The sequence below is a fragment of the Elgaria multicarinata genome, chromosome 21 (assembly GCF_023053635.1).
Source record: "Elgaria multicarinata webbii isolate HBS135686 ecotype San Diego chromosome 21, rElgMul1.1.pri, whole genome shotgun sequence".
NCBI lineage: Eukaryota > Metazoa > Chordata > Lepidosauria > Squamata > Anguidae > Elgaria > Elgaria multicarinata.
Window position 1 is genome coordinate 1,524,063 of NC_086191.1, and position 286,508 is coordinate 1,810,570.

Sequence of the window (286,508 nt, forward strand, 5' to 3'; positions counted from 1 at the left end):
AAGAAACAAAGATCTGCAAGCAGTGGATATTTTAGAGTTACTCACAGGGCAATCCTCTACAGTTCTACTCAGAAGTAAGTTCAATGGGAGTTTCTCTTAGGAAAGTAGATATAGCAGTGTGGCCTTACTGGCCACGTGGAATGTGCTACTACCTGAGTCAGTTCTGCAGGGCGGGGTGCATCCATAGAGCAGAGGGCCTCAGAGAGGTGGATGAATGCAACTGGGTGGAATACACCTGGAATACACACACGGACATACACAATACACACAAGCAGCCTGGATGGATGGACCGGATCCAAGGTGGTCTTTTTGTTTTTGCCGGGGGAGGCCTGCTGCTGGTGCTGCGGAAGGCTGCTCTTCCTTTCCGGATGACTGTTGTATTTCCCTGTATGCGGGCGGGGACTAGATGCTGCACAAGCATCCCTTACCAAACAGGGCTAGTGCTTTAGGACAACATTGGTTTAAACAAAACACATCTGGGGATACGTTTCTTGGAGCGGAACCCAGGCCCCTACAACCCACTCCTGGAGGTGACAGCAGGGGTTCAGCCAGTCACCTCTTTAGGGGCCAAGTGGGAATTTGGGGGGGGGGGAGTGTTCTCTGAATTGTTGGCTGGGGGTCACTTTTTTTCTTCACCTACTCCATGTTGTAGTCATCTTGGGGGCTTTAGGGCAATTGGGCTGGATTGACCCCTCTGTTAATGTGGTACAGCCGGAGGGCTTAGGAGAGCAGCTAGAATCATCGGCACGGTGAAGATGGTGCTTATGCAGCTGAGCACAAGCACAGATCAGTCAGCTGACGGGCCTGGAGTTGGGAGCCAAGGTGGAGTTACCTATGCCAGGTAGACAGCAAGAGAGGGGGCCTCCTCACCTGAGGTTCAGGGACATCCACTGAGGTTCAGCTTTGCTCAAGGAAGGACACCAAATGGCCATAGGAAACCCTTGGAGAATCTTAGTGTTCAGAGGAGCGCAATCAGGATGATCAGGGGTCTGGAAACAAAGCCCTATGAAGAGAGACTGAAAGAACTGGGCATGTTTAGCCTGGAGGAGAGAAGATGGAGGGGAGACATGAGAGCACTCTTCAAATACTTAACAGGTTGTCACACAGAGGAGGGCCAGGATCTCTTCTCGATCCTCCCAGAGTGCAGGACACAGAATAACGGGCTCAAGTTAAAGGAAGCCGGATTCCAGCTGAAAGTCAGGAAAAACCTCCTGTTAGAGCAGTATGACAATGGAACCAGTGACCTAGGGAGGTTGTGGGCTCTCCCACACTAGAGGCCTTCAAGAGGCAGCTGGACAAGCATCTGTCAGGGATGCTTTAGGGTGGATTCCTGCATTGAGCAGGGGGTTGGACTCGATGGCCTTGTAGGCCCCTTCCAACTCTGCTATTCTATGATTCTATGATAGTGATCATCTACAAATCAAAATATCTAAAGGGGATAGAATCGTGGTTTTGGGGAACAACTCCTATGACCCCCCCCAGCTCAGCAGGCAGCCCCACAGAAAAGAGTGGGAGCTCCCAAATTGCTCATGGGGGTTAGAGGCAGGACCCCTGGCATCCTAAGAGTCTCTCCTTCAGACTGGCCCCCTCCTTACGCATGGCTATATTATATGGGGCTTGTCTATACGGCTTGTTTACCCCAACCTAAATGTGCAAATTCTCATTTTGGGACACATGACGCAGCCGTCCATTCGCTGTAGCACTGGGTTTTTAACTCAATAATGCGCATATTCACATTCGCAATTTACCGCGACTTTTGGAACATGTCAGAGTTTGCACCACATTATGGTTATGTGTCGTTGGAGGAGTTAAATTGCATTTTGACATGTGGGTGGAGCTTTTAGGGCAGGACAACGTGATTGGCCGCTTTCCCATCTATCAGCTGCCTCGTTCCTTCGCACCGTTTTTAGTTTGAATTCTCTGATTCTGCGGAGGTGTTCAAGCACTTCGCTTGTGCCACAGCTGAATTCTTAGCCCCAAATCACATCCTTATGTGCTCCCCCGACTAAGGCACAACTTAGTGTACTGTGTGGCTTGGATGGTAGATGAACTTTAGAAGGAGCCCTGAATGCAAAGAGATTGGAAAACACAGCTCCGCAGAGAGAGCTTCTTAAAACAAAGAGGGGGGAATGGGCAGCCAGAGGAAGGAGACGTGTTCAGTCCCCATCTGGCATCCTCCTCTGCTGCATCGTTCCTTCCGCACCCCTGCTCCCAGTTTGTCTGTGATGTGAATCTGCAGAGCTTCGCATATAAAACGTATAGCTTCGCTCGTCTCTCCTCCATAGCGTCGTAGCGTTGCATATGTGATAATGCGCACATGTGTATTTATAACTGCACTACAAAAACATTTCAGGACATAAATAGCTCTTGCTGCTGCAGTGTGATGTTCTTTACCTACATTCGAATCAACAAAAAATTGGGTTTTTAGTTAGGGTTAGGGTTAGGGTTAGGGTTAAATTGGGTTTTAAAAAATTGGGTTTTAAAAAATTGGGTTTTATTTAATACTTGAGAGCACGCCTCTCCTTATATATGCCTGCCCGAGACCTTAGATCTGTTGGAGGAGCCCTTCTCTGCATCCCATCAATGCAACAAATACGTTAGGATGGGACAAGGGAGAGGGCCTTCTCTGTGGTGGCATCCCGGCTGTGGAATGCCCTCCCCTTGGAGGCCCGACTGGCACCAACATTGATTTCATTTTGACGCCAAGTAAAAACACAGCTTTGTAACAAAGCCTTTGATGGTTAAACTCACTGGCACATTGGTTTAACTGTTTTAATCTGTATCTATTGCTTTTAAATTATATATTGTTTTAACTTGGATCATGGTTTAATTTGTTTTTAACTGTGTATATTTATTGTTTTATACTGTATGTTTTTATCTGAGATCTTAGTGATATAGGGCGGGATATAAATATTTTAAATAAATAAATAAATAAAGAGGAGCACTCCTGTTGTTGTATAGATGGGGGCTAGGTGTCCTTCGGAATGGCCATAGGAAAGCATAAGGCTGTGAGAAGCAGCCCCACAGAGAAGAACGGGTCCCCCCCCCCAACTGCTCATGGAGGTTCAAATCAGCACTACAAGCATCCTATGAGTGTCTGCTTGATGCATGCTCCTTCAGGCTGGCCCCCTCCCTGCGCATGGCCAGATAATCAAGCGCCCTTTGGAATGACCAGAGAAAAGCCAGTGGAATTTACTGCACTGATGCAAGCAGTCCCGCAGAAAAGACACGGATCGGACTGGGACAAGCGGCATTAAACTAACAACTGCAGTGAATAACTTTAGAAGACGGCACTTTCTGAAAGGGGGAAGGTTAGCACTGAGTTTTGTGTTGCGGAGAATGTGGCTGGGGATGCAGCCTGCCAATTCACACCTCCATGTTCAAGAGGTGCAAATAAAAACCCACATTCAAAGGGGACAATATTGAACCGTTGGACTGATGTCCGGAGGTTTCAGGCAGCTTCATCTTAATGATGGGAAACACACCTTGAGGCCTCTTACCACATCCTGCCCACCTCAGGCTTCTTTGCACGTCTAATTTCCTCCTCCTCTGCATCCCGTAAGCCCACCGTTACAGGCCGGGGCCTCCCGTTCTCATCTGGTGCAAAGTCACTGAACAGGCCAGTCTAAATTCCCAGCTGTTAGGAAAATCAGGCAACAGGTGGGAATTTTGGGAGCCCCGTGCCGTTACCTGTGCACCAGGTGAGGATGGGGGGAGACCTGTGCTTGCTGCCCCTATATCTCCACTTCTGTTTCGGCCCCCTTTCTGCTCTGCACCCAAGAGTTTTCTCTCCCTCAGCTGTCACTCCCACATTCTTGTGACTTCATTCTTGTGGCTTTCTTCATCTGTTAGCCCCTTCCTCAGGCTCTCTCTCTCTGCTGTTTTATCTACTTTCTGCTTCACTGAAAACAACACACAAGGCTTTCACTCTCCCAGCAATTCACACAGATTGGAAAGGTGGCAGAGGGTAAAGGATGGAACTGCCCCCCGCCCCCGAGCTCGGAGAAAGTGGTGCCCAGCTGCATCCCCGGTGCTCCTGGGCCCAGGGAGAGGAGGAGCGATCATCCCACCATTGCAGTGTTTGGGCCTGTTCCCAGGAGCCATCAGAGTTTGGGAGCTGCCGTCACGGACGGGGCACCACTGAGCCCATATTGCACCTTCCTCACATTGTCCGGATCTCTGCCTATGTGTGAGAGGAAGATGCTGACACTTGCGGTGTGTGTGTGTGTGTGTGTGTGTGTGTGTGAACACCCTTTTGTGTGTTTTGGGGTGCTGTAGTTTCATCTTTTACTATCTGTGATGTTTTCCAGATGGGGCTTTTATTGCACCATTGCCCTGCCACAAGCACAGAATCTTCAGGGGTGGGCGGTGGGGGGTCCAGACGACGTCTTCCATTTGTTTTCCTTCTGCTTCTTCGGTATTTTTGTTTTGTTTTTTGTTAGCAATGAAAATCCACTAAGGGGGGAAAGACAGAATATCTGCAGACCCAGAGAAGCGTAATACAGGTGGTGACGATGACCTCAAGGCTCCACCCGGACTGAGCTTGGTGGCGGTGGGGTGATCTTGCGGGCGGCGTGTGTGTGATCCCTCTAACTGGGGGGATGAGCAAAGGGGCTGTAGACGGCAGGAGGGCTGAGGTCTGGGCATGCAAAGGGTTTTGCAGAAGTCAAGCACCTGAGCTCTCCGTCTAAAAAACATTTACTGCTTACAGAGCTTGTTTCTTTAAACGAAGGAGTAGGAACACACACACACACACACACACACTCACGCCATTGAAGAGCAAACCACTCTGCACATACTCAGAGGCACCTTGCAGCTGCAGCACCGGTTCCAGGGGTGACATGACACCCTGCCACGGCCATCTGCTCCTTCCCGACACCCCCTCCCCCTCCTGCCTTTGTGGCTTCCGCCCCCCCCCCCACCGCCCCCATGTTTCTCACCTCAGCATCTCCTCCTGCGCCCGCAGAGCCCCACTGGGACTTCTGCTCTCAGCCCCAGCACACCGGCTGACGGCGTCTCCCGCCATGGGTCCAGCTTCCCTGCCTGCTTGCCTGATGGTGCTGTGGTGGGGGTGGGTCTTTGCCCCCCCTGGCCAAGCCATCTTGCCCCCAGACCTGAGCATGGTAAGAATCAGGGCCTGGAGGGAGGGGAGCAGAGACCGAGAAGCAGGATGGAGGGCCTGGGGAGAGGCCCAGGAAACTTACTTGGCCGCAGGGCTGCTGCACTTTTAGTGGCTGCCTTCCAGCCAGACATTCAACAGGTGGAACTTATCCTATCACTCCATAGCCAGAAAGGGATCCCCCGTACTGAATTTCTGCGGATCGTGGTAAAAACTGCAAAGGCCAGAAGGCCCCAGGACAGGAGAGAGTCATAGACAGGAAGGCAGGGTGCCTGAGACGTGGGCCGGGGCGTGTGTCCGTGCCCTTGGCGGCATTAAGACCAGAAAAGGGCACTGGAAGTGTGCGGGGGGGGGGGGGGAGTTCCGTGCCTGGGATGCTCTTTGGGGATTAGCCTCCCCCCTCCCTGTCTTTCTGTGTCTTGCCTCAGACCCAGCTGAGCCAGATGTTCCAGGAGTTTATGATACAGTTCAACAAGACCTACCAGAGCCAAGAAGGTGAGGGATCCGTTGTTCTCCGCAGGTTTGGGGTCTTTGGGTGGATGCGGCCCAGCTCTTCTTTGGGGGCTGAGATGATGCCCCCATAGACGGTTGGGTGATGTGCAGATTTAGTTACATGAATTAGGCAGGTGGATCATAAGTTCTTTGATGCCAGTCCTCGTCCTCTTCCATAGAATTGCAGTCTCCCATTTCGTTTGCCCGACAGCCCTGCAAGGTAGGCGAAGCGCAAGGAGACTGACTTGACCGAGGCCTTTCGATGACCTGCATGAATGAGCAAGGGTCTGGGCACGGGGCTCTCGCTTTTGTGATGGGGATTGTTCTGAATAGCCTCCTATATCTTTAGTAGCAGCCTGACAGGGAGAACTTCAACAGGCGCAGCAGAGATGGGGGAAACTCTGCCCGGCCTGCATCTGCTAAAGGCACAGGGGATCTTCAGTAAAACGTGGGCATTTCAGGGCTCCGACGTGCCAAAGTTCCTCCACCAGACCCCCCGTTTAGCACCTTTTGCTGGCTTGTCCCCTCAGCCGGCATGCGAGGTCAGTCACTCCTGTTCCCATTTCCCGGAGAGGGGGCCTGAGGCTCGCCTGCGCTTGTCTACGGAGGAGCTGAGCGTTGCCTCCAGACCCCTTCTCTCCGCTGACCTCCCTCCCCAGGGATCCCGGGGCTTTGAGGCTCCCATGCTCTGGTGGTTCAGGGCAGAGCGTGGATCTCGGGGCCACGTTTACAGGAGCCTACCTAGCAGAGGGGGGATCTGGGCTCAGAATCCCTTTGCGGAGGTCAAGCGAGCAAGGTGAGCCCCACTCCGCTCATCCACCGCTCTCCCCCACCTTGGTTTCCTACCCTAGAGAGGCACCATCGCTTCAGCGTCTTCGCGCAGAACCTGGAAATGAGCCGCGCACTGCAGGCCTCGGAGCTGGGGACGGCTACCTACGGGGTCACCAAGTTCAGCGACCTGACAGGTAGAGGACGGGCTGGGGAGGTGGGGGAGCAGCTCTAGAGCGGGAACCTGGAGACAGAGGCTGCCGGGGTGGGGTGGGGGGTGGGATGGGCTTTCTCCCACCCTTCTCGCTCTGCAGCCTCCCACCCTCCCACAATGCAGCCCCCCCACCCTGATATCTTCCAGACCTGTTGGACTGCAACTCCCATCATTCCCAGCCAGCAGGACCCTTAGTCCAAGGCACCTGGAGGGCGTGCAAAGGGAAGTGAGCCCCCAAAGTTCTCTCCCAGGCCCGGCACGGGAGGGCTGCACCGGGAACTCTGGTCTAGCGTGAGTCCCACACTGGACCTACTTTCGCAAGTAGGACCCGGCTTGCTGTGGCTGAGCACCTCGCACCCCTTTTCCTCTCCCAGAAGGCGAGTTCGCCCTGATGTTGGGGGCCTCCCCCCGCTCCTCACCGCCCCCCAGGCAGAAGCAGGGACGAATACCCCGGAGGGGCCCACGCCCACACTCCTGCGACTGGAGGAAACATGGCGCCATTACAGCAGTGAAGCACCAAGTAAGGAGCATAAGGGCACTGCGCGAGAGAAGCAGGTCTCTACGGCAGGGGTGGGCCGCTGCTCTTCTGTCCAGGGCCACGCTCCACCAGTGGATGGGGCAGGCCCTTCTCCCTCCCCCCTCCCCTGCACACAGCTCCCTGACTGCCCAGCCTGCTGCCTTGGCATGGGCAGACTGCGCTGGCCAGAGGTCTCTCCTGATCCCATCACTTGCCGGGGGCCGCATGCAGAGGCTGAGGGCCGCATGTCGTCTGGCCCTCCAAGATGCACGCGAGAGCCAGGGCGATGCAATTGGAGGGAGGGGGCATCTCTCTTTCCCCGACAAGGAGAAGCTCCAGTGGGTTTCCATTTGGAGGAACCTCAGGACAACTTCAGAGGCCTTCCGTCTGGTCCTTCTCCACTTGATAGGATAGAAGGGAAGGAAGAGGAGAGATAAAAGCACGCTACTGCTGCAGCAGAATCAGTGTTCTCCCCCCCCCACCCCACAAGCTGTCTTTCTTGAACCTTCGGCACCCGGTCCAAAGTTCCCCCAAAGAAAAGCACTGGCAAGCCTATGCATGCGTAGGCAAGCAGCCGTGGCAAGGAGTCATGTCGCCACACCCACCATGCTCCAACTCAATGAAGTTGAGGGTCTCCGGGCTGTCCTGCTGCCCTTTCCTGGGCTGGAGAAGCGGGCTGCAGGAACCGGTTGTGCCACGCAGCCTGCATGCTGCCTGGGGGTGGCGTGACGTGGCGTCTCCTTCTTGGAGCCACGCTAAGGTTGTTATGTGAATGGTAACTGGGCTTATTGAACAATCTTTTATTTTAAGAATGTTTTTAAAGTTTTGCTATGTTGGTGTTTGTTTGTTATTCTTGGGTTTTGAAATGTTGGCACTTGCCTTTGGTGGGTTCCAAAAAGGTGTTATAAAAATGATGACCACGACGATGACGACAACGACGATGATTGTGTAGAAAAGGAACAGGAAAAGAGAGAAAAATATACACCACTGGCCATGGAAGTTAAAGAACAGGAAAAGTTCACAATTATCCCATTAGTCACATCAGTCACTGGCATCACATCAAAAAACTAGACAGAAAAACTTCCGAAACTGGGCCTCCCAAAACACATCCACACCAACATCCAGAAAGCAAGACATACTTAAAACATGCTCAATTGCCAGGAAATTCCTGAATCAGTAAAAGACAGCATGACCTGGCAAAGCCCGTCTTGTCCTTGTAGAAAAAACACCACACGTGAGAAAAGTGATATAACAACAACAACAATAATAATAATAAAATAAGTACATGCTTCTGTTAGAAGGAACAGGGTCAGAAGAAACTATTGTCTGTGGTCTGCATCTCCTGATATTCAGATAAACCAGTCAGCATATCTGGGGATGATGGGAGTTGTAGCCAACACATCCGGAGGGTGCCAGGTTGGGGGAGGCAGGTATAAACTCACCCTGAATGGGGCCAGATAGTTCTAACGATCGATCCTTCGGGCTTCTGAGGACGGAGTTGGGATGTGCAGGGAGTGGGGTGGGGGGTGAGGGGAGAGCAGAACCCTCTCAGCCAGAGTGGCGCATGTGGAAGGGCAGCCATAGGGTCTTGTGGGGATGCTCTCCCCAATCTCTTTCCCTCTTCCTTCCCAGGGCTCCTGGTGCAGGTCCTGCTGGGCTTTTGCCGCTGTGTCCAACATTGAGGCCTTGTGGAACATCCACCGCCACGCGCCACGGAACCTGTCAGTCCAGGGTGCGTTGTTGGGCTTCCGGCGGGCAGGGGGTGGGCAGGCAGCACTGGGTCTGAGCCATGGCCGAAGAGGGTCCCACAGCAGAGCCCAGTTTCCAAATGCTCAGCCTTCCCCTTGGACGCAACAGCAATAGAACATCAAGGATGATACCATGGGTTGCCCAAAGAGACGTACGGAAAGCCTCTCTGAAGTGGACCGAACCCAGAATTGAAAGCCAAGATGTCTGCAAACGTTTGTTGTTTCGCCATCTGCCCGTTTCAATTTAAGGAGGTTCCTTAGATGATTCGGAAGAAGGAGTCGGCCATTACCTTGGATGCCAGGTGGTGGGCTTCGCCCTCATGACCCTGGCAGAAGTGGAGCCTGGAGAAGAGGGGCGAGGGCTGAACCTGGGTCGTGTTAAATCTCAGGTTTCCTCCCCTGGAGGGCAAGACTGACTTTTTATCTGGTGTCTCCCATTGCAGAGGTGGTGGACTGTGTGCGTGGTGGCGATGGCTGTAAGGGGGGCTATACGTGGGATGCGTTCCTGGCTGTCATGAAGCAAGGTAGGCACCCAACACTCTGCCCCCCCCCACCCCGCCCCCCCTGGCCGTTCCGCACCAGGAAGAGTGTGGAATGGAAGAGCGCTTTCCTCTGCTGAAAGAGCGGGGCATTCTAGGAAGAGGCGCCCGCACATCGCCCCACCCTGCCCACCCCTGGCCCAGCCCAGGCATGCAGTCAGCTGCCATTTCCACCCACCCTTTCAGTACGCGGATGCCCAAGGCATTTGGTTGACTGGGGCAGGACAGCACATTGTTTTATCTGCCACCTCCACACACACACACACACACACACACACACACACACACACACACACACACACGCCCCGCAATTTAGAACGTTACATTTTTAAAAATTTCAAAGGCCAGTCTCAGAAAAATCTCTGGGTTTGGCCAATAGGGTAAAATGGCATTATTCCCAAATTTGTTTCAGTTGAGAAGAAGTATATAAACATTGCTAATAAATGAATAATACTAAACTATTTATTTATTACATCTGGCACCTCCTTTTGAGTGAATGCAATCGGACTGCAAGTGAGGGGACGTAGCGGGCGTCTGCCAGCCTGATCCCCTTCCCACAATGGGAGAAAAGTAGAAATGGTAGGGAGGAATGGTCTACCCTTGGGTTGGGGAACTGGAGGCCAGGTGGGGGTGGGTGGGGGGAAGGTTCTTTCTTTTTAGGGGCGCAAGCTCTGGTGAATGAGGGTGAGGAGGCAGGGGTACCACACGCACACCCAGCATTGCTAACAGTCCCTGTGTGCTTCTTCCCAGGAGGCCTGATGAAAGACAAAGTAGGCCCTGGAGATGATGTTGATGATGACGGGAACACCTTCTATCCTGCATATGATGACGGAGAACATGCCTGTAGAAGCAAGAAGGGAGCAGCAGCTGCCCAAATCCTTGACTTTGAAATCCTGCCCAGGGATGAGGAAGGTGAGCATGTGGAAGGGTAGTGTGAGGAAAGCACCTCAGTTCAGGCTTTAGGGCTAAGGAGGGAGGGAGGGAGGGAGGGAGGGAGCTCCACCCCAGGGCTGAAGGTGGATGTGATCCAGTGGTCCATCCCTGGCTGATTTGCAGTTGGCCGGCAACGATGTCTGACTCCTAGCCCTTTAATCATAGCAACAAGTGAAAAAGGTCCCTCCATCCTAGAAGAATGCATCGGGACACCCCCCCCCTCCCCAGGAGTGGGGTTGTGGGAGGGAAACCTGTTTGCTCAGTTCTGGACCTGGAAACAAAATGCCTGGGCTGAGCACATGCTCAGAGGCGCTCTGTTCTTTGGCTCCTAAGCCACAATCCTTCGTTTGGATCTGTCCATCTGATGGATCTTGGGGGTTCTAGCAAAACGCCCCGAAGTAACTCTTGTAGGCCTGAAGTCTGCCCACTCTTTGTGTAGGAGGTGTGGGGGATGCACGCCCTGTCCACACCCCCAGTGTCCCTGCCCCTGGGCAGAAGTCTGAAGGGGGCTGTGACGCACAGAAGCTCCCCCCCCCCCGCAACCAGGAATCGGTGTGTGTACGTGTGGGGGGGCTTCTGCACTGGGCAGGGCCTGCATGAGTGGGGACAGTAGGGCGGGGCCAGCATCTCCCCACCCCCCCAACTGAGCTGATGTAGGCGTGGATGAGAAATTTCTTCCAGTTCTTCTTTGATCAGGATTTTACTCAGTACGCATCTTCCTGACTGAACATGGACTCAGGCGCAAGGCATCCATTTCAAAAATGGGCACAACTGAGGCACACGTTGACACATACATGGAAAATGCATGGGAATAGGTACAGATTTTCATGCAAACCCAAACACAACCTAAAGTTCACAACGTAATGCGCTAGATGGACCCCTGGCTGGGGTCCTGCTCTGAGTCCATGCAGAATTCGTAGGAAGTTGCCTTAGGCATAGAGCCTCATGTGGCGCAGAGCGGTAAAGCAGCAGTTTCTGCAGCTGAAACTCTCCCCGCGGCCTGAGTTCGATCCCAGCGGAAGCTGGTTTCAGGCAGCCGGCTTGGGTCGACTCAGCCTTCCATCCTCCCGAGGTCGGTAAAATTAGTACCCAGCTAGCTGGCGGAAAGGTAATAACGGCCGGGGAAGGCAATGGCAAACCACCCCGCTATAAGGCCTGCCAAGAAAACATCAGCGAAAGCTGGCGTCCCTCCAAGAGTCAGTAAAGACTCAGTGCTGGCACGAGAGGTTCCTTTCCTTTCCTGTCTTGGGGCTCAAAGGTGGAGGGCCTGGCTGGGTGCTCTTTCTGTCGGAGGTGCCCCCCCCCCCCGGCCTCTCAGGGATTGTCGTCTGATTCCAAAGCGGAGGCTGGGAGAGCCACTGGTCAAGCGCATCCTGGCCTGCCAAAGCATCTGGCCTCTGTCCCCCTGGCCTGCCCCGTTAAAGCCATTTGGGGCTACCAGAGAAGACACTGGCGAGCCCCTGGCAGACGGAGCAGGCGGAGCCGGTGTAGACGGGCAGCTCTTGGAAGGGAGCTTCACCTCTTCCTCCGTGGAAGCCGGCAGTTGGGGGCGGAGAGCGGCTGGAGCTCTACGGTCGATGCCGAAGGCTGAGGCTTCATTTGCAGAAGGAGAGGAACTGGTGCTCACCTGTGCTCTGCAGAGGCATGGGGATGGGGCTCTGGAGGCCAAGTAGCGAGGGGATTGCCCTCTGCATATGTACAGAGGCATTGTCCTCTCTGGCTGTATTCCAGCATGAGTGCCTGAAAGGGTGAAGCTGGAATGGCAGAGAAACAGGTGGGGTGGCTGAGCGTGCTGACTTACCTGATCCAGACTGAAATGAGCAGCAAAACTATCTGGCAGGCTCACCTTTTGCGCACTAGCGCTTTTGCACTCAGTTTCCTTTAAAAAACAAAAAATGGTGGCCATGATGTCACACGCTGCGTGTAAACGACGGCGACAATCTCACAATCATAAAATCATGAGATTGTCGCCCTTTCACCCCCCTTGTCTAGCTGAGGCCCTGGAGAGGGTTGCAGGTTTGTGTAAATCCCATTGATTTCAACTGCATTAACATTCAGCTCATACTAAAATCCAATGCATGCTTACCTTTGAGTAAACCCCATTGAACAGAGACAGACTTACTAAAATGGGGTGTATTCAAAGGTAAGCATGCATGGGATTTTAGTATGAATTGGATGTAAATGCAGTTGAAATCAACGGAATTTACTCTTGAGTAAGGGAACCAGCAGCTCACTATTTTATAAACTTGGAAATGCACAGTTTAGCATGATCAAAGGATCGATCCTTCGCACTTGCTGACTACCAGGAAAAGGGTTTAAGTGGGAGATTTTAAAATCCTAAAAAATCAAGGGATGGACCGATCTCATTCAAACTTGGCAAGCTGAAAACTCTACTTAAGAGCTATCACTGTGCCAATTATGATCTCTATCTTTAAAAATGAGGGAGCTATAGGCAAGGAGGGTGCATTTTCCACATTTCTTTTTTAAGGTGAAAATGTACCCCTGTTCATGCCTACTCAGGAGTAAGAACATAGAGTTAAATGGGACTTCGATGGCCTTGTAGGGTTGGACTCGATGGCCTTGTAGGCCCCTTCCAACTCTACTATTCTGTGCTTCTCTCCCTCCCCCTTCATTGTTGAGTGGAGAATTGCACCACCCTCCTCTTTTGCTAGCGAGACGGCTTTTAGACACACACAGCCCCAACAAAGAACGGGATGGTCGATAGAACGCCACCACAGAAATACACAGGAGGGAGGAGAGCATTTATTTTGCAACGAGGGAAAATAATGCAGACCTTCTGCGCTCCAAAAAGAAATGAAACATGGAGGATAAGAGCCAAAGTGAGTGCAGGACCTGGACAACGTCATGTGGGTATCGGGCTGCAAAACTGCATACCAGGGATGGGGAGTTTGCGATAAATTGCTGGTGTGATGGAGCCCCAAGATACACAGGACTCTTAGTCCAGTGGAAGCATTTAGGAGAAAAAATAGAGAAGAGATGGCAGTCCCAGGGCAGGATGCCTGTTTTCAAAAGGATGAACCAACCAGACTATTTCATGGGGCTAATGCTAGCCCATCGTATTTTAGAAAATGGCTTTGGAGTCTGTGTGGAACGCTAACCCTGTTGTGTCTCCCCTGCGACTCTCCAGAAATAGCCAACGTTGTTGCTTCTCACGGTCCTGTAACTGCCATCATTTATTGGAACCCCCTTCAGGTAAGTGTCTGATGTATTTATTTATTACATTTATATCCCTCCATCCCACCCACCCCCAAGGAACCCAAAGTGGCATACATAATCCTCCACAATTCAAGAAGGATGCAGACAAGCTGGAGCGTGTTCAGAAGAGGGCAACCAGGATGATCAGAGGTCTGGAAACAAAGCCCTATGAAGAGAGACTGAAAGAACTGGGCATGTTTAGTCTGGAGAAGAGAAGATGGAGGGGAGACATGAGAGCACTCTTCAAAGACTTAAAAGGTTGTCACACAGAGGAGGGCCAGGATCTCTTCTCGATCCTCCCAGAGTGCAGGACACGGAATAACGGGCTCAAGTTAAAGGAAGCCAGATTCCGGCTGGACATCAGGAAAAACTTCCTGACTGTTAGAGCAGTGCGACAATGGAATCAGCTACCTAGGGAGGTTGTGGGCTCTCCCACCCTAGAGGCATTCAAGAGGCAGCTGGACAACCATCTGTCAGGGATGCTTTAGGGTGGATTCCTGCATTGAGCAGGGGGTTGGACTCGATGGCCTTGTAGGCCCCTTCCAACTCTGCTATTCTATGATTCTATGATTCCTCTCCCATTTTATCCTCACAACAACCACCCTGTGAGGTAGGCTGGGCTGAGAGTCTGTGATTGGCCCAATGTCACCCAGTGGGTTTCCATGGCTGAGTGGGGACTAGAACTCAGATCTCCCGCCTCCCAGTCCAGCACTCTAGCCACTACACCACACTGGCTCTGTCCCCCTCCCTCCCCACGTCTTCCCATCGTATGAGGTTGCCCATTCCTCAGAAACTCCTCCCTGTCTATGTTATTTCTAAATATTTCTGTCCATCATTTATGTTATTTCTAAAAATAATTCATTCTCTCTGTCCCCCTGCTAGCATTACCAGAATGGCATTGTAAAGATCAAGGAATGTGACGGGACGGCCTGGCCAGACCATGCCGTGCTCATCGTGGGCTACGGAGGTGAGTGAGCAGCGGATGGGTGGGGAAGGGAAGCTGGCAGCAGCAGCAGCAGCAGCAACCCAGTGAGGGAGGGGCAGTCTGAGAGATGCTGACTGGCCCAGTGGGCTTCATGGCTGAATGGGAATTTGAACCCAAGGCTCCCCAGTCTTAGCCTGACACTAGGGACTACACCACACTGGTTCCCTTCAGGTGGGGGGGGGGGACAGTTTGCACCGGACAATCCTGCTTGGAGCCTGACCTGTCTGCTTGTAGGCAGGCAGTGGCCGAGGGCAAGCAGGACTGCTCTTGCCCCTGTTGTGATGCCATCACACTCCCCCCTCCCCCTTCTGTGCAGAGGAAAACCCACACAGGCCTGGAGCCAAAAACTACTGGATCATCCAGAACTCTTGGGGAACGAACTGGGGGGAAAAGGTGAGCTGTTCCTCATCAGGGGCAGGGGCAGAGGGAAAGGAAGGGAAGGGGTTGGGAGGGACAGCTGGAAAGAAAAAAGGGCTTTTCTACACGAGGTATTTACCGCCCGGGCAACATTCCCATCTCACCTTTGTTTTCGTACCGTTAGATGATGATGCGACCCTCCAGTTTTGCCAGTGTGTCTAACCACACTTTCAAAGAATACTTTGCGAGCAGGGGAAATGTGGCATTTCATTGTGAAAGCAAAAGAAAGCAATTTCCTCTTTTGCATTTGCGCTATTCTGTTGTACCACAGTGCCACCTAGAGGTTATGGAGCAGAAGAGCAGGGAAGGAAATGCTCTGTGTAGTGCTCAGATCTCAGATCTTGGTGATGCAGCCAATGAACAGCCTCGTGCAGAAAAGCTCAAAGGGTCTGTGGGAGGGCTGGGTTGGAGCTGGGCGGGGGGAGGTCAGAAGAGGAGGGGCATGGGCATCTGTCACAGAGGGTGCCACTTCCTTAGAGGTGTCTGCCTCTCTGGGGAGGGGCGCAGTAGTGCATGTCCATGCTGGGGTGACTTGGCCGGCAGCTCAATCGTATCCCCAGGCACGTTTTGACCTCCTCTCTTCTCACCCAGGGATATTTTCGGCTGCACCGGGGGAGCAACGCCTGCTCCATTGCGAAGTTCCCAGTGACTGCAAGGGTCACCTAACCTGGGCAAGGCCAGGAGCGAGGGTGGCTGGCCTTGCAGGCAGCCCTCCGCCATGGCCCTGTGGCTTCCCCTCCTACGCATCGTCTAATGCAGCCTCCCCCAAACTGTGGCCCTCCAGATGTGATGGACTCCAAGTCCCACCTTCCCCAGCCACCAAGGCTTCTCTAACGCCGCAAGAAAGCTATCGCCCTCCAGCTGTGCTTCACAATTATGACTGCTACTGGATTTTCGAGTTCTTTTTGCTTTAAAGTCAGGGGGTCACGAAGTTAGTTCTTAACCTTGTTGCATTAAAGGCTAGCAACACGATGTAAAATGTTCTTGTTGTTGTTTTGTGGGAAAGTCAGAATTTAAGTTCAGATTTCAGTAGGGAAGTCCCATTTGTGCAGGATTTTCCGTCAGCAACCACTTCTAAGGATAGAAAAAGACCAGCGAGGGAGACCTGCATCAAAGCGAGCGATGAGAACAGAATTATAGCTGCTTTTGTTCTTCTGCAGTTGCGCTCAGGGTGGCTTACAAAAGAATATATACAAATATTCTTGGAAGACATTTTATGATTCTTTTTTAAATATGTTTTTACTCTAGCAAAAACTAGATTGACAACTGTTACCCAGAGGACCTTCTCTTCTTAAAAGGTTGTCACACAGAGGAGGGCCAGGATCTCTTCTCGATCCTCCCAGAGTGCAGGACACGGAATAACGGGCTGAAGTTAAAGGAAGCCAGATTCCAGCTGAACATCACGAAAAACTTCCTGACTGTTAGAGCAGTACGACAATGGAACCAGTTACCTAGGGAGGTTGTGGGCTCTCCCACACTAGCGGCCTTCAAGAGGCAGCTGGACAGCCGTCTGTCAGGGATGCTTTAAGGTGGATTCCTTCATTGAGCAGGGGGTTGGACTCGATGGCCTTGTAGGCCCCTTCCAACTCTGCTATTCTATGATTCTATGAAAAAGACCTCGGTAAATCCTGATTTTTTTGGAGACAGAACTTGCCCTATCTAGCAACGCAATCAAAACGGCCCACTGAATGGGCAATGTGCACATTGTTTACTTCCTCTTTTGAAAGAGGAAGTAATGAGGGACAAAAGTGCGGGTGGAGAAGCGAAGGTAAGGAAACGTGGTTTCCCCCAGTGTTACGACTCTCTTCATCTCACTGGATGTTAAGGCGGAGGGGAAAAGTTGGGGTGATGTTGTAGCTGCAAAGTCTGCACGTAGTCACTGTCTTAAGATGACGTGTAGGAAGAGATGGGGGGCTTAGGGTGCGATCCTATGCATGTTTAGACAGAAAAAAGTCCTACAACTGCCATTGCTGGCTGGAGAATGCTGGGAGATGTAAGACTTTTTTTCTTCCTAAACATGCATAGGATTGCACCTTTAATTGGATTAGGCTTTACTAAGTGTCATGCAGGTTTCAGCTTGTACCTATTTATTTATTAAAATTATGTCCCATTTCCCCACTAAAATTAATGCTCAAGTTGGCTAACAATAAAACTCCAGGGCTGGTGGGATGAAGAAACGCACAACAATGGCTGATTCCCCATTTTTTAAAAAATGTAAAACTCAGTGGTCACCAGCATCTATCTCCAGCCTTAGCAGAAGATGATTGAACTGGTGTCCCACTCAGGGCTCCATCACACCAGCATTATAGCCCGTTGTCAATGTGGGTTGTGTGCAAAGGACTAAGATGATGTCGTCATCGTCGTCCCCCCTCTTAGCACTGTTTTTTGGTGCGGGGAAAGTCTGGTTCTTCCGGTAAATCAAAAGGACAACATGCTACCCTCAACGTGTATTTTCATCCATTGTTTTCAATCCAATGTTCTGTGGGCGTGTTTTCAAGGGGCAGAGAGGAGCGTGCCTTTTCTCCAGCGGACATTTTCACCTTAAAAGAAAAGTGGAAAATGCACCCTTCTTGCCAGCAGTGCCCTCATTTTTAAACATAAAGAGATAAAATTTGGCAAGTGATACCTCTTAAGGAGGGCTTTAGCCATGCCAAGTTTGAATCAGATTGGGTCATCCCTTGATTTTTAATGATTTTTTAAATGCTCCCCCCTTAAACCCTTTTCCTGGGCAGGATCTACACTACTGCTTATAACGGTTTATAATGGTTATGACAACTGTTCAGGCCCAGGACACATTACACATACTGTTTTCATAACGTTTTTAAAGTGTTATATCCCGCTTGGTGTAGATCGGGCCCTGGTAGTCCACAAGTGCAAAGGATCAAAGGATCAATCTTCCATGGCTTTGATTATGTGAAGCTGGGCATCTTCAAGTTCATAAACTACAAATCTGCTGGTTCTCTTACTCAAAAGTAAATCCCATTGATTTCAACTGCATTTACATCACACTCTTACTAAAGCATGCTTACCTTTGAGGCTTGAAAATTATTTTCTCTCTCTCTCTCCAGCCTGTGACATGTCAGCAAGGTGTTTTCAACCACTTCAGTTTAAGGTGTTTTCAACCACTTTGGGCGTCCGTCAGTGGGGCCAAAATATCCCTCCCCTTGGTAAAATGGGATTTGCTGTAGCTAATGGGGGCTCAGGGAGATTTGCCGAAGGAGCAAGAGGGGAAATTGCCACCCTAGATGTACTTTTAAAATCTATGTGCGTCATTAGAGTTGGGGGTGACCCCCCCCTCTGCAGACACGCACATAGAATCATAGAATAGCAGAGTTGGAAGGGGCTTACAAGGCCATCTAGTCCAACCCCCTGCTCAATGCAGGAATCCACCCTAAAGCATCCCTGACAGAGGGTTGTCCAGCTGCCTCTTGAATGCCTCTAGTGTGGGAGAGCCCACAACCTCCCTAGGTAACTGATTCCACCGTCACACTGCTCTAACAGTCAGGAAGTTTTTCCTGATGTCCAGCCGGAATCTGGCTTCCTTTAACTTGAGCCCGTTATTCCGTGTCCTGCACTCTGGGAGGATCGAGAAGAGATCCTGGCCCTCCTCTGTGTGACAACCCCTTAAGTATTTGAAGAGTGCTATCATGTCTCCCCTCAATCTTCTCTTCTCCAGGCTAAACATGCCCAGTTCTTTCAGTCTCTCTTCATAGGGCTTTGTTTCCAGACCCCTGATCATCCTGGTTGCCCTCCTCTGAACATGCTCCAGCTTGTCTGCATCCTTCTTGAATTGTGGAGCCCAGAACTGGACGCAATACTTTAGATGAAGCCTAACCAAGGCCGAATAGAGAGGAACCAGTACCTCACGTGATTTGGAAGCTATACTTCTATTAATGCAGCCCAAAATAGCATTTGCCTTTCTTGCAGCCATATCGCACTGTTGGCTCATATTCAGCTTGCAATCTACAACAATTCCAAGATCTTTCTCTTTTGTAGTATTGCTGAGCCAAGTATCCCCCATCTTGTAACTGTGGATTTGGTTTCTATTTCCCAAATGTAGAACTTGGCATTTATCCCTATTAAATTTCATTCTGTTGTTTTCAGCCCAGCACTCCAGCCTATCAAGATCACTTTGAAGTTTGTTTCTGTCTTCCAGGGTATTAGCTATCCCACCCAATTTTGTGTCATCTGCAAATTTGATCAGCGTTCCCTGCACCTCCTCGTCCAAATCATTAATAAAAATGTTGAAGAGCACTGGGCCCAGGACTGAGCCCTGATACATGCTGATAAATGTCTTATCCCTCAGAAGTGGAAGAGGTAGAAAGGGTGATTTTCTCTTGATCCCTCCTGTCTCCCCTCTCCCACATGCAGCCATGAACCTAACTAAAGCTTAGGCCACTACTTGGTTGATTTTTCTTTAAAACCTTTTGAAGACGACGTTGCTTCCTTTTCTCAACTTTATACTGATAAATGACTCAATTAATTAGCCGGTGAAACTGAGCGTTAATGGGATTCCCCCGTCTCTTGAGAGAGATGTTGATCCTACTCCAGTTAAGAACATCGTGCATACGAAGACACACACACACACACACACACACACACACACACAAACACACAGAGTGTGTACAGAAGATGCTCACGGCTGCTGTTTGCTGTTTGCTGGCAATACGCAACAGGTCTTTGCAACTTCGGTCCTTTTCACCCACCGTATTTTGAAGTGTCAGCCTACGATATTGTAAGAATCCACCTAAAGGGGTGAAGCGTGGTGAGACAAACACCTTTTTGCAAATATATGCACTGCGCAGGTATGGTCAATTCAGGCCTGGCACTGGTTCTGACCGTCTAGGAAACACACAGGTGGATGAAACCCCATGCGTTCGCTACAGTGTGACCCGTGAGGACGCTTAAGTCTTTACAGCGCGATCGTGTGCGACCTGGATTTCTGGCCCTTGAACACCTCCGACTCCAGTAACGTTTCTTTTAAACCAAGACGGAGTGACGCAAGTTTGAAAACAAGGAATACTGCCAGTAGTTTTGCCTGCCTGTGACGACTGCAGTGAAACAAAGCCGGCCTAGAACCCAGATAAAGCGTGTCCCCAAGCATCCAGGCCTCCGGAGAGGACGCGGGATCGCGGCAGTTTTGAAGGCGGATGCGATGGCCGCTTCGTGCACTAGAGGTCAGCAGCAACACATGTCGAACGAGGAAGGAGCCGAGACGCGAGTTTCAAGGGATCAGCTCCCAAACCCACGGCTTCCCGCAGATTCTGAGGGAGAAGAAAAGAGGGAGGCCTCCGTCTGACAGAGTGGCATCCTTCCTTTTTCCAAGCGAACCGTAGGAAAGCGCAGCGCTGGGCGAGAGGGAAGCGCACGCCCGGGAAACCTACGGCTGCCGTTCAGTCCATGCGCAGCAGCGACCGTGAGCATCCTGCCACCTCCGTCCCCGAAAGCACCTTCTTCCCCCACAAGGCCCCGTGTTTGGCGGACGGAAGGCAAAGCTCCTGCCACGAACGACGAGCAATGCTGACCTGCCTCAACTGGGCGGCTGTGAGAGCAAACATTTCTGAACCTTTGCGGGTTCAGAAAGGGACAAAGGAAGGGGGAGGAAGAGCTGCTGTAGGAGCCTCCGGTTCGCCCGAGCCACTAAAACCGCTCCGCAGGGTGGCTGTGGCCACGCGGAGTCCTTCGCTGGCCGGGTGCGGAACCGGCGGACTGGGGATGATGGGGCTGGAAAGGAGGTGGCGGAAATGACCCAGTGTGGGGGAGAAGCCGCTGCGCCCTAGATGTTTAAAACAGTGGCTGGGAATGATGGCAATCGCAGTACAGCACATCTGGAGGGGGCCGGGTCAGGGGAGGTTATCCGCGCCACGATGCTTGCAAACATGGGACTGACGGCTGTGGAAACTGTGAAAGCCAGAGGGGGCACGGAACGAGGTTTCCTGGGCCAGCTGGGCTGCCGGGGGCACTTTGGGCCTTGCATAGTTGTTCTCCGCCCCCGAGAAGCCACCATCAAGAGCAAGCGTGTCAGCACCGTCAACAAGAGGAGACGTTGGGCCAAGGAAGCAGGAGTGGGTGTTTCTTGGCCCAGAATTTGGACGGCTCAGGCACCCGTCGTTAAGGAAAGCGCGCGCACCAGGCACAGGGACCTGCGGTCAACGGGCCTTTGGGCTCTTAAAGCGAGAGGAAGACGTCCTTAGAGAGGCGGGAGCACTTGCGGCGGGACTCTGGGGGGCATCCAAACAACTCCTGTGCCCCCGGCACCCCATAGCACAATCATGTACTGGAAGGTCACCAAAGCACACAGGCCTCCCCCGCAAACGCTGCCCTTCCTGCTGTTGTTCTGGCATTCCAAGCTGGGCTTCCCCTTCGCAACATCTTGCAGCCAGGCACTCCTAGAAACAGGGAGGACAGGGGAGACTTTCAGGACAGCCCTGTGGGAGGAGACCAAGGCATCCCTAAGGCGAGGCCGGCGGCCTGTTTCCAACTCTGGCCTGCAGGAAGCCCACAGGTGTGGCAGGAAGCCCGCAGCTGGCTCCTCTTGCTTGTCTTCAGCCGCTGCTATTCAGAGGTTGACTGTCTCTGTGCATGGAGGTTCTATGTAGCTATCAGGAGTAATAGCAGCTGACAGATAGACAGACTCCTTCTCCACGAATGTGTCTACCTTTTTCCTTCTAAAAAGTCATGGAAGCTAGTGACCATCTTGTGGCAGACAGTACCACAAGCAAATTATAAGTCAGGGAGACCTCCATTTGCCGGTCCTGAACCCACTGCAAGTCCAGAATTTATATGAGAGAAAGATCGAGATATTTGCCCGATAAGGTGTTGCTCTCAAAGTCCAGCTCAGAAACGTTGAGGGGTAGGGAATCAAGTCCTGGGGTGCTTCACAGAAGGAACCCCGCAAGCCAAGAAGCTGGCTCTACCAGCACCCTGCCTGACAGCGCCAACCACGTCCCTTGGCAAAGCCCCGCTGGACCAGAGCAAGCTGGGCCCACCTTGCCCAGGGTCCTGCTTCCACACAGAGCATGAAGGCAATAGCTTCACTCCCAATGTTTTCCTTTTCATTCCTGCCTCTGAATACAGAAGCTCCGTGTAGCTTTCATCGCAAACGGGTTTCTTTCACCTTAGAAGTTGTGCAATTACCATAGCAAGGAAGACAACGCTCTGACACCTCTCACCTGGATTACTCCAATGCATTATAACGTGAAAATGATCTTGAAACCTCAGCTGGTCCAAAATTGGGCAGAGAAGATGTTAACAGGAACGGGCCAATGTGATCATGTTATCAGGTATAAGTCTTCAGCAAGGCCAGAGGTTATAGGTAGATTTAATTAGAACTAGTTTGGAATGTCTGTGCCTGCTTGTCTCCAGCATTTCCACAGGATGAGCTCACTAACTCCCTCTCTCGGCTTTGAAGCTGTCAGACTTCTATGGGGAACTGATTGTGTTTTAGACATGTGGGGGCCCTTGTTGAAGGAGTCACTCAGATTGTAGCGTCACCTTGGTGGGTTGGGCAGTGCCGCCCTGTTTGGACACAGGCATGAGTTACAGGAGAAGCCCCTGCCTGTCAAGTGGTTTTGAACAGGCCTTTATAAATCCCTTTATAAGCTGGAGCAAAAGCTAAGAACATCTTTCAACACTATTTATTTATTTATTTATATTTCTTACCCGCCTCTCCCTCTGGGAACAACAATAGATACAAATACAATAAAATACATAAAACTGATTAAAAACATGTAAAACTGGTACAATATTAAAATAACAGTCAAACATCTTAAAATTCATCTGGGTAGGTCTGCCAGAAGAGATTAGTCTTCTTGAATTAAAAAATACTATTGACGAATCTCTTCCGGCAGGCCATTCCACAATCTGGGAGCGGCAGAAGAGGCGGTCCTCTGGGTAAAGGTTGTCATCCTAGTTTTGGCTGACTGGAGTAAATTCTTCCCAGAGGACCTGAGTGTGTTTGGGTCCTAACAATGGACCCAAACCATGTAGTGCTTTAAAAGTAATAACCAACACTTTATACTTTGCCCGGAAACTAATTGGCAGCCAGTGAAGTGATTTTAGTGTTGGTGAAATATGGTCGCATGACCTGAAATTCTTCCCTCTTTGGATCCATCACCATTTGGGACTTTGAAGGCACTCTGCACATGGATTCTCTTCTATTTGGACTTTGGATTTCTAAGGACTCCGCCATGAAAAATACTGAAAGGCTTTTCATAGACTTGCACTCACATTTGCTGTGGATTGTGTGTTTGTGGTCAGGTCAACGTACAGCAGGCGGGGATTGACCGTTGGACTTTTCCTCTGCCAGGCTCAGATGGTGGGGAGTTTCCCTGGAGCTGCAGGGGAGTTCTTGTGCCTGAGATTTTTACCCACCCCTTGATCTTGTTCAGGCTTTGGCCATGCTCCGCTGAACTGCCAACTTGTGGCCCAAGTATAGACTAGCTCCCTTGGGATGGCTTGTTAAGCCTTTCAAGAATTCCCCATTGTGGTTGCCTGAAGGATCATGTCAGGAATCTTTCCCCTCCCTGGGTCGGGTTTGGAACCCTTTTTGGAATTGTTGAAATGGCAACTGGGAAACCAGGTTGCTCCGGGAGTGAGTAGCATTTCGACTGTATCTTGAAGCCTAAAGCTTTCTGACCCATCAATCTGCTTTAAGTATTTTTGAAGTGTGTGACCATTAAGCTTTTCACTATGAGATTTCCCTGAATAAAAGAAGTCTCATTGATTGGGTGTCCCGTGTCAGTTCGTCAGCATGTGTGCATGCCGGAGGGGAGCCATGACACATCGTATGCTAGTCCATGTCCAGGCCTGATTCAAAGTGCTGGTATTAACATCATCTGAAGGAACACCTCCTTCCCTATGTACTTGCCTGGACCCTAAGATCAGCCTCAGTGGTCCTCCTCTGGCAGCCCCTGCCAAAGAATTTAAGTGGTAGCTTACCAAGAGGAGGGCCTGTTTTCGCTGTGGCACCCCAGATGTGGAACCAGCTCCCTGGAGAGGTTCACTTGGCATCTACGTTGTAATTTTTCCAGTGCCAGGTGAAAAACTTTATTTTTCCAGGCCTTCTGTTGTTTTAAATCTGTTACTGTATTTTAAATCTCTGTATTGCTGCTAGGTTTTATTCTGGTTTTACTTTTATACTGTAGTTTTAAACTTTTAAATTTTATATTGCATTTTATGTTTGTATTTTAACTGTTGTGAACTGCCCAGAGAGCTTCAGCTATTGTAATAAATGTAATTACTTATTAATGATCTTGCGAATTGATCATGTATCTGAAATACATTTGGGCTCTCTGTTATTTTTGTTGAAACAGATTCACACAGTGCCCCCACCCACACTCACCCCGTTTGACTTTGGGATTCATGGCTGTCAGGCACCAAGGGCTCTTCCGGACAGAGGGATCCACCCACTAACAATCAAAAGGCTCCCTACTTTGCCATTTCTTCCTTAAGGGATTGTTTCTGGTAAGGAAAAAGATGGAAGAAGTGTCCGGACACCCCAGAAGACAGAGTGACTTGTACAATAAAAGTCTTGTCTGGAAACACCCTATCCTAATCCCCTCTTAAAAAGAATATATATTATTGTGTGTTTAATGCATATGTCGACTTTCTGCCATAGTTGGTGTTCAACTTGACTTAACAAAATCTCATAAAATCAGTAGTATAGTAAGTTCTACATGGACAAATAAAAGCATCACTTACAAAGTGCAACTGATCAATTTGCCTACCAAAAGCCTAGGTAAAGAGGGCCGATTTGCATGGCACTTCAAGGGCATTAACGCAGAGATACCACCACTACCACCACCACCGAAAAGGCCCTGACACAGCTGCCAGTGCCTGCCAGCCACCTAACCTGCAAAGGGGAAAGCACCTGGAGGACAGCTTCCGAGGATGAGCTCAGCTGCTGTTGAAGAGAAAGAGGGGAGCTGAAAAGAGAGGAGGCAGAAGGAGTGAGTGGAAGGAGAAAGGGGAAGGAAAGAGAAACCGGCAGCATTGTGAGGAGGAGGAGGAGGAGGTAGCCTGCAGTGCAGTGAAGAGTGCACCTCCACACAGAGAGACAAGCAACCAGGGAACCCAAGAGCTGGGATAAACAAGCGTTGTTGGACCAGTAAACCTAACACTGCACTTTACAGAGAACTGCGAGTGAAAAATAGTTGATTCATAGTTGTGTGAATTGTTTTCTTCATGTTATTATTCTCTAAACCTTCTTAAGCAAAGGAAATATGTATTTGGATTGGTCTCTGCAATCTGCCTCTTCTCATCCTAGCCACTTGCCTGAAACATTAGACTTCTCCGAAACTGAATGCGGCCCTCGGGCCAAAGGCGGCTCCAGGCCCCGGCCGCAGGTACTCACTTGTCCGCTGTGTTTTCCCGAGTGCTTCTGCACTTGCCTCGACCCCAGGCGCAGTAAGGATCCCGCGCTAACACGCAGTCGACGCAGGTTGCGTACGCGCTGCAGTTGGCCAGCGGGACTCGCAAGACTTCCTGGGAGTAGCCCACATATAACACCCCCTAGAAAAGCACAAAGAGGCATCCGTCAGCCCCACCCAAAACACGCACAACAAAGTCCTTCCACGCATGGTCTTGAGGGATTTTCAGCCACAGTGTCTGGCGACGAGCCGTAGGAATTAAATTAAAGTTCAGTCACTTAAAAATGACTGGAGTGCCCTATCTTGCCTAGGGCTCTAGCAAGATGGTGGCTCTAGCATCTGTATCTGAAGCTTCTATGGATCTCAGGTTACATCTTGGTCAGCAAAATTTTTTGTTTTGGGTCTATTGGACTCCACAACGCCTTTTCAATAAGAGTTTGTCTAACTTGCATAACTATTGGAGACATAATGCATCTAATGCTTCTTTTTAACTCATATGCTTTGGCAATGCCCTGCAGTTTCCCCTTTGGGGAGGAGGTTATAATAAGGATGAACTTTGTACTAAAACAAGCTATAATATGGAATAATGTGCGTCTCCTCCTAAATTTCCTACCGGCTTCTTGGAAGTTAGTTAACGCATGGTCAGCACAGATGGATTTCAGAGCCCTTATGACAGCCAAAAGACTTATATTATCACATTGGAAGGACAAATTCACACCTTCCACAATGCAATGGACCAAGGACCTAACAACATGATCAACTTTTGAACGAGGACTATATAGATGCAACTTGCAAGTGGATAAACACATGGATATTTGGTCTGCTTTTCTTGAAACCTTTGTACAACTCTCTCCTTTTTTTTTTTTGAATGGTACATATGATAGAAAATCATGATAATTTTATATATACAAAGTATGGTTCCCCACCCACCCCGGTTTTCATGATGTATTTTTTTGTTCTGTTTGTTGATATTCACAATAAAAATAAATTAATTAAAGAGTGTTTTATTTACCTACACATTTAAGGCTATAAATTGACCCTGATCAGACAACATGCTAAGCCAAGGTGGTTAAGCATTTTGAGCTAAATATAATGGCTTAGTGTGTCGTGTGAACCACGTTCGGCAGTTTACTACAGTTTTGAATACTGAGCTTTATAGTACCGTATTTGTTTGCTGTATGTGAGCTGCTTGAACTGAACGTCGGCCTGTAAGGGTTTCTAAATAAACAAACAAGTAATTCAGATAGTGATCTGGGCATTTTCACTTTTGTGACCATTACCCACCCTGGAGGGCCTTACTCGGCTTCGTCCTTTTTCTTCTGCTGCCCCTTACGCCTGGAACGCTCTTCCAGAACACTTGAGAACTACAAACTCAATCACAGCTTTTAAAACTCAGCTAAAAACTTTTCTTTTCCCTATAGCTTTTAAATATTGAGTTTGTTCTGACCCTATACTGTCAGCTTCACCCTACCCGGTGCCTGTTTACACTTCCCTGTGCCTGTTTGCATTCTCTTTCCCTCCTTATTGTTTACTACAACTTTATTAGATTGTAAGCCTATGCGGCAGGGTCCTGCTATTTACTGTGTAATCTGTACAGCACCATGTACATTGATGGTGCTATATAAATAAATAATAATAATAAAAAATGGAATTATTAATATTAATAAGAATCCTCCCATTAAAATACAGCCACTGCAGATTATTTATTATTATTATTATTATTATTATTATTATTATTATTATTATTATTATTATTTACATTTGCATACCGCCCCATAGGTGAGGCTCTCTGGGCAGTTTACATAGGATAAAAACACTTAAAAACAATATACAAATATTTTAAACCACAAAAACATACAAAAACAAACCCAGGCTAATTACATATTGCGAAACGCCTGGGAGAAAAGTCTTGACCTGGCGCCGAAAAGATAACAATGTCAAAGATAATATAGAATCATAGAATAGCAGAGTTGGAAGGGGCCTACAAGGCCATCGAGTCCAACCCCCTGCTCAATGCAGGAATCCACCCTAAAGCATCCCTGACAGAGGGTTGTCCAGCTGCCTCTTGAATGATTCTAGTGTGGGAGACAAGGGCATATCCGACAAGGGCAGGGCTAACGCTGCCATAGAGGCAGCTCAGGCGGCAGCCTAGAGCACCAAGCAAAAGAGGGCGCCGAACGGTGCACCCAGAAGCTGCTCTCCTAGAGCAGCTTCCGGGCGCGCTGTTACAAAGCCTCCGCCCTGGCCGCCCCCCAACCCCAGCGTCCTGCCTTTGAAGCCAGCGCCTGGCCAGAAGCCGCTCCTGGCTTCAAAGCCAGGACGCTGGGTTGGGGGGCGGCGGCTTCAGAACAGCGCGCCCGGAAGCCACTTCCGGGTGCGCCGCTTCGAAGCCTCCGCCCCTCCCCCCAACCCCAGCATCCTGGCTTCGAAGCCAAGAGCGGGCACGGGGGGTGTAGGGTTTAACATCGGTACGCGCGCCCGGGCGTGCCGTTCTGAAGCCGCTGCCCCGCCCAACCCCAGCATCCTGGCTTCGAAGCCAGAAGCGGATGCGGGGGGGGGGGGGGGGTCGCGGGCGGCGGCTTTGGTACAGCGCTTGCCTAGGGTGCAAAATAGTCTGGCGCCGGCCCTGGACAAGGGGGACCCACCGTTTCAGGCGAGAGCAACAGGTTCTGGACTGCTTCCGGCTTTCCAAAGAGCTGTATCTCCTCAATGATATGAACTCCGCTGCCGACAACCACCGCTTTGTGAAGGAAACCGTTGTCTGTGGGACAAAGATGAGATGAGAGATGAGCACCTCAAATCAGATGCGCGATGCCATGCTGATCAGACCAAGGGTCCACCTAGTCCAGCACTCTGTTCACACACTGGTCAACCAGCTGTTGGCCAGGGATGAGCAAGCAGGACATGGTGCAACAGCACCCTCCCGCCCATGTTCCCCTGCAACCCGTGCACGCAGGCTTACTGCTTTGGATACTGGAGATAGCACAGGAGTTTGGGGGGCTGCCTGCAGGGAGGTCAGCACTAGGGAGGAGGAGGGTTCAGCTCTTTGTTCCGTGGGCCCCACCTACACGGGGATGTACTCCGGCGCTACTGCGCCTCCCACACAGTTGGGGCACATGACGCTCCCCCCTCTCCGCAGCAACCGTGGGTTTTCATGCCGTAAACCCCGCATTTTTGCAAAGTCCTTTTGCGACGGATTCTTTCCCGTGGCGCCAGCTTCAGGGCAGCCTGGGAGCCTGTGTGACCTCAACTGACCAGACCGGCCTCGAAGCCGGGGCTGGGCGGGCGCAGCGCTGATAGGAGGAAGGGAACGTTGCGCCCCATCCGGAGGAATGGACTTGCGCCGCCGGATGGCGCTATATCTCCCCCCAAACGAGCGTCAAAGCCAGCGCGCTGCGGTGGGATGGCTGTTCTTCGCTGGAAATCTCCGCTTCTGCCCTGAATGCAGCCTGCTAAACATGTCTGCTCAGAAGTCATTCCCACTGACTTTCACTGCACTTTCTCAGCACGAGGCAGAGAGACGGGGGGCGGAGCCTCTGGCTTTAAATCTGCACTTATCCGGAGGATTTCTCTGCATTTTTTTTTTTAAAGGAAGCCACCAGACTCCAGTCACATACGCCCAGACTTGTGCAGTCTGCCACACCAAAGCGGTTCTTCCCCCCCCCCCTTTTCTTTTCTTGTCTATTTACCCCACTTCAAGTTGCTGCAGGTGCCACCGGAGCAGCAAATCCAATTGGATGAAAATGCGGTTTTAAACTGAATCGCATTGGAAAGCGTCTCTGTGTAGATCCCCAGCCAGCCAGCCACCCGCTGCCTTCTAACTCCTAGGGAGGATCGGGAATGAACATGAATGGAGGGAGACAGCCAGGGTCTTTACAGACTTGCTCCAGCTTGTCCTGTTCATATTCATAGAATCATAGAATCATAGAATAGCAGAGTTGGAAGGGGCCTACAAGGCCATTCTCAGCATATACCGGCCTCCAAGATGTATTTAATTCAGCAACAGCCCTACATTTATTTATTAATGGGCTCAAGTTAAAGGAAGTAAATTCCAGCTGGAAATCAGGAAAAACTTCCTGACTGTTAGAGCAGTATGACAATGGAGTCAGTTACCTAGGGAGGTTGTGGGCTCTCCCACACTAGAGGCCTTCAAGAGGCAGCTGGACAAGCATCTGTCAGGGATGCTTTAGGGTGGATTCCTGCATTGAGCAGGGGGTTGGACTTGAAGGCCTTGTAGGCCCCTTCCAACTCTGCGATTCTATGATTGTATGATTTATTTACTGCATTTGTATACCACCCCATAGCCGAAGCTCTCTGGCTGGTTCAAATAAACATTGCAACCCTTTCTTGCTGTGCTGAAGGAATAAGGTCACAAGCAACTCATTCAAAACGGTCTTTGCAACTGACAAAAACTATACCTGTCCCCAGAAACAGCACATTGTAGAGAGTCCCCGAAGTATCCGGAGTTTGGTGTACTACAATCCGGGTGTAATTCACTCCGTGCTGCACCAGCAGAGGTTTGTTATCGATCGGCTCAATCATCTCATCCATCAGGAAGTGTTCTTTGATGAAGCTGAGGGCTCTGTCTGCTGATGAACCAACTGAACACTGCAGGGAGAAACCCAAACGTTAAAACCACTAAGAGTCAGACCACTCAGCCCCCACCCCCTAGCTCTGTGTGGCCCACTGGCTGGCAGGGGCTCTCCAGCTTTTCAGGCAAAGTTTTTCCAAGCCATAACTGGGGTGAGTCTATACGCTCTATTAACCCCGGAGTGGCTGTGCAGTGGCGCTGCGTTCTTTAAATGACGCAGCCACCAACTCACAGGATGTCTTTTGTTGTATTTGCATGGGAAAGCAGGGAATGCGGCAGGGGGCAGGGTGGGGGGCTTTTCTGGCTGAATAGCCTGCATTACCTCCTGCCCCCGTCTAGCTGCATTGATTTAGCCTCGCAGCAGCGATGCTGTGGGCTTTTGAGCTGATGCCCTTCCAATGTATCATCGTATAGACACCCCTAGGGAAGATACTGCCTAGCTGGGGCGTTGTTAGCGGATGGCCCACCTGGGCACAGGCCCCAGGTTTCCTGAGCTGTGCTCCAGATCTTCTGAGTTGCCCCAATTGCCGTCATCGACCTTAATACAAGCTCGCTTATTCCCTCTAAACTCAGTAGCTTTGCAGTTACTAAGGAGACCTCAGGGCCTGCTCCATTAGCAGATCTGTGGGGAGTGTAGTGTGCATGCACCAGGCTTTTAAACTAGAGGGGAGCTTGCTTGCAATGACATTTTGAAGAGGGTAGGAAGCGCTCCATGTGAAATTCTGACATTTAACACAGCACCTGATTTCATGGCTCCAAACTGGAACCTTCGGCTCCTGCAGCAGCTTCAGCACAGCAAAGGATTCAATCAGCCTCCACAAACACCTTTCCCCCACCCCACATTTTAATTTCTCCTAAGTAGCTCCAGGCCTCAGATTATTCCAAAAGGAGAGTTAGGACTATGCAACGTCATGACTGAGGAAGCGCTGGAACTTTTAGATAGGTTTTACAGTTCTGAAAAAGCAAGAAAAAGCCACCTCACCTTGTAGAGTTGATTTAAGTATGTGCCATCCTTACGAACCTTTCACAGCCTCCTAAATTCTTCTGAAGTGCTTCCTCTCTGAAAAGGGTGCACTGACCCCTTTATTCGACTTGATAAGCAGATGCGAAAGAGTGCTATGGGCCTGTGCCCCGGGTCTTTTCAGAACCCTAGCAATGCCCCTGCTGCCTGAGAGTGACCCTGAGACCCTTCTGCACACACAGCAGGAGCTCTACAATGGAGCTCCGTCCTGTCTCTGGAATCTCCTATACATTAAGAAGCCCAAAAGGGTCTGCACTTTATGTTAAGTATACACTAAAGCAACCTTCCCCAACCTGGTGCCCTCCAGATATAACCAACACATATCCATCTATTATTATTACATTTATATCCCACCCTTTTTCCTCTTGCAAGGAACTTATGGTATCTTACATGGTCCGCCTCCTCTCCATTTTATCCTCAAAGAACCCCCCGAGGTAGGTTAAGCTCATAACAACTGGCCCAAACCAGTCCAAAATAAGCCCCATCTGCATATGAAATGGCCGTCTGTCCAGTACATGACGCTCCTGCATTGGCACTGGGGATAAATTGTCTCTGCCCCATCATTTAACCTTTTGAGATCCAGAGGGGAGGAAGGATGAAACCAGACAAGACGGAGGTACTGTTAGTGGGTGGTTCATCTGTCCGGCGAGGTGATGTTTGCCCTGTCCTGGACAGGGTTGCACTCTCCCTAAAGGATCGGGTCCGTAGTTTGGGGGTGCTCTTGGATCCAGAACTGTCACTTGAGGCACAGGTGAATTCAGTGGCAAAGAGCACCTTTTATCAGCTTAGGCTGATATACCAACTACGCCCTTATCTGGACAGTGATAGCCTAGCTACAGTGATCCATGCTCTGATAACCTCTCGTTTGGATTACTGCATACTTTATACATGGGGTTGCCTTTGAAAACGGTCCGGAAGCTTCAACTGTTGCAAAACGGGGCAGCACGGTTACTAACAGGGACTGGCCAACGAGACCACATCACGCCAGTCCTTTTCCAGCTTCATTGGCTGCCAGTCCAGGTCCGGCCCTATTCAATGTGCTGGTATTAACATTTAAAGCCCTAAATGGCTCGGGGCCAGGCTATCTGAAGGAACGCCTCCTCCCGTATGTACCTGCCCGGACCCTAAGGTCATCCTCAGGGGTCCTTCTCTGCGAGCCCCTGCCAAAGGAAGTGAGGCAGGTGACTACCAGGAGGAGGGCCTTCTCTGCTGTGGCACCCCGGCTGTGGAATGAACTCCCTAAGGAGGTTCGCTTGGCACCTACATTATATGCTTTTAGATGCCAGGTGAAGACCTTTTTATTCTCCCAGCATTTTAATTCTATAAATAAATTTTAATTTGGTGTTTTAAATTTGTAATTTTGCATTGCTTCTGTTTTTATCTGGCTGAGCTTTTATATTATATTGTATTTTATATTATGATTTTATACTGTTGTTTTATACCTTGAATGTTTTTAATTTTTGTGAACCGCCCAGAGAGCTCCGGCTATTGGGCGGTATAGAAATGTAATAAATAAATAAATAAATAAATGAAACACTAAGGTGTTACAATGCTAGACACTCTTGCTAGCACAATGTTAATAAGACAACCTTTCCCAATCTTCCATGTGTGAGAGAAGAAAGGGATGTTTGGGCACAGAAAGACCATTGGCCATGATTAACAAACTAGCTAAATTAACAAACTAGGTAAAAGTGGGCTAGATGGAACAACTATTAGGTGGATCCACAGCTGGCTACAGAATCGGACTCAAAGAGTACTTATCAATGGAACCTTCTCAAACTGGGGAGAGGCAACGAGTGGGGTGCCGCAGGGCTCAGTCCTGGGCCCAGTGCTCTTCAACATTTTTATTAATGATTTGGACGAGGAGGTACAGGGAACGCTGATCAAATTTGCAGATGACACAAAATTGGGTGGGATAGCTAATACCCTGGAAGACAGAACAAACTTCAAAGTGATCTTGATAGGCTGGAGTGCTGGGCTGAAAACAACAGAATGAAATTTAATAGGGATAAATGCCAAGTTCTACATTTAGGGAATAGAAATGAAATGCACAGTTACAAGATGGGGGACACTTGGCTCAGCAATACTACAAACGAGAAAGATCTTGGAATTGTTGTAGATCACAAGCTGAATATGAGCCAACAGTGCGATACGGCTGCAAGAAAGGTAAATGCTATTTTGGGCTACATTAATAGAAGTATAGCTTCCAAATCACGTGAGGTACTGGTTCCTCTCTATTCAGCCCTGGTTAGGCCTCATCTAGAGTATTGCGTCCAGTTCTGGGCTCCACAATTCAAGAAGGATGCAGACAAGCTGGAGCGTGTTCAGAAGAGGGCAACCAGGATGATCAGGGGTCTAGAAACAAAGCCCTATGAAGAGAGACTGAAAGAACTGGGCATGTTTAGCCTGGAGAAGAGAAGATGGAGGGGAGACATGATAGCACTCTTCAAATACTTAAAAGGTTGTCAATCAGAGGAGGGCCAGGATCTCTTCTCGATCCTCCCAGAGTGCAGGACATGGAATAACGGACTCAAGTTAAAGGAAGCCAGATTCCAGCTGGACATCAGGAAAAACTTCATGACTGTTAGAGCAGTGCGACGGTGGAATCAGTTACCTAGGGAGATTGTGGGCTCTCCCACACTAGAGGCATTCAAGAGGCAGCTGGACAAGCATCTGTCAGGGATGCTTTAGGGTGGATTCCTGCATTGAGCAGGGGGTTGGACTCGATGGCCTTGTAGGCCCCTTCCAACTCTGCTATTCTATGATTCTATGATTCTATGTCCATGCCTTTCTGTTGTTGCTGTCACTCAGCAACTGGGGCTCAGAAATACTGCCAATCGGCTACAAATCATCCGGTGAACTGCCAGATCCATCTGCCTTCTGGCCACCCTAGTCTAGGACAATGAACAGTGTTGTCCTCCCTCTGCCTCCCCACCTGCAGCCAGCAAAGTAGTATGAGAAGACGTCCCGCAAGCACTTCCCTTCCAGTTACTTTCTCTGGTTCATTCTGTCCTGACTTCAGTTCATCCTAAACTGCTGTTTACCTGGATCATTTCTACAATTAATTCCAGGACTGGAGCACCTACAGCCTGCCAGATCCCTCTCGTTTCTCCAGTTGACTGGCATTCTACCCCCACCCCTATCCCCCCTGCCGTCTGTCTGCTTAACCAATGCAGACGTGTCATGGAACCACAGACTTGGAAGGGGCGTCTAAGGCCATCGAGTCCAACCCCCTGCTCAGTGCAGGAATCCACCTCAAAGCATCCCTGACAGGTGGCAGACTGCAAATGGGCAACCTTCACGTGGTCAAAGGTGTGCCTGTGCCAAGGTGTCTTGCTGATGTGCACTTGTGCACTTCCTGAACACTGGCAAGACCATTCAACCTTGCTATGATAGCGGTACATCCATTCAAGGCCGCTTTTGGGCAGCGTTTTATCCATGCACACATGGGCACCACTACTGCAGAGGGAGGTGAAGACAACAAATTGACCGAAGGAAGTGAAAGTGGAGGCAGAGTGCACTTTGATGCTGTGCAAACTGCAGAAATAATAATTAATAAAACCAGAATGATTTCTCCTAATATGTCGGTTCTACTTCAGACACAAGACTCCAGAATGAGGCTGAAGAAAATATCCAACTAGGATATTTTGCAGCGCCATCGTTACACGGTGTTGATGTACAGCAAATATCGAGTGACTGAAAACCTCCAAAAGCATAGTTTTCTTTTGTTTTCTGAGCAACTCTGAGCAACGTTGTAGCTTCGAAAGCCTGTATCCGTGTATCTGCGCAACTACAGCTCACTGAATTTATGCATCGTACATAACCAGTGTCCTTACTTTCGTTCCAGAAAGAGACTTTAATGTCGCCATGGTGGCCATTACTAAACACTCCCCTGGAGCCCGGCCTCTGAGCTGCATTCTTGTGCCTACCTTGCACTGGGATCCGCCCCCTAACTACGCTCACTCTCTTAATCCGAACTGAAGCCACCACTGACACACGCACAAACAAACGTGATGACCTCACAGAGCAAAGTAAAAACTTGCGGTTAAAATGAGACATCGAAAATGCGCAGCTTCACAGGGAATAATACGATGTGGCTGGGAATTGGCGCCTGTGTCGTATAAACAATGGTGTGCCACTGCGCACCCATGCCGGAGTCTATACAGCGTACAGACAAGGCCCCGGCCTGGTTCACATTTCCTGGACTAACGTGTGAATCAGAACACAGCTCTCCCTCCGACTTGGCACGTCTCCAGATTTTGCATTGCTGTTCTCAGCTCAAGTGTTGCAAACAGAAATGGAAAAGTTGGAGAAATGGTGTCTTCTACGGAAAATTGCATATGGAAATAAATGTGAATTTCCATATGGTTCCTTGTTAAAAAACATTCACAGACTGATGTGGAAATTGGGCAGAACAGACTTGCGGCTGAAGGCACTCAAAAGCCAGAAATGCACCGATTCATTCACCTCTGCTCCAAGCTCTGGGGGGAGTTTGGAGGGGGGGGATTTTGGAAGCCTGACCCCAAGCCTGACCCCCGCGGCACAGCCCACCCCATTCCAAGCCTTGCCGCTCAGCCATCGGCGTCAGGAGCGAGACTCACGCTGCCGGGGCGGGGCTCCGGGACCGGCCCATTGTATGTCGTCCAGCGGAAACAGTCTTTGTTGAAGTCTTTGTATTTCCCATCGAAGGCTTTTTTGACTGCATCTAGGCTGAAGCTACACACTGCAGAGCTTCGGTGGAGGTCGGCCTGCCTGCAAAGAGAGGGACCACATGAGCCGGCTGCCCCACCAGCACCCTTTACCTCGACGCGGCTCGCCACGGGGCCAGAGGGGGCTCTGAGGGCGAAGGCCTTTCTCCAACACCAAGGGCCCCCCAGCTCCCTTGGGAGGGTTTTGCCCCCCCAAAGGTGACCTAAACATAATTTAAAACACAAATATAAATACGTTACCACTGGGAAGCAAAGACGCCATAGAAGACGGCACCCCCGCCCGGCTGCGGGACGGCGAAAGCGTGCTGGATGACGGCGTGCGGAAAGAGCCCCGGCTGGATGCAGGAGAGCTGGGCTTTCAGGAAGGTGGTCCACTTGCGCTGCAGCACCTTGTCCCCCCCGACGTCGTTCTGAAGGAGAGGAAGAACCAGCGGCTCATTCGCAAAGTGGGGCGACTGAACTTCTCCTCCGTGGCTTCCCGTCAGGCAGGGGGCCAGGACCTTTCCGGACCCGAGGCCCCCACACTAGAGGCCTTCAAGAGGCAGCTGGACAACAATCTGTCAGGGTGGACAGGGTGCTTTAGGGTGGATTCCTGCCTTGAGCAGGGGGTTGGACTCGATGGCCTTGTAGGCCCCTTCCAACTCTGCTATTCTATGATTCTATGACCTGGCTTTGCACGGAGAGATTAGCCCCCCATGGATACAGCGAAGACCACAGCCAAACGTGCGGAGAAGCTGCCAGATTCGGAGCCGTTGTGGCCACCCGGTCGGAGCGAAGCCAGGCCCACTGCCCCTTCTGGGCACAGCCCCTGCCACGGCGCAGGCCTACGGGCCCTTCAGGGAGAGGTCCCCCCACTTCCTCCCCCTGAGGTGGGGCAGGGGCAGGCCTCCAGCTGCGCCCCTCGGAGCTCTGCCCCTCAGCCTCCCCTGGCTCCAAACTGTGTGGGCTGCAGAGCTGTGCGCTGCCCGGGGAAGCCGGCTCCTGGTGGCTGGAGCGCTTCCTTTTTTTATATATATATAGTTTTTATTTGTTTTCTACACTATATAAACATACATAAAACATTACAATAGTAATAATAATAACAAAAGAAAAACATTAAACAACTGCTACATACATATTGAATAAATGTTGAGTACATATATGTTGAATAACTATTACCTATACATTATCATACTACAACATCATCATTCTTAACATAAAAGTGCACCCCCCACCTCGGGATCATTCCTGAGTCCAAAATCTAATCGTTTCCTCTGCTGGCGGTTTCCCACTTCCCTTAGTAAACACAAATATTAGGAACTGTTTCCAGATTCCTTCAAACTCATTTATTTTAGTTACGCCTTTTCTCCACTTAATATTACATGTCAATTTATCATTAATGGCTATATCCCATACTTCTTTGTACCATTCTTCAATAGAATATTCCCCTTGAATCTTCCAGTTCCTAGCTACAATCAATCGCGCTGCAACCAGCAAACTCGATATCAGCTCTATAGTTCCTTTTCCACACTTCATATCTTCAAATAGTGACAGCAATGCAATCTTTGGCGTTTGTTCTATTTTCATTCCCACTATTTCTTCAATTTCTGAAAACACCATCTTCCATAATCTTTGTACATATTTGCATTGCCACCACATATGTAAATACGTTCCTTTTTCCCCACAACCTCTCCAACAATTTGCTGAATGCTGATCATTTATCTTATTCAATCTAATCGGGGTTAGGTACCACCTCCACAAAATTTTAAAATAGTTCTCCTTTATTCTCACTGATAAACTTCTCAACACTCTTTGTTTCCATAGTCCCTCCCAGCTCTGTCGCCCTATTTGTACCTTCAAATCTGACTCCCATACCATTTTCTCTGGGCTGGAGCTCTTCCTGCAGGCTTCAACCACCGACACATTTTCATTAAATTAACTGAAATTAATTCATGCGTTTCAGAAACAAAATACCCCCGAGGCGCACACCGCTAGGCTCCCCCGTAGTACGCTTGCCAAGTTTCAGGTGCCTAGCGACGGACAGACACACACCCTCTTTTTATTACTATTGTTATTATTATTGATTGATCCCGTTCATGTCGTTGTTTGGTTTCTCTTGTACTCTTTCCGGGAGATCGTACATTTTTTGTGCTGATTTTGGCAGGCCTGTAAGCTGCCCGGGAAGATTTCGCCTTGAAAGGTGAACTATGATGACACTGGCTGTCCTTGGGAAGCCCAACGCAGGGTGAGGACACACACACGCGCTCGGTGGGGGCCCCGCCCCAGGTCCAGCCCGGCACCTGGCGGAGGCCAGGCTGGAGGAAGCTGCTCCGGCAGGACCCTGCCGGACAGTTAGTGGCCCTTTCTCCCCACGGGAAGCCCCCAGTGTCCGAGTGGTCCCGCTGTTTTCGTTCAATAACGAATGCAACCAAATCCTGGGCCCTGCTCCTTGCCAGGAAGCCCCCCTTCCTCCCAGGCACGTGCAGACTGAACGCAGGCGGCAGCCCACTCCGTGCCTGCTGTGGTGCTGGCCGTTCCTCCACACCTTCCAGGGCAGCGGAAACCGGTCCGGGCCCCCAGCTCCAGGGCCCCCTCGCGTTTGGAGGCATCTCACCTTGCAGACGCGAGCCACCCTGGAGACGGTCAGTTTCTCAAAGAAGTCAAACTCCTTCGCCGTTTCCTCAAAGAAGAAGTAGACTTTGTCATCATCCGAGGGCTTTGGGGCGATGAAAGAGGCCACAAACACTGCATCGCCTGGGGGAGGGGGAGGAGGAGGAGAGACGCAAAGAGGGGCCAGGCGTGAGATCTCCTCTGCCCCTCAGTTCGTGACCCCGTCGTCGTCGTGGATCCCCAAGGGAAGGCTGGTTGCCTAGGAGATCCATCTTCTCCGGGTACCAGCCCATTAGCACGTCCGTTGCCTAGGCGACCGGGCCCTGATGGATGGCGGGAGTTCTAGCTGGGGGTGGCGAAGGCACCCCCCTTCCCACAAAAATGCCCCAGCCCTGCCCTTACCGTGCATCCAGGAAAGGGCGCTGTCGGTCTTCAAGGCAACCCTGCTTCCCAGGGTCCGAGAGATGATGGGCTCGCTCCCTTGGAAGTTGTTCATGGTGGCCGTGTAAAGTTCCCCGTCTGCAGAAGGGGGGCAGGACCCAGATTAGCCCTTCTGCTCCAACCCTCCTCGCCCTGAGTTCCGGACTCCGGGCACGACGGCCCCGTGTGGTGGTGGGGATGCCTTGCGCCCGTGTGCCTGGCGTGGCTTTGCCTGCCTTCCCGTTCTCTCAACCTTCAAGCCTTGGAGGGGGAAGGGACGCATCTCGCCTTGAGCGCACGGCCATGCCAAGGGATGCGCATGCACAAGAAGGCCCCGCGGAGTGCGCAGCCTGTCGCGTTCGGAGCCCATAGCCCTGCTGGCTGGCAAGGATGAGAGTGACGTCCGGAAAGCGCCACGTTTCGGGAAAGCGGGTTAAAAGTGTTGATAACACACTGCAGGACAGACACGTATTCCTCTAAAATAGTTACAAGGCACCTTTTAGGTACCATAATAAAGGTAAACCATATTGTGTAATTTTATCTGTATGCCACCCTGAGATCCTAGTGATATAGGGCGGGATACAAATGTTTTAAATAAACAAATAAAAATTGATGAAAAACCAAAACCAAACAGTAATCAAATCAAATGCAACAATTAAAACCAGGTAACACCATATACACAGTGGCACCCAATATAGTCCTGACTCAGTTATAGAGGTCCAGAACATCAGAAGAGCCCTGAGGCTGGATCAGACCGAGGGTCCAGCTAGTCCAGCACTCTGTCCACACAGGGGCCAGGCAGCTATTGACCAGGGAGCCACAAAGCAGGACGTGGTGCAACAGCACCCTCCCACCCATGTTCCCCAGCAACTGGGGCACACAGGCTTACTGCCTCGGATACTGGAGATAGGTAAACAAGGCAAACAAATACATTTGAGGGGGCCCTTGAAGGCCTTTATAAGGATGAGGCCTGGCAAAACAGAGTTCCACAAGCAGGAAGCCACTACTTAGAAGGCCCTGAGCCTCGTGCCCACCAGCCTCATTGCTCTGATCTCAGAGTGCAAGCGTCTTGATACGGGTGATAACGCTTTTCTCGTAGATCTTTAAATAAGAACGCACACCTGTTAAACTGGGAAAACAGGCCATGCGGCTGGCATTGTCTTCAGCAATGTATCTTGGGTGACTGTGTGTTGGGGTGTGTGTGTGTGTCAGATGGTGATCCTTCATATGAGAACAGGGGTGCTACGCAAGTGTACCCTTTTTTCAGCTGTGGTTTGCTGGAGGCTACGCCATTCACGGGTGCCTTAAATATCTGACATGCAAGGAGCCTCCATCCACCCTCCACGTGGCCTTTCTAGATTTGACTCACCAACGATGGTCACTGTGTTCCGGTACTCAGGGTTGTAGGGACAGGAACCCTTCCCTGTCATGAAGACCGGTTCTCCTTTTGCATCACTGACCAGGGTGAACGTCTTTACATCCTAAGACGACAAGGAAAGAAACGGTATGAGTTGCTTCATACACCATGCTCATCAACTGACGTCCTCCAAGTGCTTCCTCCTCAGAGGGAATCTTGGAGGACACCAACAAAGAAGAGGGCCTTCTCAGTCATGGCCCCCAATTATGGAATGCTCTCCCCATTGACCTCTTTTCAGCACCAGATTAAAAATTTCCTCTAGGCTGTTGACAGCATATGATAAGTCAAGGGGTGTGTCAATGGGCATGTCCTGAGAGCTCCTGATTGTCTGAAGGGCTTGAAGGGGTGTGGCCTGATTGCTCTCAGCAGCTGAGTGGGTGGGAAGTCTCATTCTGTTTCCTGACTCCTAGCTGAGCAGAGCTGAGAAGAGGAGCTGCCCAAGCTGAACTAAAAGCTACAAAAGGAAGCCAGTCCCCTAGAGAGAGAGAGCAATCAGAGTGAGTGAACAGGGGGAGCAAACAGGAGTTTCTCAGGGGGAGTTTGTCAGGGGGAGTTCAGCAGGGGAGGTCCCTAACAAATTTTTCTTCTCTTAAGACACACTCATATAGTAGGGAACTTTGTTGTTCAGCTTCAGTCAGAACAGGACAAAGCACAAGCAATTCCAATATGATCGGAAAGGAAGAGATAAAACCAAAATAGAAAATATGGACGGAAAGGAGTGGTTTTGCTCCTGTGGGGTTGTGCCACATAATCCCCAGGCCGAGGAGCAAGCGCAGGGTTTATGGCGGTGGTCTGCCCCATCCCCCATCCCTCTCCAAGGCAAGAAAAGATGTAAAGCAAGGCAGGGCGAGGAGGAGGCAGCAGCTCAGGGGAAGGAAATAATTTATTTTCCTGAAAGGGAAACTCTTCTCCCCACAGCAAGGCAGCGTGGGGCAGCCCCCTGCCCTGTGCCCGGGCGGACAGCGGCCCATTAAGGGCTGCCCTCTGCTGGGAATGCCCCCGGAGCGGTTCCAGAGCAAGGACAGACCGGCGGAAGAGCCGGGCTGCCCTCGCTCTGGCTGGATAAGTCAGGATAAGTTCCTGACTTTTCCGCCATGCATCTAACTGACGCTGCGCAAATCCAGGCAAAGAAGACGCCAAGGCAGCCCGTCCCTGGGGTCTCCCTCCAACTCAGAAGGTGCCCCGGATGCCCTGGGGAGGCCGTGACAAGGGGAATAGACAAGGGGGGCACAAGAGGAATCCATGGGGACATTCCACGCAAAAAGGGGGTGAAGTTTGCACAAATCTGGTTTTGGGGGAACGGGGCACCAACTCGGAGCCGTGAAGGGAGGCCCCAGCCCTACAGCAGGGTCATGCTGCCAGGCATGCCGAATCCCTGGAGGCCCTGACCGTGCCAGCAGGCCATCTCTCCTGCTGCCCCGCAAGAGGGCCCGACATTCTGCTCCCTCTCTTAATCCAAAGCCTTCCGGGTCTCCAAGTGGAGGCCTCTCCCCCTCCCCCCTGCCTCCTCCAGACACTCACAATGTAAGCACAAGTGGGGTTGAAGGCGTTGGTTCCACAGGCGTAGATGTGCGTCTCGTTCAGCGCTACCAGGATGCGGATGAAGTTGTAACAATCTGTCTTCAGAGAAGAAAGTCGGGGGGGGGGGAGAGGAGAAACAGGGTTCAATTTCCACTGAAGTTTGTCATCCAGGGAAAGCTTCCACTGATAGGTTGTTAAATAGCAAAACTGGATGACGGCCTGAAGGATGCCGACAGGTTAGCCAACCCTAGGGTCCGCCACAGACTAAAACAGGCGGAGTGAAAGGAAAGCGAGAGAAAGTCAGCCCGGCTGGCATCCCATCAGAAGCTACCTCAGAACTAGTCTCTCTGAAGTTAACGCATCTTGGGAAAGGGCTTTCCATTCTCTTTGAAAGGACAATTGTCTTGCTTAGTTTGCATAGTTTTGCCTAGGGGAAAGTTCCAAGAGATTAGACTCCCTTCAGGCAGGAAGAGACGTTTATTGCTTGAGTAAGGCTTTGTGGATGACTTAGCAGGCCTCGTTATTGTCTCCCAAGAAGGCAGGAGGTTTTTGGGAAATACGACGCTATGAAATACAAATCATATTCCCAAGGAAGGAGATACGGGTCCGTCCCCCACCCACGCCATTGTTACCTTGACGTTACTTCTCTTCATGATGCACTCTTCCCTTTTCTTGGGAATGGGCCTCCAGGTTATCTGTTACAGGAAAGGAGGAACACAGGTGCTTCAGAGAAGGCAAAGGGCCCAAAGCGGGAAGCGGATGCCAGAGGGGAACTGCTCAGGTTAGAGCCAAGTCATTTGGGGGGAAATTCAGGGAAAAGCAAGACGGCGGAAGCCAAGGTGGACCCCATTTTCCAGCCCCTGGCCCTGATGAAGCACAGGCTTGGATAGGAGTTGGTGCAAACCACAGTTCAGCACCACAGGGATCACCCCTGTGCTTGCACACTCCTCCTCCCTTGCCCGTTCCCCTTCCCATTTCAACTGGTTACTTCTTGGCTTGATCAAGCCATAGTTTGCCATTGCACACCCCACTTGGGAAACTATGGCTTGTATTTGCTCTCCAACCCAGGATTGCAAACCACAGTTCAATGTCAGAACTGTTGGAGAGCCAGCACAAGCCGTAATTTCCCAGGCCCTTCCTTCGCGGCACTGTGCTGCCGTCACTTTGCCTCTAAACCCTGCAGTTTTGCCGCTGTTGGGTGGCAGCGGGTAATCCTGACGGCAGGAGGCAGTGCAGGCTTTCCAGCGGCCATTCAGGTTGCTGGACTCGCCCTCTGCCCTGCTTCTGGAGACCAATCGGGGTCGCCACCCATCCAGGAACGCCTCCGTCTCGACGCCGGAGCGAAGTCACACAGCGGAAGGGCCGTGGTGACCTTACTCTGAAGAAAAAATCAAGGTAAATCCCTGACTTTCCTAATGCACAGCTTCGTATATTTGCCCCGCGGTGGCTGAGAAGTCGGCAGCTGCCTCATATAACCGACACAGTGCCACTGTGCAGCCACCATGGGGCAAATACCGCATATAGACAACCACCCCCACCCCCAGTTAGGGTGTTAATAGGGCAAACTAGTTTGCCTTTTAAGGATGCCTTTTGGTGTGTGCACAGGCATCTTTGAGCTCTCCGTCTTTCACTCTGTGTGGGGAGAAGGGACGTGCATCTTGTCCCTAGTGCAAATACCCCTGGACACAAAAGGCCATTCCATCCCACTCTCCCTGCCGGCTACCCGGATAAAAAATGTTGCTAGAGTTGCAGAGATCCCACAAGGAGCACAACCAGGCCCCTCGTGAGCTTAAACACACCACGAAACATGCCTTAGTTTAAAAACAAAATGAAAAAAGACCCTGTTATGACCAGCCTGCTGCCACCCCCATCCCACCCACTGCGTGGGAAGCCGGAGCAGGGGAAGGCTCTTGCAAGTGAGAAGGCCACCAAGGGCAGGCAGAGAAGCAGAGTCTGGACAGTGCGGTGGCATCCTCGATCTCCACCGATGAAATGTTGGAGGGGAGGAAGCTGCAAGATAAATCAACGCTGCACATTTATTCACATTTTATAGCTGCGGTGGTTCCTTCCTCCTGTCATGCATCCTAGAGCACCCTGGGAATTGTAGTTTGGTGAAGGTGCTAATCATCATCCACTTGAGGCCCCTGATGGCACCTTTAAATTGGCAGTGGATAGATGACCCAATGCTGTTCCCAGACGTGTGCCTGACGTAGACTGTGGTGGTGCTACCCCAGGCTCCAGGAACCTGGGGAAGTGTGTTGGCGGTCCAAGCTAGTGAAAGCTCTTCTCTGCCTAATGAGAGCTGCATTCCTCTCCTCTGCAGCAGGCTGTCCTGCAGGAGAGTAAGCTTTTTGAAAAAGAGCAATGCTAAGATCACATAACAGTTTCCTTTGAAAAGCAAAACAAAATATGTTCAATTTCACCCTGGAAATGCTCATAGCTGCCATTCAAACCCACCCAGCATCACTGGATAGTTGGTTATGGGTGACATGGGGTGGAGGTCAGGTGGGAATGGACGGGCAGCTGGTGCCCTGGTATTTGCCAACACACATGCGTTTAAATGTGCCCCTCTGCACCCACCCCATCACTCTAAGATATCAGGCTCCATCACACGTTTTTCCCTCCCTGCTTTGCCTCCGTGTTTTTTACCTCTGATGCATAAGCGCGTCAAGCTTATGGTCCCTTTCACCTGGATACGCTGCTCTTTCGAATGTTTGCTCTTCCACTCCACCTTCTCTTTCTCCCTCCAGTTCATTGGTTGCTCCTTGCCCCATTAACAAGACAGGTCCTGTCAGATGAGTACTTCAACCAGGCCACCTTTCTGCTCGGCAAAAATGGAATGACCCTTTAGTCTGGTTCTTTGGGGGCATCAAGGGAGTATAATCCTGTCTCTGCAGAGATTGAGGCATTGTATGGTTTTTAAAAAAATGCTTTCGAGCCTGGGATGCAAGGATTGGGTTTTATGTTGAAGCTTGGAGCCGGCTGCTGGGAGAAATTGCTTTTCCCTGCCAGGACCTGATGCAATCCATTCCAGCCAACAGCAAGGCTCCCCTCACAGCACACACACACACACACACACACCAAAGGAAAACATGAGAGTACAGCACTATACGGAGGCTTAAGGGCGCATTCAAAGCGCTCAGGGAAAATAATCCAGACTTCAGGCGATCTAGGAAAAGACAGAAAAGGCTGGGGAAAAGGCGGGGTGTCAGCAGGGCAGGCACGGTGTCATGTGCGTACCGTGCTGCAATTCTGCATGCCAGGCATGGCGAGAGGGCACTGAATCGCTGGTGTGATGGAGTTCATCATGCCTTTCTAGACATTGGGCTGGGGGTGAGGAAATAGTCCTGAAGGATGAATAAATTGCAGCGCTCTTGTAGAAACACAAACACCATTTTTAAAAGGCAGTCCAGCATCCCCCAAAAATAGAAGAGGAAAAGAACGGTCCTCTAAAAGAGGATGGGTGGCCACCCTAAGCTGACTGCCAGGCAGGCCTCTCTTCTCCTCGCCCTTCCCCTGCACCTCTGACACCCCAGCCGTTCCAAATCCCCGTCTCCCACTCACCTCACCCTTCAGCTTGATGGACTGAGCGCTGCTGATATCGAAGGAGAGGATGGCCTCTTTGGCGCCCACATAGAGAGTCGCCCCGTCTCTGCTCAGGAGCAAAGTGTCGTAGCTCAGAAGCCCTGGTTTGCTGAACGGTGTGAGGATCCGGCTGGAGTTCCCTGAGGAAGGAACGGTTGTTAGGAACACTGACATACAGCAAGGGTTGCCAACTGACCAGGGAAACACAATCTGGCCTGCTCTTCTGCCTTTAACTGGAGGACCACAGATTTTAGCTAGTCTTGGTAAGAACATAAGAAGAGCCCTGATGCTGGATCAGACCAAGAGTTCATCTAGTCCAGCACTCTGTTCACACAGTGGCCAACCAGCCATCGGCCAGGGATAAACAAGCAGGGCACGGTGCAGCAGCACCCTCCCACCCATATTCCCCAGCAACTGGTGTACACAAGCTTATTGCCTTGAATACTGGAGATAGCACACAACCATCAGGGCTAGTAGCCATCTACTAGCCACCTTTGCCTCCAGGAATTTATCCAACCCCCTTTTGAAGCCATCCAGATTGGTGGCCATCACTACATCTTGTGGTAGTGAGTTCCATAATTTAACAATGCGCTGTGAGAAGAAGTCCTTCCTTTTATTTGTCCTGGATCTCCCATCAATCAGCTTCATGGGATGTCCCCTGGTTCTAGTATTTTGAGAGAGGGAGAAAAATAATCCCTATCCACATTCTCCATACCATACATAATTTTGTAAACCTCTATCTCCCCTAAGCCTCCTTTTTTCCAAGCTAAACAATCCCAGTTGATGCAACCTTCCTTCATAGGGGAGATGCTCCAGCCCCTTAATCATTTTAGTTGCCCTTTTCTGCATGTTTTCCAGCTCCATAATATCCTTTTTTAGGTATGGTGGCCAGAACTGTACACAGTATTCTAAGTGTGGTCGCACCACAGATTTGTATAAAGGCAGTGTATGATACTGGCCATTTTATTTTCAGTTCCTTTTCTTATAATGCCTAACGTGGAGTTTGCCTTCTTTACAGCGGCCGCCCACTGGGCGGACATTTTCATCGAGCTGTCCACCACAACCCCAAGATCTCTTTCTTGTTCGGTCACCACCAGCTCAGCTTATTAGGTTATACTTGAAGTTGGGTTTTTTTGCCCCAACGGGCATCACCTTACACTTGCTTCCATTGAACCGCATCTGCCATTTGGACGCCCGCTCTCCCAGCTTGGAGAGATCCCTTTGGAGCTCTTCACAATCCCTTTGCGTTTTAACAAACTTAAACAATTTGGTGTTGTCAGCAAACTTGGTCACTTCACTGCTCACTCCTAATTCCAGATCATTTATAAACAGGTTGAAAAGAATTGGTCTCAATTCCGATCCCTGCTCTGCTTTCCCACTTCCTGATCTTCAGAGGTAAAGTCAGAGTCTTTTTTTGGTATCTGCTGCCCAGTCTAAGGGTCTTTTTGCAGGGGAGGAGAGAGTGTGTGTGTGTGTGTGTGTGTGTGTGTGTGTGTGTGTGTGTGTGTTGTAGCATCCCTGTCCCTAGTACAGAGAGTGGGCTTCACCACAGCAGCCTAAAATCCTGCGTCCATCCCAGGGCTTCTGCTTCCGGATTCTTTGCGGGATAAAGATTGGCTCCTTTACACAAACACACACATGCTTTGAAATGAGGACACCTTTCTTGGTAAATTCTATATGTTTTCTTTTTGTTTCATTACACAGTCGCTAGATGTAAAGGACCCGCAAACATCCATGAGGGACCAATCACAAGCGTGCCATAAATCACCTGTGCAGAAATGCTCCGTGTGTCCAGCAAAAGACATGGCCTGGGGCCATTTTGAAAGAGGCACCCGCATACCTGGCTATTGAAGCTAGTGAGCTATGGTTAGAGCAGTGCTTTAAAAAGACTGGTCTTTTTATTTTAAAATCATTTTCAAAATGTGTTAAAAACCGCTGGGAGAGGAAAGGGAAATTGTCGTTGTGCCTGGCACACCAGTTGGCCAAGTGCTCCCGTGCAAATGCAGCATCTTCCACCAATGCAAAGGCAGCGTTGGTGTTGCTGGGGGCCCACAGAGGCTCACAGCCCCATAAGGCTCCCCAAAGGAGAACAGGGCTCCTGGTGAAATTCCCTCTTCATCACAACAGTTGAAGCTGCAGGAGCCCTGCCCTCTTTTGTATCTGGTCACTCTAGTAGAGCTCCTGCACCTTTAACTGTTGGGATGAAGAGGGAATTTCACCAGGCGCTGTATGCATACAAATGACACCTGCTGAAATTCCCTTTTCTATTCAGCTGTTAAAGATACAGGAGCCCTGACCTTCTTCTCATATGGTCACCCTAAACAACCCTAAATTGCTGGGTGGGAGAGCTGTCACCCCGCTGGCTGTGTGCAACAGCAATGAGCAGTTTCATTCCTGTCTCCACAACCATGTGGCCTAGAAACCTATTTATGGTTTTGTTTTTTTCTGAGAATGCATGCCGGGATTCTCAGGATACGGAGAAGCTACTCTCATAGAATCATAGAATCACAGAATCATAGAATAGCAGAGTTGGAAGGGGCCTACAAGGCCATAGAGTCCAACCCCCTGCTCAATGCAGGAATCCACCCTAAAGCATCCCTGACAGATAGTTGTCCCGCTGCCTCTTGAAGGCCTCTAATGTGGGAGAGCCCACAACCTTCCTAGGTACCGTAACTGATTCCATTGTCGTACTGTTCTAACAGTCAGGAAGTTTTTCCTGATGTCCAGCCGGAATCTGGTTTCCTTTAACTTGAGCCCGTTATTCCGTGTCCTGCACTCTGGGAGGATCGAGAAGAGATCCTGGCCCTCCTCTGTGTGACAACCTTTTAAGTCTTTGAAGAGTGCTCTCATGTCTCCCCTCCATCTTCTCTTCTCCAGACTAAACATGCCCAGTTCTTTCAGTCTCTCTTCATAGGGCTTTGTTTCCAGACCCCTGATCATCCTGGTTGCTCTCCTCTGAACACGCTCCAGCTTGTCTGCGTCCTTCTTGAATTGTGGAGCCCAGAACTTGACGCAATACTCTAGATGAGGCCTAACCAAGGCCGAATAGAGAGGAACCAGTACCTCACGTGATTTGGAAGCTATACTTCTATTAATGCAGCCCAAAATAGCATTTGCCTTTCTTGCAGCCCTATCGCACTGTTGGCTCATATTCAGCTTGCAGTCTACAACAATTCCAAGATCTTTCTCGTTTCTAGTATTGCTGAGCCAAGTATCCCCATCTTGTAACTGTGCATTTGGTTTCTGTTTCCTAGATGTAGAACTTGGCATTTATCCCTATTCAATTTCATTCTGTTGTTTTCAGCCCAGCACTCCAGCCTATCAAGATCACTTTGAAGTTTGTTTCTGTCTTCCAGGGTATTCGCTATCCCACCCAATTTTGTGTCATCTGTAAATTTGATAAGTGTTCCCTGCACCTCCTCGTCCAAACCATTAATAAAAATGTTGAAGAGCACTGGGCCCAGGACTGAGCCCTGCGGTACCCCACTCGTTGCCTCTTCCCAGTTTGAGTACCTATTTCTATGCATTTGCCAACAGCAACGCAGCCAAAGTATACCTGCAGCCCAGGTCCACTCGCCTGACCCAAATCTCACTTGTTGCAAGTTTATCTCCCCTGTTCCCTGCTGCGGCGTCTGACATTTTTTGGGCTACTCACCCCTCCGGAAGGTCACCCTTGGTACTTTATCTGCGGCCAGTAAGACGGACGACATCAGGAGGCACCCAAAGAGCTGGGAAGGCCAGGCAGCAGGCTTCATGCTCACTTATTGGCAGACGGTCGCTGGGAATGTCCAGAAAGACGGAGGGGCACTTGGATGGTAAGTTGGCAGCTGTCAAGAAACGGAGGAGGAAAAATTAGGGGAAGTCGCTCTTGAGATCATATCTTTGGCAATCGTAAATGACAGCCGCCTGTCTGAAATGGAAGTGGGTTGGTAGATCAGAGTACGGGATTTTACAGAGACGACACCAGATTTCCATATTGACAATCGCTGGAGAGTTTCTGCGTAGGTTCTGCTGATCAAACAGCAAGGGAGAGGAGGGCGCAGGGCCGACATTTTCATGCCACGTGGGAGGGAGGTGGTACAAGACACCTTTGAAGCTCTGCCACAGCTGGGCTCTGGGCCATCATGCTTCTTTCTCTGAGACCCCAAGAGGGAACTCTGCAGCCATGGAATGAGGACAAAAGCCGCCTATATGGACTGGTGTTAGGCTGAGAAGTTGTCCACCATACGCTTTCAGATTGAGCATCCCTACTCTAGTCAAACTGTTGTGTTGCTCTTTGTGCATTTCCTGCCTGTCTTTTATGTTGTTGGCTCATAGATCCATTCCTTTGTCTGAATTGATCTCCCAACTCTGCTCTGCTCCCTTTGTTGGGTGATGTCATTCAGGAGGCCCCTCATGGTAGGATGGTGTCTGCAGGAAGTGATGCCTTCGGATGGCCAAAGCTTGACGCGGAAGCAGCAAACAGAGGCAGCAGTGGCAAAGCACCCAACAGAACAATGCTGAAACAGCACACAGCTGCACAGCAATATGGATGACAGCCAAAACAATGGGGTAAAAGAACTGATATATTGTAAGAGTTTGAAAGAAATTATAACAGGATTGGGACATGCAGCATCATATCACTATAACCTCGCATATATACATAACAGTGAAGTTACAACAAACAGGTTCATAAATTGGCAATAAATTGCTGAACGAGATAGGACTTTAACAGGATTCCAGATTTTACACCTGTTTCATTGCAACTTCTTCAGAACCTCGCTCTAGTTACACCGCTAATAAACCTGTGCTGTGGGAGAAAAGGCGAGGCAGTGCTTAAATTGTTCCTCTGCCCCAAAGTGTCTTTGATTGTCCTCCAAAACAGATTGACTCAGATCACAGGCAGGTTTTTGGAAAGCTTCAGAGGTGGCGAGTATTTAAAACAGCTTAAATATTAAGGTAATACAGAAACCACACATGCAAGGAATAACAGATTACATATGCTTTTTTTAAAAGAAGAAAGAAAATGCTACATAGTCCAACACTATAAGCACACAATACAAATCATTTAACATTGGTCATTAGGCAGTTTTAAAGGATAGTTAATTAATGGGAGGATCGATCCCCAATCAAGTCTATTTATTTTAATTATTATTTTTTCCAGAGAAACTATTGTAAGCATAAGCTGTTAAAGGCTGTTGGAACCTGTGCTGATGCTGTTTAGTTTGTGTGAAGAATAAAACACGACCATTCTGTAGCAAAACTGTCTTTTTTCTTTTGTGCACTTAATATGCTCAAACGCGGAGTTTCTCTGAGAGCGCTGCTTCCCACACTGTCTCGTTCCACTTCCTTATATTTAATCCTTTTGCCTTCTTCCAGCATTTAGCTATCAGCATACATGCTGCTATTAAGAGATACTCAGTTTGCTTTTTGTGTAATATAGTTTGGTTTTGGCCATCAGATTTATTAAGTGATGCCAATTCCGGTGTTTTTATTACGATGGATATTTCTTCAAAAATCTCCATCCAAAATCTTTGAATATGTTCACAGTCCCACCACATGTGAACATTTATTTATTTATTACATTTATATACCTCCCCATAGCCGAAGTTCTCTGGGCTGTTTACAAAAGTTTAAAACAATGAACATTAAAAACAGATATACAAAAATTTAAAAGCATAAAAACAATATTTATTTAAAAACAATATCTATTTAAAACAACTATTCTGGGGTCAATTAAAAATTCAGCATATAGAATCCTAGAATAGCAGAGTTGGAAGGGGCCTACAAGGCCATCAAGTCCAACCCCCTGCTCAGTGCAGGAATCCACCCTAAAGCATCCCTGACAGATGGCTCTTGAAGGCCTCTAGTGTGGGAGAGCCCACCACCTCCCTAGCTAACTGGTTCCATTTTCGTACTGCTCTAACAGTCAGGAAGTTTTTCCTGTTGTTAACTGCCTGAGAGAAGAGAAAAGTCTTAACCCTGGCACCGAAAAGATAACAATGTTGGCACCAAGCGAGCCTCATCGGGGAGATCATTCCATAATTGGGAGGCCACCACTGAGAAGGCCCTCTCCCTTGTTGCCATCCTCTGAGCTTCCCTCAAAGTAGGCACTCGGGGGGGATCCCCGGACCCCACATCCTCTCTAGCACAATGGTGAGTAAGACTTGTCTATTTTAGCTATTCCTGGATGGTGTTAAGTACCATTTTTGCAATATTTTAAGCGATATTTCTGTACATTTAGCTGATGTGGCTTTAAAAGGAAATTTCCCCCACATTTTTGTCCAGTATTCTTGATCTTTTTCAATAGCCCAGTCAGATTCCCAGCAAGTTTGTAGCCCTTGTTGTGATCCTAAATCTAGTTTAAGTAGTAATCTATATAGAGTAGTCATTTACCCTTTCTGCTGTGTTAATTACCATTCTTTCCAAATCTGTCAAATTTCTGGTGCCTTGCTATATGATATACCAACTTTCTAATAAATTTGGATAGTTGATACCGCACTAACCATGTAATGTTTGTATTCCTCAATTATGTCCTCCAGTCAGTGCTAGATATGGGTAGTAAGTCTGTATAATAATGCATTAATCTATCCAGTTGATTGTCTTTTAAAGACTTTTTGTATATTATTCTCTCTTTTAGGTGAAAATCTGGGTGTCCACAAATTGGTATCAATGGAGATATCCCAGGCATCAATGATTCCTTTTTGTATTTCCAGACTTTTAATATGGAAATAATGCTTGTGTCGTTGTTGTTGTATGCCTTTTTAATTTCTTTTTTAATGAAAGGTAGTGACGTGAGATCTCTATCTTGAAATAAAGACTTTTCTATACAAATCCAATGTTTGTCTTGTGAATCCGAATTATAGACATTAAGTGTCTAAGCTCATAGAATCATAGAATAGCAGAGTTGGAAGGGGCCTACAAGGCTATCGAGTCCAACCCCCTGCTCAATGCAGGAATCCACCCTAAAGCATCCCTGACAGATGCTTGTCCAGCTGCCTCTTGAAGGCCTCTCGTGTGGGAGAGCCCACCACCTCCCTAGGTAACTGGTTCCATTGTCGCACTGCTCTAACAGTCAGGAAGTTTTTCCTGATGTCCAGCTGGAATCTGGCTTCCTTTAACTTGAGCCCGTTATTCCGTGTCCTGCACTCTGGGAGGATTGAGAAGAGATCCTGGCCCTCCTCTGTGTGACAACCTTTTAAGTATTTGAAGAGTGCTCTCATGTCTCCCCTCAATCTTCTCTTCTCCAGGCTAAACCTGCCCAGTTCTTTCAGTCTCTCTTCATACGGCTTTGTTTCCAGACCCCTGATCATCCTGGTTGCCCTCCTCTGAACACGCCCCAATAAGCTTTATAATATAGTTTTAATTGGGGTGTTCCCCATCCTCCTTTCTCTATCCTCCTCTATCTTCATTTATTTTGGTGTCCTGGGTCTTTCACTTTTAAAGATGAATGTGTCAATTGTTTATTGGCATATTTTTTTAAAAAAATGGTGTAATATCAGTGGGTAAAACATAGAACAAGTATGTAAATTTTGGCAACACCGTTATCTTTAAAAACCAATATTCTGCTCAGTAGCGACAGTTTCATTTTTCCATCTTTTAATATCTATTATTTATTTCCAGATTCTTCCATAATTTAATTGTAAGGATTTGTGTTTTTTAAAATTTGGACTCCTGGAATCATCCTTGTTTCCGTGTATCTGGTAGTTGTGTTCCCTGTAATATTGAAAGTTGTGGAATCAATAATTCGTCATATGCTTTATAGAATTCAGCTGTAAGGCCATCAGGGCCTGGTGCTTCATGCTTTTTTATAGCATTTTTATTTCTTCTAATGATATAGGCTGTTCTAAAAATATCAACTGCTCCCTTGTTAAGCCATTAATCTTATTTTCTTGATGATACTCTTTTATAAATTCTCTGTCTGTATTTGTTCCTTTATATAACTTTTCATAATAGTTAGTTAGTATTTTCCTCATTTCATTTGCACTATAAGTTTTTGTTCCTTCCTCAGTGGTTAAAGCTACAATTCTATTGCTACTTTTCCTTTTCCTTTTACTCTATTTGCTAACATTCTTGTTCTTTTCCCATCAAATTCATAGAATTTTTAACGTAGAGTGAATCTACCATTGTTTTATCGAGGTCTAGGTGGTTTAGTTCCATTCTTTGCCTTTCCATTTTTGTCTAATAGCTTGTGAACCAGTCCGTTTATATTGTGTGCTTAGGACTTCTACAGTTTTTTCTAATTCTGATTTCTGTTTTTTAGTATTATTCCAAATAACGGTCATTTCTTTAATGCACTGCCCTCTTATTAATTTAGTTACCTTTAAATGACCAGCAATAATTCCAAAGCATTCCATGGAATCCACCTTGCACAGTGCCCACCCCACCCATGGAGAAGATCCACAGTGATCCTGTGCAACACCCGGATGGCGAACCCCATAGCAGCAGCATGAGACCAACAACCTGCCCAGCATCTCTGGTTTGGCACCTGCCACATTCATTAAAACTGCACTCAAATTAAATTAATTACAGGCGAGTAATTATATGCAGATCAGCCATGGCCCTGCAGCTCATTATGTTTCGCTGGTGCGGCTGGGAGCAACATTGCCTTAAACAGCTCGGAGCCTTTTTCCGTGGAATGGCTCCAAACTGACCCTGCGCCTCTGCAGCCCAACGGATCAGCCCCTGCATCACGCTGGCTCTCGGGAGAAGCCAATTAAGTTGTGACATAATCTGGGCCTGAACTGGATTGGAACTGCAGTGGGAACCTAAAGGGTTAAAGTTCTCACTAACGCCCCCCACCCCCCCGGGCAAGGCCCCACCCTGGGTCAGGCTCCAGGCACCTGCTATTGACTCTTTTAATTAGGGTGACCCTATGGAAAGGAGGACAGGGCTCCTGTATCTTTAACAGTTGTATTGAAAAGGGAATTTCAGCAGGTGTCACTTGTATATATGGAGAACCTGGTGACATTTCCTCTTCATCACACCTGTTAAAGCTGCAGGTGCCCTGCCCTCTTTTAAATCTGGTCACTCTAGCTCCTGTACCTTTAACTGTCACCAGTTTCTCCATATATACAAATGACACCTGCTGAAATTCCCTTTCCTATGCAACTGTTAAAGATACAGGAGCCCTGTCCTCCTTTTCATAGGGTCACCCTATTTTAATCCCACCCCACCCTTCCCCTTTCTATGATTTGGAGTCACAATTGGTTTGGTACCAACATCAGGCATTTATAGGCAAGAACAACTATCCAGATATCAGACGCACAAGAATTTTGTTTACAAGTTTGTTCTCTTTTACGCTTGATGTTTACTTTGACCTGTGTAAACACAGCGCCTATGTTTCTGTATAACGATTTTTTTAAAAAGGGAAAACCACGCGCATGCAAATGACCTGAGCTGCAAGAAGGGCCAATTAACACCCCTCGCTCTCCCCCCTGACATGCTGAACCAGCTGTCCCTCCCTCCTTGGGGTGTTGCGGAAATCAACCTCACAAGCCGCTGGGCAGGGCCGGCACTACCATTAGCCCAACTGGGCAGCCGCCTAGGGCACAGACCTCAGAGGGGCGCAGTACTGACCTTTAAGGGTCACAGTTTTATACAAATTAGCTATTTTAAGAAAAAAGCATAATAAAAGGAAGATATTCAGAAACTCTTTTTGAACAGCTGAATTGAAGTTGGCAACTTTTTTGGGGGGGGGATGCAAGCAGTTTGCCTTGCCTAGGGCACAAAATAGCCTGGCACCGGCCCTGCCGCCAGGTGACGAGTGACTGACAGACGGGCTGATCAGTGCCAGCCAGAAGTGAGTCACCCCCCTTTTCCTGGCATGGCCGGAGCCCCCCTGCAAGCCTCAGCCTGTCTGTCGAGTGCATTCAGTGAGGCAGCTGCGGAAGGGAACAGAAACAAAAATTCCCCACATCCCAATTCCTCTGCTGACTGGGGGAGTGGGGGGCCTTGAGATTACCCAGCCTTCTTTCCAAAGTGGCACTGATACACAGAACACTGCACACACGTAGGTGGCCAAAGCCACACACACACACAGAGCGAAGCAGGGAATCAGCCACCCAGCCTCTGCTTAAACACCTCAAATGAAGGAGAGAGACTGACACTTTCCAAGTCCCACCTAATGCTTAGTCATCTCTCTCCCCTGTTCGGCATAACTACATTTTTGGAGTCCACCCGGAGAAGAGCCTTCAGTGTGGTGGCCCCCTTTCTTTGCAACTCCAGCCCCCTGGAGGCCAGGCAGGTGTTTTTCTGGTTTTTCTTGCAGCGCAAGGAAGACCAGAAGGGGTGGAAAGCGTGCCAAAGACAGACGATGTCATGTGAGCTACCTCTGAGGAATCCGTGAGTGCCCAGTAACGAGTGTGCAATAAAATGCTCATCGGATGGAGCTTTACGTCGTGAGAAGGACCCACGAAAATCTGTGAGTGCCCAGTAACAAGCGTGCAATAAAACGCTCATCTGATGACGCCCATAATCACAACTAACACAGACTAGAATTCACACTGCAGACTTCACTGTGCATGGAAGAGACAAGGAGCTGATGCCCTGATCTTAACCACGTTTGCTGCCACGGAACTCCCAGAAACGGCAACAGAACTTGCTTCCAAAGCATCTTCCTTGCGTACAAATCAATGATAGCTTTGGAAAGGAAATGGGAGCAACAGCCCCAATCCCAACTACTCTGGTGCTGCTCCCAGGTCTGGCATTTCGTAGTTTGATAACTTCATAAGGTAATAGGAAGGGCAGCCTCTTGGGGTGGGGGGGGAGGGGAGGGCGCAACCCGAGTGGTGACATGGACTAGGGCTCATCTATATGCTCTACATACCCCATCGTGGCTGCGCAGTGGTGCCCCGTTGTTTATATGACGCCGGTTGAACGCCTAAGCCTATGCGGCAGGGTCTTGCTATTTACTGTGTTATCTGTACAGCACCATGTACATTGATGGTGCTATATAAATAATAATAATAATAATAATAATAATAATAATAATAATAATAATAATAAGTGGCAGGAGGAGCGGAGGGAGAGAAGCTGAACACCGTATGTGGGCTTGCTTAAGAACAACACGCGGTCCTAATGAGCCAGCTGTGCTGATTAACAGCCGGCTCACTGCAGGCAAACTGACAATTCCCTCAGCTAACTGGCTTCACTTCATGCAGAGACTCAGATTCCTGGACCCTTGGCACTCTCATAGACAACCCCTGACTGACTGCAATGCTTGGCTCCATGACCCATTGGCAATTGCCAACTGGACTGCTCTGTCTATGCTTCTGTCTTCCGCTGCACTCCTGGAATTCCCTGAGATGAACTTGGTTTGTACTGATTGCCTTCAGAATTTACCCGCCATAGAACAGGGCAAATAATGCAGAAATGAACTGTAGCAATGCACTTCATCCATCTTCCATGATTTTGCAAAGATAATAGATGCATCTAGGATGCAGTTCATCGGGCCCTGGAGATTTGAACTCATTCAAAGAAATTAGGTGTTCCTTGACCATTTGTTTATCAGTCTCAAACTGCAATCCTGCCCCCTCAACTTCTGCTTCACTTTTTCCAGGGGGGTCATGGACCCGCTTTTGGGAGAAGACTGAGCCAAAGTAGGAATTGAGCAATTCAGCCTTTTCTTTGTCGTCTATTTGCCATCCTCGTTAAGCAGTTGAACCACCATTTCTTTCCTCTGCCTTTTACTATTCACGTATCTGAAGAAAGCCTTTTTATTGCTTTTAGCATCCCTCGCTAATCTCAGCTCATTCACAGCTTTAGCCTTCCTGACACCATTTCGGCACTTCTGCGCCACCTGTCTGTACTCTTCTTTTGTAGCCTGGCCTTCCTTCCACTTCCTATGTGTATCCCTTTTTTGTTTTCAGGTCGTCTCTAAGCTTTTTGTGGAGCCACATTGGTTTCCTCTGTTGTCTTCTATCTTTTTTCCTTGTTGGAATTGTTTGTAATTGTGCCTTTAAAATTTCCCTTTTTAAAAACTCCCACCCATCTTGGATTCCTTTTCTCATTAGGGCCACTTGTCATGGGACCTTACTTATCACAGTTCTGAGTTTATTAAATTTTGTGAACCGCCCAGAGAGCTTCGGCTATTGGGCGGTATAAAAATGTAATAAATAAAATGAATAAAATAAATAAATTAAAACCAGCTTTCCTGAAATCCAGAGTACGTATATGGCTACACTCAGCTTTTGCCTCCTTTAAAATCAAGAATTCAAGTATGACGTGGTCACTTCCCCCCAGAGTTCCCGTAACTGCCACTTTATCCACTAAGGGGGTATCTTGATGGCAGTGTCTTGACAACACCAGCCCCCAACCCCCCGCGTTTGTGCTCCTTCGTCTTGTCCCCACATGAAGGAGCTGGAGTGGGGTTTACAGGGCAGGAGGAGTGAACAGGTACTGATGTGCCGTGTCTTGCTCCATTTTAAAAAACGTTTTTAATTGCACAGATTAGCTGGTCTAGCAAAGCATGGGGGTGGCTCCCCCCATCCTGCTAAGCCTGCACCTCTATTATTATTACTATTATTATTATTATTATTATTATTATTATTATTATTATTATTATTTTAAAAACTTTTAAACCTTTTAAAACCTACAACTGTTTAATTTTTATTTTTTTTACATTTTCCATTCAATGCCAAGCTCCATGGAGGTGGCCCAGTGGCCATTCAGCTAGCTGGCCTGCCCCCTGTCCCTGTCCAGCCGATGTGACTAATCAGGGGTGGGCATCGGCTGGGGCACGCCCCCAACACAGCTCCAGATCATGGCAGCAGATGGCAGATGCCATCGTCGCCCCCTCACCGCAAGCCGAAAAGGTCGGGCATGTAGGCAACTTTTTAAAACCAGAGCTTTGGGGGAATGCTCTTGGATCGCTTCCACCATGGCGGCTGCGTCAAAGGGCAGCTTCTGGAACTAGAAGGGGACTTCTGGTGGAGGTGGAAGCATTTCTAGCCCAGGTCTTGAACCTGCTGCCTTCAGAGCTAAATTGGGGGGGGGGGGGTCCTCTGGGGCAAAGCCCCTGCCTCCTCTGCCCACCCTTGAAATGCCTCTTCTCGGTGACTCCCCCACCCCCTTGGGCCCTTTGCCTCTCCCCTCCTTGGCCCCTCCCTGACCCAGGCCCTCCCTGTGCCTCCACCTACCCTCCGTTCTGGCTCCAGCCCCTTTGCCCTCCTCTGCCCCCTGCCCCAGCAATCCTGGCTCTGTCACTAAGGCCCGCCCCTTAGGTGCTCAGCTTGACTGTGACATCAGCAGTGGCGCTCAGCCAATGGCAGAGGGGAGAAAGTGGGGGACAAACCAAGACCAAAGTTTAAAGGAGTAACCAAGCACCCATTCCAGGGGGACAGCCTCCCCCCCTCCAGAAGAGCAGATCTGGAATGAGCGAAGGGTCTAAAAATGAGCGTGGCCTCCCCCTGCCCACCCGCCCACCTCTAAAGGCTGTACAAAAATCAGGCCAAGCGGATGTCACAAGGATTTGAACCAAAACAAATCCTTCCTTTTGACAGGGTAACCTGAAAATGCCCCAGTTAAATCCCCTCAATTTAATGCGAATAAATTGCTCAAACACATTCCTGACACTTTCCCTCTAGCCCCCACCAACATCAAGATACAGAGATCTCCAAGGCTGTCCTGAAACACAGACTTGGAGACGCGCATTGTTTAATCTATTTAACATTGAAAGCCCTCTGACCAGGGATTTCTCAAGGATCAGAGCATACTCTAGAATCATTATCTCTCCTTGAGGTGCTTATCAAGGAACAGAATGCAACGGTTGTACCGGTCATAGGCTGCCAATATATGGCATTGTTTATGAAAGAATGGGTTTCCGTTTATGGAACTTGCATGGGACTTGTGATCAGTCAAAGGAGGGAAGAGGGAAAAGTATGCTGATGTGGCTGATGGGTAGAGAGTCTCTGCCATCAGTTCGTACGAGGTAAGAGCTGTCTCCTGTGTACACAGTATAATAAAGGGGTCTCTGTCTCTGGACCGATTATGAAGTCGTTCCTCCGCCAGATTGAAATGGATCAAGATAAATAACCATGATGTCTTGCCATGGGAATAGACGTAGCCAAGAAGGTGCCAGGTTTCCAGTCCCTCAGGCAGTCACACATTCTGGCAAACGGACACAGGACACCCAAATCCGTGAGGCATCTTTATTACAGGAAATCTCATGGGGAAAGCTTAATGGTCACCTGTTTCAGAAATCATATAGCTGATGTGGTCATTAGCTATAGGCTCTAAGAAACTCCAGAATAGTCAAAGGCTAATCAATAGTACTACCATAACTGAGATGCCCATCCACAAGGGTTCCCCATCAACATGGGCTCCCCATTGCTATATCCACAGTTCCGAACACAAGGAAAGGATCTCGGGAATCCTGGTGAAATCCAACCCAGCCAATTCATACATGGGGTTCCAAACCTGGGGAAAGGAATGGGAATGATTCCTGGAATGATCCTTTAGACAATCAAAGGCATGCATTCTTGAAAGGCCTAAACAAAACCACAGCCACCGAGAATTAGTCCAGCTTGGAATCTTTTGTTGGTAACTCCACGCTACACGGTCGAGGCCTATCAAGACCAAGGGAAGGGAAAGCTCACAGAAGCAAGGAGTTCCGTGTCACGACTTTCGCACTGGCAGCTCCACGCTGCATGAGTCCAGGCTGAGGAAAGGCCCAAAGTCTTAGATCAAACCCATTCTGCCGGTACACTGAGCTCACGACAAACAAAGACACCCAATCCACAGCAAATGAGAGTTCAAGTCTATGAAAGTCTCACATTACTTTTCATGGCAAGTCCTTAACAATCCAACGTTCCAATTAGAAAGAGAGTCCATGTGCAGAGTGCCTCCATTGGCTCAGACAGGGATGGATCCTATCAGAGAGGGCTTCGGGCAATGCGGACGAGAAAGGCTCCTCGCCTTCTTCGCATCAGCTTAAAAGGGAAGGCGTGCGTGCAAGATGCCTCCTCCAGACCCCTAGACAGACAAGGGCGTTTGGCCTTTCAGAAAGGCCCCTGCCCACACAGGGCATCACTGCTCAGCCCTCCAGCTTCAACTTTGGTGATCTTTCTGCAACCTTTACCCCTCTGGATGCTCTCTGTCAGGTTCTCACAGAGAGCATCCAGCCTCCCTCCTTGTCGAGGCTGACTCTGCAGGTGGACGCGGGGAGTAGAGTGATCCCCCCTGCTCTGCTTTGATAAGCTCACACAGATTCTGACTTTGCCCAGGCTGGAATCAGCCCCGACCCTTCCAGGTGACTTCTAATTAAATCTTAGCTATAACCTACAAGGCCTGCCGCAGTGCTGAAATTGGGCCCTGATGTGTGGAGATGTCTCATCCTCACCCCCCTCCTTTGCTCTCTAGCCAGGCAGGTAGAGTAAGGAAGGGGTCTGTGTGTGAAAAGAAGAACCACCTGTCAGATTGCAATGTGAGTTTTTTGTTTCACTTGGAGATGGGCTGAGTGTTTTTGGATTCTGAAAAGCCAACATCTTGTTGGGGGCTTGGCTGTGTCCCTGAAGATCTAATGGGGGCACAGCCGACTTTGTGTGTTTAAGGATTCTCCTCCACCCCTGCTCATCTGGTATGCTTGTAAAGAAATGAAATATTACAAAACACCAATAAGCCTCCAGGGACCTCCTCCCAAAGGGAACCAAAGCTAGGTACATGCCGGACCTGTGAAACCTCTCACAACGTGGCGAACTGGGGTGCATGTAGCAATATTTTCAATGGGTGTGGGATACGTAGAGATCACACTTGGTCCTTCATCTCCAGCACCTCTGAATACAGCTAAATGCGCTCAGCTTTCCAGCCCATAAACTGTGACTGTTATCAGGCGGGCTACGACGGGGCCGGTTTGCTCTCTTCCATGCTGTTCTAACTACAACTACTACTACTTGCTGCTCAGAAATAGATGCTTCTCGTGGTTTAAATGACTTTATTGTAAATGGTTTTCTTGCTCCTCTCTGTGGCTCCCCGTCCTTCCTTCCTTCTTTCCTTCCACATCTGCACATCATCCGTTTGCAAAAGAACCTGGGCAAGAGAGCCATTTTGAGAGACCTTTCACAATGAATTCAGAGGTTTGTTTCCATGCATCCCACATCTGTGTCTGGTGAAAGAGAGAAGCACCAGAAGCTACTCAGTGATGGTTTAGTTCTAGGGAATAACAAAAAGGCAGGTGTGGACCAGTAGGTCAATGCTTCCTTTGCTGCCTTGCTGAAGGCCAGCATTTGGGGTTTTACAGATAGAGAGATGGACGAAATTCGGAAGAGTTTGAGGGACAACACCTTCCAGGGGAAAACCACCACTGAATCAAGTTTTTAGAAGTTTTTACTACAAGTTTGACAACGTCTGAACTACAATAAGGTAAAATTTCTGAGGAACTAATAGCTAAAGAGGCAAGAGAAGGTCCTCGGGTGACTATTTCTGGGCAGCACACCGGACAGGAAGTTTGAGACACTTTCACTTCCTGTCCCACCTGAATTCCAGAGAAGGACAAAATCCAATCTTTATCCATAGCAGACACAGGGCTTCAATCCAAATTCAGCCCCTCATCAGGGCCACAACTCCTTAGGCTCAGTGTTTCCATTCTGTTATTCCAAGCCTCAAATTCCATTCCTCTAGGTGCAAACCAAAGTACCCAGCCTCCAGCCTTTTCATTCTTAAAAGAAATGTTCACTGATGGAGAATGAACTCAAAAGGGCACTTTAAAATCACGTGAAATGCCATTTTTAATTAATCTTCATTTTAAATAATTAAACACGTTTACTTAAATAAAGAAACGTCATGAAACCTTGCATTATAATAGTAAATAATTGCAGTTTAAGGAAACTTAAATTTCAAATTTAACTAAAAAAGTCCAGAGCTTCAAAAGGTTTTGTTTGTTTGTTTTTACAAAACCCTGCTCGGCAAAAATCTGACGTTGTTGCCTCCCTCTGGTTGAAATAAAATGGACCACTGCAAGCCACAATTCAAGAAGGACGCAGACAAGCTGGAGCGTGTTCAGAGGAGGGCAACCAGGATGATCAGGGGTCTGGAAACAAAGCCCTATGAAGAGAGACTGAAAGAACTGGGCATGTTTAGCCTGAAGAAGAGAAGATTGAGGGGAGACATGAGAGCACTCTTCAAATACTTAAAAGGCTGTCACACAGAGGAGGGCCAGGATCTCTTCTTGATCCTCCCAGAGTGCAGGACATGGAATAACGGGCTCAAGTTAAAGGAAGTCAGATTCCGGCTGGACATCAGAAAAAACTTCCTGACTGTTAGAGCAGTACGACAATGGAATCAGTTACCTGGGAGGTTGTGGGCTCTCCCACACTAGAGGCCTTCAAGAGGCAGCTGGACAACCATCTGTCAGGGATGCTTTAGGGTGGATTTCTGTATTGAGCAGGGGGTTGGACTCGATGGCCTTATTATAGGCCCCTTCCAACTCTGCTATTCTATGATTCTATGATTCTATGAGATCGTACCAATCCCATTCAGAGCTATGTTTAGCTGTCTGTGTTGTCCTACGTGTGCATGAGTCAACCACAATAAGATTATGCAGGGACATAATTCTTTCAGTTTGCATTGAGTGTGGTGAGAGAGATGGTGAAGATGCAAAGACATTGAACATCCTAAATCGCTGCCATGTGGGAGATGGGGCACTTCAGAAACTACTTGCCACTGTTCACATTTGCAAATACACAACATCTTTCCCTTGGGAAGACTCTGGCAAGCAGGATGTTCAGGGGTCTGGAAACAAAGCCCTATGAAGAGAGACTGAAAGAACTGGGCATGTTTAGCCTAGAGAAGAGAAGATGGAGGGGAGACACGATAGCACTCTTCAAGGACTTAAAAGGTTGTCACACAGAGGAGGGCCAGGATCTCTTCTCGATCCTCCCAGAGTGCAGGACACGGAATAACGGGCTCAAGTTAAAGGAAGCCAGATTCCAGCTGGACATCAGGAAAAACTTCCTGACTGTTAGAGCAGTACGGCAATAGCATCAATTACCTAGGGAGGTTGTGGGCTCTCCCACACTAGAGGCCTTCAAGAGGCAGCTGTCGGGGATGCTTTAGGGTGGATTCCTGCATTGAGCAGGGGGTTGGACTGGATGGCCTTGTAGGCCCCTTCCAACTCTGCTATTCTATGATTCTATGAATCCCAATCCTGTCTTCACAAATAGTGTTGATAGCAGAAGTATTGCAGCCTGTTCATTAAAAAGGTGTTCTGCTAAACAAACAAAAAACTGCTTTTACACTTTCCACATGTATTGCATATGCATTTTGACAGTGTTTTGTAACAAAATTGTTAGTTGTAATTCTTTTGCTTTCACTGTAACTACCACTATTAAATTTGGATTTGGATTCCCGTTCCCTAGGGAAAGTTCTTTCCTTCGTTAACTGTAGCTTATTGGGCGTCTCTACACAAGGTTGAAATCCCACAGCCTTACCGGGGCTTCTGCTTCCAGATTCCTTGTGGGACTAAGGCCTTAGGTAGACCTAAGGATTATCCCAGGCAAATGGAGGGGTTGTCCCTGCTTGCTCCTGGGATCCCCTATGTGGCATTTGGATGTTCAGGAACGATCTCGGGATATAGGCCTGGTCTAGCCATGACCTATGATGTGTGTGGTTTGGAAGCTGCAGCTAATGTAGAACACAGCAGCTAGGCTGCTCACGGGGACAGCTAGCTCTGCTCATATAAAACCTGTGTTACGAGAACTGCACCGGCTGCCTGTTATTTACCGAGCCACGGACAAGGTTATGCTGTTATCCTACAAAGCCCTAAACCACTTGGGACCAGCATACCTAACAGACCGCTTTCCCTTATATGCATTTGGATGACAATTACGATCCTCAGAGGATGTCCCGCTGGCCATTCCAAAGTGAACGGAATACCGCCATGAAGAACCTCAGCAGCAGAGCCTTCTCTGTAGCGGCACCCACCCTCTGGAAAACCCTCCCTTGTGCAGTTCAAGAGGCGGAAAACTTAGCATCTTTTAAATGCCTCCTGAAAACATACCTTTTCACACAGGCTTTCCCTGGATCTTAACTTAGCAGGTTTTAGATTGCCTTTTTATCTTTTGATGTTTTAAATTTACCTAGACTTGTTATATTTTATGGTTTTAATTGTGCACTGTTGATGGGCACTATAAAACTGTAATAAATAAATAATTAAAATAAGATTGGATCCTTTACACATGTTTATTTTTCTGGGCAAGTTCTATATGTTTCATTATACCGCCAGGAGATGGCGCTGTGGTATAGTTGCGATGTGACGGGATTCAAGGAATTCACCAGCCATTGGAGTGCTTCAATCCGTGATAAAATTTCTTAGCGCATTTTCCTCATTGCAAATAAACCTGCTGTAATGGCCAAAGCGCCACGGGAGGCACCCGGGAGATTAACAATATTGTGTAACGTTGTTAACCCACAAAGGAACTACCCACAAAAGAACGTGAATGACCAGTCACCAGTGCACAATAAAAGCCTCCTGCAGAGAAGCCCTCTCTTCCCAAGTTTTCTTTGGTGGCTTGTGAACTGCAGGTTAGCAGTACGATTTAATTTCAACAAAGCAAAGCTTTCCCTCAGATCCATCTGCAGGCAAAGAGTCCCAGCAGGGCAGCCTTATGGGAAACCGAGTTCCACACTCACAATTCTATTATAACCTAGAAACAACAGTTATAATTAAAAACACTCACACGTTTTTCAAAGAACGCCCTTCCCTCCATATGGATTTGAGAGATCCCAAGCTAATAATAATTAGGTAAGTAGGACTCACCCCTCAAAATAACTAGGTAGGCCAGGCCTGCCCTGAATTCCAACCCTGTGGGGTTTCCAAAGCTCAGGAATCTGTTTGCGCCTCCTCCTCCCAGTCCCACACGCTTCCCTTGCCTCCGCTTCAGTCGGCACGCAAGACCTGGAAAGCCTTGAATCTCCTTGAAGGAGCAGGTCTAAGCCATTGTGAGTTACACGGGCTTTGCTTAAAACAGAGAATAGAACAGGAAGAGCATCTAAGGCCTCATCTCCACCTAGCAGGATATTGCACTATGAAAGTGGTAAGAAAGCGGTATATAAAAGGCAGGAGCCACACGACTGCTTTACAGCGGTATTGAAGTGCAATGACAACTGTTGGGGCCCACTGAAGGCTTCATCCCACATACCTGCTTCCCTCAAATTATCCCCTACAGCGTTTAGCTGTCATTGTTGTTGTACCCCGGGCGGCAGCACTTTGCATACCAGGAAAAGGGTTTAAGGGGGGAAATGTAAAAAATCATAAAAATCATAGAATCATAGAATAGCAGAGTTGGAAGGGGCCTACAAGGCCATCGAGTCCAACCCCCTGCTCAATGCAGGAATCCACCCTAAAGCATCCCTGACAGATGGTTGTCCAGCTGCCTCTTGAAGGCCTCTAGGGTGGGAGAGCCCACAACCTCCCTAGGGAACTGATTCCATTGTCGTACTGCTCTAACAGTGAGGAAGTTTTTCCTGATGTCCAGCTGGAATCTGGCTTCCTTTAACTTGAGCCCGTTATTCCGTGTCCTGCACTCTGGGAGGATCGAGAAGAGATCCTGGCCCTCCTCTGTGTGACAACCTGATCCGATTCCTTCTCGCATCTTTATTAATCTTATTCCTGCTATCCTCCCTTCCTTGCTTCATATTATTAATCTTTCTCTGTCCTCTGGTTCATTTCCTTCTGCTTTTAAACATGCTACAGTCTCTCCTATTCTCAAGAAACCTACTCTTGATAGGCTATCTCTGTCTAACTACCGACCTGTCTATTTGTTGCCGTTTGTTTCAAAGATCCTGGAGCGTGCGGTCTACTCTCGCTGTCTTGACTTTCTTTCTAGTAACTCTGCTTTGGATCCTTTTCAATCTGGATTCCGTCCTCTGCATTCCACCGAAACAGCCCTTACTAAGATCACCAATGATGTCCTTACTGCCAAGTCTAAAGGCCATTATTCCGTTCTTATTCTCCTTGATCTAACTGCAGCCTTTGACACGGTTGATCATGATCTTCTCTTAGATTCCCTTCATGACCTTGGATTTTGTGGCTCTGTGTATAACTGGTTTGCCTCCTATCTAGCGGGTCGCTCTTTCAGCGTGTTGGCTAATGGCAACTCGTCTTCCTCCTTTCCCCTTTCAGTAGGGGTTCCGCAAGGCTCGGTGCTTGGCCCGTTGTTGTTTTCCTTATACATGTTGCCCTTGGGCAAGCTCATTCAATCTCATGGCCTCCAATATCATCTGTACGCCGATGATACACAACTATATCTGTCATCTCCGGAACTTTCTCCTGATGTTCACAATCGTATCTCGGCATGTCTTTCAGATATCTCAGCTTGGCTGCTTCATCATCGTTTGAAACTTAATATGGCAAAGACTGAATTGCTTGTTTTTCCTCCTAAACCTTCTCCTCATCTCTCATTCTCTCTTACTGTCAATGATGTTACGCTTACTCCGGTCAAGGAAGCTCGTAGCCTTGGCTTTCTATTTGACTCCTCGCTCTCCTTTATTCCTCATATTGAGGCAGTAGCTAAATCCTGTCGTTTTTTCCTGTATAATATTGCCAGGATTTGATCATTTTTGTCTGTCTCTTCTGCCAAGACTCTCGTTCACGCACTGGTTATCTCTCGGTTGGACTACTGCAACCTTCTTCTCTCTGGCCTTCCTTCTTCTAACATCAGTCCGTTGGTTTCTGTTCACCACTCTGCCGCAAAGATCATCTTCTTGGCTCGCCGCTCTGACCATGTTACTCCGTTTCTGAAATCTCTTCATTGGCTTCCAATTCACTTCAGAATCCAATATAAACTTCTCCTGTTAACCTTCAAAGCTTTTCACGGTCTAGCTCCTTCCTATCTCTCCTCTCTCATCTCACACTATTGCCCCGCTCGTGCTCTTCGCTCCTCTGATGCCATGTTTCTCGCCTGCCCAAGGGCCTCTACTTCCCTTGCTCGGCTTCATCCATTTTCTTCTGCTGCCCCTTACGCCTGGAACGCTCTTCCAGAACATTTGAGAACTACAAGTTCAGTCGCAGCTTTTAAAGCTCAACTAAAAACTTTTCTTTTTCCTAAAGCTTTTAAAACTTGATGTTGTGCGGACTTTATACTGTTAGTTTTATCCTACCCTGTGCCTGCTTACCCTACCCTGTGCCTGTTTGCATTCTCTTCCCCTCCTTATTGTTTTACTATGATTTTATTAGATTGTAAGCCTATGCGGCAGGGTCTTGCTATTTACTGTTTTACTCTGTACAGCACCATGTACATTGATGGTGCTATATAAATAAATTAATAATAATAATAATAATAATAAGTATTTGAAGAGTGCTATCGTGTCTCCCCTCAATCTTCTCTTCTCCAGGCTAAACAGCCCAGTTCTTTTAGTCTCTCTTCATAGGGCTTTGTTTCCAGACTCCTGGTCATCCTGGTTGCCCTCCTCTGAACACACTCCAGCTTGTCTGTGTCCTTCTTGAATTGTGGAGCACAGAACTGGACGCAATACTCTAGATGAGGCCTAACCAGGGCCGAATAGAGAGGAACCAGTACCTCCCGTGATTTGGAAGCTATACTTCCATTAATGCAGCCCAAAATAGCATTTGCCTTTCTTGCAGCCATATCGCACTGTTGGCTCATATTCAGCTTGTAATCTACAACAATTCCAAGATCCTTCTCATTTGTAGTATTGCTACAAACAAGAAGGATCTTGGAATTGTTGTAGATTGCAAGCTGTAGATTGCAAAAAATCAACGGATGACCCAATCCGATTCAAATTTGGTATGCTTAAAGCTCTCCTTAATATCTATTACCGTGCTGATTTTGATGTTTTTATCTTTAAAACTTACGTAGAAGTAAGCATTTGTTTAATTTTTCTTTAAACATATCAAATCCTGTTCCTGCACGCCCCTAGTGGCTGCTCAGAAAACAACAAATATTCGCTCCAAAACTAGTAGCAAAATAGGTCGAGTCTTTTCCCTTTGAAGCACAATTAAAGCAGGCTGCATGGGAGTACTTCACAGTCAAAGCAGATCATAAGGTGGAGAACTTCGGAGTCCTTTGCACGCAATTCGCAGTGATTGCACAGTATAACCCTGGTGTGATAAAGCTCTGACACATGCCATATACCGCTTTCATAGTGCAATGTCCTACTTGGTGTAAATTAGGCAAAACCTGTATGATGTTTTCTCCAAGTGTAAACTACAGACCAGCAAAATGAAAAGGCTACTTCGGGGGGAGGTGAGTTCAATGGTGGGGGGGGGGTTCTTCATGAGGGCTGGGGAGGGGATTTCCTCTGCACTTTATATGTTTAAAAATGCCCTGCTTCAAAGGTAGAAATGGGGGCACTCTTGTGTATGCGTAACACCCCTTTGTCGCCCCGTTAGGCTGCTCTCCACGCGATAAATTGTATTTACTTGCCCTGCCCCAGGTTCTGCAGCAGGGTGCCAACTGACTACAATCATCATTTTCTAGACTGTTCAGTCTTTCAGCAAATCGATCTGGTTATTCTATGGTTCCCAATTGGGGGCCCACGTAACCCACCCAAGGGGTCCATGGCACCATTCACATATTCACCATTCATTTCTGGAGTCCACTGACGACGAATTCCTACCAAAAGTAAAATATAACATCACTGAGCACCTTATTCTCATGGATAAGGAATCCTTTTGAATGTGGTGATGTACAACTAACAACCCTATCTGCGGAAGATCAAGATGCACTTGTTGATGTGACTTGTGATAGTTCATTGAAATCATTTTTCAAAGAATATAGACTGGACCAATTCTGGGTGAAGGTTTTTCCTGATTATAAGAAGTTAGGTGGAAAAGCTTTGAAACATCTAGTTCCCTTTTGTTCCACATATCTTTGTGAACAAGCATTTTCAACATTTTGTTATATGAAGAACAAACATAGAATTTTTTCTCTCCAAAAAATTGCTTCGCACAGGTAACTACCATAGAGATAACAATTTTTTTCAAAAGTAGGGGGTCCATGGCTTGGCCTTTGAAAAACAAGGGGTCTGCAGGACTTAGCTAATTGGGAACCACTGCTATAAGTACAAGTTGCAACTCAAGACACCTTCAGCAACATCTGCCACCCTGGTTAGAGGGGTAAACTGAAGGGAAGCAGCACCCTGGCATTGTGCATGTGTAGTGTGCACGCACATACATCAATGTGTGCTGCAGGTGAGAATTAGGGCCACAAGTTCAATTACCTGAACTTCCCTTGGGAGGATTTTGGGCCCCTGAAACTGAGGTGCAAGTTCAGTGGCTGTGCCCTGAAACGCTCTGAATAAGGTCATGGGGGAGGGCGTGCTTGCTGTGGTGCCTTCTTCATTTTGTGAAGTGTGCTTCTGCTGCAAAAAGCATGCTTCTGCTGCAACCTGCAGTGGCAGAGTTCTTACCAGTGGCTGGCTGGTAGTTGGTGGCCACTGGAATGATGTGATATAGAATCATAGAATAGCAGAGCTGGAAGGGGCCTACAAGGCCATCTAGTCCAACCCCCTGCTCAATGCAGGAATCCACCCTAAAGCATCCCTGACAGATGCTTGTCCAGCTGCCTCTTGAAGGCCTCTAGTGTGGGAGAGCCCACAACCTCCCTAGGTCACTGGTTCCATTGTCGTACTGCTCTAACCGTCAGGAAGGTCTTCCTGACGTCCAGCAGGAATCTGGCTTCCTTTATCTTGAGCCCGTTATTCCGTGTCCTGCACTCTGGGAGGTTCAAGAAGAGATCCTGGCCCTCCTCCGTGTGACAACCTTTTAAGTCTTTGAAGAGTGCTCTCATGTCTCCCCTCCATCTTCTGTTCTCCAGGCTAAACAGGCCCAGTTCTTTCAGTCTCTCTTCATAGGGCTTTGTTTCCAGACCCCTGATCATCCTGGTTGCCCTCCTCTGATCTAGCACTATTCCTGGGGCACTCTGGGAAGGAAAAAGGGCTGCCACTAAGAAGACCCTGCTCCTGCCACAGCTGTCGCCACTTCAGTTAAGAACCAAAATACATATTTAAATAGTTAAAGTTTAGAAAAACAAAAACAACACTGCTCACTGTCACAGTAACCTCCCCTCCTCTGAAGTATTTGAAAAATTTCACCCCATCCTCCTCCCAAATCAATGACACACACACCCGGTAAATTTGCATATTCCTACATGTTTAGCTTCTAGGAGCTCTTCTACGTGAGTGATTTATTGCATACTCGTGATTGGCCACTCACGTAAGTTCATGGGTCATTTACATGACGCCATCAACCTCCAGGAAGTCTCCCACACTTTCTCCTGGTAATCTTGCTTTTAAAAAATGGAGATAATGCAATGTTTAAGAGCATCATCAGTTGTGGGGGAATCGTGTTTCGTTATCATCACTCCCCCCCACTTCTGTCCCATAATACTTGCTCTTTCTTTACATGGAGAAGAAAGAGGAAATAAACAATGACCACATGGCCCATTTAGTGGGTGTTTTAATCCCACTAAATGCACACAGCAGGAAATGATGGGACTTTTGCTACAATCAAACAAAGTCAGATTTTCTGGGTCTTTTTCAAGAGGCAGACGTCATCGTCAAAGGGACCCATGAAAAACCATGAGTGGGCAGTAACAAGAGCATGCGATAAAATCCTCATCTGATGACGCTCTAAGTGATCTTGGGAGTTCCCCAGCGTGTAAAGCTGATGTAGCGCTATAATTCTGCCACTAGATGGCACGGAAAGACTTCAGAAGAAACAACCCCAGTAAAGTTGTAGAGTTTTTCCTTTAAAGTAGAAACACCCTAGGTGTCCGGGGGGGGGGGGGGGGGAGGAGAAAGAAACGGAAGTAATAGAGCACACTAACAACTTTTTTTTTAAGAGCTCCAACATTTATTCAAAAGCAAGCATTTGAAGAACATAAAGAGTATCCAACCAGGTGGTCCATTTGTCCCAGTATCCTGTTTCCAGTGGTGGTCGGGCAGGCGCCTCCAGGAAGCTCACATCCCTCCAGAATTATTTGCCCACTCCCATCCCAGCAACCAGCACTGCGTTCAAAGAACAAAGAATTTCCAACTAGCTCTCCTTGCTAAAAAACTGTTAGTAGATTCATGAAGTCAACACTGCTGATTTTTTTTGCTTTTGGAGTGAGCCCCGTTGAACAGGTAAGACAAAGCAAGGAAGAAAATCAGGAAAAATGTGTGTGTGTGGGGGGAGATCTTTAACTTTTTCTCACTCTCCGTTTTTGCGGTGTCTGTTGCTTACTCAAATATTTTTGAGATGCTTCTGGCCTCTGCGTGGGAGGCACACGTGCCATCAGTGTGACAGCGAGCAGCTGTGGGCGCCTCTTCCCCTTTTTCTACACCTACGTGCACCATCACCACCCTTCTTCCCCCCCACACACACACCCAATAGGGACCACAATACCTGACGGAACACCTCTCCCAACATGAACCTACCCGTGCACTGCGCTCTACATCTAAGGTCCTCCTCTGAGTGCCTACTCTGAGGGAAGCTCAGAGGATGGCAACAAGGGAGAGGGCCTTTTCAGTGGTGGCCCCCCAATTGTGGAATCACTGGAATCTTGGGCCAGCCATGTTGTCCATAATTCCCGCGTTTCTGTGCATGAACGGGAAAATGCAATTCAAAGGGGGTGTAAAACATTACCACACCAACTTTCAAGAGATGATGGGGAAGTGCAAAGAAACACTTCAACCTGGAAACTGTAACCTAACTTGGTAAATTTATTGTAAAATGTAGATCCAAAGAACTGTTGCTTCTACCACATTGACCATTTCCCCTGCCACATTTCTCCTACCACAAGCTAGGGATGTTTCTTCTCTGCAGGTGTTACCCACAGAATAAAATTAGACAATGATTAAGGGCTGCAGTTCACACCTGACGAAACAGGCCGTTTGACAACCTTTCCTCCACCATAAGACTTTGGGAGACTTTTTGTGCATGACAGGCAAATACAGCATTTTAGCGTTTTTTTAAAAAATGCTTTAATTGCTGTTTAAGATTAAGCTGTTTTCTGAGCCAGGTTTATTGATTCAAACAAGAAATAGTGGTTTGTAAGACTGTATTTACTATATAAAGATTTTGATCAAAATGGCGTGTGTGCGTGCGTATGTATGTATGTGTGTGTGTGTGTGTGTGTGTATATATATATATATATATATATCTTAGGGTGACCATATTTTGGAAACCAAAAAAGAGGACCACATGGCCGACGCTCAAGGAGGCGTGCCCACTGCAACATGCCCAGCCCCCAAGGTGGCGTGGCCTTGGTCACATGTCTGGTTCTACAGCTCACAATTAAGACAAACCTGTTCTACATAATATCTTAATGTTAAAATCACTGAAATAAAGAACAAGTGAGACATTCAGTGTATCTGAAATTAACATTTGATGGACTGGTTTTGGATTACAACTCCCTTTAGCCCCAGCCAACATGGCCAATGACCAGAAAAGATGGGAGTTGACTTCAAAACATGGGGAGGGCACCAGGCTGCCTATTCCTGGTCAAAAATATTACAGACTAAGGCATCATCTCCACATGTGACCACGTCTCAGATTTCACACCCCCACACACAAAATTCTTCTTGCAAGTAAAACCAATACGCTGTAAGACTATCTCTATGTAAGGTCCCTGCTGTGCTAGCTTTCTGCTGGCAGTGAGTAAACAACCTGAGAAGCCCCCACCATGAAATACTTTATGTTGATTTCTAAACCTTCCTGTTTAAACCAAATGGAAAAGAAAATAAAGAATCCAATTCCTTTTACACTGAAAAACCAATATTGTGTAAACATGACTCTTTTGTCACCTTTGTTTAAGCCAATCAACAAAGACCCTCTGGCTGTCTTGCTCACCTGGACCTGTGAAAGCCAGAGATATGTCCCCATCAACTCCCATCTTTTCCTTATTTCAGCAAAGGAAGATGAGCCCATTGTCCCCCTTCTTCCCCAAAAAATCCATTTTCCCTAGAGCAATCTTAAAAGAAAGACTTGTTTTATTCTGATTATTAAATCCTGTAAGAAAAGGGACAAAAACAGCAACCCAGATCCATGAATTACTCAGGTGCAGGAGGGACAGCAGAGGTCTTTTCTGCTCACAAGAGCCCCCCTTTTCCTTCCCTCTTTCTCCCCCTTCTTTCCTAGAGAAGATGTTCAGCAGAGCTCCCCATCACTTCACAAGTCAGCAGATAAGGAGAGGGAATTTGCCCTGTCTTCTATTTCCCCTTCTAAGTGACCCATACCCCAATTATTCTCTTTTCCTCCCTTTTTCTTGATATTCCACCAAAAGGAAAGAAAGGATTTTAAAAACCACATGTTCACAGTGTGACTGAGGTGCATTATGCACCCAACCAAGCAAATCTGCAAAAAGTTCAACCCAACAACTCCTTCCCCCCCACCCCCACTGCAACATTGAAAGCGAAGGAGGGACCATTTCTCTCACATGCGTGCTTACATGGGTGTAAGCCCATTGAATTCAGTGAGTCATACTTTTGAGCAGACCTATATACAATGGATATATATCATTTAAAAGCACGTGGAAGCCTTGACACGCACAAGCAAATAAACAACGGCAATGTGTTAAAAGTAATAAGAGTCATCTTAAGTTGCAGCACCATACATCGAAAAGGATTTATATTAAGCATAGAATCCACCATACCAAGCACAACGCGCACACACCAAGCCCAAATACATATTTTTACACGTGGCAGCAGAGACTTAAATGCATGCCCCTAAGCCCTATTTATTCAGACACACAACCCCACGAAACTACTTTAAAATGAATTAATTGGGGGATTTTTCTTAAAACAAAAGCATTTGTACTGAGGGAAATGATTCCCTACTCTCCCAGAAATGCACAAATGAGATCAGCAATCACCATCAGCAAGGAACAGAAAAAATAGGAGTAAGAGCATACCAGGATGACGATGACGACGACGATATTCTTGAAACTGCCTGAACGACTCCCGCCACACACGACGAGCCTCGAGGACTCAGCACATGCTGCTGCCGCCCCTGCCCAGCACCCCATGGGGCTGGCGCAGGCTGAACCCTGCGCCACCCAAAGCACCCCTGTGACCAGGAACACCCTCGTGGCCTCCCCGAGAAACCTTGACCCTGCTCGGCCCTGTCGCTGCCTGGGTGCTGCACGCGCTCAGGCAGAAATCCTCACCAGAAGAAAGGCGACAGTGCAGAGGACTGAAGGTTGTCTCCCCATCTTCCTCCTCCTCCTCCTCCTCCTCGCTGCCGCAGCTCCTTTGTGCACCTACGCGGGCCCTCCTGCAACTGGGCCGATGGCGTGGAAAGGAGACCGGGGAAGCAGGCCCTGCTAGGGCTGACCAGCCACCCGGCTGGAAGGAAGGAAGGAAGGAAGGAAGGGAAGCCGGGGGCCGCCAGCAGTGAAAGCCCATTGGAAGCCCTGGCTGCCTTGCCTCCGCCACCTTCCCCAACACGTGCTCTGACGTTCGGCTGCAGACGCCTGTCCTCACCGGCCGTTCCTCTGCTAGGAAAGCCACGCGCAACCCTCTAAGGCCCAGATTGGAGCAGTGAGCGGATGGGGGCTTAAGGGGCTGAGGCTGCAACGGGGAAACATTGATGCCAGGGCGGCCATTTCCCTGGTAGATTGACCCCCCATATCCTGTTGCTCTGGAGTGGCTTCCCTTTGGAGGAGGTCTCCAGAATTTTCCTGATGGTCTGGACAGGCTAGACCCCGGGATATAGGCATGCTGTAGACGTGCCCTCAATATGCCCTTTTCTAGCTTCCAGTCCAGTTTGGGCAGCTGCTCTTCTCTACCTCTGCTCAGTTTGGAGTCAGGAATCAGAATGAAATTCCCTACCCACGCAGCTGCTGACAGCAATGAGGCCACAACCCTTCAGGCCCTGCAGCAATTGCGGAGAGCAATGAGGCCACACCCCTCGAGCAATGAGGCCACACCCCTTCAGACCCAGCAATGAGGCCGCCAGGGCGGCAGATTGCTCTGGGAAAATGGATTTTTGGGGGAAGAAAGAGGACAATGGGCTCGTCTTTCTTTGCTGAAGTAAGGAAAAGATGGGAGTTGATGGGGACATATCTCTGGCTTTCACAGGTCCAGGTGAGCAAAACAGCCAGAGGGCCTTTGCTGATTGGCTTAAACAAAGGTGACAAAAGAGTCATGTAGGCATACCTGCTTACACAATATTGGGTTTTCAATGTAAAAGGAATTCTTTATTTTCCTTTCCATTTGGCTTAAACAGGAAGGTTTAGAAATCAACATAAAGTATTTCATGGTGGGGGCTTCTCTGGTTGTTTACTCACTGCCAGCAGAAAGCTAGCACAGCAGGGACTGAAGGTTTAACATAATCCTCTCTACGATGTGTTGGTTTTTACTTGCAGGAAGGATTTTGTGGGAGGGGGGAATCCAAGACGTGGGCACACGTGGAGATGATGCCTTAATCTGTAATATTTGGGATAGGCAACCTAGTGCCCTCCACGTGTTTTGAAGTACAACTCCCATAATTTCTGGCCATTGGCCATGTTGGCTGGGGCTAAAGGAAATTGTAATCCAAAACCAGTCCATCAAATGTTAATTTCAGATACACTGAATGTCTCACTTGTTCTTTATTTCAGTGGTTTTAACATTAAGATATTATGTAGAACAGGTTTGTGTTAATTGTGAGCTGTGGAACCAGACATGTGACCAAGGCCACGCCCCCTTGGGGGCTGGGCATGTTGCAGTGGGCACGCCTCCTTGAGCGTCAGCCATGTGGTCCTCCTTTTTGGTTTCCAAAATATGGCCACCCTATCAAAAGACATCTCTGAGGACCTCAGAAAAGCAGTGATTGCTGTTCATCAGTCTAGAAAGAGTTACAAAACGTTTTCTAAAGATTCGAGGCTCCACCAATCCACTGTCAGGAAGATAGTCTGCAAGCCTATCCAGGAGCAGCAGTCCTACCAAAATCTCTCCAAGAACAAACCCCGGCACATCATTCATGAAGTAAAAGCATAACATCCAAGGATCTGCAGGCCACTCTCGCCTTGGCTAACGTGAGTGTTTCTGACTCAGCAATCAGAATTTTTTATTTATTTATGTATTGCATTTCTATACCTCCCAGTAGCCAAAGTTTTCTGGGCGGTTCACAAAAAGACTGGACAAGAACGGTGTTCATGGGAGGATAACCGAGAGGAAACCACGGCTCTCTAAAAAGAGCATTGGGAGAATGCTGTGGAGAATTTTTCTTCTCAATGGCTACCCTAAAGCTTACCCATTCTGATGGGTAAAACGTCCTGACTGTTAGAGCAGTACGACAATGGAATCAGTTACCTAGGGAGGTTGTGGGCTCTCCCACACTAGAGGAATTCAAGAGGCAGCTGGACAACTATCTGTCAGGGATGCTTTAGGGTGGATTCCTGCATTGAGCAGGGGGTTGGACTCGATGGCCTTGTAGGCCTCTTCTAACTCTGCTATTCTATGATTTGTTCACAGATGTGTTCACAGCTTGGACTGTGTGCCGGGCTAGTGTCAAATAAACTAGATGCTAAACCAGTCATTCATGTACCAAGAAAGGTTCTACTGCACTCAAAGGGAGAATTGAACTCAAAAGAACTCCAAGTGTATGAAACAGCAGTGCTAGTGAAAGTAGATGAGCCATCATAGAATCATAGAATAGCAGAGTTGGAAGGGGCCTACAAGGCCATTGAGTCCAACCCCCTGCTCAATGCAGGAATCCACCCTAAAGCATTCCTGACAGATGGCTGTCCAGCTGCCTCTAGTGTGAAAGAGCCCACAACCTCCCTATCTTTCCACTCTCTTCATTTAGGTGCTTGCTTAAGCACAGAATACTTTAATCACTGCATGAGATCAGTTGTGATGTTCCAAGTCTTCGTCAGAGTCTAACCACTAGTACAGCTCACCCACTAGTGCAACCAGCAGCAGCCTCAGGCTACCACAGATCTCTTAATTAGAGATGGCAGCTATTAAACCTTTCACTCAACTCCATGGTAGCCCACAGTCACACAACGGTGGAGCTAGAACATGTTGTGTGGGGAGTGTCCCCTAAAAACTCAACCGTTGTGTGGAGTTTTCCCACAGAGTTGACTAGCATGTTGCCTGAACTGGTGAAGGAGTAAAACCAGATCCAGACAAGATTGCAGCGATAAAGAAGAGTTGCTGGATCTGGTGGAGCAGGAGTGGTGGATGGGACAGGATCATTTATTTATTAATTTATTGCATTTACTGCCCCACAGCCAAAGCTCTCTGGGTGGTTTACAAAAGTAAATTGATTTCATCACTCTGTGTGAAATCGTCATCGGCAAGTCTTCGTGTCTGAGGGGTGTTGTGAAGTGGTTTGATATAGGAAACGTTCCTTGTGATTTTTATGGGTAACCCCCTGCGCGGTAACCATTGTGCCATTTATTATTGTGTTTTGATATGGTGCAGGACAGAAAGGCATTGAAAGTTTGTTTCCAGGCTGGAGAGTCTTAACAAGCACAATGTCTCCCACTTTGAATGGTACTGCTCTGGTTTGCCGACGCTGGTCAGGGCACTGTTTCATTGCAAGTTTTGCCTTATCATCATGTTGGCGTAGATGTGCGTCCTTGAGTGCGACATCTATTTGAGGTAACTTTCATAGAATCATAGAATAGCAGAGTTGGAAGGGGCCTACAAGGCCATCGAGTCCAACCCCCTGCTCAATGCAGGAATCCACCCTAAAGCATCCCTGACAGAGGGTTGTCCAGCTGCCTCTTGAAGGCCTCTAGTGTGGGAGAGCCCACAACTTCACCAGGCAACTGATTCCATTGTCGTACTGCTCTAACAGTCAGGAAGTTTTTCCTGATGTCCAGCTGGAATCTGGCTTCCTTTAACTTGAGCCCGTTATTCCGTGTCCTGCACTCTGGGAGGATCGAGAAGAGATCCTGGCCCTCATCTGTGTGATGACCTTTTAAGTCTTTGAAGAGTGCTCTCAGGTCTCCCCTCCATCTTCTCTTCTCCAGGCTTTGCCTGCACCTGTCTGCCACGCATAAATGAGGCTGGTGCCACACCAGTGAAACAACGGGGAGTGGTTCGGTAGCTTCGGAGAAATCGAAATAATTCTTGTTTCAGGTTGGCTCCCTCTGCTGTAGCAATCTGTAAGGCTTTCTTCGGGGTCCTCATAAATCTCTCAACCTCCCCATTTGCAATTTTCCGATGTTTCAACCCAAGATAGTCTGAAAATGACCAACTGCCGGCTTTGAAAAGGTGGTCCATAAAATGATAAAATCTGGTCTAATTTTGGGATGACGGCATTTGCTGAAGTGGTAGTGAGTGTTTCTACTTCTGGGTAATGGCTATAATCATCAATAACAACCAAATAACCAAATATCATCCAATAACAACCAAATATCATCAATAACAACCAATAACAACAGCTTTTAAAGCTCAACTAAAAACTTTTCTTTTTCCTAAAGCTTTTAAAACTTGATGTTGTGCAGACTTCTACTGTTACTTTCTACTGTTAGTTTTTCCCTACCCTGTGCCTGCTTACCCTACCCTGTACCTGTTTGCATTCTCTTCCCCTCCTTATTGTTTTACTATGATTTTATTAGATTGTAAGCCGATGCGGCAGGGTCTTGCTATTTACTGTTTTACTCTGTACAGCACCATGTACATTGATGGTGCTATATAAATATTATTATTATTATTATTATTATTATTATTATTATTATTATTTATTTATATAGCACCATCAATGTACATGGTGCTGTACAGAGTAAAACAGTAAATAGCAAGACCCTGCCGCATAGGCTTACAATCTAAATAATAATAATAATAATAATAATAATAATAATAATAATAATAATAATAATTGATGTCCTCCAGCAGGGAGATCACAGAACAACACTGACTTCCATCCATGGCGATGGAGGAAGAGCAGTAACGCAGGGGTGCAGAGTGGTTCTGTGCCACTTGGCTCCATGTGCAGGATTTTACACACTGTTCAGTAAGGTTATCAATCCCAGGGAGCCAGACTTTTTCTCTGAGTGGCGCTTTGGTTTTAACTACTCCCTGGTGACCTTCATGAGCCAAATCAATGCACGGTTCCATAGATAATGTGGAATAACCAAATGAGTACCTCGAAGGAGGAGGCAATTCTCTGTGATGGTAAGTTCACCCTTTACATGAGCAAATGATTGGAGGACTGCTTGTGCTTCACAAGTTAGATGTGCTAGAGTTCTTCCGCTAGCTCCTTCATTACTCTAGGGTGCAGTTTATCGAGTTCTGGAGATCTGAACTCATTCAAAGAAATTAGGTGTTCCTTGACCATTTATTTATCAATCTCAAACTGCAATCCTGCCCCGTCAACTTCTGCTTCACTTTTTCCAGGGGGGTCATAGACCCGCTTTTGGGAGAAGTCTGAGCCAAAGTAGGAATTGAGCACTTCAGCCTTTTCTTTGTCATCTGTTATTAATTTGCCATCCTCATTGAACCACCATTTCTTTCCTCTGTCTTTTACTACTCACGTATCTGAAGAAAGCCTTTTTATTGTTTTTAGCATCCCTCGCTAATCGCAGCTCATTCACAGCTTTAGCCTTCCTGACACCATTTCGGCACTTCTGTGCCACCTGTCTGTACTCTTCTTTTGTAGCCTGGCCTTCCTTCCACTTCCTATATGTATCCCTTTTTGTTTTCAGGTCATCTCTAAGCTTTTTGTGGAGCAACATTGGTTTCCTCTGTTGTCTTCTATCTTTTCTCCTTGTTGGAATTGTTTGTAATTGTGCCTAAAATTTCCTTTTATAAAAACTCCCACCCATCCTGCACTCCTTTTCTCATTAGGCTCACTTGCCATGGGACCTTACTTATCATATTTATTTATTTATTTATTTATTTATTACATTTTTATACCGCCCAATAGCCGAAGCTCTCTGGGCGGTTCACAAAAATTAAAACCATCATAAAACAACCAACAAGTTAAAAATACAAATACAAAATACAATATAAAAAGCACAACCAGGATAAAACCACGAAGCACAATTGATATAAGGTTAAAATACAGAGTTAAAACAGTATAATTTAAATTTGAGTTAAAATTAAGTGTTAAAATACTGAGTGAATAAAAAAGTCTTCAGCTGGCGACGAAAGGAGTACAGTGTAGGAGCCAGGCGGACCTCTCTGGGGAGCTCATTCCACAGCCGGGGTGCCACAGCGGAGAAAGCCCTCCTCCTAGTAGCCACCTGCCTCACTTCCTTTGGCAGGGGCTCACGGAGAAGGGCCCCTGTAGATGATCTTAAGGTCCGGGTAGGTACATATGGGAGGAGGCGTTCCTTCAAATAACCTGGCCCCAAACCGTTTAGGGCTTTAAATGTCAATACAAGCACTTTGAATCGGGCCCGGACCTGGACTGGCAGCCAATGAAGCTGGAAAAGGACTGGCGTAATGTGATCTCGCCGGCCAGTCCCTGTTAGTAAACAGGCTGCCCTGTTTTGTACCAGCTGAAGCTTCCGGACCGTTTTCAAAGGCAGCCCCACGTATAACGCATTGCAGTAATCCAAACGAGAGGTTATCAGAGCATGGATAACTGTAGCTAGGCTATCACTGTCCAGATAAGGGCGCAGTTGGTATATCAGCCTAAGCTGATAAAAGGTGCTCTTTGCCACTGAGTTCACCTGTGCCTCAAGTAATAGTTCTGGATCGAAGAGCACCCCCAAACTACGGACCCGATCCTTTAGGGAGAGTGCAACCCCGTCCAGGACAGGGCAAACATCACCTCGCCGGACAAATGAACCACCCGCTAACAGTACCTCCGTCTTGTCTGGATTGAGTCTCAGTTTGTTAGCCCATCATAGTTCTGAGTTTATTAAAATTAGCTTTCCTAAAATCCAGAGTATGTTTATGACTACACTCAGCTTTTGCCTCCTTTAAAATCAAGAACTCAAATATGACGTGGTCACTAACAAACTAGCTAAAAGTGGGCTAGATGGAACAACTATTAGGTGGATCCACAGTTGGCTACAGAATCGGACTCAAAGAGTACTTATCAATGGAACCTTCTCAAACTGGGGAGAGGCAACGAGTGGGGTGCCGCAGGGCTCAGTCCTGGGCCCAGTGCTCTTCAACATTTTTATTAATGATTTGGACGAGGAGGTGCAGGGAACGCTGATCAAATTTGCAGATGACACAAAATTGGGTGGGATAGCTAATACCCTGGAAGACAGAAACAAACTTCAAAGTGATCTTGATAGGCTGGAGTGCTGGGCTGAAAACAACAGGATGAAATTTAATAGGGATAAATGCCAAGTTCTACATTTAGGGAATAGAAACCAAAGGCACAGTTACAAGATGGGAGACACTTGGCTCAGCAATACTACAAACGAGAAAGATCTTGGAATTGTTGTAGATCACAAGCTGAATATGAACCAACAGTGCGATATGGCTGCAAGAAAGGCAAATGCTATTTTGGGCTGCATTAATAGAAGTATAGCTTCTAAATCACGTGAGGTACTGGTTCCTCTCTATTCGGCCCTGGATTGGCCTCATCTAGAGTATTGCGTCCAGTTCTGGGCTCCACAGGGATGCTTTAGGGTGGATTCCTGCATTGAGCAGGGGGTTGGACTCGATGGCCTTGTAGGCCCCTTCCAACTCTGCTATTCTATGATTCTATGATTCCCCCAGAGTTCCCGTAACTGCCACTTTCTACTACCGTAAGTCATCCCCATTGATCAATATCAAGTCAAGGATTGCTGATCCTTTAGTTCCTTCCTCCACTTTCTGTAGAAGAAAATTATCACACACTCCTCCTACTCCCCCTCCCCCCTTCCTGCTCCTCCTCTGAACTAAGAAGCTGCCTAATATTCTACCCATTCAGCCATTAGAGATGACATTGACTGGTGGTGCCTCTCCAGGGTTTCAGGCAGGAGGTTTCCAACCCGGTGTCCTCCAGAAGTGTTGGACTACAACTCCCAGCATGCTTCAGTCTACTGCAACTTAAAATTTGCCTACGCATAAAGCTTGCCAGTTTCAAAAAGTGTGTCTTTCTTTAAGGCTTTTGTGGCTTATATTGAAGGAAGCAGATCCTCAACAAGGATGTGTAATCAAGCAGCAATGATAAATAGGAATATATTCCATGTGTTTTTCATCGTTTTCCTGAAAATGGGTAAGTTCGGATTACATTTCTTTTTCATGTACAGTTTTGAGCTGAGCTCCCGCATGGTAATGGAGGCTTCAAGCAGAAACTTGCCCCCCAGGAGACGCCTTGCACCTGCATTTGCCTTCCTTCGCAGCGGTTGCATGGGGAGGAAGGCAAGTGCGATTTTTCCTGGGGGTTGCCCGGTCCTCCGCATATGCAGACTCCTTTTTAAAAAATAAAAAGGAACAGGGGGGGAAGAAACAGGGCTGTTCATCTCCACAGCTGAATCTGCGCAGCTCCGCATGGGGGTTGCCTGGTCCTCCCAAATAGATTGGCGGTGCCCAGTCCTCCCAAATTTATATTTGTCTCTGTGGTTCTCCACAGATTTAGAGCATAAAATAAAAAGGGGGGGGAGAAATGGCACTGTTCCTCTCCTCTCTCTCTCTCTCCCCCCCCCCCCCGGTTTTTATGGGTTAGTTAATGTTAGTTAATGTTTTTTGGCCTTTTTACAGCCGTGGAGCCGCCTCTGCTGCCAAAAAAGTCAGGGTAAATGCCCAACTTTTTGGGAGCGGATTTTCCAAGGTTTGCCCCTGGATGGCTTCGCATTTGTGGCTGCGTCATCTGTCCAAAGATGCGAAAATGCACATTTTCATTGCAGTAAACAGCTTTATGGACAACACCTTGGTTATGTAATCGCCAATCTTCAATTTCTTTAACACTTCCAAAATCCTTCTTCATCCCAGGTGGGGCGGTAGGAAGGGTGTGTGTCTGAGAATGTAGAAATCTACGTGGTCTCCTGAAGACACACTCTTGATGGTCCCACATGGGTCAGTAACCCACTTGGGATGGAGGGAGCAGCGCTCCCATCCTACGGACTGCCCTCTCAAAAGAGATCAGGCATCACCTTTCTTTTCAGGAAAGCATTTCCTGAGGGATGATTAAATTCCAGCTGCTGTTTTATTTCTCTATTTGCTTTTACTGCAACTTTTTGTATTTTACGTCTTAATTTATTGTCCACCACTCTGATATCTTTTGATGTGGAGGGGGTCCTAAATCCTGTAATACATGCACACACATGTCTTAAGATGTAGTGAAGGAAGAAACACAGGTTTACATGGATTAGGCTTATTTATTTATTACATATTTATACTGCCCAAGGCTCTCTGGGCAGTTTACAATTAAAAACATAGTATAGATTTCAGGTTACCACTACAACTGTTAGGGAAAACTGACACGTAGCAGCTGATTCCCTCATTCCTGGAAATATAAAGCAACCTTAGGTGAAACACTTGGTTTTCTTAGTAGGCAGAGAACCAAAATAAAGAGAAACAGCACTTTTTATATTAGCAGAACTGGAGATTAACTTTGAATCGTGCATTAGGAAAAGCCTGATTGATCAGGGAAAAGAGCATGGCAAAAGTGCACATACACAGCACATACACTTTAAGCTCTCCTGTGTGAAAGGGGATGTAAAATGGGGAACCGTGTGTGTCTGCAGAATATGGGGGGGGGGGAATAGTGAACGTTCAAAATGTCAAAGTGACAATGGCTGTTGTTTCCTGTTTCTGATAAACGCTTCGGTATACTTCGAGAGCTAGCCATGTTTATTTTATTCGTTTATTTAGAAAATAAAAAAAATAGAAAAAAAACCTAAGACACACCCGCGATTCTAAGATGCACCCCATTTTTAGTGATGTTTATATGGGGAAAAAAGTGTGTCTTAGAATCGAAGAAATAGGGTATCTGGGGAAATGTATATTTAAGCTTAAGCTTAATACACCAAAATGTGCAGAAATATGTAATTGTTTTATTAAGGGTGGACATGTGATACCTAAAATCACTCCATTATTAGAAATCATGCTGATGTGTGTGTGTGTGTTTTTTAAAAAAACGTAATTTATTTTTACCACCTTGAATCATGAATTGTAGACAAATTCAAGGTGCTATATGTTGATTTCAAGCTTGAGACATTGAGGGTTTTCAGTTAATTCTTCTACCTTTATTTCAAAAAATGTTGAACATTATACAAAAGCAAGCCAAAAAGGGGCATCATAAAAATGGAGAGGGGAAAGTGAAGGGATTCCAGGAGACTTTTTGCATGTGACAGAGCAAATCTTCCTGAGCATTTTGGAGAAAGAAATCTTTTATTGCAAGTTGTAGGGAATTAAGCTCTTTTCTGAGAGCTTCAGCACACCTACCCATTTCCCTCGAATGATCCCCTAGTGTATGAAAGCTGTCGTCGTCGTTAGCTGCATCACACCCACATTATGCATCCACCTCTACCCTGCTCCAGTGCGTGCCCCGCGAGGGCTGGACCGGGTTCTGCGATGCTCGCTTGGGGGCTGCCAAGGCGATCGGGTGGCCCTGCTCCTCGTCTTCCTGCTCCGGCACGTGCCCTGGGAGGGAGGGATGGGCCTGCTTCAGGCTCTGCGGCGTTCGCTTGGGGGTTGCCGAGGGAGGCGGGTGGGCGACTCTGCTCCTCCTCATCCTTCCATGCCTCCAGTAGCTGCTGGGCGAACAACAAAAGAATCGCATGTTCCGCGGTCCAAAATACATCGCTTTTGGGGTGGGGGAAAAGCGCAATCAAAGCAGGACACATCGGAGTAGTTCCCCGTAACAGCAGATTATAAAGTAGAAAACATTGGAGTCCTTTGTATGCAATTCGCAGTGATTGCACAGTATAACGCTGGTGTGATAGAGCTCTGAGTCAGGTGGATTACATCCAGAAAGAGTGGTTTGCAAGGCTGTACTCACAATACAGAGGTTTATCAAAATAAGAAATATAGCAACACAACCTGGTTCACATGCACATTAAAGCATGATGGATTGCCATCATGTAGGGTGGCATACCATGACATCCGAAGCTGTCAAGCGTGGTGAAATATCCTGCCAACCGTTTCCTCGCGATTTCTAAAACCTCTTGAAATGACTAGTCAATTTACTCCTCCACTTTTATTTATTACGTTATTTATTTGTGATATTTATATACCACTAAATATGATAAAATCTCTAAGCAGTTCACATAAAAATATTAAAAACACATTAGAAATAATTCCAATTACTAAAAGAGCAATAAAGGGAGCAGTAAGATGGAGCGGCATTAGTTAATTTAACTACAAGCTGGAAAAGTCTGGGTGAATACGTGCATTTTCAGGAGGCATTTGAAAGATGCCACATTTTCTGCCTCCTAAACTGCACGGGGGAGGGTTTTCCAAAGGGTGGGTGCTGCAACCAAGAAGGCCCCGCCATCGAGGTATTACGTGGAGACATTCTGTTAATGTCTCCACATAATTATGTGGTGGGCTCTCCCACCCTAGAGGCCTTCAAGAGGCAGCTGGACAGCCATCTGTCAGGGATGCTTGAAGGTGGATTCCTGCACTTAGCAGGGGGTTGGACTTGATGGCCTTAGAGGACCCTTCTAGCTCTACTGTTCTATGATTCTTAAACATTGGTTGAGTATATATAAGGAAAGGTGGTCTGCTAAGTTGTTTAGGGCCTTGTATATCAACAACATAACCTTGAACATGGCTCAGTAGATAATAAGCTGCTAGTGCAGTTATTTTAACCCAGGCCTCTGGCTATTTGGAGGTGCTTTGATGCCAGGAAGCGCCTTGCACTCGCATTTGCTTTCCTTCCCAGTATCTGCATGGGAAGGAAAGCAAGTGCGATTTTTCCTTCCTGGCACCTCTGAAAAGATTAAAAAAAAAAAAACGGAGGAAAGGAACGGGGCTGCCCCCTCTTTTTTAATTTAAAGAGCACAATATGTGGAGCACCGCATATTCAGAATGGAGGTTACCCAGTCCTCTGCTTGAAAAGTTATATATAAAGATTAGGGTGGAGGGACGAAAGGAATGGGGGCCATTTCTTCCTTGGGGAGGAGAGAAAAGGAACGAAGCCGTCCCCCCTTTTTTTCTAATTTAAAGACCACAATATGCGGAGCTCCACATATTCAGAATGGAGGTTGCCCAGTCCTCCAAAAATTTGTTTCTGCGGAGCCCCACATATTTGAATCATAAAATTAAAAAGCGGGGAGGAACAGCACTGTTCCTGTCCTCTCCCCACCCCCATTTTCTTTTCTTTTTTTTACTGTTTTAGAGCCACGGAGCCGCCTCCGCTGCCAAAAAAGACGGGGTAAATGCCCAACTTTTTGGAGTGGATTTCCCAGGGTTTGTCCCTGGATGGCTTCGCATTTGCAGCTGCATCATTTGTCTGAAAATGGAAAGATGTGCATTTACGGCGGTGTGAACGGCCATATGGACAAGCCCCAGGTCTTATGTGAACATCGCCAGGTGTCCCAGTGATCCCCAAACTGCTGCATTCTGCACTAACTGCAGTTCTGAACCACACACAAGGGCAGCTCCACATAGAGTGCTTTGCAGTAGTCTAATCGTGAGGTTACCAGTGCTTGGGTCACTGTGGCTAGATTATCCCCTATCCAGGAATGAGTGTAGTTGGTACCGGCCAAAGTTGGTAATGGGTGCTGCAGGTCACCTGACAAAGATGGATCCAGGCGCACCCCCAAACTACAGACTTGCTCCTTCAGAGGGAGTGCATTTAGAACAGGCCGATTCCCAGACCTGGGAATCGCCAACCCACAGGGGTCTTATCAGGATTCAGCTTCAGTTTATTAGTCCTCATCCAAGCCATAACTGCATAGGGATGGTAGGCAGGGCCGGTCCTACCATAGAGGCCACTCAGGCACCCGCTTTAGAGCGCCAAGCTAAGAGGGGCGCCGGGCACAGCGCAGTACTCACGCGTGTTGGCTGTGAGCCGGCCCGGCCCAAGGATTCAGCTGAGCCTGGGCGGGCGAGATGGCGCCCCGCGCCCGCCCAGCCGAAGCGAAGCCAGGGACGCTCAGGTGGGCTTCTGGAATGTGCCCGGAAGTGAGAGAGAGAGAGAATGTATGGGTGAATGGGGTCTTTGAGTGAAAGAAAGTGCTCTTCAACATTTTTATGAATGATTTGGATGAGGAGGTGCAGGGAACGCTGATCAAATTTGCAGATGACACCAAATTGGGTGGAAGACAGAAACAAACTTCAAAGTGATCTTGATAGGCTGGAGTGCTGGGCTGAAAACAACAGAATGAAATTTAATAGGGATAAACCGCCCAGAGAGCTCCGGCTATCGGGCGGCATAGAAATGTAATAAATAAATAAATAAATAAATAATAAATGCCAAGATCTACATTTAGGAAATAGAAACCAAATGCACAGTTACAAGATGGGGGATACTTGGCTCAGCAATACTACAAACGAGAAGGATCTTGGAATTGTTGTAGATCGCAAGCGGAATATGAGCCAACAGTGCGATATGGCTGCAAGAAAGGCAAATGCTATTTTGGGCTGCATTAATAGAAGTATAGCTTCCAAATCACGTGAGGTACTGGTTCCTCTCTATTCGGCCCTGGTTAGGCCTCATCCAGTTCTGGGCTCCACAATTCAAGAAGGACGCAGACAAGCTGGAGCGTGTTCAGAGGAGGGCAACCAGGATGATCAAGGGTCTGGAAACAAAGCCCTATGAGAAGAGACTGAAAGAACAGGGCATGTTTAGCCTGGAGAAGAGAAGATTGAGGGGAGACATGATAGCACTCTTCAAATGCTTAAAAGGTTGTCACACAGAGGAGGGCCAGGACCTCTTCTCGATCCTCCCAGAGTGTAGGACACGGAATAACGGGCTCAAGTTAAAGGAAGCTAGATTCCTGCTGGACATCAGGAAAAACTTCGTGACTGTTAGAGCAGTACGACAATGGAACCAGTGACCTAGGGAGGTTGTGGACTCTCCCACACTAGAGGCCTTCAAGAGGCAGCTGGACAACCCTCTGTCAGGGATGCTTTAGGGTGGATTCCTGCATTGAGCAGGGGGTTGGACTCCATGGCCTTGTAGGCCCCTTCCAACTCTGCTATTCTATGATTCTATGAATGCATACATACGTGTTCATGCGTGTGTTTGGAGTGAGTGATGCTGAGTGTGTGTGTGCGCACGTGTGTGTGAGTTGGGGGGGATGATTTGGAGGTGATATTCCTATTAAATAATGCATTTTAGACCCATAGACGTTCCTTTCCAATTTGTTTGCTATAATTGGCATGACATATTTCTTGCACTTTAAAATAAATTTAGCAGTTTCAAGTTTTGTGCTTCTTATTTTTTCCAGGAAACATCTGTTCTTAAAAATCAACGTTGGCGTTGTGTGTGTGTGTGTGTGTGTGTGTGTGTGTGTGTGTGAAAGGAGCTCACCTTGCCTAGGGTGCAAAATAGTCTGGCACCGGCCCTGATGGTAGGGATGCTGAAGAGATCCATTTGGGTTTGGAGTTCGATGGGTTTTTCTAGGCTCGACCCCCTGGACTTTGTTTCAGTTCCCACTGCAGCCAAAGAAAGGGGGCCACCACACTGAAGGCTCTTCTTTAGATGGACTCCAACCAGGCCATAGGTCTATGTGGAACCACCAGTAGCATGCCCTCTGATGACCTCTGTGACTGGGCTGGTTGGTAAGGGCGAAGGTGCTCTCGCAGGTAACCGGGTCCCAAGTTGTTTAGGGCTTTGTACACTTAAAGCTGGCCCAGTAGCAAATAGGCAGCTAGTGCAGTTCCCTCAGAAAAGAAAGTACATGCTGAAAAGAGGCAGATCCTTTCAGTATCTGAGCTGCTGCGTTCTGCACGCGCTCCAGCTTCCAGATCAGCATTAAGGGCAGCCCCATATAGAGCACATTGCAGTAATCCAGTCTTGGGGTTACTAGTGCCCAGCTGAAGCTGGTGAAAGGCGCTCTGACGGAGTCACCGTGGTTACTTGGGCCTCTAGCATCGGATCTAGGAGTACCTCCAGGCTACATGCCTGATCTTTCAAAGGGAGTGCAACCCCATCCAGAACAGGCAATGAGCCTCTCTCCCGGACATGGGAACCATTCATCCACAGGGCTTCCACCTTGAGAGAATTCAGTTGCAGTTTATTGGCCCATTACGGAGCCCATGCCTTGCACAGCCTCTCCTGATTCAGATGCCAAAGGGAGACAGAGGTGTTCCACCACAATCTTCCCTAAGAAAGGGGTATTTGCAACTGGGCGGTAGCGGTCTAATACCGTTGAGCCCAGATTGAGCTTCTTCAAGGGCGGTGGCACCACTGCCTCCTTAAGGACACCATGGATGGAAGTCAGTGTTGATTTCTGTGATCTCCTTGCTGGAGGGCATCTTTGGGTTGTGGGTGACGATTATAGCCATAGAAGTAGAAACAGTCACTACCACTTCCAAATGCCGTCATCCCAAAATTAGACCAGATTTCCTCATTTTATGGCATACCTGGAGGGAATCTACACGTCGCTGTGAGGGCGCTTACATGCGCCCCCAGTGCGCCCCCACAACGACTGTGTAGACTGAGAAAGAAGAGGCGGAAGAAGAGGAGGAGGAGGCTGGAGAACCGGCCGCGTCCTTGCCGCCGCCGCCTCCCCGCCGGCCTCATGCTGCCAGGGTAAGAGCCACCCGGATCGGAGAACTGGGCTTCCGCTTCCGCCGAGCTCTCCGACCTGGGTGGCTCTTAGGCCAGCAGCAGGAGGCCGGCGGGGAGGCGGCGGCAAGGACGCGGCCGGTTCCCCAGCCGCCGCCTCCTCCGCCTCTTCCTCCGTCTCTTCTTTCTTGGTCTACACAGTCGTTGTGGGGGCGCACTGGGGGCGCATGTAAGCGCCCTCACAACGACGTGTAGATTCCCTCCTCTTGTCAAAAGTGACAATGGACTGCAATGAACTACTGACCAGCATCAACAAGCCAGAGTAGTACCATTCGAAGTTGGGGACATGGTGCTTGTTCAAAACCTCCAACCTCAAAACAAACTTTCAATGCCTTTCTGTCCTGCACCATATCAAATCACAATGATAAATGGCACAATGGTTACTGCACAGAAGGGTACCCATAAAAAATCACAAGAAACGTTTCTCATGTCAAACCACTTCATGGCACCCTCTCAAAGACCTGATGGCGATGATACAGAGTGATAATGTCAGATACAGAGGGATAATATCAGCCCATCCTCATCACCAGTGATGTGGCCAAGGGCCTGGGACCTTTGGATATGGTTCTGCACAAAACTTAGGATATGAGGAGCTTATTCTAGGGTCCCTTCCTTGCCTCCCCTGAAGACTGGCTCTTGTCTTGTGTCTCTAGTATTAATCATAGTGGATTCTCTAGATTTAATCTATGTCTGGAAACAAAGCCCTATGAAGAGAGACTGAAAGAACTGGGCATGTTTAGCCTGGAGAAGAGAAGATTGAGGGGAGACATTAGCACTCTTCAAATACTTAAAAGGTTGTCACACAGAGGAGGGCCAGGATCTCTTCTCAATCCTCCCAGAGTGCAGGACACGGAATAACGGGCTTAAGTTAAAGAAAGCCAGATTCCAGCTGGACATCAGGAAAAACTTCCTCACTGTTAGAGTAGTACGACAATGGAACCAATGACCTAGGGAGGTTGTGGGCTCTCCCACACTAGAGGCTTTCAAGAGGCAGCTGGACAACCATCTGTCAGGGAGGCTTTAGGGTGGATTCCTGCATTGAGCAGGGGGTTGGACTAGATGGCCTTGTAGGCCCCTTCCAACTCTGCTATTCTATGATTCTATGATTCATTCAGAAATCCTGGCCTGGCTCAAGGAATGGGCCCATCACAAACACTACACTGAAGTCATCCCATGAAGCTGAACTGAGGACAAATAAAAGGAAATATGTTTTCACACTGCATTAACTATGGAATTGGACACATTCTTGGAGGAGGAGGCTTTCAATGGCTACTAGTCCTGATGCCTATATGCTGCCTCCAGTAGCAGAGACAGTAAGCCCATGGGGAACATGGAGCACAAGGTGCTTGTGGGTCCCTGATCAACAGCTGCTTGGCCACTGTGTGAGCAGAATGCTGGAATAGATGGGCCCTTGGTCTGATCCAGCATCAGGGCTCTTCTGATGTACTTCTGTTTTAAACCACTGTTTGTTAGAGCATAGTTTTAGTTGCTTATTCCTCTCCATTTGAACATTTTTGTGATGCAAACTTTTTAAATACAGTATTTGAATTGAATTGAATTTATTATTTATCTGTGAGTGGCATCATGTAAACTAGGGCTGTGCACCGCCTCAGGCTGATGCCCAGAATCCAAGTCGAGGTGGGTTGATCACAAGGTTGTAGCAGGTCAGCCCCAAATACTAGGGCTGTGCATGGACCCCCCGATCTGCTTCGGATCCCGATCCGCAACTTTCGGATCGGGTCCGCTTTGCTTCGCAGCTCCGGATCCAAATCGGAGCTCTGCAGCAGCACTGACGCCAGGTAAGGCCTCCCTCCCTCCTCCCCCCTTACCTGCGTCCATCCGTGGTCCGGCGGCTGCTTCAACTGAGCCCGAGGACTCAAACAGGAAGGCCAGGCTACAGCTGGTCTTCTGGTTTGAGTCCTCAGGCTCAGTTGAAGCCGCTGCCGGACCGCTGCCGGATGCAGGTAAGGCCCCCTTACCTGGCTCTGCCGCCCTCACCCTCATGCACACCACTTACCTGGTCCGTCGCAGCCCGTCGCCAGCTTCACTAGAACTGTAGGCCCCTTCCGGGTTGAGCCGCGGGCTCTAGTGAAGCTGGCGACAGGCCACGATGGACCAGGTAAGACCCCCTCCCCCCTTACCTGGCTCTGCCGCCGTCGCCGCACGGGCGGCGGCAGTGCCAAGTAAGGCTCCCTTACCTTTTTAGCGGAGCTCCGGATCGAGGCGAAGGATCCGCCTTCATCTTGATCCGTGACGCTCTGCTGCCCCCCCGATCCTCTTTGCCTCCTCCTTAAGGGGAGGTGAAGCACCCCGATCCGCTTCTCCGATCCTAAGAGAAGCGGAGCACAGCCCTACCAAATACAAGGCGGTACCCAAGGCAAATTGGATCGGTACTGAAGCCCTCGATGTGCCATGGGCTGATTCAGGGCGGTGGTGGGCTGCTCTGCCCGCCCACGTGGGAAAGCTGGTGTGAGGCCAGCCGTGAGTCCACATGAGTCCATTGGACTCACTGGACTCACCTCCTGCTCCCTCCCAGGTCACTTCCCGCCAGTGCTATTTTTAATAGATCTATGGCTGTTAACTATGGTGGTTATAAAGCGCCATTTCCCCTAGTTTGTGATCATAGATTTATTAAAAAAGAGCCCCAATGATCTTACCTTTAAATCGGGGCTCAGCTCTCAGGGAGGAGGACGCATGGCAAGGTGAGTCCCAGTGGCTGCTGCTCCAGGTTTGGGGATGGGGGAAGGAGGGAGTCCAATGGACTCCCGGTCGGTCTTGCGCCAGGCTTTCCTGGGTGCTGGCTACCTGGCAGGCACCCAGGAACTTGCAAGGTCTGACCTGCTTCAGAGGGAGGTGAATCTTGCTTCAGCTTTGATCCCAAAGCGAAGCGGCCAAGCCCGAAGCACCAGAGTTGAAACGGCCTCCAAGGCGAGTCGGGGGAGGGGCTGTGCACAGCCCTAATATAAACATATAGTCTTCTATACTAATGAAAGACGTGTGTCTGTCCATCCTTCCTTCTGTTGCTGCCATAGCACCAGAATCATGAAACCGAGACACGTGGAACTTGGCACGCATAGCGAGGGGACCACAGGGGTTATTTGGCTTTTCAAACACATTAATTTAAGTGTATGGGAATGCAAAGGGGAGGTTGAGGAAGTGTGCCCCTAGTGGCCAAAGGTGTTACTGCAAGCCTCAACCTCAGTTTGAAGCCAGAGGAGATTAGTAGGATGGGGGACAGAGTTATATGGATGCTCTCTCGCCCCTGCTATGGGGCAGCCCGCCCCCCATCTGGGGAATGGAGCAGACAGACCCCCTCCCTCAGGAGGCTACGCAGTATCAAACAGAGGACTATTTCAACCCATGTGATGCCGGATCTCTTTGCTAGGAAAGAAAGGAAAGAGACACGTTTCATTCTGAAATTGCATGCTGACGAACCTTTCCTAGTATGCATGCTTAAGATTGCAGCCTTGAAGGTAAAGGAGAGTCCAAGGGGGCTGTCTGTACGGGGGGGAAACCCCGGAGTGGCTGCGAGTCTGCGCTGCGTCAGTTGTATGTTGCAGCCTCTCAGCCACCGTGGGGCTTTCCTGCGAAGCTGCGCATTGAAAAGGTTGGGGACTTACCCGGACTTTTTCATTGGGAGCGAGGTCAGTACAGCTCTTTTGCTGCCTGACCTCGGTCCTGGGGTCAATGTAGGGGGAGAGGCAGTCCTGGTGGAAGGTGACTGGTGATTGGTTGCCTTCCACCAGGAAGAGGGTAGGGATGGCTCTGGTACCCAGATGACCACCAGAAACCCTGTGTTTCCTCCTTGGTGTCGGGATTACCCAACGCCACCCTGGATGAATAAAAACCATGGGGTTTTGGTGGCAACTTGGCGCCATGGGACAGGGCCCAAGAAGCCTGTTGCCACAAAGTTTTCTGGGGCAGAACAGGGCAGCTCTGGCTGAGCACCTCGAAGCCATCCTAGCCTCAGGATGCTGTGGGGCTGCCAGAGATCCAGGGCCTTCCTAGACGAGGCCTTAGCGCGCATTCTGACCCGGCTTCCCTGCTGTGCGTCCAGATGGAGCGCCTTTTCCCCAGCTCCAGCCTCAGGCCGGAGCTGGGGAACGTCTAGGGACTTCCGCAGCTTTTCGTGGCTCCTCGCTTACGCGGACCGCTGTGCCCATCGGCGGGGGGGCGAAGGATGGCGGGGGGGTGGCAGGGGGGTGGCACGGGGTGGCAGGGGGGTGGCCACCCCCCTGCCATCCTTCGCCCCCCGTAAAAAAAAAACACACAAAAAAACTTATCTCTCTGGAGTCCTCGGGCCGCACCCGGCCCCTTTAAAATAATTTAAAAAATGGCGGACGCCGCAGGAACACGACGTCCCTGCGCATCGTGCGTGTGGTAGCCTGGAGGAGGCGCGCTAACTTCAGCGCGCCTCGGCCCCGCCTCCCTGCCGGCGTAAGTAGGGTGACCATATTTTGGAAAACAAAAAGGAGGACAACATGGTCGCCCCCAAGGGGGCGTGTCCAGCACCAAGGGGGCGTGCCCACCCGAACATAGCCTTGGTCACATGTCTGATTTTACAGCACACATTTAAGACAAATCTCTTCTTCATAACATCTTAATGTTAAAATCAATGAAATAAAGAACAAGTGAGAGATTCAATGTATCAGAAATTAACTTCACTCACTCCTACTTTTGTAGGTTTTGCTGTACTTTGAAGCTTTTGCTATACTCTTTGTGTTATTTTATTTATTTATTTATTTTATTACATTTATATACCGCCCCACAGCCGAAGCTCTCTGGGTGGTTTACAACAATTAAAAATAGTAAACATTAAAAGTATACAAACATTTTAAAAACATAAAAACAGTATAAAAACAACAGTATAAAAAGTGTTACATTCTCCCCTTCCCTCAAATATTTTTTCTGACTGTATCTTCACTCATTGCAAGCTGCTGTTGTTAACAGGGTTTGCTACTGGCCCCAGATCTGTTTCAAATTTGGTATGGCTAAAGCTCTACCTAAAAGCTATCATGGTGCCAACTTTCAGCTCTTTGTCTTTAAAAATGACAGTTTAAAAAATAATAATTTTAAAACCTCATTTTTAAAAAAAATCCTAAAAAATCAATGGATGAACGGATCTCTTTCAAATTTGGTGTGGCTAAAGCGCTACCTAAATCCTATCATGGTACTAAGTTTCATTGCTTTATCTTTAAAAATGACGATTTAAAAAATAATAATTTTAAAACCTCAATTTTTAAAAAATTCCTAAAAAATCAATGGATGAACGGATCTGTTTCAAATTTGGTGTGGCTAAAGCTCTACCTAAGTCCTTTCATGGTGCAAAGTTTCATCTCTTTATCTTTAAAAATGACGATTTAAAAAATAATAATTTTAAAACCTTAATTTTTAAAAAAATCCTAAAAATCAGTGGATGAACAGATCTGTTTCAAATTTGGTATGACTAAAGCCCTTCCTAAGAGCTACCATTGTGCCAAGTTTCATGTCTTTATCTTAAAAAATGACGGCGTTATAAGCATTTTTGTTAATTCCCGTTAGATTTCCCCTCCCCCTCCCGGATTTGCCGGTTTACACCAAAAACCCGGACAAATCCGGGTAAATCCGGGTCATATGGTCACCCTACGTAAGCCGGCAGGTCTAGCAAGGCCCCCAGTCCCTCCTTCCATCTAGTGAAGGGGTGTCGAGGGCTGCATTTCCTGGCACAATCGTTCGGAGGCCACATGCTGGCAGTGGGTGGGGCCACCCCTTAGCTCCTCCTCTTTTTGCCAGCCTTCTCCCTCCCCAGCCCTGCCTCGTGGGGAAGGGACAGATAACGCCAGCCAGGGGTCTGAATGATTAATTGCTTTTGAGATGAGGCTGAGGGACACGTGGCTCCCAAGGCTCTGGTTGCCTACTGAATGTGTCACTGCGGGCTGACTTTGCAGGTGGCCTGGAGCCTTTGGGTGCAGCCAGGGATGCCCCCTCCCCCACAGCTCTTGAGGGCACATCTAGATGTCCTCTGGATTCTACAGGAAAGCAAGGCTAGCCACACCCCTTTTGCCCTGAGGGAGCAAGGAGGGCTTCCAGTGTGGTCGGTATTAGTAAAGCACTGATAGAATGCCCAGCGCACAGGCGCACGGGGGGGGGGGGCGGGGGCAGGAGCAAGAGAAGGGCCAACTCAAGGGACAGGGAAGAATTGAACCCCTTTTCCCCCTGAGCATATAGCAGGATTTGACATTCCAAAATGGGCTACTTTGAGAGAGTGTTGTGACTGTCTCCTGACACTTTCTTCTGCCTTCTTCTTGACCACACAGAAACCTCTGGAGAAGAAACGGCGGAGGAAGCCCGGGGAGTCCTGGGAGGCTCTGTCACTTTCCAGCTGAAGCCTGCAGAACAATTTAGAGGCATTTTCTGGCTTACAAATAGTAGAAGCGACAGTTTTGATACTTTTGCTGTTCTGTCACCCAGAAAGCCATGCGAACTCCAGCTGCTCCTCCCAACATTTCTTGGGCGACTGAATGTCTCTGAGGACTGCAAGAGGTTACAAGTCAGTCACCTAGTTCAAGACGACTCAGGCACATACAGGGCACAAATACAGAGAAGTCCAGAAGAAGAACCATTAAGGGTGACCTTTGGCCTGCAGGTTTATAGTAAGTATGATTCCACCTTTTCATTGTGTTTGGGATGGGGGGATTTCTCCTTTGCCCCAGGGCATCATGGAGCAGTTTTAAATGCCATAGCTTTGCATTCCTCTCCTACCCCTCCAGTTTCATTTTGGAAAACTCAGGAGATGCACAAATAAGAGTTTTTCTAGAGACTCAGTTTGGGCAAGATAGAACCATTTCTGACTGTGGTGCCACAACTTTGGAATTTTTTGCCCTACAATGATCTATTTCAAAGAGGCTTAGTAGAAGACAGTGGTGCATTTTTAAAAGGACAGTATTTGATCAAGAACATCTTACACCAGTTCTGATTAGGGCTGACCTGGCTTAGTTATAATCTACAGATAGACTAGCTACAGTGATCCATGCTCTGATAATCTCTCGTTTGGATTACTGCAATGCGTTATACGTGGGGCTGCCCTTGAAAACGGTCCGGAAACTTCAGCTGGTACAAAACAGGGCAGCACGGTTACTAACAGGGACTGGCCGGCAAGACCACGTTACGCCAGTCCTTTTACAACTTCATTGGCTGCCAGTCCAGGTCCGGGCCCGATTCAAAGTGCTGGTATTAACATTTAAAGCCCTAAATGGCTTGGGGCCAGGTTATCTGAAGGAACGCCTGCTCCCATATGGACCTGCCTGGACCCTAAGGTCATCCTCTGGGGTCCTTCTCCACGAGCCCCTGCCAAAGGAAGTGAGGCAGGTGGCTACCAGGAGGAGGGCCTTCTCTGCTGTGGCACCCCGGCTGTGGAATGAGCTCCCTAAGGAGGTTCGCTTGGCACCTACGTTATATGCTTTTAGATGCCAGGTGAAGACCTTTTTATTCTCCCAACATTTTAACAGTCTATAAATAAATTTTAACTTGGTGCTTTAAATTTGTAATTTTGCATTGCTGCTGTTTTTATCCTGGTTGTGCTTTTATATTGTATTTTATATTATGGTTTTATACTGTTTGTTTTATACTTTGAATGTTTTTAATTTTTGTGAACCGCCCAGAGAGCTCCGGCTATTGGGCGGTATAGAAATGTAATAAATAAATAAATAAATAAATAAATAAGTCACAAATCATATTGCAGTTTTTCACCAAGCAGGATATTCCACTATGAAAGCAGTATATAAAAGGCAGGAGCCACACTATAGCGGTATTGAAGTGCACTGACAACTGTTGGGGCCCACTGACACACGCCGTGTACTGCTTTCATACTGCTTTCATAGGGTTAGACCCTGCTTGGCGTGGATGTGTCCTGGGCCCCAATAGTTGTCAGTGCACTTCAGCACCGCTATAAAGCAGTAGTGTGGCTCCTGCCTGAGCTGGGACAAAGGGAGCTATTTGGAACATGGAGGTGGGGAGAAGAGGCAGGGCAAACACTTTCCTTAAGCTGCTTCTTTTCCTTCATCCTCTAATTATTTGTAATCCATTTCATTTGCCTTTCTGCTAATTAGCACTGTTTTGTACATTGTATAACCCACCCAGAGCTTTTGACTGAGGCGGACCTGACCGTCCGCTGTGACAGAGGTGGGAATGGAACTCTGCTGCAGCTGAACTGCTCCACAGGGCCCTTGGAAGACGGCGTGGAATTCAGCTGGAACTCAATCAGCGAGGGTGACCTCAGCTCCTCCGGGAGATCCCTTTCCATCTGGTACAACTCAGAGGACCCCGATCGGAACATCACCTGCACAGCACAGAACCCTGTTGGCAGCGCATCCAAGACAGTGTCCTTGAAGCAATGTTGGAATGGTAGGGGTAAGCTTTTTCTCTCCTTGAAAGAGACCTAGGAAGGCGGCTCTCCCCTCTCTCTAGGCTTTTAGGCTAGTCCCACAATACCTGTTTGTGGACGGAGTTCAAAGGGGGCAAACCTGGAGAAATGGAAGAGCTGGAGAAAGTAGAAACAGCAGTGGAGGCTTGTGAAACAAATGTCACAGTTGAGAAGGAGTTCAGTTGGCATAATGTGTAAGCTGCTCCAGGTAAAATAAATTGTGCAATACACTTTTGGCAACTGGTATGAAGTGTGGAAATTGAGCACAACTGTATGTCGTTGCTGATCATATTTGCACAAATTATTCTGGGTGTTCAAAGGGAGAGAAAAATATTGACCATTGACCATCTTACTCAGTCCTATGTCTGGCTCTTTAGATTTCACAAGGCGTTTTCCCACACGTGTAGCAGTAAGGACTAGAAACTTGCTTTTTTTAAAGGAAAAAAGTAATGCTGAGACTGTCCAGATGCTGAATTCTTAATCTACTCACAAATTCAGCCCTTGCACGATATAGGCACAAAAGACACCCAGCTGTGATAATAAATCCTGCCTGGCAAGATGTGGTTTCCCAACAGATTTTTAAAAAAAGCGGCACGGAACATTTTCCAGTGTTGCAACTTTGCCTGATCTCTGCGTCTTTCTGATCTGCTCACTTGCTCTCTGCCCATCAGCTCAAGCTGAGCAGCCAGTGAAGACACCTGAGACGCAGCCCACCCCGGACAACGGTGAGCTCCCCCCTCCCCCCATCCTTTATCGCTTGCACCCCTTTATTTAAACCTTTGGACATTTCCAGGCTACAGAGGTGTCATTTGCAGAACAGGGAACCCGATACACGACGCAGAGCAAATCATTTTGACGCAATGCCAAGAAAAGGGGAAGGAGGGAGAAAGCAAGTTTTTTTTTATTTTTAACAAATATTTCTTGGCTGCCTTTCAGGGCAGAAGACCTCTCTAGGTGGCTTACAGCAATGAAAAATATAAAAACAGTTAAAATATTAAAAGCAGTAAAAACATAAACACAATAAAATAGCAATGAAAGCCCACAATAAAACCACCAGTAACAACAATGGCAATAGCAGTAATAATAACCGTCATATCGAGAGAAGGCTGCAGTAAAATAATAAGTTTTCAAAGGCCTTCTTGAAAACCTGCAGTGGCTGACCTGTTATGGCAGCTTGTTCCAAAGGCATGGGGCCACCGCAGAGGAGGCCGAGTCACGTGTGGTCAAACTGCTCTTATGGCCAATGTGACTGGTAGGAAAATTTCTTCCTCTTCCCAGCTCAGTCAGATGTGGCAAAGTTCCTCCATCAAGTCACATCTCGAAGGAAATTTTGCATCAGATCAGCATTATCTTTGATACCCCAGAGGAAGGAAGGAACAGCAGAATCACATGTTGTGGGTGGGAGTGGATCAGTCACATGAAAAGCACTCTTCACAACAAGCCTGACTGAATTTGCCAGCAAGCTTCAGAACGTCAGAAGAGCACCGATGCTGGATCAGACCAAGGGTCCATCTAGTCCAGCACTCTGCTCACCCAGGCCACAGCTCGACCTAAGGTTTATCCTGGGATCATCCAGGGTTCGCCCCTGCCTGAGCACTGGATCCCCTGTGTGTCACCTAGATGAACAGGTTTGACCCCTGGACAATCCAGGGATAAACCTTAGGTCTAGCTATGGCCACAGTGGCCAAGCAGTTTCTTCGTTCCCACCGGTACTCACCATCTGTGTTCACTATTAGAAGGAGTGATGCTTCTCAGATGCTTAGTGTTACCTGTGAACCCAGGCAATAGCTGCTTCATACCTGTCTCTGACCTATTGCTGTCCATCACTGCAGCCCTCTCTGTGTCAGTCCCCTGTATGTGTTTGAGGTCATCAGCTATAAAAAAATAAGCTCCTTGTGGATTCAATGTATGAGATATAGTTAAGATAGAAGGAAGAAATGGCTACGGGGCGGTATACAAATGCAATAAATAAATAAATATAAATAAATAAATGGATCTGATTATTGTGTTAAATGTAATTTTTAGAATCTTTGTAAAGAACAGAGAGAAACGATGTATTTGTCTGTGGATTCAATGTATGAGATATAGTTAAGATAGAAGAAAGAAATGAATTTGATTATCGTGTTAAATGTAATTAAGGAACGAGAGAAGATAGTTCGCATTTCTGATATGCAGAAAGCCGAAAGTACACCTTAACCTTGCATGTTTTTTATTGTATTTCAGTGTGTATTTTACGTTTGTATTTTTGTTTGTGTTTTATGTAATGTTTTCGTGGTTTGTATGTATGTCTATGATGTTTGAAATAATAAAACTTTAAAACTCCAAAAAAAAACAAAAAGGCGGGGGAGGCTCCCTCTGCCCCATGTGCACACAAGAGGCCAGGCTGGGTCAGTGGGTCTCCCATTCAGCCCCCTTGGCTCTGGTCCCATTCATGATGATAGCTGTGGCTGGGCAGAGGAATGCCTGTGTTAGCTTCACCCCACAGGACTGCAGGAATCAGAAGATCAGACTGATGCAGGGAATGTTGGGCGTGTGATCCAAAATCCTTTGCTAGACTGACCAGCCACTGGTGGACCTTCTCAGAGCTGGCCGTTTTGAAAGCGGCCTTCCTTTCAGATCTGCCAGCTACTTAAAATGTGAGGGTGAGGAAAATGCTGATCTATGCAAGTCTCTATCTTTAAAAATCCTTCTGTGCACACTTCCTGTCACAGGGCAGAATGTGTGAGGAGATGTACAACAGCCAAAGTGAAACTAAAAGGCTGCAAACGGGTTAGGGGGCCACAGGCATATATATAGTTCAAGTTACAGGAAGCTGGATTCCGGCTGGACATCAGGAAAAACTTCCTGACTGTTAGAGCAGTACGACAATGGATCCAGTTACCTAGGGAGGTGGTGGGCTCTCCCACCCTAGAGGCCTTCAAGAGGCAGCTGGACAGCCATCTGTCAGGGATGCTTTAAGGTGGATTCCTGCATTGAGCAGGGGGTTGGACTCGATGGCCTTAGAGGCCCCTTCCAACTCTACTATTTAAATTTAAGTTAAATTAGGTGTTAAAATACTGAGAAAATAAAAATGTCTTCAGCTGGCAACGAAAGGAGAACAATGTAGGCGCCAAGTTGTTTTTCCAAAACCATCCAGTGATATTCCAGGGTGTGTGTGTGAGAGGCATGCTATTCAAAGGGGGGAAAGACTATTTTTAAAAAAGAAATTTGCAAATGTGAACAGTGGCAAGTAGTTTCTGAAGTGCCCCATCTCCCACATGGCAGTGATTTAGGATGTTCAATGTCTTTGCATCTTCACCATCTCTCTCACCACACTCAATGCAAACTGAAAGAATTATGTCCCTGCATAATCTTATTGTGGTTGACTCATGCACACGTAGGACAACACAGACAGCTAAACATAGCTCTGAATGGGATTGGTACGATCTCATAGAATCATAGAATCATAGAATAGCAGAGTTGGAAGGGGCCTATAATAAGGCCATCGAGTCCAACCCCCTGCTCAATGCAGAAATCCACCCTAAAGCATCCCTGACAGATGGTTGTCCAGCTGCCTCTTGAAGGCCTCCAGTGTGAGAGAGCCCACCACCTCCCTAGGTCATGGATTCCATTGTCATACTGCTCTAACAGTGAGAAAGTTTTTCCTGATGTCCAGCCGGAATCTGGCTTCCTTTAACTTGAGCCCGTTATTCCGTGTCCTGCACTCTGGGAGGATCGAGAAGAGATCCTGGCCCTCCTCTGTGGATTAAAACCTTTCAAGTATTTGAAGAGTGCTATCATGCTTTAGGGTGGATTCCTGCATTGAGCAGGGGGTTGGACTCGATGGCCTTGTGGGTCCCTTCCAACTCTGCTATTCTATGATTCTATGATCATATCTCCCCTCCATCTTCTCTTCTCCAGACTAAACATGCCCAGTTGTTTCAGTCTCTCTTCATAGGGCTCCAGCAACATTTCTTCACAATTCTGTTACTAACACTGCCATGACTAACACGGGCTCTTGCTCTTTTTCAGGAATGAATTCCGGACATTTGTCAGAGGCAACGATCGCGGGAATTGCAATTTCTGCAACAGCTGCAATAATAACTGGAATCGTTGCAATTGCTCTCTGTCTGCGGCAGAAGAAAAAAGGAGGTACAAAGGGAGGGCTTCATTCAGCTGTGTGCGCCGTTAACCAAATGCCCACGGAAACTACACCAAAGATGAGCCAAGGAAGTGATCTTTCCTTTCCTCCTCATTGTCAAAAAAATAAGAGCACCATGTACATTGATGGTGCTATATAAATAAATAATAATAATAATAATAATAATAATAATAATAATAAGAGATTAGCCAGAGCAGCAGAGAGAAGGTTACTTCCATATTAAAGACAGATTGTTATTGTTATTGTTATTATTATTATTATTCCCCTTCCTCTGTTGTCAAAGCATAGATTGTACGTTCCTTCAGGTTGGGCTCTGTGTTTTTGCTTATTTTTATTTTATTTTATTTTATTTACTATTGCATTTATATCCCACCTTATGCTCTTTAAGTGTGCTACATGCATCAATGACACAACAACAACAACAAAATTTTATAAAGCCCTAAAACTCTAAAGCATGAGCTGCCTTTTTAATAGGCGGCATCCTTACCTAACAATCCCCATCACATATAGAGATGGCGGGACTTATCAGCCTGGACTCACCTCTCCTCTTCCATTCGTTTGTCTGATCCTAATTCAAGTCCCTCTCAGCCCCTTTGTGTATTGGGTGAAGAAATATTTTCTATCTAGTTTGCATGAGGATCAGAAGGTGCTCTGCTAGCCCTGCAATTGATTGATTGATTGATTGATTGCATTTTTATACCGCCCAATAGCCGAAGCTCTCCCAACACTCCTGGGCCTTTAGGAGCTGTGTGTTTTGCAAATACAAGAGACTGATCGTGTTGTGAAGAGCTTTATTTGCTCATTTCTGCAGAACAAGCTGCTGCCTAAAGACATAAGTGCAAGCTGCCTAGGTCTTTAGCCTGGTCAGTTGGCAACCCTACTAGGGATTGATGTGCCAACAGCCCTGAGCGTTATCTTCTTTATTCACACAGATACAGAAACAGGAAGCTAAGCTGTTTAAAAACCCCAGACCAGAGGCACTAAGAGTGTAGGGTGACCATATGACCGGATTTGACCAGATTTTTTGGGTTTTGAGGGGCAAATCCGGGAGGGGGAGGGGAAATCCGGATTTTCCAATCTTCCCCAGACAGCTCTAATGGGAATTAACAAAAATGCTTATAACTCCATCATTTTTAAAGATAAAGACATGAAACTTGGCATGATGGTAGCTCTTAGGTAGGGCTTTAGTCATACCAAATTTGAAACAGATCCGTTCATTGATTTTTTAGGAATTTTTTAAAAATGGAGGTTTTAAAATTTTTATTTTTAAAATCATGATTTTTAAAGATAAAGAGATGAAACTTTGCACCATGACAGGTTTTAGATAGAGTTTTAGCCACACCAAATTTGAAACAGATCCGTTCATCCATTGATTTTTTAGGATTTTTTTTTAAATTGAGGTTTTAAAATTATTATTTTTTAAATTGTCATTTTTAAAGATAAGGAGATGAAACTTGGCACCATGATAGGTTTTAGGTAGAGCTTTAGCCATACCAAATTTGAAACAGATCCGTTCATCCATTGATTTTTTTTTAGGATTTTAAAAAATATTTTAGGTTTTAAAATTATTATTTTTAGAACCGTCATTTTTAAAGATAAAGAACTGAAAGTTGGCAGCATGATAGCTTTTAGGAAGAGCTTTAGCTATCCCAAATTTGAAACAGATCCGTTCATCCATTGATTTTTAGGATTTTTTTAAAATTTGAGGATTTAAAATTATTATTTTTAAAATGTTATTTTTAAAGATAAAGAGATGAAACTTGGCACCATGATTGCTCTTAACAAGGAATTTAGCTTTGCCAAGTTTGAAACAGATCTGTTCATCCATTGAGTTTTAGGATTTTTTAAAAAGTTCAAAGTTTTAAAATTATTGTTTTTTAAAACTGCTGGAGCCATATCCTTCAAACTCAGGTTGTCAAACCTCCTCTTTGGGGTGTTGCACATTGAGCAGTTTCAGCCCTTGGCATTAAGGGGATCTCCAGTCTTTAGGTAAGAAGTCCTGGGCAAGCAGGGCACCTTTCCTGTTGCAGATTTGGTGTGCAGTCGGGTACCTGATGCTCAGCAGAGGCAAGGCATCCACAAATCAAAATGTGGGAAAGGAGAGGTCAGTCAAAGCAGCCCACAGGGCAAAACAGAATGGGCCAGAGGCCTTTTCCTCAAATTTCCACATCATGGGCGATGAAGGGTCATCTTTAGAGAAAAACTCTCACAACCAACAGTAAGGTGCCAGTTGAGAGAGAGGCTCTCTTCTTTGCGGATGCCCTGTTGCTGCGAATGTTGGAACCTGGCATATCATTGCTTTGCTTCACTACCACTTCCCTTCCACTTCGCTTTGTACACTTGTGAGCTAGGCTCTAACTCTTAGAGACAGAGTTAGACTGAAGACACAACTCAGAGATGGCTGTAGCTGAGCCCTGAGAGGCTGCTGTACCACACAGAGCCTTTTTAAGAGTGTCTCAGAGTCTAGTTTTGGTGCAGGCAGAGGCGGCTGGCGGAGGTTTTTAAAAAAACAAGCGTCACCGGATGCAACCAAGCTATAAGTTGTTGCCCTACCCCCAGCCACAGGGTACAAGTGCACAGCCTGGCTGGACCGTTGGGAGACTTTGGCAAAGAGAGAGGAGGGTGGGGGATTATTTGAGGCTGGAAATGTTGGCAGGCTGGCATAAGGCAGAGAGAGGCTGAAGGCAACCCAGATGCACCTGTAGCTTGGCCCTGAGGCTGGCTTGCCACGCAGAGTGTTTTAAGAGTGCATCAAAGTTGTGCAGGAGGAAAGGAGGTGGAGGCGGCTGGTGGCAGAGGTTTTTAAAGTATTGGGCAAAAGGCGGGATATAATAATAATAATAATAATAATAATAATGATGATGATGATGATGATGTAAGAGTCACCAGACATGACCAAGCAATAACCTGCAATAAGCAATATCTCAAGCCACAAGTGTGCTGCCTAGCTGGACCATTGGGAGACTTTGGGGGAGAGAGAGAGAGAGAGAGATTGTTTGAGGCTGGAGGCTTTGGTTTGTCTGCAGTGACTTAGAGTTAGAGACAACAGAGGCTGCACAGACAACCCAGAGACACCTATTGTAACTTAGCCCCATGGTGCTGGTATGAAACGCAGGGCATTAGGAAGAGGGTCTCAGAGTTGCATGTTTGTCCAGGAAATAGACAGGAGTTCGAAGTCTGGATGTGCGAAGTGGTGCCAACGCACAAGCCTTGAGAAGCTAATGTATATAAGTGAGAAGTGTGAATGGGCAAAGTAGTGTTCACTGCCACAACACCCACCCTAATGTTAGAGTAGAGAAACTTGTGACAATTATACACAAGCTTTTTTTAAAAAAATGAAATTAAAAAAAGCCAGCCAGCCAGCCAGCCAGTGACAAACCCTGTTAACAACAACAGCAGCTTGCAATGAGTGAAGATACAGTCAGAAAAGATATTTGAGGGAAGGGGAGAATGTAACACACAGAGCATAGCAAAACCTTCAAAGTACAGCAAAACCTACAAAAGTAGGAGTGAGTGAAGTTAATTTCAGATACATTGAATCTCTCACTTGTTCTTTATTTCAGTGATTTTAACATTAAGATGTTATGTAGAACACATTTGTCTTAAAATGTGACATGTGACCAAGGCTATGTTCGGGTGGGCACGCCCCCTTGGTGCTGGACATGCCCCCTTGGGGGGCAACCATGTTGTCCTCCTTTTTGGTTTCCAAAATATGGTCACCCTAAGTTAAGATATCTTTGTTCTGCTCACTTCCTGTGTTACAGTTTCCCCCCTTCTTTCCACAGGGGCCCACGTGAGCAACCAGGGTTCTGCAGGCAATTCAGGTAAACAGCCCCCTGCTCTTACTGTTTGTACCTGCCTCCACCCCTGGGTACAGCGAGCAGCCGCTGAAGAGGGCAGCAGGAAGGGTCATCTCAGAAGAGGATATTGAGTAGAGCTAGAAAAGAACAGCCTCAAAGCTAAGAGGGCCTGCAAGGGAGGGCCCCAGCAGCTGTTTCCTTTAGTTTAGGGTGGGGAAAGGCCAGCAGCCAGGTGTGGCGGAGCAGGGGATACCCGGCAACATGGTAGACTCTGCCAGGCAGAGGTTTATAAAATGATGTGCGGCATAGAGGAAGTGGACCGGGAGAGATTTCTCTCTCTCTCGCTCTCTCAATACAGTTTCTACCCAGCGGAGTCACACAGTGAAATTCACTGGCAAAAGATTCAGGACAAACAGAGCACATGTGCTACAGGGTGCATAATTAAGGCATGCAGTTCACTTCCCCTGACTCACTGGGGTGATGGCCACCGCCTTCGGTGGGTTGAAAGGGGATTGGGCAAATTCCTCTGTCACTGGCTATCGCTGCTGGTCACAACGATGGCTGTAAGCACCCTCCATGGTCAGAGACAGTTTGCTGTCTCTGAAATACCAGTTTCTGGGGGGATAAACAGCAGGGGTGGGAGGGGTCTGGTGCTTTCACACCCTGCTTCTGGAGGCACCTGATTAGCCAGATTGTTGGGCTTTTCTACACGAGGTTGTTAATCCGCTGCATTTACTTTCACTTTTATGTGCTACACGTGGAATATTTCCTGCTTTTCCACAACAGGTCCCCTAGGTGGCACTGTGGTGTAGCAGAATAGCACAAACGCACACAGGGAATCATGCTTTCTTTCGCTTTCATAATTAAATGCTGCATTTTCCCTGCTCTAAAGAAAACTGGTGGAAAGTGCTGTTTACAAACAGAAGCGAAAGTGGAGGGTCACAACGTCATCTAAAGAGCCTGTGAACAACCATGAGTAGGGAATGATGCTCGCACAACAAACTCCTCCTGTAGAAAAGCTCTTAGTCTGATCCAGCTGTGGTCTTCTGAGGTTGTTATTACCGTATTTCTTCGATTGTAAGACACCATCGATTGTAAGACACACACTAATTTCAGTACCACCAACAGAAAAAAAGCTTTGATTCTAAGAATAATAATCGCACCCGCGATTCTAAGACACACCCCGTTTTTAGAGATGTTTATATGGGGGGGGGGGAAGTGTGTCTTAGAATTGAAGAAATACGTTATGTGTGGCTTTACTAATTGCGGAGAAGAGTATTGCAGCTTTTCTTCTCCATGTATAAGAAGCTGCACCTGTCCAGATTTCCTCTCCAGCACAACAACTACAGGCCCCCCTTTGCATTGTGGGTGCTTCCGGACGAGGCTTCTCTGGCTCTTCATTTACTGAAGTTTACACGGGGGATCCAGACATTGTTTCTTCTACTGCTTCCTACCCTTCCCCCCCTAAATGCAGAAAATCTGTTAAAGAGAAAAGTTGTGCCACATCTTCTGATTGCTAGTGCCCGAAGCTCCCCGCCTGGGGACAGGATAGCCGGGCAGTTGATTTACACCAATTCTGTTTCAAAGTTGCAATCACATTTCTGCTTCAAAGTTTAGTAGACATGATTGGTTAAGTAGGGCTTTAACCACAGGTTGAAATTTGTCTCCTGATTACTTGGCAGGTGCATGATGCTACAGATCCCTGAGTGGCATAGGGGGGCTTCTGCGCCCCCCTCCTCTTCCCCCCTTGCTGTCTTTCCCCAGAGCTGGCTGCAGGGTTGTGTGGGCTCTGGGGCACAGGACGATGTCCACGCACACCATTGTTATGACTCCGTGCTCATTGCCTCCCTCTCCCGCTGTGCTGCTCCCGCGCTTTGTCCCCCTTTCTTCCCCCCCCCCTTTGTCATAGCTCTGCCGAAAGGAGCGCTGTGCAGGGCTCTGGTACCCCCACCCCTGCTCTGGCTTGCAGCTGCAAGTGTGTTGTAGGTTTTTAGTACTCTCTAAGCCCGAAGTTTTCATTCCTGGTGCTTGTTGCTTTTATTAATTTTTGCTCAAGCAGTCTGTTTTATTGTTGAAAGCTGGCTTGGGAGGGCTCTCACCCTGAAAGGTGGCTTAGAAATATTTTAAATAAATGAATAAATAACATTGTCAGTACAAGTGTCAGACTAGGACTGGAGAGAACCGGGTTCAACACACTGCTCAACTCTCTGGGCAACCTTGAGTTAGTCCACTGTTTCTCAGCTTAATGTACTTCACGGGGTAAGGATAAAATGGAGGGTGGGAGAAGACCTAGGAACCATTAAGACAGAAAGTAGTCCTCCTCCTCCTCCTCCTCCTCCTCCTCCTCCTCCTCCTCCTCCTCTTCTTCTTCTTCTTCGTCTTCTTCTTCGTCTTCGTCTTCTTCTTCTTCTTCCGTTGTACTTTCAAATAGAGGTTTCAGCCTCTCTGTCAGCCACCCATCTGCATTGTCCAGTCCTCTACAATGGCCCACTGAGAAGGAGGCGATGTTATGGATGAAGGATGTGGCGGTACGTATGACTTCCGTTCCCAGTGGGCCATTGCATTGGTCAGAAGAATGCAAGCGGACTGCATATTCCAACGCGCCTTCAACCAGGAGCAAAGGTTCCTTTGTGGCTGGGTGTGGGGGAGAAGGCAGAACAAATCGCAAAACCCTCGGCCACCTTGTCTTATAATAGTAAGCCCCCTGCCCCCACCAAAACTATAGATTTCTGTCTCCCCCACTTCCGCCCCCAAACGTGCCCAGTTTCCAAATGCCCTTTCCCCCCACCCCCCAAATTGCTTGAAGTGTGCTGGGCTCATTTCCTCTCAATAAATGTGTTGATCATTGTGAGCAGTGGCACAGTCGACCTACAGAGGTTGTGGGTTCTCCATTTCTGAAGGTTTTTAAGAAAAGGCTGGACAGCCACCTCTCAGGGATGGCTGAATTGGTTTTTCTGCACATTGCAGGGGGTTGGACTAGCTGATCCTTCTGGTCCCTTCCAACTCCACCATTCTATGGCTCCTTCACTAGACACACCCAGGAAAGAAAGTGGGGGGAATATCACAGCCCTTGACCTGCTGAACTGATTTCCCTTCTCAATGGATTTTTAATTGTTAATTTTGATAATGACTGTGTTAAATTTTATATATATTTTTGTATTGCCTATTTCCTTAACTTCTTTGCTACGTCATGGGTTCTTCAACCTCCACATGTGATCCTCTCTGTTAATTGCAGTTTCTTACATCTATAGTTTATTTCCACATTGTGAATATTTGCTTATGTTTTTTAAAATATATTTTTGCTATTAAAAAAATATTTTTGTAATAAAAAGAAAAAAAGAAAGAAAAAAATATAGGGGCAAAAGAGGATCATGGTTTTCCAGTGACAGGAATCCAAACATTGCAACAGCTGGAACAGATGTTCTCCTTCGTCTCCTTCAAAACTGACTCCCCCTCCATAAAGCTTTTGGCACAAGTAGTTAGTAGGGGTGGGGTGAAATTTGCTTGGTTCACATGATTTTACCTAATTTCACACGTTCGAACCAACACGCAAGGCAAAACATGGTGATCTTTCTAAATTCCCACTTCTCCCAGTTCTACAATGGAGTTTCCCAATCAAACATACATAACTTGGGAGAAAGTCCACACTAAAATGTATATTAGCAAATGTAACATTTGCAAAATGCAGATCAGGGAAGTCGCTTGCAAACAATGTGTACGTTAGCCAAAATTGTGTTCAAAAAATGCCTGTATTACGAGAAATGAACACAAAAATATGTACAACTTTTCATGTGAACTTAAAAAAAAATGTTTTGGACTAACTGAACTTAACATTGGTAAAAATCTTGACGTTCAGAACAAACTAGATTTAATACTGAAACATTGAGAAACTGAGAGAAACAAGAACTGACCAATTGATCCCTACTTGAAATGAAGCTTATAACGTGTAACTGAATTAGAGGCAGGCCCTTCCCTTAGCTAACCGAAACTCCATGTCCCTCCCTTTCCTCCTCCTGTGTCAAGTTTTGTATTTCACCTCTGATCCTTTGTAAAACACAAGCACAGTGTTGGCTCTACATAAACAGCTCTTTCCAGTATCATTACTATCATGCTGTCCTTACTGCCAGTGAATTAGGTGTTAACAAATCTGGCTGTGCCTTGGCCTGAAACCAAACAGCAAGCATAGAAGTTTGGGGTGTGTGTGTGTGTTTGCTTTTGTTTTTGACATCTGACACAACTTCCTTCGTGTTGCACTGAGGCTCAGTGGGGCTCACAGGGCTTCTTTAGATGAAAGGGAAATTGCATTTGCTTACCGGTGCTTTGCTTCCTGTGTCTCTTGCACAATTGTAATAAGCTGAATTATATGGGAGGAGAGGGGCCACCATGTGGTCTGTAACTGAAAACTTCTCCTCCTCACAGTATTGAATGGAACAGCGTCCTCTAGTGGGTGTTTTGTAGCACAATTTACATGGCAGGAAATCCTGAGATATTTCGGAAGAATTGGGATATCCAAGTGTTTTTTTTTTTTAATGGAATAATCGGGGGAAGGAGCGAGAGATGTGTAGGAGGTTCATGTCATTGTCAAACTTTCGTCAGTGGCCAGTGAGGAGCGTGCTATAAATGAGTCGTTTAGAGAAGCCTGCAGTCTTGTTACTTCACTCCTAACATGTTCTATTCCTGCCTTTTGCGGGAACATGCTGAAGGACAATTCCCATCATCATTTGCCATGTTGACTGGGGACGATGGGAGTGAATGAATTGAGTGAACACATTGCATATTATTTATTTATTACATTTCTGTACCGCCCAATAGCCAAAGTTGTCTGGGTGGTTCACAACAACAGCAATGCAAGTTTTTTTTTTTTTCAAAAGGAAGATATAACTTCCTTTTTAATTAGATAAAAAAGTACATTTTAAAATAGGGCCAGCATAATTTGGAGTTTCAACACATCTGGAGAGCTTTACTTCTGGAAACTGAAAGAGGACATTAGAAACGGACATAATTTTAGACTTTGCATCTGATCTTGGCTCAAACCATGAGGCTTCTATGTATCTCAGTTGGACAAGTAAACATCGCCACACCTTGCAGAGGGTTCGTGGGGGGAATGAAACCGCGTGGACCAGCTGTGCGAGTGCCCGCATCTCCTTAAAATAAAACCTGAAACAGTTTGGCTTCTTCTTTGCACCTTTTTATAGAGCTTTAAAAATAAAATAAAATTGCTCTTCCTTTGTGCATTGTGCAATTTGGTAATGTGGCTACAAGCCAGATAAGGCACCCCTTACTCTGCCATTGCAAAATCTAGCAAAGATAAAACCAACAAGGGAAGGGGCCAAGGATGCAATCCATGAAATGGTGAAAATGTGAATACTTACAATTTCTGCTATTGGGTGGTATAGAAATGTAATTAAATAATTTTTGTGCACAAATGACAATTACACTGTGAAGTACAGTCAGACGCAAAGGCCTGACTCTCAGTTCTGGTGTACAATAGGGTGACCATATGACCGAATTTGCCCGGATTTGCCCGGGTTTTTGATGGCAAATCCGGGAGGGGGAGGGGAAATCCAGATTTTCTTTCAAAGAGCAGCTCTAATGGGAATTAACAAAAATGCTTATAATTCCATCATTTTTTAAGATAAAGGCATGAAACTTGGCACAATGGTAGCTCTTAGGAAGGGCTTTAGTCATACCAAATTTGAAACAGATTCGTTTGTCCATTGATTTTTTAGGATTTTTTTAAAAATTGAGGTTTTAAAATTATTATTTTTTAAATCGTCACTTTTAAAGATAAAGAGATGAAACTTTGCACCTTGAAAGGATTTAGGTAGAACTTTAGCCACACCAAATTTGAAACAGATCTGTTCATCCATTGATTTTTTAGGAATTTTTTTTTAAATTATTATTTTTAAAACTGTCATTTTTAAAGATAAAGAGCTGAAAGTTGGCACCATGTTAGCTTTTAGGTAGAGCTTTAGCCGTACCAAATTTGAAACACATCTGGGGGCAGTAGCAAACCCTGTTAACAACAACAACAGCTTGCAATGAGTGAAGATACAGTCAGAAAAGATATTTGAGGGAAGGGGAGAATGTAACACACAGAGTACAGCAAAAGCTTCAGAGTACAGCAAAACCTACAAAAGTAGGAGTGAGTGAAGTTAATTTCAGATACATTGAATCTCTCACTTGTTCTTTATTTCAGTGATTTTAACATTAAGATGTTATGTTGAACAGATTTGTCTTAAATGTGTGCTGTAAAATCAGACATGTAACCAAGGCTATGTTCAGGTGGGCATGCCCCCTTGGTACTGGACACGCCCCCTTGGGGGTGACCATGTTGTCCTCCTTTTCGGTTTCCAAAATATGGTCACCCTATTGTACAAAGAACAACCAAGCTACTGTTTTGCTAAGTAAATGAACTATGTATTGTGGGGAAAATAGAAAGAGTCAATTTCTGCTGGACTGAATTTGTGTGGGCTCTCCCACACTAGAGGCCTTCAAGAGGCAGCTGGACAGCCATCTGTCAGGGATGCTTTAGGGTGGATTCCTGCATTGAGCAGGGGGTTGGACTCGATGGCCTCGTAGGCCCCTTCCAACTCTGCTATTCTATGATTCTATGATACAGGAAACTGCAACTAAATTTAAGAGGCTGGAAATATTTAATGCGGACAATAAGCAACTGAACACATTTCTGGGTTCCTGGACAAGGTATTTATTCTCTCTAAACTCAAAAATGTACTGAATTTAAAATGGATGGGAATTACTGAGGGGGACCTGGAAATTGTAGTTTCCCAGGATTCCTTGGTTTAGTTCAGGTGGACAATTTGTTGGCCTCCAAATATTTTGGACTACCATCCCTTCATCCTGCATGCTCACTAGGGCTGATGGGACCTGCAGTCCAACAACATCTGAAGTGCCACATGTTGCTCACCCCAATTTGGCTCCAATTTGGCGACAATTAATGATTTCAGGCTGGTTTACATCTGAATGGTAAAACATTTATTTGTTGTATTTTGTGTATGCAGAATTTTGGCTGCCACCCTCTTCCTCATTTTGGATGTTGATGTTTTGTTTTTCGTGTGAAATAATAATAAAAAATGATTAAACTGCAAAGCTTACTTGTTGGCTCTTTCTGCTTTTATTTGCACAAGGGTTTGCAAAGACCCGTCAGCTTGTTAGTGCTACTTTTCTACTTGTGCTTCCTGTGTTTAACACCATTTTAAAATCAAGCCATTCAATTTGCTTTTTCTAATGAGTAATTATCACAATAACCACTAACATCGTCTTGTGGCAACATAAAGGTTATTTGGGCATAAACCTTCATGGACACTTCATTATATGCAAATAACCCAGAATTCATGGTGTGGTTGCGGGTTGGGGAATCGTCCAGGAACACAGAGGAAACAAATCAAAGGTCCGTCTCTCTTTGAACAGAAGTCCTTCACTTGGAGGACTGAATCATGTATGTGGCCAGATTATACAGGAGGGTGTAACTTCTGCCTGGAGTAGACAATGATCACAGTCTGTGGAATTTAGGCTGTATGCCTGGGGCAGGGATGGGGGGGGGGGCTTTTGCTAATGTTACTCTGAAAAAAGGCATGAAGACTAATGGTATTATAGAAGTGAGCAGAGTAAAGGAGTCTCTGAATGGGATTGAGGCCCATTCAGTGAACCCCCATGATTTTTCTTTGCAGAGCCCAAAGACTGCACGACTGTTTATGCCCTAGTTGGAAATGCTTCTGAGGTAAGTTCTGAAGAATCTAAAGACATCACAGGATTAACCACACCAAAAAATTGCATTACTCAGATGTACCTTCATCTATTGTGGTAAATTGTTGCGAACTGCCTAGAAAATATCCACTATTGGGTGGTATAGAAATGTAAGAAATGATAATTCAATGTTGAAGTGCAGACATTCATTGTATCAGGCCCCGTACCCATGCCCCAAGGGAGTCTAAAAATGTAGACAGCTCTGTTGATCCGTGAGTGTGTGGGAATTATGCAGGTCTTTTGCAGGTCTGTTGTAAAGCTAACGGGGCTTAATTACACATCCAAGACCAATCCTCCCTAAAGTACATTACATGATGGAACAGAGCTAGTTCATAACAATATGATCAGGGGTCTGGAAACAAAGCCCTATGAAGAGAGACTGAAAGAACTGGGCATGTTTAGCCTGGAGAAGAGAAGATTGAGGGGAGACATGATAGCACTCTTCAAATACTTGAAAGGTTGTCACACAGAGGAGGGCCAGGATCTCTTCTTGATCCTCCCAGAGCGCAGGACACGGAATAACGGGCTCAAGTTAAAGGAAGCCAGATTCCAGCTAGACATCAGGAAAAACTTCCTGTTAGAGAAGTACGACACTGGAACCTATGACCTATGGAAGTAGTGGGCTCTCCCACACTGGAGGCCTCCAAGAGGCAGCTGGACAACCACCTGTCAGGTATGCTTGAAGGTGGATTCCTGCATTGAGCAGGGGGTTGGACTCGATGGCCTTAGTGGCCCCTTCCAACTCTACTGTTCTATGATTCTATGCTGTTGCTGGGAAAATAGATCCCTTCAATCAGACTTCCACTACTGTGAGGATTTCAGCTAAGCTCAGAAGGAACAGGGATGCTGGGGAGAGGTGGCAGATGACCTCAGCCTCCTTGGTAATGAAGAAGTCCCGGGCCAATGTCCCTGCAAGCGCTGCTGCCATTGCTGCTAACTTTCTAATGATGATCACAGGAAACAGCTTTCTACTCCTGCATCAGACCATTGGGTCCCTCGAACTCAGTGTTGTCCGGGGTCTCGGAGGGGATGCTAGTGCCCACCTCCTCATCCTCTTGCCCAGCACTGCGTATTTTTACACCCTCTCAGCCACATCACCCATCTATCGCAGACTCAGCAGAGGTGGTAATGAAACCTGAAACGGAATTCAAAGTTTAGACAGGATTTCGGAATCAAATAAGCCCCTAGCTCAACAGAATAAAATGTGATTGTATTAAAACATCCGTGGCATTTCGGGCTCTGGTGCATCTCCAGAGGGCAGCCAAGGAGAGAAGAGGGCGAGAGCGCAGAGGCACACCCACGCACCCACCCACGCACCCACCCACACAGTTCTGCTGCTGACATCCAGATTGTAATGATGAAAGGCACCCGGAGTGCGCTTCATCGATACCAGAGGTGGTAGTGGAAACTGGGAGGAGCCATTTTCTCAAGGCTTGTTTTGCTTTACTAAGAGAGAAAGAAAATGTGTGAAGTTTCTATTTTGCCATCATCACCATCATTATGGTTTTATACTGTTGTTTTATACTTTGAATGTTTTTAAATTTTGTGAACTGCCCAGAGAGCTCTGGCTATTGAGCGGTATAGAAATGTAACAAATCAATCAATCGATAAATCACACCTTTATAAAAAGCACACCACCCCCTTAAAAGCCAGATCTGTGCAAACTTTTTCCTAATCTTTATTTTTCATCCCCCATAAATAAGTTTTGAAAACATCAGGTATACCTTAGAAGGAAACTGCTCCAGGGTTCCAAGTCATGACGCAATCATGCCGTATTTCAGTCACCAAAATTCGGCAAGTAAATATCCGACTACGAAAACCCACCGACGGGCAAGATGGGTGCCAACCCTGGAATTGTCTTGGCGTCGGCTGAAACCACCTTTGGTTCACCCTGGCATTTTAACCGGCTGATATCTGTTGGTTTAATTGTACTGGTGGACTTATCTAACTTATTCTGAATAAAACCAGTGTTTTATTCCTTCATTTTTTAAAAAAACAAAGGAATTTTATTAATTTTTATTTAAATAAATAAAGGAATATCCAGATGTCCTTTTATTTTATGTTACCTTGCCGTGACTACATTTCTGGTGAGACGTGGTTTGCTTGCTGATTCATTGATCATGGAGACAAGGGAAGATATAGCTACCTTTGGGGACAACTCTATCCGCTTCTCTATCCATTTGGAGGACTGGAAATTTTCCTGTGGCTTGAAAAAAAAATTATTATTATTATTATTATTATTATTATTATTTATTTATTTATTTATTTATATAGCACCATCAATGTACATGGTGCTGTACAGAGTAAAACAGTAAATAGCAAGACCCTGCCGCATAGGCTTCTGTTCATACAGATATTTTAGGGGTGAATTACTCCAAGGCGCTGAAGTGGTGGTAAAGCCCTTGTAACGATGGGCACCGGCCCACTCCGCATTTCTGTTGCTTCCTGCCAACATGCAATGGCTGAAAGGATCACAAAAGTCAGTAAATGTTGTGGCTTTCTCTTTTCTTGTATTCTCAGCCTACAAGTACACAGAAAACCAAACAGCGAAGGGAACCCACAAAGCTAAACAAGGATTTGTCCCATACCGTCTACACTGCTGTGCATCTTCCGAAACCGGTAGGGAAAGAACTACATTCTGTTCAGTCTACATTAGAAAAATGAAGCTTGAGACGTGGAATAATTGAGCTGGAAAACTGTGGGATTGTGACTCAATCCTTTTATCCCACCATCACCTGGCTTTATTTACAGAACATTATGGGTGGGTAGATGATGCCATCTTCTACTTGTCACCCCCTTGTGTTTTCCCACAACTTCTATCTTTTTTCCCTTAAGGAAGAAAAGAAGGAATAACAGCATGATGCTTTCTGTTAGCGCTAGGAGCCCACCGTCTGTAAACACACACACACACACACACACACACACACCAGAATTCCTGCCTAATTTCTGCTATGATGTCAGATCAGATGAGTTCAGAATTTAAAGACGCAGGAAAGGACAGGAAGTACAGGTGCCCCCCACCCCGCTTCCTGTCCCACATGAAAGCCCCCTGAAAAAAATGTCATCGCAAAATCCCCCAAGAAACTTGGGTGCTTTCTGCAAACTTCATATAATTGTTTCTGAGATGATTAAACTGTGTCTAGAAATCAAACTCTGGATTCCGCTGATTAAAGTAAATGCACAGGAATCTTCCCCAAAGTCTTCCAAATAGAATTCCTCCCGCCTTGATCTAAACAAACAAGCAAACAAAACCACAGTATGTTAAAAGAAAAAAGGGGGGAAGGAGGGGGGGGTGAGGAGGTCAGCTGCCACAGATTGGACCAGGTCTACTTTCTTATAATGTCAGAGCATTTTAGTCATAAAAAGTCCCTTTTTGCACAGACTCGCTAGATGTGTCATTTATGCTCACCTGGCACCAACGCTGCTATCTTTCCGGCACCAGGTTCAGATTTTCCTCTTTGCCCAGGCATATGGCGGAACATCTTAATCACCCACATGTATAGGTTTTTTTTAACGGTTTTTAATGCTTTATGTGTGTATGTTCTGTGTTTTAGAATTTTAAATTTTGTATACTCATTTTTATCTTAATTTTAGAATTTCTGTAACCGCCCAGAGAGCCCTGGCTATGGGAGCGGTATATAAGTGCAGTAAATAAATAAATAAATAAATACTGCGGAGGGAAAGCACTTCAGGGTTGTTTGGGACACACGACCTCGTGGACACCCTGCAGCCTCCTCCAATAAAACGTGCATTTTCTGACAGCCATCTTAGCACTTATTTTTCCTTAAATGTGGCTCCTGCACACTTCAGCTGCAGCGTGCCCCATTTGCCCAAATTAAACCCTGCATGTTGGGCATTCCTGGGTGTGTGTTTGTGCCCTGCTGTGCCTGGCCGGGAGAGAGGGCTTGAGAGAAAAATAGCCCGCTAGGTCTACTCAGGTGTAAGGAGCAGAGGCGAGAAAGTGAGCCAGAAGGTTGGCAAAGGGGCACCCTAAGGAGCTGCCGTTCTGCCGTCGCCTTTTCCCCACTGAGAAAAGGGTGGGAAAGAGCCCAGTGGGGACCAAGCCTCTCTCACACCTGGCGGGACTCCGCCCAACCCAGCCCCAATTAGGGTGGATTGAAGTGCAGCGGGACCTGTGAAAGCTCTTGGTTTGGGAGGGGTGCAGTCCGCTTTTTTCAACTTCGTGCGCCGCTGACGGACCAAATCTGATTTCAGGAAAAAAAACTGAGAAAAGCGAAAGCCATTCTCAATGTGTCCCTGTGAAGATCCCCCTACCGCCCCAGTCTCTCTTTTATATGGGAACTGACAGCTGAGCTTGTGGAAGGCCTCGTCCTTCCCAGACTGACCGCTTTTCTGGCTTCTCTTTCCCAGAATTCTTTGGAAACAGATGATGAGAAGATGCAGAAGGAAGGACAGGGAGGAGCCATGAAGGACAGCGACAAAACCGTTTACTCAGAGATCAAGTTGCAAGAGGCACGTGGCCTTTAAAGCATCTATTCCTTTGCGCTTGGTAGTGGTGGGTGCAGCGCGCAAGGGAGTGCGTCCACCGGCCCATTTAAAGGCCCCCTTGATACCATTCGAGGCTTACGTGGTAGTGGACAGGGAAGGCGTGAGTAGAAGCCCCAGGTGCCACATTCCGCTTCCTGCAGGAATCCAGATTTTGTCTGTGTGCGTACACCACAGCAGCGCAGAATGTGGTCTTGGCTGCTACATCCAGCCTCCTACGGTCCCAGAGATGTGCTTGCCAAGTGATCAGGCTCAGATGCCTCTCAGGAGAGGAAGACAACCCTAGTCCTATGCAGGCATTTGCCTGCTGATGTGTCGGGCCCATGCATGTAGGGGTGTGCAGGTATGCACATAAACCCTGTCCTCAGCATCCCTGAATGCCCAGCTTCCGGTTCGTGCGTTGAGCCCAGTATTCAGTCAGACCTTCACGTGCAGAGTACAAAGGTCTGAAGAAGGCTCTGTAAATGTGTTCAGCTGAACGTGTTTACACTGTTCCCATAGTCGTAAAGCCCAGTAAGGGAGGGTTTTTAATCACAGGAACTCTGTAAGCAGGTTCATAGAATCATAGAATAGCAGAGTTGGAAGGGGCCTACAAGGCCATCGAGTCCAACCCCCTGCTCAATGCAGGAATCCACCCTAAAGCATCCCTGACAGATGGTTGTCCAGCTGCCTCTTGAAGGCCTCTAGTGTGGGAGAGGCCACAACCTCACCAGGCAACTGATTCCATTGTCGTACTGCTCTAACAGTCAGGAAGTTTTTCCTGATGTCCAGCTGGAATCTGGCTTCCTTTAACTTGAGCCCGTTATTCCATGTCCTGCACTCTGGGAGAATCGAGAAGAGATCCTGGCCCTCCTCCGTGTGACAACCTGTTAAGTATTTGAAGAGTGCTATCATGTCTCCCCTCAATCTTTTCTTCTCCAGGCGAAACCTTTCAGTCTCTCTTCATAGGGCTTTGTTTCCAGACCCCTGATCATCCTGGTTGCCCTCCTCTGAACACTGCTGAATGCATTTGCAGAACTCTCTTCAGACCTGGTTCTAGGCTTGTGGGAACGGTGGGGGCAGGGCTTACATCTGCACCCACAGTCCTACATGCGAGGAAGTGAATGTCTGCATAGGGCTACTGCTGAGCAAGTTTCCCCATGTCAGATGCAAGGCTTTTGTGCAATTCAGGGCACCTTGCCCGTCTCGTGACCAAAAAAAAACCCTCAGAATAAGTTGTGTAAAGTGGTAAAAATTACATTATGCAGCGCAAGAGAAGTCATGCAAACATCCTCAAGTTGCCAAACTATATACCGATTGCATAATTCTCTCTTTCCCCCCGACCCAGGATGTATGATTAAACAACCACGGTGGGTGGTTTGGGGGCACGCAGGGGCCAGCGGCCAGATGAGCTCTTGACCGCTTGGCTCCTTCCACTTTGATAAACAACTAGTTTCTGGGTTGTTCTCTGTGATGTGCAAACTGGAAAAACTGGGTTGTTGATGGAGAAACATCGCAGAGTTTTTACCCAAGAACAAACCACGGGTCAACAACCCAGAGTTCTAGGTTTGCATGTTACAGGGGACAACCCAGAGATAGGGTGTGCCTGGGTTGCTTAGCAAAGCAGAAGTGGCTGAGCAGTTGGGAGCTGACATGCACTCGTGCGCCCGTGCCCTTCCAGACAACCCACAGTTAGCAGACTGCGGGTTGATGAACATCCAAACTGCTCCTGCATGCAGCCCCAGTTATCTTCGAGGATAGCCTTAGAAAGACAATACATCGCAGAAGGCATTCTTGTAGCTTTTACTGAGCTGGAAGTATTAACTCCTGGGCTTTCCCAGCAGTTAATACCAGGAGCCTTCATGAACTGCAAGGTTTATTATGTGTATGTGTGATGAGCACATACTGGGAATACTGGGTACAGTTCTGGTTGTCTCAAAAAAGAGTTCTCCAAGCTGGGGAAGGTGCAGAAAAGGGGAGCCCTCAAAATGATCAGGGGGCTGAAGCACTTCCCCACGAAGAAAGGCGAAAGCATCTGGGGCTTGTTAGAAGACGAGTCAGGAGGGGGCATGATCGAAGTCCATAAGCTCATGCAGAGCGTGGCAAAATGGACAGAAAGACATTTTCCATTCCCTCCTGAAACAACAGAACTCAGGATTATGCAGTAATGGAGCGACGGTATTTTCAAAGCAGACAAAAGAAGGTTCTTCTTCACACGCCACACAACTGATTTATGGAATTCACTGCCACAAATTCACTGCCGAATGTCGTCAAGGCCGCCGGCCACGGACCAAACACACGTGGGTTGTTGCTGCTTTGATTTTGAGAGAGCAGCTGTGGAGCCCAACCTGATTTCCATGGCCCCAACCTGACAACACTGCAGTCTCTCTTCCAATGCAAATAGTCGCTCCCGTGTCGGTGCGGGACTTGGAGATGGACCATGGCATGGGTAAAGGGTTTAAAGCCCCCGTCCTCCGGGCCACAGACCTGATCCAGGTCAGCACCCGCCCAGCGCCTGCGGTTTACTTCAAAACAAGAATAGAAAAAAGGCCCACAGTTGCCCCTTCTGTGAATAACCTGTTTTGGCTCAAAGTCTTAAGATGCCTTTATAAGGGGAATGGGATCATTGTGGTGTGGAGGAGGTGAGGGTCTGCCTGTGGCTGCATAGGACCCATAGCCAGAGGGTCCCTAATATCTATTTATTTATTTATTACATTTTTACACCGCCCAATAGCCGAAGCTCTCTGGGCCGTTCACAAAAATTAAAACCATAATAAAACAACCAACAGGTTAAAAGCACAAATACAAAATACAGTATAAAAAGCACAACCAGGATAAAACTACGCAGCAGAAATTGATATAAGATTAAAATACAGAGTTAGAACAGTAAAATTTAAATTTATGTTAAAATTAAATGTTAAAATACTGAGAGAATAAAAAGGTCTTCAGTTGGGGATGAAAAGAGTACAGTGTAGGCGCCAGGCGGACCTCTCTGGGGAGCTCATTCCACAACCGGGGTGCCACAGCGGAGAAAGCCCTCCTCCTAGTAGCCACCTGCCTCACTTCCTTTGGCAGGGCCTCATGGAGAAGGGCCCCTGTGGATGATCTTAAGGTCTGGGTAGGTACATACGGGAGGAAGCATTCCTTCAAATAACCTGGCCCCAAACCGTTTAGGGCTTTGAATGTCAATACCAGCACTTTGAATCGGGCCCGGACCTGGACTGGCAGTCAATGAAGTTGTAAAAGGACTGGCGTGATGTGATCTCGCCAGCCAGTCCCTGTTAGTAAATGGGCTGCCCTGTTTTGTACCAGCTGAAGCTTCCGGACCATTTTCAAAGGCAGCCCCACGTATAACGCATTGCAGTAATCCAAACGAGAGGTTATCAGAGCATGGATTACTGTAGCTAGGCTATCTCTGTCCAGATAAGGGCGCAGTTGGTATATCAACCTAAGCTGATAATAGCCACTGAATACCACTGAATGCCAGATGCTGAGGGGCTGGGGGGTATTTTTCAGAATGACCTAGCTGGCAATTGTGCAAAAGAGGCTGCTGTAGCAGTCAGAGCATTTCTCTCTTCCAGAAGTGAGTCTTCTCTTACGTCGTTGAAGTTGGTCCTATGCAAACTGGCCCTCGTTCCTGTTTCTGGACAGACACACAGACGGACCTTCTTAACAACCTGCTTTCTTTTGCAGAACGAAGATGAGCACATCAAGACAGTCTATGAAACGGTGAACTGCCCAAAACTTCCCAAAGCTCAAGAATACAATGACATTATTTAGCGGCGCCCTGGACCACGAAAGGATGGACGACAATGCCTGAGGAGCACGAAAACCCAATGTTCGCTCCTTCTGCCAAAACAGAGCAGGAGAGGCGCTTGCAGCTATTGAGACCTGCAGTTCTCCCTCCCAAAGACATGCAACAAGCGTTCAGGTACTCTTCCACTCCAGGTGGTCCCAATCTGGGCGGGGAGGACGCCAGATGTTAGTAGCCATGAAATGCTGCTTTTCCACGAGATGCTTCCACACAGCTGGGCGCTGCATCTGAATGGCGCAACCACATAGCTGGGGCTGATCCTGTGAGCACGTGGCCATGAAATGGGCACCTTCCCGGGAGACGACCAGCCCGCGTGCTTGCAACGTTCAGACGCAGCCCTCACCCGTGTGCTGCGCTGGATTGCCTCACAGAGAAACAGGCTGCGTCTGGTCACAGCCACGTCTGGAGAGTGGAGGCAAAATCTGCCCTTGAGATAGCCCTGGGGGCTGTTGTCCTTCATCCTCGCGTGCTCAGTCCGCACAAACATTTTCCAGATTTCCCCCCCCCCCCTTGCGATGAGAACAACCCTAGCGGATCACTTGAGCTTTATCACACCAGTGTTATACTGTGCAATCACTGTGAATTACGTGCAAAGGACTCCGAAGTTTTCCAGCTTATAATCTGCTTTGATTGTGAAGTACTCCCATGCACCCTGCTTTAATTGTGCTTCAAAGGCAAAAGCCTCGCCGTATTTTGCTACTAGTTTTCGAGCGTATCATTTGTTGTTTTCCGAGTGGCCACTGGGGTGCAGGAGCAGGATTTGAAGAAAAATTAAACAAATGCTTACGTCTGCGTAAGCTTTAAAGATAAAGACATCAAAATTGGCACAGTAATAGTTATTAAGGAGAGCTTTAAGCATACCAAATTTGAATCGGATTGGATCATCCGTTGATTTTTTATGATTTTTTTTACCTTTCTCCCCTTAAACCCATTTCCTGGTATGCAAAGGATCTAGCCACCTAGTAGCAACAACAATAACGGTGACAGCTTTGCGCTCTAGGTGGTAATTCGAGGGAAACAGGTACATGGGATGAAGTTCCCTATCGATGGAGCACATTCATTCAAGACCCACATCACCAAACCCTTGGAAAAGATCTAAAGGTGGGATGAACGAGGCGGAGATTTAAGCAAACAACACAATTCCACGGGTGTTCCCCTCCCCACAGTTGCAAATAGCGGTGCAGGTCCAGGAGGGAGGGCTAACCCACTGGAGCAAATCTCAGCTCGTGGAGGAGGGTGGGGAGCGATTTTCATCAGCACTGTAGCAAGGGAGAAAAGGTAAAACTCCCCGCTCAGCCCCATAACCAGCAGCCCCAAGCCAAATCCTTCAGGTGCTATTTGAAGTCAGAACCATATTCATAGAATATGAGCATCACGTGCGCAGTTTGGAGACAGACAGAACTCATCAGGTCAAAACTAGGAACATGAGAAATTTGCCCCGTGAGTCTCATTGACGCCGCTGCCTTCCTGCAGACCGTCGTCATGCGCTGTTTTGATGTGATGCTATACTACTTCCATCACATGCTCCGAGCACTGAACCACAAAGGCAGCTGAACCATAACAGCAGCGGCACCGTAAGAGCAAGTGTGCGGCATTCACAAGGCAGAACTGAACCATTGCCTATGCACTCTGCTCTCTGCACTTGGTGTCAGCGCACACTTGCACATCACGTCACGCTTGCACGTCCAGCCTCTGCTTTTCCCTCCAAGGATCCTCTTGGATCCGAAATCTTACTACTTGTTCAGCAGGATCTGTATTCACAACAGGCAATTAACGCGTTTTGCACTGGAAATAGAAATGCTCAGAGCAGGTGCTCTTATCTTGGAACCGCTTGGAAGAATTCACCCAGTCATACTTAGCTTCCTCTGCCATTTCTCCGGAACTAAAATAGCGAGTCTGTTACATGGATTTTATACTGTGTTGTGTGTTTTTTTGCCACCCTTCCCCAACCCGGTGCTATCCAGATATGTTAATTTTACTAAAATACTGTAAAAATAATAATAATCCAGATTCATCACAAACGGTCGAACAAGACTTTAGCCAGGTAGGTACCGCAAAAGCAATGAAATGCTGCCAAGTAACCAAATGAGTGTTTGTGATGGCTTTCATTTGTCTCTATACCTTTTGAAGACCTTACAGTAAAAAACAAATTTTTGTATACTTTTAATGTTTACTATTTTTAATTGTTGTAAACCGCCCAGAGAGCTTCGGCTGGGGGGCGGTATATAAATGTAATAAAATAAATAAATAAATACTCCTCCAGCCCTATAATTAGAGTAAAGAGGGCACCTGGGACAGCAGGTGCTGGAGGGTGGGGCCAGGCGGCCTGCCCTGCATCCCCTAAGCTATTGTGCTGCCCGCCGGGGCCATGAAGGAACTTTGCCCGGGGCCACTCCTGATTCAGCTGTCAGCCCAGTCTCTACACGTGCTTGCGAGCAGTGGCTGTTTGGAATACCTTTTCCATGGGCTTCCTTTGAATATTTGGACTCATACCGTATATTGTGGGGAGTGACATCTGATTTCGTTTAATTTTTGGAACTTTTAAGTCAGCCCCGGGAGAAAATTACCCACGGTACTAATCAGCTTGGCAAACTGGCCATTGAGGAAGACCAAGGGTCGAAACGCATCTGGCCAAATGGATCAAGTTTACTGAGCGCTTTCTGCCCAGCATTCTGATTGTCTTGTTGTATTATTGTACTTGTGAAATGCTCTGTGTATGTTGTTTTTAACATTATATTTTATTATATAAAATTGCATTTTTTTTACCTGTTTCCTTAACTTTCTTGTTTTCATTTATACTGTGTTAGGTTAAGGTTATCACCTCTTTGCTGCAGGTGTTAGAGCAGAAAGACAATGGAACCATGACCCAGGGAGGTGGTGGGCTCTCCCACACAAGAGGCAGCTGGACAGCCACCTGTCAGGGATGCTTTAGGGTGGATCCCTGCATTGAGCAGGGGGTTGGACTCGATGGCCTTGTAGGCCCCTTCCAACTTATTCTGCGATTCTATGATGCGACACCCTGGCTTAAGGTGGAGAGCTGGCATCATGTTACAGCATGGGTAAGGCCGGACTCCGCCTTGCATGCAGCTCTGTGCAACGGTCTGCATGGAAGCGCAGGCGCTCATCGTGACGGTCCTCAGAGCCACCCCCTCCCTCAAGAAGCACCCCAAAACGCAGGCAGCTGTGTGGATCCAGACCAGTGCTTGGAGTTTTCATCAGCACTAGGAGCAGGTCTGTTGGGTCTGTCTTATTTATTCCATTCCTACACCACCAGCTCATAGCTGAAGCTCTCTGGGCATTTCACAACAACTAAGCGGAGAGGGAGCAGGGACCTTTAGAGTTCTGACTGAAACCTGGAGTGGATTCACCAGCCCACTGACATCGGAGCCTTCAGCCTCCACTGCACCAAAAGATCTCAGGGAGTCGGACTGTGAAGGACCTTAAAAGGAGCTTAAATGGTGGGGAGCTGCTGCTTCTCGAGAACCTCTTCCTCTCTTGTTAAGAGGAAGCTGAGGCAGGAAAGGCGGAACTGTTGCTTACCACAACTGTTCATTGGCTTGAGGCTCGACAGTAGACAGAAAACCATGAGGTGGCTTTGGATTGTGGTGATTTCTCCTCTGCTAGGTGAGTCCCAACGTCAGAAATGTCGCGTTAGGTGGGAAGTGTCATTTCCAAAGAGCACAGAGGGAAGAGAGCCACCTTCCTCTCACCTTTGATGTGGCTCTAGGCACATCGCTGCAAACCAAACAGGTAGGAGCAGGCGTAGGAGAAGGATGTGTGGCTTGCAGAATGACGTTTTGCCTGCCGAGGGTGGAAATTTGGGGTCAGGCGTAGCGACAAGGGTCACAACCACTTCGTGGTTCAATTCCCCATATCAGGGTGGAAGTGGTAGCTAGTTTTTACAGTAGAGAGGGCTGAGCACTGTGGGACTTTAGGTTTCTCGAGGGAGTAGCATCAAAAAAATTAGGTCTAGAAATTTCAAACATGGGGCTTGGCCTGCTTTTGCATCCTGGAAGTGGCATGAGTATCCATAGGCAGGGGGGGAATCCTATTTGAGGAGAGTTCAAAGAATAAGGAACCAGCGAGCAACTCAGAAAGGAGATATTAATTAATGACAAATACATTTCAGTAGAATTTCCCACCCCCACCTCTCAAATTTCCCAGCTTGCTAATTTAGAATCTTTTTTTAAATGTACATTTTCAAAAGAAAATAACAAGGCGTGGAAACTACTGAAACTTGAAAGCTGATACTTAACATTACTGCCTTCAGTTCTTCAGGCGATTTTCTCACCTTTCCTTTAAAATTATTTTCTTTTCTTTTATGTGCCCAGTTTGGGTTCAATCATAAATCGCTTTGGTCAGAACTTCATCTGGAAAGAAGGTTGCTTAGGTCAAAAAGTCACAAAGCAAAATGCATCAATGGGTAAAGATTTAAACGTGTCTTTTTATGAGGGTGGCAGCTCTCCAGATGTTGTTGGGCTCCAGTGCCAAACATCTGGAGGGTAGCAGGCTGTCCCACCCTCCCTCCTGCCAAAGAGAGAGAGGTCCTACAGCCTCCCTAGAGAGTTTCCTGCTTCTGATGCATTGAAAGATATATATTTTTTATTGTTGGTCTTAATAATATCAGAAACGTGCTCCTCAAAATCCTTCCTTCCATGTCCTTTGTGCTCCTTTTTGTGTTCCTTTTTGTTCTCCTCATTTGGGCAAGACATCCGTTTTCTGAAGGAAGCCTCCTTTTCCCCCATCGCTTCCTTGACTCTGCTCGTTAATCATGCTGGTGACCTCTTGAACTTGATGCTACCTTCTCTGATCTGTGGTATACAAAAGCAATGCAATAAAGTTATACGTGGCTAGGAGGTACAGCTGGAAATAAAGGCGGTGATGGAAGGGCCAACTTTTCGCATTGCAGTGAGTATGCTAGTCCTCCAGTTTAAACACACACACACAAATAAAAACTAGGAGGGACAGGGAACCTGGCGGGTGGCAAGGTCCACAGGCACCAAGATGGAGACGTGAGCAGCGTCTGGTGCCCTCCAGATGGGTTGGATAGCAACACCCAGCATTCCGGCTCATTGTCCATGCTGGCTGGGAATGATGGGAGTTACAGTCCAAAACATCTGGAGGGCACCAGGTTGGGTGCAACTGGAGTAGAGACACCCCTATGTGTAATGGGGGAGGGGCGCTGCTCAAGCAAATAGGTAAGCCATGGTGATGTAAGGCCCTGATTGGTGATTAATTTCCTCCGGCTCTCCCCTCCCCCAAATCCTGCTGCTGCTGCTGGGCCATTGCCACAAGATATAGTGGCAGCTACTCCCTTAGAGGGCTATAATAGGGGATTTAATATATTCATAGCCGAGGGTTGGTCTATCCTATTAGCTCTGATAGAATCATAGAATCATAGAATCGTAGAATAGCAGAGTTGGAAGGAGCCTACAAGGCCATCGAGTCCAACCCCCTGCTCATTGCAGGAATCCACCCTAAAGCATCCCTGACAGATGGTTGTCCAGCTGCCTCTTGAAGGCCTCCAGTGTGGGAGAGCCCACAACCTCCCTAGGTAACTGATTCCATTGTCGTACTGCTCTAACAGTCAGGAAGTTTTTCCTGATGTCCAGCTGGCATCTAGTTTCCTTTAACTTGAGCCCGTTATTCCGTGTCCTGCACTCTGGGAGGATCGAGAAGAGATCCTGGCCCTCCTCTGTGTGACAACCTTTTAAGTATTTGAAGAGTTCTATCGTGTCTCCCCTCAATCTTCTCTTCTCCAGGCTAAACATGCCCAGTTCTTTCAGTCTCTCTTCATAGGGCTTTGTTTCCAGACCCGATCATCCTGCTTGCCCTCCTCTGAACACGCTCCAGCTTGTCTGCGTCCTTCTTGAATTGTGGAGCCCAGAACTGGACACAATACTCTAGATGAGGCCTAACCAGGGCCAAATAGAGAGGAACCAGTACCTCATGTGATTTGGAAGCTCTACTTCTATTAATGCAGCCCAAAATAGCATTTGCCTTTCTTGCAGCCATATCGCACTGTTGGCTCATATTCAGCTTGTGATCTACAACAATTCCAAGATCCTTCTCCTTTGTAGTATTGCTGAGCCAAGTAGCCCCCATTTTGTAACTGTGCATTTGGTTTCTATTTCCTAAATGTAGAACTTGCCATTTATTCCTATTAAATGTCAATTAAAATTTATAAATAAAAATTTATCCCTATTAAATGTCAATTAAATAGCTCAATCGAGCCTCCATGTTTGGAGGCAGTCCACCTGTGTGTACCAACCGCAGAGGATAGCAACAGGGAAGGGCTGTTTATTTTATCTATTCAGGACCTTTATAGCCCTTCCTTTCTTCCATCATGGAACTCAAGGTGGCTCCATGGGATTCCCAGGGGCCTCCCCTCCAAGCACTGCCCAGACCTGGACCAGCTTGGCTTCAGCAGTGGGGGCCTTCATGTGCCTTCAGGCTACGCCCTGTTGCCTTCCTGCCCGGCTTGCGGGCTTTACGAGGGCATCTGACTACCCCCTGTCAGAAGCAGGACACTGGGCTAGCTGGGCCTTTTGTCTGATCCAGCCGGCTCACCCCTTCCCTCGATTTCCCTCCGGGGTTGGCAGTTGCCGGAGGGCAGCCGAGGGTGGCATCTGGAGGGGCCGATCCAGCCCAGGCTGTCAGATGTTGATGGCAAGATAAACAGTTCATGTTTCTAGTTCATGTCAAAGCCAGGGAAAGGCCGAACGATGAGTCTTTCATAATATCCGTTCTCCTTTATCAGCTTGCTCCATACACCCAGCCACAATGAAACAGCAAAACACCTCTCCGCCTTTGGGGCCTGTTCTTCCCTTCTCTTTTCGGTAACTGGAAGAATCTTCCAGATCCCTGCCCAGGCAGCCCCAGAGCTGTACAGAGCAGTTCCGTGAAAGAGCCCCACAAAAGTAGGGGTTGAACACGAGGGCAGGGCTCTTGCACCTTTAACAGTTGTCTAGAAAAGGGAATTTCAGCAGGTGTCATTGGTATGCCTGCAGCACCTGGTGAAATACACTCTTCTTCATCACAACTGTTGAAGCTGCAGGAGCCCTGCCTCTTTTGTATCTGGTCATGCTTAAAGGTCAATTCCTGCATCAAGCGGGGGGTTGGACTCGATGGGCTTATGGGCCCCTTCCAACTCTACAATTCTATGCTCTAGGCAGGTCTTTAACTGTTGTGATGAAGAAGAGGGGATTCCACCAGGTGCTGCATGCATACCAATGGCACCTGCTGAAATTCCCTTTTCTAGACAACGGTTAAAGATACAGGAGCCCGGTCCTCCTTTCCACACAAAAGCAAACCAGAGTCCCCAAGCCTCTGTACGAACACGGGTTCCAAGAGAGGAACTGGCTGCAACGTTGCTTGTCAGGCTTCCACCTTCCGCCATCATCCAGAGGAGACAATACTGGACTAGATGGAGAAGAGATCCCTTCGAAGCAGCCCCCCGCAAGGTCTCTCGCCGGCGCCAACCTGAAGCTAGAGCGAAGATGGGCTGCGGAGCCTCACGAGGGAGGCCTCGTGGGGCTCTCACAGGAAGTCGCACGTCGGCCGTGCACAGTGAGGGGAGGAGGAGGTGGGCGGCTGCGCTTTCACGGCAGCCAGTGCCGCCCTGGGAGAGCAGCCGGCAGGGCTCTCCGGAGCACCTGCTGACGCTGTGGCGAGAGGACCTCCTGGAGGGGGTAGGGAACGGTGCGGCTTCATGCGCTGCGCCTGCCCCTCCGCCGCCTCATCAGGCAGAGTCATAGATGGCGCATGGGATTCACGTGCTCCTCCAGATTCAGAGAGGTTGGCAGATAATGCCCACAAACCTTCAAGTATATCCTCAATCAAACCCCATGCTGGAGTATTACGTCCAGTTCTGGACTCCACAATTCAAGAAGGACGCAGACAAGCTGGAGCGTGTTCAGAGCAGGGCAACCAGGATGATCAGGGGTCTGGAAACAAAGCCCCATGAGGAGAGACTGAAAGAACTGGGCATGTTTAGCCTGGAGAAGAGAAGATTGAGGGGAGACATGATAGCACTCTTCAAATACTTTAAAGGTTGTCACACATAGGAGGGCCAGGATCTCTTCTCGATCCTCCCAGAGTGCAGGACACGGATTCATAGGCTCAAGTAACAGGAAGCCAGATTCCAGCTGGACATCAGGAAAAACTTCCTGACTGTTAGAGCAGTACGACAATGGAATCAGTGACCTAGGGAGGTTGTGGCCTCTCCCACCCTAGAGGCCTTCAAGAGGCAGCTGGACAACCATCTGTCAGGGATGCTTTAGGGTGGATTCCTGCATCGAGCAGGGGGTTGGACTCGATGGCCTTGTAGGCCCTTTCCAATTCTGCTATTCTATGATTCTATGAAACACATACATAAAAAACCCAATGACTCCAAGATCAAGGAGGTTAATGGAAACCCTCAATGGAAAAGCTGATGCTGTTCTATCCATTAGCACTGACAATGTCCTGCTTTTTGGCCTGTCTGCATTTTTCCAGAGAGTTTTCAAGGTGATGCTAACACGGGTTCTGTTCCAAAATGGAAAGGCCTTTAAAATCCACCCGCTCTCTGCGCAGTCATTTCAGTTTTATCTCTGCCTCGCACATGGGGAAGAGGCGAGGCTTGCGGAGAACAAGGGCAGTGCCCAAAGCCCCCTCGCGATCCCAGGGGTGCTGCTCAGAGAGGCCGCATGAAAGGGAAGTTAATGAACCGACGGGCAAAGCTGCCGGCGCTTGCAATGCAAATCCCCCCTCGCATCGTTTTAATTGCAGTGAGAAGATTGGCACGCAAATTCTCTCCAGCATGCAGAATTTTCAGAAAGGGCTAATTCCCAGGAACACTAGGACTTGATGATAACACAGCCACCTGTTCAATATTCGGGCTGCTGAGAAATCGCCCACTCTGAGACCCATCCGGCCCTGTCTGCCAAGTCTACAACGCCCACTGTCTTTCTGAAATGGTCCTTCCGTCAACTCGAATGGCTGCCTGCACAAGGATGGGCCTGAAAAAGAAGGGGAGGCAACCATTAAGGCAGACCCATATTGAGTCTGTACCAGCCAGGGGTAGCTCAGCTACTGTGCCATCCTTCTAAGGGGTGAAGAGAACAGCAACACGCAGCAAGTGCAAACACACCGTGAATGTGTAGTGAAATGCTTGCCTGCCTGGCATCCAGCTCACAGGCGATACACAGCCTACAAATGCTACAACGGAATAGTCCGTCACAAGGATGAAAATAGAGATGGGGACCACTGCAACCCTCCTTTCTCTTGCTCACCTTCCTCTTCAAAGTAAGCAGGTCCAGCAGCCATAGTCTCAAGTCCTGCCACTGCATAAGGAAGCGAAGCTGTTGCTGTAGTTTGCACCAGAACTACTGATAGTCTGTGACAAAGCCGTATATTCTGGTGTAGCTCAACAGTGCCCCCTAGACCCTCTGTAAGTTAGTATCCAAATAGGCAATGGCCCTGTTCAGAAGACACCTTAAACCATGGCTTTAACCATAGAATCAAAGAATCATAGAATAGCAGTTGGAAGGGGCCTACAAGGCCATCGAGTCCAACCCCCTGCTCAATGCAGGAATCCACCCTAAAGCATCCCTGACAGATGGTTGTCCAGCTGCCTCTTGAATGCTCCTTGCCTTATTCACCGTGGTTAAAGCCATGGTTTAACGTGTCTTCTGAACAGGGCCAAAATCTCTTATCTCTCTTTCCCAATGCACACTGAAAAACTTAAGCTCCTTTCATAAGGGAACATAAGAAGAGCCTTGATGCTGGATCAGACCAAGAGTCCGTCTAGTCCAGCACTCTGTTCACACAGGGGCCAACAAAGCAGGACATGGTGCAACAGCACTCTCCCACCCATGTTCCCCAGCAACTGGGGCACACAGGCTTACTGCCTCGAATACTGAAGATAACACAGTATTCAAGACTAACTGGTTCAAACCAGTTGAGTCTTTTGAGATGTAAGAGTCATTAGGAATGTGGGCCCAGTAATTTTCTGATTTGCTGGCTAGACCACTATCGTCAGAAATGAGAGCTATCATATTGCTGGACAAAACAATGAGCAGTCTCCACCTAGGGGGCAGCTTTTACTGAATTCGGATTCCCATGAAAGTAAGAGTTTGCTCACTCCTTGGGAGTCTCAATGAGCCCAAGGTGTTCTCTCACAGACCATCCTGTCTGCAATTTTTGTGAACCACCCAGAAAACTTCGGCTATTTGGTTGTATAGAAATGCAATAAATAAATAAAGAACTCTGCATAAGGTCTGGAACCCAAAACTCTACTAGGGTAGGAAACATGTAAATAGCTAAGTTAGATGGACTTTACTGATTTCATTTGGAATTCTGTGTGATTCTTGTCTTTCCTTGTTTTTTCCTCCATTTCCCGTTTTATTTATTTATCTATTGGATAGATAGATGGAAATTGGGTTATAAATCAATCAAAGAAATGGTGCTCAAGGCTGCTTGCGCATCAAATAAACTCGTTTTTATTTTCGGATATCGGGCTGTGATGTTTTCAAAAGGGAATTGTCACTAAACTCTTCTCTGTATGAAGGACTGCATGGTTACACTTACTGCCACTTACTGTTAGGATTTTTTACAAGATTTTGTTAAGTTCTGTGTTTCTGGGCTTGAGCCAGAAAATCCAAAGTGCCTTTGTTGGGCTGGGCTGTAGGGAGGAGCCCTCCGATCACCTGGACAGACTCAGGTTTTTGGGGGGCTCTTCCTGACCAGAGGCAGCTTATCAGAAATCCTTTTGGCGGGAGCCTTTGTGAAGAAAGGCTCCACCCACAGGAAAGGTTATTCCTCCGGATCGAGACTAGTGCTTTAAAGCGCTTTATAACAGTTTTATAGTGCTTTAAAGCAGTTAAAGCGCTTTATAACTGTTATAAAGCACTTTAAAGCAGTAGTGTAGATCCTGCCTCAGTCTATAATATGGGGCAAAATGACCCCAGTGCACAGGGATGCAGAACGTCTTTCAATCTGAAGGCCAAAGGTAAACACGGTGGGGCCAAAATACCAAAAAACACCAGCTCTTACTGCCAGTACCGAAGGCTGTGTCTCTATGATGCCACTTTTCCTCCCCATTTCCCCACCACCAAAACCCGCAGCATCGCTGCTGCGAAGTAGCGACAATAGAGTTGCATGTCAGGAAGCCATTTTCAGTGGAGCCTCCGTTTTTCCCTTGGGAAGTGGGGCGGGGTGGATGATCTTCAAACCTTTGCCCTGTATTGAACAGAGAGCAGAACCATGGTGCAATTTCAAGGGTGTGCTGGGTTCCAGGGATGCTTTAGAGCAATTGAAAAAGTCACGGTAAGATGACACCGTGAAAAGGCCCGACTGGCTGCAAGTTGACGACTGCGTCATTTAATCAATGCAGTGCTACTGCACAGCCATGATGGGGGCATACAGGGTGCATAGACAAGCCCCTAAGCCTTAGGAGATGCATCCAACCTTTTAGAATGGGGTGAAATGGGCAAAAGCTGGGAAAACACCATATGGTCAGTGGTCAGGGAAAAGGGGGGTTCAACCAGGTGAAAGGGTGTGTCCAGATGAGAGCCACGCCCTCAGTTCTGCACCTCGGCCACAGCAATGCAGAATTAAGAAGAGGATTCATGAGCTCAGCAGAATAAACCGCTCGTTGTAAACCAGCCAGAGAGCTTTGGCTATGGGACAGTATAGACATGACATGAAATGAGTAAATAAATAATACACACTGTGTGGATCAAAAGTCTCCTCTATTGGGATCTTTCAAAATGTGGTCACACGTAATCACATCATGGGAATGCAATGTGCTTCAGCGTGACATTTCCCCCCCACCTCTGGGTGTCACAAGATCATGGGTCACAGTGGCATGTTTCACAGCTCATCGTCAGCTGTTTCCCCAAGGATTCTAGTCCCCCACCCCCAGGCCCAGCCTTTCACCCCCTCTCCTCCCCCCTTTCTTTTTTGCAGCCCTTCAAGCAGAGGAACAGCAGGATCCTTCTGAAGTTGGCCAAACCAAACTTCTCCAACGAGTGAAAGACGAGCCTGTTAACAAGACGTTGCAGGAAAGTGAAACTGACAGGATGTGGGTCAACGACAGTAAAGCCCACCCCTCAAATGGCAGCTGGGGGATCAGCACTACCCCTCTTCACACCACCGTCAAGAGCAGCACAGAATCTAATACGAGTGAGTTTCAGATGGGGCGGGGGGGGGGAGAAATCAAACATGGGCCGTGTGAATCACACGGGGGATATGACACCTTTCGGAGTTGCCGTTCAAGCTAAGAAATTCCACCATTGTGAATCACAGAATTATAAGAAAAGAAGAAGATGCATAAGGAAAGTGGCAAAAGAGAGTCATATATTCTTTTCTTTCTTAGTGGCAAATACACATTTTAAATTAAATTAACTGAGTCATCGATTAAAGGTCTGATGATAATAAATAAATAAATATTGCATTGGTGGACAACATCCCTAAAACGTGTTTAGCGAAGTTAGAACACTCAGCATGCTGGTGTTTAAAATCTACCACCTAAATTTGGTGTGTGTGTCTGGAGAGGCCAAATAATACTATTTAGAATTTGTAAAGCAATTTATCTACAATATCTTCTTGTTGTTAACATTTCTATACCGCGCCCCATAGCTGAAGTTCTCTGGATCATTTACAAAAGATTAAAACATTAAAAATGATATACAAAATTTTAAACCATGAAAAGCTACAACAGACAGTATACGCAAAGACAACATACATCTAAAAACAGCCAAAGTAATCAGCCAAACCTAAAAGCAGATTTGGGATCAATTAAAATGCATCACATGCTTCTAAATGCCTGGGAGAAAAGTCTTGACCTGGCTCCGAAAAGATAACAATGTTGGCGCAAGGCAGGCCATGTCGGGGAGATCATCCCATGATGGTGGGGGGGGGCACCACCGAGAAGGCCCTCTCCCCTGTTGCCATCTTCTGAGCCTCCCTCAGAGTAAGCACCCAGAAGCGGTACTGAGATGTAATAGCAAGGAAAAAAGGAATATTATACCCTGATATAATATCCCTTTTCCCCCCTTGTATGGTGTTTTTTTTATTATTATTGTAAGCCTGCAGGCAGGGACTCTCTTATTTACTATCGGTTGTAAGCCACCTGGGGAGCCTTTTCTGTCTGAGAAGCAGAATAAAAATACTATAAAATTAATAAATATTGCAGACGGGAGGCCGAGGGTAGCGGCTTGCTGGGGAATCAATGGTGGAAGTGAGCTGAAAAGGAGGGGTGCCCCTGCCCCATAGCTCCGTCTCTCTCTTCAGGTTTAGCAATAGATATTAGCCATGACAGCGAAGTAGAACCTCCATGTTCAGAAAGAGCATACTTTGAATACCAGGTGCTGCTGCTGCTGCCTCTAAACCCTCTTTGTGGGCTTTCTGGAGGCATTGGGCTGCAGGAACTAGGACAGAGATTGGTCTTGTCCAACACAGCTCTTCTTTAGTGTCCTTAAGTCAAAATCAACGGCACCGTGCTTCCAACATGGCCTGCCTGGCTCTGCCCCTTGCGGAAGTGACAGCCTCTCCTCGTTTTCTCCTTAAGGGAGGTTGCCCGAACCAAGCATCGCCATCCGCTCCGTGAACGGGACCTGCAACGTCACCTTGCATTGTGCTGTGACAGGAGGAGGAGGAGGAGGGGACGTGAGTTATACCTGGACAAACTCTAAAATGAGCGCGGTCCTTTCCAAAGATCCAACTCTGCGTCTCACTCAGAAGCCCCCAAATGGCTCCTTGGACTACACCTGCACCGTACGGAGCAAGGAGAGCGAGAACTCCAGGACCGTTTCTCTGAGTGACCACTGCCACGGTGAGCGCTGTGGCCATTGTGTATTTTCACAAGATAGAAGCCACCCCCCATGTCATTCCATTTTTATAAAACAGGACTGAGTTCCTATCAGCCTGGCTGTTAGTGTTCCCACAGCATCTTGCCTGTCCATGAATTCCGCTCTCCCCCTTTCTCAGTATTGGCTAAGTGTCTGTGTGATGTCATGGAATGCTCACACCCAGGTGGCATCCGTCACCTCAGAGCCCTGCCTCTCTTTCCCATCTGTGCCCTCTTTGTCTGCATAACAGCAGAGAGTTCAAAGAACCCAGGCTGAAACAGCACTTTACAGAGTTCAGGGATGCAGGGTTTTGTTTTATTTTTAATTTTTAATCCCAAAACAGTCCTGGGGAGATCACTTACAAGGAAATCGTGATCTATGTGAGTGTTAACCCATTTTCTAACTGGTACTTTTTCACCTTGAAATCACCCTCCCAAACTGCTAAATTTACCTCCATGGGTAGAGGTAAATTTAGCCTGCATGGATTATACGTGCCTGCATTATTATTTTCTATTTTCTGGAAATGCTGCTTAGCCCCTCTCAGACTTCTAACTTTTTATCAGACTGCTCTCAATGGCCATAAGGACTAGAAACGTGATTTACAAGGCAACGCTATGTATGTCTACTCAGAAGTATGTCCCATTGAATGCAATAGAACTTATTCTCAGCATTAAAGCTTTAATTCTTAAGAGGCTGACTGCACAGGCCGGTAGCCAGTGTGTGCTCCACCCTTGAGCTGCCATTCCTCCTTAAAGCAAAGAAAAAGAGGCTTTTACATTTGGGACATGAGGCCTTCCGCTTTGTGATCGAGACCTTGTTTTTAGACAAGGAAAAATGCTGGTTTAAAAAGACTGGTTTTAAAAAACAACACTCAGCAGTGTATGGTCCCAAAATGGCAATAGCTGTCCAACAGCCACACACCTAGTGGCTGCCTTGACCCCACGGCTTCGCTCCTGCAGGGTGGTGCTGGATAATCCCCACCCCAAGGAGGGAGCGTGGGCTTGTGGCGGTCATCCAGGTACTGGAGTCGTCACCCTGCCTCCCACCACCTTCATCCTGGCTTCTTCTGACCAATCAGAGGTTGCCTTCAGCCAGGGGACACCTCCTTAGTGAAGCTAGACAGTGGAAGGCCCATATTTGCCTTTCTCCACCCAAAGACTCGAAGTAAGTTCACGACTTCCTTTATTCACAGCTTCTCAGCAAAGTTCCGCGGTGGCTGCGAGGTGAATGCTGCGTTGTATAACTGACACAGCGCCACCACGCAGCCATTGCGGGGCTTTTTAAGTGTGTAGACGTCCTCCTTGTTCTGACCTCCAAGAATTCTCTTGGGCTAAGGTTGGGTTTTTCCAGATCACTGCCATCCTTTTTAAAAAGTTATGAAAATATGTATGGACAGATAGAATATGTTTACAATCAACAAAATTAGCAAGAATGTAAGCTATTGGAAAGGATGAATTATATGTAGAGCAGAATGCATCAGCAAAAACAAAATAACCGGTACTTATAGCAATACGTCCGGTTGAATCTTTACTGGAACACGCGGTTTTCATTCATTTCTTTGATGCTCCTCCTGGAAATGTAGCAGCTCCCCCTAGTGAGGAAGGCTGGCAACAGCCCTGAAAGACCGATGGCACCATTTTGAAAAACAAATCAAGAATTGTTATCCAAAAAGAATTAAATGAGCGTCATGGCACCTTCAGCACCATTTCCTTAGTGGAGCAGAGGGGTGTCAATCAATTGATCAAGGAAAAACACAAATGCCATTCCCTGCTCCCCCTTCCTTCCCTGCCCCCATATTTCTCTCCTGAATTTTATATCACAATTTCAGAGTTGTTGTTTGATGCTCTAAGTCAGGACTTAGCATCAAATTACTATTTAGAGCTGAAAGATCACATACAATACTGGGGCCTCCTAATTCTAATTCAATGAAAGAAGATACTTAGGCCATCCAGCAAATTTTGCCACAAAAACATTAATTTTTTTCACCCTGTGGGGAAGAAGATGCGAGGGAGACTGGAGCAGGCAGGCACCATCGGAGCCTTCTTCAGTTGGAAACCACCCCCACCCCCCCAGGGCTAACATCTTCACCCTGTGGGGAAGAAGGAGCTGTTGGTTTGCCCCTCCATTGGGAGATGAGAGGATGGAGCAGGGCCTTCCCACCAGCCTAAACAGTCTCCTTAATTTCTTTTTATTTTCTCCCTCTTCCCTCCCCATCCACTTTTCCTTGTGTGTCACGTCTTTTTTTAAGAATGTAAGCCTGAGGGTAGGGACTGTCTTCTTTATTGATACATTGTAAGCCGCTCCGAGAGCCTTTTGGCTGAGGTGCGGGATAAAAATAATCTAAATAAATAAAATAAATAAATTTGAGGTCCGTAACGTAATTTCATTTGGCATGTGCTCAACGTACTCTTCTTCCTATGTTACCACAGATCCGCCTTCTCTCAGCCAAGGACTCCCTGCATCCTTTTATGCGAAATACATCATCCCACTTTTGATAGTTCTTGTTCTGTTGCTTGGCCTGTTCTTCATGTACAGACGAAAGAGAGGAGGAGGTGAGACGTCATCACGGGTCGTTTCCCTAGCAAGAGCCACACTGACCACGGTCCCCTTCTCACTGAAGCTGGGCTGTGAATCCTTGCGTTGCAAGGAACTTTGCTCCCCGGTCAGTTCAAATGCTCATGAGCAATGCTGGGCGAGCACACACACTCCTTTGGGGCTGGAGGTTTCCATACAATAGAAACTCAGAAGTGCAAGGGATCAGGCAGGTCGCTAGGTATTCACTGCAAACCCACGAATCTGAGAACGGCACAGCTGTAGGAAGCTTTCCCAGTCCCGTCCAATGAATAGCTTGGCTTGAATAGCCAGGATCTCTTCTCGATCCTCCCAGAGTGCAGGACACGGAATAACGGGCTCAAGTTAAAGGAAGCCAGATTCCGGCTGGACATCAGGAAAAACTTCCTGACTGTTAGAGCAGTACGACAATGGAACTGGTTCCCTAGGGAGGTTGTGGCCTCTCCCACACTAGAGGCATTCAAGAGGCAGCTGGACAAGCATCTGTCAGGGATGCTTTAGGGTGGATTCCTGCATTGAGCAGGGGGTTGGACTCGATGGCCCTGTAGGCCCCTTCCAACTCTGCTATTCTATAATTCTCTGTAGGGCCTTAATTATGAGCTAAACGTCATAACCTTCCTCTTGAGGGAAGCCCCTTTGTGGGCGGAAGGTGGATTAAATAGTTTAAAAATTAAAGATTAACTGTATTCCAACTACTAAAAAGATCAGTGTCCCAGATCCCGTTTTTCCGGCTTATCGGAATGTCTTGGACGGCATGCGCACCACGTTTTAATTTTCTAGGTGGTGTGTGCAAGGACCCCAGCCATGCTGATACTTGAGCAAGTCAGTCGGCCCCAACTGTCTTTGTGCACTTTACACAACGATAATGCTGTGCGCGGAGGGAGGGGAGCAGAACGCCCTGGTGGGCAGGCGGGCGGGCGGGCGGGCGCTCACCTCACTGTGCCCTCCCAGTCCTGCAGCATCCGCTGGCCTAGACTGACTGTCCTCCACTGCAAATTCAAGCACCAGTTGCAGCCCTGAAAAAAACAATATTGTGCTGCACCCATTAAGGCTGCTTGATTAAAGTTCTCTGGCAGGTGGATATAACTTAATTGGATGCTCTTCCATCCTTCAAGGCCTTGAAAAAGGATGCATTCTATTTTTAGACCTTCCCCTAACATCTCTAGAAAATAAATACTGCTATTATAGAAAAATGCACAAGTACTCATAAAAGAAATTTGCTCCATGTATTAAATTAAATTACCCTCCCCTCACCTTTTTTTTTTAACACAGGAAGCCACAGCAGCACGGCATCGATCTATGAATCTTCAGGTATGAGTCTATGCAAGAGAGGCTATAGCTCATCCTATCAGGGAGCTTTTCAAAGGGCAGCTAACCATGGTGGAAGCCTGTGTTTAGACTACTAAGTATCTGCATTGCTTCTCTCCTTCCAGAAGCATCGTCTGCTGTGCTTTAAAAGGGCCCTTCAGTATATCTCAGTGGCTTTGAGATTAACCTTTCCTTTTAAAACTGGGTTTAAAAGTGTCGCTGTTGCTGCTATTAAATGAAATTCTTTTTGCCAGTGTAGTGTGTAATTTTATCATTTATTATTCATTTACAATATTTATATACCGCTCCCCATTCAGAATTTCAGAGCGGTGGACAAAATAAAATAAGAATAAAAACAGAATAAAAACACATTAAAAGCACATTTTAAAAAGAAACAAAGTGCAAAATAAACTGGCTGGACGTTAAGGGAAGGCTTCCTGGAACAATGTTTTGAGGAGGCGCTGGAAGGAATACAAAGTTGGCGCCTGCCTGACCTCCAGAGGCAGGCAGTTCCATAGGAGGGGGGCCACCACGCTGAAGGCTCTTCCCCTGGTGGACTCTAATCGGGCAATAGGTCTATGTGGAAGCACCAGGAGCATGCCCTCGGATGACCTCAGTGACCGGGCAGGTTGGTAGGGGAAGGGGCAGAGTTCTCCCAACTATCCTGGTCCCAAGTTGTTTCGGACTGTAGATCTGAAAGCTTTAGCTACAGGATGACTCATAAACGGAATGAATAAATAGCAGTAAAGGCATACCATGTAGCACCTTGAAATGGGCTCCAGATATATTACAGCAATAATCTTCATGAGGACTTCTGTAAGGCAGGCGAGGACTTACATTCCCCGGATCGTGGGGAGCAGATGCTCAGAGCTGAGGCTCGGTTCGAGGTCATTGCTAATCTTTGGCTCTGATTTGCAGACTCTGACGACGAGGAAGACCCTGCTGAGATTGCCCGGCTGGACTCTTCCCGTGAGGTAACTTGGTTTCGTAGCGCCCCATGACAGGGACGGAAGGCCAGCTTCCTTTCAGACGTGCCCAGTCCCTTGTGCAGTACTGTGGCACTTGGCCAATAAGAGACGGGACACCTTTGGAGCATGAAAGACGGCCCTAGAGGGATGAGACAAGGGCTGCTTGGCCGCCATCCCAGTTTCGCTGGAGAGGGTGGAAACCCGCTTGCAAGCAGCATGGCTGTCACCAGGGTGCCCGTTGCCATGAGGTGACTCCTTGCCCTTTCCTGGCTCTTCCTCCTCAGTCTCTCTGGCTCTGCTAGTCCTTCTAACTAAACCAAATCAGTATTGGGCAGACTTCCAGCACAAGAAAAGCCTGGGGATGCCCCTGCTTCCGAAGCTCTCGGCTCCCAATGTGGCCTCCATGTTCCTTTTCCAGGCGAGGCGTTTGTATTTCTTCTGTTCTTCCACTGCAGGCCTTCACGGCGATTCCTGAGGAGGCCCTGGAAGCGACGGAGGCGTCGCCCATCAACGAAGACCAGGCCGTCTTGGGTACGCAGGATCGGCCCCCAAGCCAGATGTGATTCCCACTTCAGACTCTCGGTTCAGGCTCTTACATCCCGCCGTTAAAGAGGTCTCAGGGTGTGGAACTAGGAAAGGCCTTTTGACCGGGCACCTTGGAGAGCAATTGCTAATCATAGTAAATGCTGGAGACAGGCCAACTCGTGATACGGAAACCTCTAGCCTCTCTTTACTATTTAATTCTCCAAGATAATACAGGAAAAGTTTGGACTTCCCTAACCAGAGAGGGTCACCCTGGTCCACTTGATACAGAGCAGCTGAAGACCTTTTTTACACACCTTAAAGGCACGCACCACAGGACGTATTGGCCATTTGTCTTCATCGTCTTCTTCCTCCTCCTCCTCCTCCTCCTCCTCCTCTTTGTCATCGTCGTCTTCCTCCTCTTCCTCTTCCTCTTCTAATCTCACTCTTCTTTTTCTCCTGGGACTCCCTGCCACTCTAAACTGTGCTCTGATCATTTCCAAAGTTTCCAATGGTTTTTAATTGTGGCCTTGTGTTTTTTAGTTCATTGTGAAGTGGAACTGGCAGGCTGCACCCACCATGAAGCAGCCCGAGGAGGGTGACAGGCCTGTGAGGGGATCAGGGCTGTGGAGGCCGGTGGCTCCGATGGCAGCGGATCAATGAATCCACGCCAGGTTTCAGCCAGATCTCTAAAGGGCCCCTCCAAGGCGCAACGCTTGGAGTGGGTTCATTGCCCCACTGACATGGGAGCCTCCACCAAGGAAGAGGAAACTCTCGTTTAAACCAGGGATGGGAAATAACGTTGGACTGGAGCTCCCATCTTCCTGTGCTGTTGGCTATGCTGGCTGGGGCAGATGGGAGTTGCAGCCCAACATCTGGAGGGCTACGAGTTCCCTTCCCCCGGTTTAAACAAACGTAACAAGTTCGTAGATTTAAGCTTTCAAAACTTTGAAATTCAGCATCCACACATGCAAACCGTGCTCCTTTATCAGGAGCATTTGCACAAAGCACTAAACTCACACCCCACAAAATGCAAATAGTGCATTTTCTGGCTGAATTATGATTAATTCTCTTCTGAATTCATTACCTTTCTTCATTATAATCTTAATTACGCCTCTGCTCCACCTCTCCCTGTGTGCCAGGGACAGTCAGCCCCTTTCCCGGGAAATCACGGTCCCAACTTCTACCTTTGCCAGGGCGTTTGGTAACGCCAGTAGCCCTGTTTTGAGTTTTTCTCCCACCTTCGAGATTTTGCTTGCTTCCCAGGACCTCTAGAAGCTAAACCTGCTGGTGGAGTAGGGGATGCATCTCCTCTCTAGTGCTACTATGCCCAACTTGGTGCCCTCCAGATAGTTTGGACTACAGATCCCATCATTCCCAGCCAGCATGGCCATAGTGAGAGCTGCAGTCCAACACACCTGGAGAACACCAGGTTGGGGAAAGCCGCTCTGGGGCAATGCAAAGGCATGCACAGGGAGCAAATTAAGGCACCAGGCCATTCAGGGCCCAGATTCTCACATGTTCAGGAATGATGGTCATGCGCCCTGCTTGTTGTGCAGATGGTGAGTGTAAAAAGGGGGCTTATGTACTTACAGATATGCAGGACTGGCACTTCTTCTTTGTTGGTGGGGACACCCACCCCCATGTGTATGGAGGACATAGAATTATAGAATAGCAGAGTTGGAAGGGGCCTACAACGTCATCGAGTCCAACCCCCTGCTCAATGCAGGAATCCACCCTAAAGCATCCCCGACAGGTGGTTGTCCAGCTGCCTCTTGAAGGCCTCTAGTGTGGGAGAGACCACAACCTCCCTAGGTCACTAGTTCCATTGTCATACTGCTCTAACAGTCAGGAAGTTTTTCCTGATGTCCAGCTGGAATCTGGCTTCCTTTAACTTGAGCCTGTTATTCCGTGTCCTGCACTCTGGAAGGATCGAGAAGAGATCCTGGCCCTCCTCTGTGTGACAGCATTTTAAGTCTACATCTACATTGGTAGGCAAGTAACATCCCTTCTCATGCTCCCCAAATGCCCAGCTGGTATGGAGCGTGGCCAGCAGCCACAACCCCAACACACACACCCCAATGCATCTTCCTTTCAGCCCCTGTATATTTTAGCACGAGTGTGTTTTTCAACATAAAGGCCAAAAGGAGGGAGTCTCTCTTGGATGCTGTATCATGCCAAACAAGCTATGGAAGAATACATGCAGGCAAGGTTATTTTTTTGTGAAGCACCCAGAGAGCTTCAGCTATTGGGTGGTATAGAAATGCAATCAATCTATCTATCAATCAATCGGGGGGGAGCAAAGGTTTCAGCCGGGATTCTTGGGCAGTGGTCCTTGCTGTGGAAATACTTGTACAAAATGATGCCTGGTGTGGAGAATGTGGATAGTGAGACATAGAATCATAGAATAGCAGAGTTGGAAGGGGCCTCTAAGGCCATCGAGTCCAACCCCCTGCTCAATGCAGGAATCCACCTTCCCTGACTGATGACTGCCCAGCTGCCTCTTGAATGACTCTAGTGTGGGAGAGCACATTTTTCTCCCTCCCTCAAGATACTAGAACCCAGAGTCATCCCATGAAGCTGATTGGTGGGAGATCCAGGATAAATAAAAGGAAGTCCTTCTTCACACAGCGCATAGTTAAATTATGGAACTCACTGCCACAAGATGTAGTGATGGCCATGCATTTCGATGGCTTTAAAAGCAGGTTAGATACATTCCTGGAGGAGAAGGCTAGCCATGGCTACTAGCCCTGATGGTTATGTGCTATCTCTTGTATCAGAGGCAGTACACCCATGTGCACCAGTTGCTGGGGAACATGGGCGAGAGGGTTGCTGTTGCACCATGTCCTGCTTGTGGCTTTCATGTGGGCTCTCCCACACTAGAGGCCTTCAAGAGACAGCTGGACAACCCTCTGTCAGGGATGCTTTAGGGTGGATTCCTGCATTGAGCAGGGGGTTGGACTTGAAGGCCTTGTAGGCCCCTTCCAACTCTACTATTCTATGATTCTATGATTCTATGATCTGGTCGGCCACTGTGTGAACTGGACTAGATGGGCCGTGAGTCTGAACCAGTCTCTGGGCTCTTCTGGTGTTCTTTGAGGTATTACAAGCACAGCCCTGAAATACTGGAGTATAAACATCTCACGTACAAATGTAGATTAACCAAATTTCAGCAGATATGCCACAAATAAAAGACTTCCAACGTGTGCTTGTTGACAGCTTTTTCAGACAGACCCTGAATTCCTCTCTAAACCTTTCTCAGCCTGCTGCCAACCTGGCTTAAAGGCGTCTCATTTCATTTCCATAAATCTGCATTTATGAATCAGGGCTCTTCCCCTTCCCCCTCCTTTTCCACACACACGTTGTTTTGCATTTTAATGTCTAAACCCCTGTATCCGACCGTCTCTCTAAAAATAGTTTTAGTCGAAAATGAGACATTGTTTTATTGCTCCCCCCTTCCCAAACTGAGTTGAGTCTTTGGACGGAAGACAGCTGTGTATTCATCCTGCCAGAGCCTTTGCAGATCCTGGGATCAATACTCAACACCCGACTGGTGTGCAGCAAACTCCCTTGCTGCTTTTTCTCTATATGGTAAGCCAGCCTCCCCCCTTCCAGATGTGTTGGACTACAAATCCCTTTATCCCCAGTAAGCAGTCATTGATCGTACTGGTTGGAGATGCTTGGGAGTTGTAGTCAAGCACAGTTGGCAAAGGCTGCTCGAATCTCCCGCTTGGCTACAATTGATCAAGGAGAACTGGAAAGCCAAATGGTTCCATGATGATGGCAAGGACAGAGAGGAAGGAAAGCTGCCCTAGGACAGTGACGATTTCGCCGCACAGCCACTGTGTTCAGTGATGCGGCCTGTATATTGATTGCTTTCCCGCCCCGCCACAGACAGACCCTCTGGGGCCTGTAATGGCGTTTAATTAACCAGTTAACACATTGGCTGGTTAGCCCTGCACTCAGTCGGCAAAAGCTTTCAGAAGAGGCTTTGGGGAGAGCGTTGCTCTTTGCCACTTTGTGCAGAAGTACGCTGGTGTACATTTTAAGAAGCATAAAAACAGCCGTAGCGAATCAGACACGCGGAATCCCGGCACCGCAGCCCCTTGCTTATCACCCGTGCTGATTCGCTTCCCACCTTGGAGCGTTTATCCCGTTTTTATCACAGCCATCTGTTGTGGAAGTACCTTAGTGATGCATTCATCACCAACCTACTCTCCAGATGTCTGGGACAGCCATTTCCATCATTGCCAGCCGGCATGACCATTGGTCAGCACATCTGGAGAGCGTCAGGTTGGGGAAGGCTGGAAAAACGCATCTGAACTGCCTGAATCCACTGATGGTGCAGCAAATAATACGTTGCACTTCAAATACCAATGTCACAAGCGAACTCTCGGAATGGCTTTGGACAGGTGACTGTCTGAGAGCCTCGGTTCTCCATTGGTAAAGTTGATCTGCAGTCTTACCGTTACCGGTCACTCTGCCCTGCGCCTGTCAGTAAATTACCACCAGTTCCCACAGAGCACAAACGGGGTTCCTTATATTGCACTGAGTAACTGGCTCTGATAACTCTGAAATGGTGTCAGATGCTTTTAGATTCCAATGGGGAACGCGGCTGGCCGAGTGATAAAGAAGTAGCTCAACCTTACACTTCACTCGCACATTTCGGAAGGAACTAGTGAAAGAAAAAGAAACAAAGAAAAGGAATAGCAGAAGTTCCAAAAGGGGTTTATTTTATTTAAAAATGTACAGTTTTACTTCCTATATTTATGAAAAAAAAACTTACTAACATTGCCATAATGCTTAGTACCACTGCAAACTGTAAAAACGAAATTTTATATATTAAAAAACAATTTACATTTTACAATTTTCTACATGCATGCACAAGGTTTTTCAACTCTGTCTTAAAAATAAAAACCAAAACAAAACCAAAATATTTTTCTAGATTCAGTGTGTGTGTTTTTGAGGCTGGGGGGATTGGGGAGAATGACGGCCTATATTTTACATGTTCAGTTCAAACGAGGGGTCTTGTGTCAAAATCACACTTGTGATAAAAGCCTGCTGAGTTTTCTTTGTGATAATGTGAAATGGCAGAGAGGTTCCATCATCTGGAAGGGCCGGGCATGCAAGAATGGACAAATCAAGTAAGGTCTTGACTGGTTCGCGGAAAGGAAAGGAAAGGAAAGGGATGAAAGACTCCTCGCTTAGTTCTTCCAGGACAGAGAAGCACTCGACTTGTGAACATTTCCAGATATTTGTAGCTTCCATCATATGATGGCCCAACCATCTCTGGAAGGCCGCACAACTAACTGGAGAAAATATCACCCAAGACAGCCACATAACTGCGACAGGAATGGGTCGTTAGTGGTTCACATGAAGCCCTTGACTAAGTCATGGGAATCACCCAATCATTGGTCACGCATCTGTTGCTCTAGGGTTCGTGTGTACAGAACTGGTTCTCGCGTTACTTTCTCTAGGTTTAAAGAACAGCTGTGACTGGCTTGTGCCATTGTCAGTAGCTACAGAGGACACATCTCCATGCAATGAAGTTTCAAGGGGCTGCTACCCAGCAATCAGTCATCGTTCATGACCTTGGCAGAGGTCTTAATACCCCCAGTGCCAGATTAAGTGTGTGTGTGTGTGTGTGTGTATCGTAAGCGAAGTCAAAAGGAGAGAGTGGAGGAGATGCTGCCATGGGTTTCAGGTGGCAAAAGTAGTAGGTGGAAGAATGAGAACCAAAGTCAGAGTAGGGTGACCATATGCAAAGGAGGACCAGGCTCCTGTATTTTTAACACTTGCCTAGAAAAGGGAATTTCAGCAGGTGTCCTTTATATGCATGCAGCACCAGGTGAAATTCCCTCTGCATCACAACAGTTAGAGCTAGAGGGACCAGGTACAAAAGAGGGCAGGGCTTCTGCAGCTTTAACGGTTGTGATGAAGAGGGAATTTCACCAGGTGCTGCATGCACGCCAATTGTAAATAATATTTTAAATATTATTATTTAAAAGCATTTTTTAAAAAAAATCAGGGAAATAAAATGTAAAAATCACAGTGATGCAATCCGAGGTGTCTCACCCAACATCCTCACCCCAAAGCCTCAAGCAGACCCTCTCCCCCAAAAGAAGGACACGGCTCCAAACAGCCTCCAAGAACTGCTGAGTGCCAAAGCTGCCATCCGTTTGAGAGCAACCTGGCCCTATTTCGTTTTCGAAAGTAGCATTTAAAAATAATTAGAGGAATTGGAACTGCAGCACTGCCATAGAAACAACCCCGTCAGTAAAACGCCTGAGGTATCCCCATAACAAAAAGGATTTCTTCCAGAAAAGTTAACTAAAAAAAAATACGGGGGGGGGGGAGGGAATCCATATTTAGGACACCAAAAGGACAAAGAGATTTTCAACCCATTGTGACCTCATCCTTCCCAGTCCCCAATGGCAGCCAGCCAATCAGCATCTTTGTTCTTGGATCACTCAAAAGCATCAGGGGGTGCTGGTGGAATTCCGAACGGCTTCAGGCCCTGATTGGGGGGCTGCAGGTGGCAGCTCGTGTGGCTGCCTTCCCCACCTCAGGGCAGGCTGCACCTTCACCTGACAGTGGACGGGTGTCTCTAGACACTGGTCTCTCCCTCCAAAGCTCTTCAAGATGGAGCCAAGGCACCCTGTCCAGGACAAGGCTAACGGCCACAAAGAACAAAGCCATGAATTGACCACCCCTCACACTGGACAGAATTCTCCAACCAGTCTAAGGGGAGAATCCCAGACCTGTTCTTTGTTTTGTTTTTTAAACAAACAAAACAACAAGATGGTGGAACAAAACCAAGATGGAGAACAAGGGAGTCCCAGAATTTTGCAATTCACGGCTTTTGGCTGAGGGCTTCCAAGGACTACTAACCCACCACCACCACCACCAAATCTCGCCAAAATGAACGGGAACACCGACGCACTTGAGTATCTGCCTTCAAGTCAAAGCAGGGCTCAAACCACAGAGAAATTGAGGAGCAACTATTTACAACACACAGGATTTCTTTAAAAAGTACAAGGATCAGTATCTTAAAAAAAAAAAAGAAGAAGAAGAAGTCACCATTTTAAAACTTTACCCAAAAAAACCCCCCCTTCCTACGTGTATCTTTTGTGTGTGTTTAGAAAGTTGAGCTGGACAAAGACACCAGAAAAGGTTGAAACAGGATGTCTGTGTACTGGACTTGCTAAAACCGGGAGGTCCAGCTGGCGTGTTTTTGCATGTGCTACATCAGGATGGAAAGTTTTTTTAAAAAAAATAGCAGCTACAGCCTACCACCAATAGGCATTTCTCTTTTATAACGCTTCACAACATCTTGTGCAAGTCGAGTCGGAACTCAGAGATGAAGAGAAGAACGACAGCATCAGGTGACGTTTCCAAGGTCAGGACTGTGAGGTTAGCTGGTTGGTATGTTGTTGTTGTTGTTGTTGTTGTTTTGTAAAAAAGAAAAAAAAAAAAAAGGACATTCAAAAAGGCTCCTCAAACCCAACGGCATTTGGAGATGCTGGTGAAGACAGTGAACGGAATTAGCCCTTAGAATTTGGCACCGTAACTTTCAAGCGTTATCATTGGGGCAGGGAGGAGAGAGCAGAGGAGGTCCTGTCCGTCTGCAAACCTCGTGAGCTCCTGGAGGATCTCTAACAAAACTGGGACTTGAGAGCGTGGAAACTGGAAGGGGTGGGAAAGGGAGCGCCCCCTCCCCTCCCCTCCCCTCGCGCCGTGAAGAACTTGCAAACGGGAAGGGACGGACGGAGTGGTCAACGCCGACATCTGAAGACGCAGCAACATGGACGTAAACTCCAGGAAGGCCTCCTGGCACGCTCGGCCACCTCACCCAAACCCCAAAGAGACAGACGTTGCGCGCCAGGCTGCCCCCCTTGCAGAAGGTTGTTCCCCAGCAGCCAAGCCCTTCGCCCCAGCTGCAGTTCACACCGAGGTCTCCGACTGAAGCCGCATCACAAACTTGTGCGATTTGGGGTCCACAAACTCCTCGGAGAGCTTGAAGAAGGGGATTTTCTTGGTGCTCACCACCAGGCTGAAGTCATGGCGTTTCAGGACAAAGACCACCCCGTCCTTCAAGCCGTTGGTCACCGGCTCTTCGCTGACCAGAGTCCACTGCTTGGCCAGCCAGCGGTCCTTGTGATACTGGATGGTGGGCCCAGCGGCCAGATATCGTTCGAGGAAGGCCTGCAGGGAAGGAAAAGAGAAGGCCTTAGGAAAAAGGCAAGTAGAACGGGTGATAGGATAGAGGGGGACAAAACTATGTTGGGTGTGGAGAATGTGGAGAGGCAGACACTTTTCCCCCTCTCTCAAAACACTAGAAACCCATGGGGTCATCATCCCATGAAGCTGATGGGTGGGAGATTCAGGACTAATAAAAAGAAGGACTTCTCCACACAGCGCATAATTAATCTATGGAGTTCGCTTCCACAAGATGTAGCGATGGCCCCCAATTTGGATGGCTTTAGAAGGGGGTTGGATAAATTCCTGAAGGCTATCCATGGCTACTAGCCCTGATGGCTACCTCCTGGTTCAGAGGCAGTATTCCTATGTACACCAGCTGCTGGGGAACATGGGTGGGAAGGTGCTGTTGCACCGTGTTCTGGTCAATAGCTGGCTGAATGCTGTGTGAACAGAGTGCTGGACTAGATGGACCCTTGATCTGATCCAGCCTCAGGGCTCTTCTTAACTGTCATCCAGCTCAGAAGGGGCCGGAGCAACCATTATTTGGGGGCAAAAACTTCAGTGTCCAATGGATGCTGTCTTATTTGAAGTTCAAATATCTAACACCAGCCACGATTCTAAAAGCTCACAGACAAATTGCACCACCAATTAATGTATTTTAAAAAGCACGTAGGGTGGATGAGAGGAAAGCCCCGCCCCCTCAAGGAGCTTAATCAGTGCTGAGCTGAAATGCCCACCACCGGCTTCGCCGCCCTCTTCACAGGCAATGGTACTGGGGGTGGAGCAACGTGGTCTAAGCCTAACGGTGCTTCCAATTCCAACTGGTCTCGGGACACTTCTGTCATGCAGTGGTTTGTGGGCGAGCAGAGAACTGTGGCCTAGCTCAAACCCAAACATCCAAAACCAGTTATATTTTAAGGTTTGTTGAATTATGGAAAATATTTATGCCCCACCTTTCAGTTGGTCATCCATGGTGGCTAACAAAGCAAATGAGTTCATAACAATAACAACAACAACAACAACCCCAACAGTCTTTGTATTTGAAGCACGAGAGAATAGCAGAGTTGGAAGGGGCCTACAAGGCCATCGAGTCCAACCCCCTGCTCAATGCAGGAACCCACCCTAAAGCATCCCTGACAGATGGCTGTCCAGCTGCCTCTTGAAGGCCTCTAGTGTGGGAGAGACCACAACCCCCCTAGGTAACTGATTCCATTGTCGCACTGCTCTAACAGTCAGGAAGTTTTTCCTGATGTCCAGCTGGAATCTGGCTTCCTTTAACTTGCGCCTGTTATTCCGTGTCCTGCACTCTGGGAGGATCGAGAAGAGATCCTGGCCCTCCTCTGTGGCACAACCTTTTACGTCTTTGAAGAGTGCTATCATGTCTCCCCTCAATCTTCTCTTCTCCAGGCTAAACATGCCCAGTTCTTTCAGTCTCTCTTCATAGGGCTTTGTTTCCAGACCCCCGATCATCCTGCTTGCCCTCCTCTGAACACGCTCCAGCTTGTCTGCGTCCTTCTTGAATTGTGGAGCCCAGAACTGGACGCAATACTCTAGATGAGGCCTAACCAGGGCCGAATAGAGAGGAACCAGGACCTCACCGATTTGGAAGCTATGCTTCTATTAATGCAGCCCAAAATAGCATTTGCCTTTCTGTGTTTACTCTGTAGAAAACCTTTATAAACAAAAAACTAAACTAAACAGCAAAAATAAAGTCAAATCAAAATGAATAATAAAAATAACCACAACAGCTGTTTGTTCATTATTCTGTGATCAAAAAGCGTGTGGTGTGGGATTCCTGGGCCTCATGAGAGTACCGAAGCCCTGGCCTATTATTCATAATAGCTAAAAGGATGGAGGGCGGTGAGAGCGGGAGACGGGGCCATTCCACCAGCCCCGATGAAAACCTTATGCTTTCCTCTTCCCTCCCCATTCTTTTCTCCTTGTGTGTCAAGTCCTTGTGGGCAGGGATGGAGAGGTTTTACTAATGACACATAAGCTCTTCTGGGACCCTCTTTGGCTGATTAACAGGAGAAAAAGATCTTGAATGGAAGAAATAATAAACAGTCATCTGTTTAATAAACAGCATGTCTCTGAATGCCAGGCGCTGGGGGATAATAAGCAGGCAGGAGGGGAGAGTCGCTTTCACGCCTCAACTAGGGGCGTCCAGATGGTTATCAGGACACTGGCCAGGCCTTGGCCAGATCCAGCAGGGCTCCACTACTCTACTCTAGTTCCTGCACTGAGCAGGGGGTGGGCTTGATGACCCCAATGGCCCCTTCCAACTAGGATTCCACTCAATGGAGAACGCGCCAAAGCGACACAGTGCTATCCGTAACCACTGGACCCCCAGCCCAAACACATAAGATTGCCACAGCGTTTGCTGGCCAAGAACCCCCCTTAAAGCCTTCAAGGCCCTTCACAGTTGGAGACCCTCCTCGTCGCCTCACCTTGGGCGTCATGTCATGGGTGATGCAGAACTCCAGATGCTGCAGGATGCTCTCCATCGTGTGGTACGGCTGCTGCTTGGTGGTGCGCAGGTACTTCTGCATGGCCCGGGCCATGGAGGCGAAGATGGCCTGGGCCGCCTCTCGTGGGTCCATGATCTCCCGCGGGTTCTTCTGGTCCTCCTCCTGGAGCCGCTTGATGTGCGTGAAGGCCTCCTCCACAGCCACCACCAGCCTGCGGTGACGAGAGGGGACGCATGATCGTAAGCAGTGGATTGCAAAACTCCAACTTTCCCCACCCCACCCCCACCCCAATAGCCACTGCGACGAGAGAGGATGGAGGAAGGAGAAAGCCAGACAACTGAGAATGCATGGGCTGGTGGCAGTGAAGCCTCTGGCACTGATTGGCTGGGCTGGGCGCGACAGCACAGAACGTTCACCGACGTTTCACCTTCTCCGAGAACAAAAGCTGTCAGAAGATTGGCAGTCCAGCTTCTGTGAGAGAAGGGGAAGTTGTTCCTTTGGCTGGGATTATAGCCTCACGCAGGCCCCATGGACAGGAGCAGCTTTGCGTGGCCACCTGGGAAGTGGTCCCAGGAGACAGAGAGCCCAGGAGGAAGAGGAGCAGAATCCGTGATGGCCTGAGAAACGTAAGGGACAGATAGGTGCAAGAGGAGGAGGTTCGAGGCGAAACCGCAACTGGACTTATCCAGCCAATTCTGTGGCTGCCGGCGTCCGTGTCCAAAGGTTGCTCTAAATCAGCGGTTCTCAACCTGTGGGTCAGGACCCCTTTGGGGGTCGAATGACCCTTTCACAGGGGTCGCCTAAGACCATCGGAAAACACATATTTCCGATGGTCTTAGGAAACTGTATTGACTGAACTATGTCATGTATCATCTCTTGTATTATTAAAGCTATTGTTATGTATTATTTTCATAATTAGCAAACCATCCCATGACAATGGATCGTGTAGAGAAGAACGAAAATAATTTTATGGTTGGGGGTCACCACAACATGAGGAACTGTATTAAAGGGTCGCGGCATTAGGAAGGTTGAGAACCACTGCTCTAAATCAATGCAGACTCCAGTTTGTGCACACATTTGACAAGGAAGCGATCCACAACATGAGCCAGTGTGGTGTAATGGTTAGACTGCTGGACTGGGAGTTGGGAGATCCGGGTTCTAGTCCCCACTCAGCCATAGAAACCCACAGGGTGACTTTGGGCCAGTCTCGGACTCTCAGCCCAACCTACCTCACAGGGTCGTTGTTGTGAGGATAAAATGGAGAGGAGGAGGCAGGATATAAATGCAATAAATAAAGAACAGGTTTTCCCGGGCTGTTCCACTTCATCCTGTGGGCGCCCGAGGGGGCAGGCATGTTTGAACAGTCCTCAGTTTATAAAACAAACAGCACGCAGGGAGCCGACACGTCACGGGGGAAGTACCCTCCCACTCCGACACACCAATTTTTACATTAACAGTCATTGACATTTTGTTATTGACATCGCACCAAAGCAGGCAACACCTCACAGAGCGAAGGCAACGGAGTCTGCTCCTCGAGGAGCTTGCACTGTACATCTCAATGAGGCGGGGGGGGGCTCAGTTTCTTCTCCACGGCAGGAGCGCAGGAACGGAGGCCCGCCTGCCTTCCCGGGAGGACGTACCTGGCCCTCCGCTTGCGCACCCGGCGCTCGTGCTCCGCCTCCTCGTAGTAATACTCATTGTGGCTGTTGTCCCGCCTCCGGGCGGCTGCGGCGATGACGGCCCGGGACTGGCTGGTCGAGTTGTTGGTTGTGTTTTCTGCAGGATGGGAGAAGTGCAGGGAAGGAGGGCCGTCACAAAGGACTGTGGGGGTCCGTCTCCAGACATTCTGCCCTGCTGCGGCCTGGCAGTCTGAGTGCCACCCCCACACCCCCAAGCCCCGCCCTTTGGCAGCCGAGGTCCCAATCAGAGAAAACCGCAGGGCCCCAGTTGCCTGCCCCGGTTGCGTGCAAAGCAGAGAACCAAAGAGGCGCCTTCTTGTGCCTGCTGCAAACCTCCCCCATCACCCCTTCGCCCACCGAGGAGTGGAACTCCAGAAGTGGAAGTCAAATGAGTAGGAAAGCACCAGGTTGGGGAGGGCAGGGTGGATCGGGGTCGAGGGCGGGGAGACAGAAAGTCAGTCTGCGGAAAGGCCAGCTGCAGGCAGAGGGATGGGCAAGCACCTCTTCCCCTGCTAAAGAAAATCAAAAATCAAGACTCAATCCAGACAAGACGGAGGCACTGTTAGCGGGTGGTTCATCTGTTCGGCGAGGTGATGTTTGCCCTGTCCTGGATGGGGTTGCACTCCCCCATTGGGTCCGTAGTTTGGGGGTTCTCTTGGATCCAGAACTGTCACTGGAGGCACAGGTGAACTCAGTGGCAAAGAGCACCTTTTATCAGCTTAGGCTGATATACCAACTACGCCCTTATCTGGACGGAGATAGCCTAGCTACAGTGATCCATGCTCTGATAACCTCTCGTTTGGATTACTGCAATGCGTTATACGTGGGGCTGCCTTTGAAAATGGTCTGGAAACTTCAACTGGTACAAAACAGGGCAGCCCGTTTACTAACAGGGACTGGCCGGCTAGACCACATCATGCCAGTCCTTTTCCAGCTACATTGGCTGCCAGTCCAGGTGCGGGCCCGATTCACAGTGCTGGTATTAACATTTAAAGCCCTAAACGGCTTGGGGCCAGGCTATCTGAAGGAACGCCTCCTTCCGTATGTACCTGCCTAAGGGGTCATCCTCAGGGGTCCTTCTCCGCGAGCCCCTGCCAAAGGAAGTGAGGCAGGTGGCTACCAGGAGGAGCAGGGCCTTCTCTGCTGTGGCACCCTGGCTGTGGAATGAGCTCCCTAAGGAGGTTCGCTTGGCACCTACATTATATGCTTTTAGACGCCAGGTGAAAACCTTTTTATTCTCCCAGCATTTTAACAGTCTATCAATAAATTTTAACTTGGTGTTTTAAATTTGTAATTTTGCATTGCTGCTGTTTTTATCGGGTTGAGCTTTTATATTGTATTTTATATTATGGTTTTATACTGTTGTTTTATACTTTGAATGTTTTTAATTTTTGTGAACCGCCCAGAGAGCTCTGGCTATTGGGCGGTATAGAAATGCAATAAATAAATAAATAAATAAATGAATATAAATAAATAAACCCCACCCACCCCAGCTTTCATATTATTGTAAGGGAATTTTCTTGCTTGCAATTATTATTATTATTATTATTATTATTATTATTATTAATTAATTAATTTATATAGCACCATCAATGTACATGGTGCTGTACAGAGTAAAACAATAAAATAGCAAAACCCTGCCGCATAGGCTTACATTCTAATAAAATCATAATAAAACAATAAGGAGGGGAAGAGAATGCAAACAGGCACAGGGTAGGGTAAACAGGCACTGGGCAGGGTAAAACTAACAGTATAAAGTCAGAACAAAATCAAGTATATAAATATATTGAACGTGTGTGTGTTGAGGTGGGAGGCAGGAAGTAGTGGCAGAGCGGAGTTTAAACAGCGCTCCCCCATCGCCGCCTGCTGTCTAGCTTGGCCCAGTTATTGCCATCGTGCGCAACCACTGTGGGAAAGAGGCAACAGGGGCCGAGAGGAAGCCCCGGGGGCGATTCGTAGCTCAGTGCCAGGGCAGCGCTTCCGCAGGCCAGGTTCAGCCCCCCGCCTCCAGTTCAAGTATAGCAGGGAACAGAGACACTGGCAGTTGTAGGCCAAAACATGGCCGACTCCGACTCCCATCAGCCCTGGCCAATGTTGAGGGATTATGGGAGCTGTAGTCCAAAACACCTGGAGGGAAAATCCAAAGGGAGGAGAGCGTCCAAAGCAGGACAGAAAAAAAGGAAGAAACAGGAATTCTTTATTTCAAAGCCCGACGCGTTTCGGCCTGCGTTCTTTCAAAGGCCTTCCTCGGAGGGCTGAAATATTAAAAACGCATTAACACAGAAATATATTTATATTTTCAGGTTCATTAGGCCCATTGTCCCAGGGGACCTATGCCCATATGTAAATCTTGTTCCCCGCCTCGATCCAGACGGAGAGGTGGGTAAGAAATAATAATAATAACAACAACTTTTGATATTGCCTGAAGGCACATGAGTAATAATAAAATCATATGGAAATTATGCTTTTATTATTCTACATGTGTAAAGGCCCTAGTGCGTCCAGGCAATATTAAGCGTTTTAAGACTTTGATACATGAACAATGTGCCTAATTACCCTTAAAATACAAATACATTTCTGTGTTATCCCACAAATGTAACTTAACGCGCTTTTAATATTTCAGCCCCCTGAGGAAGGCCTTTGAAAGAACACAGGCCGAAACGCATCGGGCTTTGATATAAAGGATTCCTTGCATCCCGAGAACCTGTTTCTCCCTTTCTTCTTGTCCGAAACAACTGGAGGGTCACAAGTTACCCACCCCTGGAATAAACGGGACTTGGTGAGGCGGATCCTTGGTCTGAGCTTCACGCCTATGTGGCCAAGGGCACGAGGCTGCTCACCTTCGCCAAGCGAGTACACCTTGAACCCAGACATCTTCTTGGACAGGACTGACTTGGGCAGGTTGAGGAGGGCCGGGTTGTAGACTGGGAAGTCGTGGTAATAGTTTTCCAGGACCCACACCGCAACTCGCTGGATGCTGCAGGGAGAGAAAGAGGGCTGGTGAGAGCCACGTATTTCATTCGGAGGCAAGAAGGGGATTTCACCACTGAATGTGCTACGTTTTTGGTTTCTGGCAAGGAAGCCAACACTTGGTATTGAGTTACTTCGTATATCTTCCTTCAAGAAATAGTTTCAGTATAGTTGGCATAAAAAATAAAAAGAGCAGAATTAAAAACCCTGCTCCTAACGGAAGCCCACCTCACTTTAGATGGCAGGGGCACCTGGAGGAAGAGCTCTGAAGATAATCTTAGGAGGGGGCAAGCAACTTTTTGGGGCAGTGGGCCCACTTGGCAATTTGAGACACTGTCCTGGGCACCACCACAAAATGGCTGCCATGGGAGGTGTGGCAAAGGACAATAAGGTGCCCCCAAAATCGGGTACAAGGCAGAGGTAGGGTCTGAACCCCAACACACTAAGCAACTCCTTTGGATACAGAGTTTTCAGCACCACCAGAAACCTATTTCACAGCTCCCAGTAAGAAAATGTGTTATTTTATGGTTTCGTAATTGGGATGACCTTGGCAGGGTAGCATGCCCAGGGGTGCACTGGTGCTCGTGGGGCCCCTATTGCTGCTGACGTGAAACCGGATGCTGCTTTGGGTGCCAAGCCAAAGAGCGCACTAAAAGAAATCAACTTCACTGGTAAGTTGTGTTCGGAAACAGAGCAGGAACACAGCTGGTTAAGTCCCAGCGAAATGTGCCCCCAATGACAATCGGCCCCAATTCGTAGCCAAGCGGTGGTGCGCACTGGCCGTCTGCAAACCCCGCCCACCGATGCTGCCAGCATCCCTCCCCCTTCCTACACGATCCCGCCAGACAAGCACCCAGCCGCGCCCTGCCCCGCCCTCACCTGAGGTGGCCGACGTTGTAGAAGCGGCTGGCCCCGTCGGTGGAGCGGACCACCTTGAGGGTGAAGTGGGGCTGGAGCTGCCGCAGCTCGAGCAGCACCACGGCCAAGTAGTGGACGAAGAGCAGGGCGTCCACCAGGGAGACGGCGTACTGCACGATGCCCTGGTAGTTGGTGTCGCGCGAGTCCAGGATGCGGACGCCGTAGAAGAGCCAGTAGGAGACCACCAGCAGGAAGACCAGCACCATGAGCAGGGCCCGGAAGACGAAGATGCGGGGGAAGAAGGCCTTGGGGCGGCGGAAGAAGAGGGCCCAGCTGCCCAGCAGCAGGATCAGGAGCTTGAAGGCCACCGAGATGAAGAGCCCCTCGCACGGGGTCCCGCAGGGCGCCAGGCTCTCCCCCCACAGCAGCTGGGGCAGCAGCATGAACGCCAGGGGGGTGAGGAAGGAGAGGAGGGCCAGGGCCCCCGCCAGCGCCACGCCCAGGTGACGGGAGCAGTCCAGGTGGGCGCTGTCCTCCATGTCCTTGGTGATGCGCGTGAGGTCATCGTGGGAGATGCTGTGCTCCGACGTGCCCGTCACCACCGTGGTGGTCTCGCCCCAGTTGTCGTCCTGCCGGGAAGCAATGGGCAAAGAGGGCGGGTTGAGGGGGGGGAGAGCTGCTGCTCGCACACCGATAGCCCACCACCGGCCACCTCCAGTCGAAGGGGGTCTCAGCAGCATGGCTGGGAGGAGCCCCTCTGGGCCCGGAAGAACCCTTGCCACCTGTACCTGGACTTGGGAGGCTGGAGAATTCCATTTGGGGGTTGCAGACTCCTCAGATCTTTCTGGTTCGTTCCATTTCCCCACCACTAGTGGCAACTTGATTTATAGTGAGTCATTCCCACATGTAGGTTCAGTGTTGTTGTTTTCAAATGGCAGCAATTTGCACAAATTGAATTTTTAGAGAGGGGAACTTGAAATTTGTGCAATTTCCTCCTCCATTTCATCCAGAGCAAAAAGGGGGGGGGGGCAGGGGAACAGACACGTTCTTTGACAAGTACAGAATATGGCTCTCTGCTAGGCTAAATGAAATAGTGCATGGACTGGATGAAACTGACATGGATATTTACAAGAGGGGAAACAGGCCTTTGTGGGGCTACATAGCGGACAGGCGGACTTGCGGTTATGCGCACTTGTGCAAGATTGTGGATTTTTTTAAAAAATGGGGGGGAATTACAACACCAGTTGCACAAATTTCAAGATCTCCCCCCCCACACAAAATTCCAACAAAAAATGTGAGACCTGGGAGGAAAAATGTGCAAAACATTTCCAGAATCGGGGGGGGGGGAGAGATCCACTACAGTCCGCCACCACGTACCACTGCGGAATCCCAACGGGCTTAAACGGAACGGAATTCCCAGCATTACACATCCCCAACCTAGGCTCTACTCCCTTTGACGAGAGGTAGGTGTGGCTTCCATGACCTCATGCTCCTCGCTACATAAAATAAACTTATTGCAACTCAAAAGCCATCAGACTGGTTTTCTATGGGCAGGTAATTTAGTGTGTGTGTAGGAGCCATAAAGTGCAAGATATACCTGCGCACAGCGGTCTGAAGTGGCTCAATTGAGAGAGAAGTTGTGCTTCTGAAGACAAGCTCATCTGCTCCCCATTCCCTCACCCCCCCTTACTTGATGGGCTCTCTCAGAAGGTGCCACAGCCCGGGTTCCCATTCCCTGGCTCCTCCTGACAGCAGTAGCGATCCAAGGTCTTGGGCAGGGGTCTTTCCCAGCCCTGTTCCCCGAAGGAAATAATGGCCTCAAGGAACAGGAAGCCAGACTCCGGCTGGACATCAGGGAAAAACGTCCTGACTGTTAGAGCAGTACGACAATGGAATCAGTTGCCTGGTGAGGTTGTGGGCTCTCCCACACTAGAGGCCTTCAAGAGGCAGCTGGACAAGCATCTGTCAGGGATGCTTTAGGGTGGATTCCTGCATTGAGCAGGGGGTTGGACTCGGTGGCCTTGTAGGCCCCTTCCGATTCTATGATTCTAAGTAAGTTCGCTGGAAATGCTAAAGAAACATGAAGCTTGCTTGGGAAACTGTCAGTGCCCAAGGGCCCGGCTCTTGCCTTGCAACCCCAGAAATAAGCCATTCACTCTTGGGGAGTCTTACACAGGAAAAGGCAAAAAACAGTGACCCCCCCTTTTTTATTCCCGACGGGCCACTCACCCTCTCGTCTCCTCGCGTCGACTCGTTGTCCAAGAGGGGCTCCCCAGGCGCCTGGATGGTGACCGACTTGTCCCCTCGGCTGCCGTCTCGACTCTTGGATCGGTGCCGCTCTCGCCGCTCCCTGCATTACGGGGAAACGAGATGCGTGCTGAGAACGGGGTGGGGTGGGGGGAGAAGCGGACAGGGCCCCGTTCTGCCGTGAGTGTGCCCCCCCCCCCGTCTGGTCTTGCTCTTGTCCTCTCACTCGCCTACTGCCATCACCTCAGTCTTCTGTTGTTAGAAAGCTTACACCAAGTCAGGCCCACTGGCCTGTCTAGCTCAGCCTGGTACCCTCCAGATATGTTGTTGGACTACAATCCCCATAATCCTCCAGCCAGCTATGGGTTAATGAGAGTTATAGTCCAAGACATCTGGAGAGCACCAGGTTGGGGAAGGCTGAGCTAGCTCAGTACTGTCTCTGCCAGGGGTGCCCTCCAAGTGTTTTGGACTTCACCTCCCATCATCCCTGACCATTGGGGCTGATGGAAGCTGTAGTCCAAGGCACCTGGAGGGAACAAGGTTGCCTTGACCTGCAGTGGCTCGAGGCTTCACGCAGGACTCGTTCTCCCAACCTGGCCTGAAGATTAGTTTTAAATCGATATTGTTTTTATGCTTTTGATGGTTTTAAACTTTTGTACATCTGTTTTTAACGTTCATTGTTTTTAACTTTTGTAAACCGCCCAGAGAGCTTCGGCTATGGGGCGGTACATATATGTAATAAAATGAACAAGCCTTCGGCACATGAAGCTGGGACTCCACCACTGAAGACACAGCCCCTGCCTTGCTTGGGTTGCGGCTGCCTGCCTGTGCCACAGGGCCAGCGACGCTTGCTCAGGGTAGAAGAGGGCCTCTGCCCTTTCCACACACCCCCTCCATTTACCTCAGCTGTGACTGGATCCGGTGGCAACGAGGCCTCCGGCAGCCCCTGAATTGGCACAGGCCCCCAAAGGCTGAAGCAGCAGGCACAAGGGTCTCTGGCAGCCCCCGCCGGAGCTGCTCAGGTCCCAGCACAGAGCAGAGGGCCCAGCAGGTTTGCTGCAGGACCGTCGAACCTGAGCCCCACGTGCCAAGTCTGGCTGCCCCAGGGGTCTCAAGAGAGCGACCCCCCTTCCTCCCCTTGGCTCCACCCTGCTCATTCCCCCATTCTTAAAAGTTGCAGCGCCTCCCCTAAGGCTTATTTAAGTTCTCACTGGCAGCAAGAACTTAAAAGCTAAAATACGACGCCCCCTTTGGCCCCACCCCCTTTGGCTTTTTGCTCCGCCCACCACAGGAAAGCGCCCCCCAAGAGCTTCACTGGAACTGAAACCGGACCTCGAGCTCAAAGAGGCCCAGGCGCCCCTAAAAGAAGGAGGACAGGCGGAAGCAGACGCTGACTGCAATTCGTACCGGGATTTCAAAGAGCCTCCCAAATATTTGGCCGCAGGGCTCTGGGCCGATTATCTCACAGCAAACATGGCAAAGTTTCTGTTCGCTGGCTTGAAAAAGGAGCCGAGGTCTACGCCAACACGAGTCGTTTATGATTTACGAGCTTCGGGTTTTGCAAAGGTTCATTTAAAAAGGTGCCCGTTTCCCATGAGCTGAGCTTGCTCGAACTGCACATGTGCCCCACGCCGCGGTTCGTTCCTTTGGCAAAGGCAGTCGGGGGAGTCCAGGGAAGCGAGCTGCGTTGCACCCAGCGAACGCCTCGGCGCAGGACAGAGCTGAGCTGAGCCCCAGAGTAAGTCGCTTTGCTCTCGCAAGGTTGGGCTACTAGATTGTCTATTGATTGATTGCATTTCTATACCGCCCAATAGCCAAAGCTCCCTGGGCGGCTCACAAAAATTAAAACCGTTCAAAGTATAAAAGAAACAGTATAAAAACATGATATAAAATACAATACAAAAGCACAACCAGGATAAAATCAGCAGCAATGCAGAAATACACATTTAAAATACAAATTTAAAACTGCTAAGTTAAAATTAATGTGACAGCCTGTTAAAATGCTGAGAGAATAAAAAGGTCTTCACCTGGTCTCTGAAAGAATATAGTGCAGGTGCCAAGCGAACCTCCTTAGGGAGCTCATTCCACAGCCGGGGTGCCACAGCAGAGAAGGCCCTCCTCCTGGTAGCCACCTGCCTCACTTCCTGGCCACCCCTGGGGGTACCTCAGCCTTTCCCAGACAGGTGCCCTCCAGGCGTGTTGGGACTACAATTCCCATCGTTGGGAAGGCTGGGCTATCTTAACTGCCCATGTTTTACCTTGTTGTTGGCGTTTAACTCCAATGAAAATACAATAAAAGTTTTTTATTTAGAAAAAAACACGCCAAGGTTTTATTATAGCATTTATTTGCCACTTTGAGGCAGAAAGGCAGCATAGCCTAGGAAATGACAGGGAAGAGAAGACCAAGCAGAAACAAGGGAGGGGGTCTCTCCATTCCGCTGGCGGCTTAAGATGGGATGGGGAGGCGGTGAGTTCCCCTCCACCGGCCCCACTGGGACCCAGGGCAGCAGCCGTGGCCCCACAACCGGCTTCGCTGCCGCTGCTGCCCCGGAACCCTTCCCACTCCTGAAGTATGAATATGAAACTGCATGAAACATTTCCAACTGAGAGTTGCCTGCAGCGCCTTGGCAGAAAGGTGGCAATTAAACGAAAGAGATGAAAGAGCTTGCAGTCGCGTTTCAAAGCAGGGCGGAGGGACGGTGGCCGCTGGCGCCCCCTGATCAAAGCAGGAGGTCCCGGGATGGATTCCGCCTCACCGAGGCCAGCCCAAGAGATTTTGCTGCCTGAAGCCAAGGCTGAGGTGACAACCCAGGCCGGGCGCAGAACCTCCCAGTTGCACCTTGACTTCCGTTGCTAGCTGAGGGGGCAGCACAGAGCGAGCGGAGGAGCACACGCGGGGCAAAGGGGCCCTCCTTTTGCCCCGCAGCACCTGTAGCCCAATAGTAGGGCCGGGCCCTGCCAGTCCCCGCAGATCAGGCCCCCACCTGGCTGGCTCACCTGTGCTTCCGGGAGCTGCGCGAGTGCCCGGACTTGTAGGAGTACCCGGAATACTGCGACTCGTTGTCCATGTTGTCGGAACGCCGCGCCTTGTAGCGTTCCACGTTGACAGACTTAGGTCTCCCAGGACCGGGGACAGCCGCCAAGGCCGCCGCCGCTGCCTCCTTCAAGGTGGGCTTCTTCAGGCCGAGGGGCACCTTCAGGAAGTCAACTTTCACCTTGAGGGACTCTATTTTGATTGGCTGGCTGGGCTCGTCTTAGAAGAAAAGGGGGCACCTGTGGGCAGAGAGGGAGAGGTGGAAATAAAGGAGGCGCCCAACGTTTCCTCCGTGCCAACGAACTAGCTCCTGTTCTCAGGACACCCTGATGCGAAAGCCGCCCCCCCCCCTTGTCTGCTACCAAGTCTCGTACTTCAGAAACTAATGAAGCTTTGTGGCTTACAATGGGCTGGACTACAATTCCCAGCAGCCCCAGCCGGCTCCTGGGAATTGTACTCCAACCCATCTAGGTTGGAGAAGGCTGCCATAAGCAGAGTCACAAGCCACAAAGTGCTGTCTAGTGTCGCCCGCGTAGGAGCAGACCGGGTTGTTAGAAGAACGGCGGTGGGCTCTTTAAACTCGGATCCACTGGGGAAATAACAACACGTTCTCCCAAACCACAAGCAGAAAACTTACTGTCCTTGTCCGGCCATTTCAAAAAGAAACCTGCTCCAGGAAGGGCTGCCGGAGTCCACATCCCCCCCCACCCCGGGCGCCCCTCCAGTCATAACCAATGCTGCAAAATTAAACGTTTCAGATGAATTATGTGTGCATTAATGTTCCGCTCTACATATTAATGGCCTCAAAGCAAAGCCTTCGGGAGGAGCCAGCACAGAAATGAATTATTCAAGGCCCACGCCGGCTCCTTCTCTTCCGCAGGGCTTCGGGTTTCTGCCTGAACAAGCCCGGCACAGAGGAAAATGAGCCGATAAAACACAGAACTCCCGACTCTCAGCAAAAGGGCCTTGCAACAAAACTCCCAGATCCGGTTCTCTCCTTGCTGCAGCTCGAGGGAGGGCCCAGTGCACAGGGGCAGGGCGGATGCTTGCACGGAGGTTCAATCTCAGGCGTTCCCAACGGAAAGAGAAGCCAGGCTGGGAAAGACCCCCTGCGAGGAGACCAAAGACCTGTTCTCTGCCACTAACCCAGAGGGCAGCACGCCATCTAATGGATGTCAGTGACAGGAGGGTAGATCTTGGTTGAACTTTAGGAGAAACTGGGGCTGTTGACACAACACACCCATGGGTTATTTGTTGAACCATGGGTTACAACGCTGTCTGAAGGCAGCCCAAGTGCCTTGGTAACCATACGGTGTGGCCTGTTTTCTCGAACCAGCCACCTTGAGAACCTACGGTTTGTCGATGGGTTGTTCAACGTGGTTAGCAAGCCACCCTGGCTGGGTTCAGACAACACGCTAACCCACCTGCAGAAAACATGCTGCATTCAGACAACATGCTAACCCACCGTTCAGCAAACAACCCACCATTCAAAACAACCCACACTCAACCACTGAGTGTTGTGTGAACGGCCCCACTCCTTCTTGATTTTAAGAGCCAACGGCTGAGAGGGGGAGTGTCCTTGCCTCCTTCGCTGGAAATCTTCAAGCAGCAATTAGACGGCCAGCTCTCAGCGGAGTATTTTTACTTGCTGGCGCAACACAGGTTCCCAGCGCCATGCAATCCAGCTTCCAATCCCAACAGACCCCAGGCAGCATCTGGCCTTGGTCTGTTCTGCCATGCAGGACCTCGGCTTCCCCTTAAGACCCTGCCAGGGGAGGCCGGAGATTCCGACGTCTGAGCAGGAGAGGGACCTGGTATAATATGGCAGCTTCCTCCGTTCTATGCCTGACAACTCAGAAAGCAGCTGCTTGTTGCAGCAGAAAGTAGCAGGGCCAGCTGGACCAGTGATCTGATCCATTGCTAGGTTCTGGGCCGGTAGGTCTTGCATGTTGCCAACTGCCCCAGCTCCAGCATGCAAAGTGATAAGTGGGCAGTTCCATCTATCCTGAACATTTCAGCTCTTTCTTTCTTTTTTATAAAGGTCAAGTATCTAGTCCTTATGGCTGAGAAAATCCCTCGAAGGCATGACACGCAAAGAGGGTGGCTGGCAAGAACCTCAGCAGTCGGCTGGGGGTGGGGTGGGGTGGGGGATACAGCACCTGCTTTGAGGTGGATTCCTGCATTGAGCAGGGGGTTGGACTCGATGGCCTTAGAGGCCCCTTCCAACTCTGCTATTCTATGATTCTATGATTCTCTGCACAGAGGTTTTGGTCCATATAAAACGGTCTGGCCCCATAGACTACTGGAGAACCAACGAACAAAAAGGACCACGCCGTTGTTAAGATGGAGGATCTGCTACGGTCCTCTTCCGTCGGGGTGGGGGTGGGGTGTCAAACCTCTTTCGACGCAAGGGCCGAGTTCAATTCTGGAGAAACTCCCAGGGGCCCCACGTGAAGGGCGCAAGCCAGCAGCACGCTGGACCTCCAAGCCCTGACTGCCTGTAACCAAGACACAGGAGATGCCGCCCGACGTTTCGGAATGGGGGGGGGGGGAACACAGAAGTGGGGAGGCCACCAAACCGCCAGTGGTTAGGGGAAGGAGGCGGGGCCAAGGGAAGGAGGTGGGGCCATTTAGGGCCCCCGGATATGGCCCCACAGGCCTGAGCTCCTCCACCCCCCCGCCTTACGTGCTCCACATCTCTTGGGAGGAGTCCGAGGCCATTCATTCCCCGCCCCACTGTGTGGCCGACCTCACCCTCCCTGCAAGCCCCGGAGCAAGCGCTGCCTCTTCCCATGGCCGCCTGAGCCAATAAGCCTGGGGGAGGAGAGAAAGGCAGCCCCAGCTGGGGGCTTCCGGCCCCGGAGTAGCCGCGAGTGGCTGGCGTGGCCGGGGAAGACCCCGCTCCCTCTCCGAGTGGTGCCTTGGGAGAGAACCAACAGCACTCCTCGCTCTGGCATTCCGTCGGGCCCCCACCCAGCAAGTTGTGACCTATTTCAGCTGAATTTACCGACACAGGCCCAAGCAGAAATGGGCCCCGCTCCAACACCACAGTGCAGACGCAGCACCTTTTTCTTCCCTTTTAAAGAGCCTCTTTCCCATGGCAGATTTAGGTCGAAGAGGAGGACAGCCATTCTTCCTTGCCCCCACGGGGCAACCTGGGCGAGAGGTTGGTCAGCAGCTTCAAGGAGAGGCAGTTCTGATGGGGCTAAATAGGCTGAAGTCATTGGGTGGGGGGCTCCATCTCCTCTCCTCCCTACTTCGTCAGTGGTCAGTCCCGAGGGACCAGCGCTGCAAGACCAAGAACAGCCTGCCAAAACGGGCCCCTCCTCTTCGACCCCCCCCCCCCCGGAGCAGCCCTGCCATCCCGCGAGGCTGCCCCTGGGAGTATGGAAACCACAAGGGCGAGGCAGGTCTCCGCGGAAAATACACGTGTGACCGGCCCGGCCCAAGTGGGCACGTCATCACGCCTCTGCGGCATGGGGCCAGAGCATTCGGGGGCACCCAAAGAAGTAGCACCGTGCCAGACGCCCACGCCCCACGGTGTGCAACCAACGATGAAAATGCCCTGTTTCCAGTCCAGCACACCTGGAGAGCGCCAGGCTGGGGAAGGCTGCGGCATGCCCTACCAGCCATGCTTTGATGATGCTCAGTTGCCGTTTAATTATCTGGCCTTCCCCATAACCTCCCTGGGCCTCAGGGCGCGCATCACCTCATTCCAGGCTCAAAAAAACATACGTGGGCATGGCGGGGGGGGGGGGGGAGGAAGGTCTGCAGGAACGAACAAGGAGTGCTCCATCGCACCCCACCCATCCCCACCTGACCAGGCCAAGCCTCAAGAGAGAGCGAGGCGGACGCGCCCCCTCCCTTCCCAGAACCCTCCCACCGTGCAAAGCAAAGGAAACCGCCGCCGCCGCCGCCACGTACTTCTGCGAGAGCAACACACACAGTTCAAAGCAAGGCAAGGGAATATTACACGCTTTGCATAAATGCCAGGAGATGAAACGGAGGCCTGCTTGTGTTCTGCTGGTGTTGCTCAAAGGGCTTTTGCCATTGGCAGGAGGAGAAGCTTCATCTCCTTCAGTGGCAGGGCCTACCGCCCCATCCGGCTTTTGATCCAAAACACGTGTGTGTGTGTGTGTGTGTGTGTGTGTGTGTGTGTGATAGATAGATAGATATAGACACACACACACACACACACCTGGCATACAAATGCAACAGGGCGAGGCCAGAGCCAAGTCAAGGATAGTGGCTGCTTTGGAATGCAGGAGCACCTGGAGCCAGCTGGATAATAAGGCAGTACAGACATATTTAGGAAAATTACATGAAAAAGCAAGCAAGGGCTAGCAAAAAGGGGTTGGAAGATACGGGTCCAGCCCAAGTCCTTCCGTGACTCTGCGTTCACGGAGACCCCAGGAACTCAGTCTTGAAACGCTTGAAGCGTTGTTTTAGATTCACTGTTGTTCCCCACCTCAATCCAAGTGGAGAGGCGGGTAAGAAATAAATGTATTATTATTATTATTATTATTATTATTATTATTATTATTATTATTATTATTTAAGAACACTGTGTGGGACAGTGGGCTGCCAGGGGAGAAATGCACATTTTGGGTTGTCGTTACTTATTTTCCAGAGGTTGATTTGTGCCACCCCCTATTTGGGGCACCTGGGATCCCCCCTCCCCGAGTGAAACTGTGCAGGAGACTGACGGCGCATTGGGTGCCTCTGCCTCTAGCGGAGGCCGCCTTTGGAGTGCAGTCCTAATCCTGCAAACCTTGAAGGGTTTTTATAGCAGCAATATGATCCCGTTTTGCCATGCAACTCCAGAGGTGAGCAAATTAACCCATGGTGCCCGACAGATGACACGATAACCCACAGTGGGTTAAATAACCCCTACTGCAGACTGTGAGCTATCAGAGTGGGTTATTTCTGGCAAATAAACCATCGTGATTAAAAAAATTCCCAACAGACAACCTAGTAACCCACAATAGGTTAGATAATCCACACTGGGTTAAATAACCCACTGTAAATTATTTAACCTATCATGAGTTAGGTCTTCCATTGGGAATTTTTAAAATCATGATAGGTTATTTGCAGGGTGGATTTGATTTAAATCAATTTGATTTAAATCATGATTTAAATCACGATTTAAATTACTCAGAAAGACTTGATTTAATCATGTGACTCTCCCCCCCAAAAAGTGCACTCTATTCATTGATTTTTTTAAAAACTTAGGTTGATTCTGTGTACATAGATTTGCAAAGGAACAACGGGATTGTGATCTCTGCAGACACAAATTCACAGTTTTGAGAACTGTAAAACCAAGCATTTGTGATAATTCCTTCTAGATAGAAAAAACGCCCAATAATCTTACAGGAACCTCTGGAAGAGCATGACATTGTGAATGGATTAATGGAATTCATTTACCAAAAAATTTAAACATTGCATGAATATACAGCCTCATGCTACATAATTAAAAACTAATCCTTATTTCATGATGAATAACTTTTGGACTATAATGTATCTTAAATAGAAAACTATCTTTAGATAGATTTTTCCTCAAAAAGCATTTTATTAAAAAATTCAATTTAAAAAAAAATATTCATTGATTTTTATCCACCCTGGTTATTTGCCAGAAATAATCCACACAATGGGTTAAATAACCCATATCATCCAAACCCAGACTTTTAAAGTGAGTTTTATAATATTTTGCTTATGATCGATTAGAATTGCTGATAATTTTAATTGCTTATTCCTTTTGTTTTCCTTTCAAAGTTATCTCATTTCTTGTAATGGGAGGTGTCAGGAAAGTCATTCAAATTCACCTTCTGACCCCAAGTGACTAAAATAAGGCTTTATTTAGGGGATGAGGAGCAGTGAGTGAGCTTTTATACTGTTTTACTTTTTATGGGCACCATATTTAATCATCCTCTATATAAAAAATGGGAAAGAAAAAGAAAAGGAGTTTTGGAAATCAAATTTCAGTAAACATTTCTAACAATCTAAGTCAGCCAAAAGTGGGGTGAAAGCCGAGGTGTGCGAGTGTCTAGCTCCTTGCTACCAAATACCAAACAGAGCAAATTAGATATAGTTTTCTCTCCTTTGGTTAAAGGTCATATACTAACCAATTTTAATATTCCTGTTTCAAACAGATTCACTATGCTTGAGATGGATCGCTTTGATTTCGGTGGGACTGAAGATTTTGAAGTCAAACCTAATCTCTGATCCCAGTGTAAATTCAACCTACATCTGGAACATTTAACACCAATGTTCTGCTTGTCAGCACTGAGCTAAAGTGGTCACATGCCTCTCAAACATCTGAAAAATTAAATGCTTTGCTCTCTTTATTAATAACAATCACACGGCTTCTTTAAGAGGTGCTACTTTGCCCACTTCACGCCCGACTGATAGCTCCAAGCCTAAAAATAAATTGCAAATGGAATCTAAAGCTTACACCCAAGTTTTACGATTTTTTCCTTAAAAGGACCATCCCCCTTGTTGGGGCAAGACTCAGCTGGCTGTGCAATGTTTAAGTGTTCAGTTAAAACTTTAGCAGAATCCCCTGCAGAATGAAAAACAAAAACTCTGCGTGTCTCTAAGGCTTCCAAAGAGCAAAATAATTTAGCTCAAGCACCTTTTGGTTTAGTCAGCTGGGTTGAACCCTGTGTTCAGATAGTTCCACCACAGTGTCCCACCTGCTTATCCTGGGTCCGAAACGTGGCAGCGGAATCGGTGGGCTTCCTTTTCTGCACTCCCTTCAGCTGAGGAGTTACTTACTGTGGAAAGGCTCAACAACCATTTGAAAAGATGAACTTTTCAATCGTCTCAACTCTCCTAAAGTCCAGGAGGAGCAGATTTCGGCTCTACAAACCAAATGTCCCCAGACAGATAAATCGGAGGAATTGTATTATGTTGCACCTGAGGTGAGACAACGCAAGCTATTTGATAAACTTCTGCTAGATTGGATAGCAGTCAGGGCTTTATAGCCTGTAGAAATAGGGTTTCCTGGGTCTGTAGCAGTCATGGAAACTATACATTTGTCTCTTCAGCAAACAATCGTTTTAAAACATTTTTAAAACGATTTAAAAATGGAGTTATGATTCACAGACAGACAGATAAGATTGAAGTTCATTTTTGTGAACCGCCCAGAGAGCTTCAGCTATTGGGCAGTATAAAAATGTAATAATAATAATAATAATAATAATAATAATAATAATAATAAGTAGTAGTAGTTTTGTTAGATCTCAGACAAAAGGCAGTTCAGAGGGGAAGTGGCCATAGCGGTCTGGGATGGGATGTGGCCCACTGGGTGAATAAACTGCAGGGTAGTACTTTTTAAGAGTATGTACGCAGCTTTTATACCGTGTGCATTCAGAAATCATGGCTCTGTGTGAAAAATTGGGTCTGAAGGGGCTGAAACATTTTATCTCCCAGCTGTTTCATCTAGTGCGATTGGAAATCCCACTGGAGGGGGACTCATTTTTGCCGCCACTTGTTTTGAAGGGTCAACAATATGAGTTAAAACTCATAGCAAGAGGGAGGAGGCGGACAGGTCTCCTCTCCTATCAGGGGAGGAGACCTGTCCGCTGGGAACCAGCGCCATCATTCACCTGGAAGGACAGAGAGAGCAATAAGCCAACCCTGTGTTTATAGCCTACTCCACAAATGACGATTAACGTGTCGCCCAAGCACGTCCGTGGAGTGGACTATTCACACAGGGTTGGCTATTGTGTTGTCCGAACGCACCCACTATGTGGTCTTTGCCATATGGGACAACAGAATTCAAAAGATAGTAAAACTAATTAGGCAGGATTTATTCTAAATAATTTAAAATTTAAGTGAATCTCACTGTTTCAAATGGATCTGGTTTCAGTGGTCCTTTTGGAGAATTTACCTAAATTGGCTCTTCAAGGAGAAAGTGTGATCGATTACATTTTAATTTTTCTGCAGCCTTTCCCAGAAATCCTGAATTTTCAAGTTGAGAATAGGGTATTAAGCGACTCCCCCAATGCTTTACATTTTAGATTTTATGGCCCACAAGGGATAAAGAGACATCTAAATTCCATGTAGGGGTTAATCAACTGTTTCAACAAAAAGAAGGATAAAATGAAATCCCCAAGTATTACCAGATTTAAATAAAAAATTGCAGGCCAAGGAAATTTTAAATCTAAGGGAGAAATTGCTGTTAGTCTCCTTGTTGTAGACCTGTACTGCCAGAAATCAAAGGATAACCACAATTTCTCTGTAGTGAGATGAGCCAACAGGAAAAGGTCCGCCCTCCACTAGCTGATGGCCAGTATGACAAAGATTGCCGGTTATTAAAGAGACAACTGCAGAAGATGATTATGGTATATAGAAAGCACAATGTTCCCCAGATACCACAGCATTTCTATGACATATGTAGATCATATAAACAACTGAAGGAAAAAACAGTATTTGAGAGACTCAGTTCAGACAACACGTTTCTCAACGGTTGTTTTAGAACTCCATGGTGGAGACATTACACCACCATTGAGAAATGTGTTGTCTGGTGGGAAAACTCCACGCAATGGTGGAGGTTTTTTGTTGGAAAACACTCCATGCAGAGGAGAGTTCCTACACAACCGTTGTGTGGCGGGCTCTGTAGAGTTTTCCATTGCATTGAGTTGACTTTTCCCACTGGCTAGAGTTCCCTGGCAAGAGTGGCGAAAGGAGCAAGTGCTGCTCTAGGAGAGCCACCGGGATATATTTTTTGGGTAGCAATGGCTGATGGGATACCATTGGGAGGACCGGGGGAGGAGAGAGGGCGGAGGAATTGTAAATCAAACATCACAATGGATTTTACTCAACTCCACAGTAGCCCATAGTCGCACAATGGTCGAGTTAGAACATGTTGTGTGGGGAGGGTCCCCTAAAAACTCAACCGTTGAGTGGAGCTTTCACACTGCGCTGACTAACGTGTTGTCTGAACTGAGCCAGCCTCTGCCCTAACTCAAAAGGATACCAAAACATTTTGGGAAATGGTAGCTAAAATGGAGGGCCGGATTGCCTTCTGTTTCCAATTCCCACATATCGATGGAAAGGTGGGAAACCAACTTTAGTAATCTGTTCAATGAACAGCCACAACTGACTGCTACTAGCTTAGAAGTAGCTTTACATCAGCACAAATTTCAGACTTGCCACCAGTCGCTGTGGAAGAGGTAAATAGACTTTTATCCCGAAGGCTCCAGAGCGGGTCCATCTTCTACTTGAACTTTTTACTGTCTTTATGGATGGGTGGGCTCCCATGTTGGCAGCTCTATTCTCTCAATGTTTCCCGCCAAGACGTTCAGCCATAGTTATACTAATATCTAAGAGAGGCCGTAAGACAGATCCCGCTAATTATGGGTCTGTAAGCTTACTGGATGTACTGGGCAAATTATATGCCTGCCATCTATGTGACAAGTTGGAACAGTAGGGTTAATTTTCATGATTTCTTGGAACCAGAACAGGTTGGCTTTAGACCAGGACACTCCCCGCTAGATCATGGTTTAATTCTTCATCACATAGTTTTTTAAAAAAGCTTAAAAGGTCGATCAAGCAGTGTTTATGTAGCCTTTATTGACTTATCTCATGGACAGCTATGATCCAGATTACTGTTCTCAAGTATCGACAACCTTCTGAACCATATTAGAAGTGTATATACAGATATAACTTTGAAATTAAGGATTGGCACATTTTTCTAATAAGATCCCAGCTACAAAGGCTGCAGTTTGGCTCCTCTGCTTTTCAATTTCTATTTGAATATTGCAGTGGCTTTTTAAAAAGATGACCAATTCTTCCCTGTAAAGGATGATGCAATAATACTTTCTCAGACACAAATTGGCCTTCGCAGACTGCTAAGACTATTCAGCCAGTACTGCCAAATTGAACATCTGAGCATAAATTATAACAAAAATTATAGGTTTTGGCAGAACTACTAGACCCCACAAGTGGCTGCTTGATGGACATCAGATAGAACAAGTGGGGGGAAATTAATTACCTAGGTATAATGTTTCATCCGAGCAGGTCTGTGGTTTTCACACATACTGAAAGTAACTCAAATGGCAGACAGGGCTGCAAATGAGCTGCTAAGATTTCAATTTCACAGGACTGAAGGTAGAACCTGATTAAACCAACTCTTGAAATAGATACACGCAGAACTGCACCCCAGCTATTTTACAGTGCCCCTTTACGTCCCTTGGATCAGCTTGATCCTTTAGAAAAGGTTCAGAATAATGTTGCATGTAGAGTCTTGTCAGTACAGAATTAGACCTTCCCCAGACTGAAAGCCAGGCACTGGGAGGGCGGGCTATGTGCAGCAGAAGCTCTGTGAGACAGCTTTAAGTCTGGACTTCTCTGTTCCTTATTTACTAACCTTGGGCTATGTGAAAGCCAAAAGGCACTTCTTGCCTGAAAGATGTCGCATTGCAAAGTAACCGTGGAGACATTTTTCTTTGTAAATCAAATCCCTTATATGCTAGTATTATGTGTATACCTGCTCAGGTACCACTTTATTTTGAACATCTAGTGGAGAAGGAACTAAGGGTTGCTTTTACAGAAGCCTGGCTAAATGTTCTCCCAAAGGCAGACTATACTGGAGAATATCCCAAGAAATCTTAGAATCTGCCCATGTAACACAGTAGAGGTGGAGGACAAGCTGAATATGAGCCAACGGTGTGATGTGGCTTCAAAAAAAGCAAATGCTATTTGGGGCTGCAGCAATAGAAGTATAGCTTCCAAATTGCGAAAGGTATTGATTGTCCTCTATTCGGCCCTGGTCAAGCCTCATCTTGAGTATTGCGTCCAATTCTGGGCACCACACTTGAAGAAGGTGAACCGCCCAGAGAGCTTCAGCTATTGGGCAGTATAAAAATGTAATAAATAAATAAATAAATAAGGATGCAGACAAGCTGGAGGGGGTTCAGAGGAGGCCAACCAGGATGATCAGGGTCTGGAAACAAAGCCCTATAAAGAGAGACTGAAAGAACTGGGCATGTTTAGCCAGGAGAAGAGAAGATGGAGGGGAGACATGATAGCACTCTTTAAGTCCTTGAAAGGTTGTCACACAGAGGAGGGCCAAGATCTCTTATTGATCATCACAAAGTGCAGGACACAGAATAATGGGCTCAAGTGACAGGAAGCCAAATTCCAGCTGGACATCAGGAAAAACATCCTGACTGTTAGAACAGTATGACAATGGAACCAGTTACCTAGGGAGGTTGTGGGCTCTCCCACCTTAGAGGCATTCAAGAGGCAGCTGGACAGATATCTGTCAGGTATGCTTGAAGGTAGATTCCTGCATTGAGCAGGGGGTTGGACTCGATGGCCTTAGAGGCCCCTTCCAACTCTACCATTCTATGATTCTATGACTTTGCCCACTTTATATGGGGAGTCTAAAATGTTTACTATGTTAATAGACCCGTATATAAAGCCACTATCGGCAAGGAAAACAAAGAAAACTAGCCATGAGAAACTGCTATATTTGCTTTTATACCAGGACACATATACCACATTCAAAACCGCAAAGATTATTGCATTTGCCTTGAAAGCACCTCCAAAAGTAACTGGATTAAAGACTTCATCTATACTATCCAATTGTTTAGGAGCTGTAAATCTTGCCCTCTGTGTTCAGTAGAGGTGCAATCTCTACTGAGATTAAGTAAATTTAGGTATAATCAGACTGTTTTTGCTGTAATATCTTTATTTTAACTGCTTGAATTTTAATTTAATTTGCTATATAGAAATTGACGGATAGTTGTTTCTTTTGGGATTGTACAGTCGCTGATTGTGAAGTACAATAAACTACATTTCTTCTGCTTCAGAGTTCCTGGAGTCCTACAGGTTTGTGTTAGAATGGGAATGACAATGACCCACCTACAGGGATGCTTCACAGGTGAGTCAGAAGACCAAACATGCATGATTTAAAAAAAGAACAGAACAGAACAGAGGAGCAGAATATTTATTACCAGGTTATAAACTTTAATCCACTAGATCAGGTAGAGAGCCACTTTTGCCCCATTTGCTGAACTGACCCTGTGGCCAGGATGTTGGGGGTGGGGATGCATCCAACAATGGGCGGAGCCACTAGCCAAAATGGGTGGCGCCACTGAACCTCCCCAGCCCCTCCTCAGGTGATCAGCTGACTGGGGGGGGGACCCTTTCATCCGTATCCTGGTGCAGTGGGTGGGAAGTTCATGCTAGCAACATTGGAAGCTGCTGAGTCAGACCCTTGGTCCATGTAGCTCAGCAAAGTCAACACTGACTGGCAGTTGCTCTCCAGGGTTTCGATCCAGACATTTCCCCTGCCTTACCTGGAGATGCTGCCGGGGACTGAACCTGAGAGCCTATGCATGCAAAGCGGGGGCAATTCCACCCCTGAGCCTCAGCCTCCCGGTCTAAGGTGTGGCCTCCTCTTTCCCCTGCTGAAGGAACCTGTCCGAAAATGAACCCGGGACTGCAGAACCAAAGCAAGAACGGTGCCCCGACAACAGCTTCCCCCAACCCAATCCGGTGCCCTCTAGATACATTGGACTGTAACCTCCATGAAACCCCAGCCAGCATCGCCATTGGCTGGTCTAAAACAAGCCTAGTATTAAAACATTCATTGTAAAGCTTTTTAATTGACAGCAGTAGCATCCGCAATTAGTTGGGCAGCACATTTTTTAAAATGTATTATTTTTGATGCAAATACTTCTACAAATTGTAGATGGCAGGCTCCATCTTAGAAGAAGCATTCCCCCTTCATGTACACAGGAGGGAAGGCAGGCAGGCCTCTCTTCTCAGAAGGCTCCTACTGCAATGCATGTCCAAGTCATCCAAGTATAAGAGAATGACTGGGTTCAGACGACATGATAACCCACGGTGGGTTAAATAGTCAAAGGTTGCTTATTGTGTCATCTGTCAGGACTTTTTCACGCTATGGTTGGTTATTCAGCCAAAATAACGCGAATAACCGACACTGGGCAGAGTTAATTATTTGAACAACCGTCGGTTATCATGCCATGTGTCAGTCACCATTGACTATTTCGTCACACAAAGTTGATTATTTTTGGTGACTACATTATCACCTGGCAAGAATAACCAAAGCAGCAGTGGCCTCTCTAGACCAGCCAGCAGAACTCGCAAGGGCTGATGGGATACCAGCGGGAGGATCAGGGAGGGAGGGGGGGATGTGTCAATCAAACACGCCGTTGACTAATAGTCAACTCGACCCTGGCCTTCATCCACACCACGGTTGTTTATGATCATGTCGTGTGGGGAGCTCCCCTTCAATAACCAACCGCGGAGTTGACTATTAACACACCTTGGACTATTGTGTTGTCTGAATGCAGCCAATGCTTTTTTCTCTTCAAAAGTGCTGTTTTAGCTGCTTGCACATTTATGCAGATTTAATCTGTTAACCCGGCGGCTCAAACTGACGTGGTTCCTCAAACAGCAGCCCTATCAACTGCGCCTTCCGAGTGAACTCTGCGCGTCCACCCTCTATTGTTCGCTTCCTCTCGGCCTCCATCTTCCCCCTCTGCAAAATGGACTCTGGTCCCCCATCCCCATCGCCAGCACCGGCCAAGCAGAAAAAGCCACGCTGAGCGGGCTCAGCAGATGGAGGGCAAGACAAAGCGCCGGAGGCCTGGAAAACAGCAGGACTGCAGGAGAGCCGAGACGCAGTTTGGCTGCCCCTCCATCCCCAGTTACCAGGCTTTCTTGGCAGAGTTTTACGGGAAATGGGGGCTGGCGGGGGGGGGGGGAGAAAGAGAAGGATCAGAGGAGAATGAAAGGAGCCAAAGTGTCCTCAATGTGCAATCAACCATGTGGCTAAGAAATACGGCGGCGGCTTTAGCAAAGGGAGCAAAGGGACGAGCTGGCGGGCAAGGAGAAAGGCTACAGCTCAGGGACAGAGTTCAGCATCAGGTTCAGCATCTCCAGAGGACCAGGTGGAAAGTGATGCAAAAGACTCTTCTCCTTGGAGAGCCCGGAAAATTGCTGCCAGCCAGAGTAGACAAAGTTGAGCTAGACAGACAAGCAACCTGATCTTGCCTGTGTTGTTGTTCTTATTATAGAATAATAATAATAATAATAATAATTATTATTATTATTCTATACCGCTCCATAGCTGAAGCTCTCTCAGTGATTAAAACAATTAAAAACGTATACAAATTTTAAAACCATAAAAAACATACTGTGTACACAAAAACATACATTTAAAACAACTATGAACAACTATAGCTGAACCTAAAAACAGGTCCGGGATCAGTTATGCTATGAATGAGGTTATATTGCACATGTGAAGTTGTCCTATGGAGTCGGACCCCGTCGTCTACCCTGATGGGGACGAAGGCCGTCCTGACAACAGCCTTTAGTTAACTGATGCAATCGGCTGCCCAAAACATTTGGCCACCAGCTGATGTGCCTTTATGTAAAACTTCCTTCCCTAACCTGTTATCCTCCAGATGTGTTGGGACTACAACTCCCAACGCATCTGGAGGGTACCAGGTTGAGGAAGGCTGACAAAAGAATTTGACAAATGCGAGGAAGAGGAGACGTCATTGCTGAACGCAGAACTATCTGTACCTTCAGGATGAACTCACCAGGTCTGGATTTGTACAAAAAGAAATTAACAGGAAGATATAATCGTCAATAATAATAATAATAATAATAATAATAATAACGGTCCCTTCACTCAAGAACGCTTAAGTCCAACGCACTTAATTTTCACTGTATGTTTTTCTGTCTCTTGCTTGATCTCTCCACCTTTTCTAGATAGATTGTGATGCTACCACACTGGCTCGGCCGTCCACAGATCAGGGCGTGTCCTACTCACTTCCTGAACACCCTCCAACGGAATCTGAGACACCGCGACACCCATCAGCAACCGCTTGGAGACCTTTAAGCCGAGCCGAACCCAACACTAAACCAACATTTCACAATGACAGACACACAATGGCCTGAGTCAAGGAATGCAAAATTGTATTATAGGAGAGGAGGGTATTTATTCAAATAGGCATCATGCAGCCCTTACTCTTTGCACAAGATTTAATAAGGCTGACACTCATTTAAAGGAATTTATATCCAATCATATGAGTTTTAATCAATTCAATTTGAGCTGATCATGAGTTTGCTAACATCTACATGAAGCTACTGAGTAAAGGTCATCCAGAAATTTCAGTGGCAGCCAACTTGCTCTTGGGTTCTCGCTGTCTCTCTTTCTCTCTCATTTCCAATACCTTATCTCAGGAAGGAGTGGAAGTTCTGAACCCATGTTTGGAGGCAATCTTATTTATTTGTAGGCCACTTTTAAAAATGGAACACTCTCAAGGACATGTACAAGATAAAAACCACCCAAAGCGGATGCAATAAAAATCAGCAAGTACATATTCAATCACAATCCATAGAAACAGAGATTTACCAATAAAAAGCCATAGAAACAGACACTACCAATAAAATCAACAGCCCAAGACACCACAAGAAGGCCAAGAGAAGCTAGCAGGACTTCTAGCTTTCCTGAAGACCTGAAAAAGGGGCGTGGCAAACTCCTGATGGAAGCTGATCCTAAACAAGGAAGGCGTTGCATCAACCTTGCAAAAGATGAGGGTGAACGAACTGAACCTCAATCCAGTTAATGTATGTCTGGTTGGGCTTTCGGAGGATCCTGGGAGGAGGTATTCAACATGTCCTGGATGGTTCTGCTTCTAGATCCATCTCTGCTTCTGGAGGTGCAGAGGTGGCCAAGAATGTCTTCTACTAACTTCATCTAGTACACCCATTTTGGCCTTTCCAGCAGAAGTCACAGCTGGCCAGCTCTAGGCTGGAGTACTACAATTCACTCTACATAGGGCTGCCCTTGAAGAACATCTGAGAACTTCAGTGAGTGCAGAACAAGGCATGCAGATTGTTATCTGGAGGCAGCAGCACAGACCATATTAGGTCAATAGTCTGCCAGCTTGACTGATTCACCGATTCTTTGTGGGCTCAATTCAAGATGCTGGATTTGGCTTTTAAAGCCCTCCTCAATCAGCCTTTCCCAATCTGGTGCTCTCCAGATGTATTTGCTACCACGGGATGCAGTGATGGCCACGAATTTGGATGGCTTTAAGATTAGACAAATTCCTTGAAGAGAAGGTTATCAATGGTGCTATCTCCAGTATCAGAGGCAGAAACACCAGTTGTTACTGGGGAACACGGGTGGAAGGGTGCTATTGCACTAGAGTCCTGCTAGTGGGTTCCTGGTCGACAGCTAGTTGGCCACTGCATGAACAGAATGCTTGACTAGATGGAACCTTGGTCTGATCCAGCATCAGAGCTCCTCTTATGTTCTTATACAGAGCCACTGCCAGTCAATGTTGACAATACTGAGCTAGATGGACTGAGGGTCTGATTCAGTATAAGGCAGCTTCCTATGTTCCTAGTCTGGAACCAGAACGTTTCAGGAATGTTCTCCTTGCTTGGGACCTCTGCTTCTCTTCTAAGGACCTTCTTGCAATCCTAACAACAGATGTGTGGGTGGTGGGACAAGACAGAAGGTCTTCAACTATGGTGCCCCGGTTACGGAGCAACTTCCCCAGAAAGGAAGTTGCTCCGTAACTTAAGTCTGAAGTATTATTATTGATATTATTATTTATATAGCACCAACAATGTACTTGGTGCTGTACAGTATGTACAAATAAAACAGCAACAATATCCTGCCCAGAGGCTTACAATCTAAAAGTAGGCACTGAAGGCATTTATGTGTGTGTGTTTTTAAGTTAAGCAGAACATTTAAGGCCTTTTAGTTTTGTTCCTTCTATCTGCCCTGTGTTGCTGTAATTAAAATTGCATTTTATTGCATTGTGTTGTATTTTAAACTTCTTTTGTTGTTATGCACTTTTATTCTGTTTGCTTTAAGGTGTCTTTTATCTGCTTTTACAGCTAAATAAAAATAAATCTGAATAAATATACATATGAATGACATATCTGAACCATAGAATCATAGAATAGCAGAGTTGGAAGGGGCCTACAAGGCCATCGAGTCCAACCCCCTGCTCAATGCAGAGAGCCCCGGCTATTGGGCGGTATAGAAATGAAATAAATAAATAAAATAAATGACACAGTTTGGAAGAAAAGGGCATATTTTCTTGATCCGTGTATGCATTGCATCTTGGAATAGATTGATGCCAGGGCAGGGGGGTGGGGGGAGAATGCCATTTCAAACATGGCGCCGATAGTTTTTGTAAATCCTTGCCTTAAAAACAATGTACAGTCATATATTTAGAAACCATACTGACCAATCAAATCAAGGGATCTTAAAATAAAGAATAAAAAAAGATTTACACCGATTAATGCAATCAATATAACTGATTGCATCTCCCAGTATTTAATAAAGCAAAATCCTAGGTCCACCACTGCCTCTTACGGAAAACCACGGTGCTCAACTTGCCCTTCTGTACTTTAAAGAAAGGACCATTTTTTTCTTCAGCAAGGCTAAAACTACCTGACAATATTTTACAAGCACACAGACCGCGGAGACCTGGTAGGAAGGCCTGACCGAGGAAGCGGTATCGCTCTATTTGGGAGGCGATGAAGGTTGTGTGGACAGCGGACCTGGGTTCCAATCCTGGGGGTGGGGGAACCTATTACCATTTCTTTTCAGCTGCAGACAAGCCCCCAAAGTGGGTGTGTGGGGTGAGGGATGCAGTGAGCAAATGGGTCCCGTATGCACAGCCCACCTCTCGCTCCCCACACCCAAAGAGAGCTGATAGCACTAAGGCAATAAAAGAATAAGACCTATTTCTGCTATTGTCCAAACTCCTTGGCTTTGGGGGGGAGGAAATAGGGGGATTTGGGGGAGGAGGGGGGGGGAAATGGGACTAAAGGGAAGAACGGCCTTTTGTGCCAGACGCTGGAGGGTTTTGCACATTTATCACGGCAGGAAAACAAAAGCTGGCCTGCAAACATGTCCACCCTGGTTGCCTAGGCGATGGCAACAGGGCCGAAGAGCTTGCAGGCCAGCATCCAAAGCAGGGGGAGGAGGAGGAGGGGGGGGGAAGAGGGGGTGTCAACCATGAAAAAAACCTCCCCCCCCTTCGCCCCGACCCCCACCCTGAGCTTTGTTCGGGGGGGGGGGAAGAGGAGGGTATCTCATGAAACAATGCAGCAGGGAAAATTGGGGCGAGGGGGGGAGGATGAAAAATTTGAAATGGGCCAAAGGGTGAGGGGGCTTTTTTTTGAAAAAGGACAGTGGGGCGGGGCGGGGTGGGTGAGTTTGCACTTTGTCCAGTCTTTTTCAGTGTTCCATGGGGCCTTGGGCAGATTTATGGGAACAGGAAGGGGTTAGGGGGCAGGCAGTGGGGGAGGGAGACCCAACGAGGGGAAAGCAAGGCTCCCGGCTCTGCTCCCAGCACCCAGCTGGGGCCAGGGGACGCGCACGGACGATGGGGAGCAGCTTCCAAAGGACGTGTTGCAAGAAATGCACTGAATTAAAGAGGGTCCTGGGAGCCCAAGATTTGGGGTGAGGGGGCAGGGGAGTGAGTAGCTTGGCGGTGGAGCTCCTGCTCCGCATGAAAAAGGTGCCAGGTGCTGCGTCTCCAGGCAGGGCCAGAAAAGACTCCTGACGGAAACCCCGGAGAGCCACTGCTGCCAGTCAGGGCGGGCAACACTGGACTAGATGGATGGACCGAGAGAATAAGGCAGTTTTCTAGGTTCCACCTGCCAACAGGAGTGTGAATTATTCTGGCACGGCCTTCTAACCACCAGCTTCAATTTATTTGTCCATAGGCAGGTTGGGGGAAACCACATCACAGTCTGAAGGTTTAGGAAACGCTACGTGAGGGCGTGCACTAGGACCGGCCCTCTTCTTGGCACCCTTCACACACACATATATCCTTGCACTCACTGGGCCTGTTCAGACAACACGCTACGCCATGGTTAGGCCGCTAACCCTTTTGCAGCAAATGGTGAGTTTAAACCATGGTTATGTAGCCACCATGGTTAGGAGTAGTTCACACATCACGCTAAGCCATAATGACCCTGTTCAGAAGACACGGTGCTTAAGCATTTTGAGCTAAAAATTATGGCTTAGCACGTCAAGTGAACCATGACTTATTGTATCATGTGAACCATTCCTAACCATGGTGGCTACATAATCACGGTTTAAACACACTATTTGCTGCAAAAGGGTTAGCGGCCTAACCATGGTTTAGCATGTTGTCTGAACATGCCCACAGTTTCCCGCAAAATGCATTTTGTGTCGTCTGAACAGGGTCAAAGAGCTGTGTGTACACAAGCCTGAGCACACAGGCATATTCATCAACCCACAACACCTTGCAGCCTCTACCACCACTATTTTCAAGTACTTTACGTGCAGCAATGAAGCTAAAACCTGTGTTTTTTTAAAAAAGGCAAATCTGTTACTATTATATCTTTATTCAATGGAGCTCATGGCATTACAAACAGCTCCACCCTTTTTATCTTTACAGTACCCCTATAAGGTTAATCTGAAAATGTGTGACTGGATTAAGGTCACTTTGCCACTGTCTTGGTCCAGCAGGGATTTGTACCTCGTCCTAGTCCAATACATCAGACTGGCTCTCCGTAGAGCCAAATTCTGTTCTAGGCAACGCAATGCTCACAGAGCCAACGCATGGACGCGGAAGGCAAAACCATTCTGCAGTTTAGGAATGATGAACTAACTGCCTTGTTTCGGACACAGGTGAGTGTGAAGACTTCTTTGGGTCTGGAGATACTTCTTCACTTGTCCAGTAGTTTTTTCTTAACAGAATATATCCCAGCAATATGGAATCTCACATCCAGACAAACAGATCAGTGACTGGTAGGAGAGGCATACTACAAGACTGGAAAGACAAATCACAGCCTTCAGTCTATTCATGTGCTGAAGACCTAACTTCCGTCTCTGTGCAAGAATGCATAATTTGCAAGAAACAAACAAACAAAAATCCTAAGAAATGCGCAAGCTACATAGATATACATAGCAGTGGACCAGTGACTGACTTCATCATATCAAGGAGTTTGAGGGCCCTGCCGTTCACACCAACCAACATCAGGTTCACTTTAATGAAATCCACAAGCCTCACCGCCTGACCCAAACTATGCCCCTCCTATTGGGCCCTAAAATACGGGAGCGTATAGAAAGTAGGTTAGGATTTACTGATAGAACTCCATGTGATTTGCAGTAGATCAGGAAAAGTTTCAGGCTCCCAGTAGTTTAACAACAGCGGTAACAAAGTCTTTTTCCCCCCCTTGCTAACGTAGGCTACTGAATTCAAGAACGCTTGGGGGGGGGGGACAGGATTAGATTGATGTGCCAAAAGTTCTGGTACCGAAAATAAAACGAACCACTATTTTGAAGCGAGGGATTCCCTCCCCACATCCAATATTATGTTATTAGTGCTTCCTTCCCCCCTTTTCTTTCTTTCCAGTCTTTTTTAAAAAAAGAAATGCAAAACCGCTAAAAATAATAAACAACTACAAATTAAAGAATAAGTCCCATGACCGTGAGGATTCTGTGTCCCCAAAGATTCCAGAAGGCAGGCTCTTCTTTTAGACAGGAATGAGTTTAAAGAAGAGCAGGCGCATCAACACAGGGCTTATGGACCATGCCCCAAACTAGTAAACCGTCAAACCCCATTTAGGAGTTAAGCGACACTCACCAACTTGGTGGCACACGAGACAGGGAAGTCGCTGGGACACAGAAGGGTCTTCTCCCACCGTTCCTTCAGTTCCACCAGCGGCCGAGCATTGCGGAGTCTTCAAAGCAGTCGGCAGCTGGGTCCAGACGCCTAGTCCCGTCCCAGTCGGTGGGGCAAGTCCCGGGTTTCAACATCTACAACGGCTGTGATGCCCAGATTCTAGAAGCAAGCTGTTGAAAGAACACATCTGAAATATGAGGTTTGCGTGGAGGGTGGACGGCAGCGGGCTTCAGTTAAGGGGGTCACTCACAGAGCATGCATTACTTATGAGAATGATGATTAAGTTCTTGTTTTAGCCCCTAACCAGAAACAACAGTCATCATAGCAACATCAGGCAAGAGCTAAAAAAAAGAAAGAAGGATATTGCAGAACTAGAAAAGGTGCAAAAGAAGGCAATCAAAATGATAAAGGATTGGTGCACTTTTCCTACTTGGGAAGGCCAAAGTGTTTGGGGCTTTTTTGATTAGGAAAAAGGACGACATGGGGTTGGAAGAGACTCACAATAGAGGTTCATGGAAATCTGGCATGGTGTGGAGAAAGTGGACAGAGACTTGTTTTCTCCTGTTATCACACCACTAGACCTCAAGTTTATCCAGCACAATTCACAGGCAGAAGATTCAGGACAGTTTATGCCTCAAGATGCAGTGGGAGCTGCTAGCTTAGCCGGCTTTAATGGGGGATTAGACAAATTCACGGAGGAGGGGGAGGTAGTTTATCAATGGCTACTAGCCTGGAAGCCTAAATGGAACTTACGCGGTCAGAGACCCCCGTGCTAGAGAATATCAGCCTGTGGCTTTCCAAGACGTATCTGCTTGGCCACTGCGGGCAACAGGATACTGGACTACTTAGACCTTTGATCTGATCCAACAAGACTCTTCTGATAACAGGGATCTTATAACAGCAAGGAAACATCGAAATAAGCACCAGCCAAAACAAGGGATGGGCAAATAGAGGCCTTCTAGAAGTTGTTGGACCGAAACTCCCATCATCCTTCAGCACTGGCTCTGCTGGCTAGGGCTGCTGGGAGTTGCAGTCCTACGTTTGGAAGTCCACAAGTTGCCCACCCTTGAGCTAAAGAAGAATATAGAATCACGCCCACATCTACAAGACATCTTAGAGGTGTTGAGATGCTCCTCATACATGGTGGGGTGGGGACCAGGATCATGTATGCTGGTCATGCCACTGCCAAACTAGGCAGCCACACACCCCTAAACATCTACCAAGCATGAGAAGGACCCTATGTATATGTCAACATACATGTTTAGAGTGACTTTATGTGATATAGGGGGAGAGGGACACCTGTGTCATCTGGATTTCACCCTCCTTGCATGGTGAAGCTCTATATGTAAACATTGGCACACATGTAGGGCCCTGCCCAACTCACCATGCTCACCAAATGTGCAAGTGGGAGGGACAGGCTAGCCTGAATGTTCCTGCAATTCCTTCACATGTTCTTTTAACCCTGTCTGACCCCCACCATGACGCTATTAAGCCTAAAGGACCACTTTATTCTGTATGAAGACATCTGATCTTTACAGTCATCTTTGGAGGGCTGTCTCCAGGCGCCCTACCTACCATCTGAGGTTGACCAGGTGGCCTCTAGGCTGCAGAGAGGGCCTTTTCAGTGATGGCCCTCTATCTGTGCAACAGCTTCCACACGCAGGTTTGTGAGGCACCCAAACCAGTGCCCTTCAAGCATCCATGTCAACATTCTCCAAGCCTTTCTCCAGATCCTTTCTGCTTCGGTCAGCTTTGGTTTTAACCGTTTCCATTATCTGTGCTGCCATTATAGCTTTTAACCTGTGCATTTCGATTGTTTTAACTGGACAGTTTGCTTTCACTGATATTTTAAGAATATAAGAAAGAGGGGGAAATATTTTAAAATATTTACTGATTTGATTAGCACCCTGCCTTTCTACCAAGAAAAATGGCACTCAAGGTGAATTACAAGCAAAAATAAAACTTGATTAAAGAAGAAATGCATTAAAAAACAATTAAAAGGGGGGGAAATCCTGGAGGACTTCCATAAGAAACTGCAGTCAGTCCATCTAGCTCCATATTGGCTACGTCCAGACAACACGATTGTCAATGATGGGGTAATAACCAAGTCAACAGTTGTTTACCTAGGGGTGTTCCCCACACAATATGATCATAATCAACCGTGGTGTGGATTAGGATCAGCATTGAGTTGACTCACTCATCCTCTGCCCTCTCTGTCCCCTCAGTCCTCCCTCTAGTATCCCATCAGCCATTGCTGCCCAAAATCTATCCAAACAGCATGTAAACCAGATGCTACACTGCTGAGATATAGCCCTTCCCTTGAAGATGTTCATCCGTAAAGTTTTGTTTCATTTTTAGGAATTGTACTGTTCAAAAGGTCTTCTTCTGAACAAACTCTGGGTCACCTCCAATCTTGTGCTGGTGGGGCAATGCACAGACCCTAAACTCAAAGCATAGAGATTGAGGCTGCAATCCTATGTACACTTACTCCAGAGGAAGCCCCATCAAGGTCAAGGGAATTTTACTACCAAGTAAGCATGCACAAGATTACACTGTATGGTAGGCTTTGCTAAAGTCATATGCCTAATCACCTGCAGCGCATAAAGAATCCCTCCAGGCAACTAGCCAAGGAAATTATTGTCAACTGGATGAAAGCCATTTCTCCTCCCTTCCTTCTCCACTCCTTCAGGCCATCAATGTACAACAAAAACAACTATCACAGGTAGATGTGAAACTGTAGCTCCAAAAGCATTACTAGTCAGTAATTTTTGCGGGCGTATCCAGACATCCCAGATTCAGCGACAGTGTTGCTACCTGTCCACCCACTCCACTTAGCTGAAAGTAGGGTGCCCATCTCCCTTCTCCCTATAAACACAAGGTCAACCCATGGGATACGGGCTCCACCTTTTCCAGAACACTTCCCACGCCAATTCTGCAATACAGCACCTAGCCAGTGGTGTGCAAAGGTGTATTTATTTATAAGTAAAGTCCCCAACTCGACTTTCAATTTAAAAGCTTTAAGACAGTCAAGAGTAGGAGAAAAACAATCCTAAAAACACCCAAGAGCCATGCAAAACAAAAATATATTAACATCCCAAACTGAACAAAGAAGTCTAACTTCCTGGACATCAGGAAAAACTTCCTGACTGTTAGAGCAGTACGACAATGGAACCAGTTACCTAGGGAGGTTGTGATCCCTCCCACACTAGAGGCCTTCAAGAGGCAGCTGGACAACCCTCTGTCAGGGATGCTTTAGGGTGGATTCCTGCATTGAGCAGGGGGTTGGACTCGATGGCCTTATAGGCCCCTTCCAACTATTCCATGATTCCTTAAGAAGAGAGCTCCACACTTGAGGCGTGGCCACAGAGAAGGCCCTGTCCCATGTGGTGGGAGAGACATATGTAAGGCACTTGGAAGGACATCCCAGACTATGGGGAAATTCATAAATTATCCCAGGCCCAGGTGTTGCAGGGTTTCATTGGTAGGCGCCAGCACCTTCAATTGTGCCCAGGAACAAATCTGCTGCCAGTGCAGTTGATACAAGACTGGCATAATAAAGACTACAAGAGCAACGTGGCCACCACATTTTGCATTAGCTGCAATTTCTAAAAACTCTTTAAGGGCAGCCCCATGTAGCCTACCTTGAACCAGGACACTTTATTGCATCTTAAGTGGTCATCCTCACTCAACCACATTTCTTTCTGCAAATGATCAGAAATGAGGGCTTTACTGGAAAGAAATTGGCACACATATGTATGGATTCCGCCATATCTTGTTAGAGACTGTTTTGCAATTTAGCTGTTTCTAGAGTCTGTGGGATTCTTTTTCCTTAACTGGTGAACCTGAAAGGCAGGTCAGCAAGAGGGGCTGCAAGCAAAGTTCAGGCACAAGCCAACAGATCTGCTAATTATTGTTGGTTAAGGGGCTGGAGCATCTCCTCTGTGTAGGGGAAGGTTGCAACAGCTGGAATTGTTTAGCTTGGGAAAAAGGAGGCGGCTGAGGGGACAGTGTGCCCACTTATTCCTGGTGTGGGGAATGTCGAGAGGGAGGCATTTTTCTCCCTCTCTCCCAATAAGATCAACCCATGAAGCTGAGTGGTGGGAGATTCAGGACAGATAAAGTCTTTCTTCACACAGTGCAGAGTTAAATTATGGAACTCACTACCACAAGATGTAGTGATGGCCACCAATTTGGATGGCGTTAAAAGGGGGTTGGATCAATTCCTGGAGGAGACTAATCCATGGCTACTAGTCCTGATGGCTATGTGCTTACCTTCAGTATCAAGCCTATGTACACCAGTTGCTGGGGAACATGGGTGAAAGGGTGCTGTTGCATGTTCTCCTGCTTGTGTTGTTCCTGGTCGGCAGCTGCTTGGCCACTGTGTAAACAGAGTGCTAGACTAGATGGACCCTTGGTCTGATCCAGCACGGCTCCTCTTATGTTATGTTAACTGACTGCCTTGTCTTTGACAATATTTGCCCTACAGTCAAATATTCCACAAATTTCAGAAGTTAGCAGCCTGCCTCTTTAATTCACGGGGAAGGTCTATTGACATCTAGTTGCTGTGATTGCCAGGTAGAACCTCCACATTCATCCAGATCTTGCCCCAGTCACTCTTGCCCTGGTGACCTCCTGGCTTGACTACTGTAATGCAGTCTACGTGGGGCTGCCTTTGAAGACAGTTCAGAAGCTTCCATTGGTACTGAGTGCAACCACTTGGATATTGGTGGGGGCTGAGCAGTCTGATCACATGACACTGACAGTGCACCAGCCACTTTGGTTGTCACTGTGTTTCCAAGCCCAATTTAAAGTTCTGGTTTAACCTTTAAAGCCTGAAATGGTTTGGGTTGAAGTTACCTAAGGACCGCCTTCTTCCATACCAGTCTGCCGTCACTTTGAGTTAATCAATTGAGGCTGTTCTCACTTGCGTGCTGCTAAGAGCAGTCAAGCTGGTGAGCATAAGGAACAGGGCCTTTGCGGTGGTCGCCCCACACTTTGGGAATCTGTTTCCATCCAGTCTTCAGGAAGGATCTGAAGATCCACCTTTTCTCACTGGCCTTCCAACAATCTGTGGGCTGCAAGTTTTATTGACATAAACTCATTTTATACTGTTTTATAGTATTTTATTCTGTATTTACTGCTCATTTGTATACTTTCGTATGTTTTTTATTTTGTTTCGTTTTGTTGCCTTGCAAGGGTTTTACCCTTAAAGTCAGCCTAAAAATAATTTAAAATAAATAAAAATTCAGGGGAAGGCTAACTCTGCATAACAGATACCTGGTATTGCCAAAACATGACAAAGTACAAAACAGTACTTGCTAGCCACCGATAAATGCCTGCCGGGACAACATTTGTCTTGCTGGGCCAAATATTATTATTATTATTATTTATATAGCACCATCAATGTATTTGGAGAGGGAGGAGGAGACACACGTGTTACCAGGGCTTAAAAGACCCAGGAACGGGCAGGCTGCAGCCTCGTTATTATGAGGAAATAAAACAAGGTGTGAAGATATTTATGGAAACTGCCTTCCTTGTGTCTATGTATCTATGTGACCCAGAGCTTGCGAGATTTGCTGGAGCCAAACAGAAGCAGAACAAACATACATCCTGAACAGCAACTGGCTACTCCGCCGACCCACGGCCCTTCTCTAGGGCCCAGAGGGGTGCTTGGGCAGTTAAACGGGTTCGGCCTCCTCCAACGTGGCGCCCTCCAGATGTGTTGGACTGCAATTCCCATCATTCCCAGCCAACGTGGCCATTGGAGAAGGCTGAACTCGGTGCTGCAGAGAGCGCTGTGCTCCTCTGTGCGACGCACTCTTCCAAGGATGGCGGGATGTGATGTCAAAGAAGGATTCGCAAAAGTGGGGAGGGGTGTTGAAGCACGTTGGAAAAGCCCCAGTGTGGGCCGCAGGAGTAACTTCAGAACTAAAACAGAAATGGTGGTACGGCTGGGATGGGATCATGGTGTCTGTTTGTGGGAGGGGGCCGTGTTACAAGTTTATACTGGACACCCCCACCACCCCCAATGATGCTTTGATTCACAGAGGAGGTTGGTTACCCAAGATCACTAAATGATACCTCCAACAACAAACAAGCCAACAGGAGTTTCTCAACCAGCTGCCTTCCCTACAACACCCATCACCCCAATCACTGGCCATGCTAGCTGGGGTCAATGGGAGTTGTAGTCCAACACATCTGGAGGAGAAGGCTGGCCTGTGCCATCACCTTCATGCCTGCTTGCGAGTTTCCGAGGGACACCGGACTAACCACTGTAGAAAAACATTTTATCAACAAACCATGGTTAATTAAAGCAAGTGTCCTCATTATGTGAGAACCAGGTTGTTGTGTCTGAACCCATGGATAAACCATGGATTCTTAACCAGCTATAAACCACAAATAGAACTAATGGTTTGTTGCTGGCATTCTAACAGTGGCAAATTGTGGATCAAACAACCCAAAGTTACCTTAAGAACTAGGACAACTTTGGGTTGTTTGCATGTACAAGGCAGTGACCAAGTTCAGGTAACATGCCACAGTTTGGTGTGGGTTATTTAATCCATGAAGAGCTGAAGCATCCATGGGCACCAACTTGCATATGCAACCCATGCTCAGGGGTTGTTGTGTCGTTTGAATCTAGCAACCATGGGTTGTGCAAGGGTTAAACAACCATGCATACCCCTGAAACAGACCATGGGTTATGCAAGGGCTGGTTAATTTTTACATAACCCACACTCATGGGGTTTGCATGACAAGAAAACCTCTGAGCAGGGGTTGCGTATTCAAAATGGTGGCTGTATGCATCCCACACACACTGCAGCCTCACTGTGGGTTAAATAACCCATGGTATGCTGTCATGTCATGCAAACAGCCCCATAGATCCAGGATCGCACATCATGCAACAACCTACAATTGGGACAATCAGAGGTTGATTAGGCAAAGCAGCAGCAGCTCACGTGCATGTGACCAGGCAAATCAAGCACATGGCCTGGCAAATTAATTCACTCACGAGTATGATACCTGAACCCGGAACCGTGGCTTATCCCTAGCTTGTTTGAAACAGAGGTACCCGGCAAGAGCAGTCTAAAAACGAAACCATTCTGAAGGCTGGCAAATTGGGCAGGACAGAAACAAACCAGAAATAGGGAAAATAAGCTGTGGTTTGTTTACTTGTTTGCAAAACAATTCATAAATAAAGCAACAAATCATTACGTGAGAACACAGCCTTTATGTTCCAGTTGAATTTTGGTGCCCTCCGATAGTAGAAGCAGCAGAAAAAGCTTCCTCAGTCCTGCAGGTGTCTGGGCACACACTATAAGAGGGACCGTGGCTCAGTGGGTAGAGCATCTGCTTCATATACAGGATGTCCCAAGGTTCAATCCTGGGCATTTCCAGCTAGCAGCTGATAGGTAAAAACTTTCTATGTCAATATCTTAGAAAGCTGCTGCAAGTCCGCATAGCAGCAGTCCAACTCGGTTATGAGGCAGCTTCCTATGTTCTGCCAAGAGTAGCACAACCACATTTTTTTAAAAACCCTAAGGATTGTCTTTAGAGATACAACACTTGTTTGTTTGTTTGATTTCAAGGCAAAATTTGTAATTGTTCAGGCTCTTCTCCAGTGTTCCATAACAGGAACGCAGAGGAGATGCCGGAGCCCTTGCATGGCGTTACGTGTATTTATTTTTGCAGAGCACTGTTGGCTATAAATAATTGATTGGACACAATAGTTTGGAATTTAATTACACAATTTTATAATGGTGGACTAAGTAACTTGGGGGCTTTGCAATTAGCAAGAAACCTTGTTGCAGTTCCACTAAATCATTCATTTAAATAGTTGATAGAGATTACCGCAACCATTACCCAATTGGACAAAATTAGAGTAGATAAGGGGAAGGGGGGAGTAGGCAGGCAGGCAGAGTCTGGGTTCAGACAACACGATAACCAACGGTGGTTTAAATAATCAACGGTTGGTTATTTAACCCACCACAGGTTATCATGTTGTGTGGAGGGAGTTTTTTAACCAATGGTTGGTTATTTGTCCAAAACGACCAACGCAAATAACTAAAGCTGTGCAGAGTCGGCTATTTGAACCACCATTGGTTATCGTGTTGTGTGGAGGGCACCGTTGGTTATTTCCTTGCCCACTGTTGGTTATTCCGTCAGCCATAGAATCACAAGGCAAGAGCAGTCAAAGTGGTGGCTGCCACTCTAGTCCAGCTGGCAGGATAGATTTTCAGCAGCAATGGCTGATGGGATACTAGCGGGAGGACTGGGGCGGGAGAGAAGGCAGAGGATGAGTGAGTCAACTCAGAGTGGACTAATGGTCAACTCAACACTGATCCTAATCCACACCACAACTGGTTAATATCATGCTGTGTGGGCACTACCCCCTAGATCAGCGGTTCCCAATTGGTGGTCCGCAGACCCGAGGGGGTCCGTGTAACCCACCCAGGGGGTCAGTGGCACCATTCACATAGTCACCATTCATTTCTGGAGTCCACTGACGACGAATTCCTACCAAAAGTAAAATATAACACCACTGAGCACCTGCATGATTTAGCGACTAGCTTGAGAGGTTACTTCCCTGCACCTAATCCTGAAAACTCATGGAGAAGGAATCCTTTTGAATGTGATGTACAACTAACAACTCTATCTGCAGATGAGTGAGATGCACTTATTTATTTATTTATTACACTTATATACCGCTCCCATAGCCAGGGCTCTCTGGGTGGTTTACAGAAATTCTAAAATTGAGATAAAAACAAGTATACAAAATTTAAAATTCTAAAACACAGAACATACACACATAAAGCATTAAAAACCGTTAAAAAACTAAACATGTGAGTGATTAAGATGTGCCGCCATATGCCTGGGCAAAGAGGAAAGTCTTAACCTGGCGCCGGAAAGATAGCAGCGTTGGCGCCAGGCGAGCCTTGTTGATGTGACTTGTGATGGTTCATTGAAATCATTTTTCAAAATGATCTTGGAATTGTTGTAGACTGCAAGCTGAATATGAGCCAACAGTGCGATATGGCTGCAAGAAAGGCAAATGCTATTTTGGGCTGCATTAATAGAAGTATAGCTTCCAAATCACGGGAGGTACTGGTTCCTCTCTATTCAGCCCTGGTTAGGCCTCATCCAGTTCTGGGCTCCACAATTCAAGAAGGACGCAGACAAGCTGGAGCGTGTTCAGAGGAGAGCAACCAGGATGATCAGGGGTCTTACTGTTTTACTCTGTACAGCACCATGTACATTGATGGTGCTATATAAATAAATAATAATAATAATAATAAAGCCCTATGAAGAGAGACTGAAGGAACTGGGTATGTTTAGCCTGGAGAAGAGAAGATTGAGGGGAGACATGAGAGCACTCTTCAAATACTTAAAAGGTTGTCACACAGAGGAGGGCCAGGATCTCTTCTCGATCCTCCCAGAGTGCAGGACACGGAATAACGGGCTCAAGTTAAAAGAAGCCAGATTCCATCTGGACATCAGGAAAACCTTCCTGACTGTTAGAGCAGTACGACAGTGGAATCAGTTCCCTAGGGAGGCTGTGGGCTCTCCCACACTAGAGGCCTTCAAGAGGCAGCTGGACAAGCATCTGTCAGGGATGCTTTAGGGTGGATTCCTGCATTGAGCAGGGGGTTGGACTCGATGGCCTTGTAGGCCCCTTCCAACTCTGCTATTCTATGATTCTATGAATATAGACTGGACCAATTCTGGGTGACGGTTTTTCCTGATTATAAGAAGTTCAGTGAAAAAGCTTTGAAACATCTAGTTCCCTTTTGTTCCACATATCTTTGTGAACAAACATTTTTGACATTTTGTTATATGAAGAACAAGCGTAGAAATCAGCTCGATGTTGATCCAGATTTGATATTAAAAGTAGGAAATAGTGAAGCAGATGTGGAAGGGATTGTTCAGGACAAAAAGAGGCACGATTTCTCCCATCACATTTAGGTTGTGATGGGAGAAATAATTTGTTCAGTTCATAATTTGTTCAGTTGTAAACTAGATGTTAATAAAATTAAATTCGTCTTTATATTCCTAACCAAGTCATTGTCATTTTTGCATGGTAATATCACAAATATCACAAATATTATGGTCTGTTTTTTAGTATACCTAAAATCATTTTCTTATTAGGGGCTACCCCTTATTTTCTCCAAAAAATTGCTTTGCACAGGTAACTACCATAGAGATAAAAAAAAAAAAAATTCAAAAGTAGGGGGTCTATGGCTTGGCATTTGAAAAACAAGGAGTCCGCAGGACTTAGTTAATTGGGAACCACTCACTGCCCTAGATGAACAACGACTGAGTTGATTCTTACTGCACTTGACTATCAAAGTCTCTGAACGCAGCCAAAGACGGCGCCATGTCATCGAAAAATTAGTGCTACCCCCTATTAATAAAGTGAACAATTTCAGCCCTCTTCAGGAATGCATGCAGCAGACTTAGGAAATTGGGAATTCTCACACCTCTAAAGACAAGATACCCTGGCAGGAACAAGGGGAGGGAGATGCAAAGCAAACGCTTGCCTGACTGGTTAAGAGCGCGTGGGCAGCGCAATGGCCTCCGTCTAAGGAACTGGGAGAAGAGAACCCTTAACAGATAAACCAACAGGACGACGTAGGAGGGATGCCGGCCCTGGGCTTCCACCAACGAGCTCAAAGCCCTTCAGTCTCACTAGCACCTGCCCTTTAATTTTTGTTATTATTGTCTCCCGTTTGTTATTACCTAGCAACTGGAGGGCATGGACCTGTTTTGTTTATGTCAACCTAAAGCACCCAGTAAGGTGATGGCCCTTTATAATACATATATATTATACATGAGAGAAGCCCATGTTTTCATAGGACGGGAAAGCTTTAAGAACAGAAGCCGTTCCTTGCAGATCTGCGTGTCGGCCAGGTGGGACAAAGCCCAAGCTGCTTACAAAATCACAAATGATCCAGGAGCTCAGCACCCGCCTACACAACCGAGGGAGTCAAAGCCGCATCCCCTCCAGGCCTCCGAGAGCCACCATCTGGAGCCAGCAGGCGGGACCGGGAAATGGAGCTTCCAAGAAGGATTTCCCTGGCTTAAGTAAAATGAGCATGCCTAGCTGAGTTTGCACAATAGGGACGTCTCGGCCTCTAGGCCATCACGCCACGGTCACCTCCACCACCCGCGGAGCGCGTGCAACAACAGGCTGGCCCTCGGAGCCACCAACTGTGGAGGCATGGATGCCGGTGGACCGCTAACATGCGGGAAGGAGGGGGAACCCTCCTACAGCCTCCCCCCCACCCCCAAGCAAACCTTGCTTCTGCATCCATTTCTCATCCTCTAGTACGACCCATTCCCAATAAGGGCAGGGCTACTCCGATAGAGAGGCCGCCTCTTATCTCTTCTTCAAGAAAACTCTACGTACTTTAAGAGTACAAATGCTTCTGCCCGAAGATAAGCCAAGCCACACTAGAGCAAGACAAAACATAGCTCTGTTCAAGTATTACTAGCCCTTTGGAAAGAGGGCAAGCGTGCCTTGAGGAGTGAAATTGACTACACCAGAAACTGCTCAGGATGAGGTCTAGTCAATTTCACCACCCTTCCCTCCCTCAAGGAAGGCTCATAGCTACTACAATTTGGAAATGGAGGCAAAGGAGGGCTTCCCTGCCCTCTCATGCAATGATGCTCTTCCCTCGCGCACGTTCAGCACCAGCACCTTCACAGTGGGGCGAATGGGGGAGATGTCTTTGTTCCAGCAGGCCTTGGAAGCATAATCTGGTCCTCCATCTATGTTAAGGACTTGTAAAATTGATGAGTATTTTATTGTACATTTTTTTTTAAAAATGTACATTTGTTTTCCTAGGTTTTAAAATGTATATGTTTTAAATTTTGTAAGGCCGCCTTGAGGCCCAGTATTGGGCAAAAGGCAGGATACAAATAAACAAATAAATAAATAAATGTGAATTCCCAGGGCTCCAAATAAATCATTGCTCTGTACACATCCTCAGATTCCCCCAGATCAAATTTCCCTGCCACTCTAGCTGCAAAGACCTTAAAACGGGTATGAAAAGACACTACTTAAAGCGTGCGTTGCTTCACGGATCCTGGATCCTAGCAGCCTTCTTGGGGATCACAAGCTAGCCCCTCTCCAACGGCCCTACCTTCCCGACAGTCTCAACCAATTTAAGGAAATTTATAACCCATCCTTCCATATTAAAAAGTGGGGGGAAAGATTTAAAATCCTATATGCACAAAGGAAGCAACTTTTATAAATTATAATCAGTTATAATTATATAATCTGTTGTAGAGGAGTAATCATGTGAGCTTGCTCCACCAAAAATATAAAAGTCTTGTGGCACATTGAAGACTTTAGTTTTAGAAGCAACAAGCTTTAAGGACATAAGGAGAGCTCTGGTGCTAGATCAGACCAAGGGTCCACCGAGCCCAACATTTCGTTCACACAGTAGCCAACCAGGAACCCACAAGGAGGACATGAGTGCAACAGCACCTTCCCACCCATGTTCCCCAGCCACTGGTGTACATAGGCTTTCTGCCTCTGATACTGGAGGGAGCACATAGTCTTCAGGGCTAGTAGCCCTGGATAGCCTTCTCCTCCAGGAATTTATCCAACCCCCTTTTAAAGCCATCCAAACTGGTGGCCATCGCTACATCTTGTGGTAGTGAGTTCCATAATTTAATTCTGCACTGTGTGAAGAAGCCTTTCCTTTTATGGGTCCCAAATCTCCCACCCATCAGCTTCATGGGATGACCCCATTGGGTTTGAGTATTTTGAGAGTGGGAGAAAAATGTCTCCCTGTCCACATTCTCCACACCAGGCATCATTTTGTCTCCCCTCAGCCTCCTTTTTTCCAAGCTAAACAACCCCAGCTGATGTAACCTTCCCTCAAAAGGGTGATGCTCCAGCACCTGGATCATTTTAGTTGCCCTTTTCTGCACTTTTTACAGCTCTACAACATCTTTTTTTAAAGTATGGTGGCCAGAACTGTACAAAGTATTCCAAGTGTGGTCGCACCATAGATTTGTATAAATATCAGGGCATATTCATTAATTAATTTTATTTTTAACCCGCCCAAAAGCCAACACCCTCTGGGTGGATAGCACAAAAGGTGCAACTGACGAACCCTTTAAGGTTTCTGCCAAAATAAAAACGCTTGGTCTTTAACATGCCACAAGACATTTGCTGCAATTAAAATAATGAGTTGTGCAGATTAGTAGGCTGTGAGTAGATTGCAATCACCAAAGTGACATTCTGGAGTCCCAGAACTGGAGGTTTCTTTCCCACACACACACACGCGCGCGCCTGCACCTGCCCTGACACCAGCGGAATTCCATCCTATTATCTCCATTTCTAAGAGGAAAACACAGAGCTGTTTGCCAGCGCGAGGGGGGGATCCGTAGCCCCCCTCTGCCTCACGGTCATTTGCAGGCAGCCCACCACCAACAGGGCCATCTGCAGCTCCGAGGTCCCCCACACAGCCACCCCCACCCCCCTCCCTCCTTCCCAACCGCCCCCCTTCCAACAGACTGTTGTAGTAAACGAAAACACTTGACCAAGGGCCTGCCGGCAGCCCCCTCATTATCTCCAGATCAGCAACCCAGGAAGGGGGAGAAAAGAGAACCAAAGCCTTAAATGGAAGGCCTGGAATCTGGTCCGACAGACTCCCCGCTAGACAGGCAGATGTATTTACACCGATATCATCAGGCTAAAACGCCTGCCAGGGAAGCCAAGACACAGAAGCAGCAAAGGACTCTTCCTCCATCCGACGCAAAACCCGGGCTGAGGGTGGACCAGAGTCACCGGACTGAGAGCTCCACCATACAAAAGAAGAAGGCGACTCCCAGCACATGGATATACCTTCACAGTTCAAAATAATAAAAAAAATAGGACCTTCCCTGAATATTCCCCACAACATGAGAGTTTTCTTATGGACAAGAGGGATTCTGCTTTTTGAAGTCTGATGTAGTTCCCCCTAGATAGCAGGTCAACCATCTCCATGAGAACGAAGCAAAAGATTCTGTTATTTCCCAGTGAACCAAAGAATCATAGAATAGTACAGTTGGAAGGGGCCTACAAGGCCATCGAATCCAGCCCCCTGCTTAATGCAGGAATCCACCTTCAAGCATCCCTGACAGATGGCTGCCCAGCTGCCTCTTGAAGGCCTCTAGTGTGGGAGAGCCCACCACCTCCCTCGTGGGTTCCATACTGTTCTAACTGTCAGGATGTTTTTCCTGATGGCCAGCCGGAATCAGGCTTCCTGTAACTTAGAATCATAGAATAGCAGAGTTGGAAGGGGCCTACAAGGCCATCGAGTCCAACCCCCTGCTCAAGGCAGGAATCCACCCTAAAGCATCCCTGACAGATGGTTGTCCAGCTGCCTCTTGAAGGCCTCTAGTGTGGGAGCGCCCACAACCTCCCTAGGTAACTGATTCCATTGTTGCGCTGCTCTAACAGTTAGGAAGTTTTTCCTGATGTCCAGCCGGAATCTGGCTTCCTTTAACTTGAGCCCGTTATTCCGTGTCCTGCACTCTGGGAGGATCGAGAAGAGATCCTGGCCCTCCTCTGTGTGACAACCTTTTAAGTATTTGAAGAGTGCTATCATCTCTCCCCTCAATCTTCTCTCCTCCAGGCTAAACATGCCCAGTTCTTTCAGTCTCTCTTCATAGGGCTTTGTTTCCAGAGCCCTGATCATCCTGGTTGCCCTCTTCTGAACACGCTCCAGCTTGTCTGCGTCCTTCTTGAATTGTGGAGCCCAGAACTGGACGCAATACTCTAGATGAGGCCTAACCAGGGCCGAATAGATAGGAACCAGTACCTCCCGTGATTTAGAAGCTATACTTCTATTAATGCAGCCCAAAATAGCATTTACCTTTCTTGCAGCTATATCGCACTGTTGGCTCATATTCAGCTTGTGATCTACAACAATTCCAAGATCTTTCTCGTTTGTAGTATTGCTGAGCCAAGTGTCCCCCATCTTGTAACTGTGCATTTGGTTTCTATTCCCTAAATGTAGAACTTGGCATTTATCCCTATTAAATTTCATTCTGTTGTTTTCAGCCCAGCACTCCAGCCTATCAAGATCACTTTGAAGTTTGTTTCTCTCTTCCAGGGTATTAGCTATCCCACCCAATTTGGTGTCATCTGCAAATTTGATCAGCGTTCCCTGCACCTCCTCGTCCAAATCATTAATAAAAATGTTGAAGAGCACTGGGCCCAGGACTAAGCCCTGCGGCACCCCACTCGTTGCCTCTCCCCAGTTTGAGAAGGTTCCATTGATAAGTACTCTTTGAGTCCGATTCTGTAGCCAGCTGTGGATCCACCTAATAGTTGTTCCATCTAACCCACTTTTAGCTAGTTTGTTAATCAGAATGTCATGTGGTACTTTGTCAAAAGCTTTGCTGAAGTCAAGATATATGACATCCACAGCATTCCCACAGTCCACAAGGGAGGTTATCCTATCAAAAAATGAGATCAAATTAGTCTGACAGGATTTGTTCCTGACAAATCCATGTTGGCTTCTAGTAATCACTGCATTGATTTCAAGGTGTTTACAGATTGACTTCTTTATCATCTGCTCCAGAATTTTCCCAGGGATGGATGTCAGACTGACTGGTCTGTAGTTCCCAGGTTCCTCCTTTTTGCCCTTTTTGAAGATAGGGACAACGTTAGCCCTCCTCCAGTCGTCCGGCACCTCACCCGTCTTCCATGATTTTGCAAAGATAATAGACAAAGGTTCTGAGAGTTCTTCCGCTAGCTCCTTCATTACTCTTGGATGCACTTCATCGGGCCCTGGAGATTTAAACTCATTCAAGGAAATTAGGTGTTCTTTGACCATTTGTTTATCAATCTCAAACTGCAATCCTGCCCCCTCAACTTCTGCTTCACTTTTTCCAGGGGGGTCATAGACCCGCTTTTGGGAGAAGACCGAGGCAAAGTAGCCCGTTATCCAGCCTGTCAAGATCACTGTGACGTCTGCTTCTGTCTTCCAGGATATGAGCTATCCCAGCCAATTTTGTGTCATCTTCGAATTTGATAAGCTTTCCCTGCACCTCCTGGTCCAAATCATTAATAAAAATGTTGAAGAGCACTGGGCCCAGCCAGGACTGTGCCCTGTGATACCCCACGCGTTACCTCCCCCCGGTTTGACAAGGTACCATTGATAAGCACTCCTTGAGTCTGATTCTGTAGTCAATCACAGCAGCATTCCTCAACCTCTGCCCCCCAGATGTGTTGGACTGCAAGCCCCAACATTCCCAGTGGCCATGCTAGCTGGGAATGATGGGGCTTGCAGTCCAACACACCAGATGAGAAACGCTGAACGACAGCGCGCACGTCTGATCACATTCGCCATTTAAGCCAAGAAAACAGCATCTAGTCTCCTGCAGACCTTTCCAATCCACCAAGCTAAAAGCAGCTGTCCACCGCAGTTCGTGGCCCATCAGAGAGGAAGCTGAAAAGGGTGGCAGACGTGTTGTGGCTTATTGTGCAGGGCTCAGACCCACATTCAGAGGCCACCTTGCGCCCCAGACTCACTACGGTGCCCTTGCACTATTCTGCTATCTGCAGCATCAACGACAGGCTCTCGAACTCAGCACTCACTCTCCAGTGTAGGCAGTTAACACATTTAGCAGGGAGTGATTATCACAAGACCACAAAAGCCACTAGCAAACACATACCTGGGAAAGAGCATCAACCCTTCTAGGAGCAGCCAAGGGAAGGGTGGGTGAGGTCAGTTCTAAATTCAAATCTACCGGGGCATTAAATCCAACCTGAGCTCAGGATGCACCTGCATTGAGCGGGGGGCTGGACTCAATGGCCTTATAGGCCCCTTCCAACTCTACTATTCTATGATTTTTGCTGCGATGTGTTGAATGCCAAGGCTCAGATGAGGTACATATTGATGAGAATGCCTCTAAGCATATGCAGAGTACACATTCATAGCAAGGAATTGCAACCCAACTCCAAACTTCCATGACTGGGGGACAAGGGTTAAGAACCAGCCTCTCTTGCTCTCTCAGAAGTAGCTCCTGACGCCGCTCCAGACAGCGCTGCCGTCAGACTGAAGCTCCTCGGGTCACAATCCAGATTAAACAATCCAGACAGGCTGCAAGCAAATCTCCAGAAGTCTTCCCTTAATTAAAACTCAAGAGGGCCAGACCCTGCATACAGACACACTCGTGCTCCAGGCAGATGTAGAGTAAGGCCAAGTCAGATGAGACCAGGACCAGCCCCAGAGCCTAGAATAGTCTCAGCGCAATCAGCAAGGACTCTTTGATTAAGCAATTTTCCCCATCCTCCTCCTCTGCAATTACGACGCTCCGTGCCTGAAGGGGGAACTGGATAAAAACCTTCCACGTGCACTCAGGAGAGAATTTCCCCATCCTAGAGGAAAGGCTGATCTTTGAATACCTATGAATGAGAATGGCAACCCAGAAGGCCCGCCGAGGTGTGAGGGTCCAATACTGAGGCATCTCTACCTTGGTGGGCAGCAACAGATCAGACAGAGCGATCCAGAACAGCTGTGTAAGACTGTGAACAGGGCAGGCCTGAGGCAGGTTGGTATGCAGAAGGAGGCCACACCTCTCCACCCAGAATTCAGAACTAGAACCGGGACGCAACGGAACTCACCGCCACAGGATGTCCCAACAACTACTAGCGTGAATGGCTTTCTAAAGAGGATTTGACGACGACAACCAGGGGTGGAGTGAAAAAGAGAACACCCAGATGCCGGGCGTAAGGAACCAGCCGCCCGTAATGGCAGCCACTATGGGGCCCCATTTATGAACCTTCTCGAGGGCCCAGAGATAAGACACTGTGCCAGGCAGGCCCTCCAAGCGGCTCTGGGAGTGATACTCAAGCCGGCCGCTCCCTCCAGATGTTCCACCAAGACAGAGGAAGAGGAGGTGCCCTTGGCCAGGGTGCAGCGTCCCAGCCAGTCCCCTTTGTCCGGCCCAGCGTGGCACTGCTTCTGTCCTCACTTCCGTGGGTCTTCCTTCCCCCAAACCTCGCTCTTGCAGCTCCCCCCCAGCTTTGCCCAGATGTGTTGGATCCAACTCCTGGAGTCCCCCAACAGGGCAGGACAAGCTACCGGAGCGATACAGACAAAAGGAGCTCGTCCAGGCCGCCTGGGAAGGGAGCTGCCCCGGCCGCCCGCTCCCAAATCCTGGCCTAGCCTTACCACTCCATCCAGCTTCCCTCCAGGGAGCCTGGGCACACCTTTGGCTTCCACGGCCACCACCAACGGCCCCTGGCAGGCACCACGCCAAGGAAGCCATCTTCCATTCACATGACACTTTGGGTGGGAGGAGGCAGGCCAGGGGTTACGTGGTGCAAACACACACACACACACACACCCTGGTGGCTCACAGTCCTGCGTGATCCGTCACCGTGGCACTGGGCTGTGGCTGCTCTTCTTACAGCCACCCAGGCCAACGGAGCCAGGAGGGCACCTTTGCACATGCGATTTGCACACCCACCCCTGCAGCCCACCCTTATGAAAGGCCACCCTGGCTGGCTCCACGCACCCCAACAGACGGTTGCTCTGGTGAAGCAGCCACGGCTGTGTGCAGCATTCACACAAAAGTGGTGTTTGGGAGGGGGGGAGAGGGATGTGTAAACCAACAGCTCTGCACTGGACCCACGGCAAAAGCCACCTGGCCAGCCCCACCCCTTACACACACGGGGGGGGGGGGAAATGCACCCCCTCCTTTTTTTCCTTTTGCACAATACAAAGATAAGCAACATGCAGGATGCAACTGGGCAGAGATGCGGGAAGGGGGGGGAGAAAAAGGCCAAGTCAATAATGCAACCACGCCTCCTCCTCCTTCTCCCCCCCCCCACGACGACCCCACCCCCCACCCACCCCGCTTTGCAAAGCCACCCAGGGCTCCTTCTTCCCTGGCCCGCTCGGCCAAGCCAGCTCCGGAGAGGCCCTTCCCTCGAGGGAGGGGGGAGGGTTCACACCCCCACCCCCACCCCACCCCCGGAGAAGTGCACCTTCCTCGCCGACCCCCTCCCCAGCAAAGAGGCCCGGGGGCGGGGGGGCTGCCTGGGCCATCTCGCACAACTCGGATCCAGCCTCCTTCCCCCCCTCCTCCCCCCCCGAAACAAAAGGAAGCCCGAGACACGCTCCGGACCGGATTACCCTTGCAGCCCCCGCGGGGTCCTGTTGCTCCGGCTGGCGCGTACGCGGGGGTGAGTGGGGTGGGGTGGGGTCCCCGCCTTCTCCCCTGCTGCCCCCTCTCCGGCTTTTGTTCCGGGCTGGCCCCTCGCCTGCAAAATTCCACAATTTGCTCCCTCGCTGCGCGTCTCGGGCGGCTCCTTCCGCTTTCCATGCAATTGCAGAAAGGAAGCAAAAAATAAATAAATAATGTTCCAAAAAAATAATAATCCCCAGTTCGAAACAAGGCACCCGCCTGCGGCTCCTGGCCTGGGAAAAGGGGGCGAGGGGTTGCACAGCGCCGCCCCGGGAGCTCCGGACCCGCTCCCCGCCCGCGTCTGGCGGCGTGTGAACAGGGGAGGATTCGAACCCGCGGACGCCGCTCGGCTGTTCCCAGGGCCGTGCGCGCCTCCCTCCGGCGCTCCCATTGTCTCCGCCGCGAAGTTCCCAGCGCCTCCGCTCCGCCCTCCCAGCCCGTGAGTTCTATGGTTGACTGTCCAAGGGGAAGGGCGGCAGGAAACTGCGCGGGCGGGCGGGGGAGAAACTGCTGCGCCTTTTGGGGACCGGGCAGGACTTCGACTCTTCTCCCCCAAACCCTCTTTTTAAAAAGGGAAGACTTTGGCGTGCAAGGGAATGCCCTGGGGCGGAAGCCAGGCTCCAGCTGCACGCCCGGAATGGCTTCCTCGCCCTTGCAGAGGAACTTTTAATTCCACAGTGCTGCTTTCCTCTGGCGGAGAGGGACGGGATTTGCAAAACAGACGCGGGGGCGCGAGGGGAAGGTTTGTTGCTGGGATTTGGGTGGGGGGTGAGCGGTCGTTTGTGTGTGTGTGCCGATATTATTTATGAATTTCGTCTGCCAAAAATGGCACTCAAGGTGACTAACATCCCAATGAAAACAGAAATACATAAAAACAGATCCAAAACAGAATTAAAGGCACAACAATAAAATAAACAGGCAGCGCCCAATTAGTTAAAACCCCTTTCAGTGACAGACCTGTTTACATGCTTGAATGTCACCTCTTTGCCTGCTGAACAAAAGGGGGTGGGGCTGCCTAGCTTCTCTCCCCTTGAGTCCCAGAGCCAGGAGCAGCCACCAAGAAGGCCCTACCTGCATCCCTACCCAACGTTCTTTGAATGGCAGGAGCACTGTGAGAAGGGCTTGTCCCAAAGATCTTTTAAAGCCAGGCAGGCTAGTATGGGAGATAGACATCGTTCAAGTAGCCCAGTCCCAGACCATTTAGGGCTTTGTAGGGCTTTATAGGTCATTACCAGCACTTTGAATTCTGCCCTGAAATAGCGGGGGGGGGGGGCGGCATCTATACAGAACTGCTTTACCTGATGACCTCAGGTAAAGCATCAAAAGGGTTAATATGCCAGGAGTGCTGAGCCTGGGCTACCCAGACAGGAAAATTCGCAGCACCATTGTCACAGGGTAGTAACGGGCAGCAAATATTGAGTGACTGAAAACCTCCAAAAGCATTTTTTGTTCTGTTTTGTTTTCTGGCAACTCTGCGCTGCGCAGCTACAGTTCATTGGATTTATGCCTTATACCTAATCACTGTTCTTACTTTTGTTCCGGAATGAGACTTTAATGTCGCAACGGCGGCCATTTCTAAACACTCGCCTGGAGTCTGCCCCCTGCCCTGTATTCTCATACCTGCCTTGCACTGGGATCCATCCCTTAACTATGCTCATTCTTAATCTGAACTGAAGCCATCCCTGACACATGAACAGAGCAAAGTTAAAACTCACATTAAAACGACACATCGCAACTGCGCAGATTCGCAGCAAATACTGGCTGTGAGTTGGCAGCTCTGTCACATGAACAACAGATCGCAACTGTGCAGCCAGGATGGAGTATATGCAGCATGCAGACAAGGCCCAGTAGCCAGTGAAGCTGCTGTCACAACGGAGTCATGGGCTCCTGGTAGCCAGCCCTGGTCAACAGTCTGGCCACAGCACCCTATTTTCGGAGGCAGCCCCACACAGAGTGTCCATTACAGCAATCCAAACAGACTACTGTAACTAGGAAGAATCATGTTAATCATGTTTATGATAAAATCCAAGACAGTTAAAAAAGTCCTACAATCCTATGCATGTTTAGGCAGAAAAAAGTCCTACAATCATATGCATGTTTACGCAGGGAAAAAAGTCCTACAGCTTCCAGCATTCCCCAGCCAGCAAGGGATGCATAGGATTATGCACTAAAGCTCTATGCTCATTTATGCAGGATGAGGCCCCGTTGAGCATAGTGGGGTTTTCTTCTGAAGGAAATGTTCACAGCATCACTGCAAGCTGTGTGGACTTTATTTATTTCTAAAATTTATAATCTGTCTTTCATCCACAGTATCTCAGGGTGGCACATACAATCAAATCTAACATAAAAAAAATAGAATTTCATATTAAAAAGCAAATTAAACAACAATCAATCTTCAACCAGCAAACCAAAAGATAATAAATTTCAGTTTAAAAGTTTCATTTTTTATTATTATTATTATTATTATTATTATTATTTATTTATATAGCACCATCAATGTACATGGTGCTGTACAGAGTAAAACAGTAAATAGCAAGACTCTGCCGCATAGGCTTACAATCTAATAAAATCATAGTAAAACAATAAGGAGGGGAAGAGAATGCCAACAGGTACAGGGAAGGGTAAGCAGGCACAGGGTAGGGAAAAACTAACAGTAGAAAGTAACAGTAGAAGTCTGCACAACATCAAGTTTTAAAAGCTTTAGGAAAAAGAAAAGTTTTTAGTTGAGCTTTAAAATCTGTGGTTGAACTTGTAGTTCTCAAATGTTCTGGAAGAGCGTTCCAGGCGTAAGGGGCAGCAGACGAAAATGGACGAAGCCGAGCAAGGGAAGTAGAGGCCCTTGGGCAGGCGAGAAACATGGCATCAGAGGAGCGAAGAGCACGAGCGGGGCAATAGTGTGAGATGAGAGAGGAGAGATAGGAAGGAGCTAGACCGTGAAAAGCTTTGAAGGTTAACAGGAGAAGTTTATATTGGATTCTGAAGTGAATTGGAAGCCAATGAAGAGATTTCAGAAGCGGAGTAACATGGTCGGAGCGGCGTGCTAAGAAGATGATCTTTGCGGCAGAGTGGTGAACAGAAACCAACGGGCTGATGTGAGAAGAAGGAAGGCCAGAGAGAAGAAGGTTGCAGTAGTCCAACCGTGAAATAACCAGTGCATGAACAAGCATCTTGGCAGAAGAGACAGACAAAAATGATCGAATCCTGGCAATATTATACAGGAAAAATCGACAAGATTTAGCTACTGCCTCAATATGAGGAATAAAGGAGAGCGAGGAAAAAAAAAGGCTTAAAAAAAGCCTTAAAAAAAGGCTTTTAAAAAAAAGGCTTAAAATTCCTGGCCGTGGGTTGGGGGTGGGGAGCAGCGTTCATGGAATATATGTGGCACAATCCTAGAAATGTTTACTTTGAAGTAAGTTGCATGGAGTTCGGTGAATCTGTTTTCATAGAATCATAGAATCGCAGAGTTGGAAGGGGCCTACAAGGCCATCGAGTCCAACCCCCTGCTCAACGCAGAACTCCACCCTAAAGCATCTCTGACAGATGGTTGTCCAGCTGCCTCTTGAATGCTTCCGGTGTGGGAGAGCCCACAACCTCCCTAGGTAACTGACTCCATTGTCGTACTGCTCTAACAGTCAGGAAGTTTTTCCTGATGTCCAGCTGGAATGTGGCTTGTTATTCCGCATCCTGCACTCTGGGAGGATCAAGAAGAGATCCTGGCCCTCCTCTGTGTGACAACCTTTTAAGTCTTTGAAGAGTGCTATCATGTCTCCCCTCAATCTTCTCTTCTCCAGGCTAAACATGCCCAGCTCTTTCAGTCTCTCTTCATGGGGCTTTGTTTCCAAACCCCTGATCATCCTGGTTGCCCTCCTCTGGACAGGGAGGACAACCAGGATGATTTTCTAAGCAAGTGAGTTGGTGATTGGATCCCTTCAGTCCAATCCCTGTGTCCAGTCTCCAAAGTACCTTCCATGGAGTTTAATCATAGCTCAGTGTGCTGAAGATTGCAGCCTGGTGGAGCGTAATGTACGGATGAATTCCCATCAGTGCTTCCCAAGGAGGCAGAGAGGGTTGTCCGAGAGGCCTGGTCCACCAGCCTGTCCTGGCGTAAAAATAATGCAAAGAGGAAGACACTTCCTTGAACCCCCCCTCCCCTCCCCTCTCCTCCCCGAGATCCTGGCTACCTTCGCTTGCAAGGAGCTGATCTCCCTTTCTCTTGCACGAGATGCTCAAGCAGGTGGTCGCTGTTTAGCTCCAGGCATTTCTGGATGATACCTGTTTTCAAGGCCAATTTCCATTTGGCTTCCAGCCCAGTTTCAGGGCAGAAAAGGCAACAGTTGCCGGTGTGTGTGTGTGGTCCCTGTAGATCCGCCCAGAAGCATTTAATACCATCAACCGGGGTCTCCTTCTAGGTTGGGAATTGGGGCCCTCTTATGACCACTGACTCTGGGGTAAACCCCAGCCCGGTCAATGGCATTCCTTCTCCCCAAAAGGCCCAAATGGGGCAGAGAGCCAGAAAATATGGGCCGTCCCTAGGAAATAGAGACATCTTGGAAGTACAGAGAGGAGACAGTTTTCACGTGACTCTCCCACCTTACAGGGTTGTTGTGAAGATAAATAGCGGTGAGAACAATGCACAGGGGGCTTGAGCACTTTGGAGAAAAGGCCGGATATGAATGTAATAAATGATGCTGCAACGCACGGCTCCAACAGTCCCTTCTTGTTTACTTCTTTGTTTATCAAGGACAGTCCCAATTTCTCATTCTCTGATTTTGTCCTTTATTTGGCCTTTTGGGGGATGCCCTGTTAAATTGTTGTGAGCTTGGGTCGCTATGCTTCCGGGTGACGCTCCCTTTGCAAGAAATTAAGCCACCAGCTGGACCTTAGCGCACCGCCATGCCAATGCATGCATGCGCACGGACACTTAGCCTGCCGTTTCACAGCTGCTGGGACATATTTGCAACTCTTACTTCAAAGGATATGTGAAAAATGTACCAACCCCCTCTGGGCTCTTGAATCAACCGAGGGCTGTTTCAGAATAAACCAGCCTTCCCCAACCTGACACCCTACAGATGCCTTGGAGTACAATGGCCAGGCTGACTGCTGTTGATGGGACTTGTAGTCTGTCCACACATCTGGAAGGTGCCAGGTTGAGGAAGGCTGGGATAAATGAACATGGCAAGAGCCCTGAGCCAGTCCGTCGGAGAGTGGGGCTCCAGCCTTCTTTGGGACGTTGCACACATGGCCCTGTTCTTGTCCACGAAGGGTTGGAGGGCAACGCAGCCCCCTTTAGCCCTAAGAAAGCAAGAGACTCACTAGCCCGCTGGACCACCCAAGTTACCTTCAAGGCAGAGTCATTATCTGTGCCTGGACGCTGCCTTTTCTGCTCTCCCTCCACAATTTGCCCCATTATTCTAATCGAGGTTGAATTTTCGCCTGGTGCTCTGAGATGCCACCCACCCACCCACCCGGCGGCCAATGAGATCATCACCAGGTTCAGATCTGTGGTCATTACGGCATCCCTGGTCAAGCTCACGGCCTAGAACTGCCACCTCTCATTACCTCCCCTCAGGCGTGCCAGGCAACAGCCCCCCCCCTCATACACACACACACCACTCCCCATTCTGTGGGGCCTTTCAGGGGCAAGGAAGGGAGGGAAGGTTAGTCAGAAAGAAACACAAGGCTGGGAGGAATGGACCAAATGACAAGAGTGAGCCAGGAAGGCCTGCAAGGGTCTCGTGGCGGCCACGTCAGGACTGGAAGCATCCATCTGGTCAGGAAGCACCAAAACGGGCAACGAAAGCCACGGGAGGCCACTGGCCACTTCACAGCCCACCCACCGTCACACTTCCACACTTTTCAGAGCGAGACAGAAACGGGTTTTACTAAATTCGTCCCGTCTTGTGTTTTGGGGATGGTGAGGAGCCGTTTGTTTCTTGGCAGAATGGGGATTTTTTTAAACCAGAAATTCGCTCTAGTTGCACTAAGTCGCTGCAGCACTAATTTGCATTCACTAGTGCAAATAGTTAGTATGAATTGGTGCAAATCCACACACACCCTGTGAAAGAACAGTCCACAAGTCTGCCAAATCTACCTGATTCACCCAGAGTGCAGGAGACGGAATAACGGGCTCAAGTTACAGGAAGCCAGATTCTGGCTGGACATCAGGAAAAACTTCTTGACTGTTAGAGCAGTACGACAATGGAATCAGTTACCTGGGGAGGTTGTGGGCTCTCCCACACTAGAGGCATTCAAGAGGCAGCTGGACAGCCATCAGTCAGGGATGCTTGAAGGTGAATTCCTGCATTGAGCAGGGGGTTGGACTCGATGGCCTTGTAGGCCCCTTCCAACTCTGCTATTCCATGATTCTGTGAAAGAAAGGTGGTCCGCTGCAGAATCAGGTTTGGATCCCTAGAAATCCAAACTAGTTTGAATCCATTGCAGGTTTCTCCGACATTTAGTGGAAGCTGGTGGCTCTGGTGTCGGTGGGGCGGCAATTCCGCTCTGGGTTTCTGTCATCCCTGAATACCAATCCATGGGAGGTAGGAGGTTGTTTAACCTTTCCCCAACCTGGCGCCCGCAAGATGTCCTGGGCTGCAACTCCCGCGTTGCTAGCCAGCATGCATTTTATATCTAGACCCACACGCGCACATTGCACACATCATGGGCAGGGAGCTTCGGCTATTGGGCGGTATAAAAATGCAATAGATAATAATAATAATAATAATAATAATAATAATAATAATAATAATAATAATAATAATAATTTCAAGGGGAGAGGAGATGGCGGAAACCGGGAGGGGGGAAGGGGGTTGAGGCTGATCCCTAGAAGAGCTTTTTTTCTGCCCCTGCGGGCTCAGCGGGAGGAAGGGAGCCTTACAAAAGGGTTCCCCTCCTCTCCCGCTTTATTCATCCTTCAGTCTGAATCAGAGCGATCCCCTCCATTCAAAGGAAGAGGGCGGAGCCAGCCTGCCCGAGCCAGCCAATCCAGCTGCGCCACAGGCTCCATTGATGGCGTTTCGAAGGTGTTTTCTCTTAAAGGGCCAGAGGAGAGGAGAGGAGAAGGCAGGTGCGATGCAGCACCTTGATGTTCAGAGACTCTCGGGGTGTTTCATCTCCATGTTGGGTCACCCGATTATGGCTGCAGCCCTATACCCGCTTACCCAGGACTGAGTAAGCCCCAACTGGGCTTAATTTTGAGTGGACAGGGTGACCCTATGGAAAGGAGGACAGGGCTCCTGTATCTTTCAGCAGGTGTCATTTCTATGCATGCAGCAACTGGTGATATTCCCTCTTCATCACAGCAGTTAAAGCTGCAGGAGCCCTGCCCTCCTATGTATCCAATCAAAAGGGCACGGCTCCTGCTGCTTTAACTGTTGTGATGAAAAGGGAATTTCACCAGGTGCTGCATGCATAGAAATGACACCTGCTGAAATCTCTACAACTGTTAAAGATAGGGTGACCCTATGAAAAAGAGGACTGGGCTCCTGTATCTCTAACAGTTGAATAGAAAAGGGAATTTCAGCAGGTGTCATTTGTACGCATGCAGCACCTGGTGACATTCCCTCTTCATTACAACAGTTAAAGCTGCAGGAGCTATACTAGTGTGATCAGATACAAAAGAAGGAAGGGCTCCTGCAGCTTTAACTGTTGTAAAGAAGAGGGAATTTCACAAGGTGCTGCATGCATAGAAATGACCCCTCCTGAAATTCCCCTTTCAATACAGCTGTTAAAGATACAGGAGCCCTTAACCTCCTTTTCATATAGTCACCCTAGCTAAAGATCCATAGGTAGACTGTTCCACTGCAGTACAGATCGTACCATCAGGAAGTTTTTCCTTATATTTAATCAAAAATCTAGGTATCTGTAACTTATACCCATTATTCCAGATCCTAATTTCTGTGGCCATGGAAAATAGTTCTTGACCATCCTCCCTGATGCACTGGAGGCCTTCAAGAGGCAGCTGGACAACCATCTGTCAGGGATGCTTTAGGGTGGATTCCTGCACTGAGCAGGGGGTTGGACTCGATGGCCTTGTAGGCCCCTTCCAACTCTGCGATTCTATGATTCTACCCTCAGTCTCCTTTTCTCCAGACTGAACATCCCAAGTTCCTTCAGCCTGTCCTCTTAGGGCAGACTGGTGGTTCATTTAAGTCCAGGGTTTCAGACCGGAGTTTTCTGATCCCCAGCATCTATGTAGGGATGCCGGAGCTTGAACCTCCTACATGATCATAGAATCGTAGAATAGTAGAGTCGGAAGGCACCTATAAGGCCATCGAGTCCAACCCCCTGCTCAACGCAAAACGTGTGTTCTACCCCAGAGGTACAGACCCTCCCTAGGACTTGTGACCCTGGTTAACCAAGTTCCTTCCCCTTCTCCTCGTAGAGCCTGTCCTCAAGTCCCTGGATCCTCTTTGTTGCCCTCCTCCGAACCTGTCCTGACCAGTCAATGCCCTCCTGGAAATGCAGTGCCCAGAATCGTTCACAATACTCCAGGTGTGGTCTCACTGGGGCCAAATAGAGATGAACCAGGGCTTCACGCGTCTTTGATACAAGGCACAATTCACTGGGACTTCTTCCTGACGCCACGTGCTCAGAATTGGACTTCATCCGTTGTCCCCCATTTTTCAGGTGCAGAATTTGAAACACCAGCAAAAACAAAGTACCTTCTCAGAAAAAAACCTTAATCCTGCAGCCTAGGTTAAGCATAAAAAAAGAAACTACCCATGCTTGCTTAACTAGAATCACTTGGCTCAATAGCCTTGGCCATGCTGGGATGGGATGATAGGAGTGGCAGTCCAGCACATCTGGAGTGTACCAGGTTTATTATTTATTGGGGAAGACTGGTCTCTCATAATGATAAAGAACTCAGGGAGGGGCTCCGGAGATTATACATGTTCTCATTGCTTAGTGAATGGACAAAAAGCCTGGCTTGCGCTACTGAAATCTTCGTTCCTTCCACTAGATGGAGCCAGTGTCCACACCTCTGAGCGTTTTTCCTTGTTCATTTTCCTAAAAATGAATTCAAAATTTAAATGCTAATACATAAATAAACAAAATACAAAATGTGGTCTTATACAGCATTAGGCACAGTCGCCAACACCGGAGTTGAAGCCCATCAATCAATGGCAGCTCTGAATCAAGGGCTTTACAATATAAGTCTTGTAGCCTCCAGAAGGGCACAATTTAGGGACGGTGTAAAAGCCACAACGGAATAGAACAGGCCGGAACGACCCCATTATATTAAAAAATCATACCAAAAACAGTGGCATGTGTTAGCAACACTTGGGAACAATAATTTAGGACTAAAACCATTGCAATATTATATCACTATTAACCCCAGGAACGGGCAGCCAGAAAAAAGACACATGGTTCACCCAGTCCTTCTCCTCACACCCTCCTCTGGCTGCCACTTTCCTCCCCACCTTTTTAAAATTATTATCTGTATCTGCGCAGCTGTGCACATACAGACAATAAAATTGAAAAATGGGGGAGGAATGGTCCCGTTCCTCTCCTCCCCCCCCACCTGTTTTTATTTTTTTACTTAGGCAACTCCGTTATTCTTTCTCACTTCCCTCAGCAGCTTCTGATACCATTGATCATGGTATCCTCCTGGATCGATTCTGGACTGGGGATTGATGGAACTGGAAATTTTTAACTCCTTTACAGCCCTACATGGTTTGGGTCCAGGCTACCTGCGGGATCGCCTTCTCCCGTACAATCCGCCCTGCACACTCAGGTCTTCTAGGAAGAATTTACTTCAGTCCATGAAAACTAGGCTGACAACCATTACCCAGAGGACCTTCTCTTCTGCCGCTCCCAGACTATGGAATGGCCAGCTGGGAGAGATCCGCCAACTCAACAGTCTTCCTGAATTTTAAAAGCTATAAAGACTAATCTCTTCTGGCAGGCCTACCCAGTCGAATTTTTAAAAAGCTGGCTATTTTAATAATGTAGTAGTTTTATATGTTTTTAATCAGTTTTATATATATTATAGTATTTTTATATTTGATGTTGTTCTCCACCTCGATCCAGAGGCAGAGGCGGGTAAGAAATAAATTTATTATTAATATCATTATTATTATTATTATTATTATTATTATTATTATTATTATTATTGTTGTTGTTAATCTGCTTGCGAGGAGTGGACAAATGGATTCTTGGGTGGTTCTAATCTACTGCAAGAAAATCTTGTTCAGCCTGACCCATTAGGATGCTAACTAGTAAATGTCTGCCATTAGCTACACAAATGTCCTGTTTCACAAACCATTCACAGCCAAAAGCAGGGAGCAATTTTAATTCTTGATGGCAGAATAGGTGCTGCCTCTTTTCTTTCTCTGATTCAGCTGGTTTTTATTCATAACGTCCAGGGAAACAATCATATGTCCAGTGTTGTGCTCTGCTCAATCAGTCCAATGTACAATTCAGCTCCACTAAAAGATCACACTGTGCACTAGTCAGGGTAGAAGAGCTACTAGCCTTTAAGCCAGGAGTGTCCAACCTCTTTGCCCAAGGGAGAAATGCAAATTTAGGGAAGCTCTCAGGGGCCAAATGCCAATGGTGGGCCAACGACACTTACAAAACACAAGTGCTGGACCATTCAGGTCGTGGCTCCATTAGTCCCCTCCGTACGATGCCATGTGAATCACGTTGCTTCACCCTCCTTCAGCTCCTACTTGAGGAATTGCTCAGTCAACGTCCCCCACCGTTGTTCTGCAGAGCTTTAGGCACAGGCTGATGTTTACCGTTCATTTGGATTTTTGCTCTGAGCTCCCCACACACAAAGTCGAGAGATTTCTCTGATTTCTCTGGTCCACCATATTGTACCCCAAGCGGGTACACTATTCCATTTAGGGGCGCAATCCTATGCATGTTGAGACAGACAAGAGTCCTACAATTCCCAGCATGCCCCAGACAACTGTACTGCCTGGGACATGCCGGGAGTTGAAAAACGTTCTCTCTCTCTAAACATGCATCGGGTTGCGTCTTCAGTGTTTTAAAGCCCACGGCGCCACCCCACTCCCAGGAGTATCGCTCTGTTGAGTTTGGGATAGAGATCTCTGAATAGAGGAAAGTAAGCTGGCGGCGATGCGCCCAGACCCCGAAATGAAGACACAAGACAACAGTGCTTTAGTTGAATAAGGACTACTGTTTTATTTACCATTGGCATTTAGTGCTGGGTGACCATATGAAAAAGAGGACAGGGCTTCTGTGCCTTTAACAGTTGGATTGAAAAGGCGAATTTCAGCAGGTGTCATGAAGCACCTGGCAAAATTCATCACAATAGTCAAAGTTGCAGGAGCCCTGCCCTCTGATGACATACAAAAGAAGCTTTAACTGTTGTGATGCAGAGGGAATTTCACCAGGTGCTGCATGCATACAAATGACACCTGCTGAAATTCCCTTTTTGAATACAACTGTTAAAGATACAGGAGCCCAGTCCTCCTTTTCATATGGCCACCCTAACTTAGAGGATCAGCGTTGGGACATTTTTATTCTATCTCTCTACCTCCTAACTCTCCAGTGAGGACACACTTTGGGGTAAGGTAGAGTAGATGGCTCTACTCACTTCTCCTGCTGGCTTACACATTTGGTAAGGTGAGGACTGGGGTCTGCCCACCTCGCCATCACTCCAGGCCTCATACTTTAGGGTGGGTGAATGCTGAAGATCTAAAGCTGTGCTCCTGTGTCTGTTCCTCAAGCGTTCAGGTCCTGACAGCTGGGTCTCAGGCAGCACCTGCTCCTCACCCTCTCCTGATGCCTCAGGATGCTTGCCAAACCGCCTTCCTGTTCTCTAGGGCTGTGCCCAGGCACGTAAGTGTGCCCACAGGCAGTCGGGAAAGCTCAGCACAAGGCCAACCAGAGGTCCATTGGACTCCTCTCCAGCTTGCCCCATCCCTCCTGGCTACCCACAGACACTGCAGGACTTCCTGAAGCCTCCACATGCACAAGGAGCCACCTGTCCTCTTAAAGAGCCACTCTACCCTGCCGTAGATCTACTGTGGTAATCTAAAACAGCTGGAAATGTCCATTTCTGGCCACTTAGTTTACAACAGTAGATCTAGGTCAGGACAGAACGGATCACTAGGATGATGGGTGTGCACAGAGGCCTCAGGTAAGTCCCATGGGCGGGTGGGGAGAAGCAGCTGGCCATTGGACAGAAATGGCCATCAGGTTGAATTGGCTGAGTCAGGCCAAGAAAGCCCAATCGTGTCCCATACCAAATTCGGGGTGAGGTGGACATGAATAGGCCCCCTTTGACTTGATGATTACTTCTACCCTGGGCCGCTTCGACAATTATTGAATTTGGTGGTGGATGTTGGAATAAGAACTCGACGTCGGACTGCTGTATCTTATACACTGACCTGGGATTGTGCAGCCCTTCATGGGCAGGCAGCCAATAATAAAACTTGCCCCATTGGATCAAGAGGAGCATAAACAGGTGTCGTGTCACTTAGTGGGGTGAAGAACAGGGATGTGCTTTGCCTTGGGTCTGAACTCAAAATCCAAGTCAAAGTGGGCCGATTCACGTCCATCTTACCCCAAATTCGGTACGGGACACGATTGGGCCAGCTGGCCAGCTGCTGCTCCCCACCTGCTCGCCTGCCCACGGGACTTACTTGAAGCCTCTGTGCACGCCCATCATCCTAGTGAGCCGCTCTGTCCTGCCGTAGATCTACTGTTGTAAACTAAGTGGCCAAAATGGACATTTCCAGCTGCTGTCGACTAGCACAGTAGATCTACAGCAGGCCAGAGTGGCTCTCAAAGAGTAGAGGTGGCTCGCCTGTGCATGTGGCGGCTTCAGGGAAGTCCTGCGGTGTCAGTGGGCAAGGACGAGGGAGGTGGCGAGCAGGTGGGGAGGGGCCAGCAGCTGGCCCTCAGGCCGAATTTGCCATCTGGCTGAATTAGCTGAGTCAGGCCAAGGCGTCCCAATGGGGTCCCATTCCGAATTCAGGGTGAGGTGGACGTGAATCGGTCCTCTTTGACTTGGATTTTGGGTTCAGACCCAAGGCGAAGCACATCCTTGTTCTTCACTCCTGTAATTGACATTACACTTCGGATCTGGTTCTGAATTTGAAGGGGCCAATTCAGCCTAATGGGCAGCTGCTGCTCCCCACCTGCTCGCCTGCCCACGGGACTTACCGGAAGCCTCTGTGCACGCCCATCATCCTAGTGAGCCGCTCTTTCCTGCCGTAGATCTACTGTTGTAAACTAAGTGGCCAAAAATGGACCTTTCCAGCTGCTGTCGGTTACCACAGTAGATCTACAGCAGGCCAGAGTGGCTCTCTAAGAGGACAGGTGGCTCGCCTGTGCATGTGGAGGCTTCAAGTAAGTCCCGCGGTGTCAGTGGGCAAGGACGAGGGAGGTGGCGAGCAGGTAGGGAGGGGAGCCCATTGCACTCCGGGTTGGCCTTGCGCCCAGCTTTCCAGAGTGCCTGTGGGCGCCCATGGGTGCCTGGGAAACCGCAAATAGCTTGCCCACTTCAAATTCAGAACCAGATCTGAAGTGGGCCGAGTTGCCATGAGATGACAGGTTGGTTGCGGAAACTTCATGCAGCCCGCTGAGAGGAAAGAAGGGCCCAGCCAGGCAGTCCCTCATCCTTGTGCTAGTTCTTACGTAACTGGCACCTGCCTGCTGCCTGCAGAGAACAGTGTGAGCCTGGCTGGTGGCCAATTGATTGGGGCCGAGTAGGAATTTTTCCCCTATGTGGATCCTGATTGGCCAAGAGCCCATGGGTTTTTTTCGCCTACTCCACACTGACCTGGGATTGTGCAGCCCTTCATGGGCAGGCAGCCAATAGTAAAACTTGCCCCATTGAATCAAGAGGTGCATAAACAGGTGTTGTGTCACTTAGTGGGGTGAAGAACAGGGATGTGCTTTGCCTTGGGTCTGAACTCAAAATCCAAGTCAAAGTGGGCCGATTCACTTCCATCTTACCCCTAATTCGGTACGGGACCCGATTGGGCCAGCTGGCCAGCTGCTGCTCCCCACCTGCTCGCCCGCCCACGGGACTTACCTGAAGCCTCTGTGCACGCCCATCATCGTAGTGAGCCGCTCTGTCCTGCCGTAGATCTACTGTTGTAAACTAAGTGGCCAAAATGGACATTTCCAGCTGATGTCGATTACCACAGTAGATCTACGGCAGGCCAGAGTGGCTCTCCAAGAGAAGAGGTGGCTCGCCTGTGCATGTGGCGGCTTTAGGGAAGTCCTGCGGTGTCAGTGGGCAAGGACGAGGGAGGTGGCGAGCAGGTGGGGAGGGGCCAGCAGCTGGCCCTCAGGCCGAATTTGCCATCTGGCTGAATTAGCTGAGTCAGGCCAAGCCGTCCCAATCGGGTCCTATACCGAATTCAGGGTGAGGTGGACGTGAATTGGTCCTCTTGGCTTGGATTTTGGGTTCAGACCCAAGGCGAAGCACATCCTTGTTCTTCACCCCTGTAACTGACACTACACTTCGGATCTGGTTCTTAATTTGAAGGGGCCAATTCAGCCTAATGGGCAGCTGCTGCTCCCCACCTGCTCGCCTGCCCACGGGACTTACCTGAAGCCTCTGTGCACGCCCATCATCCTAGTGAGCCGCTCTGCCCTGCCGTAGATCTACTGTTGTAAACTAAGTGGCCAAAATGGACATTTCCAGCTGCTGTCGATTACCACAGTAGATGTACAGCAGGCCAGAGTGGCTCTCTAAGAGGACAGGTGGCTCGGCTGTGCATGTGGAGGCTTCAAGTAAGTCCCGCGGTGTCAGTGGGCAAGGACGAGGGAGGTGGCGAGCAGGTGGGGAGGGGAGCCCATTGCACTCCGGGTTGGCCTTGCGCCCAGCTTTCCGGAGTGCCTGTGGGCGCCCATGGGTGCCTGGGAAACCGCAAATAGCTGGCCCACTTCAAATTCAGAACCAGATCCGAAGTGGGCCGAGTTGCCATGAGATGACAGGTTGGTTGCGGAAACTTCATGCAGCCCGCTGAGAGGAAAGAAGGGCCCAGCCAGGCAGTCCCTCATCCTTGTGCTAGTTCTTACATAACTGGCACCTGCCTGCTGCCTTCAGAGAACAGTGTGAGCCTGGCTGGTGGCCAATTGATTGGGGCCGAGTAGGAATTTTTCCCCTGTGTGGGTCCTGATTGGCCAAGAGCCCATGGGGTTTTTTCGCCTACTCCACACTGACCTGGGATTGTGCAGCCTTCATGGGCAGGCAGCCAATAATAAAACTTGCCCCATTGGATCAAGAGGAGCATAAACAGGTGTCGTGTCACTTAGTGGGATGAAGAACAGGGATGTGCTTTGCCTTGGGTCTGAACTCAAAATCCAAGTCAAAGTGGGCCGATTCACGTCCATCTTGCCCCAAATTCGGTACGGGACCCGATTGGGCCAGCTGGCCAGCTGCTGCTCCCCACCTGCTCGCCCACCCACGGGACTTACCGGAAGCCTCTGTGCATGCCCATCATCCTCGTGAGCCGCTCTGCCCTGCCGTAGATCTACTGTTGTAAACTAAGTGGCCAAAAATGGACATTTCCAGCTGATGTCGATTACCACAGTAGATCTACGGCAGGGCAGAGTGGCTCTCTAAGAGGACAGGTGGCTCGCCTGTGAGTGTGGCGGCTTCAGGGAAGTGCTTGCTGCTTGCAGTGGGGAGAGAAGACCTTGGGGCTGCAGGAGCCTGGGCTCTGCAGTCTCTTTCCCCCAGCTGCTGAACATCTGCTGACTAGTGCCCCGCCTTGCTTACAGGTAAAGCTCCAGCCGGCCAGAAGCAGCGCCTCGGCGACGTGCAGAGTCGCACAGAGGAGCCACCCTGTTTTGAAGAACACCAGCCGACCAGCAACCAACAGCAATTTTTTCAAAAAACTTTTAATCAATTTTAAAATAATTTTTAATATGTGCCTGGGGAGCTCTGGGGAATATGGGGGTGCCTGCATAACTGTGGTCACGGGTTGGGGGAGGTATGGTGCTGGGGGAGGAACAGGCCAGATGAGGAGAAGAGGGGACAGATTCCTTACAGCTATCCCCTCTTAGAATCATAGAATCATAGAATAGCAGAGTTGGAAGGGGCCTACAAGGCCATCGAGTCCAACCCCCTGCTCAATGCAGGAATCCACCCTAAAGCATCCCTGACAGATGGTTGTCCAGCTGCCTCTTGAATGCCTCTAGTGTGGGACAGCCCACAACCTCCCTAGGTAGCTGATTCCACTGTCGCACTGCTCTAACAGTCAGGAAGTTTTTCCTGATGTCCAGACGGAATCTGGCTTCCTTTAACTTGAAGCCCATTATTCCACGTCCTGCACTCAGGGAGGATCGAGAACAGATCCTGGCCCTCCTCTGTGTGACAACCTTTTAAGTATTTGAAGAGTGCTATCATGTCTCCCCTCAATCTTCTCTTCTCCAGGCTGAACAGGCCCAGTTCTTTCAGTCTCTCTTCATAGCGCTTTGTTTCTAGACCTCTGATCATCCTCGTTGCCCTCTTCTGAACACGCTCCAGCTTGTCTGCGTCCTTCTCGAATTGTGGAGCCCAGAACTGGACGCAATACTCTAGATGAGGCCTAACCAGGGCCGAATAGAGAGGAACCAGTACCTCACGTGATTTCGAAGCTATACTTCTATTAATGCAGCCCAAAATAGCATTTGCCTTTCTTGCAGCCATATCACACTGTTGGCTCATATTCAGCTTGTGATCTACAACAATTCCAAGATCTTTCTCGTTTGTAGTATTGCTGAGCCAAGAGTCCCCCATCTTGTAACTGTGCATTTGGTTTCTATTCCCTAAATGTAGAACTTGGCATTTATCCCTATTAAATTTCATTCTGTTGTTTTCAGCCCAGCACTCCAGCCTATCAAGATCACTTTGAAGTTTGTTTCTGTCTTCCAGGGTATTAGCTATCCCACCCAATTTTGTGTCATCTGCAAATTTGATCAGCATTCCCTGCACCTCCTCGTCCAAATCATTAATAAAAATGTTGAAGAGCACTGGGCCCAGGACTGAGCCCTGCGGCACCCCACTCGTTGCCTCTCCCCAGTTTGAGAAGGTTCCATTGATAAGTACTCTTTGAGTCCGATTCTGTAGCCAACTGTGGATCCACCTAATAGTTGTTCCATCTAGCCCACTTTTAGCTAGTTTGTTAATCAGAATGTCATGTGGTACTTTGTCAAAAGCTTTGCTGAAGTCAAGATATATGACATCCACAGCATTCCCACAGTCCACAAGGGAGGTTATCCTATCAAAAAATGAGATAGGATAATCTTCTAGTCCTTCCCCCAACCAGATGGTTCCTGGCGGCCTTATCAGCTTTCTCTCGGGTCTGGTGGTGCTGCTGCTGAATGCCAGGTCAGTCCAAAACAAAATCTCTCTCATCCATGATCTGATTGTGGATGAGGGGGCTGACCTGGTATGCATCACTGAGACCTGGGTGGGGGAACTGGGAGGGGTTGCTCTCACCCAGCTCTGCCCTCCTGGGTACTCGGTGCAGCACCAGCACAGACTCGAGGGCCGGGGAGGGGGGGTTGCCGTGGTCTATAGGAATACAATCTCCCTCTCTAGGCTTCCTGTTCAGTCGAGTGCTGATCTTGAGTGTCTGTACTGTGTGTTGGGTACTCGAGACAGATTAGGGATTCTGCTGGTGTACCGTCCACCCCGCTGCCCCACAGTCTCCCTGCCTGAGCTGACGGAGGTTGTCTCGGACCTGGTGTTGAGAACCCCCAGGATGGTGGTTCTGGGGGATCTCAACTTCCATGCCGAGGCTGCTGTATCCGGGGCGGCTCAGGACTTCATGGCTGCCATGACAACCATGGGGCTGTCTCAACATGTCATCGGCCCAACACACGCAAAGGGACACACGCTTGATCTGGTTTTCTCGACTGGGCAGGAGGATGGTGATCTGGAAGTGGGGGAACTAACATCTACCCCCTTGTCATGGTCAGATCACTTCCTACTGAGGTTTAGACTCTCGGTGGCCTTTCCCCTCTGCAAGGGTGGGGGGCCTATTAAAATGGTCCACCCCCGGAGGCTAATGGACTCCGATGGATTCCAGAGGGCTCTGGGGGATTTTCCTGCTGATATGGCCAGTGCTCCTGTCGAAGCCCAGGTCGCTCTGTGGAATGCAGAGATGACTCGGGCGGTTGACACGATCGCGCCCAAGCGTCCTCTCCCTCTGAGCAGAGCCCGGTCAGCTCCTTGGTATACACCTGAGCTGAGGGCGATGAAGCAAGAGGGGAGACGGCTAGAACGCAGGTGGAGGAAGACTCGTGCTGGGTCTGATCGAACACGGGTTAGAGCTCACTATCGAGCCTATTCTGTGGCGGTGAGGGTGGCAAAGAGGCAGTTCTTTTCCACCAGCATTGCGTCTTCTCAGTGTCGTCCGGCGGAGCTTTTCTGGGTGGTTCGCGGCCTGTTACACTCTGGGCCAGGGCGAGAGATGGTGGAACCCTTGGTAGCACGCTGTGACAAATTTGCACGGCACTTTGAAGATAAAGTCGCTCAGATTCGTCATGAATTGGACACCACACTTAATGCAGCTCCACTAGTAGAGGTGTTCAGAGTGCCGTCCGGTTCAGTTTTATTGGATGAGTTTCAGTTAGTGAGGCCCGAGGATGTGGACAAGGTGCTTGGCCAAGTCCGGTCGACCACCTGTGTGCTTGACCCTTGCCCCTCGTGGCTCATTACATCAAATAAGGAGGGGATCGCCGGCTGGGTCCAGGAGGTTGTAAATGCCTCCTTGAGAGAGGGAGTGGTGCCGGCCTCTTTAAAAGAGGCGGTAATTAGACCACTCCTGAAGAAGCCTAATCTGGACCCGGAGGATGTTAACAACTACAGGCCGGTGGCTAATATCCCTTTCCTGGGCAAGGTGCTTGAGCGGGTGGTTGCAGGACAACTCCAGGCACTCTTGAATGAAACGGATTATCTAGATCCATTTCAATCGGGCTTCAGGCCTGGTTTTGGAACGGAAACTGCCTTGGTCGCCCTGTGGAATGACCTCTGTCGGGAGAGAGACAGGGGGAGTGCGACCCTGTTGGTTCTCCTGGACCTCTCAGCGGCCTTCGATACCATCGACCATGGTATCCTTCTGGATAGGTTGTCTGAGCTGGGAGTGGGAGGTACTGCGTTGCAGTGGTTCCGCTCCTACTTGGATGGCCGATTCCAGAAGGTGGTGCTGGGGGATTATTGCTCTGTGCCGTGGCTCCTAAGCCATGGGGTTCCACAGGGCTCCATCTTATCCCCTATGCTGTTTAACATATACATGAAGCCGCTGGGGGAGGTTATCCGGAGATGTGGGCTGAGGTGTCATCAATATGCGGATGATACCCAGCTCTACCTTTCCTTTTCATCAAACCCAGGTGAGGCAGTGGCTGTTCTGAACCAGTGCCTGAGCACGGTAATGGACTGGATGAGGGCTAATAAACTGAAACTCAATCCAGACAAGACGGAGGTACTGTTAGCGGGTGGTTCTTCTGTCCGGCGAGGTGATGTTTGCCCTGTCCTGGACGGGGTTGCACTCCCCCTAAAGGATCGGGTCCGTAGTTTGGGGGTGCTCTTCGATCCAGAACTGTCACTTGAGGCACAGGTGAACTCAGTGGCAAAGAGCACCTTTTATCAGCTCAGGCTGATATACCAGCTGCGCCCTTATCTGGACAGAGATAACTTAGCTACAGTTATCCATGCTCTGATAACCTCTCGTTTGGATTCCTGCAATGCGTTATACGTGGGGCTGCCTTTGAAAACGGTCCGGAAACTTCAACTGGTGCAAAACAGGGCAGCAAGGTTATTAACAGGGACTGGCCAGTGAGATCACATTACGCCAGTCGTTTTACAACTTCATTGGCTGCCAGTCCAGGTCCGGGCCCAATTCAAAGTGCTGGTATTAACATTTAAAGCCCTAAACGGTTTGGGGCCAGGTTATCTGAAGGAACGCCTCCTCCCATATGTACCTACCCGGACCTTAAGATCATCTACAGGGGGCCTTTTCCATGAGCCCCTGCCAAAGGAAGTGAGGCAGGTGGCTACTAGGAGGAGGGCTTTCTCCGCTGTGGCACCCCGGTTGTGGAACGAGCTCCCCAGAGAGGTCCACTTGGCGCCTACACTGTACTGCTTTCGTCACCAGCTGAAGACCTTTTTATTCACTCAGTATTTTAACACTTAATTTTAACTTAAATTTAAATTTTACTGTTTTAACTCTGTATTTTAATCCTATATCAACTTTGCTGTGTGGTTTTATCCTGGTTGCGCTTTTTATACTGTATTCGTAATTGTTGTTTTAAACTGTTGGGTGTTTTACTGTGGTTTTAATTTTTGTGAACCACCCAGAGAGCTTCGGCTATTGGGCAGTATAAAAATGTAATAAATAAATAAATAAATAAATAAGTTCCGCGGTGTCAGTGGGCAAGGACGAGGGAGGTGGCGAGCAGGTGGGGAGGGGCCAGCAGCTGGCCCTCAGCCCGAATTTACCATCTGGCTGAATTAGCTGAGTCAGGCCAAGGCATCCCAATCAGGTCCTATACCGAATTCAGGGTGAGGTGGACGTGAATCGGTCCTCTTTGACTTGGATTTTGGGTTCAGACCCAAGGCGAAGCACATCCTTGTTCTTCACCCCTGTAACTGACACTACACTTCGGATCTCGTTCTGAATTTGAAGGGGCCAATTCAGCCTAATGGGCAGCTGCTGCTCCCCACCTGCTCGCCTGCCCACGGGACTTACCTGAAGCCTCTGTGCACGCCCATCATCCTAGTGAGCCGCTCTGTCCTGCCGTAGATCTACTGTTGTAAACTAAGTGGCCAAAAATGGACCTTTCCAGCTGCTGTCGATTACCACAGTAGATGTACAGCAGGCCAGAGTGGCTCTCTAAGAGGAGAGGTGGCTCACCTGTGCATGTGGAGGCTTCAAGTAAGTCCCGCGGTGTCAGTGGGCAAGGACGAGGGAGGTGGCGTGCAGGCGGGGAGGGGAGCCCATTGCACTCCGGGTTGGCCTTGAGCCCAGCTTTCCGGAGTCCCTGTGGGCGCCCATGGGTGCCTGGGAAACCGCAAATAGCTGGCCCACTTCAAATTCAGAACCAGATCCGAAGTGGGCCGAGTTGCCAAGAGATGACAGGTTGGTTGCGGAAACTTCATGCAGCCCGCTGAGAGGAAAGAAGGGCCCAGCCAGGCAGTCCCTCATCCTTGTGCTAGTTCTCACATAACTGGCACCTGCCTGCTGCCTGCAGAGAACAGTGTGAGCCTGGCTGGTGGCCAATTGATTGGGGCCGAGTAGGAATTTTTCCCCTATGTGGGTCTTGATTGGCCAGGAGCCCATGGGTTTTTTCCCCTGCCTACTCTACACTGACCTGGGGTTGTGCAGCCTTCATGGGCAGGCAGCCAATAATAAAACTTGCCCCATTGGATCAGGAGGTGCTGGTATAGGTACGGCATGGGTAAAACGGGTGAAGCGTAGAGGTGTGCTTTACCTGGGGTCTGAACCCCATATCTGCGTGGAAGTGGGCTGATTCAGCCCGCCATGCTCCGAATCTGGTTCGGGGCCAAAATGAGCTGTCTCGGTCCGACTCAGCTGAAGCACTTTGAGACCATTTGGCCCCATGACCAGCCGCTGAGCCTCGCCTGCCCATGGGATTTACCTGAAGCCTTTGGGCACACCAATGAGCCACCCATCCTCCTAGGGAGTCTGACCTGCTGGAGATCTACTGCTGTAAACTACGGTGGCCAAAAATGGCCATTACCAGCTGCTGTAGTTTACCTCAGAGCAGAGCGGCTCTGGATAAGGATTGGCGGCTCCTCTGTGCCTGTGGAGGCTTCAGGGGCAAGCAGGAGGGGAAGGGATGTGTGGGAGGGGAGGGGGCATGCAGGAGGAGGGGGCAGTCCAATGAACTCTGGGTTGGCCTTGTGCTTGGGCTGCTTCAAATTCGGAACCGAATCCGAAGTGGGCCAAGTTGCTATGCGTCAAATTTGCCATGAGTCCAAATCAGTCTCCGAGGTGAATTGGGGTGGGTGGGCAGAGCCTCAGACAATGGGAAAGAGGTTTGGAATCACCGTAGCCCATTACGACAGGATGAAAGGCGGGGGCTGTCTGAGACCCAGCTATCAGGACCAGAAGGCTTGAGGAATTGGAGCAGGAACACTGCCTTAGGTCTGCACCATTCCCTCACCCAGAGCTACAAGGCCAGGGTAGTGGTGACGTGGGCAGGCCTGCCTCTGCTCCTCACTGGCCACATGGGCCTGTGTGGCTGAGGCAATACGAGAAGGCCTCCACGACTCAGACTACAGCTTCCCTGGACTAGAGGGATGGGAACTGTCCTGTTGCGGATCCTCTGAAGCAGCCTCCCCCAACCAGGTACCCTTCAGTTGTGTTGGACTATAACACCCAGGGGATGATGGGAGTTGTTGTCCAACCCATCTGGAGAGCAGCAGGTTGGAGAAGACAGGTCTAAAGGTTTACACAGGTGTTGCCTTTATCAAACCCAAGCGTTGGGGGTCCCATGTCTTCACGATGGGGCCTCAGTGCAATTGCACCTCGCCCCCTTCTGCTATCCATGGGGCAGGGGTGCAGCTCTGCCCCCAGTCAGCCAGAAAAGTGAGGAGATGGCAGGCTGGTTGCAGAAACTTCATGCGGCCAGCTGAGAGGAAAGAGGGACCCGGCCAGGTATCCCTCATCCTTGCGCTAGTTCTTCTTCGTGGTCTCTGTGCATCACACAACAGTGGGCTCTGCGCCTGCGCGGAGTCCGTTCGGGAAAAACTTCTATAGCTGAGGCGTTTTGGCGGGAACCCCTCCCCCATGCCGAGAGTACGCATGCGCAAAGAAGGGGGTTCCCGCCGATAACCTCAGTTCTCTTTCGACCGCCATTATGGTAGCATCGTTTGGGAAATTCTCTGTAGAAAACAAAATAAAACTATTGTTAGAGGCGTTTTTTTCTTCTCTTCTCTTTCTGTCTTCTCATATTTCTTCCTTATTCTAATTAGCGTTGTTTCTTTTCTTAAATTCGTTTTTTCTTTCGCGAAAAGCGACCGCCCGAAAGGGCGCATGGCCCTCAAGGCGCCGTTCAGAAAATGCAAAAATTGTGGGAGTAAGCTCCCTCCATCAGACGGGCACTCCCTTTGCCTTTTGTGTTTGGGTGAGTCCCACGTCGTGGAGACCTGTAGTTCTTGCCAAGCCTTTTCAAAGCAAACGCGACGACACAGGTCAGATAGACTCAAAGCTTTACTTTGGAGCAAGGCTTTACAGGCAGTGGACAAACCATCGACATCAACGGCTTCTAATATGGAACCTGTTCAAACTTCTCCAAAGTCACCATTACTTGCTAATCCTCAGCAACCTGAATTGCCAGCCGCACCTGGGAGAGGCTAAAAAGCTCACAAAAAGGGCAAAGAAGGCGAAACATACCGCCACGGGCTCGGAGGAGCACAGCAAAAAGAGAAAGAAAAAATCTCTTAAAAAGAGTGTGCCGAACCCTATTCGGCCGTCTATTCCACCTCTGACCCCAAATAGGTCGATACCGACCGTCGATACGGTGCAGCCTCCATCGGTACCGATAGACAACCCTTTGCCACAACCTTCGGTGACCGAAGTTACACCCTCGATGCCGATACCGGCACAACAGCTACCGCCTCCTCCGCCGCCTATGTTACTGTCCCCTATATTGACAGTATGTTTGCCTTCGGTGCGTGATCAGAGGCTCACTTCGACATCGGAAGGCGAGATTAGAGATCTATCGCCAGCTCCGATACCACCTAGACAGGTGTGTTAGATCAATCTTTTCACCCAAGGACGAGATCCAAACAGCCCTTAAGCACGACTCCACCATTCCAGCGACAGGACAGACGCTATAGACATGATTCCCCAGATTCCATGTACTCAGCTCGTTCTGGAAGAGCATACTATGACTACGATCGCTCAGCTCGATCACGAGACAGGTCCCGTTCACCACGCTGCTTGGACAGATGGGAACAAAGTCCCCAGAGATATTACTATCGGGACCGTGATCCCTATTATCGACGACTGTGCGAAGGTCAATGGGAACATTTCCCTCAGGACCATTATTATCAGGATCGGTCTTTTCGGGAACAACACCGGATTAGACCAACAGCCACGGTTTCGAATCCTCCACCTCGAATCGACCCACCAGCACGTCCACAGCCAGTGCAACCATCAATAGCACTCGCTTCGGAGGCTCTAGCTCTGACACAGTCTCAGTCAGCCCCACTGATACCACTCCCGACAGCTCCAGTCAGTCCTCCAACATCGGACCAAGATGATTATGGCTCCGATTCATCTTCATCGTCTTCGGCACGGCCTTCACTCCCATCCCCTGACATAGAGGTCGCCCCACAGGGGGGTATTTCTCCGTCAGAAGACCTTGGACATTTTTCGGACCAGGTCATCAGAATGGCACAAGCATTAGGTCTACAGGTGGAACAACCTACATCCGCCACACAGGACCCAGTTTTTGATTCGATTATTTCTGACACGACAAAACCGGTAGCTATATCTATGTTACCAGCTTTACTTGACACCATAAAACAGACATGGAAATCACCTTCAACAAACCCGCCAACTTCCAAGAGGTTGGAGGGTATGTATAAGATACAGCAGTCCGACGTCGAGTTCTCATTCCAACATCCACCGGCGAATTCAATAATTGTCGAAGCGGCCCAGGGTAGAAGTAGTCATCAGCATTCCTCCCCTGTAGATAAAGAAGGAAGACGTTTAGATCTTCTTGCTCGCAGAATATATGCTTCATCTTCGTTAGCCCTAAAGGTCACAAATGACCAGACAGCTATGTCTGGTTACCAGCTCCTTCTTTGGGACAAAATGGGAAAGTTAATGGAACATTTACCTGAGGAAAAGAAACACTTGGCCAAGGTCTTCAACTCCGAGGTTTCGCAGCTCTCTCGCCAGCAAATACGTACCTCAAGACACCAGGTTGACTGCATAGCAAAGACCCTAACGGGAACTATAGCGTTGCGCCGCCATGCTTGGCTGCGATCTGCGGGTCCCTCCCAGGAGGCACGCTCCAGAATCGAGGACTTACCTTTCCACGGACTCGGTCTGTTCAACGCCAACACTGACACTGCGCTCGATAACGTGCAGAAAGCAAGAACTGCAGCTCGTCGGATGGGTTTCAACCAACCACAACAACAGTTTCAGCGACGTTGGTCTCGACCACGCTCCTCCTACTATCCTAGTAGGCAGCAGTACCAACAAACCCAACCTTGACAACAGCAGCAACAACAAACCTTTCAACAACGTAAGCAACCTACAAATTACAGAGGCAGGGGTCCTTCTCGCAAATTTGACGGCTCCCTTAGACGGCGCCTTTGATTCCTTTCAATTCTTTTTGACACCACCACGATACATCAACCCCAAAATTTTCTTTAAAGATAGACTTTCCCATTACTACCACCAATGGGAAACAATTACCACTGACATATGGGTCCTCTCGATAATCCAAAGAGGATACCGTATAGAATTCGAAACCCTCCCTTCTCTCGGTAAAGTAAAGATTACAACACCTACAGAGCCTCTACTGTGGCGTTACACCCCACAAGTCAATTCCCAAAGGTATGCCTGCAGTTTGCAAGTCTGTGGTTTGTAGAATGTTGGCCTGAGTGGGCGGAGTTAGAATGTCTTGGGAGGGGGGAGGAGGGATATATAAGGGAAGGACGGAGGGGATGGAGAGTTCTTTCCAGGGAGACTTGTTAGGGACTCTTAGAGTCTGTAGTGCTCTCTGTATTTATGGTACTTTAGTTTTGGGAAATTTGAGAGTCAGTGTAGGGAGTGGTGTCTTTAGAGTGTGGTGTGCACATAGTGGAAGTATATTAATCAATACTGATAATAAAGAAAGTTCAAGAGTGATTGTGTGAGAGAAAGGAAAGAGCGAATGTGTATGAGTGACCGGATTGTATGGAAGGTTTCAAAAAGGTTTTTAAATGTTATTAGAAACAAAGCTTATGAACTTTTAAAAATAAATTTTGATTGTTTTAAAACTACCACGAAAATCCCACGTGTCTGTTTGGCATTTATCATCTTAAGTTTACACATTCAGCACCCACTCTGACAATCATTCACCTAGGGTGACCATATGAAAAGGAGGACAGGGCTCCTGTATCTTTAACAGTAAAGTGGAAAAGGGAATTTCAGCAGGTGTCAATTGAAGAGGGTGAAATTCCTTCTTCATCACAACAGTTAAAGCTACTCTAGCTATAGTAGAGTGGCCAGATACAAAAGAGGGCAGGGCTTCTGCAGCTTTAACTGTTGTGATGAAGAGGGAATTTCACCTTTTTCAATTGACACCTGCTGAAATTCCCTTTTCTACATTACTGTTAAAGCTACAGGAGCCCTGTCCTCCTTTTCATAGGGTCACCCTACATTCACCTCAACAGATATAACTCACAGTGCATTATTGTATATATTAAATCCTTCTCCATTTTAAACCCCTTTCTCCACATAGTTTGGAGGAAGGTGGGCTTTATCCCTTGCCTCAGGCGTACCAAGCCGTGGTGCTTGGCTTGAGCAGAGAGTAGCCTCGGCCGGGTCTGGTGTTCAGAGCCTGTGTCGCCCCATAAGAAGTGGTGGCAGACGGGAGGTCTGGTGTTCAGAGCCTGTGTCGTGGCATAAAAAGTGGTGGCAGCGTCGGGATACGAAGTAGACTCTGTTCATTTATAGTGACAGAAGTCAGAAAGGATTTTATTTGTGAACAGGACAGAGGGTGGTTACTGTAAAGCACCTCTGAGGTCCTTAGCTGTGAAAGTTACATATTACCTAAGTCAGAGGTTGCGCTGATACAATTCTTTGACAGGATATTTTTGTCTGTGGTGAGATACATATTATAAAATATCAAGTTTACCACTCCTGATCTCAATTGAAAACTCCCAGTACCATTTTATTTATTAAGGTTAAGTCTCTGTCTGATAGCCATGGAGGTTTTGGGGTTAAAGAAGGAGGCTCTATCAGACAGATGTAAAAGTTTAAATTTGCCAACTGAGGGAAAATCGGTTGATGAGATGAAATGGGCTCTTATAGAATATTACAGAGTTCATGCGGCAGTTAAACTGAGGTAAATCCTCTGAGGCAAGTGCCTGTAGAGATGTCTCCTCAATACTTGCATCTAGAAAGGGAGAAATTAGAACAACGAAAAGCTGATAGACAACTTGAATTAGAAAAGATAAAACAAAGAGATAGAGAGTTAGAACAACAAGGGGAGTTAAAAAGAGCTGAGTTGGAACAGCAAGAAAGATTAAGAGAAAAAGATCGTGAGGCAGAAATAAGATTAAGAGAATGGAAGAGAGCTGAGTTGGAACAGCAAGAAAGATTAAGAGAAAAAGATAGGGAGCTGGAGCTAGAACGTCTTGCTTTGGAAAAGAGAAGGTTTGAGCGGGAAGATCAGAGGAGAATTGAGGAAGGGGCTAGACCTCCCAAATTATCTCCTAAAGACTTTACCCCTTATGTTGAGGGGCAAGATCCCCAAATTTTCTTCAATACCTTTGAAAAGGCAGCCATGATGTGGGAAGTAAAGCCACAAGATTATATGAATTATGGAATAGCAGAGTTGGAAGGGGCCTACAAGGCCATCGAGTCCAACCCCCTGCTCAATGCAGGAATCCACCCTAAAGCAGTTTATCCCTAACTTGATCAAGGGAGACCTGGCTGAAATTTATAACAGTTTTCCTGTGGGGGAAGCTTTAGATTTCGCCTCATTTAAAACAGCAGTTTATAAAAGATTTCGCTATGGGCCTGAGTATTTCCGGAAGAAATTTAGAAGCCTTAATGCTGTGTCATCCAAATCTTTTGTGGAGTTGGGACACAAATTAGCAGATCATTTTGAGAAATGGATCACCTGCGCTGAGGTGAAAACCAAACAAGATTTAGTTGATCTGATGATTAAAGATCAATTAATTTTTCAAATCCCTCAAGATATAAGATTGCTGGTGAGAGATAGAGACCCAAAAACATATCAAGATGCAGCTTCCCTGGCTGATCAATTTTCCTTAAACCGGGGCTATCATATGACCAGCAAGTCTACTAAAGAAAATAATATTAAACCAGGGTATAAACCTAATGGGGGTAAGAAAGAAGCTGAGGTAAATAAAAATCAGTTGCCAACAGAAAAGGCGGGAAACACCACTAAACCTATGTTTGGAAATACAGACCTCACATGCCATCACTGTGGGTTGGTGGGGCATATTAGACCACACTGTCCCAGGCTGAGGGAAGAGAAAAGTACCTCAGTAAGGAGAGTGGATATAAATAAAGATGCTGAACATACCCAAAATTCCAAGTGTTACACATTAGTGTGGGAAAATGTTTTAATAAATGGAAAAAAGCATAAAGCTATTCTAGATACTGGAGCTTGTTTATCTCTGATTAGAGCAGACCTTGTGAGGAGGGAGGAGATTATTCCTCACAGAAAAATTAACATCAAACCTGTGACAGGGCCCATAATTGAAATTCCGGTAGCCGAGATGGAGGTTACATGGAGGGGAGTCACAGGGAAATGTATTTTAGGTGTTAATTCCTGTCAGGAAGAACCTCTAATCCTAGGTACTGATATCATGGGGTTAGAAGGTAGAAAAGTTTTTATTATTACACGCTCACAAGCAGCAGTGGAAAGCTTGACAGACAATTGTAGCGAATCTGGAGAGGCTGAGGGCATGCCCCTGCAGTTGCCTAGCAACCCAGCTGAAGGAACTGTTGAACCAAGAAACAACGTTGCAAAAACTGATACCACGTTAGCTTTAAACACAGGAAATGATCCCAGCTTGGAAGTTTTAAGATCCAAAGCTGAAGCACAAGAAACCTCTTTTAGTGACATTCAGAAAGAACAGGTTTTCTGGGATCGTGGACTCCTATACCAAAAGTGGTTGCCCAAGAAAAAACAAGGAAGTTGGGGGGCTGAAAAGCAGCTTATGGTACCAATACCATATAGGGACCAGTTGCTGAAATTAGCTCACGACTCCTTTTTAGCAGGCCACATGGAGATAGAAAAAATCCAGAAAAGATTGATGACTAATTATTACTTACCAAATATTTTTAGGGAAGGCACAGAGTTTTACAAGTCCTGTGAGAGTTACCAGAGGGTGGGGAAAAGTAGGGACAAAGTCAAGGCTCCCCTAAATCCCTTACCACTTACTAACCAACCCTTTTTAAAAATAAGACTGGACCTAGTAGGACCCTTCCCTAGACCTACACAGACAAGGGAAAAGTTTCAAGTGACCATAATAGATTTTGCCACAAAGTTCCCGAATGCTGAAGCCCTTCAAAAAGTTGATGTCTTGTCCGTGGCAGAAGCCCTATTAAAAATCTTTTGTTGCTGGAGTTTCCTCCATAAAATTTTGAGAAATCAAGGCTCAGCTTTTCTCTGGGATATAATGAGATGTTTGTGGAGGTGTTGCAGTGTCAAACATATAACATCCACTGCTTTCTACCCCCAAACAAATGGGCTAGTTGAAAAATTCAATGGCACCATTAAGCAGATGATTAAGACCTATGTGGTAGACCATCCCTTTGACTGGGACAAAAAATTGCCCTACTTTCTCTTCGCATTTAGGGAAATTCCCCAAGACTCCACTGGATTCTCACCATTTGAACTAATGATGGGGAGGAATGTACGTGGTCCCTTAAGTATCATGAGGAAAAGCTGGGAGGGAGAATTAGAAGAAGAGAAAGAATCTGTAGTAAATTATGTTTTGAACCTTCAAAATGACATGAGGGAAGTTATGGAGCTGGCACACACAAATTTGGCCAAAGCCCAAACCAAGCAGAAAACTTGGTATGACAAAAAAGAAGAAGGACCGAGGGGACAGGAGCAGGCAGAAGTAACATCAGGGCCTGCTCCTGCTGGACTCTTCTGTTGGGTTATTGTCAGAACTTTTCTCCTTCTGGAACTCTGTTTGTGCTCAGAAACAAACACACATCACGCAGGTCTTACACAGCAGAGCTGGTTTATTTCCTTCAGGCTTCTGTGCAGTTCAATTCAGATCAGTTCAGATCAGCACACTGAGGCATACACAGAGAGCAGTGATCAGTAAGCAGTGATCAGTTCCATTTACACAAGTGAGAAACTATATACACATCTTATACAATTCTTATCTACATTACATACAGCTGTGATGAGGCTAACTTAGAATCTTGGCAAGGTTCCCAGAACAGCCTCTATCTCAAGGTAATTGCCTACAGATAGACTTTCTCTGTTTAACCCTGAGATAGCCATACACACACAATTTTAATGACTAAGCAAGTATTTCTTTTCATATACTTAACAGTCCTCTTCTTGCGCATGTTGTTTAAATTGTGTTACAATCTGAGACTTAGCTTTAAAAGCATCTTTTTGTGTTTTATCATTGATACTGGTTTTGTGAATAAATCAGCTAACATAATTTTAGATGGACAATATTCAAGCTTAATCCAGCCCTTCTGAATTATATCTTTTATATGAGAATAATGAACATCCACATGTTTAGTTCTTGGTTTACACTTTTCAGATGTAGCCATACTAATACATGCTTGATTATCTTCAAATATGGTTACTGGTGTCTCAATTTCTAACTTTAGATCAGCAAATAATTGTTTATATTACTCAATCTCATTATAAGCTAGAGATAAACTGATATATTCTGCTTCTGCACTAGAGGTTGTTACACAATTTTGTTTTTTTGTATACTAATCAATCAAGGATTGATTGTAAAAGAATGCTGCTCTACTGGTAGACTTTCTATTAATTGCGTTAGCCCAGTCAGCATCTGCATAAACACAGAAATTTCTATCTTTGTGTGTAGATATTTCTAATTTGTGATTGATTGTACTTTTTAGATATCTCAATACACGTTTTATAGCTGCCCAATCAGTTACAGAAGGTTTTGTCATTTTTCTGCTTAAAAGATTTACAGCAAATGTAATATCTGGTCTACTTAGGTTTGCTAGATAAAGTAAACTTCTAATCACACTCTGATATTTCTGTATGTCTTCTATTTCAGTACTGTCTGTCTGATTTTGAAAATCAGTGACCATAGGAGTGGCAACAATTTTACAATTCTCTATGCTGTGTTTTTCTAGCAATTTTTTAATTTTGCCACTTTGTTCAATCAGAAATGACCCTGTGTTAGAATCTTTTGAAATTTGCATTCTTAAATAACTTTTCATTGAACCAAGGTCTTTTAACTCAAAATGTCTTTGCAGCTGGTTTACAAATGTGTTTTTCTGTTCTTCTTCATTAAAAACCAGTAACAAATCATCTACATAAATCAGCAAATACACTACATTTGAACCATCCTGTTTTGTGTACAAACAATGATCAGCTTTGCTTTGTTTAAAACCCATTTTGATCAATACATTGTCTAGTTTCTTATTCTAACACCTTGCTGCTTGCCTCAAACTATATATGGATTTTTTCAATTTACAAACTAACTCTGGATTTTTAACAAAACCTTTTGGTTGAGTCATGTAAATTTCTTCTGTTAAATCTCTATATAAGAAAGCTGTTTTGATGTCAAAATGAAATACATTTAATTGTTTTTCTGCTGCAATTTTTAACAAAAGTTTTATACTTGAGTATTTTGTTGTAGGTGCATAAACTTCTTCAAAATCTATTAGATATTTTTGAGCAAATCTTCTTGCTACTAATCTTGCTCTGTAACGTTCTACTTGTCTTTTCTCATTTTGTTTTATTTTGAATACCCATTTACAGGTAATGGCTTTACGACCTTCAGGTAAAGGTACTAGTTCTCACGTTTTATTTTTTTTCATTGCTCTGATTTCTTTTGACATTGCTTCATGCCAGCCTTGAGCTTCTGTAGGTTCCATTTCCTGAATTTCTTCAAATGAAGTAGGTTCATAGGCTATTAGTAAAGCTCTATGAGAAACCTGTTTGCTTTGGTATTCATCTGAGTAACGAATTGGAGCTTTGCGTTCCCTTTCTGATCGTCTTGGCATAGTTACAGGCATAGTTTCCTCCTTTACAGTTTCTTCCCCCTCCCTCTCTTGCTGAGATTGTTCAGGAATTTCTTCTGTTTCTACAGCTTTCTGTTCTACAGGCAAACTTACATACTGTTTTGTTTCCTGCATTTGTTCATGAAAAACTACATCTCTGCTCACAATTACACTTTTGTGATATGGAGACCACAAACGATAGCCTTTTGTTTGTGTATCATATCCCATCAGTTTACATTCTAAACCTCTTTGAGCTAGCTTTCTTGGTCTGTTTTCTTTCTGAACATGAGCAAAACATTTACTTCTAAAAACCCGTATATGTGAAACTCTAGGTTTTCTTTTGTAAAACATTTCATATGGGGTTTTTTCATGTACAGAGTGGTAAAGCTTGTTTAACAAATAATTTGAGGTGGACAAAGCTTCTGCCCAGAACAGATTAGACAATCCTGACTCTTTCAATAGAGCTCTAAACATGTTCTGCAAGGTTCTGTTTTTCTTTTCTGCAACTCCATTTTGAAATGGTGAATATGGAGCAGTAAGGTCATGTTGTATACCCTCATCACTGAGGAATTTTTTAAATTGGTTGCTAAGAAATTCACCTCCCCGGTCCGTTCTTAGATTAGCTATAGGTTCTTTAAATCTATTTTTACTCCACTTAACAAACGCTTTGAACTTTCTAAAAGTTTCACTCTTCTGTTTTAACACATACACAAATCTAAATCTATTGTAATCATCAACAATAGACAAGAAAAATCTGTTTCTTCCTTGACTTGTCTCAAAAGGACCTGCAAGATCTGCATGAATTAATTCAAAAATTCTTTTTGTTGTTCTCTCACTATGTTTTGGAATGTTTGACTTATGACACTTGGTTTCACTGCATACATTACATTCTACATAGTTAGAACATTTGATTTTCACCCCTTCACACAATTCTGGAATCTTAGAAATTGTTTTATAGTTAGCATGACCAAACCTTTTATGAGTTAAATGGATACACTCTTGGTGTGGTTTGCAATTGGCTATTGTTTTTGTTGTGACTTTGCTGGCTACAACTTCATTTTCTGTACAAGTATTAATCACATACAAAGATTCTTTCATTATTCCTTGCACACACACCTTGTTTCTTTGTTTTATAGTACAATTTTCTTCAGTAAAACAAACTTCATACCCTATTTCTGTTAACTGAAACACACTTAGAAGGTTTGTTTCCAATTCTGGTACATATAAAACACTTTGTAGTTCAACTCTCAGACAATCAAAATATACATTACTTACACCACAAATCTGGATTTTTGTTCTATTTGCAAGGGTAACACACTTTTGCTCTGAAGTAGAAGTTTCTAAGGTTACAAATGAAAGTTTGTCTTTTGCCATACTTATTGAAGCTCCAGAGTCTAAAAACTAAGGATTCATTGTCTCTTTGACTCTTGCTAGAAGACACTTCTTTGTTGATTCAGCTTCATTCATGTTGTTTTCTTCTCTCTACTTTGCTGTTGACTGCTTTTTCTTCTTGTTGTTGCAATCCCGCCGTAAATGTTCTGTGGAACCACAATTAAAGCATTTCTTTGCCTTTAATGCAGCCACCACATCAGAAGATTTATGGCTTTGTTGAAATTCAACCACAGGATGTTTAAAACTCTGTTGTTTTGAAGCTTGTCTTCTTTCATAGGTTTCCAGTAGTTTTCTAGCTACATACTCGAGGGTTAAATTCTCCTCCTCTTGACTTTCTATCATGGTGATAACCACATCGTATGATGAATCAAGACTTGACAAAATCACATAGACTTGGTGTATAGTTGTAAACTCCATCCCTCGTGCCCTGAGTTGATTGAAGATTTCTCTCATGCTTTTCAAATGGTTTGACATAGACTCCCCTGGTTTCAGCTTCATTCCATACAGCTTCCGGGTTAGAATTACTTTACTGCCCGCTGTTTCTCTTTGATATACAGCTTGTAGCGCATTCTAGCACTCTTTTGATGTATTCAAAAACTGAATGAAGGAAATTTGAGAGTCTTCTACAGCTAATGCAATAACTGCCATTGCTTTTGCATCATCTTTAAACCATTTAGCATTTTGTGGATCTGCTCTATCTGGTGGATCCTCTGTGACTACATACTACAGTTCAGCCTGAATCAGATACATTTGCATTTTGTAAGACCATAATGCATAGTTAGAGTCATTCAGCTTTTCTAACAATTGATGTAAACCAGACATATTAGCTCCTGCCATTCTCTCTGCTTTAGGAATTGGTATCTCACCGTCCTCCTGCTCAGAGTCCTCTTCAGAGTCAGCCGACTGAGATTTTTCTTCACTTTGCAGCACTGGCTTTAGCTTGATGTCTTCTTCTATCAACAGTCTTCTGTTTTAGCAGACTCCTGGTTCTGATACTGCACTGTTCCTACCAAGTTCTGGTTCTTCTGCCTGGGTTAGGCTGGCGTAGGCTTCCTGGACTGGACTGGGCCCATAACCTTTGTTGGGCTATTGCCAGAACTTTTCTCCTTCTAGAACTCTGTTTGTGCTCAGAAACAAACACACATCACGCAGGTCTTACACAGCAGAGCTGGTTTATTTCCTTCAGGCTTCTGTGCAGTTCAATTCAGATCAGTTCAGATCAGCACACTGAGGCATACACAGAAAGCAGTGATCATAGAGCAGTGATCAGTAAGCAGTGATCAGTTCCATTTACACAAGTGAAAAACTATATACACATCTTATACAATTCTTATCTACATTACATACAGCTGTGATGAAGCTAACTTAGAATCTTGGCAAGGTTCTCAGAACAGCCTCTATCTCAAGGTAATTGCCTACAAATAGACTTTCTCTGTTTAACCCTGAGATAGCCATACACACACAATTTTAATGACTAAACAAGTATTTCTTTTCATATACTTAACATCTCCCCCCCCCACAGGGCAAACTGCCATCTTGGCCCTGTGGGGAAGAAGAAGGACCGAGGGGACAAGAGCAGGCAGAAGTAACATCGGGGCCTGCTCCTGCTGGACTCTTCCCCCCCCCCCACAGGGCAAACTGCCATCTTGGCCCTGTGGGGAAGAAGAAGGACCGAGGGGACAGGAGCAGGCAGAAGTAACATCGGGGCCTGCTCCTGCTGGACTCTTCCCCCCCCCCCCACAGGGCAAACTGCCATCTTGGCCCTGTGGGGAAGAAGAAGGACCGAGGGGACAGGAGCAGGCAGAAGTAACATCGGGGCCTGCTCCTGCTGGACTCTTCCCCCCCCACACACAGGGCAAACTGCCATCTTGGCCCTGTGGGGAAGAAGAAGGACCGAGGGGACAGGAGCAGGCAGAAGTAACATCGGGGCCTGCTCCTGCTGGACTCTTCCCCCCCCCCCAGGGCAAACTGCCATCTTGGCCCTGTGGGGAAGAAGAAGGACCGAGGGGACAGGAGCAGGCAGAAGTAACATCGGGGCCTGCTCCTGCTGGACTCTTCCCCCCCCCCCCAGGGCAAACTGCCATCTTGGCCCTGTGGGGAAGAAGAAGGACCGAGGGGACAGGAGCAGGCAGAAGTAACATCGGGGCCTGCTCCTGCTGGACTCTCTCTCTCTCTCTCTCTCTCTCTCTTTCTTTCTCTCTCCTCCCTCCCTCCCTCCTTGACTCCTTTTCCTTGTGTGTCATGTCTTTATTAGATTGTAAGCCTGAGGGCAGGGACTGTCTTTTTTGCTAAGTGTAAGCCGCTCCGAGAGCCTTTTTTGGCTGAGGAGCGGGGTATAAGTATGATAAATAAATAAAATAAATAATAAAAAAGATAGAGCCAGGAACTTTGAAATAGGAGATAAGGTCATGGTCTTTTTACCCAAAAAGAATAATCAGTTTGAGGCTGGTTGGGAGGGACCTTACATTATTCGGGATAAAACTGATCCCACTACTTATCGACTAGAAGTGCCAGGTGTGGAAAAATTGAAGGTTGTGCATATTAACATGTTGAAACCTTATTATGAGCGCACCATCCCAATTTATCAAATTTCATGCACCTCCCCAGATGAAAATCTAAGTGAACCAGATTTATTGAGGGAGAGTAAAGAGGAGGGTGGCATCGAAAGCATTAAGTGGGACAGTGACACCTCTCCGGTGGTGAGGAAGGCCATTTGGGGAGTTTTACAACAATATTCCCACCTGTTCAGCTCCAAGCCGGGGCGAACAAACCTTATAAAGCATGAGATCCAGACTGGGACCCACCCCCCTATTCGGTCGTCGGCTTACAGGGTGAATGGGAGAGTTTTGAAAGCTGTCAAAAAGGAGATCCAGGATATGTTAGAACTGGGAGTTATTCAGCCATCTCGTAGCCCCTGGGCATCTCCTATTGTCCTGGTCACCAAACCTGATAGAAGTAGCCCAGGGTAGAAGTAGTCATCAGCATTCCTCCCCTGTAGATAAAGAAGGAAGACGTTTAGATCTTCTTGCTCGCAGAATATATGCTTCATCTTCGTTAGCCCTAAAGGTCACAAATGACCAGACAGCTATGTCTGGTTACCAGCTCCTTCTTTGGGACAAAATGGGAAAGTTAATGGAACATTTACCTGAGGAAAAGAAACACTTGGCCAAGGTCTTCAACTCCGAGGTTTCGCAGCTCTCTCGCCAGCAAATACCTCCCTCAAGACACCAGGTTGACTGCATAGCAAAGACCCTAACGGGAACTATAGCGTTGCGCCGCCATGCTTGGCTGCGATCTGCGGGTCCCTCCCAGGAGGCACGCTCCAGAATCGAGGACTTACCTTTCCACGGACTCGGTCTGTTCAACGCCAACACTGACACTGCGCTCGATAACGTGCAAATAGCAAGAACTGCAGCTCGTCGGATGGGTTTCAACCAACCACAACAACAGTTTCAGCGACGTTGGTCTCGACCACGCTCCTCCTACTATCCTAGTAGGCAGCAGTACCAACAAACCCAACCTTGACAACAGCAGCAACAACAAACCTTTCAACAACGTAAGCAACCTACAAATTACAGAGGCAGGGGTCCTTCTCGCAAATTTGACGGCTCCCTTAGACGGCGCCTTTGATTCCTTTCAATTCTTTTTGACACCTTGGGTCTGAACCCAAAATCCAAGTCAAAGAGGACCGATTCACGTCCACCTCACCCTGAATTCGGTGTGGAACCCGATTGGGACACCTTGGCCTGACTCAGCTAATTCAACCAGATGGCAAATTCGGCATGAGGGCCAGCTGCTGGCCCCTCCCCACCTACTCGCCACCTCCCTCATCCTTGCCCACAAACACCGCAGGACTTCCCTGAAGCCTCCACATGCACAGGCGAGCCACCTGTCCTCTTAGAGAGCCACTCTGGCCTGCTGTAGATCTACTGTGCTAATCGACAGCAGCTGGAAATGTCCATTTTGGCCACTTAGTTTACAACAGTAGATCTACGGCAGGACAGAGCGGCTCAGTAGGATGATGGGCGTGCACAGAGGCTTCAAGTAAGTCCCGTGGGCAGGCGAGCAGGTGGGGAGCAGCAGCTGGCCAGCTGGCCCAATCGGCTCCCGTACTGAATTTGGGGTAAGATGGACGTGAATCGGCCCACTTTGACTTGGATTTTGAGTTCAGACCCAAGGCAAAGCACATCCCTGTTCTTCACCCCACTAAGTGACACGACACCTGTTTATGCACCTCTTGATCCAAAGGGCAAGTTTTATTACTGGCTGCCTGCCCATGAAGGGCTGCACAATCCCAGGTCAGCATGGAGTAGGCGAAAAAAAACCCATGGGCTCTTGGCCAATCAGGGCCCACATAGGGGGGAAATTCCTACTTGGCCCCAACCAATTGGCCACCAGCCAGGCTCACACTGTTCTCTGCAGGCAGCGGGCAGGTGCCAGTTATGTGAGAACTAGCACAAGGATGAGGGACTGCCTGGCTGGGCCCTTCTTTCCTCTCAGCAGGCTGCATGAAGTTTCCGCAACCAACCTGTCATCTCATGGCAACTCGGCCCACTTCGGATCTGGTTCTGAATTTGAAGTGGGCCAGCTATTTGCGGTTTCCCAGGCACCCATGGGCGCCCACAGGCACTCCGGAAAGCTGGGCGCAAGGCCAACCCGGAGTGCAATGGGCTCCCCTCCCCGCCTGCACGCCACCTCCCTCGTCCTTGCCCACTGACACCGCGGGACTTACTTGAAGCCTCCACATGCACAGGCGAGCCACCTGTCCTCTTAGAGAGCCACTCTGGCCTGCTGTAGATCTACTGTGGTAATCGACAGCAGCTGGAAATGTCCATTTTGGCCACTTAGTTTACAACAGTAGATCTACGGCAGGGCAGAGCGGCTCACTAGGATGATGGGCATGCACAGAGGCTTCAGGTAAGTCCCGTGGGCAGGCGAGCAGGTGGGGAGCAGCAGCTGCCCATTAGGCTGAATTGGCCCCTTCAAATTAAGAACCAGATCCGAAGTGTAGTGTCAGTTACAGGGGTGAAGAACAAGGATGTGCTTTGCCTTGGGTCTGAACCCAAAATCCAAATCAAAGAGGACCGATTCACGTCCACCTCACCCTGAATTCGGTATGGGACCCGATTGGGACGCCTTGGCCTGACTCAGCTAATTCAGCCAGATGGCAAATTCGGCCTGAGGGCCAGCTGCTGCCCCCCCCCACCTGCTCGCCACCTCCCTCGTCCTTGCCCACTGACACCGCAGGACTTCCCTGAAGCCGCCACATACACAGGCGAGCCACCTCTCCCCTTGGAGAGCCACTTTGGCCTGCCGTAGATCTACTGTGCTAATCGACATCAGCTGGAAATGTCCATTTTGGCCACTTAGTTTACAACAGTAGATCTACGGCAGGACAGAGCGGCTCACTAGGATGATGGGCGTGCACAGAGGCTTCAGGTAAGCCCCGTGGGCGGGCGAGCAGGTGGGGAGTAGCAGCTGGCCAGCTGGCCCAATCGGGTCCCGTACCGAATTTGGGGTAAGATGGACGTGAATCGGCCCACCTTGACTTGGATTTTGAGTTCAGACCCAAGGCAAAGCACATCCCTGTCCTTCACCCCACTAAGTGACACGACACCTGTTTATGCACCTCTTGATCCAATGGGGCAAGTTTTATTATTGGCTGCCTGCCCATGAAGGGCTGCACAATCCCAGGTCAGTGTGGAGTAGGCGAAAAAAACCTTGGGCTCCTGACCAATCAGGACCCACACAGGGGAAAAATTCCTCCCCGGCCCCAATCAATTGGCCAACAGCCAGGCTCACACTGTTCTCTGCAGGCAGCAGGCAGGTGCCAGTTATGTGAGAACTAGCACAAGGATGAGGGACTGCCTGGCTGGGCCCTTCTTTCCTCTCAGCGGGCTGCATGAAGTTTCCGCAACCATAGAATCATAGAATCATAGAATAGCAGAGTTGGAAGGGGCCTACAAGGCCATCGAGTCCAACCCCCTGCTCAATGCAGGAATCCACCCTAAAGCATCCCTGACAGATGGTTGTCCAGCTGCCTCTTGAATGCCTCTAGTGTGGGAGAGCCCACAACCTCCCTAGGTAGCTGATTCCATTGTCGCACTGCTCTAACAGTCAGGAAGTTTTTCCTGATGTCCAGCCGGAATCTGGCTTCCTTTAACTTGAGCCCGTTATTCCGTGTCCTGCACTCTGGGAGGATCGAGAAGAGATCCTGGCCCTCCTCTGTGTGACAACCTTTTAAGTATTTGAAGACTGCTATCATGTCTCCCCTCAATCTTCTCTTCTCCAGGCTAAACATGCCCAGTTCTTTCAGTCTCTCTTCATAGGGCTTTGTTTCTAGACCTCTGATCATCCTGGTTGCCCACTTCTGAACACGCTCCAGCTTGTCTGCGTCCTTCTTGAATTGTGGAGCCCAGAACTGGACACAATATTCTAGATGAGGCCTAACCAGGGCCGAATAGAGAGGAACCAGTACCTCACGTGATTTGGAAGCTATACTTCTATTAATGCAGCCCAAAATAGCATTTGCCTTTCTTGCAGCCATATAGCACTGTTGGCTCATATTCAGCTTGTGATCTACAACAATTCCAAGATCTTTCTCGTTTGTAGTATTGCTGAGCCAAGTGTCCCCCATCTTGTAACTGTGCATTTGGTTTCTATTCCCTAAATGTAGAACTTGGCATTTATCCCTATTAAATTTCATCCTGTTGTTTTCAGCCCAGCACTCCAGCCTATCAAGATCACTTTGAAGTTTGTTTCTCTCTTCCAGGGTATTAGCTATCCCACCCAATTTTGTGTCATCTGCAAATTTGATCAGCGTTCCCTGCACCTCCTCGTCCAAATCATTAATAAAAATGTTGAAGAGCACTGGGCCCAGGACTGAGCCCTGCGGCACCCCACTCGTTGCCTCTCCCCAGTTTGAGAAGGTTCCATTGATAAGTACTCTTTGAGTCCGATTCTGTAGCCAACTGTGAATCCACCTAATAATTGTTCCATCTAGCCCACTTTTAGCTAGTTTGTTAATCAGAATGTCATGTGGTACTTTGTCAAAAGCTTTACTGAAGTCAAGATATATGACATCCACAGCATTCCCACAGTCCACAAGGGAGGTTATCCTATCAAAAAATGAGATCAAATTAGTCTGACAGGATTTGTTCCTGACAAATCCATGTTGGCTTCTAGAAATCACTGCATTGATTTCAAGGTGTTTACAGATTGACTTCTTTATAATCTGCTCCAGAATTTTCCCAGGGATGGATGTCAGACTGACTGGTCTGTAGTTCCCAGGTTCCTCCTTTTTGCCCTTTTTGAAGATAGGGACAACGTTAGCCCTCCTCCAGTCATCCGGCACCTCACCCGTCTTCCATGATTTTGCAAAGATAATAGACAAAGGTTCTGAGAGTTCTTCCGCTAGCTCCTTCATTACTCTTGGATGCAGTTCATCAGGCCCTGGAGATTTGAACTCATTCAAGGAAATTAGGTGTTCTTTGACCATTTGTTTATCAATCTCAAACTGCAATCCTGCCTCCTCAACTTCTGCTTCACTTTTTCCAGGGGGGTCATAGACCTGCTTTTGGGAGAAGACCGAGGCAAAGTAGGAATTGAGCACTTCAGCCTTTTCTTTGTCATCTATTATCAATTTGCCATCCTCATTAAGCAGTTGAACCACCATTTCTTTCCTCTGTCTTTTACTACTCACGTATCTGAAGAAAGCCTTTTTATTGCTTTTAGCATCCCTCGCTAATCTCAGCTCATTCACAGCTTTAGCCTTCCTGACGCCATTTCAGCACTTCTGCGCCACTTGTCTGTACTCTTCTTTTGTAGCCTGGCCTTCCTTCCACTTCCTATATGTATCCCTTTTTGTTTTCAGTTCATCAATAAGCTTTTTGTGGAGCCACATTGGTTTCCTCTGTTGTCTTCTATCTTTTCTCCTTGTTGGAATTGTTTGTAACTGTGCCTTTAAAATTTCATTTTTTAGATACTCCCACCCATCCTGCACTCCTTTTCTCTTTAGGCTCCCTTGCCACGGGACCTTACTTATTATAGTTCTGAGTTTATTAAAATCAGCTTTCCTAAAATCCAGAGTACGTGTATGGCTACGCTCGACTTTTGTCTCCTTCATAATCAAGAATTCAAGTATGACGTGGTCACTTTCCCCCAGAGTTCCCGTAACTGCCACTTTATCCACTAAGTCATCCCTATTGGTCAATAACAAGTCAAAGATTGCCGATCCTCTAGTTCCTTCCACCACTTTCTGTAGGAGAAAGTTATCACCCATACATGTCAGGAATTTCTTGGAAGGGCCGCTTTTGGCAGTAATGGTCTCCCAACAGATATCAGGGTAATTGAAGTCCCCCATCACTACTACATCACACTTCCTTGAAACACTGGCAATTTGTTTCTCAAAAGTTTCGTCCTCGTCTTCTCCTTGATTGGGTGGTCGGTAGTAGACTCCGATTATCATATTCTTTTTATTCCTAGCCCCATTTATTTTAATCCAGGTGCTCTCGACGGGGCTCCCAGTCTCATCCGCCTGTATTTCTGTGCAGGGATAGGTATTTTTTAACATATAGTGCAACTCCACCTCCCTTTCTATTTCTTCTGTTCTTTTTGAACAAGTTATATCCTTCAATTGCTATATTCCAGTCATGGGAGTCATCCCACCAAGTTTCAGTTATACCTATCAAGTCGTATTTGCCTTCATGTAATAAGAGTTCAAGTTCATTCTGTTTGTTTCCCATGCTCTGGGCATTAGTATATAGACATCGAAGACCATGTGTTTTATAGTCTGGCTTTGTTCCTACCTTGTTGCAGACGCTATTTTGGGACACTGTTGGAGCTGTTCTCTGTACTGTGGTGCATTGGCCTTCATCCATTGTTGCCTCAAAATTTACGTCTCCCACCCCCGTAAGATTCAGTTTAAAGCCCTCCTGATGAAGTTCTTCATGCTGTGGCCGAACTCATTCTTTCCAGCCCTTGTGAAGTGCAACCCATTCCTTGCCAGCAGTCCATGTTCCAAGTAGCGTAGCCCGTGGTCCCAGAATCCAAAACTCTCACGACGGCACCACCTTCATAGCCAGTCGTTCATCCGGAGTATTTTTCTTTCCCTTTCTAATCCTCTTCCAAGAACCAGGAGGATGGATGAGAAAACTACCTGGGCCCCAAAGTTCTTCAGTTTCCCTCCCAGAACTTCAAAGTCTGAAATGATTTCTTCGTAGCTCTGCTTGGCGACATCATTTGTTCCCACATGGATGAGAAGAAAGGGGTATGTGTCCGTTGTCTTTATGAGCTTCGGTAACCCTTCAGTCACATCTCTAATCTGTGCTCCAGGGAGACAGCACACCTGGCGAGTCCATGGGTCTTCACGACATACTTGGGTTTCAATCCCACGCAGCAGGGAGTCTCCCACACGACTACTCTTCTCTTCTTCTTGGTTGACCTACCTTCTGTCCCTTGGTCACTGTTGCATGGTGTCTCCTGTACTTCCTCCTCTGCAAACTGTCCTTCAGTCTCATTCTCCAGAAGCTGAAAGCGGTTGCTTAACTCCAATGGCCCCACCGGTGCAGAACGCGCTCTAATTCCTCCTCTCCTAACTGTCACTCTTTTCCAAGGAGTTTCCTCTTCATTGGCTTCCCTCCCCTCAGCATACTCCACTTCGGCTTCAGCTGGCTGTTGTTCTTCAATCTCATGTGCTTCTTGTTGCTGTTGCAGTTCCACCGTTCGGTCTAAGAACTCCTCGTCTTCTCTTATTCTTTGGAGGGTGGACACTCGCCGCTCAAGTCCTCTCACTTTTTCTTCCAAAAGTGCCACCAGCTTGCACAGGTATACGCCATGTTGAGCTCAGGCAGAAACACGAACATTGAACACCCTTTGCAGGTCACCACCTCTAGGGACTCCTTTCCATCCATATTGTCGATTTCTGCTTTGGTTTTTTTCCTTTTTGATTATAGTAGAATTGCCTTTGCTTTGTTGTGTCCTCTCTGAAGGTACACAACTATATGAGGATGTCTTAAGGGAAAGTAATCTTTTGGGGGTTTTTTGCTTTTGTTTGGTGGTGGTTTTGTGGGGTTTTTTTCTCTTTATGTTTTTCTTTTTTTTCCCCCCACCTCTTTTTTATTTTTATTTTTTATTATTTTTTATTATTTTATTTATTTTTTAAGAGGCCTCCCCTTGACCTCCCCTGCCGAACTCCCCCTGTCAAACTCCTGTTTGCTCTTCCTGTTCGCTCGCTCCCTGGGAATCTGGCTTACTTTTATAGCTCCTACTTGAGCTGGGCCAGCTGCTCTTCCCTGCTTATTTATTTATTTATTTATTTAAGGATTTTTATGCCGCCATTCAGCCAAAAAAGGCTCTCACGGCGGCTTACAAAAGTATTTCTTGACAGTCCCTGCCCACAGGCTTACAATCTAAAAGACATGACACAAAAGGAAAGGGGATTGGGAGGGAGGAGGAGGAGGGGGGGAAAGGAAAGCAAATTCAGGCACTACAAACTTAGTTGGAAAGTTCAGCACTTACAGGTGACAGCAGGAGGGAGGGGTGCTCTCAGCTGGAGCTGGACCCAGGCACGGTGGAGAGGTGCCTGGCTGCTGCAACTCGGCCCACTTCAGATCTGGTTCTGAATTTGAAGTGGGCAAGCTATTTGCGGTTTCCCAGGCACCCATGGGCGCCCACAGGCACTCCGGAAAGCTGGGCGCAAGTCCAACCCGGAGTGCAATGGGCTCCCCTCCCCACCTGCTCGCCACCTCCCTCGTCCTTGCCCACTGACACCGCGGGACTTACTTGAAGCCTCCACATGCACAGGCGAGCCACCTGTCCTCTTAGAGAGCCACTCTGGCCTGCTGTACATCTACTGTGGTAATCGACAGCAGCTGGAAAGGTCCATTTTTGGCCACTTAGTTTACAACAGTAGATCTACGGCAGGACAGAGCGGCTCACTAGGATGATGGGCATGCACAGAGGCTTCAGGTAAGTCCCGTGGGCAGGCGAGCAGGTGGGAAGCAGCAGCTGCCCATTAGGCTGAATTGGCCCCTTCAAATTCAGAACTAGATCCGAAGTGTAGTGTCAGTTACAGGGGTGAAGAACAAGGATGTGCTTCGCCTTGGGTCTGAACCCAAAATCCAAATCAAAGAGGACTGATTAACGTCCACCTCACCCTGAATTCGGTATGGGACCCAATTGGGATACCTTGGCCTGACTCAGCTAATTCAGCCAGATGGCAAATTCGGCCTGAGGGCCAGCTGCTGCCCCCCCCACCTGCTCGCCACCTCCCTCGTCCTTGCCCACTGACACCGCAGGACTTCCCTGAAGCCGCCACATGCACAGGCGATCCACTTCTACTCTTGGAGAGCCACTTTGGCCTGCCGTAGATCTACTGTGCTAATCGACATCAGCTGGAAATGTCCATTTTGGCCACTTAGTTTACAACAGTAGATCTACGGCAGGACAGAGCGGCTCACTAGGATGATGGGCGTGCACAGAGGCTTCAAGTAAGTCCCGTGGGCGGGAGAGCAGGTGGGGAGTAGCAGCTGGCCAGCTGGCCCAATCGGGTCCCGTACCGAATTTGGGGTAAGATGGACGTAAATCGGCCCACTTTGACTTGGATTTTGAGTTCAGACCCAAGGCAAAGCACATCCCTGTTCTTCACCCCACTAAGTGACACGACACCTGTTTATGCACCTCTTGATCCAATGGGGCAAGTTTTATTATTGGCTGCCTGCCCATGAAGGGTAGTTATCAAAACATAACTGTTTTTTATTTCTTACCTGATGGGTGGCTTGGCCTGCATGAAGGAAGTCAATCAATGGTTAAACAGTGCAAGGAGAACAGCTTGGACATGAGAGAGCTTCAAGGAATTTGCTTTCTCCGGTTCCCTTCTAAGATGGCCTGGGAGGGGCGAAGGGCATGTTAGCTGGGCGGGGGGCATGGAGGGGCGCTCTCTAAATGGGGGTTAATTTGCCCCAGACAGCATGTGTCGCCTTGCAATACGAGAGGAAAAAAATGGTCTCTTACCTGGTTGATGCTTTTGCCTGCTTGAAGGCCAGGAAATGGTTTTCAGGAACAGAACTGGAGCTCACCCCCAAATCGTTTCACACCCAAATCTCCTCCTGTTTCCCCTCAAGCATTGAGATTTCGGAAGCCTGATTTCAGAGGGGAAAAGATCTGTTTGTGTCAGTAGTGTTTAAGCATGAGCCGCAAATCACCTGGCGATCTCCCAGCCGGTCTCCAACTCTCACCTGTCCGCCTGGCTTCAATCTCTCTCATGTCCGGAGAGAGAAATTCTTGGGACCGGGAGGCCTGTAGCTGGCCCAGGGGGCATCCAGAAAAGGCTTCTATTGTGCAATGACCCTGCTTGCTACATGGAATTAGAAAATTTATAAAAGTGAAATATAGAGTAAGTCCTATCTGCAAATAGAATTTATAGCCGAATTATAACCAGCAGTGCAACCTGCACTTGCTTACTCAAAAGTAAGTCCCATGAAGTTCTCTCCCACTTGGGGAGAGGTGTAAAGTCCAGCCCTTCTAGGCTGCTGGCCTGGTGCAGCATGTGTCCGCGTGGAGCAATTCAAGGCCTTTTGTGGCAGTTTGGAGCATCAGGGAAGAGAAGTTAAACGTTAGAATAGAATGAGAGAGTAAAGAACGGTAGTGAAATAGAGAGTTTTCTTCTCTGATGACCTGGGGGCAACTTTAATTTGCCATAGCTGAACAGGTTTGCCCAAATTCCATTTGCATGGTTCAAGAAAAATTATGTGTTGTCTGTAACAAAGCTGCCATGGCGAAATGAAACCCGAAAAGAAAAAGAACGGAGCTATGGTTCCTTGAGGATGAAGTCTTAAGGCTTCAAGGCGATGCACGTGTTCTTCAAGACAGGAAGGCACCCAGAGCCCTCTCCGGTCCAGAGCCCTCTCTGGTCCAGGGCCCCCTCCTCTATGAATGTTGCTCTGCACTTCTTCCAAGACCTCAAAGGGAGGAGATACAGCATAACAGATGTGCCACGGAGAGCTCAAAAGCAAAGGAAGTGGGCGCAGGACCTCATGACAAATCTCTGCACTGTCACAAAGGCCCAGGAAATGAAATGGAACGCATAGACCAAGAAGACTTCTCAAGCGGGAAGAGGAACTCAGGAAGGCAGACACACTCCTTACTGAAACCAAAAATGAAGGGATGGGGGCAAACCAAACTTGTGGTTCAGAAGTCCATCAGCAACGGAGAAAGAAGGCAAGGAGCAAGAACCACCAATTGCAAGCCCAGATGTGGAGCCCAAGAAAAACAGGGCCAGTGGAAAGGGCTGGTAATGCCAGGGTCTCAGGGGCGGCTGGGGCGGTGGTGGAAGAGACATTGCTACGCAGATCCAATAAGCCTTCCCTGACTAATGTCAAGGGAAATGAACAGTCCACGTGAGGTGGGATGTGCGGTCTGAGGATCCAGACCTCCCAAAAGCTTTTAGGCCTCATCTTGACAGAAAAGCTACAATACAAGCATCATTACAAGTAGGCCTCCAACTTGGCAAATGGTTTTGCCTGCATGAAGGAACACCGTCAAATGTACAATATTAACCTACCTAACCTTTCTACCCAAATTTCTAATACTTACATAGCATTATCAATATCTCAATGAAACATAAAGCAAATCCTATCTGTCAATGTAACGCTTAACTAAACTAACTCTGAACCTCAGCAGCTAACGTACTCAAATATATAACCAAATTAAAGCAGTACTGAAATATTTCAAAAGCGACCATCTCTGGGTCGGATCCAGAGTCACACCGGAGCAACTGCGCTGAGGGAAGTGGGTTTCCACGGCCCCTCCTTCCCACGACAGTCCTCCAGGCCCCTGGAAATACTACACCGAGGCACAGAAGCCCCTGCTAAAGGAGGTGATCTGCGATCTGGGGGTGAAGATCCCCCCCCCCGAATTAGGCAGAGAGACTTTCCATGAGCAGCAGGCAGATCCTAGACCCATCCCTCTGTTGAGGCTCCTCAACTGTCCTAACAGCAGTTAGACACAGAATGACATCACTGAGGTGATGACATCACTTGGAACCCAGAGCATTGTGGCCTCAGAGGTCTTGTGCATTTCTTCCTCTTAAAGCTATATCCCACATCCCCAACGGAAGCAGCCTGCCTGCAGGGCAGGGCAGCATACAAACCTGGATTCAAAACCACAGGATGAGACAGTACATAATTTCAGCTAGCTTGATGCCGGGCTGGTGGTGGCCTCCAAAAGGGTCCGCCAAGGCAGTTTGCCGCCTGAGCCAGAGCAGCAAATGGTCCCACCTGCCCTTACAAAAGCCACGGTACACAAAAACCACAAACATTATTTTGGCACCTGAAGCAGAAAATCCTACAAGGGCCTCTTTCCCCTCCCTGGCAGTAAGAATGCCGAACAAGGCATGGGCTACCTTGGCTGGTCCCAGGCCTGCCATCCTTCCCATCTGGATTCTGGATTTGGGCCTGAAAGGCCAAGGGAAAGTGTGGGTGTAAGTTGTAAGCATGCACAAATTGTGACACTGCAGCGCATCATCACTGATCATGGGGCACATCTGTTGGGGCATCAGCTTCCCATTTCCTGGCTGTTTGGAATTTGAGCCAACGTTAGAGTGACCATGAGCCCGTCCCGTCCCCCCACGCTGCTCCTCTAGATCCGGGCCCACGCACTGCCTGTAATGGCTTTCTTCCCCTTTCAGGAGCCGCGCGGCACCTGCACGTCTGACAAGGTATCGTGAAAGATCCCACAATGCCTTGTGGGAGAAGGGAGAAGGCAGCGGAAGGCCAAGCCTCTTACTAGCAGCGGAGAGGCTTGGCGGTCCATGAATCTTCCCTTCAGGAAAATCGGGGGGTGCAAAATGACCCCCTGACCAAGAACTATGGAGACACTGTGTTGACCCTACAGTGCTTAGCAATACAAAAATACACAGTCCCTCAGGAAGTATATTCAACTTTTGAAAATAAACAATATCAAATAATTTACAACAACCACAATGATTGATAACATGCAGGTACCATCCGGCCATGTTCTGCCACATTAGTGTATTCGATAAACAGTAACCAAACAGCCGCAAAGGGTCATACTTTCACTGACCTCTCATGACCTGTAATTTTTTATATGTCAATTTCTCCATTATTGCTGTCTTCCACACCGATTTATATCACTCATTCAACTCTGTAAATTTGAAATCCTTCCAATGCAATGCTATTACTTTCCTGGCAGCAAAAAAAAAGATATGAAATTAGCTCCTTGTGCTTCAAATTAATATTTACTTCAACAAATATGTTCAATAGAACCAGTTCCGAATCCATATGCACTTCAACTTTTACAATCTGTTTTTCATCATCATCATCGTCATCATCATCATCATCATCATCATCATCATCATCATCATCTCATTGAACAAATAAAATGCCTGGGAAAAGAAGAAGGTTTTCACCTGGGTCCCAAAGCTCCATAAAGCTTTACAGCACAATCCTTTGCGTGTTTAGATCGAACAAAAGGCTTGCACCTCTTAGCATGGCTGGCTGGGAAATGTGAGAGTTGTGGAACGGTTCTTCCGTCTACGCGTGCATAAGGTTGTGCCCTTAGAGTTTTAATGCATTTTAAAAGACACTAGACTTAACTAACCATTTTTACGAAATTATAGAAAATAGAAAAAGTGGAGGAGTTATTGCTACAATCTTTTTTAGAGTTCAAAATGGAACAGAAGTGTTAAAATCAAGCTGCAGACTTTGATGGTGCTGTCATGCTCGTAGCATCCAGTGTGCTAATGCTCGTAGTTATTTACAAACTCAATTGTAGCGTTGAGGTTTCAAAGAAAGACCCACCCATGCTAAGCTGGCACACGGAGTTCTGGGAAGTTTCATGACCAAAGGGTTCTCACCAGCTTTGGGGGCAGAGGGAGGTGGGTTCACGCCTTTGACACGTAGGCACCACCGGGATTTCCAGAAAACACGGCGACTTTATATATTGCCTAGTTCCACAAAACCGTATTTTACAGCTCCCACTTCCCCTGACAGAAGGAAGCTCCAGGGTCAGCTGCTACAAAGGGCCTTGCCAGACGATGCCGGATAATCCGGCAGGGAGGCGGGGCAACGGCTAAGCTAACTTTAGCGCGTGCCGCCCCGCCTCCTAGACGCACGACGCGCAGGGACTACGGAAGCCCTGCAGCGTCAGCCATTTTTGTTGTTGTTGTTGTTGTTAAAGGGGCCACGTGCGCCCCGAAGACTCCGGACAAGGTAAGCGGGTTTTTTTTACTTAAGCCCCCCCATCCGCTCCTGATCCCCTCCCATGCCTCCTGCCCACTCTTTCCCCGCCCTCCGTCCCATCCCCGATCTGTGCCACCCTCGGCCCTCCGTCCCGTCCCTGATCTGTGCCACCCTCGGCCCTCCGTCCCGTCCCCAATCTGTGCCACCCTCGGCCCTCCGTCCCATCCCCGATCTGTGCCACCCTCGGCCCTCCGTCCCGTCCCCGATCTGTGCCACCCTCGGCCCTCCGTCCCGTCCCCGATCTGTGCCACCCTCGGCCCTCCGTCCCGTCCCCGATCTGTGCCACCCTCGGCCCTCCGTCCCGTCCCCGATCTGTGCCACCCTCAGCCCTCCCTCCTGTCCCCAATCTGTGCCACCCTCGGCCCTCCCTCCCGTCCCCGGTCTGTGCCACCCTCGGCCCTCCCCCTCTCCTGCCGGTCCGGCCTTCCCCCCCATCTCCCCCCCCCGGATCCCCCTGGCCCAATGGGCACAGCGCTCATATGAGCACTGTGCCCAGTCCGTGGCTTTTCCCGGCTACTCGTGAGTAAGCAAGTAGCCACGGACCTTGCTAGACGTTCCGCAGCCCCGGCCTGAGGCCGGGGCTGCGGAAAAGGCGCACCATAAGCGAATTCACTTATGGCGCGTTAAGGGAGGTCTGAGCACGGCTTGACCCCGGATTCCCCTGTGCGTCATCTGGACACACAGCAGGGAAACCGGGCCTCAAAGCGCGCTAAGGCCTCGTCTAGCAAGGCCTAAAGTTTGCTTACTGGCAAAGTGCAAGGGGTTTACATTTACTGGCAAAGTGCAGGGCAATAATTATTTTAAATTGTTATATCTTTTGTAACGTCTGTTTGTTTACAGATGTACAATTGGAGCATGAAGAAGCAGTCTGGTCTGGTACCCACTCCAAAGAATGGTAGTCTTTAAAACATGGTCACTTTGCCTGGAAAGCAAACAGCATGAAGCCTTTGCAGATCTTCCAGTCTTCCTCTTGCAAACCAGGTCCAAAACTCACACTTTTGTCCTTTGCTGGCTATCTTCCAACTGCTCAGACTTTTACTCCTCATTACCTGCTATTATTTGCATTTAAATACCGCCCCATAGCCAAAGCTCCCTGGGCGGTTTACAAAAGTTAAAAACAGTGAACGTTAAAAAGAAATATACTAAATTTAAAACCATAAAAGCATGAAATACGTACAAAAACAGACAATATCCATTTAAAAACAACTATTCTGGGGTCAGTTTAAAAAACTCAGCATTTGCTGTTAAATGCCTGGGAGAGGAGAAAAGTCTTGACCTGGAGCCGAAAAGATAACCATGTTGGCACCAGGCGAGCCTCGTCCGGGAGATCATTCCATAATTGATCTATGAACTAAGAAGATGAATAATGCTGCCAGGCTGAACAGGTTCTCTTCTTTTATGTTTTGTGGGAGTTTCCTTCTGAGAAAACTTTATATAAGAAACTTGGCTATAGGAATGGGGGTTTCCATGGATAATATCACACCATATTAAATACCACGAGGAGCCATCGTTTTCATTCCGCTCCAAAGGGCTTGAAGAATGATTGTAAATGCAACCTCCAAGTTGAGAAGCAGATGATGATTTCTACTACAACTCATTTTAGGAAGGCTTATTTTTCTGGTAAAGACCACAGAGTTGGATCTAGACCTAATCATTTTGAATGTAGACCCAGTGGGAATCTACACTATTGTTATTATAACGTTATGAATCAGCAACTGTGACGCAAAGCGTCACATGACCCTCTGTATCTTCAGTTGGAAATGAGTTGTACTTACCTCCTTGATTTCGTGGTCTCTGTTCGTTGTTGCTCAGTACTAGCGCTTATTTAGAAATCGTGTGCCCTGTTCTAACGACTCTTCTCCGAAAATGTTGAATTGAGTGATCAGCCAATTGCTACCCTGGGGGCATTTCCACTTCCGCTACCCGCCTTTAGTAACCTTTCTACTGAGCGTTTTGCCTCCTGGATGACTGCAGTAGTTGATCCTATCCTCCTCAGTGATTATTGTTGTTTGATGGAGGGGGCATGAATGTCAGGTTTGTATTGCCCAGAGGCTATATATTAATAAACGTTAGAAACGTCAAATTAGGCACCATGACACCTGATGCATGTATACACATGCATGCCAAGACTCAAGCAAATCTCATCATCCCCTGATTTTTGGCGGGGCTTTAACCTCTAACGCGTCACCCCTAACCCAAATTCACACCCCTTTCGATATCTCCGTCAATTTTCATGGTAGAAATGTCAAATTAGGCACCATGACACCTGATGCATGTATACACATGCATGCCAAGACTCAAGCAAATCCCATCATCCCCCGATTTTTGGCGGGGCTTTAACCTCTAACGCATCACCCCTAACCCAAATTCACACCCCTTTCGATAGCTCCGTCAATTTTCATGTTAGAAACGTCAAATTAGGCACCATGACACCTCATGCATGTATACACATGCATGCCAAGCCTCAAGCAAATCCAAGCCTCCCCTGATTTTGGGGGAATTTTTGAAAATCGGACACCCCATTTTCAGACATGGGATTTTCTCCGACATTTTGACAGATAAAAACTTGTAAGCAGGCACCCTCACAGATGCCATCTATATCCACATTCATGGCAAGTTTCAAGCAAATCCCATCATCCCCTGATTTTTGGCGGGGCTTTAACCTTTTAACTCACCCCAATTCACACCCCTTTCTATATCTCCGTCAATTTTCACATTAGAAATGTCAATTTAGGCACCATGACACCTGATGTTCATATACACATGCATGCCAACCCTCAAGCAAATCCAAGCCTCCCCTGATTTTTGGGGAATTTTTGAAAATCAGATACCCCAGTATCTCAGGGATTTAAAGCTGCAGACACCTCAATGGGCTTTATTCATGGCCATTTCAAAGGAAATCCCAACATGCCATGAATTGGGGAGTAGATAAACCTATATGAATCTTCTTCCACACTTGAAAAATTGATTTGGAACTTCAAAAAGTCTAAGTGAGCGCAGGAAGGACTTATCCCCTGAGTCAAAGCAAGACACACACAAACCATCCCTGTGAGGCGGGCACAGAGGAGGAGGACTGGGAGCAAGCATGCCGGAGGCTTGTGGGCACGAACCACAAAGCCCATCATGTAGTACAGTTCACAGGGGGAGGAGGGAGGGAAGGCAGGCAGGCAGCAGACATTTCTGGGGGCACAAGGAAGTGAGCCAAGGACTGTTTGTTTCTAACCAGCAGTAACACATTGCAAACCAACCCTGCGAGGCGGGCACAAGGAAGTGCGGCAAGGATTGCTTGTTTGTTTCTAAGCCAGCAGTAACGCATAGCTGAGAGTTTTCGGTCCCTAAAATTCCCCGCCACTGGCAATTCAAATTATGAGCATGAGCAGAGGGACGGTGTAAAAGCCGGAACGGAACGGAACAGGCCGGAACGACCCCATTATATTAAAAAAAAACCATACCAAAAACAGTGGCATGTGTTAGCAACACCTGGGAACAATATTTTAGGACTAAAACCATTGCAATATTATATCACTATTAACCCCAGAACTCCCAAAACAACATCCAGAACAGAACGGGATGGCCGGAACGGCCACTTCTGAATGAGCGATATCAACCAAACTCACCAGTTATGCATAACTCCATGGCAGGGATGAAAGAAGCCACAAAAAGTGCAAAGAAACTGCGTTCCGATACCCGTTCCGCGCATAGTGCATATTGCGCAAAATGGGCCAGGACAGCAGGACAGCAGCTTCCAAGTAAGGTACGTTAACCAAACTCACCAGACACACATTACTAGGTGAGCCCGATATAATAAGCTCCAAAAATTGCCCCCAAACCAAGTTCAGACACCCGTTCCGGGCAAAAGAGCGCAAAACGGGCTGTAACGGCAGCTTCCCGATGAGATAAGTCAACCAAACTCACCAGATGCATATGACAAGGTGGAATATAGAAAGCTCCAAAAGTTTCCCCGAAACCACGTTCTGATACTCGTTCCGGGCAAAAGCCCATATTGCGCAAAACGGGCCGTAACGGCAGCTTCCCAATAAGGTAAGTCAACCAAACTCAACAGACGCATATGACAAGGTGGGACAAATATAAAAAGCTCCAAAAGTTGCCCCGAAACACGTTCTGGTACCCGTTCCGGGCAAAAGCCCGTATTGTGCAAAATGGGCCGTAACGGCAGCTTCCCAACGAGGTAAGTCAACCAAACTCACCAGACGCACATGACAAGGTGGGACAAATATAGAAAGCTCCAAAAGTTGCCCCCAAACCACGTTCCGATACCTTTTGGTGAGTGTTATATGTGTTTGGTGAGTTTGGTTGACTTACCTCACTTGGAAGCTGCCGTTACGGCCCGTTTTGCACAATACAGACTTTTGCCCGGAACGGGTACTGGAATATGGTTTCGGGGCAACTTTTGGAGCTTTTTACATCTGTCCCACCTAGTTATGTGCGTCTGGTGAGTTTGGTTGACTTAACTCATTGGGTAGCTGTCGTTATGGCCCATTTTGCACAGTACGGGCTTTTGCCCAGAACAGGTATCGGAACGTGGTTTGGGGGCAACTTTGGGAGCTTTTTACATCTGTCCCACCTAGTTATGTGCATCTGGTGAGTTTGGTTGACTTACCTCACTTGGAAGCTACTGTTACGGCCCATTTTGCACAATACGGACTTTTGCCCGGAACGGGGATCGGAATGTGGTTTCGGGGAAACTTTTGGAGCTTTCTATATTTGTCGCACCTTGTCATATGCGTCTGGTGAGTTTGGTTGACTTACCTCACTTGGAAGCTGCCGTTACGACCCGTTTTGCATAATACAGACTTTTGCCCGGAACGGGTATCTGAACGTGGTTCCAGGGCAACTTTTGGAGCTTTCTATATTTGTCCCACCTTGTCATGTGCATCTGGTGAGTTTGGTTGAGTTACCACTTTGGGAAGCTGCTGTTATGGCCCATTTTGTGCAATAGGGACTTTTGCCCGGAACGGGTATCGGAACGTGGTTTCGGGGCAACTTTTGGAGGTTTCTACATCTGTCCCACATAGTTATGTGTGTCTGGTGAGTTTGGTTGACTTAACTCATTGGGTAGCTGTCGTTACAGCCCATTTTGCGCAATACGCTCTTTTGCCCGGAACGGGAATCTGAACGTGGTTTGGGGGCAATTTTTGGAGCTTATTATATCGGGCTCACCTAGTAATGTGTGTCTGGTGAGTTTGGTTAACATACCTTACTTGGAAGCTGCTATCCCGGCCTGTTTTGCGCAATATGCACTATGCCCGGAACGGGTATCGGAACGCAGTTTCTTTGCACTTTTTGTGGCTTCTTCCATCCCTGCCATGGAGTTATGCATAACTGGTGAGTTTGGTTGATATCGCTCATTCAGAAGTGGCCATTCCGGCTATCCCATTCTGTTCCGGATGTTGTTTTGGGAGTTCTGGGGTTAATAGTGATATAATATTGCAGTGGTTTTAGTCCTGAATTATTGTTCCCAAATGTTGCTAACACATGCCACTGTTTTTGGTATGGTTTTTTAATATAATGGTGTCGTTCCGGCCTGTTCCGTTCCGTTCCGGCTTTTACACCGTCCCCACAATTTAACCACAAACGTTGTGCATCTTAGGGCGCAATCCTATGCATGTTTGGACAGAAAAAACATTTCCCTTACTAAACATGCATAAGATTTTGCCCCGAAACTAGGGTCTTGCTGGGCTGTGGCTTGGTCTCTTTGCTTCTAGACCACACGTGAATGACTGGCCAAACTACGCATCTATTATGAAGGCGAGAGCGCTGAGAGACATGTACAGAGCTGGGAGCTCCTCAGAGGAAAGGCAGGATAGAAAATAAATAAATAAATAAATAAATAAATAAAGCACCAGATCTTCTCAAGATTTTTTGCAACTAAGATTGACAGCAGCAATCCTCTTTCCTTTTGTGTCATATCTTTTAGATTGTAAGCCTGTGGGCAGGGACTGTCAAGAAATACTTTTGGAAGCCGCCATGAGAGCCTTTTGGGGCTGAATGGCGGCATAAAAATGCTTAAATAAATAAATAAAATTAGTCTAATGTGCAGCTGGACACATTGTGTGCCACTGGAAAAATGTGTGCAGCTGAAACTAAGTTTTTGTGCAGTTGGCAATAAGGAACAAGGTGGTTTCTGAAAAGAAAGAGATAATAAGATAAAGAAATGAAACATTAAGATGACGACTGTTTCCTTTCTATCATCATAACTTTATACTAATGATATATTATTGGGACCAATTGCTTGACTAGTCAATAGCATTTATTAATTATGTATATTTCAACAATATATGTAGGAATACAACTGTGGAACATAGCAGCAGAAATGTGAAGAACAACACTACATAATTGTGCCATGTACCACACTTCTTCTTTACACTGTACCGATCACATCAAAAAAAAATTAAAAACAAAACAAAACATGGTCAGATCGTGGCCACCTGTGACTGGGTGGGGTGGGCACTGTTGCTTGAGGGTACTTGCTTTAGCTGCGTCTTTGGTTCTGGGCTCTCATTTATTTGTCCATAGGAGCATTGATGCTCTAGGATGCCATTCAATGAGAGGAGGCGTATTGGGGCAGATTCAGAAGCATTCGTTTTCTGACTCAACTGAGAGTCCATTTCTGGTTATGGATTTTAACATGGTGCTTGTGCGGATGAGTTGTTCAACATCAGCACTTCGAGGCTCAGCCACTAAAAGACATCCCCATGAATCTTGTGACATTGCTTGTATTCTTTGGCTGTTGCAAGAAAATGGACCAAATGGGATGTCATCTTGTGAACATCACTGATGCTGTCAAGTTGAAGTATCGTCTCATCTTCTACAAAAGTTCTGTCAGGTCAAAATCTGTACATAGCACCTTGTGAACTGCTTAGAATCCTAGAATAGTAGAGTTGGAAGGGGCCTACAAGGCCATTGAGTCCAACCCCCTGCTGAATGCAGGAATCCACCTTAAAGCATTCCTGACAGATGGCTGTCCAGCTGCCTCTTGAAGGCCTCTAGTGTAGGAGAGCCCACCACCTCCCTTGGTCATGGGTTCCATTGTCGTACTGCTCTAACCATCAGGAAGTTTTTCCTGATGTCCAGCCGGAATCTGGCTTCCTGTAACTTGAGCCCATTATTCCGTGTCCAGTGCTCTGGCAGGATTGAGAAGAGATCCTGGCCCTCCTCGGTGTGACAGCCTTTCAAGAATCACGTCTCCCCTCTTCACTTCTCCAGGCTAAACAAGCCCAGTTCTTTCAGTCTCTCCTCCTAGGGCTTTGTTTTCAGACCCCTGATCCTCCTCGTTGCCCTCCTCTGAACCCCCTCCAGCATGTCTGCATCCTTCTTGAAGTGTGGTGCCCAGAACTGGACTGGTTTACTGGAGGTTGCAAGTGGCAAAAGGCTTCATAATCAGCAATAGATCAACATCAACTTCAAAGTTTTGATTCAAGAACTCAACAAGAGAGTCAACTACTTCATTGCAGACCGCACCAACACCTCTCCTGTTCAATGCAGACAGGTGCTATATTTTGTGCCAGAGGTGAAAGATAGAATTTAATGGAATACAACTCTTATTCCATGTAGCAGAAACCAACTGACTGGAATAGGACTTCAATGTTGCTGAATTCAGAGAGATAGAGATAGAGAGAGAGAGAGAGAGAGAGAGAGACTAGCTTAGGGGGTGCAGAGCAGGAACAGACCTGCACCCCAACATCTTGGTGTTGGTGCCTGCCTGCCTGCCTGCCTGCGCACCCACCCCTGCATCTGCCACCTGAGGCAGCTGCCTCAATCAGCCTCATGGTAGAGCAGGCCCTGAGATCCATGCCAGGAAACATATGGCAGCCTTAGGCCCACCTGCCTTTGCTCCTGTGTGCCCTGGAGTGAGAGGTCTGGAGCGCCCTGCCCCACGCTCGGGCCCTCCAGAGGTCTTGGACTGTGACTCTCGCTGCTCTTCCCTCTGGCCTGGCCCCGGGTTGGGGGAGGCTGTCATAGAGGCAGCGATGACATCACAAGCTTTGCTCCCACAGAGAGCAGCAGCCATGGCATGGGGAAAGAGGCCGGCTGGAGGGGCCTCCAAAGGTCGCAGGCTGTGGCCAAAGGATGGGTTCACACAGCAGTACATGCCTTTAGCTACACAGACCCATGCACTGGGTTGCCAACTGATGAGAGGAAGAAAACCAGCTTTCCTATGGTTAAAGGCACGGGAGCAGAGGTCGGTGAAAAAAGCTGGGGCCCCTCCCGCAACAGCAAAAAGCAACCACTCATCTATCCAGGCCCCCAGGTAGAGTTGCCACCTCTTTCCCCCAGCCCTGCTGCTGTGCCTTTAACAGCCACCTGGCATACACACAGATGGTGTTGGCAAGAGTTGAGCTTGCTCCTCTTCTACTGCCTGAACGCCCGGCCTGGGCTGCCCCGTCCCCATCACCTTCCACGCCACTCCTGCTCTAACCACTAGTCACATTCCCATGTAGGGCTAGAACAGGGAAGACAATGAACGTGCTGAGTCCGCCACAGCCAGGCTTGAACAAGGGCCTCTTCAACACAGCGATGGGGCCGCTCCAGCGCCAACTCCGCTCAGGGGAGTACAGCATCTTCAAGTGGGCCTCCATGTTTGAAAGCGACTTTGTCCAGGTCAGAGGCCCTGGGGTTGTGTCGCTGGGTGGAAGGGCAGCGGAGGGAGGAAGGGGGCAAGGAGGGGGACCCTGAGGCCCTCCAGGTGTTTTGGACTTCAGCTCCCATCAGCCACAGCCAACACGGCCCATGGTCAGGAATTCTGGGAGTTGTGGACCAACATATCTGGAGAACCCCAAGTGGGGAAAAGTTGAAATAGGATAAGCGGCATTTGGACCCCAAGAGGGAATCTCTGTACACGTGAACAGAGGAAGCTGGCCCAGCAGTCCATTCAGCCCAGCCTTCCTTAACCTGACTGGGGATGATGGGAGTTGCAGTCCAACACGTCTGGAGGGGGCCAGGCTGGAGAAGCACATTTGCTTCTCCTGACTGGCTGTTGCTCCACCAGGCCTTTCCCAGCGTGGCATCCCGCCAGGATCTGCTTTAGTGGAGGTGCAGCCCGGGACCGTCCGTGTGCAAAGTGCCACCTAGTGGTTGTGTAATGGGACATATAGGAAGACAAAGAAAGAACATACACACTGGAAAAAAGACATGTGTAAAGGATCCCCATTTTAATCCCGCAAAGAATACGGAAGCAGAAGTCTCGGTGAAGGTGCGGGTTAAAAGCCTCATGTAGAAAAGCACTCAGGCAGTCTTTCTCAGTGTGAGAGCTTTTTAACTGAGCAGATGAATGATCCCTGCGGAGTAGCCTCCGTGCCTCCCGCCTCCTGGGCTGCTTCTAGCCACGCACCCAGGCTAACGTGTCCTTGCATTGCAGGTCAGCAAGCGAGGAGGCGCCCTGGATGTACACAACCAAGTGCGGCTGGTGCGGGTCGCCATCGCTGCCACAACGCCCGGGCTCCGGGTCCCCAATGTTCTGCTGCTGGCCCGGCCGGTCTTCTCTCCTGAACAGCTGCTGCCGCCCCGCCAACACACATTCCACCACACGACGCCAAACACGAGGTTTGAGCTCACCAGGTAAAGGGGCTGTGCTGCCCCCCATGCTTCCAGCAAGGGGGCACCCGATTTGAAGGGTCCGCTTCTTTTGAACTGTCCCTTCCCCTAGTCGCCATCGGCCTCTGCTAACCCTCCTGTGAATATGAATATGAATAAGTGAATAAACTTTGCTAAACCTGAGCTAAGGTCTTACAAAGACCTGAACTGCCCAGCAGCTAAGTCTTAGCAAAGCCCTGTGCCATTCTTTGGTTACAAAAAAAATAAAATAAAATGGCACTGTGGTATAGTGGAATTGCACAATTACACCGGGGCTCTATAATGCCATTGAGAAAAAATACTAGACTTTCCCCATTAGGAAAAACACACACACAGAGGATAATGGTTTCAAAGCATGGGAGAGGCCCTGGAGGATGACAATGCCATATAAAGGACCCAGAAACTACTATGGGTGAGGAAGCACGGCAGGGAGAGTGTTCTTACCAGAACCTCCCACACCAGCCTTATATCAAGCTCCCAATTTGTTTTGGTGTCCAATTCAAAGTGCTGTTTTAAACATGGAAATGCTAAGCAGCCTGGGACTGGGTATTTTAACAGTGCCCCTCCTCCCATACAACCCACCAATTCTCTCTGGTCTCTCCTCATTGGCTCACCAGGGAGAGGAGGGGAATGAATGCATGGGATGGGGGACGGGGCCTTTCTGGTTATGGCTCCCCTAGTCTGCTCACTCCTGGCTTTCACAGGAGGCAGGCATAAAACCTGTCATTGTTGCTGTTTTGTTATCAGTGTAGGCTGGTGGCTCTGATGTCAGTGAGCCGGCGAACCTGGTTTCTGTCAGACCCAGCCAGAATCTTAAAGGAGCACCTTGCATCCCTCCTTTACAGTTCTAACTGGTTCTGGCTGAAACCCGGAGCAGATTCACTGCCCCACTGACATCGGAGCCACCAGCCTCCACTGCTTGTTGTTGTTCATAGAATCATAGAATCATAGAATAGCAGAGTTGGGAGGGGCCTACAAGGCCATCTAGTCCAACCCCCTGCTCAATGCAGGAATCCACCCTAAAGCATCCCTGACAGATGGTTCTCCAGCTGCCTCTTGAAGGCCTCTAGTGTGGGAGAGCCCACAACTCCCCTAGGTAACTGGTTCCATTGTCGTACTGCTCTAACAGTCAGGAAGTTTTCCCTGATGTCCAGCTGGAATCTGGCTTCCTGTCACTTGAGCCCGTTATTCCGTATCCTGCACTCTGGGAGGATCGAGAACCCTGTTGATCCTTTGTTGTTGTTGTTGTTGTTGTTGTTATATTTATTTGTTTATTAATTTATTTATATAGCACCATCCATGTACATGGTGCTGTACAGAGTGAAACAATAAAATAGCAAAACCCGCTGCATAGGCTTACATTCTAATTGGGACGTGGGATTTCAGCCTTGCCCTCTGCCACTGGTCTGTTCGTTCGTTTGTTTTTCCTGGTATTATAAATCTCTCTGCTTCTGCTGCTGTCATTTTTGAGATTGGTTGTGTCATTTCTTTTAAGGTAGACAATGTCTCACTCTTGTCACCTCGCTTGTTAAAGCAGCAAGGTGAGTTTGGGGTAAAAATAAAGAAAAAAAGAAATGCACGAATAAGATGGCAGTGCAGCCTTTGGCAGGCCACTCCGTCCGGTGGGCCGAATTTCGCACCCGCTCACGGACTCTCCTTTCCTCTCCTGCCGCTCATGCCTCCCGCAGGCTCCTTCCCCTGTGCTTCGTCAAGATCTCCATCCATGACCTGGAGAAGCAACAGCTCCGGTTCAAGATGGCGACCGGGCGCACCTTCTACCTCCAGCTCTGCCCCCCGCTGGACTCGCAAGCAGCCAGCTTCGACTTGTGGGTCAAGGTGGTGCACCTGCTGAGGCCCGCCTCGGATCTAAACCTGGCGAAGAAGGAGCCTTCTGGAGACCCGGGGAAACCGGGGGAATCGGTCTTGCCCGCAACAGAGGTGAGTTCCTTGAGGCAATGGAAACAGGCCTCATGCCCATGGGCAGCCCAAGATATTTGCTGTCTGAAGCAAAGAGCAAGATGGCACCCGCTTTCTTCAACACCGCTGATGGGGCGGCACCCTTTACCACACCTGAAGGCAGCAGAGTAGCCGGTGTGGTGCACAGCGCTCTCCTCCAGCACCTTGCCGCCACCTTTCAGCATGTGCCGCCTGAAGCAACTGTCTCACCCTATCTAATGGTAGGGCCGGCCCTGCTCATGCTCTCCGACATTTCAGAGACAAAAATAGGGTCATACGTATAACTTCTCCCATCCTTAATCTTAGTGTGACCCTATGGAAAGGAGGGCAGGGCTCCTGCATCTTTAACAGTTGCACAGAAAAGGGAATTTCAGCAGGTGTCATTTGGATGCATAGAATCATAAAATCATAGAATAGTAGAGTTGGAAGGGGCCTACAAGGCCATCGAGTCCAACCCCCTGCTCAATGCAGGAATCCGCCCTAAAGCATCCCTGACAGATGGTTGTCCAGCTGCCTCTTGAAGGCCTCTAGTGTGGGAGAGCCCACCACCTCCCTAGGTCACTGGTTCCGTTGTCGTACTGCTCTAACAGTCAGGAAGTTTTTCCTGATGTCTAGCCAGAATCTGGCTTCCTGTCACTTGAGCCCACTATTCTGTGTCCGCACTCTGGGAGGATCAAGAAGAGATCCTGGCCCTCCTCTGTGTGACAACCTTTCAAGTATTTGAAGAGTGCTATCATGTCTCCCCTCAGCCTTCTTTTATCCAGGCTAAACATGCCCAGTTCTTTCAGTCTCTCCTCACAGGGCTTTGAGATTCAGTCTCTCTTCATGGAGCTTTGTTTCCAGAGCCCTGATCATCCTGGTTGCCCTCCTCTGAACACGCTCCAGCTTGTCTGCGTCCTTCTTGAAGTGTGGTGCTCAAAACTGGGCACAATACTCAAGGTGAGGGCCGAATAGAGTGGAACCAGTACCTCGCACAATTTGGAAGCTATACTATGCATGCAGCACCTGGTGAAACTCCCTCGTCATCACAACAGTTAAATCTGCAGGAGCCCTGGCCTCTTTTGGATCTGGTCACCCAACTAATCTTATATCAAAAAATGGCCTCCTGCGCCCACCCCAGCCCACCCCCTGACCATTACCCCCATCTCTTCCCTGGCGGCTACACAGCTGGCTGAAGTAAGGATCCGCATGCGGCGATTTCCCCCCAGTGTGGATGTTTTTGCATTTCTTATAGAAGAGCTGGAACACAAATACTTTGAGCTACGTTTATATGTGCCAGTATTTCTCTGGAAGGGAAGCCATGCACTGGCCATAGGTCTCCATAGGCGCGCACAGGAGACAAGGTGCACTTCCTGAGTCCAGGCACTCCCACAGGAGGAAGCGAGGAGACCTGTTTGCCAATTCCTTCTTCTCCCTTCAGCCCTCTGAGACGCTGCTGCAGTTGGGGGCCCCTCTGGAACAGTGTGTATGTGGGGGGGGGGGTTTCCAGAAGGTGCAGAAATCTGTGAAAATTGCTTTCCTCCCCCTCTGCTGGATCGCAGCCCGTTCAGGTCGTGGACTGGGGGGGGCAACTACGCATCGCCAGGGAAGGGGGTTTGCTTTGTCCCCACAAAGGACAGTGGTTTGCACAATATTTGCATATGTTTATTTATGTGAACAGAGGAACATTTAGAAATTATTAGTATACTTTAAAAAGAAATAGGGTACCTGTCAGGTGAGGTGTGGGCCTGCTACAGGGTGGCTGGACCATCTCTGGGCCCTGCTCTCCTCTCCCATCTGATGGTTTTTCATCTTTAAATCAGCTTTGGACTGGACAGTCCTTCAAAGAGAGGCCTGTCCATGGGTCACACACGGCCACCCTATTTGTGGAAGGCACGCTCTGGAACCAACCCAGAAGGAATTAACTTCTGCAGACCCAGGAGAAAGAGTGGGGGAAAAACCTCAGCAAGGTTTTGAAACGGGTGTCGCCAACATGCCTACTTGAAAGAGGCAGTGTGGTGCAGCGGTTAGTGTGTCGGAAAGGGACATGGGAGATCTGGGTTCTAGACTCCACTTGGCCCTGAAGGTCACTGGGTGGCTTTGGGCCAGTCAGTGACCCTCAGCCTAACCTACCTCACAGGGCTGCTGGGAAGATAAATGGAGAGGAGGAGGAGGGCCAGGTAAACTGCCCTGGGCTCCTTGGAAGAAAGGCAGGAGGTAAAAGTCACAACGGAATGACCATGCAGGCATATCCCCCCCCCCAAAGGGACAAACTCGCCAGGGATGGGGCCCAGGAAATAGCATCTGTCCCTGTTAAACTGGGACGACTGGGAGACTGGAGGAAGGCCTTAAGTGCTGAGCAGAGACCTAATGCAGCCCCAGTATCACAGCCCTCCGGGGAAGGGAAGAGGGTTCAAGCACCTCATTTCCATGGCTCCCCTGTTCTCTGCCCCTCCCCCAGAGCCCGGCCCCCCAGAGCCCTGAGGAGAGAGAGTGTACCGTTGCAGACGTCCTCAGCGCTTTTCAGGAAGAGGGTCAGGAGGACAAGAAGAATCCCGCGGAGCCCAACGAGAGCCCGTACGGCAGCCCTGAGGCAACGTCCGGCCAAGAGGGGCAAACCGAGGCGGAGAGCCCTCCAGCATCCGAGGGCCCGGGGCCCGACGAACCACTGCCGCAGCCCTCCAGAGGCAGCAAGAAGGGGAGGTCGAAGGAGCATTCCTCTGCCGGCAGGTACCAAAGACATCTCCTGTCAGGGGCAAGAGAGGGGAGCCGGTTGCTGGGATACAGCGGATGATGAGGGGATGGACCAGCGCTACCCCAGCCAACGGGTGTAAGATCCTGGCAAACTGATATAGCCCAACCTGTGACTCTGAATGGTCATGGGGACGTTCCTTCGCCATAATCCACAATCTCAGCAGTGCCTTGCCCCTAGGGTGACCCTATGGAAAGGAGGACCGGGCACCTGTATTTTTAACAGTGGCCTAGAAAAGGGAATTTCAGCAGGAGTCATTGGTAGGCATGCAGCACCAGGTGAGATCCCCTCTTCATCACAGCTGTTAAAGCTGCAGGAGCTATGCTAGAGTGACCAGACACAAAAGAGGGCAGGGCTCCTGCAGCTTTAACTATTGTAAAGAAGAGGGAATTTCACTAGGTGCTGCATGCATAAAAATAACACCTGCTGAAATTCTCTTTTCTATACAACGGTTAAAGATACAGGAGCCCGGTCCTCCTTTCCATAGGGTCACCCGATTTGCTGCTCCTCCTTTAATATGATGAGGTCTATTTATTTATAGCGTTTTGCCAATGTGGTTGCACTCATCTGCACCTCACGCGCACGCCCAGCTCTTCAGCAGCAGCGATAGTAATAATCATCACTATCATCATCATCATCATCTTTACTCGGCCACCGACCCGCACATTCTCTTCTTGCTCCCAGCAGGGTGTTTCTGCTAGCCCAGGTGGGCCAGGGCGCGGCAGAGGGAGGGTGCAGTGAGCAGGGGAGGGGGCTGCTCATCTGGGATGACGGCCATTCTGACCAAAGCTCTACCTGTTTCAGGAAAAGCAGCACCAGGAACAAGCCCCACAAGTCACACAGAAGCCACTCCTCAAAGAGAGGTAAGGGGGCTCTGGTGGGCATCCCTCCCCTGGGCCCAATGGGAGTGCCACACCGCCATAAGCCTCTCAGTGCCTGGACTTCTCCACCCACTGAGACAGTGATGCCGTGCCCAATGAAAACATGTGGCGTCTGGAAATAAGGGGAGAAAGGGATTACAGGCTTCTTATAACCTGCCAGAAGAAAATTGTTGGAGATCAAGAGACTCATCAGATACGTGTGTGTGGGGGGGTCACATTTCCCTACCATTATTTGGCTCCTGCTGCTGTCATAGAATCCTAGAACAATAGAGCTGGAAGGGGCCTCTAAGGCCATCAAGTCCAACCCCCTGCTCAACGTAGGAATCCACCTTCAAGCATCCCTGACAGGTGGTTGTCCAGCTGCCTCTTGAAGGCCACTCGTGTGGGAGAGCACACAACCTCCCTAGGCTCCTAGGTTCCATTGTCGTACCGCTCTTACAGTCAGGAATTTTTTCCTGATGTCCAGCCGGAATCTGTCCCACAATAGGGACGAGCAGTTTCCTCTTTCCTCACACTGGGAAGAAAGAGGAAGCAAGCAACGACCACATGGCCCATTCAGCGGGTGTTTTTATCGCGCTGCATCTCCTGCACACAGCAGGAAATGGCAGCAAGTTCTGTTACAGCATCAACAGCAACAACAGATTCTCTGGGTCTTTTTTATGACGGAGAGACGTCCTCTTCTGTATCTGGTCACGCTAGGCAGGGCTCCTGCAGCTTTAACTGTTGTGATGAAGAGGGGATTTCACCAGGTGCTGCATACATACAAATGGCACCTGCTGAAATTCCCTTTTCAATAGAACTGTTAAAGATACAGAAGCCCTGTCCTCCTTTTCGTATTGTCACCCTAGCCATGCAGATTTTATGGATATTTGTGTCCTATAGGGCTGGGCCCCAGACCTTTTAAGGACCTTGCAGTGCCCCTGTGCATGGGATTCACTTCTGGCACATCAGAAACAAGTGGTAAAAGAAAGCAGATACAGTCCACAAAAGCTCACCCTCTAGGTGTTCTCCCTGAGCTTCTTTACATCAGTGGTTTATTGCACACTCATAATTGCCAACTCACAGAAGTTTGTGGATCATTTACATGACATCGTGAATAACCAGGATGTCTACCGCATGGTATCCTTTAGAAATTCCACCTTGAAAAGAACCACTTCTAAAATGGTAATATCTGGGGGGAAGCGGGATTTTACGCCACTAGATGGCGCTGTCTCAATGGAAGTGGACAGAGGGGAAGTATTTAATTCAAACCACGTGGTCACCCCTCTCCGTCCATGTAACGCAGCCCATAACAATCACACCAAAAAGCAGCAAACACAAATGCCCCGGGTAAGCAATGTGACGTTATGTCAAGACGCCCCCGGACTATTTCTGTTGTTCCTTCTCTGCTGAGTGCAGCACAACAGTTGTGGGTGGCGAGGGAGGGTAGGAGGGCGGGAGCCACACCCTGACTCCACTCAGTGTCTCTCTTTTCCTCCAGCTGCCAGCCGGAGTCCCAGCAAAATCTCCTCTCTCTTCATGGGCCCTTTCTCCAGCAGCAGCCACAAGCACCGCAAGGGATCCACGAAGGGCAAAGAGAGGAAACGCTGAAAGGCCCACAAAGGGCGGAGGGGTATCCCTCCTCTCCAACCATCTCAAACATTAATAAAGACAATGGCTAGAAACCCCCCACATCCCCCTGGGCTCTCAGACTTCGCTTGGAAGGGCTTCCAACCAGGGCAACTGGCTGGCTGCTGGACTAGATGGACCCACGCGGGGCTGATCCCACCACGTTGCTCTTCTACTGGTCTTATAGTATCAGTGTCTGGAGGAGAGATCCTTCAACAGCGCTGAGCCATGAGAGCTAAATGGAGCTCTGGGTGCAAAAGCCGGGCCTGTGATAAACGGTGGGAGAGACCACCATTGCCTTGAGGTCGTCCTTGTGACATCTAGGTGGAGACCACCGGAATAGCTTCCAGCCGTTGGGAGGTATAGAAATGAAATAAATAAATAGCTGGACCCTCCCTTGATCCAGCCTCAGGCTGCAACAACATGGGGAGGGCTGTGGTATTCGAGGCAGGAAGCCTGTGTGCACCAGTTGCTGGGGAACATGGGCAGGAGGGTGCCGTTGCACCATTGTCCTGCTGGTGGGTCCCTGGCCGATGGCTGCCTGGCCCCTGTGTGAACAGAGTGCTGGACTAGATGGACCCTTGGTCGGATCCAGCCTCAGGGCACGTCTGATGTTCTTGTGTGGCGTTCTCAGCCAGAGTCCAACGATGGCTGGCAGCCTCCTCTGGACGCAGGGGAGCAGAGCCCCACTGGGATCTTTCAGGGGAACTGGAAGCCTCGCGGTGCCTTTCCGTGATCAAATCCTCTTCCTGAGCTCTTAAGCTTCCTTCTGACTGTGAGTGATGCCAACCACGACCCTTTCTGACGCAGTTGGACCCATTGCCACGGTCATTCAGGCCCAGGTTAGGCTATGGTAGCACAATACAGGTGAGCCTGACTTTGAAGGGTGCTCAGAAACTTCAGTTGGTGCAAATGCTTCTGCCAGATGTTTGTCTGGTTTAGGTGTGCAGAACATATTGCACCTGTTCTGCTCAACTTGCAGTGGCCGCTGGCTCATTTCCAGGGTAAATGCAAGGTTTTGGTTTTGCCCTTGGAAGTTTCTAAAATGGCTTTGCGTTGTCATGGAGAAGCTGGTGTCAAAGAAGACACCAGGACACGGAATAACGGGCTCAAGTTAAAGGAAGCCAGATTCCGGCTGGACATCAGGAAAAACTTCCTGACTGTTAGAGCAGTGCGACAGTGGAATCAGCTACCTAGGGAGGTTGTGGGCTCTCCCACACTAGAGGCCTTCAAGAGGCAGCTGGACAGGCATCTGTCAGGGATGCTTTAGGGTGGATTCCTGCATTGAGCAGGGGGTTGGACTCGATGGCCTTGTAGGCCCCTTCCAACTCTGCTATTCTATGATTCTATGATTCTAAGAACCAAGATGGCCTGTTTTGTCCACAGCTCAAGAGGTTCTCCGCATTGTGGCGTGTGCCATGCAAAAAACTAGCTCCTTTCACTCACTTCTCAATCTCCGGTTTCCTTCCCAGAAGGAACCCCCATCCTGAGTCCCCCTGTGTTCTTGGTATTCCCCCCCCCCTCAAAAAAAATGCAGTTTGAGGATTAAGTGTGAAATGACACTTGCTACCCCTGAGTTCTTTTCTACTTAATTTTTGTCAACCGCCCAGAGAGCTTTGGCTGTTGGGTGGTATAAAAATGCAATAAATACATAAATAAATAAGCAAGCCCAAAACACCGGAACACTTTCAGGGCTGCCCTCTTCTATATGTTCCTTCCTCCTTACGCCATTCAACATCTGAGGCCTTGCTCTGGGTACTATTGCTAAATGAGATAGGGCTTGCAGCTACTAATAGCAGGGCCCTTTTGGTTGTAGCATCTGCCCTGTGGACTGCCTTCGCAAGGGAAGTCCTTCACGCCCTAACATGGTATACTTTTCGATGTCTGGCAAAGGTAGGGATGTTCCAGAAGGCATAAGAACAGCCATACTGGATCAGACCAAGGGTCCATCTCGTCCAGCACTCTGCTCACACAGTGGCTGCCTCTGGTAAATCTACAAAATAGGACTTGAGAGTGCACAGCACCCTCCCACCCATGCTCCCCAGCAACTGGTGCACCTAGGCACACCACCTCTGATCCTGGAGGTAATACATAGCTGTCATGGCTAGTAGCCTTATCCTTCATAAATTTGTCTTCTTACGCCATCTAAATTCATGGCCATCGCTACAGCGTGTGGGAGTGGATTCCATACTTTCACTGTGCACCGGGTGGGGAAAGTACTTTGTTTTACCTGTCCTGAATCTCCCACCAATCAGCTTCTACCTCTCTGTACTAAATGCATGGAGGCCTTCTTATGGAAGCAATTCGGATCTTAGATGGGCCCGTGGTGGTTCAGAGCCCCGACCCAGGGACGCCTTCCAAGAGGCTTGGTTTGTTTCGGGAGCCCTGGGCCGTCTTGCTTCCCCTCCCTGGAAGACCCGGGCACCACGGCCTCAAAGCTGGATCACACCCGCTGCCACTTTCCTCTGGCCAACATGGCGCTGCAGTCTCGCCAGCGACGGGCAGAGGGCACTGTGGACCTGGCTGGCGAGGCGGAGATGGAGGGCCAGAGCAGGGAGAAGCAGCTGCCCCCTGGCCACAGCTGTTAGGCAGGGACCTTGGCAAATCGCACAGGATTCCCTCCGGGAAGCGGTCTAATGGGATGCTTCTAGAAAAGGCAGGGAAAAGAGGAGAGGAGGCTATTTGGAATTCAGGGCTGGCCATCAACACGGTGTTGAAGGGACATAAACACGTCAAAGTGACAGGGCGGTTGGGGCTTTCTTCCATCCTAGGGCCTGGGGTCGGGCACCTGATGCAGCCGGGCTTGCCTGGGAACCTGGGGTGGGTGGTGTAAAGGTCAGAAATAAGCACCACAAAGCAAGGCGCAAGCTTTGGAGCTCCCCAGAGCTCTTCTTCAAGCTAGATGTTCAGCAGCAGCAGCAGCAGCAGCAGCAAGAACAAAACCTGGATGAGAGGAACAAAAAATATTCCTGGGCATGGTGATCGGGAGAGCCCTGAGGCTGGATCAGACCGAGGGTCCATCTAGCCCAGCACTCTGTCCACACAGGGGCCAACCAGCTGTCGACCAGGGACCCACAAGCAGGACATGGTGCAACAGCACCCTCCCACCCATGTTCCCCAGCAACCTCTTCAAGTTAGATGTAAAGGGAAAAGGGGTGGTGGGGAATATATATTTATTCCTGGGCATGGTGAAAAGCACTCCAACCTGCACTTTATGAAATGGAGTGGTGGGTGTCATTCCTTCCACCATTTTACAAACGAACCCTTTGCAGCACCCCTCCCTTTGCTGCATGCACCCAGGATCTCTTCCCTGTGAGTGGCTCTTTGTTCACTGGGCACTTTCTAGCATGCCCAGCTGCTTCGGAAGCAAGAGGGCATTCCAAAACTGAGCCATTTGCAACCCTATACCACTCACCTGGAAATAAACCCCTCGGAACTCAGTGGGACTTACTCCCGCGTGGACGTGTATAGGGTTGTGCTATAAGAATGTTGAATTGCTCACTGCTTGATCAGTGAAGGCTATCAATGGTTCTGATGGTTAAGTGCAACCTCCAGCATCAGAGGCAGGCAGCAAGCTTGTAAACACCAGTTGCTGGGGAGTATGGGTGGGAGGGTCCTGTTGCACTCCTCTCATGCTTGTGGGTTGACAGCTGGGCGGCCACTGTGTCAACAGAGTTCTGGACTAGATGGACCCTCGGTCTGATCCAGCCTCAGGGCTCCTCTGATGTTCTTAGGCCACAGCTAGACCTAAGGTTTATCCTGGGATCATCCAGGGTTTGCCCCTGCCTGAGCACTGGATCCCCTGTGTGTCACCTAGATGAACAGGTTTGACCCCTGGACGATCCAGGGATAAACCTTAGGTCTAGCTACGGCCCCAGATGGATGTTTACTCAAGACTAAGAGCATCATCACATGGGGGGGGGGGCATTGTGTTTCCTTACTGTTGCTTCTCTGCCCCCGCTTCTGTCTCTCTTTACTTCCTCTTTCTTCCCAGAGAGAAAAGAGGAAGTAAACAAAGACCACGTCATGGCACATTCAGGGGCTGTTTCTACCGCACCCCTTTTCCTGCACGCATTCTTTTTTTCTTTTATTTTTTTAAGAAGCCGGAGTTTTGGGGGGTCTATTTTGTGATGGGAAAATGAGCAGGAGGGAGGTGGGAGGGAGGCGGACACCATAGTCTAAAGGACACGCGCACACCTGTAAGGGGGCAGCAGCGAGAGTGTGGTAAAACGCTCGTCTGATGTGTGCAGGATTGCCGCCTTTGGTCAAACAGGAGGTGTTGTCTGACTTTCTTGCCTTTCTTCCGGGGGATAAGTGATCAATCCTGCAATCTTAGGCAGACATCTTACTCTGGAGTAAATCCCATTAACCTCAGTGGAATTCCTTCTTCCCAAAAAAGCAACATAATGAGACAAGAGGGACAGTTTGATGCCAGGGACAGAAGCTAGAATGCCGGGACTGTCGCTGGCATGATGAAACTGTTCCGATAATTGTCTCACTGTTTTCCTTTGCAGCTGTCCCTGAACATAGGGGCACCTGAGTAAAAGGAGGTGTGGGGTGTGCTATGCAGATTGGGGGAAAGGTGCTCTGCCTTTGGAAATATGAAAGCAAGCACTTAGAAATATTCGGGGCAGCAATGAGACATGCACAGCCATTCAGGCATTTGGCCCCAGGCTGCATTGCTCAGCATCCCTGGTCAAGGGGGGGAGCGTTTGGGGCTGGCCCTGTCATGGTATTGGATGATGGGGCTGGGGGGAGCAGTGACCTCCAAGTTGCTAGTGTCATGTTTGAGACTGGCCCCAGAATCAGCCTGGACTTGGGCTCTGAATGTATAATCACAAAGAGACGCTCCACAGACTCCCACCCAGCAGCTTCATAAGACACACGGAGCAGGCAACTAAACCGGGAAGGCCCTGGGGAGACAAAGGGCCAAGAGGTCCTGGGCTCCCATTAGGAATGGATGGAACTACTCAAGAGTTTTAAGATCTTTCAGGATTTAGTGGGGTGGGGCTTCGCTCAGTCCTGCCACCACTGGAGGCACATTTGGTGGAGAAGCACCCACATGCGAGAGGCACGGCCTTAGAATCATAGAATAGCAGAGTTGGAAGGGGCCTACAAGGCCATTGAGTCCAACCCCCTGCTCAATGCCTTCTGGGTGCCTGCTCCCACCCTGTGGAACTCCCTGCTGAAGGATGTGAGTTTGGCTCCCTCTGCTTTAGGGTGGATTCCTGCACTGAGCAGGGGGTTGGACTCAATGGCCTTATAGGCCCCTTCCAACTCTGCTATTCTATGATTCTATGATTCTATGCTGTCTTTCTGCCAGCAGGCAAAGGAATTTTTATTCAGGCAAGCATTCGTCTGTTGCTGAAGGGGACTCTATCGGGCTGAGTACTGTTTTATTTTTTGTTGGGTTTTTAATTGTGCTTTTAATTTATTTGTTTTCATTTTTATTTTTATTAAGTTTCTGTTTTAATCCTGTTTTTATTATCGTTAGCCACCTTGAGCACCATTTTTAGAGGAGATATAAATTAAACAAAAATAAATAAAAGCAATGCCAAAAACACCCAGCGGGTTCTACAGGCCACCTCACAAATGGTCGTCATTACTACAGAGAAACTGAAAATGGTGGGACAGTACAGTGGGTAAAGCACTAGGCTAGGATCTCAAAGGTTCAAATCCCCATGAAGGGATGGAGATCACTGGGCGACATTGGGCCACATTCTCTCTCTCTCTTAAAGTAACCTACCTCACAGGGTTGTTGTGAAGAAATAATAATAATAATAATAATAATAATAATAATAATAATAATAATAATAATATATTTATTTATTTATTTATTAGTTACCTGCCTCTCCCTCTGGAACACAAATAAAAACACCATAAAATACATAAAACTAATTCAAACGTTTAAAATGAGTGTCTGCTGCCCTGAGAATAGAATCATAGAATCATAGAATAGCAGAGTTGGAAGGGGCCTACAAGGCCATCAAGTCCAACCCCCTCCTCAATGCAGGAATCCTCCCTAAAGCATCCCTGACAGAGGGTTGTCCAGCTGCCTCTTGAAGGCCTCTAGTGTGGGAAAGACCACAACCTCCCTAGGTAACTGGTTCCATTGTCGTACTACTCTAACAGTCAGGAAGTTTTTCCTGATGTCCAGCTGGAATCTGGCTTCCTTTAACTTGAGCCCGTTATTCCGTGTCCTGCACTCTGGGAGGCTTGAGAAGAGATCCTGGCCCTCCTCTGAGCGACAACCTTTTAAGTATTTGAAGAGTGCTCTCATGTCTCCCCTCAATCTTCTCTTCTCCAGGCTAAACATGCCCAGTTCTTTCAGTCTCTCTTCATAGGGCTTCGTTTCCAGACCCCTGATCATCTTGATAGATAGGGTACAGTTAGGGGGCTCCATCTATAGACTCCAGAAATTCTTCTTAGGCAAGGCCCGTTTTTAGGTTTGTTTTTACAAAAACATTATTACAAAAATCCTGCATGGGCATCCGCATCCATGAAGGGGTAACTGTGTTCTAGCATATGCATGTGGCACCTTAAGGACTAGCAGGATGGTGGTGAGAGCAGCAAACGTGGCCTAGATTAGGCCATGAGAGCTGATGCCATGATCAATGCGTCAGTCCTTCAGGTGCCTCAAGGTCCCTTTCTGTGCGCACTTAGAAGAAGGAAAGGGTCCAAATTCCGTGTGCCCGTTGTCACATGTTGCTCCTCCATGTGCGTGAATCTCTTCCACAGGCACGCACTGGGAACCTGTACGGAGTCACGGCTTCCTCCCATGCGCACGCGTGGGGAATCGTCAGTCGTGCAGAATGTGGGTGCTTTTCGACATGGAAGTGACAGGCAACGTGCTGACGAGATGCTCCTGACTTTGGTGATGGAAGGATGAGAAGAGAGGATGTTGCAAGGAACACGGCGAGAGCTCAAGGAGCGCAACGTTGTCCTTTTAAGTCCACCTGAAGCTGAACACAAAAGAAGGAGCCGGGGAGAGATTAGATGAGGAGGAAACCCAATCTGTCAAGGGGGAGGGAAAGGCCGGAGCCAGGCCTGGCCTAGCGGGGAGCGTGTGGCTGCCTCGTGTGAAGCAACAATGAGGCCCATATGTCGCGTGGGACGGCTTGGCAGGCAGGCGTGTGACAATAGGGGCTCCACAGACGGGCTGGGGAAAGCGACAGGATGTTCACACTTTTTAAACGTGATTAATCTGTCTGGGCTCCCGTCAGGCTCGGCTCCCTCCGCCCTCCAACGAGGCGCTCGCACGCGCATCTCTCGGGCGGCACCATGTGCCCCACTGTCCAGGGGGAAAGATGGCAAGGGGCTCCGAGGGAGGAGAGAGAAGGCGAGGCCGCCGCCATGACAAGAGCAGACTCCTCCGTGCGTTCTAGCGAGGCTCTGGAAGCCTTCCAAAAGGGCCCTGTGACTAAATTATTAGGGATTATTCATTATTGTGGCCATTGTCATTGTGCAACAACACCTGGATATTAAGTTGTACTTGTGGCAAGCCTTCCATGGCCTGGCTAAGGTATAGGGTGATTTCGAGATTGTGGTAGAGTATTTCGCCAGCAGTATTTATTTATTTATTTATTTATTACATTTCTATACCGCCCAATAGCCGAAGCTCTCTGGGCGGTTCACAAAAATCAAAATAATAGTAAGACAACAGGTTAAAAGCACAAATACACAATACAATATAAAAAGCACAACCAGAATAAAAACCACGCAGCAAAATTGATATGAAATTAAAATACAGAGTTAAAACAGTAAAATTTAAATTAAAATTAAGTGTTAAAATACTGAGTGAATAAAAAGGTCTTCAGCTGGCGACGAAAGGAGTACAGTGTAGGCGCCAGGCGGACCTCTCTGGGGAGCTCGTTCCACAACCGGGGTGCCACAGCGGAGAAAGCCCTCCTCCTAGTAGCCACCTGCCTCACTTCAATATCACACTGAATTATATCTATTTCTTAGTTAGTAGTGAGGGAGTGGATTGCTTGTCCACAACAGGAGCTTCACGTGGTGCAAAATGCTGCTGCCAGATGTTAGGCTGGACTTAGGTGCTCTCAACATATTCACCTGTCCTGTTCAGCTTGCAACTGGTTTGTTCCCTCTCTCAGTGCAATGCTTTTGCCCTTGAAAGCCCTAAACGTGAGAGTACTTTCAGGGTTATCCTAACCCTAACCCCTTCTACACGTTCCTTCAACATCAGAGAACTTGCTCCAGATTCTATTGCCAAATGAGACAGGGCTTTCAACTCCTGGGGGGTCAATCGTTTTTCAAGACAGGTGAACATGGTTTGAGAGGGGCTTTGCTTTCTTTGGTGTTCCCACATATTTGTTTTGTCCTGCAATCACCTCTGGTCAAACAGGTCTTGCAGGCTTTAGAAACAATACTGAACCCTCCATAACCTGCCTGGACCCTAAGGTCATCCTCTGGGGTCCTTCTCCGTGAGCCCCTGCCAAGAGAAGTGAGGCAGGTGGCTACCAGGAGGAGGGCCTTCTCTGCTGTGGCACCCCGGCTGTGGAATGAGCTCCCTAAGGAGGTTCGCTTGGCACCTACATTATATGCTTTTAGACACCAGGTGATAGACCTTTTTATTCTCCCAGCATTTTAAGAGTCTATAAATAAATTTTAACTTGGTGTTTTAAATTTGTAATTTTGCATTTATTTATTTATTTATTTATTACATTTATATACTGCCCCACAGCCAAAGCTCTCTGGGCAGTTTACAACAATTAAAAATAGTAAACATTAAAAGTATACAAAAATTTAAAAAACATAAAAACAGTATAAAAACAACAGTATCCATTTAAAAACAACAATTCTGGGGTCCATTAAAAACAAACTTAACGTTGTTAAATGCTGTTAAAATGCCTGGGAGAAGAGGAAAGTCTTGACCTGGCGCCGAAAAGATGCTGCTGTTTTTACCTGGTTGAGCTTTTATATTGTATTTTATATTATGGTTTTATACTGTTGTTTTATACTTTGAATGTTTTTAATTTTTGTGAACCGCCCAGAGAGCTCCGGCTATTGAGCGGTATAGAAATGTAATAAAGAAAGAAAGAAAGAAAGCCAAAGCAAAAATAGAATGGGTGCACACATTACAAACAGTGATCCTTCTTTCAAAACAGTTTGAAAAAAGCTATTGCCTGTTTTGGACTGTCTATATAGGCTATAACTTCCCATCTGACCCCACTACTGATCTCCTTGGCTGTTCAGATGAAACGGTTAGCACATCAGTTATGGATGAGGGCCGGCTGAATAAGATGGGAGTGTGGACATTAGGTGCTCTCCAACCTTTAGAAAGCAGGTTGGAGATCGCATTTGCAAATGATCCCTTATGCTAAAGACTCCTTTCAAATAGAAAACCAGCATGACAGGTACACTTCTCTGCTGATCTAGTGTTCTAACTGCAGGATTTATGTTTTAACATGGGAGAACGTTCAAAAGTGGTTTCTTCATGTGCTGCTAGCCTCAAGTGGTATAGCCCATTCTACCTCAACAGGACTCTATCACCTCATTCCACTAAGCACGTGCTCGGTCACAGGCATGGAGACGGTTATTGCTGAAGCCTTCAGATGCTCACTTACTTTTGAAGGCATTTGTTTGTAAGGGGAACTAAACCAAGTTAATGAAAGTATCAAAAAGGCCACAGGAAAGATGCCCAACAAATTAGTCTTTTTAGTCAAAGCGAGCTGTGGGCATTAATTATTGAAAGGAACATTAGTGGGTTGGACGAGGACCAGGGGGTCCCTCTACGCCAGCATTCTGTTCGCACAGTGGCCGACCGGCTCTGTCGACTGGGAACCCACGAGCAGTACCAGAGTGCAACAGCACCCTCCCGCCCATGTTCCCCAGCAACTGGTGTACATAGGCCTCCTGCCTCTGATGCTGGAAGTAGCACCTGGCCATTAGGACCAGCAGCCATGGATAGCCTTCTCCTCTAGGAATTTCTCTAACCGTCCAACGATGCAGGAATTTCCGCCTAGGATTTTGTTACTTCCTTCACATTCTTTTCCTTTCCTGCAGTGCTTCCGCCTCCCCAGCAGAAACGAAGCAAGGATGGCCCATGTGTCCCGCTTGACAGGGGCCTGCCCTGTATTTGAAGGTGTCCTGGGCTGTCCAGTCCAAGTCTGGCTGAAAGAGAAATTAGCACGTGCAATTTTTATGCAAATAACTGCCCTCTTTTCTGGCAATGCGTACATGGCCACCTTAAACAAAATAAATATTATTACTACTACTATTTTTGAAACATCGGGGCCTGCTCCTGTTGGACTCTTCCCCCACCTCCACAGGGCAAACTGCCATCTTGGCCCTGTGGGGAAGAAGAAGGACCGAGGGGACAGGAGCAGGCTGAGGAAACATCGGGGCCTGCTCCAGTTGGACTCCCCTCCTTCGGGAGCAGGACAATCCCATCAGCCCTTTTCCCAGTCCACTTAATTTCTCTCTCTCTTTACCTCTTCCCTCCTGAACTCCTTTTCCTTGTGTGTCATGTCTTTATTAGACTGTAAGCCTGAGGGCAGGGACTGTCTTTTTTTCTAAGTGTAAGCCGCTCCAAGAGCCTTTTTTGGCTGAGGACCAGGGTATAAATATGATAAATAAATAAAATAAATACTCCTACCCCAATTGTTCCATACAAGAGCCGCCCTTTGGACTAACGCGTTGCCTGCCCACGTGTGACCGGCAGCCATGAACCGCTTTTTTGTCCTCTTCATTAAAGCATGCCCAGGCATGTCCCCTCAAGTCCCGCTCAGTTCTCCTCTGCCCTGCTCAAGGGAAACAAGCTGCAACCATACTAAGCAGGGGAGCAGCTGTTTCCATGGCCGTGAATCAGAAGCCTTCCAGCGCTGCAACTCACAGAGGCAGGCGCTGGGGTCGGAGTTGCAAGGCGGGGGCCGTCAGAGTTAGAGGGTGCACATGGGAGCCCAGTCAATAGTGGAAGTAAACAGGTGCACAATACCAGCATAAGACGTAGCAGACCTGATGCAGCAATAGCACCACAAGCTGGCAGCTTTAAAAGGCCATTTTTAATAAAAGACCCCTTTTGACTATGTTATCAGGAATGCTTCCAAGGGTGATGAACTGGGAGCATCATCAGATGAGCGGTTTATCGCATGCTCGCTACTGCCCGCTTACGGATGTGCGCACATCCTTTAGACGTCTTCATTCATCTCCCGCTCCTTCCACTCGTTGTTCCGTAGTAAAATAAACCCCTTTTAATCTGGCTTTTTTAAAAAAATAAAAATAAATCCAATATGGCGCGATCTCCTGCTGTGTGCAGGAAAAGCAGCACAATGAAAACAGACTCTGAATGGGCCATGTGGTCTTTGTTTACTTCCTCTTTCCCGTCCAGGAAGAATGAGGAAGTAATGAAGGACAGAAGCGGGGGTAGAGAAGCAACGGTAAGGAAACGCGATTTCCCCCCCGTGTGATAACGCTCTGGGGTAGGGTAGGATACCTGAGTGCCATCTACCTGGGGAAAAACCCTGGATCCTTCATTCTCGGTGCAAGGGGACAGAGGGCAGATGTTCATCTTTTTTTATGCTCAGAAACCCTTTCTTATTACTTAACTTTACCTCTCTCTTTTTTTAAAAAAAAGAAAGAAAGAAAGCGGTCTGGCCACAGATGGGGGGTGATGCTAACAGTGGCCCTGTCCGCACTGACCCATGCCTTGCTTAGGTCTCAACTGGCCTGTTCTCCATGGGGCGGGTGGCCTCCAAAATGTGGGGCTTCTGAGCACAGATACACATATCAGTCATTTAGTGAATTACATGTCCTGAATATTCTGGCTTTGTTTTAGCTTTTTATTATTGTCTTTCTTTTTAGGTTTTTCGTGTCCTTCAGTCTTGGGTGATAGAGAAGAGGTTGCACCCCCTCCTCTGTGTGGACAACCTTTCAAGGGCTTGAAGAGTGCTCTCATGTCTCCCCTCAGTCTTCTCTTCTCCAGGCCAAACATACCAAGTTCCTGAAATCTTTCCTTTTTGCACTTTCTTTCTAGTTCCCCGATCATCTTTGTTCCTTTTCTCTGAACTCGCTCCAATGTATCTGAATCCTTCTTAACGGGTGCTGCCCAGAACTGGAGGCAGTATTTGTGGCGAGGTCCAACCAGCGCAGAGGAGAGCGCCACTATCATTTCCTGAGATTTTGGAACTACATTTCAATTTATACAGCCTAAAACTGCATTTGCCTTTTTTGCAGCCACATCACACTGCTGGCTCATATTCTGCTTGTGATTGACTACAAATCCTTTTTACGCGTACTATTGCCAAGCCAGGTATCCCCCATCTTATTCCTGTGCGTTTTATTTCTTTTTCCTAAATGAAGAACTTTGCCCTTTTCTGCCCAGTCTTATAACCTCTCAAGGTCTTTTTGAATTTTGTTTTTGTCTTCTAAGGTATTCACTGCCCCACCCAATTTTGTGTCACCTGCAAATTTGATCAGCATCCCCCCACCCCCACCCCCATAACTGCCACCTCTTGAATTCTTTCTGTTGCGTTTTTCCGCCTTGGAATCCTACTTATCAGTGCTCAGAGTGTACCACCTTTCCTGAAGTCTGAGGGAGTTTACAAAGATGTTTTGATGATACTTCTGGCCGACAGATTCACACGTTTTCTTAGCTGCTTCACAAACATTGTTGAAAACAGAGTCATTCTGCATTTCTTGCAGCTGCCTCCCAATACAGTCAGTATGTTTCAATGTGGAGAGCCAGGCCTAATCTACACCAAGCAGGATATAGCACTATGAAAATGGTTTGAAAGCAGTATATGGTATATGTTAGGGTGACCCTATGAAAAGGAGAACAAGGGTCCTGTATCTTTAACAGTTGCATAGAAAAGGGAATTTCAGCAGGTGTCCTTTGTATATATGGAGGGCAGGCGCTCTGCCCTCTTCTAAATCTGGTCACTCTAGTATAGCTCCTGCACCTTTAACTGTTGTGATGAAGAGGGAATTTCACCAGGTTCTCCATATATACAAATGACACCTGCTGAAATTTCCTTTTCAATACAACTGTTAAAGATACAGGAGCCCTGTCCTCCTTTTCATACGGTCACCCTAGTATATATCATGGGGCCCAACAGTTGTCAGTACACTTCAGTACCGGTATAAAGCAGTAGTGTGGCTCCTGCTTTTTATATACTAATTTCATAGTGCAATATCCTGCTTGGTGTAGATTAGGCCTCAGTGTGGCATATAGTGGCTAAAGTGTTGGACTGGGAGTTGGGAGATCCGGGTTCTAGTCCTCACTCAGCCATGGAAACCCACTGGGTGACTTTGGGCCCGTCACAGACTCTCAGCCCAACCTACCTCACAGGGTTGTTGTTGTGAGGATAAAATGGAGAGGAGGAGGATTATGTACGCCGCCTTGGGTTCTTTGGAGGAAAAAAGGTAGGATATAAACAGAATACACAAATAAATGTTGTCTCAGTATCCAGATTTTTCTGCCGCAGCAGTGATGTTACATATTTAAGATATCCCGGTACTTTTAGCACAATTTCAGTAAGAAAGGAAAAAGAAAGACTACTGACATTATTGAGAAATCCAATAGCTAGCGTTTTTAGATGACAACATTTCTCACAAGGGGAAGGCGCACTGATTGATTTGAGTGTCGAAAGAATGAATTCTTTGTCTGAGTGTATAATTGAAACTATACTCAGGCATCTAATCCATGGTTGAACTAAAAGGCATTTTATCAAACTGAGCAACACGGCCCTTCTTCAAAAAAATACGCGCAACGGTTTACCTAGGCCAAAATATTCCTTCATCTCAGGTTTAGCCCCCAAATAATAGCATCTGTACTTTTAAGAAGAAAAGCTTTCTTGTTTTAGAAAAGCTTTCTAAAACGCCCATAAACATTTTTATTATTTATTTGGCAGAGAAAATGGGGAGCCCTGCTTCCAGCTCCGTTCCAGGCTTGAGCCTTGGCACTGGACGCAGGGCCTGGGCACCGCAGGAAGCCGCGGATGGAGCGCCCTCTTTTCCCCTTGGGAAACAGCTCCCGGCTTGGCCCAAGCAGCCGCTCCGTCTGCTTCCTTCCCTGGCCATTTCCAGCATCCCGAAGAAGAAAGCTGCCCCAGAGGATCAGGCCTCAGCCGCCGTGCCTCCTGCCTGCCGCTCTCCTCTTTGCCTTGGCCTGTCCATTTCCCCAGCGGGCAGAGATTCAGCAGCCGTAGCCAATCGATTCTCTGAAGAAATTTGGAGCCACTTGTGAACACCTGCAACCGCCCGGCCTCCCCCGCCTGCCTGGCCTCTCCTCGGGGACGCCCTGTGGCAGAAGAAAAACAGAGAACTAAAAAGCAGAGAGAGGGGAGGGAGGCAGCAAGGAGAGATATTAATGAGGACTTGAGGATTGCATGCTTTGATTTGCCGCGTGCTTTACGTTTTGAACAGCCACATGAGAGGCGGGGTGGCTTTTTCCGTGCCCATCCTGTCCTACCCAGGGAGCTCACTTCGAGCCAAACTTTGTATGAAGCAGAAAAAGGGCTTGCGGTTCTGGGCCCTGGTCGCCGTGCCTCTAGATGAATCACTCCACTGGTCCGAGGAGTCCAGGACTGGGCCTTTTCCAACGTCTTTGCAGAGCCTCCGGCAGAGAGAGATTTTCTAGCCCAGCTATAGGACATCCCTTGACTACATGATTTAACCTACAAGCAAAACTAATCTGTGGGTCAGGCATGTCCCAAGGCAGAGAGATCTTGCCCTGCTCCCAACCTAGACCTCAGCTTAGCTCTTATGTCCCACCCACCCCCTCACACACACACACACACCAAAGAAGGGGCAGAGAACTGCCAGCATCCTCGCACTCCCTAACCAAGTCGCAGGAAACTTAAAAGGCAGGTGTGTGCATTGGCTTGGAGCTGTGACACCACAGGTTGTGTTCTGCAAAGAACGAAGAGGCATGGGTGAATGAATCCAGCCTCCATCTCCAAATGTTCTGAGCTGCCAGACCATGTTCAGAGTTCAGTAACTCCAACCTGGAAGAGGAGTTTCATCCCATCTTGCTCTGGCAGATTCCCTTGAGGTTGTCAACAGAGGTGTCTGCGGCCTGGGTTGCACTGGGGGGGGGGGGAGGGAGTGTGCGGGGGTGCGCACAGTGCTGGGAAGGAACCCTGCCACAGGCCTTGGCCCTAGGATTCCTCCTTCCACTGATGCCTCAATTGCTTCCAGGTTTGTTTACCCGAATGCCCTTGGGGCGGCCCTTGAAGACAGTTCAGGAACTTCATTTGCTTCAAATGTGACTCCCAGGTCTCACTGGAGCGGGCCGGCAAGAGCATATTACTCTACATCTGCATTATTTATTTATTTATTTATTTATTTATTACACTTATATACCGCTCCCATAGCCAGGGCTCTCTGGGCGGTTTACAGAAATTCTGTAAGTTGTCAATTATTTCCAGGATCAATTCAAGGTGCTGGTTTTGACCTTCAAAAGCCCTAAAGGGCCTTGGACCAGGATATCTCAACTATGAGCCCGTCTGAGAAACTACATTCCATTTCTGAGGCTTTTAAATAAAATCTCCCTTCTGCTTTTCCTGATTTCTGGGGTCAGTGCACATAGATTATTTTATTGATACAGGGGTTGTTGTATTTTTTTAATTGCTTTGGATTATTGTTAGCTGCCTTGATAGTTCATTGTAGAACAGTGGAGCATAAATCCCTGCAAGTCCGGATGTTCACTTGAACTTATGCCACAATAAAGGCGTTAGTCTTTAGGGTGTCACAAGATTCTTTGCTGGTCTGTTCCAGCGGAGACGACACAGGCACCCCTCTGGAAATTAGCAAATGGGTTCTACCAGTGGTGTGGAAGGAAGAGTGTGCAGCAAAGACGGGGTCCGGAGGAGACATTTCCATGGGCGATGCCGTGGGGATTTAGTGGCCGCCTTCCTGAGATTCAGACCTGTGCTCTGTCTGCAGGAGTGAGGCCGGTGCATCCTTCTAATAGGCCTGTGGCTGAGACCCAAGCCCCGGAGACCCTTCTGCACGCCGCAGCATGTGGGGAACATCTGACGGCTGACCGCATTTGGCTAAGGTGAAAATTCCCCGTGATGTCTTACCACGGTGGTAGCAGCCGCGTAATAACGGCCTTGGATGGTGCTCACTAACACCATCACAGCCTGCCTAATGGTAGAACTGGCCGAGTCCATGATACTACCCATGATGCATCTGGAACAGACAGCCAAGTGTTCTGCCTCACCACTGGCTGACTGGGGGCTTGTGGGCCCTTTCACACACCCCCCACTGCGATCATTTCACGCTTTGGAGCGTAAGATTTGATTAGGCTGATCCTAACAGGCGGAGCCCGTGACCATCAATTACCGCTTGCGAAATTACCCAGCTGCCACCCAAGGTACCCAAGGAGGGGATGAGTGTCGTTGTTGTGTTAAAGAAGAAAGAAATGGACACGGCACTGTCTTCCGTCGCCCCCCCACGCCACTTTTCTCCACCAGATCATTCTCATCTGCATCAAAGAGTTTAATATTTTCCTTACAAAATCATAAACAACAACAATAATAAACTCTTGTCTGTTCTAAACCAAGTAACAGACACATACACATAAATACACACATACAGAAAGATGCACCATAAACAAGGTTCCCCTCACCCCAGCCCCCTCCAATCCCCCGCCCCCCCCAAAAGTGCATAAATACTGCAAATAAATAATATCTTAAAATAAATACATTAAGAATAAATAAATAAATAAATAAATGTTTGTGGCACAGAGACGTTGTTCAAGAGGTCCAAAGGCGGTCCTTCCCCCACTGGCACTTCTGAATTAAGAGCCCGCTTGCGTGTTTCGGGAAAAGCAGATGACTCACACTTCTGAGGACCAGGTGAAGGGCTGGGGGGGCAAAGACGATTCGCTATTGGAGCTCAATGACCCACCACAGGTGGAGGCCCTGTGCTTGTAAGTACCAGGTGCAGGGCAGGGAGGAGCAGTGGGTACATCCATCACCTCTATACCTTGTTTTGGAACTTCCCAAGGGAACACCAGGATGGCCCCTGCTGCAGCTTGAAGGTTGGTCTAGATTCGAATCTGCCTCCCACCACAGGCGCCCTCCTGAAATGTTGGACTACAATGGAAGGTATAGTCCAGCTCAGCTGCAGGGCACCAGGTTGGGGGAGGCTGATCTGGATCATCAGCTTTCAACAGGCGGGTTGAGACCCACCAATGGCTTGTGCATCATGAACCTAAGAGGAAAGGGCTGTTGTAGCCCAGTGGTTTACCTGCAAATGGACCCGGTTTCAATCCCCAGAAGCATCTCCAGGTAGGGCTGGAAAAGACTCCTGTGCAAGACCCTGGAAAGCCATTGCTGCCAGTCAGGGCAGGCAAAACTGAACTGGACGGACTGGCGGTCTGACTTGGGACAAGGCAACTTCCTACGCACTATTTTCACTTGTGTCTCTTTGTAAGAAGGAGAGAGAAACAGGGACGGGGCGACCAGAGATGGACGATGACGTTCCTGTATCATTCACAGAGGTGTACAAGGAGATGCGCTGGTAGGGCAGGCACCCTTCCTGACAAGCTGCAGCTCCCAAAATCCTGCATAGTCACGAATAATCCAGGAGCCTGGTCCTCCATCAGATCTGGTCACCCTAAAGCCAAAAAAGGGAGGGGGAATGGACCC

At 48.0% G+C, this 286,508-nt stretch overlaps 5 protein-coding genes and 1 long non-coding RNA gene across 10 annotated transcripts; 3 read left to right on the plus strand and 3 right to left on the minus strand.

The window, feature by feature from the left end:
• Positions 1-5,024: 5,024 nt before the first annotated feature.
• Positions 5,025-15,777, plus strand: CTSW (cathepsin W). Its single transcript, XM_063146231.1, has 11 exons — positions 5,025-5,123; positions 5,548-5,614; positions 6,463-6,576; positions 6,968-7,113; positions 8,743-8,842; positions 9,302-9,382; positions 10,148-10,309; positions 13,479-13,543; positions 14,429-14,513; positions 14,848-14,924; positions 15,540-15,777. Exons 1-11 carry the CDS (start codon positions 5,025-5,027, stop codon positions 15,612-15,614), a joined length of 1,071 nt encoding a protein of 356 aa, XP_063002301.1. The 3' UTR covers positions 15,615-15,777.
• A 5,014-nt stretch (positions 15,778-20,791) lies between these two features.
• LOC134412331 (semaphorin-4A-like) lies at positions 20,792-48,926 on the minus strand. The gene is made up of 14 exons (XM_063146232.1): positions 48,827-48,926; positions 45,151-45,311; positions 42,219-42,281; positions 41,587-41,685; positions 40,018-40,129; positions 38,631-38,747; positions 38,233-38,372; positions 35,880-36,049; positions 35,532-35,682; positions 29,737-29,926; positions 27,964-28,079; positions 25,303-25,460; positions 21,227-21,337; positions 20,792-21,023 (listed from the first exon to the last, which is right to left on the minus strand). The coding sequence occupies exons 1-14, from the start codon at positions 48,924-48,926 to the stop codon at positions 20,792-20,794; spliced, it is 1,920 nt and encodes a 639-aa protein (XP_063002302.1).
• A 32,994-nt stretch (positions 48,927-81,920) lies between these two features.
• On the plus strand, positions 81,921-124,835 carry LOC134412184 (SLAM family member 5-like). 3 transcript variants are annotated; one of them, XM_063146016.1, is made up of 10 exons: positions 81,921-82,189; positions 95,953-96,288; positions 97,775-98,044; positions 98,729-98,782; positions 102,069-102,188; positions 105,984-106,022; positions 113,690-113,739; positions 116,286-116,384; positions 118,137-118,238; positions 121,944-124,835. In XM_063146016.1, exons 1-10 carry the CDS (start codon positions 82,120-82,122, stop codon positions 122,028-122,030), a joined length of 1,227 nt encoding a protein of 408 aa, XP_063002086.1. In that variant the 5' UTR covers positions 81,921-82,119; the 3' UTR covers positions 122,031-124,835. The 3 variants fall into 3 exon arrangements, with proteins under 3 accessions (XP_063002086.1, XP_063002087.1, XP_063002088.1); XM_063146017.1 differs by having other exon boundaries at positions 97,775-98,038; XM_063146018.1 differs by lacking the exon at positions 98,729-98,782 and having other exon boundaries at positions 97,775-98,038.
• A 696-nt stretch (positions 124,836-125,531) lies between these two features.
• LOC134412143 (SLAM family member 5-like) lies at positions 125,532-141,917 on the plus strand. Of its 2 annotated transcripts, none has more exons than XM_063145953.1 (7): positions 125,532-125,688; positions 134,014-134,229; positions 135,617-135,880; positions 138,326-138,448; positions 139,740-139,778; positions 140,694-140,749; positions 141,199-141,917. In XM_063145953.1, the coding sequence occupies exons 1-7, from the start codon at positions 125,649-125,651 to the stop codon at positions 141,304-141,306; spliced, it is 846 nt and encodes a 281-aa protein (XP_063002023.1). In that variant the 5' UTR covers positions 125,532-125,648; the 3' UTR covers positions 141,307-141,917. The 2 variants fall into 2 exon arrangements, with proteins under 2 accessions (XP_063002023.1, XP_063002022.1); XM_063145952.1 differs by having other exon boundaries at positions 125,627-125,688; positions 135,698-135,880.
• On the minus strand, positions 126,155-131,422 carry LOC134412170 (uncharacterized). Its single transcript, XR_010026392.1, has 2 exons — positions 131,337-131,422; positions 126,155-126,875 (listed from the first exon to the last, which is right to left on the minus strand). It is a non-coding gene; the product is annotated as an uncharacterized LOC134412170 (long non-coding RNA).
• Positions 141,918-145,977: 4,060 nt separating the features above from the next.
• VANGL2 (VANGL planar cell polarity protein 2) lies at positions 145,978-202,616 on the minus strand. Of its 2 annotated transcripts, none has more exons than XM_063145793.1 (9): positions 202,541-202,616; positions 183,360-183,568; positions 162,687-162,962; positions 159,672-159,792; positions 157,464-158,071; positions 156,455-156,591; positions 153,576-153,711; positions 151,915-152,146; positions 145,978-149,470 (listed from the first exon to the last, which is right to left on the minus strand). In XM_063145793.1, the coding sequence occupies exons 3-9, from the start codon at positions 162,755-162,757 to the stop codon at positions 149,210-149,212; spliced, it is 1,566 nt and encodes a 521-aa protein (XP_063001863.1). In that variant the 5' UTR covers positions 162,758-162,962; positions 183,360-183,568; positions 202,541-202,616; the 3' UTR covers positions 145,978-149,209. The 2 variants fall into 2 exon arrangements, with proteins under 2 accessions (XP_063001863.1, XP_063001862.1); XM_063145792.1 differs by lacking the exon at positions 202,541-202,616 and adding an exon at positions 201,575-201,631.
• Positions 202,617-286,508: the final 83,892 nt, after the last annotated feature.

Coding starts and splice junctions, on each gene's coding strand:
- VANGL2 (XM_063145793.1), bottom strand. CDS start 162,757: ATGGACAACGAGTCGCAGTATTCCGGGTACTCCTACAAGTCCGGGCAC. Junction 152,147..153,575: donor GTGCGCAAGCGGAGGGCCAG/GTACGTCCTCCC, acceptor TCGTCACCGCAG/GCTGGTGGTGGCTGTGGAGG. Junction 149,471..151,914: donor CCCATGACATGACGCCCAAG/GTGAGGCGACGA, acceptor CCTTCCCTGCAG/GCCTTCCTCGAACGATATCT.
- CTSW (XM_063146231.1), top strand. CDS start 5,025: ATGGGTCCAGCTTCCCTGCCTGCTTGCCTGATGGTGCTGTGGTGGGGG. Junction 5,124..5,547: donor TGCCCCCAGACCTGAGCATG/GTAAGAATCAGG, acceptor GTCTTGCCTCAG/ACCCAGCTGAGCCAGATGTT. Junction 14,514..14,847: donor GCTCATCGTGGGCTACGGAG/GTGAGTGAGCAG, acceptor CCTTCTGTGCAG/AGGAAAACCCACACAGGCCT.
- LOC134412143 (XM_063145953.1), top strand. CDS start 125,649: ATGAGGTGGCTTTGGATTGTGGTGATTTCTCCTCTGCTAG. Junction 135,881..138,325: donor TCTGAGTGACCACTGCCACG/GTGAGCGCTGTG, acceptor ATGTTACCACAG/ATCCGCCTTCTCTCAGCCAA. Junction 138,449..139,739: donor CAGACGAAAGAGAGGAGGAG/GTGAGACGTCAT, acceptor TTTTTAACACAG/GAAGCCACAGCAGCACGGCA.
- LOC134412331 (XM_063146232.1), bottom strand. CDS start 48,926: ATGAAGCCTGCTGCCTGGCCTTCCCAGCTCTTTGGGTGCCTCCTGATG. Junction 40,130..41,586: donor ACCCCACTTGTGCTTACATT/GTGAGTGTCTGG, acceptor TTGTCGTCTTAG/GATGTAAAGACGTTCACCCT. Junction 38,373..38,630: donor CGCCCTTTCCTGGATGCACG/GTAAGGGCAGGG, acceptor CCCCTCCCCCAG/GCGATGCAGTGTTTGTGGCC.
- LOC134412184 (XM_063146016.1), top strand. CDS start 82,120: ATGTGTAATCAAGCAGCAATGATAAATAGGAATATATTCCATGTGTTT. Junction 98,045..98,728: donor GCAATGTTGGAATGGTAGGG/GTAAGCTTTTTC, acceptor TCTGCCCATCAG/CTCAAGCTGAGCAGCCAGTG. Junction 116,385..118,136: donor CTGTGCATCTTCCGAAACCG/GTAGGGAAAGAA, acceptor TCTCTTTCCCAG/AATTCTTTGGAAACAGATGA.